Source organism: Ciconia boyciana, chromosome 1 (genome assembly GCF_034638445.1).
Source record: "Ciconia boyciana chromosome 1, ASM3463844v1, whole genome shotgun sequence".
Classification (NCBI taxonomy): Eukaryota; Metazoa; Chordata; class Aves; order Ciconiiformes; family Ciconiidae; genus Ciconia; species Ciconia boyciana.
The window spans coordinates 95,160,854-95,449,211 of record NC_132934.1 but is presented as its reverse complement, the minus strand read 5'-3'; the positions used below and the strand labels follow the sequence as shown (position 1 = coordinate 95,449,211).

General features: G+C 37.7%; 3 protein-coding genes across 4 annotated transcripts; 1 reads left to right on the top strand and 2 right to left on the bottom strand.

Moving 5' to 3' along the window:
• The first annotated feature begins 64,302 nt into the window (after window positions 1-64,302).
• On the top strand, window positions 64,303-230,453 carry ABI3BP (ABI family member 3 binding protein). The gene is given in 62 exon segments (XM_072851395.1): window positions 64,303-64,381; window positions 88,839-89,018; window positions 99,282-99,350; window positions 102,523-102,655; window positions 112,267-112,448; window positions 115,692-115,753; window positions 120,542-120,593; window positions 121,690-121,752; window positions 122,823-122,918; window positions 125,695-125,772; window positions 131,293-131,373; window positions 132,708-132,782; window positions 137,045-137,110; window positions 137,624-137,698; window positions 138,910-138,978; window positions 140,262-140,336; window positions 141,032-141,133; window positions 142,464-142,529; window positions 142,912-142,977; window positions 144,646-144,720; window positions 146,351-146,407; window positions 147,874-147,948; window positions 149,773-149,838; window positions 150,344-150,430; window positions 157,210-157,275; window positions 157,658-157,723; window positions 159,383-159,457; window positions 160,542-160,616; window positions 161,609-161,683; window positions 162,548-162,622; window positions 163,181-163,255; window positions 164,535-164,600; window positions 165,857-165,937; window positions 170,953-171,021; window positions 173,776-173,823; window positions 174,316-174,390; window positions 175,899-175,946; window positions 176,456-176,530; window positions 178,058-178,105; window positions 178,977-179,051; window positions 179,846-179,920; window positions 180,601-180,648; window positions 181,209-181,283; window positions 182,016-182,090; window positions 183,617-183,691; window positions 184,350-184,424; window positions 184,907-184,981; window positions 186,607-186,681; window positions 187,165-187,239; window positions 188,373-188,438; window positions 188,743-188,817; window positions 194,387-194,482; window positions 198,263-198,373; window positions 201,155-201,238; window positions 202,644-202,712; window positions 203,976-204,188; window positions 209,603-209,714; window positions 221,201-221,280; window positions 222,755-222,784; window positions 223,789-223,950; window positions 227,847-227,960; window positions 230,092-230,453. Coding segments are annotated over 62 exon segments (5,097 nt in total). The 3' UTR covers window positions 230,208-230,453.
• A 778-nt stretch (window positions 230,454-231,231) lies between these two features.
• Window positions 231,232-255,658, bottom strand: TFG (trafficking from ER to golgi regulator). 2 transcript variants are annotated; one of them, XM_072883903.1, is made up of 9 exons: window positions 255,499-255,658; window positions 252,492-252,589; window positions 250,177-250,385; window positions 244,100-244,183; window positions 243,037-243,183; window positions 241,356-241,523; window positions 240,127-240,267; window positions 235,640-235,729; window positions 231,232-233,135 (listed from the first exon to the last, which is right to left on the bottom strand). In XM_072883903.1, the coding sequence occupies exons 3-9, from the start codon at window positions 250,358-250,360 to the stop codon at window positions 232,777-232,779; spliced, it is 1,173 nt and encodes a 390-aa protein (XP_072740004.1). In that variant the 5' UTR covers window positions 250,361-250,385; window positions 252,492-252,589; window positions 255,499-255,658; the 3' UTR covers window positions 231,232-232,776. The 2 variants fall into 2 exon arrangements, with proteins under 2 accessions (XP_072740004.1, XP_072739993.1); XM_072883892.1 differs by having other exon boundaries at window positions 231,242-233,138.
• A 3,867-nt stretch (window positions 255,659-259,525) lies between these two features.
• ADGRG7 (adhesion G protein-coupled receptor G7) lies at window positions 259,526-287,942 on the bottom strand. The gene is made up of 16 exons (XM_072851998.1): window positions 287,834-287,942; window positions 283,327-283,434; window positions 278,524-278,655; window positions 277,611-277,720; window positions 275,034-275,189; window positions 274,430-274,521; window positions 273,993-274,111; window positions 273,795-273,908; window positions 270,525-270,685; window positions 268,919-269,068; window positions 267,142-267,254; window positions 265,000-265,364; window positions 263,299-263,380; window positions 262,139-262,300; window positions 260,942-261,098; window positions 259,526-259,750 (listed from the first exon to the last, which is right to left on the bottom strand). Exons 1-16 carry the CDS (start codon window positions 287,940-287,942, stop codon window positions 259,526-259,528), a joined length of 2,355 nt encoding a protein of 784 aa, XP_072708099.1.
• Between the last annotated feature and the right edge of the window lie 416 nt (window positions 287,943-288,358).

Here is a 288,358-nt window from a genome sequence, read left to right as displayed (position 1 = left end):
TAGTCATACTTGCTATGACCCTGTGAATATTACTTTGGAAACCACAGGAATCTCTCTATGCTACTAATTGCTTTGCAACTGAGACCCTTTCACTCTCACTGAGTGACAGTTTGCCCTTCTCAAGGAAATGCCCTCAGTTGCCTCTGGTGGTTAAAAGTTCATCAAACAAGGATTGTACTTCCTAATACTTTGGGGTAAACATTATTGTCTGACTTTCTGAAAGTGACTAATTTTTTTTTTTTTTAATTGCTTTTAGAATTACACAGCTTTCCATAAATCTCCTAAGTCACTATGGTAGTCTGTTGTCCATTTAGATCTTCATGTGAAGATGGACATAGCAAATGGACATAGCAAATAGAGCAACAGAGGAATCTTCCCACGTTGCCCTTTTTGACATGATGCTCATCTATCATTGTAGGGCCAGAAGAATGTTCAGATCAAACTATCATTTAATCATTCTCCTCATTATTCTCTGCCAAACATATCTGGGGGTAGCTTAGGTGTGGGATTCCTAACAACTAAGAAACAGATTGGAAAAAAAAATTAAAAGCCTAACTTCTAAGAAGTTAATGTGATTTCTTAGGTCATATTTTGGTCTATTTAAAAACAGAACATAACTTAGAATGATGAGTAATTGCAATGTTTGTTTCCAGGAAATAAATGTTGAGCACCATCTTCTAGATCAAGAGAAAGAATCTAATAGGACACTTCAGAACATAAATGAAGCTTATAAATACTTGTGGTTTTGCCCTTCTCAAAATACTTCAGGATTACAGTACGACCTTAATATGTTAGGAGGGCTGTAGATTTACTCTAAGACATATTTAAGGGAATTCTCGCTAGTGTCATGACACAGAAAGGTAATGGACTGTAACAATTACCTCATTGTCTTACCAAATCATTTTTAGTACAATACCATTCAGCAGTAAAATCACAGTGAAAAAACAGAACAGTGAAAACATAAGCATTCATGTCAATAAAAGAGGCCTCCTAAAACCTGCATTGAATTAGATGGGCTATGTTTTATCCCCTGACAGAACTGTAGTACAAACTAACCCATGTAACAAACTGATTGAAAACCAGGATGCAAATGAAAAGGCTCACCCACATATAAAAAAATAGAAGAAAAAAGCACCCAGCAGCAGGTTATATAGAGATGCCAGAGCACTTTTACAACGGTGACAGTTTCCTCATATTATAGGGGAAAGAACTGCAGAACAGCAGGTTAGCGACACGTTGAAAGTCACAGCAAGGTGAGACTGGACCCAAATCTCCCCTTACTCTGGAGTTTTACTGTCAAGTTTGACAAGTAATGAGCAAACTTTCACACTGAAGCATCTGAATAGCTCTCAGACATAGCTATGCAGGCCATTTGTCTAGTATTCATTTGTGTGAATATCTCTCTGAAACTGCTCAGCCCTAAAGTCTTCGCAGAATTTCAGGTAAGTGCATTTGCTCCGTTGCTGGAGTGGTTAAGCTACCTAGCCTATTTTTCCTCATGGGATATTTTAATTGCTTGCATCCATTTGGGAATTCTTTTTAGTTTGCACAGGAACAAGTAAAGAGAAATACAAAATTGGTTATCTGAGCCCATACACAATGAATCAGCATTTGTAGACATCTGCAAGCTCCCCATGCTGTTTGTTTTTTGTGTAGTTTTGATTCACAGCTGAAAAACTTTATAATAATAATTCAGACAAAACAACTATAGTGCACTCATAACAAAGCCAAAATGTGAATTTCATTAGCTGCTCTGCTCTAAAATGTATTTCGTTCACCATAATTAATCTGCAATTTGCAAATTTGTATGTTGCTTGCTCCTGCCAGTCTAAGTATTAATATTTGGGCAATCTAGAGACACTTTTGAAGCCTCCAATAAAGCTTTCTTTCTTTAATATTAATAAAATTAATATTAAACCTCATTTAAAAATTGAAGTGATATCATGGTATTGTAGTAAAATCTAACTTATTTGGAAAAATATAATGCACATACAAAATTCTAACACTTGGCAGGCAAAGCACATTTATGAAATAGTCTTTCTATTCTGGAGATTGCCAATGACATCCAGTCCTGTTCTTCCCAGTGGACAAAAATTATGTATATTAAGCACAGTGAGGCTAATTATAATTGTTATGCTATAGGCAGAAAGGTTATTAAGTTGCATCATAAGAGTTTAGGGCTTCAAAGAGCTGCATAATCAGAATTTAGCTCAATACATGCAAGAGTGAAGGCTTCTGCTCTTATACTGGATCAGACACCATGCATTCATTGGTTTGCCAGTTGGGAACATATATAGCAGAAACAGACATGTAAAAGAAAAGACACGTTCAAGAATATAAGTAAGTGATCTACAGCTCAGGTTAGACAGCAGTATTAAAAAGCAAAACCAAAAAGTGTTTCAATTTTTAAAAGCGCAAATGTGCTATTCAATTCTACTTTAACTTCTTGGAAAGTGTGGCTGGCTTTCAAGAATTCTGGCTGGACTTTTTCCTGACCATAGTGCTAATCTCAGCGTGGCAACTTTCATGCACATTCATTTTTTGTGGGTCAGAAGCATCTTGTTACAATATAATAGGGTAGCAACATAAAGCCAGGAAATTCATGACTTTTTACTGGGTAAGGTAATAATTCTGAGCAAAATACTGATACAGTAATCTGGGGGCATGGAAATACCAAACTGGTCCTAGAAAATAATTATTGATTTGTGCCTGGAGTTCTTTTGGCAGAGACCATACCACATGGGATGCTGAATAGAATTTCCTGTAGTTTACAGCCTCTCAGTGGTAATTGGATCAAACTATCTTTAGACACTGCCAGTGGAGCTTTTAAATGCACTAGGAAGAATTTCTATAGAACACCACAAGTCTTTCACCTTACCTCTACAGTACCCAAATAAAATCTTGATTACTTCCATATGATCTTAATTTTCATTACAGAAATCCACTTGAAATGGTTTTACATATTGTGAATTGTCATAAAATTTAGTTGAAGAGACCATTAATCCTCCACAGAAGCTGCTAGAATAAAACGGATTTTAATATAAAATTTAAATATGTATTATTTGAAAATATTTGCAGCAAATTTATCTTTTTTAGACATTTATCTTTTTTAGAATACATAATATATTGTAAATAATTTGAACAGGAATAAAAGACAGTATATTAATATTTAGATAAAGAACAACACGCTCTTTACTCACTAGATTTTGTAAAGAATATACTGCTGGTATAATAAACCATAAACCCATAATAAATCGTAAACCCCCAAAGAGTCTTAAAACCCTATGCGTCTAGAGTAAACAAAAACGTAAAAAATAGCTCATGTATGCTGGTGACCTCCATGACTTAAGTTAGACTCTCTAAACACTGTGTACAGCAATATATTCAACTTTTTAAAACACTACCTGTTTAGGCATTCAAGCAAAGAACTTGGCTTCCAATTAGGATTTGCAATCTGTATCATACAGTCACAGCTTATTTTCAAAGACTCTTCTAAAAGTTTCTATTGAACCTGCATTGTATAAAATGGATAAATATTTTACAGGCAGGCAATAGAAATCCTAGCATTCAGCTGGAAAAGAAAAATACAGTTTAAAAAAAATATATGGTTTTTTTTATATATGTACAATGGGAATATGCCTTTACATTTCAACCACAAAAGCACATATATGCATTCAAATTTAAAATATAGCCTGAAACACCTTAAAAAGAAAAGAGGCCTCTCAAGTAGGTGATGAGAAAGCAACTCCCCTATCAGGTGGCACATAGGGCACATCTTCCAGTTCCTTACTTAGTTCTCTCTTCCCAATACTTAGTCACCTCTCCTGGCCTCATTTTTCTTTCTCCTTCCTCAAACCATACTCTAACAGTATGATAAGCCTCCCTCTATCCCTACTTCTGTTTTTATTCTTCTTTTTGATTTTCCTTCTCCCTTCACCTCTCATACAATGTGGTTGGGTTTTCCAAATCCCCCAGACTCTGCTCCAGCCCAAGCAGCTATTAAGCAACAAGCTCAGATCTCAAACTCTGCCTGCTTTCCATTCACAAGGAACATAATGGAAATAAACTTTGTTCCTAAAAAAGAATGCAGAGAGCAGCATCTACTGGGATTAAGAACAGTTTGGCTTCAGTACCACTGAAAGCAGAAAGAAAAAAAGCATTTCAAAGTAAGAGAAATTCAGAAAGTTGAATATAAATAATACTTAGCTACATGGAACAAAACAAGTGGGTTCACAGTTTCCCAAACATACTATAAGCACCCACTGACACAATTCTTAAAAATATTTTTCTATTAGAATTATTACTTCAACAAAAAAATGGTACCTGTAACTATATTGTATTACATACAGCACACAGAAAAAAAATAACCCCTCAACCATTCCCCAAACTACACGCTAAGTCCACTCTCTCCTTCTACAAGAGAAACAGAGACTAGGAAACACTCTGATAGTACTGAAAACAGGAAAACATAGTATCACACAATCAGAAAAGTAAGATTACTCACCTAAGGACTGAAAACCAGCACTACCAGACCCCATGCAGCCACCAGCACGCCATGGCTGCCTCCTTCCGAGCATGCTCTGGCACAGCCATCTTGCAACAAACACTATGGCAGGACCTGCTTCCTTCCACCTGGTGAGTGAGTCCTTCTTATTTTCAGCCTCCTCTCCTCATGGTACCTAAATAATACCAATGATGATAGTTGCAACTTCACACAATCATACACATCTCAAAACAAATGCAGGCTGTCAGAGGAATTCCTGCTAGCAGCCAGCTACGAGCAGGCTGATGCAAGGTGAGCTTTTTAAGACCTAGTTACACAAGCTGTTAAAAAGCTCACCTTGGTCCTTGGACTTCTTAATGCCACCCTGAGCCTGCTCAAGCTGTAAAGAAGACGTTTGTCAAAGTGCCACGGAGAATCAAAAAAGCCCAGGCCTGTATAGTGGAAAGCTGGATCTGGAATGGGCATGGGTGTTGGCAAAGGGCAAGGAGAGAAGTGGTGCTCCCTGCAGATGTGCAACATGGCGGCAGGGGGTGGTCAGGCGGGTGATCCCTTAAGGGAGAAGAGCTCAGAGAAAATGATGGCAGAGTGAAGAAAACATGTTTTGAAGCTGCTGCTGATCCCGCCAGCTTTGTATTTTCGGAAGGCGAGCAGCCTAGCAGAACACACTCGGTCCCCTTGGCGGCGTCCGCAGAGGCCCTGCCACGGGTGTTGTTGCTGGCCTCTGAAATGGCCGCCCCGTCTGCCTCTGCCTCTCCCTTGCCCCTGCCCCAGAGGCGCACGCTGCCCAAGCTGTGTCCTCCTGCCGCAGACTGCCACTCGTGCGTCTGCCTGCCCAGGTTGTCGTCCATGGTTCATGTCAGACATACCAATATCTGAGGTGTGAGAAAGCTGTAAGTTTTATGTGAACTTCTTTTTAATCTTGCTAGAGAGTTGTTTTAACAAAAACAATGGCAAGCTGTTGCTGTCTTTTTTTTTTAAAACTACCAAACAAAAAAATAGTTAGCTGGAGTGACCATCAAACTGTGTTCAGCTACTCTAAGGGAAAACAAGGCACCTGAAGGCTACTGTATGGATGACTTTGCTTGTGTATTCTCTGTTAACTTCACTGAAAATAGCAGGGGGACTATACCTGAGCCTCTGGTATAGAGCTGAATAATGTTTCACAGGGGTTTGGCTCAGGTACTGTGAGAGCATCCAGTCTTCATGTGTATTGCCCTAATAAAACAAAGCACATTTACGTTACTCATTTTATGCTAGAAATACTATTTAAAATAAGGGTCACTGGCATACCAGCATTCCCAGTGTGCTTATGGACCAGGGAAAAGTGGGGAGAGAGTTGTAGGAGCCTACATTTGGTCTATATGAGGCTAGAAACCCACGCCCTCAAGATGTGTGAAAATTTTCAGTAAAAGATTTTAAAGTTAAAAATGCAAAAGACAGAAGTCTTTTATCCATCTCCTGGATAAATTGGTAGAAATTTCTAGGTGACATGAGACTAATGTCATGGTGGAATGGATCGCTGCTTATGGTAGAATCATCCAGTCTCGTAGTAGTTGTGCTGGAGTCTAGAAGTAAACTAGGAGGAAAAATAATCCTGCTTTGTGAGTACGTGAAGATAGTTTTCACAAATAATCCAAGAGCTAGAATATGAGTAGAGTTGTGGCATAAGTTAAAATACAGGTGTCTGAGTTGCATTGTGGTTGAAAAGAGCTTTTCCAGCTCAGAGGTGAAAATTAAGTTATTGATTACAACTCACTGTCCACTGACCAGAACCAGTCCTGAAAACGACCAGAAACAGTTCATGAGCCACTTGTTAATGTGGATAAAATATGTTTTTGCAAGTTATCTAAAGCCTGTCTACATTAGGGACTGTTGAGGGAGAAAAAGGTTGAGGATCTGTGTTCTATAATGTCATGGAATTTTGTAGCTTTTTTGTAATCTTGGGATTGCAAAAGTTCCTAACGCTTAGCGGGGAAGTTATGGATTTTGTGGAGAGATGATAAATAACAGAGCACAGTAAAACTTTATTTTTCTTTAATGTAAATATCAGAAATTGGCAGAAGGCTTAACTCAGAAGTGTAGGCTGACTTTCTATACTTAATTATATAGAGAAATTGTAGAGAGAAGAAATCTCTCTAGCTTTTCCTTTTAACAAGCTGCACAGGCATATATATCATGTTATGACCCAAATGCCCATAGGCTGGTGTTAGGCAACAGCTCTAAAAAGGTGCTAATAAAAGTGCAGTTATAGCACAGCCATGATGCCTTTTTAATGCTATCATTTAGTGTGGCTTTCTGTGTGAGGTAGAGAAGATTTTCAAAAGTAACATTGATATTGGTGAAATTAATTTGATCAGCTCGGAATGAGAAGTGTCAACTAACAGTAGTTTCAGGACCTGACTTAATCTGTGAAACTTTTTTGATAATATTAGGCCTTGAAGTTGGCTTTTGTCTTGTACTACCAGTCCCTGATTTTGACAAGAAGAATATTTATGTATGAATAAGGCTTCTTTTTATTCAGTGCATTCTTGAGAAAGTCTTAGTAGAACTATTTCAACTTTTTTCTCTTTTTTCAGAACATTTTGTCATGCCCCTGTGTCACACTTACCAGTAATGCCATAACTGAAACACAGTTATGTGATGTCTCATTATTAATTATTGGTACGGGTTATTTCCAAGTATATTTTATGAAGGTAGTTTCTTAGACGAATTCCAGCAAGAAAACTTGTCTGTTTTTTATTTTGCAGGCTGCATGTTCTAGGTACTACAGAGTGTATGTTCAGTTTAACGTCTGAAAAATTACTTTGTCACTTCAAGGATGCAGATTCAGTATTTTCTGCACTAGTCATGGACAGAGCAATTTCAAAATTGTGAAAAAGGCACATATGACTTGTCTGATGAGCTCCATTTTTGTGTCTGTGTGAGATTTTACTGGAAATTTCATTCAGAGAAACTGGAAGAGAAAAAAAAGGAACAGTGGAGGACTGGCACTCCAGCTGCAGTGACCTGGCTTGCTAGTAATATGATGGTTACTGGAATGTGCTGGACTTTGCTTCTTAAAGCTACAAAGACAATAAATTAGAGGGAGTGACCAGAAAAGCAGCAGTGCAGAACTGCATACTCTAAAGAGGCTGCTGCAACAGAGATTAATGTGGTTAGAAGGTTCATCAGCTGTCACTGTATAAGGAACAGTAGAAACAATCCTATTAAATGAGTTGAAAATTATTTAAATATTCAAGATTATTTTCTACATTTGTTTAACATTAACTGAGAGCCTCACTATTCAGTGAGTTTTCATGGTGTTTCTGACAGAAGCTTGCTTATAAAAGCTTGTATGATCTTGCTTTTTTCTTAGATCCAGTCTTCCTCATCCTAGTTCCTTATGACCTGGCTTACTTTTCTCTATTACAAGCTAATTGCTTCAAAGCCACTAATCACAGTATAAAATGCTGGGTCTTAAGTGGCTTTACTTATGCATGTCCCAATAAACTATTTTTTCATGAGCACAGTGAATATAGTACTATTAATATGCAGATATTAAGGGGCGGGGGAAGTCCAAAACAGTAGAGTTTTTCATAAACTTTATTTCCTGAATCCTTTTATAGCAGAAGAGTGATCTGTGTGTACATGTTGGTAGTCCTAGCATAGACTGTAGTGTATCTTTAGTTTCTGATTTAATCCGTTTGTACCTCAGGTTCCTGTTTTATCTAAGAAGCATGAAATTCATTAATGATTGCATGTGCGGATAGCAATATTTGTAAAGAGTCTATAAAATCTCTCTGATATTGTTATTTTAGTATATTATTTCAGGACAGAAGTCTGTATTTGTTTAGCCTCAAAAATTGGTTGTCTGGGAAAAACTGTAGAAATGAAGTGTAAATACAAAATTTGATGTTGTTATACTGTGAGGATCCAAGACAGGTGTTTCCTGGAGTATGAGATGAAAGGAATATCACAGAAAATAAGAGCAAAAGTATAAAATGAATGTATAACAGAGGTTAAAAGATTTCAAAGGCTTTGGCATGAAAAGTGAGAGAGAGATTCTGGTTCTAAGAGAGTGTTTTTGCTGTTCTGGTTGGTGAAGGAAATAAAAAAGCAGAATGTGCTGTTGTTTTGTGTTTGCATACAGTTCTTGTAAGGAAACTTGATAAAACTACTGAACCCAGTGGTGTGTGTTCTCTGTCTGGTAGAGTATGCCAACAGTTTGTTCAGCTTATCTTGATAATGGGCTGTCCGTAATACATAATATCCCTAAGCTGTTTTGTGTCTCCTTCTGTACTGGATATTTGAGTTATGGTTTCTAATGTTGAGCATCTCATCAGGTTTTTTTAATAGGGCTGTGTTTCACTTCTCATTTACTCTTACTGCAAATGCATCTCTGTTTTTCTTATGTTTATATGGGCTTTTGGTTCTATATCTAGGAATAGCATCTTGCAAACTAGTTGTGCGGTGTTTTGTTGTTGTTGTTGTTGAATCATTGAAAGACATAATCTAGGATTATGTGTTTTCCACTGCAGCATGAACAGCTGAAGGGATCACTGCCCTGCCCATTTTCTGGAAAATGCTCTTTATGCAGAAGGGATGACTAACTGGGGTAAGTGCCATGCCTGAACTGCTGCAAATCAGTATTAGGTATATGAAAGTTTTACTCCACTGTGAAACAGCTGCTGTTTATTGGTTTAGGCATTGCTATGTATTCCACTCATCTGTTCCTCCATTCACGTCTCTACATTTGAGTCAACATCCTAAGGGATATTGGGTTTTCCCAGTGTGCTATTGACTCTAACAATAGGATACCAAATGAATGTGATCCACATTATTTTCACTTAGAACTATGTAATTATTTATAAAGGTGCACATAGCACTTTTGTTAATAAAAAAGTTGGGTTTTTTCCTATTGATTTCTGTTTATCCTTTTTGTGACATTCTTGGGAAGTTATTTTATTGTGGAAAACATGGAGTTCTTGAGTCAGAGGTGAGCTCACTGTTTAACAGCCTTGTGTACCTAATAAAGTTGACAACTGTGATGGAAGTTGTGTAGTACATACTGTAATTCTATGAAACAACTCTGTTTAAATAAAATACTTACTGAAAAGTTAATTAATATGCAAGCCTGGACTCATGCAATTAAATCTAGGTTGCTCTTTAGTTTCACTATTGTTACATGTGTTGGTTTCTGGCCAGTGTTAGTTCAACCATAATGAATACAAAGTGTGCAATTGGATGTGAGGATACATACTTCCTAAAAAAAAAAAAGGCATTTTTATATTAAATTGCTTATAAGCACAAACTTAGACTATCAACTACTGAAGAAGTCATGCTGGATACAAATGTTAATTTGTTTACGGCATGGTAATCTTTGTAAATAGACTAAACCCTTAAGCCTCTGCCTTAAAATATTTCATAAGAATGTTTAAAACAAACACCATAAATGTATTTTTCTTTGGTAGTTTGGGCAGTTCAGCTATTAAACACATTGATCAAACAGATGGGTTTTAATGAATTGTCACTGATCAAACCTTTTAAATATTGTGCAGTTAATTCTGATTTCTATCTGTCATTTCTGCATTGGACTGGTAGAAGTGCTGGTTCAAATGTATATTTATAGTTCTTAGCTTTGGGTCATAGAGATCAAATATTATTAGCATCGCTAATTGTAGATAAAAATCTGAGGGGCCACCAAATCATTTGATACATTCCATTTAACTGCCAGTAAATAGTGATAAATTTCACTTTTGTCTCAAATTGCATTTAATCTGTTTATCAGAAAAAAAGATATAGTACCCTTAAGTACAGTTTCCTGTTCCAGAAAGGTGACAGTCCAAATACTTCATTATAGTTAGCACTTGTGAAAATGAGTTGAAAGATAATGAACAAACTTCCAAAGCTTTGTTTTCCTATTCATTGGCAAAATATGACCTAAAACAGCTATGTAATCTATGAGAAATACACTATTCTGCCAGAGACACGCAAGTGACAAAGAATAGTTTGGACATGGCTTTACTTGAAGAGCTGATTTGGTGTTAATACCACTTGTTACTTCTATTTGTACTTTGTGAAATTGTGCCACCACTGCCCCTTGACCCTTTTGCATATAACTGCTGAATCATATAATAATTTAGACTAGAAGTGGCCTTAGTAGAAGCCATCTGATTCCACCTCTCACTCAAAACACAGACAACTTTGAAGTTAGTTTGCTCAGGATCATATCTAGTGGCATGATGCGATAGGTTGTCTGGTAGTTTCCTCTACAGAAATACTATAAAATGTTGCTGGGGCAGTTAAGTAATGTTCCAGGAGTCATGTATATGGACCAGAGCTTGTGTAAGTAGCTCACCAATGCAAGTGAGCTAATTGGTGATGTCAAGATTTGGGGGCAGCCTGGGCTGCAGTGATCACGCACTGGTGGAGTTCGCAGTCCTGGGGGATATGGGTCAGGCAAAGATTAAAGTCAGGACCCTGAATTTTAGGAAAGCAAAATTCCAGCTCTTCAAAGAGTTAGTCAATAGGAGTCCTGGGAAACTGCCCTCAGGGACAAGGGAGCAGAACAGAGCTGGCAGATCTTTAAGGATGCTTTCCATAGAGCACAAGAGCTCTTGATACCCAGGTGTAAGAAATCAGGAAAGGAAAGCAAGAGACAGGCATGGATGAGTCAAGACCTGCTGGTCAAACTAAAAGGCAAGAAGGAAATGCACAGGCAGTGGAAGCAAGGACAGATATCTTGGGAAGAGTATAGGGATGCTGCCTGGTTCTGTAGGAATGGGGTCAGGAAGGCCGAGGCACAGCTGGAGCTGAACATGGAAAGGGATGCAAGGAATAATAAGAAGGGCTTCTACAGGTATGTCAGCCAGAAAAGGAAGGTCAAAGAAAGCGTACCCCCCTGATGAGCAAGACTGGCAAACCGGTAACAAAGGACAAGGAGAAGGCTGAGGTAGTCAACAATTTCTTTGCCTCAGTCTTCACTGGCAACCTCTCTGCCCACACCTCTCGAGTGGATGGACCACAAGGCAGGGATTGGGGGAGCAAAGTCCCTCCCACTGTAAGGGAAGATCAGGTTTGTCACCACCTGGGGAACCTGAACATATGTAAGTCTATGGGACCTGACGAGATGCATCCCAGAGTCCTGAGGGAATTGGCTGATGTAGCTGCCAACTCACTCTCCATGATATTTGAAAACTCATGGCAGTCAGGTGAAGTCGCCGGTGACTGGAAAAAGGGAAAGATTGCACCCATTTTGAAAAAGGGTAGAAAGGAGGACCCTGGAAACTGCCGACCTGTCAGCCTCACCTCTGTGCCTGGGAAGATCATGGAACAGATCCTCCTAGAAGCTATGCTAAGGCACATGGAGGACAGGGAGGTGATTTGAGAATAGCCAGCATGGCTTCACCAAGGGCAAGTCCTGCCTGACCCACCTAGTGGCCTCCTATGATGGAGTGACTACATCAGTGGACAAGGGAAGAGCTATGGATGTCATCTATCTGGACTTCTGTAAGGCGTTTGACACAGTCCCCCACAACATCCTTCTCTCTAAATTGGAGAGATACAGATTTGATGGGTGGACTGTTCGGTGGATGTGGAATTGGTTGGATGGTCGCATCCAGAGGGTAGCGGTCAACGGCTCAATGTCCAGATGGAGAACGGTGACAAGTGGTGTCCCTGAGGGTCCATACTGGGACCAGTGCTGTTCAATATCTTCATCAGTGACACGGACAGTGGGATCGAGTGCACCCTCAGCGGGTTTGCAGATGACACCAAGCTGAGTGGTGCAGTTGACACATCAGGACGGAATGTCATCCAGAGAGACCTGGACAAGCTGGAGAAGTGGGCCTGTGTGAACCTCATGAGATTCAACAAAGCCAAGTGCAGGTTCCTACACCTGGGTCGGGGCCATCCTCAGTTTCAATACAGGCTGGGGGATGAAGGGATTGAAAGCAGCTCTGCAGAGAAGGACTTGGGGGTACTGGTAGATGAAAAGCTGGACATGAGCCAACAATGTGCACTTGCAGCCCAGAAGGCCAACCGTATCCTGGGCTGCATCAAAAGCAGCGTGGCCAGCAGGTCGAGGGAGGTGATTCTGCCCCTCTGCTCTGCTCTGGTGAGACCCCACCTGGAGTACTGCGTCCAGCTCTGGAGCCCTCAGCACAAGAAGGACATAGACCTGTTGGAGTGGGTCCAGAGGAGCACCACAAAAATGATCAGAAGGATGGAACACCTCTCCTACAAGTACAGGCTGAGAGTTGGGGTTGTTCAGCCTGGAGAAGAGAAGGCTCTGGGGAGACCTTGTTGCAGCCTTTCAGTATTTAAAGGGGGCTTATAAGAAAGATGGGAACACACTGTTTAGCAGGGCCTGTTGTGGTAGGACAAGGGGTAATGGTTTTAAAGTAAAAAAAGGGTAGATTTAGACTAGATATAAGGAAGAAATTTTTTACCATGAGGGTGGTGAAACACTGGTGAACAGGTTGCCCAGAGAGGTGGTAGATGCCCCATCCCTGGAAACATTCAAGGCCAGGTTGGATGGGGCTCTGAGCAACCTGATCTAGTTAAAGATGTCCCTGCTCACTGCAGGGGGGTTGGACTAGATGACCTTTAAGGGTCCCTTCCAACCTAAACTATTCTATGATTCTAAGTACAGAAAACAGGCCTTCTAGAAGCCTGCTCTGAATAACTGTTCACATTCTGTATTTTAACATTGTTCTATCCCACAGAGTGAAATTTTCTTTCCAGAGACCAGAATTCAAGTTAGGGAAGAGTCTAGTGTCCCAGACCTCTGCCCAGTATCAGCCTTCTAATACTTCTGACATTATAATGGCACTCAGTAGCTATATAGTACCTAATGACACAAGACCACATAGTTGATGAGACTGAAAGGAGAGAAAGTGCAACAGACATATATAGCAAGTTTAGTATTTGTTAAGAGAAGCTTGAAAATTTGTTTTTCTTTCTGAATCTATGGACTCTAATTCTACACCACTCACAAGCTCAAACTAAGATTTCACTATTTTCACTGTCCCTGAAAGGAACTTTTGCTTGGGGGGGTGGGAGGAGAATGACTGACAGACTCTGGACAAGAAGGTGGGGCTTTCTGTTGTTTTACACATGAAGAAGTGGTATGTCCTGTCTTTCCCATGAAAATAATGAAAGCTGGGCTCTCTTCTGGGCTGTTTCTGTGTTAGAGCAAGGAAGAGAGCAATGGTGTCTTCTGGGAGAGAAATTGCCTTGTTTCCAGAGTATCCAGTTTGCTAAAGGAGTGAAGGGTCCAATTCTTATCTTTTAACTTGATCAAGGAACTTAGGGCTAGTGCCATTGCTCCCAAGCTCTAAGGGCAGTCTTGTACTTTAATCTCTTTTCCTTTCTTCCCCCCCCCCCCCCCAATCCGATGTGCATAATACCTTCCCTGTAAGGCAGGGGTAGAGCTGTGGAGTAGAAGGAGCTGCTAATGTTTGTGAGTAAGAAAGAAAGAAAAATTGTATAATTTGTCCTGTTGTACTTTATAAATCACATAGATATGCCAGCACCAATTCAAGACTGGTACAATTGGTGAGAAATAAATGTAAAAGTATACTGAGGAGCTATATGCTGCTGAATATAGAGTTCCATGTGTTCTTTACAATTTTCTTGGAACTGAAAGGTACCTTGCCACAGTTAGTTTTTAGGTGTTTAGTGGCAAGCACGAATAGAAAATTTTTGGATTAAAAGTAAGGATATAATTATGTGCTTGAAATATACATACTCAATATTAGTATGCACAGTGATAGTCAGACTATTCAGTATATACAGGATATTGCCTGGTTTTATGTTCTGAGAACATATTAATTACATGAAAACTCAGTTTTAATAAAAAGCCATTTTAAACCTTTATTTTCTTCCTCTCGTTTTGTTTTGGGCAACTGTGACATTCATTACATACTAATATCTTTATCCATGAGCAATCTATTTCTTGCTCAGCTTCACTAAGGGAAAAAAAACAGTCAGGAAAATCCCTACGGCACAGGTTATAATACAAGAGGGTGAAATATGGAAGCCAAAAATAGGAAATATGACTGGAATAGCTTTAATGTACATCCTAAATCATAAGTAGTAATGGTCCTGCAAGAGGGAAAATTTCTTGAATTTATATACTGTGGTTTGAAATGAGAGTATTGATGTTTCAAATGCCACTAGACAGAATTAAACCTAAACTCTGAAAAAACAGGTTTAGATCCAAGATCAATGACGTTTTTGCATTGTCGTAATTTCTTTAACAGCAATATTTCATGAGCTGTTGTTGCCAAGGAGTTGAATCTATTTTAAAAAGTTAAGCTGAAATGAATACTGTACTGTAATAGCAAGATTCCTTTGCAGGTGGAGGAAGTACAATACTGGGGCTTCATAAGTAAGGATTACCTTAAGGTAATCAGCTGTTGAAGGGCTGCTCCTAAGCATACAGGATAGACTGATTCTTGTAATTTCTGCAGCCGATTTTTCAGCAGATTTTTCTATATGAAGAATGATGAAGTCCCTAAGATATACTAAATATATATTTTCCCAGTGGGGAGTATGTGAGAGCTATTCCTACGGATCTTTGTTCTTAGTATTGAGTAACATTAAAGGCTCTAAGGTGATTAAAACTAAATTAAATCTCTGTTTATAGTACAGGTCTCCTGACCTAATGAGAATCTTGTTAAATTGTGTGCTTTGTGCGTGTGTGTGCTGGGTTTGAAGCCAAGCAAAACTCATCAAGCCTGATGTGTTCTTCTGACCTCCTCAGGTCATAGCAAATTACTATGAAGTGCTTGTCAGTGACAGTGTAATAAGCCTGAGGATGTATATGGTAGAAAGAAATCTTATTATTTGTAAAATGATACAGTTACACAGCATTTAGCATCTTTAACCTTTAGAGGGTTTCTCTGAGCATGTGCTTGCTGCTCCAGGAAACTTTGTGAAATGAAATAATTTTCATAAAGTGTCAGGCGAATTAATTTTTTAATTGGGCAACAACTGAAGTTGTGCTGCACCATTTCTTTTCATATTTTTTTTAATAGCTAGAACGTGGGATAGTTTTGATAGCCTTGTTTTCCAAGGCTACAAGGCTACAAGATAGCCTTGTTTTCCAGTTGGCAAGAGGCACTGGAGACTTATTGTTGTGTGTTAGTAGTCAGGTTTGATTGATATTCTATGAAAGGAGGTGGCTTCTTGGTTGACAGTTTTCATATTTAATTTTGTAGTTGTTGTTTACTAGTAATTTTTTTTCTATCCTATATCCACTCTAGTGGCAGTTTGCAGCCTTTTTTTGTGTGTGCGTCACAAAATTGGGAAATGCTTGACTATATGCCTTCAAAATAAGATTCATCTTTTATTTTAAAAGATTATTATTAATACTTTCCCCCCTGTGTTGTACATTAACCCCTGTTTCATAGAAAAAATAAAATGCAAGTTGCCTTAGATAAATGTATACTTGTATACTTTCAACTGTTCTTTCAAGTGCAATGGTTAGCAGTTCAGTGGATAGTGAAGCAGTATTTCCTATAAAAGTTAAACGTAATAGATGAAGGTGCCTACATGAAGTTGTACACACTGTTTAAATACACAGGGATTGAACATGTAGTGCAGGGGACCAAGAGGCAGGAGCAACATCATCTGGATTGTTAACTGGAGGACATGCTGGCTTTTCACAATGGATCACTGCTCAGTTGTTCTATCTGTGAGACTGAATTTGCAACCATTAGCCCATTTTTCCATCCTTAATTGCCTTAACTGACGTTGATTCATTTGGGCAGATGATGACAATGTAACATCAGAAGGAGGCAGCATGAATGCTCACAGCAAAAGATATACATTATAGTTATTACATTAACTGTAATAACTGTGGTGCTAAGACATTCAGTAACTATGTCCCAAAGAACAGAATTGATTGTTGTCAGTGATGTAGGCCTACATAGTTGAGTAATTACCTTCTGTAACTGGAATTGATTCACTTGGGCTAGAACTCACAGATTTTAGGCTTGTAAAGGTCCCTCCTTTTACAGATTGAAACCTGTAGTAGAAATTTTGATATTATCATAAAAATTTGTTCATAATGGAGGAGAACTGGGGGAAAAAAACAACAAACCAAACAGTGCAAGTCTGCTACGTGGAATGGGCAGAATAATGAGTAACGTGCCCTTTCCATTGCCTTTGGTATGGCTGATAATGGTAAAGCTTTCCTGTGTGGGTTTTCACCTTTCCCTCATTTGCAATACCTGACATCCTATGACCTATGTAATATTTTTCAGGTGAAGAGTAAGTACACACCTTGTCATGTGTTATTTTGGGAAGGATGATATAGTTAATCTTATATCATCAGCATGAATTCATATAAAATTTTTAATGTTTGTCTATAAACTGTTCTGTTGCCATGCTGTTCTGAATTTTAGCTGAAGCTGTAAGAACTAGCAGTACAGGGTTTTTGTTCCTGTATGAACTTTTGTGAACAGTTGGAACTGTTGGCATGTGTCTTTGAAGGTAACTCTAAGCCATGTAAATCAAAAAATGTTCACTGTTCGTGAATAATGGCTACATCCTGCCTATTTTGATGAGGCTTTCTTATCCCCAAGGCAATGTGTGCCTGACATGCGGTTGGAGAGTTTATTATGAATGCAGAGGTCTATGGTAAGAAGAGCTGTTATTCAGTCACAGCTACATGGATTCTTCTGTATACAACCTTTAAAAGAGAGTGTGACTTCATGTGTCTGTACCAGTACAGGTTGCTGGATATTGCCATAGCATATGTTATTACCATAATGCAAATACTAACGCAGAGGTAGTAAAGTTATGCATGCAAATGGAAATAGCCTTATCATAAAAATATTTTAAATGAATGGTACTTCAACTCTTAGTCTATTTCATATTCACAGTTTTTGTGAAGTTCTACAAATGCTTGGACAGAATCTTACCAGAAAAATAGCTCATGAGAAGTATTCTTACTGAAAAAATAGCTCATGTGAACTCAACTTTATATTTACCCATGCAAAGTATTTCCTTGCAAGAACAGTGTTCTTACAAACAAGTAAGTACAAACAAGTTCTAAGAAACTGATGCTTTGTGTTTTCAGTTACAAAGTTCACTTTGTGACAAAGGAGATGGTCAGCTGCAATATCCTGATTATCATCCATTTTAAGTTTCAAGGTGTATGAATGGAAATAATAGGATCTGTCTAGTATGATTGGTAATGCTTGAGCCTTGGATGATTTGATTTGTATTAGCATCTAAAAATTTAGTTAGGCTTAGGAAGTATTAAAATAACAGAAAACTGTAAAATCATTCTGAAATTTCAAGAAGAGGGCATCTTGCAAAGTTTTCACTTTTTGTGTATGTGAACCAGGTAGAAGATACAGCAGAACAAGATCTAGTTATACTGGTTTGGGTTCAGGATGCAGTTTTTAAAGAGTTGATCTTAGCAAAACACACCCAGGTTTATTTGCAGTTATGGTTTTCAGAGGCAAATAAAGCTTTGCTTTGGTAGGATTACCATCAGGATTCTGGAGTAACTGATTTACTCAGTTTCTTGTGGCACTGGAATATGATTTGCAGTGTTTCGACCAGCTTCCCACCTACCCTTTTTGCTTGTTGAAAACAAAAATTTTTAATGGGCTTGTCAGAGGCTTGTCAAGTAGTTTGTACTTGACTTTTTTTTCCACTGTCTCCCCCAAGGGTGGGAAAAGAGACTTCAGTGGGGAATGGAAGAACTCTGCCCTACCTAGCCTCTCCCTTTGGATGTTTTTACTTATCTCTTCACGTGTTTCAGCTGAGCTGTGATGATGGCGCTTGCATCTTCTTTACTGTGTTATTCTTCAGCCTGAAAATCAGGACACAAATTTTACAGTTCGTTACAGTTTTGGTAAGGTTAATGTTATTAATATTAAAACACTCTGGGCCCTTTTCTCTTAGTAAACTAAGTCATCCAAAGGTATATGAGGTAGATGGAGGGTCTCTGAGGATGGGGCAGAGATTGATTTATTTACCTGTTCGGTCCTTTCTTTTTCTGGGACCAGCAAGTTAAGAATTGCTTTCAAGTTGTACCATCTTGGGAGCAATCTCCAGAAGGCTGTTATGGTCACTGAGAATTACTGTAATACTGTAGTTGTTTTGGAGAGTCACTGCTCATGGTAGGATTTGCAAGCACATTGGTCCTAAACTAACTTTGACAGAGATAGCTGAGGATGCTGAAGGTATTAATACGTCAGTCTTCCTATTTATTCCTGCTGTAACATAAAGGACTGCAATTCGACACAAATTCTGGATAGTCATAAGCTATTCACTGAAGTATTCAGTGTTTTGGAAACCAAGTAATTGTTACTAGTTGAGGTTGGTGTTGTAAGAGCTAATTATTTACGTTTATGCCATTCTTATAGACACAGGCAAAAGATGAGATGAATTATTTGCATATGTCTATCCATTTTCATCCTCATTAAAAGGGAGCCGAGAAAACTAGCTAGAAACTAGCTGGCCAGGCTATCTTCTCATTTGTGAGATGTCTGATCTAAATTTCCTTATGGTTGTTATAAGGAAACATCTTTGTCCTGTATCTTTTTGTTATTTAAGTCTATTCCATTTGGGTATTGGAAAGAGAAACAAAGAAGATAATTTACTATAAATTGACTTTCCCATAAGCATGTTTGAGAAGACAGACAGAAGCCTGAATTAGAGTGTTGAATATCAGAACTGTTCGTTGAATCTCAACTGCTAGCTCTCGTTATATACATATATGTGCATGTGTATGTATAAACAAAGGAAATCTTGTCTTAGATGCTGTGTGCTCTCTGCTCAGAGTATTGCACCTTATTCATTTTGGAGATCTGAAACAGCTGACTGAATCTAATATTGTTATCAGTATGGTAGTTAATTAGTTTAAAAAGTTCTAAGAATGAAAGAGTTCCCAGAGAAAGCTGGAAGATATTTTGATTAAAGTAGGCTGTGGAATGCAGGGGTACAGCTCTGATTGATTGCTCTGATTGATTGCTTGCGAATTTTTGAATTTTTGCTTTAGCTATGTCTTAAAAAATAAACAGAGTAATGACAATGTTTGGAATAGCAACAGTTTGATTTTTCCCTTCTTAATGGGACACAGTTTGGAGTATTTGGTCTCAGGATTTTAAAAACGAAATCATTTTTGGCAGAGTTAAAAAGTTTTGTAGTCATTTGTGTACAAATTAGACTTAGGAGTGTCTGCTGTTCAATGATGGCAGATGGCCCCTCTGCTTTCCTATGCTATTAAGATCAACAAATGCATCAAGTTTTGCATTGTGTATATATATACTCCCCAAGTTGTTTGTTTCCCACTCAGTAATTGTTAAGAAGTACATGTCTCAGTGTACTGGGTGGTACGTGGAACTTCCAAAGGATAATAATTTACTCTCAGCTATAGTTCCTGGCAATTAAATGGAAGGGGGTTTTGTTTGTTTGTTTGTTTAGAAATGTGTTATTCTAAATCTGATGTGTAGTATAAACTAGTATGATATCAACCAGTGCAAGCTCTGCTCTTTGTCTGGTTTTAGGTTTTGGGGGTTTTTTTGCCATCCCTCTGTTTTTTTTCTTTTTTTTTTTTCCCCTTCCCCTCCTGGGTTACAATTTCAGCATAGTTATTTCTTGAAAAGTCTCACAACTGTGTCTAAGCTACAGAGAAAAAAATTCTAGTCAAATTTCATGGGAAAACTTTCTAAATGTATTAACTCATCTCTCATACTGTATCTTGAAAATTCATTTTGGAAAACTTCTCAAAAATTGTCCAGAAAGTGCCCAAATTGAAGGAAACAAAGTCTGGTTTTAGAGGCTTTTGGGGTACTTTTAAAAATATTAGAAGTTTTTTTCTCTTAACTGAGTTCAGAAATGCTACCATGCAGTTGTGAAACCAAGCATGTTTATGTTGTTTAGTGGGGGAACACTAAACAACAGGGGAACACAGGGGAAGCAAGTGTGGCCTCCAATGCAATACCCTTTTAAGCAGTTGCTGGTATTGTTCCGGCATAAAGTCACCATGCAGTGTGATAGATTATAGTGCTTTCTCCACAACTTTCAGAATTTTATAACATCTTTATTTTCTTGCCCCTTTGCAATGGGTATAAAGTTGTATATTTAACCACTTTTAGACCCATTCCTGCCTTTCTTTACTGTAGTTTCTCTAGCTGCCCTGATCATCAAGAAAGCCATTAAAAATGCTAGCAAGAAGCCAAGAGAAAGAGCTCACCCTCCAGCCCATATATTCGGGCAGAACACAGTGATATTTGAGACTGGCATGGCATAGGGTTATGTTACTGATGTAGTTGTCTATGCAGTTATTCATCAGGAAGAAATTGGAGCCTGGTAGATGTCATTGCAGAGTACACTTGCTGAAAACTAACCAGTGATGTTTCAGGATGATTTGTGGTATGCTTTCTTGGATGAAATTTGAAAGATTATCACTTATGTTTATTAGCAGCAACACGATAAGGTCAGTGAAGGCAATTACAAGGATCTAAAAATGATCACAGAACTGCCAGAATGCCTTCTTTAAATAAGACTCAAGACAGCATTATAATGGATTACTTTGAAGAGCTGAAGGTGGTTTATAGTAGTTCTAAAATGGCTCTAAAATTGAGGAATTGATCTAGCGTGGCTTGCAGGGAGGTTTTGTAAGGGCAGCATTACAGTATTTCCAGTGCTGTCTAAGACACCTTCTACATTTGGCACTCTGCTTTGAGGCAGAGCCAGCAGCAGTGATTCAACTAATGGAAATCTTTGAAAACTTGATCATGATTTTACTTTTTCTGTCATCTTGCTTCATTAACTGAAGTAACACAGAAACAACTGTGTAAATGCAGCTGTTGCTACACTTCTGATGTAACATGCTTTCTTCAAGAGTGTGGTGCAGTGGCAGACCACAGCAAGATCCCTCTGACCACCTTGAATAGATTTTCAATGCCTGCAACATGCTTCCAGAATCTTTAAATGATAAGTAGTGACTGCAAGAAGCACTTCAACAGAAATGCAGCATAGTGGCATACCTATGACATGATGAGTTTTTGATGTGGAGACGTGCTGTTGTGTGATGGGGGGGGTCAGTTTCTGTTGTTCTAGTGACCATTTAGAGTTTTGATTTACATTTTGCTTTGTAACTTCTGTAGAGATGGTAAAACTAACTGTGAGCTGCTGAGAAAACAAATCTTGCCTGGTTAATGTGGGTTTTTTTGCTTTTGTTTTTGTTTTTCTTTTTTAAATACAATGTGCTAAAAAAAAGCTGTAAGGTTTAATAACAGGAGAGGTGAGGAACACCTAAGGACCCTGCTTGCTTCTATGCTGTTCTAACAACTCTTTCAGCTTATCTGTTGACACATAATGTGGCCAATTCAGATGAGAAAGTTTGCGCCAAATAGAGAGAACATCTGTTCTCTGGGAAGTCATTTTTGTACAAATATAGTACAGATGATTAATCTAATATCTTTGGCATGTCCCAGTTGTTGATAGGGAAGATAGTAAAAGAGCCAAGTAATCTTAAGATTCTTCTTAATGCTTTTGCTGAGCTTTGTCTTGCTTCTGCAAATATTCTGCATATTGGTACCCTCACGGTTTTAATACAATCGAGGTGAATTTACCAGCTGCTGTCTCTTGTAAAAAGGCATTTGGACATCACAAACTTAACAGCATTGATACCTCTCACCTAAAGATGGTGTATAATGTTTGGGGCAAAATATAACCTGCGGTGAGAAAGGACTCGGTTTTCTGCATTCCTTCCTTATTTTAATAATCAGTAGTTAAATTTACTCCAAATGTAAGCTATGCCCACATTTGGACTCCCTTTTAAGCAGACAAAACAGCCTGTAAAGCAGTATATTACTGTCATCTGAGCAAGATGCTGACAAAGCTGCAAGTAAAGAAAGTTCATTTTGTTAATGATTTCTGTCCAGGGTTTAGAAGTACAAAAATAATGAAGGAAAAAAGATAGTAGAAGCAGAAATAGTTTTTGCCTCTTTCTGTTAAGAGTTGGTGCCTTTGGCTGGATTTAAATGGTAAAGTTGAACTTACAGAAAAGTTATTATTTTATAGAGTCTGCATGTTATTTTAGTTTGTGCTTTTGAGGGTGAATTTTGGAACACTTTACTCCACCTCAAGAAGCCCTAACCATTGAACCATGGCTGTCCTGTAATATTTTTGGCTGTAATATATGAATAATAGAATTGGGGCCATACTGTGGCAAAGAAAATGATGGATTTTGACACTAAAAAAACCCCACATGGGAATTATAACATTTGCCATGCTTTGTAGATTGGAGTTTTTAATGTGCTGCTCCAAATGGAGTAAGAGGTGACATCTTTTCTACTTTCCAACTTGCTTTCAAATAGCTTCAAAACCTTTATGCTCAGTTTTAGGTAATAACTCAGTTTTCAGTGAAATTATGGTATGGTGATGTACAGTGATTTGGAAATACTGTGGTGTTATGGGTAGGAGAAAGAATTGGTGGCAGAGGGATTTATGCATATAGGGTGTCTTTTTCTATTTTTGGACACTGCCCTTGTCACCATAGCCACTTCCTTTGAGAACTGATTGAACTAATGAAGAAGTTATTCCTTTTATGTTTGTTTTTGCTCTCTTAATTTTAAGGTATGTCTTTGAGTTTTGTTTTAAAGCCGCATAATCATTTGATTATAAAAGCAATCCTAAAATAACATAGAGGTCTTGTTTCTTTTGGGAAGGACTCAAGGTTCCAAGGCTTGATGGCCATTTCTTACTGCTCTAAACTTTTTTCTCTTGACATGCTGAACTGATAGAAAAAAGTCCTGAAGGAATAAGTTGCAGCCTTAAGAAAGACAAGAGATCAGTCCAAAGTGGAATGTCTGACTGCTGAGACTTGTTGGCTCAGCACCTAATGGCAAGCTTCCTTTCCCTCTGCTTCTCTCATGACTTGTTCCTTCCTAAGCTGGCTTTGTAGTAGCTAGTTTACTCCCAAGATAGGGCTGTCCTGGTTAACTCCTCTGATACAGTCTAATATGGCAATGGTCAAAACTTCTTGAGTCCTTAAGACCTTGATGACTTTAACCTTTGAGAGGCTGCAGTTTTCTATAGGCTAATCTGGGCACTAAACCTTTCTTCCGTTTTGGCATGTAAAAGTTGGATTATGTATTGTGTTTGTGCACAAGTGCTTGTGCATTGTTTTTGAGACAGTGTTAAAATAACTTAATCAACAGTTAATTCATACATTGTTGACTACATCTGTTTTAATGAGAGCAAATGAAATATGATTAATAGATATGGAGAGTGCATTAATTGGAGAATACAGAAATGTGCATACAATTAACAGCTGTAAATTAAAGATTGGACTAATCCAATCTCCTCAGTTACTGGCTTATATCTGGTGAACTTCCATAAACTATTAAAATTTGCTTTACTGCCGCTTGGAGTGTTGAAATCCCATTCAGCCTTGCAATAGCACTTAACATATGTTATGTTAATACCTATGCAAATACTGATTTGTATCTAAAACTGCCTACTGATGGTCATTTCATTGTCTGTGTAATGTCTGTTTGCATCAGGTCTGCTCCCAGTGGGCAGCTTTCCAAACTGTATAAATAACCACTGCTAATGGTGCCGATATCTTTGTTCGCAGCTTTTGTAATCAAGAGCTGAATTGTTTTGGGCATTAAACTTGGCTCGCATGTAAAACAGTGCTCTGATGAGACATTCTGGAAGAGCTTGTACTAACACTGTATTTGTTCTTTCTGAATCAGCTTCTCCACTGTATCTTCTCACATGTTGTGCACTTCCATGCATGTGTATCTTCTCGCAAATGTCATATTCAGCAAAACATATTAATGGAAAAAGAAGCAAATCCATGTACTCTGATGGATTCCACCAGTAATCTGACAGTCCTGTGTAATGTAAATTCAACAGACCTTTTAAATGCAGTGTGTGGCCAGGGATTGAAACATGGTTGTGCTTGATTAATCTGTAGTTTAGCTATTAAAGTATATTGTTTATTGTCTTATATCTGCCATCAAGAGGATCAAACCCCACATTTTTGGTATTCTGAGAATTATTTTAATCCTGAATTAGGACAACTGTAGAAATTGTGATTCTTTTTGTGGGAAATTGTGCAAAAGACGGCTTTGGAAAGTGCAGAAGCTCTGTTTTGGCACAGTGGCTTTTTTTGGTGGTTTGGGGTTTGTTTTTGTTTTTTTAGCTATGTCTGAACTGCTGTCCAAAAAATAATATTTAAATGCTTTACTTCTTATTTTCCTGCAGGGTGATATGAGTTAAGCGAGGTATTTCACCTCTCTGATTCAATAAGTGAAATCTTGAATATAAAAGTATAAAGTATATTGACTTTTTCTATAGACTTAGCTAATTACATGTAGAAAAAATTATCTAGTGTGTATGTTCCTGTATAGGAAGCGAAATAATCAGCTTGTGTAATAGGTAAGTTTAAATTTAGAAGTGAACTGAGTTATCAACTCAGATTGTAATGACAGGTGACAGGGACCATGTTTTTTTCTCCTCTTCAATAGTTATTTTTATTTTTGTACTGATGAGGATAGCTTATGTAGTTACAATGCTGCTGAACAGATGACTCTCAGTCATGAGTTGAGAAGACTATATATTGTTCTCCCCTTGCACTGCCCTACATTTTGAGGAGGGTGCCAGCAAGCTGTTACAGATTTTGGTATGCAGACCAATTGTTTTTAGTCTTTAGACTAAAACAGCAAGTCATTTTGGTATACACTTATAATGTCCATTAATAAACATGGCCTATAAAGATAAAAAAATTGTAAAATATTATGAAAAATAATTGATTTAGGTTGCTGTCTTAGTTTTGCATTGGCTGCAATCCCTCATTAAAAGACTATAGAACACTACATGTATCGATCCATACTTTTGAATTCCTAAAAGCATCTCTTCAGATAAAACCGAACTGAAAATTTTCTCTTTTTTTGACCTCCAAAGGCATGTGGAAAGAAAGAATGTAGTCTGTGTAAACACTTGGATCAGTGAATTAAAGAATATGTTTGGAGACAGCAGAACTTTGAAAGTTGAAAACCCTGTTTTTCTTGTGAATAGACAGGTTTTCTGAGCAGCCTTATTCCTTCTTACAGATCGCATCATGCAAAATCCACATAATAATGAGAACAATAATATTTTTGTAATTCCAGAGTAGGTTAAGCTGATTGTTGTTGGTATCTAGTTTTACCAGTCATTGTAACTGTTAATGCACGACAGACTCCGATGCAAAAGAAAGGTCTGATTAAATGTTTTCCAGGGAATTTCTGCTGAGTTGATTTGCTGTTTGACTAAGTAAAGTGTTTATCTTAATTTCAAAAGGAGAGGTAAATGGATGTGTTCTCCTTATTTGATTCAAACAGTAGATTATAATTATTTTGGTGTGATGTTGTTTCACATTTGTATTGCTTATCAGTCTGAAACTTTTGTGATCCTCATTTTTATCAGTATGTTTTTTTTGAGATTAATCTGTTTTTTCTTTGTACTTAGTTTTTCTTTGGGGCAAGGCTTCCTCTGTCTTCTGTTTTTCTGTTATTACATGTTTCAGTTCTAACTTTTCCTTTTTTGGACGGTGCTGTCCACTGTAGTAAGGCTGTATATTATGTTTATAAATATTATTTGTTAACAACAAATCTATTTTGGGGCTTAGGTGTTCTGAAGTAAAAGCTGGTATTGATTCATCTGTTTAGATTGAATGTCTATTGGTACATCTGGTGAGGAAAAAATGGAATGGTTATTTGTAGCACTAGTAGATATTCTTTGCAATTAGACTACTATATATATTTTTTTATTTCTTTTTATAGACTAGGTCTTCAATAATTCATGTCCTTTTAAAATGTTGTGGACGTAAACCACAGCTAGTTTCACTTTGTCTGACATAGCTTACTCTATTTTACAACTTTGGCATCCTCCGAGAACTTGTCTTTTGGGTCTTTGCTCCTGGTGTCAGATTGAAAAAGTCTCCAGACTCCTCAATAATGGATGTTTTATTAAAAAAGATCTGTCTCACAGTGTAAAATGCCTTGCACTGATTTCTTGTCTGCATTCATCTCTGAGCTTAGCATCTGTTTTCCAGTTGCTAAGAAACAATCAGGAGCCGCAGGTTATGTTTTGTTGTGGGTGTCAACTACCTTTTACATTAGAAGCAATATGGCCTTTAGGTTATTAGGATTATTTACTTGGAAGATTGAGTGTATAAAAATATCACTCTTAGGTGCAAAATTAATCCACAAAGTAGTGTATTCAGTTAATCTTTAAGGATACTCACAAGCATATATTATAAGAATCCTACCATGCAACTTGACTTTTGTGTCTGAGGCTCGGAATGTACTGTAAAAATCCTATCCATGTGGCAGTTTTTGCCAGGTGCAAAACTGGTTTAATGATTGGTTCCTAAAAATAATTTTGACAGTATTATTTTTGCTGGATATTGCAGATGGGGAGCAGTGAAGTACATTTTTCTTTTTTCCTTGTTTTTTAAAGAATCCTGTTTAAATAAAAGTGAGCAGAGATGATTTTCCACATGAAATCTGTTTACAATCATACACTGTTGTAATTTCCTGTTCTCTCTATTTTTATTGGATTGCTGTGAGGTCTGCCTCCAGTCTAGTTTGTGAATGGCCCCTAAGTCCTGTAATATGTTTGCATTTTTGGGGTTTATTGGGGATGTGTGTGGGGGAGATTTTTTCGTCCCTTGACTCTCCTGTCTGTATTTTTCTAAAAATGGCTTTCTAATCCATAGTTCTGTTCAGATGGTTTTGTAGAATGATCTGGATTGGTTACCAGGATCCAAGCTATCATGCATTTCATAGAGGTAAAAAAAAAAAAAAAAAGAGATCACTAGCATGAAATTTCCTTAGTTTGAGATTGCATATTGTTAAAATCTTCTCTTAAGGCTAACGTGTTCTGAATCAAGTCTGAATGGAAGAAGAGTTACTTCAATTTTGATTTACAAATCCTGTTTGTAATGCCTTAAGTATAATGCTATTTGTCACACCTGAATTCCAACCTGAAAGCATGCTCAGAAAATGGGTAAAGCATTAAACTTTTTAAATCTGGTTTTTGTATGAAAGATGGCAAAACTCTGTTTCTGGTTTTCCTTGTTTATATGTAACCTACAATATGTTTGTTATTATCAGTTACATTTTTAATTTCTTGTTATTTCAGAAACTTAATCTATGCAACCAGAAGAGTTTTATCATCTTCTGGAAAAAGAAAGTGACTAGGAGCTTCTCTGTGGTCTTGCTTACCCCTGTTGTCTATCCATGAGCCCTGTTTCTTCCTCACTTCTGATGCAATTGTAACTATTTAAGAAGAATCCATAAATCCCTGTATTCAGTTTAGCTGTTCCCCAGAACTGGAACCATTTTGATACATAACCATTTTCCTCAGCAGGCTGCAATTTGTAGGGTAGAGAAATTCATGATGTTAAGTTTTGAACTCAAATGTATTTGTACACATAAATGCTGGTCATTGATTAACCCATATCTTCTACTTAAATGTATAGATTACTGAGTTATTGAGGCAAAATAACTTTGATGCTTTAACTGAGAGTAGTTCATTATTATTCAGGAGTATCTGCTCCCTTTGTCATGGTGTAATATGTTGCTTAGAAATTTACAGCTAGAACTTCTTCAGCATCGGGTGGAGAAATTTGCTAGTAATGTGGAAATTATCACCTAGGGAAGCTCTAGTATAGCTGTGCTGCTGCTAAAACAGATATGTGAGTGGGAGTAATGCCCATTAGAATGAAGTGAAGGAAATGCTTGTTACTATTGAGCATTGCAAAATGAAATTGTTATGGGACATCTCCACTCTCATGGAGTGACCATCTCTGTTAAGTATGCTGTTGGAGAATGTCCTCTGGAATTGAATTTGTCTTTTAGTCTTTTAATGGGAAGCAGAAAGGAGAAAAGCATTTTTGAATGGTTAAAGTATGTTAATTAGCACTGATTGTATGCATGTATTTTGGGAAGATTTTGGAGGTTGACAGGTGGCAAAGGAAGACAAATGCGTAGTTGTTCTCAGGTCCTTCTTTCTGGTTCATTAGCATCTATGGTTTGAGGTTTACCTGCTTGCTTTATTGACTGGCTAGGATTTGCAGCTGACATTTTTGGAAGTGCAGTTGTCCATTCAACTGCAGTTTTTTCTGCTTTAGGATTTGCTGCTTTGGTAGTCTTGTTGCTCTTGTATGTGTACATGCAGGACTGCATGTGGAATCATCTTCTTGTCAATACATGTCAGGTGGAAAGGATGCTCTGTCCTTTCACACTCTCTAGTAAAAGGATGTTAATCCTGCTTTGGAATCATTGCTGTTTCCATAGTCAAAATTTCTCTGCTGTGGCCCATCTCTCTTCACCAGCACTCTTCTGTCTTGCTTTTAAGGTCCTGTTCTGTTACCTTTTTTGATTTCTTTTTCCTACCTGCTTGAGATTTTTTTTCCCCTTAATTTTCACTTTTGCCTCATTACAGATTAACTTGATTGGAGTTGTTTTCCAGATTAGGCTGAATGATTAGCATGGTCTTTCAGAGATGAAACGCACTCATAAGATCGACAGTGTTTCTTATTCTGTAGGTTCTTCCACATACTTAATAAAGCCAGGGTTCCACAGTAATTAATACCAAATACCACTGCCATAGTCCTCAGCTGTACTAATTTGGCCTAGAGTGTGTGTAAAAATACAAATGTTGCAACTGAACATATGTATCAGTTAGGAAATTAGAGATATTAGTAATCTTGCCATTTATGATGCTCAATAAGAGATGAAGTTCATAAGATTGAAGAGAATTCAAAATTTGAGGAAGACATTTACACAATTTGTGTATCTGTTTTTTTTCCCAACTGTATGTAGGGAACCTGTGTGTGGGGTGGAAGAAATGCAGTTAAGAACAGTTTTGGAGGAAACAGTGCAATTGTGAGTATTGCTTTCAAGAATGATTAACTATCATGAAATAGGTTGTCTATAAAAATGTAAGATAGAAATAGTAAACAATATTTAGCAGTACTTTACATGCAGAATTGACTTTTCCTCGGTGGTTTAATCAATCTAAGGTTATGCACGTGAAATCTGTTCATAACTCTGTAGTAGCTGACTATGTATTCTTCTCTAGAATCAAATTCCCTTTATGCAATGAAGAGGATTTTTTAGACAGGAGGTACTGTATAAGTGGTAGGCATCTCCGAGTTTTTATTCTACTCTTATTTAAATATCTGATTGCTCCATAGATGAGCAGCCTTCAAATGCTAACTTCATGATTCATGAATGAGTTAAAGTACAATTATAAAGTGAGATATTTTTTATGAGCTCATAATCTCAGCCTGATTCAAAATTACTTCCATTTGTGATCCACTTTTGGCAAGTGTTCTTGTCACTAGCCTCAAGCAAGTTTTTCCTATGCATGCAAATAAGAAATTGTGATGCTTTCTGAAAATTCTCTGCCATTTATAACAAGCATTTTGTATTCATAAGCAACAACTGGGTATAGCGTGCTTTTTTGTTATCAGTACAAGTTGTTATCCTTGTTATGTAACAGTTTGTGTTTCCATTTTGGGATCAAAGAATTTGCTCTGTTTGTGTTTCCCTTCTCTAAAGACCTCCATATGTAGGTAACAGTAGGCTCTGCATTCTATTTAAGCTTCCATCACTGCTTTTCTGTGACTCTCCCATAAAAAGTACTGCTTTTATTAAAGCTGCTTTCTACTATCCCTTCTTTGGTATGTAATACTCTAATCTTTTATCCAGACTTTCTCACGAATATTTGAAAATTTCCTTTTCTATTAAGAACGTGTATTTGTTAAAACTGAAATTGCTTTTAGAAAAGGATGACATAGATGAATTTATTAACTTCAGAAAAGTAAGGAATAATTCAAAACTCTGCGTGTGTATATTACACAGAATTATTAATGTTTTTAAGTTTTCAAATGAAAATTAGACTGAAATAATCAGTATTATTGTTGCTTGAAGTGGTCACTTTTGTTGTTTTCTAGTTTAGGTAAATGATACACCCTCAGACTTTCTTTCCAGCTTTATTTGGATTAGATCGCGCTTCCCATCCCCAAAAGACAAAACTAAAAACCCGCCTTGTATAGTTTTACAGGATATGAAAACAATCCCCCTCTTTTTGTTCATACCCCCTAACTCACAGCTTTGTGTCTCACAATCATATTTTCTTTCTGTATGTTGGCTGTATTTTCTTCTGAGTCTTTCTTACTGCAGGCATTTATTTAGGAGCCATTAAAAGTGTGAACATAGAACGGCTATGTGTAAAAATAGATTTACTCCTCTCTACTCTTGTATTCTTTTTTTTTCCCCTGTGGATTTTTTATTTAATACACGAATATATAATGAGAATTTGTTTAGTTCATTTAAGACTATCACTATCCACAGTACACTTGAATTCAAAACAGATGGAGCATGGAATAATGACAGATGGAGGAAAGCTGATTTGAAGCACTGAAGATAGGAGAATTGTCTGAGTACCAATGTACCATTTTTAGTCTGATTTTCTAAGGAAATTAAGCTGTTATGAGCACATATTTTGCTTACATGTTGTCCATCAATGTTTTTTTTTTTTTATGTTTCAGCTATACTAAGTTTCCGTAAGCTTCCTGAAAATAAAGATTTGAGTAGAAGAAAGAGATGTATGGAAGGACTGCAGTGTGAAGAAGTATTTTAGGAGAAAAAAGAAACGTGGTATGTTCCATTTCTGCCCTTATTAGTTGAGTTTAACACTGTCTGGCTTCATGTTTGGGGAAACAGGAAACAATTGCTTCCCATTCACCTTTTCTATTCCACTAGTGGTTTATATATGTTTCGTGTAGGAAGCTTCAGTGGCTGTTTCCCTTGCTGAAAAGTTTTGGGTGTTTTGTTTTGTTTTGTTTTTAATTTCTTTATTATTATTCATGTGGAGTCTGCTTCTTAATGTTGGCCACTGTTGCTTTTTTCTTTACCTTTTCAGTTCTGCCATCTCCTTTTTATTGAATTTGAGGTGTGGGGTAGGGATCTGAACTGTGCATAGTTGTGTCATTTATATTCTGGCTTTATACAGTGGCACAATGATATTCTTTGTTTTGTTTGCTGTTTCTTTCCTAATGATTTTTACTCATTCAACCCTCCTTTTTGCTGACTTGTGTAACTAAGTCAACAGCACACTTTGTTGCATTGCTGTTTGTTGCCTTTTTTTCCCCAAACTCATATATGTGTATTTTGAGCAGAACAAGCTGAAGGACAGGTAGATTCATATGGTAAATTAATTACTTACTTCCCCTATTAAAAAAAAGCAAACAACCCACATTGTTCCCATTTGTTGCCTTTTTTTAGCAGAAATGTGCTTCTAGTTTCCTTAGACTACTTTGAAGAGACATATATCTGGATGCTTAACTTGGAAAAAAGGTGGGCAGACTTTTACAGGTAATTCTCTAAATAGGTAAAAGTAGGTGTCGAGGCATTAAATATTTCCATTTTATATCAATGGTGTTCAGCTTTACCTTATGTTTTTAAATTTGTAATCCAGTTAGTGTAATTCCTGTTTGTCATGCTTGCATTCTGGTTTAATGCAGTATTTTTTCTGTCATTACAAATAAGCAAGACAAAAAACTTAGTAGTAAGTGTGCTCTTTTTAAAAAGGCAGTTTAAAAGTTCATATGGGTGTTGGCTCTTTTGGGATTAGTGTTTTGGCGTGCTCTGAGGGGAAGTGGTCTTTGAGGAAGTTGTGAGCCTTTGAACACAGTGTACTGTCAGTAAGGGTGTGGTCAGTGAGACACACATTGCACGTGCCTCTGGAATTTGTGATTTTTCCACTTGTAGTAATAGCTCTTTGTTAAATTGCACATTGTACTGTGAACCAAGGTGGTGCTGGCTGAAGAGTAATGACTGCAGAGTTAGCACAGAGCTTGGTTGGGAGAGATGATTGGGGTATTTTTCTCAGCTGGGTTTGTGTGATCTGATTTAAGGAAAAACCATGAACAGCATTTTTCAAAATATGTTCAAATTCATTTTAGAAGGGCTGGTGCACTGTGTTGTGGTTTGGAGACACAATGAAGCCCAGGAAGCTAGTACCAAGAGTTTGATTACTGTGTGTCCAACTCAGTGGTGTGTTAAGTGATATGCCCTCTCCTTGTCCTTCTAGGGGGATACCATATAGGCCACGCTTCTGACTTCTTTATGAAATAACCTTTTCAGTGCCTGTTTGCAGATTGATCAAAAACTTACTATTTCACGTTGTCAGTGGATGATAGTAAGGAAATGATGTTATGGCTTGAATAAAGAAATTGTTTGGTATTTGTAGTTTCTCCATCTCTACCACCCTGTTTTTCACAACAGAAAGACAGGAAGAGGATATTCAAAAGCACTCTTGATCAGGACAGTGTGTTTAAGAATATAAGTTCTGCGTTGTCATTAATAGGCATTCTGCTACACTTTCAGTCACTAGTAACTTCTGCCGTTGATTAGGTTAACACTTTGTCTCATTTGGTAACTTTGAAGTGGCTCATCTCAAGACAGTTTCAGCCACTTTGTGAACAGCAGAGCTTTTAATTCCCAAGCCTATTATGCTATCACCAGTACATTGCATTACAATTTCAGTTTATTCCTTTGGTTCCTAGAATTGTAGTTTGTTCCTGGAATAGCCTGCATGTACAAGATGCTGAAGGATGGCTGTTTCATATTTGGCCTGTACACTCCTAGTATCCTAATAAATAGATTAATTAATCCATATGAATATTCAGAATTGACATGTAATATTGTTTATGATTTTTCATTCTCTCAAGACTGTGCCAATTCTATTTCACTGCTCTGTGGCTAGAAGATTTCACTGTAGTTGATAGAACAGTTAAAGAGGCTTTTTCTACCAAAAATTAACCACTTGCACAGCTGTCAATTGCTTTTCCTTGTTGTAAACCACTTAGACATGTTACCAGCTTATAAACAAAAGTGTATAAATGTACTGAATACTCAAAAATTTTAAGTGGGAGGCTATAGTGGCTTAAAGAGTCCTCTCTACATCAGAGAGCGAAGAGCAACACAAGTCCTGATCATCCTCACGTTCTTTGCTCCCCTCTCCAGAAAGAGACACCCTTAAATGAAACTCCTTGGGATTTTTTTTGTTCCGTGTTTTTTCTTGTAATGTATCTCTCCAAGTCCTAGACAGTGCCAAGTCAGGCAAAAATGCAAGGTATTTGTATGCGTTCTGGATGCTTTTGGCAGTCACTGCCATTTTACCCAAAGGCAAAAACCTATCACAGCTTTGCACCTGTGTTTTTTCCTTGAAAAATATAATGGGAGAAGTTGGGGGGAGCACCTTGTTTCTTTTGGAATTTGGCAACACTCATCCACTTAAAATATTCAGGAGTGAAATTAAAAGGTTTCAGGAGTGAAAATTAAAATGTTTCTAATGTGGAAATACTTTGTGAGAGGAAATCATTACTGTATGCCCCCAACATAAAACAATTCTAACACAAAGCTTGAAAGCAGAAATGCAGATACAGGCATATTCTGTTAATTAAGGACTCTTTCTGTCCTGCCATCTCATTAAGGAAGTGACTTTAAATAGTGTAAATTTTACCCTGGATCTGGGCCTGACTTCAGACTTGTTTTCCGTTGCTGAGGGGCATATTTATTTAAAGGACAGTTGCGTTAGGAAAATTGTTGGACTGCTGAAACCTTGTAGCAATGGAAAAAGCACAAATAACTGAAAAACTGCTCAGCCTAATTCAGCAAAATGTGACATTAACTAGTATTCTTTTGCCAGTAAAAGCTATGTCCACATTAGGACATTTTGGAACTATAGCTATGCCAAATATTGTGCATTTGAGTCTCTGCCACAGCAGAAAAAGCAATTTTCATATTTTGTCCTCTAGTTACACTCCTGAAGGAAGACAGAGAAAAAGGTTCAGTAAGTACAAAACCCTCAAAGAATCAACTGAAGAAACAGGCAAGTGTGCTTCATGTAGAAAATAAACTATCACTGTGGTATCACAAGTGGATCTGGATGAGCTTTGAAGCACCCCCTGCTTGCCTCAGGCTGAGTAAACCACCAGGCAATTGTCCAAGCATGGCAGGCTTGGTAACTCTGCCTAGAGGTGAAAGGGGAGAAGCAAATGATGCAACTTTTACTCTGGAAAGTACTTGGTCTCTGCCAAAAGGTTCTTTCCTTCCCCATGTGGAAGTTTTATAGCAATGGAATTATGTTGTCAGTGTTTTAATCTCTGAATTGTGGGATTATTCTAGCAATTGACCCTTCTTAGTTCAGGACTGAAGCTGTGGGTACTTTCAGGAAATATTAATGGAGATTTGTAGTTTTCTGCTAGCAGCACTGGTGTGAAAAACTTTTGGGCACACTCCACTGATTTTTAGGCCATACCAGCAGCTACAGCGGTGATGAGGAAAAAGAACTGGGATCCAGCTACCTATAGTTAAAGAGAGAATAGCCGTGTGCAACTGGATACAATTAGCATTAATTCAGATTAAATAAAAAAAAGAATTCAAGCAATATCCTTATCATCAAATTGTTGTTATATGTATGTGGTTTATTACACATGGTTACTGCAGACAAAACTGTTGGAAGTTGAGACAAGCTAAAAGAAGGGAAGCCCTATTGATGCAAGCCTAGAGTTGGAGGGAAATCAGTTTTCCCTAGGAAAGTGGTTATTGGTGTACTTATATTTTTATGTATATATAAATGTATATTTATGCTTGGATAAATTGTTGTATTTATTTGGGATTTTTAAACACGCATCATCGTTCTTGCACATAGTATCTTTCCAGACTAATGTAATTTTCTGAATAAGCATGTAAAATACGCATGTTAAAGTGGTGGCCAATTTTTTTGGCAGGTATGATTCCCCCATGGTTTAATTTCTACCTGGACATTTTGACTTTGACAGCGTACTGGGACTGAAGAGCTTCCCACTTCATTTTAGTTGTTCAGGGTGTTCCTACAGATATTTTTATTTGTGAAAACTTTCTCTAGGTCAGTTTGGATATATAGCTTCCCCACAAAGCTAGCTGAATCCAGCACTCTCTAGGATAGAAGTGCTACAGCATGGAAATGGCACTGATTTACAGAACTGCTACTACGTCTGCAAAGGGCAGAACAAAAGTTGTAGTGTTTTGAAGTAATGATGCGTATAGTTCCACTGCTGTGGACTTTTAATGCAATTTTTCTAATATCATACCCTCTCTGTTTAGATGAGCCACACTAGCAAGTTTCCCAACGCAAAATACATTTTCCCCCATACAAAAAGTATATAAGTAGATGGTAATAATTGTGAATTTATTATAAGCTGTTTCGCTTCTGTCATACACATTACTTGAGAAATATGAAAGCTGTGGAATTGCTGGGTTTTGCAACTTAACAATCATCATAAAAGACAAACCAACAGATCCCTAAACTGGGATCTGACAAAAGGAAACAAAATGTCTTCTGTGAATCTGTTTTACTCAGAGATCAGATAAATTTACTCACTTTACTTCAAAATTATTCTATCAAAACACAGGTTTCCCAAATTTGTCATGCAAGGTTATTAAGCACAAAATAAATAAACGTCTTTTTCATATTATCTAAAGACTTTGGCTCCATATCTTACTGGTTTTGTAGGTACTTGTTTCTCAAATGTTAGTGGTTAGCAGCCCTGAAAGTATATTGTGAAAGAAGCAAAACTCTTTCATATCTGTGCTTACCTAAAAGGAGCCCAGGCTTCCAAGACAGAAACAGGAGCCTCAGTGATCACTTTTATTTAAGGTCATTATCTTCATCTTCCTTATTTTGCCAGTCTGTCATTCTCTGTGCAAATCTTTGCACGGCTTAAGGTCCTATAGCACATCAGAATTGCAGTCTACAAAACACAGTGAAAATGTGGGCCCTTGTCAATGACTAGTTCATTTTCAGCATTTTCTTTAAGGAGTGCAGCTTTTTGTAGGCTTGACCAAGAACAGCATTTCCTTTTGTATGTGTGAAGCTATTTGAATGTTATTCAGATGTGAGTTTTTGAGATGTTCATTTCTTCTCCACTTCAACATTCCTTTTCTCTCTGAGCTTTATGTCTGATAGTGGATACTATTTTTAGATTGCATCTGGGTCAACTGCTTGAGTACATTTTCTTATTCACTGGCAAGAAGATGAGTTTGATGCTAGACTAAACAAGATTTTGATGACAGACCACTCAGATAAGCAATCAGCGATGTCAGCAAAACAAGGTGAATTTTCTTTTCTCATCCTCTGCTTTCCCATCAAACTTCAGCAGAATTTTAGTCTGTGTAATGACGATCATTTGGTGTTCGAACTTTAAAAGTGTATCAGTGAAGTGCCTGCACCTTTCAAGCAAATCAGGGTGGCCAGGCTTTCCAACTACACAATTACTTTTGTTTCTTCTTTTAGGATTCATTAAGATGAACATTATCCAGTGTTCTTCCCCTGGTTTTCGTCTGGTTTAGTTTACTTGCAGAAGTGGAAGGAGTGTCAGAGGTATCTGCTTGGAAAAAATAAATAAATCTATCTCAACCCAATGTAGGTTTTTTTTTTTCAACTCTCAACTTTCAGGCTTTTTGGCAGTGGAGTTGTTAGTCATTCCTTTAAGTCAAGAAGATACATAGATGCTCTAAAATGAGTTTTCTTGCTTTTGACAACTCTCTTCTTGCCACTTGATGATAGTGATGATTCTAAATCTCTTGTATTATATGACACTGTGTGTAAGTAAGCCACACATTAAAGGACTGTGCAAGCAAATAAAAGCCTGTTTAGCCCTAAGTACATTAATAAAAAATAGAATTGCTAGAATAATTTCCAGTAAGCTAAAATTCCCTGACTTTTACTGTTGCAATGCCAAATGACTTTAACCAAAGATAAGAAGAAACAGCAAATGTAATTAAATGAACATCTGAAAAAAAATTATTGTGGCTTAATCATCTATGATCACAAGTAAGGCAATGGTATTTAGCAGGCTGACAAAATTCTCTTGTGGTAATAAAGCCTTCACTGGAAATTTAGGAAAAATTAACATGTATTTTAAATAGAATTTATATAGCATAATACTGAAATAAATGTTCATGAGCTTGGACAGGCATCCCTTTACTTTCTGGCTGCATAACAATAAGTTTTTGTTGGTGGTGCTGCTTTCTTTTATTGAGCCTATTTTTATCTGGAGAGGTCTGACTGCTATTCTTGTACTCTGTCAGAAGAGGAGAAAATCTTTCTGTAATTCCAGCTAGGAAGATACTGCTTCCTTTCTGTCTATATACATGGCATATTTAAAGCTGGTTAGAAAATGGGTATTTCATTGGAAATATATATATATTTAAGGTATTTGAGGGGAGAAGAGATGAAGCTGGAATGGGCAGTTAAATCCACAGTATTTCTGTGTAGTTTTCAGAAAAATTCTGTAAAGATTTGAAATGGAGTTTTTTGATTGTTTGGCAGCCTGTGGGGGAAAGCTTAAAATGGTAAGAGCCATCTAGTCTGTTTTCTTCTTTTTGGCATTCTGCCCACCAGAGAGGTGGGGAATGGGAGTGTTATAGGACTGGTGACATTTTCTAATGTAAAATGTATCAGAAAATCAATTAGAGAATTCTTAACTAACTGTTAATACCATGCCTCAGAGAAATGGCATCATGCTAGTGTGTCTAGCACAGCATTTTAACAGGGCAGGTTCTCCTATTGACAACTGGGAGAACCAACTTCTGATGGTTCTCCAGAGGTTGTGTTAAAATATAGTTGGGAAACTCTGCTACGTGTTCTATACTGTCTGAGGAGTTATAAGCAGGCAGTATCTTCCTCTTCAGCTTGTTTGTAAAACATATGGATTGTTTTCTTTGATTAGGGGAGCGTACTGCCCAGAAGTTTCTTTTGACAAATCTCTAGTTGTTTAGCCAAAGATACGGTAAGCATTATTCAGTCTCAAAATCATATCAACTGCATTTCGTATTAATAAAATAATCTTTTTAAGATTATGAATGCACTTGTTCTAACAGCCTCACCATGAGTATTTTTGTACACTAAGCAGGAAAAGGATATTGTAGCCAAGAGATGTCTTTCTCTCTATCCATGGATTGTTTCCATCTGCAAGTGAAGGCAACTTTTTCTGGGACCAGATTGTAAGGTTACAGCATATGAATGTATTGAAGCTTCCCTGCATTTTTCAAATCCACTGTATTATTCAAATATTGCTTCAAAATTAACATTAAAATCAGCTAGTGCTTATACCACCATATCAAAAAGAGTTCTTTACTGAGCTCTTTTCCAGAGTTCTTTTCCTAGTTCTCCTATTGCTTTTAGCTTCCCATGTCTTGGGTTTTTCAGGGTTCATTGGCATACGTTCTATTTTCCTGCCATTCAGTCTTTATTCAGCTGCTCTCTTCAGAGAGTGCAAACCATCCTGTACACCGAATGAGGCAGGACTCTTGCGAAAAAGGTAGTATCTGATCATGACTATCATACAGGTTAGATAGATTAAGGGTGCAGAGGACTCTTGCTGTTACTACTGCTTTCTTGACTTTGCAAGCTAATACTAATTAATTTAGCTTTTTGTGTAATAAAATCCCGGTCCGTTTGTCTGAGAAGTGTGTATTCTTTTATTATCTTTGTGTACACAGGAAATTATACTGTACATACATATATTCTTTTGTTACATGCAAAAATATTTTCATTTATATCCTGTATTGTCAATCAGTTTGCAAAATTAAATTTCATTTGCCCATGATGTAGTGCTGGGGTCTTACTATACTTTGAAATTTATTATGGAGAAGCATGCATTTCATCTAAGGCAATAGATTAGATGTGATTTCCTGTATTTTATAATTACCTTATTTTGTCTTGATTGTGTGGCCTCAGGGTGAATAACAGTGTCAGCCAAAATCTTATGCAGGCATGTATTTAATGAGGTATATTAAATAGATTATCTCTTCTGTGAAGGGGAAGTTTGTAGTTTTTGTAAACATTTGGTAACGTGCTATAAAACACAAAAATATGGCAGAAATATTTGCAAACGATAATTTGAAATTCAGTATTTGGAACTAGTTGGACTATCTTGTATGCTGTATAAATGATGCTACATGATGTAGCTAGTTTGGGAGTCTTGTAAAATATACTGTGTCAACATAGACATGAGTCAAATGCTCGTATTTTTTGGCTGATTTTGCTCAAGAGGCTTTTTTTTGTCCATCCCTCTCCTGATAATTAGTTCAAGAAATTATTGGGTGTGTGGGTTTATCACGCAAGCCTGCTGAATAAGGTTAGGAAAGCTTGAAAAGCTGAGGTGAGCCTATCCCTGGTGATGTATAAGCTTTTTGCCCCCCTCATTTTTGCTTCTGCTAGTCACAAGCATCACCTCTTCAAAAGAAAAGATTCATAGATGATGAACATTGGGATGTTTTGCCTGAAGAAGTAACCATAACACAGGATCTGATGTTTCACAATGTGGTAGAAAAGATTGACGGAGGAAGCATAGACTGCTTGGAGCTGCATGTGTCAAATTAATAGGTATTTATGAACTGAAAAATATTTGTCAAAAATTGTGGATTTTTCTGCTTAACTCTGTATCCAGTTTCAACATTTTTCTTGTCTTGTATCAGGTGTAATTAAGACACCGTGTCTGTTAGTGCTCTTTTTCTCCCCCATTCCCGTGGCATTCCTGGCTATTTTTCTGTATTAGGTTTTTTAAACCTCTGTTACCAAGCCTTTGAGAAGGATAAAATATTCCTCTTCCAAGTGTGATTTTATTTCTGGTTTAGAAGTGATTAATTTACTTAAAAGGCAAACTAGTGTTGAAGGGTGAAATTAGTTTAGTTGAAGTTCATTCAAGGAGGGAATTTGGCCATATACATTTCATATATATGATTTTCCACTTGTAGTTATTGTTTGCTAATAAAAGTATTTCTTAGTCTGTGAATAAGTGGCTTATGTAAAAGTAAGCAGCTACTGAGGCAAGAAAAGACTCTAGTTCAATGTCTTTGCAAAAAGTAGGCATCAGCATGAACTGAGCAATTACCTACACTATTTAGCCTGATGAGTGGATACCCAGCATGCCTAGAAGTGAGCCAGCCAGTGCACATGTAGTTTGGCAACAGCAGCAGAACTGTGCTGCCTTTCACACAGCTGGTTATAGGAGGACAAATGAGAGAGCTCCAACTTCATTTGAAAAGTTAAGAGGATACAGGGATGAATTTGATAATTTTTGGTAGAGGAAGATTTCAGGAAACGAGAGGGTTACAGCAAGTGGCAGTGATATGGAATGTAGGGTGCAGATTGTGCTGAGTTAGTTTTACTGTCACTAGAACAACTTGTTCTTCCCAACCTTGCATTTTATTTGGGGATTTTTCATCTGTTAAAATCAAAGATAGGTTGTTCTTGCTGGTGTTTTGAAACAAGTAATTATCATAGTACTTTACTTTCAAAGAACTTAGTTGTCTGTCTTCTCTTTAGTAAGTGCCCAGGTCTTATAAAAGTCTTCAATATTTGCCATTTGTTCTTTCTCCATAGTTACTTGGATGTAATGGTTCTCTGCAGAAGAAGCTAAGAGCCACACCTGCTATGTACCTGTAGCTTAGTTTTCTTACTAAGCAAATGCTCGCTATTGGTTTTAATACCAAGGAACATGAGTTATTTTTCTACTAATTATACATTTTTAACTGCTAGATAGATTTGTCCAAAGATTTTGTTGTTGCTTTACAACTGCATAATAGACTGATCTGAATGGCCATATTCTTGCTGTTCCCATAAGGTGTCTAACAGTAGTTTGTACTGAACCCATAGTACCCGAGTTCAAAGCATATTTGATTGATTCACATAGATTACTTGCATTTAACTGTCCCAAGACTTTTTGTAACCATTAGATTACAAACTACTTTTGTAATTACTTTTTTAAATACCTACATTAAATAGTGCTTTGCAAAGAGGCTGTGTGTTAATCCTCATTTGCTTCCTGGAAATCTTAATGAAGCTGTAATTTTTTAAGTCTTGAGCTCTGTTGGTGTTCTCTAGTTACTCCACATATTTTTTGGTTTCTTTTTTTTTTTGTGGGTCTCATTGTTTTACCTTGCAAAGTCTCACCACTAATGGTGATAGACATGTCACCATTTCTTTTACTCTCTGAAGCTTGTTTTTGGATTGTGGACACACAAATTTGCTATCTTTGTATGAATTTTATTTTGGAGGCTTCAAGAACTGAAAGAATAAAGCAGTTGCATCTAAATGTAAGTCTCACTTTTGAACATTTCCAGAGGACTCTTGCTCAGGATGGGGAACATCCTGCTCCTTGGTAAGTGATAGATTCATTTATGAGTTTTTGGTAGCTGTGATTTTCTTTTTCTTCATTTTGAGATTTGGTAATTCTTCTTTGAGTGCAATAGTCAAGTTTTTCTTGTTTATATGGGATTTTCCAAAATTTGCAAGAAGTCTAATGTAGGATTTGAGAAGACTGCTCTTTTAAACATTAGTGATAGTAAATTTGCATGGAAGTAATAGCAGTTCTGAGAATCCTATAGTATGAGTAATACACTTTCTTCAATTGTAAAAAGAAATTCAGTATCTGGGTGGGTCCTTTCCATGGGGTGCAGTCCTTCAGGAACGTACTGCTCCAGTGTGGGTCCCCCGCCGGGTCACAAGTCCTGCCAGCAAACCTGCTCCAGCGTGGGCTCCTCTCTCTCCACGGGTCCACAGGTTCTGCCAGGAGCCTGCTCCAGCATGGGCTCTCCACGGGGTCTCAGCCTCTTTCGGGTACATCCACCTGCTCCGCTGTGGGGTTCTCTATGGGCTGCAGGTAGATATCTGCTCCACTGTGGACCTTCACGGGCTGCGGGGGGACAACCTGCTTTACCATGGTCTTCACCATGCGCTGCAGGGGAATCTCTGCTCCGGTGCCTGGAGCACCTCCTCCCCCTCATTCTTCACTGACCTTGGTGTCTGCAGAGTTGTTTCTCTCACATATTCTCACTCCTCTCTTCTGGCTGCTGTTGCGCAGCATTTTTTTCCACTTCTTAAATATGTTATCACAGAGGTGCTACCACCATTGCTGATGAGCTCAGCTTTGGCCAGCAGCAGGTCCATCTTGGAGCTGGATGGCACTGGCTCTGTTGGACATGGGGGAAGCTACTGGCATCTTCTCACAAAGGCCACCCCTGTAGCCCACCCTGCTACCAAAACTTTGCCACGCAAACCAAATACAGCCATAAACTGTGTAAAAATAGATGTATAGATTGAAATGGTGATATCATGACATGGAAACAAGGTGGTTTTTAAGCATCTCATTGGGAAATCTCAGAAAGGTCTAAAACTGGAAAGTCATGTTATTGATGTTTAATGAGAATTTTAACTTTTCAATTAAACATCAGGTTGATGTACTTTTAATTCCAAGCCAAGTTCTGTGCTTCTATGAATGAATGAAGTTTGGTTTCTTATAGTGGTGTGTTTGACATCAGTAAAATGAATAAAGGAACTCTAATATGTCTTTTATTACTGGGAAGAGATCTTCATAAACTCATCAGGTTTGTATGTATGCCAAGTAGATTGATTTCCGTTTAGATGCGAAGAATGGGAACAACATAAGCTGTACTAGATTGGACTGGAGGTCCTGACCAGTTTCTTGTCCCCAGTTGTGACTAGGACAAGCATACATAGCATTTACTTCAAACTTGCATTGTTTTTTATTAAATGGACTTCCAGAACTAGATGTGGGTTTGTGAAGCTCTCTCTTCAGTAATTTTCTTTCTCTCTATGTCATCCACTCTTTGAGCCCATATTAACTGCTAGTATCTATGACATTCCCTGGTAGGCAGTTCCACAGACCAAACAGTCACTGCGTAAAAAGCTATGGTGTTATTTTGGAAAAAAGACAGTAAAAGTCAATCCCTGTTGTCATTCTTCAATATAACTGTTTGGAAAGAAGCAGTAAGAATGTTTACAAGTAAAAGATTTAAGTTAGTCATTCAGTCTCATGAATGAAGTACCTAAGATCTTTCAGAGCGGTGATCTGTTCTTAAAAGCCAGCATCTCTTTCAGTTGATGATTCTTATGTTGCTTCTCCTTCTCTAGCCTCCATGCTATATATAGTGTCCCCGTTTATTTAAAATGTGTACATTTCTCCTGTCCCATGTGTATCTATCGTCCATTACGTTAATTCTCATGGGAAAAATTGCCTCATTGTCTTGTGAACTCAACCACTGCCTCTGACATGATGACACCTTGACCATTGCCCGGTTTTTCTGTCCTTCAGCCTTGGTTGGTTTTGATACATATGGGAAAGGTATGGCTGTTCATAAAGAGACATTTCAAATGCTCCTCTTTGATTCTTGTCTCTTAAGTGTTCATTCAAGGACATCCTATCTTATCCCATGGTTTCAAGTTCCTTAACAGACTTAATTAAAGAATTAGTGAAAGATGTCTGGAAGTAAAAGCATGCATGAACCACATCACCATTACCCACAACTCAGCTTCTTCAAAGCCTTCTGGAGAGATCATAGTAATTAATAATCCATGCTTTGTTACAGTCCCTCGTGATTTTTCTATTACAGAAGCCAGGCTTACAGGCCTGTAGTTCCCTGGAGCTTTCCTGAGTTCTGATACTAATGCAGTTTTGGCTACATACCACAATTAATAGTTCAGCCTTTTCATCCTTCAGTCATTTTAGAACTCTTGGGTGAATATAATTTCATTCTGGTGACTCGTTACAGTTCATTTTGTCATATTTTTAATGAGCCCCTAAAAGAAGAGCTGCTGTTTGGGAGTCCCCAGTGAAAACCAATTCAAAGAAGTCATTTAGCTTTGCTGCAAATAGGTGTATCTTCTCTAAGTGTTCCTTTTCTCTTGATGATCAGTTGGTCCTACATACTCATCAGGAATACGAAGTCTGCCAGAAGTGCTTGAAGAAAGATTTATTACAAGTTCTGCCTCAATTTGTTAGCTGCTCTTCAAACTCTTTTTTGGCCTGTTCCACTGTGGGTTTTTTACAGCTAAATCTGTTAGATTTTTGTATTTTCAGAGGTTTTTTGGTTGTGTGTGGTTTTTGTTTGGTTGGGGTTTTTTTCCCATTTGGACATGATCCCAATGTTTTGTAGCATGTTGCCTTGTTTCTAATACTGGTATTTACTGTATAGTTTATGAATGCAGCTTTCTTTTGCTAGGCACTATATATGGACCCTCTGCTTTTCAGTATAGTGTAGTATGCTTAAGTAATTTGCACTTTGCATTACTTCTCTCATCCTGCATCAATGCTGTAGGAGTGTTGAATAAAGTATGTTATTGTTACTGTTACAAAGAAGCTGCTCACCTGTAAGTTTTAAAATCGGCCTATGCATGCAGCTGATGTCCAAGAGTCACATCATCTTCTGTTGTGGCTTCCCTAACTGTTTTTCCAAGAAACAGTCATTGATATTGGCTGAAAATGTAGTTGCTGTGTTAAATACATGTAGGACATTGGTCCAATGTAAACAGAAATAACTGAAATCTGATTGCTATTATATTTTTTCTTCAATCAAGACCATTTGTGTACAGGTATCTGTGCCAGTGTTTTGCCTTGATTCTGTGCTTAGGTGGCTTTCTGTTAGTCCGAGGATACAAATTTGTTTTTTATTTCCTGTTTTCCATTTTCTTGAAGACACGGAACTTCTGCATCTTCGTCTGTAATAGCATGACACTCTGAAACATGCTCTCTTCTGCACTTGATGGTTTTCTTGCATTCTTTGATTAAAAGTCTTGTTTGTCTTTTTGATTTTTATATGCCACTGGCACAGTTCTCCTAAGGTTCAGATGAAACCTGTCTCTTTTACAGTATCTTTGCATTCCAGAAGCATTCTTGGTTTCTGGAATGAATCTGAAACCTGGTTCATCAGGTTTCTGGAGTGAATCTGAAACCTTGTTCGTGACATCATCACTTCAGCCAGATGTTAAAACTGTTTTCTGTTCATTTTGCCAGGCTTGCATTGTATAAGCTATGTAAGATCTCTCAAATCCCATTGCTTTACATCTGTGTTGTCATACTGTGGTCGAGGCATTACAAGGGATTTTGTTGCACCAGGATAAGTGAACTACCATAACCGATCATCCACACATACAGCTTACTCCAGCTGCAGAGTAGAGTGTAATTAAAACCCTAAAACTTTTAAGTATTTCCATAAGAATGTTTTCTCCTACTTGTTTTTTGGCTTGGTACATACATTGCAAATTAAAATATTCAGTGTTAATGCTTATGATATGGTTAATTCTCACTGAGACTGAAAGGAATTCTGAAATGGCATTGGTAGTGGAATTAGAGTACATACATCAATACTTACTAAGTAGGTCCTTGAAACATATTTTTATCCAGCAATCTGATGTTGACAATTACCCGGCCCATAGTCTCCAAAAGAGACAAAGTGGAATCTCCACATCCTTAAAACTCGTTATTTTTCCTGATGATAAAAATTAAGTAATCTGAGATCTTGAAATTGATGTTTTGTGTTTCGGTTGTAAGCGTTCCTTGTTTTAGTAACATGTCACTAGTTGTGACATGAGATTGTGCTAGTCTTATTATTTCTGGAATAGTTTAACATGGACACAGAAGGCTTCTTTCTGGTTTCAGGACTTCCAGGATTCTTCAGAGTTCTTCAAGTCCCAATCTGAATTTGCTGAGATGTTTGCTGGTCATATATTTTTTCCCTTCTTAGAACAGCTGCTAATCTTTCTCTGCAGTACCAAGTTTCTGACTACAAAAGCAAGTGTTGGTATTTAAAATGTTGGCCTTATAAAATTATGGATTGTTGAATCGCTCTGTAAACTTCCTAAAGTTCCACATTAGTTTTATTACCCCTCATGACTTACTATTGATGGTTTTCTTATGCATGGATTTTAGTGCTACTGAGTACCAGTTTTAAAATTGGGAAGACCTTATAAAGTTTGGAATCATCTCAGTCAATGACAAAACCACTGTTCTCAAAACTCATTAATAGTGACTTGCAATGCAACAGCTGATATAATAATGGATGCTTATAAATAAATCGCTTGTTTCCTGGCAAATATTCTGATATTCCTGTCTTCTCTTCTTTGCTGTCAGATTTCATCAGGATGGTTACAGATTTTTATTTTTTGTTTTTAAAATTCTCCTTCCATTCTTATTTCTGTAAGGAGCCTGCAATAACAGTGGTGTCCATGTAATCTCATAGAAGTATTTCTGGCAATTGTCTAGCCTAGTCACAATATATACTGGATTTCAGGAGTGGTGTGCAGAAAATTTATAAACAATATCACAGTTGTTATGGGTAGTCATGTGGTCTCTAAGATAATGAGAGACTATTACATCATGTAGTCTTACCTCCTGTGTATTGCAAGCCATTTACAATTTTCAGTAAAAGCCAGAAAAAGGCAACAGTACAGCTTGTGTGTGACCTTTCTTGTATGGACACCAACACTGCAGTAATTATATCATAATTTAAACTTTTTAAAATTTCCTTTAATGAAAGCTTTTTGAGTGGCAGGGTCCTGTCCAGGTACTGTTTGAATCCCAAATGGTGGTCTTTTTTTCTTCTTTCTTTTTTTTTCCCCCTTTACACTAAAGAGCAGAGTATAGCTATAGGTTGATCTGAACACCAGGGAGAACTCTATTGCTTCCACTTTCCTCCATATTGTGCTTGTTCAAGGTATTTGATCCACAAGTACGCAGTCATTCTAGTGTTTCCCTGACATGCTGGATTTTGTACATGTGCTCAATAAGCCCTGCACCATTGAAAACAGGATCTGGAGATAAGCTGTGCCCAGCAGACCTGTTCACACAATCCTCTTCAGTTACTTGAACCTGTGTGTGGGGACAGTCTGTAGATTAGATTGGGACCAGTCCTGCTCTTGGCCACTACTTTCTCCTTAGTATCTCCCTTTGGTAAGAGAAGGGTTATCAGTCACCTGTAAAACTTGCCCATCTGTTGTGAGCTATGGTTACTGCTTGACTAGTTCATTAGCTTTGACCCTTGGAAGAGGCTATGCAGAAGGGAGTATGAGCTGATGAATTGTCCTGACAGGTAGCCAACAGCCTGTGATTGATCATGTCTCCCTGAAACGGAATGTGTGGTTAGACAGCACTTGAGGCAAACTGTTCCTGCCTCCTACTGGAATCCCAGATCATCCTGAGTTTTAGTTAGAGCGGCTGAAGCCTCCTTTGAATGCCAAAAAGGAGGTATGTAACTCAGAGAAATGTTAGAAGTAACATCTCAGTTAATACAGGCAGACTATGTTGATCTCTGGTGTGAATCTTATTCCCTCTTTCTTGATCCTGGTGACTATAGTCTGATGTGCCTCCTAAATAGATTTTTGTGAGACTGGCTAATTTTTAAATTGCAAACATATATTCTTTTTCTAGTAGAATTGTAAGGGCTAAGCAAAAATATACAAGTCAATTCATGTTCTGTTACTGTCTCAATATGATTCTATTGGGAACTTTTTTTTTTAAGCCTAAGATTAAGCTAATAAGGATTTGACCAAAACATTGTCATAATATTGTTTATTACAGTAGTGTCTTTCTCTGTATCTGGAGCTTTTATGTATAGCTAATTATAATAACATTTTAGTAACATGAATCTATCAAATGCTTCTCAAAATTAGGTTTAAATTATCTCTTAAGTAAGGTCTTTGATAAGAGAGCAGAAGAGGCTAGAAGAGGTTGCTGAATGCCCATGAGCTTTCATATATTTGTATATTTATATATAAAGAGGACAGTGGTAATGCTGATATAACATTTTTACCAGGAACACAATGGAACTAATGATAAAATCATGCCTAGATACAAAGAAGAGAGAAGGCGAGGAAGACTTGACCTCAATGGAAGAGAATTGAGTTAGGGAACACTTAAACTGAATGTGCGTAAATCCATTGGAGCCTGACAGAATGAACCCATCAATGCTGAGGAAGCTAGCTGATGAAATTGCAAGACCACTCCTGAATATCTTTGAAAGGTCATGATGATCAGGAGAGGTTCCTGATGATCAGAAGAAAGCAAGTGTCACTCCTGTCTTCCAGAAGGGCAAGAAGGAGGATCTGGGGAACAGGAGGCCAGTCAGCCTCCTCTCAGGCCATGAGAAAGTGGTGGAGGAAGTAATCTTGGAAACCATTTCCAAACACATGAAGGACAGGAAGGTTATTAGGAGTAGAAAATATGGATTTACAAAGGGGAAATCATGCTTAACCAGCCTGATAGCCTTCTACAATGAGGTGATCAGCTTGGTAGATGAGGGAAGAGCAGTGGATATTTACCTCAACTTTAGTAAGGCTTTTGACACTGTCTCCCGTGGAATCCTTGTAGACAGCCTGACAAATTATGGGTTAAATAAGTGGATAGTGAGGTGGATTGAAAACTGACTGAGCTGCCATGAATTTTTATCATCTGGCCTTGAGTGTCTTAAATAATGAATATTCTTGCTTTGCGTGTTTACTCTATATTTTATGAGAGACAGGAATGAAGTTGAGTGTGGTCAGAGGAGAAGAGTTCTTTTGCAAAAGCCTTAGTTGTTTCAAAGCCAGAACTGCATGGATTTTGATAGTTGTTCATTGGATGAAGGCAGAGGGAATTAAATGTTATGTTCTAAACCAGGGAAATCTTTATTGCAGTTTGTTTGGATCATTTTGACCTTTGGCAACCTGCAAGGTCAATACTCCAAAATGTTCAGTTTTATGATTTTTATTTTAGTATTATTTTACAGAAATCCAGCCACTATACTAAATTTCTTCATCACAGTGTTAAAAGGAAGGTAACAAAAGTTTCACAACTGGACAAACCTGCTGTTGCCATAATGTCAATAAAGCACAGCAAGCATAAAATGAATGCTGTAAATACAACATGTAGGGGACATGCTGGTGACTAAATGGAATTCTTCCTGTGTTTTTAGATAAAGAAAAGAGAAGATGAATAAAAAAGAAAGATGAACTTGGTGCTCACCTAACCAGGTGGATGAGAAAGTTCCTTTTGCATTTCTTGTTTATGACTGCTCATTATTGATGGTTTTCTTGTTGTTGTTGAAAACAAACATTTTTGTTTGTTTGTTTTCAATAGAAAAAGTAGCAGAAAAAGTTCCTCCCTCAAAAGAAATTTGAAAGGATATATTTCTTTAGAAAGCCACTAAAGAAATATATCCTTAGCTATGGAAGATTTTTACTTCCTTTTTACTGGTCCTCCAGCAAAATTGGAGGGGAGTACCTCTTGAGGCTGTCAGCCTGTAAACTGTTTGCAGGAGCGTCTGTCAATTACTGTGTTTGTGCAGCCTGCAGTATGTTGGGACTCAGACTAATTTAAAACCTTAAGACCTATGGGTCTTTACAAGGATATTTTTCAAAGGTAACAATCAGAATTGTGGCTTTTCTGATGTGTGATATACTCTGAATACTGAACTGCGTCAGCCAAGCTCACGTACAAAATCAGAGTCCGGATGGTGGCAAATAACAGTGGTGCTAAATGCCACTAAGTGATAGTGCTGTTCGTGCTTGGCTTTCTACAAACCGATCATGATAGAAAATAAAAAAAGAAAAAAACCCGTCTCATAACCACAAGATTTGCTGAGGAGCCTGTGAAGATTTATCTTGGCCTCCTCTCGACTTCGTAGAGTTTAAGTGGAATTTTTGATGTAGGATGTTATAATCAGCTAGGAGCTGCAAGAAACAGTATTGTTCATACGGGGTCTGCAGTACTTGCTCCCCGCTCTTGGTCTTCATCCTCAGGATTCTTTTGGTGTTGCATAGTACCAGACCTTTCTGTGGCAGGAGAGAAAGGACATCAGTTAACCTTTGAGAGAGTAATTTTTCTTTTTCTTTTTTTTTTTCTTTCTTTTTAAAAAAATGTTCTCCATTTTAAGTTAATGGGCTATCTGATCATTCATTCTTTTGCTGGGAATACATTTTGAAGAAATCTGCTTAAAGCCTCTAATTGTGTACTTCTGTTTTTATAAGTGTAAAGGTGTATTCCTGTATACAAAGATTTTAGAGAGTAAATGATATAAGTATTTATAGCGTTTAAGATTATCTGAGAGATATTTTTCAGTTAGATTTCTCTTCAGATTAATTTAGAAATTAATTTATAAAAAACAGTAATTTGACCAAAACCAGACATCCTACGTTTTAATAGCAAACCATCCATCTCCATTAAATGTATTTGTTGAGGAACTTCTTCCACCATTGGTTGTTTTTAAGGCAATATGTAAATGTGCTGGTATGAACGGTAGATGACATCATTCAGCCAGGTATTGTAATTATCTTGTCCAATTACAAGAAAGTTAAAAGACAAACACTCACTGGCTCTCCCCCCCATCTTTCAAAATCTTTACTTTGAAAGCTTGTGCTACCAAGATCTCAAGGCACTTGTTTCATGCACATTTTTGTGTGCTGATTTTAATATTCATCCAGCTATGCACTGCCTGCAGGAGAGAACCCTGGCCTATGTCTGAAGTCTCTACTTCTAGCTTCACCGTTTTGGTCAGTATTATAGACTATAAAAGCTCTCTCTTTCTCTGTCTCTCTCCTCCCCCACACCCCCCTTAGCTTGATGATGCATTGAGTAACAGTTGGCAGCTTTGTTAGTTGTTTTGAAAGCTAGAAAAACCCTTTCGGTACCTTAGAGACTAAATGCTGTTTGGGAAATAAGTGATGTTGTGCGCTTTGTCAGTTTATTGGCTGCTTTCTCACATGGTTTTTTGGAAAATCCCTATAGTCCTCATGCATTTCTTTCTACCATTCCCTTTCCCTACTTTCATACTACAGAAGATTCCTCCAGTTTTTCTATTGTCATGTTGCTTGAAGAGTTTTTATCTTTCCACATCCAAATGCTGTTCCCAGAGGGCCATCTAGAAATTGTTCACCCTGACTCATGTGAAACTGAGCTAAATCTCTTCTGATCAAAAGAGTTTAAAACTGTTTTTCTGAGAAAATAATGTCTGACACTGTAATTTCCATTTGAAAACAGCTAACATCTGTGGAAAGTGCATAACCAATGCCTGAGGAATTTCTGCGAACTAAAGTCCATGTCATGTTTGACTTTTTTCAGTTCTTCTATAGAAGAAAAGGAGGGGGGAAGAGAGAAGCCTCTGACCCAAGACTGAGCTAATTTTGGTTTCTGCGTACACTGATGGTATCAAGAGGTTGCCTTTCTCCCTTTCTGCTGTTTTTCCCTTTTTTTGGGACCACTCTACACTTGCAACACATGTTCCCTTGTCACTGGTTCACTGTGGGTGAGCCAGCATCTTGAATTGAGTGATTGAGTTAAGAATTAGTTGATTCAGTAGATTAACTCCATGTTTGTACTGCTCACACATCATTTAATGATACCACTGGTGCTGTGGGGTTTTCCCCTTAACTACTTTGACTCATTTTATAAATCGAAGGCAAATTTTTAGGAGAGGTGACAGATGACAGAACAGTTCACTGTTACACGAAAGGCTTGTTACAAGAGGTGTGCTTGTGTACATGTATGGTAGATCACAAGGCTTATTTCCATTTACTAAATGATCCCAGTAGTTAAGACCGGGTGGTAATTTGGTACAGTAGCAAAACTGATGTGCGTAATGTTAGTCTGTAACACATATAGACCATTCCTGGAGTGTTTGCTGACATCTGAGAGCTTTTGAGATGCCCTTTTATGTTCCAAGTTTTCCAAACAAAATCTAGTATTATCAGGGTTGTTATAACTATACAGGGGAATACAAGCTGTTTAGCTATTCTTCTTCTGATGCTATCCAAAGGCCAGACACATCCCACTAGGAATCTGAAGTTTTGAGTACTTTCCTGAGTTGGCTAGGGAAACTTGCATCCACAGGGAAGCACATACACTGCTTTATTGATAAGTGATTTCAGTATGTTATGAGAATGGGATCCATTCTGTTTGGACAACCATGATTTCTGTGAACACCAATTATTTTGCACATCTGCCTTTTCTCTTTTTCATCAAGTTAAGCTAAGAGAAACTATTGTAGTTCTTTTCTGTCTTTACAGTCTTAAGCATTTTATTACCAAGTGATACTCTTCTCTTGTTAAGTTTTGATGGTTGATCTTATGTCAGACTCAAAGTAGGAAATGTCCTCTGTTTATTTTTTTTTAAGGCTCCTCTTTGCAAAAGCCTGTTTAATGTCTGCCTGTAAAGATAAGAACAGGTTATGAGATATCAGAATATGTTTCCAATTTCATAGGTATATTACTAAGAGTGAAAGGAGGTTTAAATCTATTTGAGGACCATTACTGCTCCTGATCTGCAAGTGGAATGAGCAGCTTCATAGCTAAAATTCAGAGATTCATTTTCTCACAGTATGCCAGTAAGTAGCTTTTAACTAAAATAAAAAGGGATAATTTTTTTCCAGTCCACTGGAGAGGGTTGTCCTGGTTTCGGCTGCGATAGCGTTAATTTTCTTCCTAGTAGCTGGTATAGTGCTGTGTTTTGGATTTAGCATGTGAGTAATGTGATAACACACTGATGTTTTAGTTGTTGCTAAGCAGTGTTTATACTAAGTCAAGGACTTTTCAGCTTCCCATGCTTTGCCAGCGACGAGGTGCACAAGAAGCTGGGAGGGAGCATAGCCAGGACAGGTGACTCAAACTGGCCAAAGGGATATTCCATACCATATGACATCATGTTCAGTATATAAACTGGGGAGAGTTGGCTGGGGGGCAGCAATCGCTGCTTGGGGACGGGCTGGGCATTGGTCAGTGGGTGGTGAGCAGTTGCATCACTTCCCCCCCACCCACCCCTTTTGATTTGCTCTCTCTCGTTGTTTTCCTTTTCATTACAATTTATTATTGTTGTTAATGATATTATTATTATTATTATTATTATTATTATTATTATTATTATATTTTATTTAAATTATTAAACTGTTCTTATCTCAACCCACGGGTTTTCTTACTTTTGCTCTTCAGATTCTCTCCCTCATCCCACCAGGAGAGGAGGGTAAGCGAGCAGCTGTGTGGTGCTTAGTTGCCGACTGGGGTTAAACCATGACAAGGGTATAGCAAGCTCTTTGTAATGTGGAAAGGAAGGAAAAGATAGCACTTGAATGAATTAAACCCCCAAACTGGCTCTATATTCTCTCTTAATTATGAGGTAAAAGTTGAAAATCGATGCAATGGCAAGTAGGCATATGTTAATGTTTTGACCATATGTCTTCAACTAGTATTTCTCATTGTTGAATACTTTTTGTGCTCTTTCATTGGTGTAGCAGAGACAGAGCTTGTTTAAAAACAAACAAACAAACAAAACCCAGCTTGTATGTTTTTTTAATATTAATTGATGCAAATTTATTCATATTAAATTTTTTATTTGGAACAAAGGTAATTGGGCATCTATGAAGCATTCTGAATTTCTCATTTTCTTGTTAGGGGATAACCGTATATGCAGTTATTATGTGGCTTCTTGTACCTTGGCAATAAGGATTTTATGCTTTCATGTTGTAGTGATCTTATCCAGAAAACTTGCTTTTACAGTATTTTGTATCGTTTTTAATTTGAGAGTAGGTCAGGGTCCTCTGCAGACATCTCTGTGGTAAACCGGTAGCAACTGCAGACAGGTATCAACAGAGTAAAATGTACATGACACTCAGAGTTCTCGTTAACCTCATCTGCAGTGGTACCAAGGATTAATGGTTTGGAAGAGGAAGTCTTCTCTTGGAGAATATCCTTACATTTTATGACGGATGCAAACTGGCAGAATACTGTTATTGAACTAGTAATGTATTTGTCTTGTGACTATACAGGACTTTATAGTTGAGGGTCATCTGGCACTTTGTGCTTAATTCAGGAATGCTCCAAAACTGTTTTACTCTGTCCTGTCGACCTCTCTCACCTGAAAATACAGAAACAGTAATTTTGAGGGAAGAGGTTTTGAAATGAGCTCTGAGTTTGGGTGCATGTTTCTGTGTGTTTACTTGTATTTGGCATTACAGAAACACAGATGCTGATATTATTTGATAAATAGTAGTATCAACTCTTTAAAAAAAACCTGTACACAAGAACAGACTTTCAAAATGTACTATTACACCTGGCTGTACTCCAGATTGTGTCCATGTCTCTGTAGCAGTTCCCAGCTTTTACAGACTCTCTGAGCTCTTGAAAATTTGCACTTTGGATACCATATCTATGTTCCTTGATAGTTTTTCAAGATGCTGAGGCACAAGCAGTTTCAAGATGTTCTACATATCTTACTTCAAAAAACAGAATCCATTTTTATATGAAAAAAAGTATTATAAGCTTCTAAACAAGCAAACAGTTCAGAATTCAGTTTCCATGCACTCCACATTATGAAACAGTTCCCAAACTCTAGGTCTCCCGAACACTAAGGATTTTTTAAGGGAAATTGTGGTAAATTCAATGTGTTGGTATTCAAAGTCGACTAAAAAGTGTTACATTTTAACTTGGTGACTTCACTGATGCTATGAGATGAATTAGGTACCGTTCTTCCTAACGTATGGCTTTTCACATCACATCTGACAGTAATAGCCTTTTTTGGTGAAGGCCTTGCATAATAAAGGATTAAATAGTGTCACACAGTGAGCAAATCGTGTTTCTTCTTGAGCATGTGATATTATAACTATCTTGCATTGTGCAATCTAATGCAGTACCTTTTTATTTAGGGGAAGGGAGGCTTCTGAATTTCCTTACCTGTTAATGGTATTTTAAATTTAGGAATTATGGAAAAAAATTGTGTTCTCCAGAGCAATATTTACTTTTCACGTTAGGTGATGTACTGGTTTCTTTTTTACCTGTATACATTCATACCTTATTTGAGATCAGGAGAATGCCTTGAATGACAATCTCCTCATTGTCCCCGCTTATATTTTGTTGATGTCATGGGGATGTCTTGGGTAGCATAAACTGGACTATTTTCAGATGGAACTGAATTGGAAGATAAGGTCCACATGTGCATGTAACCCACTATAGCCACTGGTGGCCACTTAGTCCATGGACCAGGTTAAGACCAGGTTAAATAATTCCCCTTCTCTATTGAAATACGTACAGCAAGGATGTTGGGCCTGATGCACTGTTTGGCTGTACAAAGCTATTTCTTTGGGGCTGCACTGTTTGCTAAAGCTAAGCACAGTTCTTGACATTAAAGAAATCTTCCAACAGACATTTGAGAGCTACCTGCCGGAAATGTGCAGTTGCTGTTCATCTTTGAAGTGAAATGTAACCCCTTTCCTCTGCAGATAATGTGCCTTGTCATTATGTAGACTATAATGTTTTAGAGTTGATTTGATTAGACTTACAGTTGTAAAATACTTGCTCTAAGATTGGCATGCAAATGATTTTGTTTTAAAGACAGAACATCTGCACTTAAGAGTTTTTTATTCAATCCCGGGTTTAGTTTACTTCAAATAAATTGCACGTGCACTGTTGTTTCAATCTTCATGTAATATACCTTCCTTTTTTCTGTTCCTGGGTACAGAGGATAGTTATGACAACTAAAGGTATGAATATGTACATTACAAATTATTTTTAATAATTTTGCTGTGTACTTTAGAATAATGTAGTTCTGTTGATCATTAGCTGCCTTTTTCAGCATAAGATGAAGTGTACAGTTTGTAGGGTTTTTTACACGTTTAAATTCTGTGCACAGTATTGACAAGCAACCACACTTGAAAGTTATTCACGGTATTCTGAACTAGATAAGCCTGCTGATGTTGATTGTAAACTAATATAGCCAAATTCAGCCAAAAAGTTTCTGGAAGATATGTTTTAGGCCAAAATGACTCATAGGGAGAGGGGAACAAACATGAATTATTTCCCTCCTGTCTTTGCATACATTCATCAAATCTCTGCATCCTAGCCAAAGAAATAATTTTCTTGCGCCAAGAAAATAAGTATCCTTTAATAAAGCTAAGAATCTGGTTGTCTTCCTCCATCTAACTTTGAGACAACTTCACTGTTCTTCATAAAAGTTAACAATGTTTTGCTTTTATTATTTGCTCTAGTTATTTCCAGGGCTTCCCCTGGCTTTCTGTCAGAATGTTTGAATGATTGATGTAGGGAAAGGGAGGGGAGAGGGAAATAGGCACAGCTTAAGGCTGCACCTGCTGTTCCTGGAGTGGGCCAGATTCGGTACTGAGTTGCATTTAATTCAGTGCCCCAACTGTAGCGAGGCAAAACTTAAACTTTGAGTTACGCTCTGATGTTTTATTTTTTGCTGTGGTGAATTGAGCCAACAGCCATGGAGAGAATAAATTTTTCTATTTTAAGTCAAAGAACACAGGCAATAGCCTTGTACGCTTTTTTGCATTGCCTTGATATAAGGGGTAACATCTTTATCCAATGAGTAGTTTAGTCTCCATCTCTGTTCTTTCCTTGGAGCTTATGTTGTGAGGACGTAATAAAACAAAGAGTCAACCCCCCCACTCCCCCCCCCAAAACTGACAGAACTTGCAGGTTTTGGTAGTTGCTGCTTGCAGTCTGCGGGTATACTGGCTGTAGTGCACTGCACGGAGGAGCAATTTGATTAGTAGCACCATGTCCAAGCTAGTTAGCCCTTCTGAGGAGCATGGATTATTTTGTGTAGGGCAGCACAATAGAAGTACCCCTCTCAAAATCTTGTTCTCCTCCTGGTGCTTCAGTGTGCTTACCAGCCTCCTTGGGAGCTAACTCTTGCAGCTCTGCAGCGTGCTCTGTGGACATCTGCTGGCTGGAAACTTAGTGTAAAAAGCTGGCAGATAGTTATTAGTTATCCTTAAGTTTTGAAGCACAGTCATGTTTGTTGACATGGAAATAAAATGCTGTATCCCAGTCCCAGCTACTTCACTCATCTGCTCCCTTGCTCTCTCCGAAGACTTTCTGTGTAATTAATTACTCAGTGTTGATTAGAGAGGTGGTTTCGGGCTCAACAAAGGTTAGAAGGCACTGGGGTGGCTAAGAGCTGTCTGGAGGATGCGGCCTTGCATCAAGAAGTGGCATCGCTGATGTGGAATGTTGAAGCGCTTGGCGTGAGGGTTCAGGTGGGAATTGGAAAATTCTGTTAAGAGCAGCTGAGGAACGATCCCAAGTTACAGGCCCAGGACACAGAAAATTTGTGGATGGGTTGAGAAAGAAGGAAGCATGTTATATCAAGGTGATTTAGAGGAGGAAGTCAAAAGTACTTGATTAGGATGTGACTGAGCAGTGAGGAAGGAGTGCCATTCTTTATGGCATAGTAGTTTGTCCTGTGGCAATAATCTGAAATAAACTAAATCTGTATTGGAGATATGTGATATGACGTGGTATTCATTCCTGTACAAACCCACTATAGTATAACTTGGCAAACATCAGAGCAGTCAATCATTAGCACTTCATTACTGTCTTCAGAGGTGGGTGCTCCTGGTGATCTGCGCTAGAGACAGACATTTCTTCTTCACAATAAAATTGCTATTGGCATCAACACTGATGTTCTGAACGTAAAAACACACATTTTGTATCCTATCCTAGTGTGTAGTAATAGACTCCAGACTTCACATCTGAGTTCACTAATCCGGACTGTGATCTTATATTATCTTCAAGCATCAGAACGTACTGTGGACAGACACTGAAAGACACCAGGAGAGGCTGACTTCTGCAGTGGAAGATTGTAATGGAATATTGAAAGACTGAGGCTCAGTACAGCGTGGATTATGAAGCCCATCTTCCAAAGCAATCTAGCTAGGATAGAACTGGTGCTTAAAATCTTTGCTCATATTTTAAGCATGTTTAGAGTAATTAAATTATAATCCAGAATAATGTAGGCTATTCTAAATTCATTCTAATCCCAGGGAAATCAATATATACTAAGAAATTTTTGATTCTTGCAATTACTGTGTTGGAGATGCTCATTACTGTTACATGCCTTTCTGTGTTTTGCTCTTTGCTTCTGCCTGCATTTCAGCTTAATCAGGTTCTGTTTAAGCAGACAGTGATAAGTATTGAGAGATATGATGGCAGGAGAGGCATAGACAGAACATGTTTGGAAGGAATGTTGCAGAATAATCCAGTAATGGCTGTATTTGTATTAATTATCTCAGGTGGCACAAATGTGTTCATGGTAGAAAAGAGGAAGGTAGTTTTCTTCACAGATAGCAGTGTCTTCAGTACTAAGTAATTACACAGTGCTCCAAAGGACAGTCTAGGTTTTTGCCATAGGAGCTCTGTGAGGTTAGACAGATTTATTTCTGTTCAGATGTAACAATGAAGGGGAAGCCTTCAGATGAGGGACCCTTCAAAGAAATATTAAATGTATTGAGTACTTGCTCAAAGAAGCTGATTTCTTGATAGTGTTTTTAATTATATATTGTAGCACACATAGTGTATTTTATGGAGTATACATCTAAGTGGTTCATACAGAGTGTGATCAACTAGCTGGGTAAGTAAGTGCTTGGATGCTTGGGCTCAGAGGGCAGTAGTTAAGGGATCATACGTTACCTAAATGCTGGTAACAGGTGGAGTATCACAGATGCTTATCTTAGAACCTGTCCTTTTAACATCTTTGTCAGTAACCTGGAGGAGGTGACAGAGTGGACTCTTGTCAAGTTTTCAAGTGATACAAAATTGGGATCACCACTTGACATTGTTGAGGGCAGGGCTGCCATTCAGAGGAACTGGGCAGGCTGGAGGAATGGGCTGACAGGAACCTTATGAAATTCAACAAGGACAACTGCAAAGTCCTGTACCTAGGTGGGAATAACCCCTGCAATGATACAGGTTGAGGACTGACTGGTCAGGGAGCAGTTCTGCTGAAAAGGACTTGGAGATCTTGGTGGACAGCAGGCTGCACAGGAGTCAGCAGCAGGCCCTGGCAGCACGGCAGGTCAAAAGTGTCCTGGGCTGTATGAACAGGAGCATGGCTGGTAGATTGAGGGAAGCAATTGTCCTCCACTACTCACCACTTCTTGAACCATATATCTAGATAGTGTCCAATGCTGGTGTCTCACCCTGCTCCCAGGTACAGGACAGACATCAATAAATGGGAGCAAGTCCAGTGAAGGGCAACCAAGATGGTCAGGGTCTGGAGCACTTGCCCTGTGAAGACAGGCTGAGGCCTCGAATGGGACTTGTTCAGTCAGGAGAAGAGGTGGCTTCAGGGGACCTAACAGCAGCCCTCCTAGTGCTTCCAAGGAGGTTGCCAAGAAGACAGAGCTAGGCTCCTCACAGTGTTGCATAGTGGGAGCATGAGAGAAAACAGGCACAAGTTGAAACAAGGGAGGTTTAGACTGGTTATAAGGGAAAAATGTTTTCCCCCATGAGGATGGACAGGCAGTGGAGCAGATGCCTAGTGAGATTGTGCGGGCTCCTTCCTTGGAGTCTTTCAAGAGCTGACTGTTAAGAAATAATTTAAAAAGGCAAAATAAGCCCCAGATAAAAGAATACAAAATATTGAGATCAGGGAGGAGTGGCAGAGTTGAAAACCTGGAATCACACTGGTTCTCCGTATCGTAGGTTCTGATAATGTTGTCAAAACTGCAGAAGTGAGCATACTAGGTTATTTGAGTTACAAAGGGAACAATAAGATAAGTTGTTAAATTCATAAAGAAGCTAAATAAATGCTTTTGTTACCTCAGTCCATGTCACGCAGAACTTTGGTGAAATGCACAGCCTGTTAGTAAAGATGAGTCACTGTCTGAAATCACAAGTGTCAAGTCAGTGAGTGCTGGAACAGCTTGATGAACTATGTAACAAAATGTCACAAGAACCAGCTGTTCTGTCCATCCCTTTTGACTGATTTTCTTCCTTTCACTTTGTCTCTGATCCCATTCATTTGGAGATCTGGAACTCAGTTTGGGATCAGGATACTAGAATGCACTGACATTGTCTGTCATTTTTATGCTATCGAATGAGATAGTCTTACCTTTTGACTAATAGATTAGCATACAACCCTGTATTTTTGATAGCATGAGAGTTCAAATGTTTGCTCATCAAAGTAAGAGTGGGGGAGTGGGAAAGAAGAAGTAATTGCAGAATCTCAGAAAGTAGAGTTAAGATTTTCTCTTTTTCTTCTTTTTCTTTTTTAAGCAACACATCTGAAAGAATGTTCTTTGGCATCTCTCTTTTCCTGAAGGCCTTTAGAGGAGATCCCGTGACATTTACAAGAAAGAGAGTCCAATAATTGAGTCACACACAAGAGAATGATAATTATAATTAACATTTATATAGCATATTTTATGACAAAGGCACATCTCAAATAATTGACAGCACTGGTGAAAGGTACAGTACCAACCAGCAATGCTGTGAAAAAAGACAGACCAAGTGTACTGCAAGTAAGTCCTTACTCTTAGAGGGCTCAGTACGGCATTATTGTACTTTTCAGAGTGAAGATAGGATTTTGTTTTTTAAGGTTATGCTTTATGCACTCTTCCTGCTTTAAATTAGAACAGTAAGGAGTTGAGTCACCTTGGGTTTTGCTTGTCAAAATAATCAGGAATGATAGGTGAATTGGAACTGAGCCCATATCTCAACAAAAGCATATTCGTATTTGGAAACAAAATGTAAAATCCCGTCTCCTGCTCTCCCCCCCTTCCTTCCCCTGACCTTTTTCTTTTCCTTCCCATACTCTTGTTTTCACTGTACTTGCTGGTCTGGGAACTATTAAAATAGAAATAGAAAAGCTCTGTTCTGCTCCCAGACTAGCTGTGATACCATCTTGTTGGAATCTCTGTTTTTGAGATCTACTCCAAAGAGACTCAGTTGAAGTCAAGGTAAGCAAGTAAACTTTTGAGTACTTTGTTACTTCAGCATTAATCTGGTGCTGAAGAGGAGGAGCCATTAGGGGATCAATGTTTTTGACTTTTCCTGAACAAATTTGATCTGTTTGAGACTTTTCATAACTGCACTTATCTCTTTTTTCTTGCCTTTTATGCTAAAGGTATAATAACACAAAACTTATTAACGGAATCTTCTTTGTTTAATCTTTTCCTTCTGAGGAGTCTAACGATGGGTAATATAATTCCAGGTTTGTGTGGATGAGAGAAACCTGAGGAACTTCTGGGTTAGATAATTTCTGCTGTGAAGTTTTTGTTTCTGTGAACATAAATAAAGTTTTTATTTCTGTGAACTGAAACCAGATGCTGTCTCTGTTTAAATGGAGATTGTGGAGCAGCCTTCCAACAAGAGGAGAAATCTGATACCTGAACAGCATTACAGAAGCATCCAGTAGCGCAGCATAGTGCTTGAAGTCCCAGGAACTCCCTTCTGTTCCCATGTTTGGTTTTTCACTGCAGTAGTCAGCATCCAGTGAACAACAGAAGGATTTAGGAAAGAGGAAAGCAGAAGCTGGTGTGTGTTTTCATTTTTCATATAACAGAGGTTTCCTAGGAAAGGCCAGTCCTGTAAGAAAGTAAGTGGACAAAATCACTGATCACATAGATGATGCAGATGTGGGGAGCATATTGGAAAAGTGTGAGAGAATATTACTGATTTTTGGACTCTCAGCATATATTTGACAGAAATTTACCCTTGCATCCATGTATTGAACCATAATTGCCCCTGATAAAGCATATAGTTGATAAGACAGAAGGAAGTCTGTCATGACGTGGGTGTTTGAACTCTGGGCTGAGCAGAGCTGTTTTCTACAGGAATGATCAGAAGAAAAGGGACTTGGATAGTCTGCCAGGGTTTCAAGGGGAAGGTTAAATGTCTCTATGGCATACCAAACAAAGAAGTATTTGGATAATGCACAGGAGGAAGAGGAAAGGTGTAACTGGCAGCAGAGAAGCAAGTAGTTATGAAAGCAGGAATGGGAGTATATTTATCTCTGAGAGAGGGGATAAAACCCATTTTGTTAGGTAGCCAAATAGTTCATATGTTTCACTGAGATTTTTCTGAATAGAAGTTGGCCTTTGTATATTTTGTCGAAAGGTGTCGTGTGATCTTTAAAAGGAGAGTGAATTTGCCATAAGACAAACCAGTAGAGTCCACTTTACAGTAATACAAAGACAGCTGTGTGTGACCAAGAAGTAATTTTTCCCATTACTTCTACTGAGAGACTACTCCATCAAATGATTGATTTCTTATTTTTAATTTGGAAGAGGAAAAGATAGAATGTGCTGTCTGGAGCATTTTTGAAAATAGTATTTCAACCAAAAACAGAAGAATGGCACATTTGGTCTGTGTATCCAGCTTTCTGTCGTTTGAAACTCTTTTGCCATCAGGTGTGGTCAGTGTTTGGGGAGACTCCTGTCCAATTGTATGGCCTTTTAAACATCTTTTTATCTCATCCAAATTGTACCTGTTGCATTTATCTGTTTATAGTGCTCATATTCAGGATCTGAATCCTCCCAAAGATCCTTGAGGTAATAGTGTTTGGGGATGTTTTTTGGGTCTGTCTAGAATACTGACTTCCAACTCGCTATTCCCAGATTCAAGTTAGTGAATCAGAAAAAGGTTTCCTTATGTCAGAATTGAGAGGGTGTGATCTGGCTGGAAAACATTTCCACTGTCAAACTGTTTTTGTTATAGCTGTGTGCTATCCATACTGGTTAGAAGAGCTTGAATTTCCTTGGTTTTGTCTGTAGGACCATTACTGTTAGCTTCTGTTTTGAAGTCCTTCCTGAAGTATGGAGTATGTGCGGTCTTTTAAATATAGTACTAATCTGTTTTTTAAGAAATGCTCCTGTATGGTTTAATATATTACCATTTTATTTTTAAACTACTTTGTTTCTACTCAGCCCAGGCACTAATGCTGTGATTTTTCTCTGCTTATAGAACACTGTATGAAAGTAGGATAATGTCAGGTCCAGGCAAGTGGGAATAGACCAAGCATACTGAAGAGCTTTACATATTGCAAGCAATGGATATGTTTGGTTTTGGTGGTGGTTGTTGTGTTGTTGGTTTGTTTTTTTTTTTTTTCTTTTGGGGGACTAATTTGGGTTTTGTTTTGGGGTGGTTTTGGGGGAGGGGTTCTTGTTTGGTTTGGGGTTTTTTTAGGGAGAGAGAGAGAGACTTAGTTGAATAGATTTAAGCTCTTTTGGGATGTTTTCCAGATACTGAGACTAAATTCTTCCTTATTCAGTCGTAAACTTTTTCTTCTACTTCACCCTTTCCTTCCCACCTTCTCAGCTGTGAGTAGGGCCAAATTCTGTGCTTAGTCAGCTCACTGTAAACATCGAGTGAAACACCTTTTAATGGAATAATGGAATTTCTTTTTCATTTACAGTTCTGTAACTGGTGAGAGGATCTAGCCCCTGGAAGGAGATGCATTGCCTTTTTGCTTTCAGTGTGCATTGTGCCCATTGACTCACCAGACATATATGAAAGGGGAAAATAGAAAATATTTTTAAATTGCCAACATCAGATACAAGTGAAAAAATGACATTTAGTTTTCTCAAACACAGATCTTTTGCTGAATAAATATTTATCATACCTGTTTACAATGTCATGTCAAATGAAACTAGTATTTATTTTGCCTGGATGAAAGCCACATCTAGCCCAAATTAATCTTAAGCAAAATCTTGAGATTGCAAAAATACTGAGTTCAATATAGCAAACAGTTTTCCAAGTACTATGGTGTTATTTTTGCATTTTAAGTCCAGCTTTCTTGCATAAAACAGTGAAAATGTCTCTCAGATCAGTTTTTAGTTAATAAAAGTTTTGGTATTCCTGGTTTTGTTTACATTAAATTTAGTGATCAAACAGTAATCTCTTATCCTAAGAGGTGGAAAGACCTTGTAACAAACCCTAGAAGATTATTGTAGGGGGAGCCTGATATCTTTTTATTTTTTTTTTAATGCTAATTCTCCTTTTCCAGTGGGAGTGAATGATGTCATACTGTCTCCTCCCACTGTGTAAACTAAGCTTGTGTCAAAGTGTTGCTGCCTCTTGTCACAGGGAGAACAGTTCACTTAAATGCAGCTGCAGTACTTTTGTGTGATACCTGTCAGAATAATTCCCAGTGCGAGGTTGGGTTTGTGACCATGATGTCAAGATTGGTCTTTCTCCTTTTCTGTGGATATATTGCACTAAACCTGGGAAATGCTCAGAAATTGCCAAGAGGCAAGTAGCTATGACAACTTTCTGGGGTTTTGTTTGTTTTTCTGTTGTGGGGCTTTTTGTTTTTTAATGCTTGTGTTTTGCCATGGAAATTCGCTTTCATCATAGGAATGATTAAAGATAATGGAAAAGATGAAAGAAGATCAGTCAACAGGGCAAGGTCCAGGTACAAGAGAGTAACTTTAAAGCTCTTGAATTAAACAAGCTCAAATGTTTTCATGGGATCTTGTGACTCTAGCGAGAAGTACCATGAAACAAAGTAACTGTATTTAATGATTTTATAGTGATATAGACAGCATTGTGCAGGTTCATGGTTTAAGATCTTAAAGAAAATGTGACTTAGAAGCACCTTGTGTTGTTGGTGGAAGATTTCAGTTCTGTCTTGAAAGAACTTTTATGCTTTCCCTTTGTAGCCATCCTTAACAATTGAATAGAAATTGACTTTTGTAGGTCAGGTTGCATGCATTTTGAGGGAGAGAAATATGATTTATTAAAACTTCCACAAGAAGAAAAAAATCCCCCAAACCTGTGTGAATATTTGTTTAACTATTCCTTTCTCCTGGAGTCTGGAAGTACAGTAGATTTGCAAAGCTGGCAGGGATCTCTTCTCTTCCTTGCTAACATGACCCATGTAACATTGGCATTTTACTAGTATTTTATTACTGCAGGAAGAACAGTCATAGCACAAAATGAAAAGAATATTTCTATATGTAGATCGTAAACCACTTTGTAGTACCTTGGCATTAAAACAGCACTTTCACAACTGTTTCTGTACTGCACATACTGCTCTCACTTTGTAGAAGTGCTTGCCTGAGTCCACTGTGCTTTGTAATGCATTTCACATCTGCAGCCTCCTGCAAACAGTAACATTTAGAAAGGAAGCCGTGATTTAGTTCCTTATGAGAACGTTTATTAAGAAATCAGCACTTTTGAGGGCTTCCTAGGAGATTCTGTTTCATAGATGGGGAACCTAAAAGTATTTTGGGGAGAAGAGGTGGTTTTTCACCCCTCACTCCTCCCCAAGAGGCTTTTAAAAAGATTTCTTCCTGTCCCCCCTCCCCCCACCCCAGTGATGTTCTTTTCGAAGTGACTTTCTTTTAAGCTCATCTTCTGGAACCAATGTGGAGTTTTCTGCATACTGCTGATAGTGGGGCAATGTGTAGTCTGTGAGCAACAGATAGATAATGCAGTTGTTGTTCAAGTCAAGCAGACTGTAAGACCTTAGTTTTGTCAAAAAAACAATCTGAAAGTAAACTATTGTAGCAGTTTTCATAGGGGAGGATTATGTTGAACGGAGAGGAACCTTGTATGTACTTTGAGGGAAGGAACTTTTCTGGTGCTTCTCTTTTTAAGTGGTTTCACTGGACTTTCTGCTCACTACCATAGAATAGTGGCTGTAAATTTATGTTAACTGTGAAATTCAGACAAAGCTACTGATCCATTGCAGTCAGTGGGAGATTAACTCTGGATGCATTTTTTCCTGTCCTAAAATAACATTGCAGAAGTGAAGTTCTGTTTGCCAAATGCATAAAGCTTCAGGTGGAAACTTCATTTCTTTTTAGTGAAATAGCTTTTTAAAGATTCTCCCATTGCAGTGTTGAAACATCAGTCTAATTCTTTTGTTTGCAGCTGCCTTTCAGGTTATTATTTACATTGGACTGCATTGAAAAAACAAGTGTATTGGTACCTAGCTGTTACCTGGAAATGTTCAAAGGATTGTCTTTTTTTACAACACTTTTGTTTGATAGGGAGTACAGATTTTTTTCATAAGCAAAGAGTATATTTGTATCTTAAAGTATTTTAAAATGAGGATATGTAAGGGGGCTTACTCTGCCCTGGTAAGCGAACTTAAATTCCAGTGAATTTCTGTACTCTTCAAGTCATGAACTATGTAACTGAGGCTCTAGAGTCACTCCTGCTCTATGAGGAACAGTAGAATCAGTTTCATAACTTGAGGGAGAACAATCTAGCCAAACTCCCTTTCTGGTGGTGCAGGTACTCCTGTGAACAGGTTAGCAGTGTAAATCTTGCCATTCTTACTACCGCTTTGGAGTTCTAGTGCCCAGGTCTTCTCTCCAGGAGGTGAAACACACTGATCCCTGGTCTCGTGGACTGGGATTTCCTTTCAGTGATACAAGGTGGAAAGAACATCTTGACTCCTGCAGCTGCAAAGGAACAGAGCCAGTACACCCTTTGGATGTCAGTGACTTCCAGAGCTATTTGAGAGACAGTGTGCAAATATGCCATTCAGGAGGCTGGAACACACGTGACTCCCTTTTCCCATATATTTTTATACTTTCACCTCCACAAGTGTGTATGTGACTAGAATTACAAAGAAAATGTTATTGCTGTTCTCAAAAGAGTGTACTTTATTAACAAATTCTTTAATTATTTTGACTTCAAAAATTAAGGCACTGTTGGAGGAATAATTTGGAAACACTACCAACATGACTCAAGGAGTCAAAATCGGGGAAATATCAGTTAAAATTTCCAGCGGAAACTTTATGCTGCTTCTGTGTATCCTGCATTATAATAGTTTTGCGTGTACAGAAAACAGGCCTCTACTTATATCTGGTCCTAGTGTAGCGCCCTAAGCACAGGTGAACACCCTTTCTCTTGCAGTTCTTTGCCACATTTACTGTAGGAAATGAAAAGTGATGAGGCAGTTATAAGCTGTGTCATAATTCAGACTCTTTCTACATTAATGTAATTGGAAAGGGAATGTTGGTGGGTATTTTGTTTTACTGTGGAGGCAATGCCTTTTTTACAATTATATTTGTGTTTCATGAGTTTCTGTTTGAGGGATCAGCTGCTAAGAAAATTCTGTAGTCAGTGCCTATGGAGACTATGTGAGGGGTCACAGAACAGCAGGGCAGGAGATGATGGTATGATTAGCGATGGTCTTTTATCAAGTGTTTTTGAGCCACTGTCCCTTCAACTATGTCCAGCTTCTAAAGCTTTCTTTTTCATCAGAAAGAAGAGAGACTTGGACATTTTCCACTTATTTCTGTCTCTTCCCTTATGCCACTATGCCAGTGCCATCCAACATATAATTCTTCAGCTCACTACTGTTGTACTTGAAATATTTTAATGATGGGTGGAAACAGTTGCAATGCATAGGTGTCAGTAATAACTTGTCATGCTTTCTCTAATTTTTATGGTTCTGCGTAACAGAAACGTTCCATCCTTGAAGAACGCAGCATCGTCTCTCTAGACAGGAATTGAGTACTGACAAAAAGTCTTGTCTTTAGAGAAGGAGTTGGTAAGCAGAGCATCCTGAATCAGAGAGGGAGATGAAAAAGCAGAGCCACAGAACCAAGAATAAACAAGTTAGAGGATATAATCCACAAGATTGTACTGCCTTGTAAACCATCTTTCGCTGGCATCCTTCCAGCTGGACCTGATACAAATTTTGTTGAAGGCAACAGTTGTGGAACAAGTTCTTAGTGTTTGGTAAAACAGCGTTTCATGGTTTTGATTTTGCCAGTTGACTTTCCAATTACAACACAGATGTGCGTAGAAATGCACTTTTTCACTATAATCTCTGTTTCTGATAGCTTTTGTGTATCTTTATGTTCTGTTTTTCTTTGTTAGAGCTGAAGAGAATTTGGGGTTGATCCCTTCTTATAAACTTGAAGTTTTATGAAGTTTTTAAAAAGAAGAGTCTGAATGTTCTTCTGGTTTTGTTTTTGTTTTTTTTCCCCATGTTTCTGACCTCTGTGGTTTTCCTATTATTTGAATTAGCCATCAGGTAGATTGGAATTCAAGCCTATCCTTGTTCTGCTTTCCAGGATTCAGGCCTGTCCTGTTCTGCTTTCCAGGAAGGGCTCAGGAAACCTTAATTCACCTTCCTCCTGGTTGCTGCCTTCTTAGGGAAAAAGAGTACAGACTTGACATTCCTTATGGGACCATGTGAAAGAGATTGATTTACAGACTCATGTAGGGAAAACCAGATCCAAAACTTTCTTGTTTCTACAGTTGTCAACTGTGGGGATAAGTGGGAAAAATAATAGTTTTACTCTTAATTTTTTTGTTTGTTTGTTTGGTAAGTATACTGGAATGTTAGAAAATATTGTAGATAACTACTAGCTACAATTTGTATTTATGGTAATTATAACTGACATCCCTTTGAGAGTGAATGCTGTATTTACAGTATACTTCCAAACTTACCATTGACATTTGTGAAAGGAATGGGCTAATTTTATTCATAGCTCAATTTGCTGGCTCTGCTATGTTATGTAATACTTCTTCCTAACCAGAGGTTAAACTCGGCATGTGTTTTCACTTACTTGTGTCAAGCAGTTGTTAAAACAATGTTTAGCTATTTCAATGTATCACAGTCACTATACTGCAACAGCCAAACCTTAATCTTTAAACTTTTGTGCCACCCCCCAGCACCCCTTTGGTAGCTGTAGGATAGCAGGGCAGAAATTGTAAGACAGGGAGAAGTCTCCTGAAAGTTGGGTTTTTTGAACATGCAATGAAGCTGGCATATCAAAATATTACAAAAGAAGTGAAATGACGTGGTTTATATGTTACTTTCTCCATGGTTTACAAAACATCTTTCTGGGAACTGTTTTTCAAAATACACAATGCATTAACCTTTAAAAAACATATTCTAATGAAGGAGTGCCAGTTTGGACTAAACAATTGAACTTCTTTTTTTTTTTAGTGTCTGGAAAGTGCAAAATGAATTTGTGTGAAATATTTATCTTTTGTTTAATGGCACATAAATGACAATAAAGTCCTATGAGAAATTTCAAAGGAATCCTTTATCTGGTATAATTGCATGGCTAGGGTTTTCAGTCAGTAGATAGGTCATGGCAAATTTGGCTCGTTCTTTGCTGAAAATGAAAACAACCCATAAGAATGTTGCCATTATAGCAGTTCATTTAATCAAAGTTATCTTATCATGCAGACAGTTGTGTCCTCGGGTTGCACAAAAATGTATCAAAAGCCGGTATTGAGCGTCAGGCTTCTGAGTTCAAAGATAATCTGTAATACCAGAATTCCATTTTTATATTGGCACAGGCAGTGGTGCAACAGTGTGATGATACATGTGGGTGGATTCTGCCAAGATTAAATTCCATAGCATATGAACGCCTATAATCTGTGTAACCTTCCACCTCTTCATTTTAATTTTAATGTTCCCAAGTATCTTTTTCTGAATATTATTTTTCAGTCCTCTTCCATATAATCTTTTGTATCTAGCCATTCCAGCAGGACAAGCTACATAACTCACTTGAGGGGAGAACTATAGGCTAAATCCCACTGCTGCTCTTTGGCCAGGCCTACTGTATATGGATAGTATAGTCTGTATATCTATTGACTGGTGGTACTGTGAATGGTCAATGGGTCTGAGGCTTCTCTGGAGTGTTTGAACTTACCAGGTGTGTACTACACATTGCATGTGCAAACAGAAAGCTCTATCTGCTCCAGGGGGAAAAAATGACTAGCAGTGACCTGCCGTAGTCAGAACTGTTCATACGGCTCCTAGTGGATTTCTTTTCGTTGGGGAAATTCAAGTGCAGAGTTGAAATTGTGGGTAAGCAGGATAAATCTGTTGCGGTGGAGTGTTCTTGACTACTGCCTTTTGCAGAAGATGGTCGGAGACTTACTCACTGGCATGGATTGTGCAGCAATGTCACATTAGATCTTGGGGTGAAGGGAGGCAGGTATTAGTGCTCTGGAAAGGCAGTGGCCTAAAATAGGTGCCATTAGCAAAACAGCCCAGTCTGTAGTTTGCTCCCAAGTGGAAGAGGGCAGCTGGAAGCAGGCCAGATGCCAGCCAAGCTTGCCTGACAGGCCTTAATTCAAATGCCCTTAGAAACTAGGTTTTCTGCAACACAGGCCAACATGTATGTAATACAAGTTTGCTTTATGAAATATATATTTGTCTTATTTTGCTGTGAGGATAGTGTTTGTGGAAATGACTACTGGCAGCATCATGAATCAAACCTTTGTGTGGGCAAGGCCTGGGCCAACTTTCCCAGCACAGCTGTCCCTCAAAACATACCAATCATATGCCATTATACTCTGGCTAAATCAACCCTAAGCCTCCACACTTGAGCAAACCAGCATGTGTCATGTCAAGGTGAAGAAAAAACAGGTCGAGTTTTGAACTACCAAGTGAATTTCTACTGTTGATGAAGTTGTGATTGCAATTATGGTCACCAGAATTAAATGTTTTTGCAGTCATTGCTTAACCAAAGTGATGTCATCGGCACATGCAGATATCCAGGCACATCCTTATGTATCCATTACATCCTTATGTAAGGATGGTCACATTAAGAATCTCAACCCTTCAGAGTTGCTGAATAAAATGCTGGGAAAGAGCTGAGGCACTAGCTACTGGAGATGCTAGATCTAAAGGCAGTGAATGCTTTTTTATTAGAAGAAAGCTAGCCTTCTCCCAGTCTGGAGGGGAGCATTTGCTACACTTGTTCAGAGGTTGGTAGACAAAATCTAACCTCTGTTTTGTAAAATACTTTAGAGTTGTTGCTGAGATCCATCGCTCTGTAATGATTTAATATTATTTAGAGCGTTTTCTGGAAGAAAAATAAATGAGGCAAGTGAATTCACAGTTTTTTCTTAGGCTAATTGTAGCCATGGTTTTTACGAAAATCCTGTTTACCTTGAACAAATGTGTTAAGGCAGCAGGGCTCCATGTGAATAAATCCACTTCAGTGAAACCCAACATAATGAAGTATTTGAACCTCTGTGTGTGATTTGATTTTTATTTATTTTTGTGTGTGTGTGTGGTGTGCTAACTCTAGAGTGTTAGTGTCCGTACTTAATAAGGGATTGTAATTCAGTGCTGTCATTCAAGCTGGAGAGTCAATGGCAAAATGAATTCTCAAAGTGTGAGGGAATTTCTTTTGTAGGGTTATTTCTGCAATTTTGTATAGTTCCAAGTTTTTGCATTATTCTTGAAATCTGCTCGGGAAAAGCATGATTCATTGAAGCAGTAAGAGATTGTAATATTCTTTCCTATCACCAGCAGTTGTGGCATTAGTTTATGAATCTATAAATGTCCACAGGGTGCTTGATATGAGTTTACATAATTAATACTTTGGGAACCTGGCCAATTTTAGAGGACTGGCAGTGTATGTGGGATAACATTATTTTTGAACTTGCAGAGGGAAAAATCTTTTCTCCTTTTGTCAGCTGCTTGCCTCTGCTTTATATTAATTATTCACTTTAATTTTTCTTTCTATGATGTAAAAGCCTGGAATCATTTTAGAACACATAAAATTGTGGTTGGTTCAAAAATACAAATATGTAAACTTGAAATGTCCCAGAAGGTTGTTTTCTGACTTTGAAATGAAAACATTTTCTGGCAGTTTTGATTCTTTCATTACCACAGTTCAAGCCTATACATGAACAAGGAAAATGAACCACGAGAAAAATGCAAGACTTCAGACCTTATCACTTATCACTTTTCTTTTTTAAATCTCAGTGTGTCTGTACAACATGCACAAGCATATGCTGAAAATAAAGGAATGGACACGACAGTCTGAAAGTTGGTAAGAAATTGAGCTTTGGGATACAAATAATAGGAATAAAACTGTATTGTCTGACCTGGAAATTTTGGCAGAGTTCCGTTATCTCTGGCTCACACAAACACTGAAGTGGTTGGATTAAATGGCAGGGCACAGTTTTTATTTATAGCACAGTGTACGCTGAAGCATAGCTTGTCAAACAGTTAGGGAAATAGTTGCGGTCAAGTTCGACAACTGTGAATTCTCTTTAGTTTAATGAAGAACTGTCTCAGGTAAAAGTGAGGTGGTTGCACGTTCAGCTTGAATCAATAGGTCTCCTTTCTTTGTCATAAAGCTTATTAACAGTTATTTACTGTTGTGAACACTACTATGAAATTGCTCCACTTTGGTAGCCTGTTATTTGCTCCCTTACTGATGAGAACCAGCTTTTAGCTATGCTATGACAAGTATAAATACCGCATCTCTTCAGCATTTCTTCCTGATTTTTGTTTTAATTATGAGGAAGACAAAATCTGGCAATTCTAATAAAAATGTCTCCCTGCTCATGTTGATTATTCAGTGCTCCTTAGTAGGTGATAAATCTGCTGTGACTCAATTGGTGATGGTGCAGTAGTTAATTTATGTTGTCTGTTTATCAAGTCTTTGTATAAGCATCGCAAATGAGATTTTTTTAAAAGGATTGTAACACTAATTATGCAAACTTTTTGAGCTAAAGAACTTGTTTTGAATTTTGGACAGATTCTGTGATTTTTTTGCTCCAATGGAAGATTTATACTTAGACTAAACTTGCACGCAAGTAAGCAAGTCATGGAGGTGATTTCACACAGACTCTCTAGCACACAGAGGCGTGCGCATTCACACACAAACAAAATCTTTGGGGGATCTAGTTCATTTTTGGTAAATGCTTTGCATCAAAAATTATTTGTTTTAATCTTCCAGGCTTTTATCAATCCCCCTGTACTCTCCCAGTTTTAGTAACGTGGTCAAATAGCAGTTGATAAAAGCATTAATATGTTGTTTAATGTGCAGTAATGAATTCTTAGAAAGCAGAGTTTCTCAATGATGTAACAGATGTTTCTGAGTGGAAAGGCGACACAATAAATAGTTACAGAAATTAGCAATGGACATCATATGCTATTAGTATATTTATTTGAAGGGAATGTAAGGTTGTTGATAATATTAAGGCTGAAGAAAAATTACAGATGCTCCACCACACAAAGGAAATGGATACTCCTATTTATGCCCTATTTCAGTGTAGAAATCTCAGGCATTGTGAATATTTTTTTTCCATTACCTGGCTTTTCTAGATTTTTTTTTCCATTAATTTGCTTTTGTATTGTTAAAATATTTTTCAGTTGTCAAACAAAACTGGCACAGGAAAGACCATCTCATTTCAAAACTCTGTGAGTCATGAAGCAATATTTATGTACTTAATATACTCTTAAGTCAGAGAACAGTTCTTGGGAATTAATGTAATCTACTGCACACTGGGTTACAAGATCAGTGATGAGAGAGACATAACTTTTTACATACCATAAATTCTCCATGAACAATTGGATACATGCCTGAGTGAAGTACAAGTAAAAATGCAAAGTCAGTCATACACAGATTGCCTAGCTGATGGGTCTGTGCATGGGTGTACATGTCCCTGTCCTGCCCTCAAATTAGCATATGCCTTCCTTTTGTGTAGCTGATAGGGTTTTCTTTATTGGCATTTTTATTTTAATAAAACAGTGGATGGAGAATTAAGAACAAAAAAGTAAATATGGACTGTCATGCTTTAAGCCCAGTGAGCAGCTAAACACCACCCAGCTGCTCACTTACTCCCCCCTGGTGGAATGAGGGAGACAATCAGAAGAGTAAAAGTGAGAAAACTCGTGGGATGAGATAAAGACAGTTTAATAGGGAAAGCAAAAGCCATGCGTGCGAGCAAAGCAAAGCAAGGAGTTCATTCCCTACTTCCCATGGGCAGGCAGGTGTTCAGCCATCTCCAGGAAAGCAGGGCTCCATCATGTGTAACGGTGACTGGGGAAGACAAACGCCATCACTCCGAACGTCCCCCCCCTTTCTTTGTCTTCCCCAGCTTTGCTGAGCATGATACCATATGGTATGGAATATCCCTTTGGTCATCTGGGGTCAGCTGTCCCAGCTGTGTCCCCTCCCAACTTCTTGTGCACCCCCAGCCCACTCGCTGGTGGGGTGGGGTGAGAAGCAGAGAAGGCCTTGACTCTGTGTAAGCACTGCTCAGCAATAACTAAAACATCCCTGTGTAATCAACACTGTTTTCAGCACAAATCCAAAATGTAGCCCCATACTAGCTACTGTGAAGAAAATTAACTCTACCCCAGATGAAACCAGCACATGGACATAGAAAGATGGGTTAGAAATAGAGATTATTTCCCACTGCTTTCTTTCATCGCTGTAGATAAAAGGCAATGTGGTAAAAATGGAGCAGGTGATGTAATGGATATAGAATTTGGAAATATAGTCAGAGAACATAAACTCTACATTGTCTGCCATATCCTGGGTAGGAAAAGAAATAGGTGGGAGAATAGATGAAACACTTTGTTAGTAGCAAAAATAAGTGTTTGTGACTTATCTTAGTACTCGCTTAATCATACACATAGCTTTTATTTTACATGTCGTATACTTACTATAAATTTGTTTATTTAGAGTGTTAAATACATTTAACACTTACTATACATTTGTTTTCCATTTTTTTCTCTAATCCATTGATTTAGAACAATTTACTTCATATTTCAGTTTTCTTAAGATGAGTTAACAATGCCTCTGCTTCAGAAGGTGTTCATAGTGCTGAAAAAAAGAATTTTGCCAAATTTTTGAATTTGATATTACTTTCTAAAATCATCAAGTATTTCTCTTAGTAGTAGGTTTTATTTTCACACTCTTTAATTAAAGACTGACTGGAAGTCTGTCGCTTCTTTCTTCACACACTTGCTTGAACTGTAGAAGCTTTCCTTTGATCTCTGCAAACTCAGAATATGGAATATAGGACAAGATAAAAAGGGTCACTTGTGACTTTTCTTAATCTGTTACTTTTTTTTTTTTTTTCCTAAGAAGCCAGGTCATCAGTCTTGAGATCCATCTCATCTAATGGTGCAAGATGAGAAAAATTTTCCAGATGGAAAAACTATATGCAGTTGGAATCAACCCTTATAGGACTCAGCTGTATCGAGCTACTGTCATAGACATGTGTGAGAATGTTCAGTTTGGAGACCAAGAACATAAGTGAAACCACTTTATTTTGACTGCTCTGTTGGAAACACTGAGCAATTTTTCTTTTTTTTTTTTGGTTTTTGTCTATAGCTTTCTAAACGGAAAGGGAATAACTGGTTAAAAGCTTTGCTGATACACTTGAATGCATTGACTAGACCAAATCGCAGTTCTCAAAGGATAACAGCATTTCGTATTTGATTAGTGGTTTTGTCAACTGATGAAGTTTGCTTATTCATTCTGAGTTTAGCATGTGATACATAGCAACACCTAGGAATTCTTATGTATGCTTCAGATATTTAATTGCTTTATCAGCTGTCTGCCTCTGAAAAGCGGGGAACTTATTCCAAAGTTAAAACACAGAACATTGCAAGCACCATTGCCAAGTGCACATCCAAAGCTATTAATCCTTGCACTATTTGAAGTCCTGTATGTCTTGGATGTTAGCGGATTTTGAGCAGAGAACTCAGATACTTTGTGTGATCATATGATGGTTGCAATGTTGGAAGTGAAAAGCCATCATGACTTCAGAGAAGGGTGATCCCATTCAATTTTCATCTTTTGATGCATGTTATTTTAAAGAGGCCTCTTTCAACTATACACAGCATAATGGGGGATTTATAAATAGAAATTAAATCCCATTAGACAATAGTAAGGTACTAAGTACATTCTTACAAGCTTGCATACATTTAAGAATTGTTAAATGTCCTGTGCTGTCATGGGCATGGTCCCTACATATGCAATCTCAATGCGATGGGCAGATTGTACTTTTCTGTTTCTAGATGTTTCTGCTAGAAATAGATTATTAAATTACCTTCTGATGCAATACTTGTTTCTGTTCAAGGATATCTAAAATTAGATACCTTTTATTTGATCTTTTGAGAACCTGTAAACTAAACCACAGACTGGACTGTCGTTCTCACGAGATGGGCATGGGTGTGTTTATTAAATCTTGACAGAGGAACAAACCATTCAAACTCACTGATGCATCAGGAGTGCAGCAGTGGCTGTCTCACTAATTGCACTGCCGTTCTGTAAAGATGATTTAGGAAGGTAGCTTGATGGGTACCTATTTCTGAATGAGTGTCTCAATCTAGTTTGTCTCCCATCGATTTGAAAGCAGATCATTATGTACAACTCCTTTTATTTGCCCAGCCCAAGTTCTTTCCCAAGTGTACACAAATCACAAAACATTATCCCTTACTGAAATGAGTTTAGGAATTACTGTGGATATTGCTTGAGAATCAGAAAGACTATCAAGATTGTTGCATTCTCTATTGTAAATCTGAAGAGTTGGGGACTTTGGACTTTTAACCACTGACTGGTATTCTTTAAGCCCAGTTTTCCATCTACCTTGTAATCTACCCATCCAGTCTGCATTTCTCCAGTTTAGCTGGAAGGATACCTGTGGAGATTGTGTCAAAGTTGAAGTAAATGACATTCCCCACTTTCCCCTTGTACGCAAAGCCAGTAATAACATTACAGATGCGTCTGTTGGTCAGACACAGTCTGGCCTTGGTAAATTTGTGCTGGCTGTTCTGAATCACCTTCTTGTTCATCATGTACATAGGTGTAACCAGCTGTTCCTGGTGACCGAGGTTAGGCTGAACAGCTTGCAGTTTCCTGGATACTCTTTCGTGCCCTTACTCAAGCAATTGCACTGAGATATTTTTCTGTTCTCACATGACAAATTAATCTTGCCTCTCCCTCGCAGTTCTCTTCAGCTTATCTATATACTGAAGAGATCATGATTTATTGAATTTTCAATATCTACATGTTAGAGATAGGAAGTAGGATATTGGAATTCATGCATAGCATTGAGGAGGGCAGCCCTTCTCGAGGCTTTATGGTGCATACTTAGAGGTGCAGGAGAAAAACCGGTAGCCTTCAAGTGGAAAAATATTCATTTCTACAAAGAAACACAGGGCTGAAATGGACTTCCTGAAATAATTTTGACCCCCTTGTGCTTATTCCTGAGGCAGTTTGTGCCAGAGCTTCACTGCCTTTATCAAGTTTCCGGCTATCTTCCTTGCTACAGTTTATGTCACTTCTGCTCTTCACAGATATGGAGCAGAACTTGTTCATATTGCTTTCCCTCAGGGATTTGTTTGTTTGTTTGTTTTATATATTTGTATACTGTCTTCATATCTGTCTGTGTTCTTTTCCTCTAAGCTGGATGATGCCTATTTATTCAGGCTTTTTTCCTGGGTAACATACTCTGTACCTCTAGTCATTGTCTTTGCTGTTTTTCCTGGATTTTATCAAGTTGGTCTACTTTATAGTGCTCTATGCACTGGCTTATTAGTGATAAGAGGTCTTTTTAGAAGTGAGGACTAGTGCTTAAAAGGACTGGGTGCCAACTCTTCAGATTTACAATAGAGAATGCAACAATCTTGAAACATATCCAGATATGTTGGTGATTCTGAGACTCATAGATTAGTTTACAACTTAAGAGTTAGAAGTACATGCTGGTTTCAAATTTACTCTGTTAGTGTATCTTGCAAACCCTGCTAGCTGTCTAAATACTACTATCTTTAAGCAGTTTTTCTTAAAAAATAACCGTGTGCTGAATCAGAGAAGGAGGTAAAACAAAAGTGGCTATGCAAACATCTAAGCCAATGTTACAGAATACTGAGCTAAAGACTTGCTGTTTCAACTGCTTGGAGTATGGCAAGTAAGATAATACTTATCACAGAAGGAAGATTTTAGTATATGACTACCTATTTTGTTCTACCAATATAGAAAAACATGCAAATATCAATTTAATACTGCTTGGTGTTTTTTTAACATTAATTCAAAGCTGCCTTATTCTAACACAGTAGAAATGATACTTTCTTACCATCACTTATTTCATATTTTTCTTTCAAATCTGATTCCTATTCTCCGAAAGTATTTCAAAAGGTCCCCAGATGAATAGTCACACAGCAAATCAATCCAAAAGGTATGTACTGAAAAAAATGATATTACATATTCTGATGTAATACATAGTGATCACATGTAAGGAACAGACTTCAAAATGACTGCTGCAATGTGAGAATCTCACTGCAATCTGGGTACACATCAATCCATGTAGCAGATTGTCTGTGCATTCAGTAATGAATGATAACATCATGGATTGTAAAGTATAGTATCTTCACTCTTCTTTCAGAAGCAGATGCAATTTCAGTTCCAGATACTGTTTTTCATTATGCCTTTGATTTTTGATTCTTCAAAAATGCATTGATATTTGTAGATGAGAATTGGATTAAGGGAGTGGTGATGCCAAATACTGACTGCTTTTGAATAGGTAATGGCAGTGGTAATGCTAAGCATTGCATGCCAATGAACATGTTCTTAAAAAACTTGTTGCATTAAGGTCTTTAATACTGATCACTTCAATCAATTTATAATTTGCGGGCAGAGCCAGACCAACAGCGTCTGAATTCCTCACCTGCTTAAGTTCCTAGTATCGTTTTGAGCTTTCCTTATTGAGGAGCTGTTGTTAAAGAACATTGTCGTGGTTTAGCCCCAGCCGGGAACTAAGCACCACGCAGCCGCTCGCTCACTCCCCCCCGTTGGGATGGGGGAGAGAATCGGAAGAGCAAAAGTAAGAAAACTCGAGGGTTGAGATAAAGACAGTTTAATAGGGAAAGCAAAAGCTGCGCACGCAAGCAAAGCAAAGCAAGGAATTCATTCACTCCTTCCCATGGGCAGGCAGGTGTTCAGCCATCTCCAGGAAAGCAGGGCTCCATCACGCGTAATGGTTACTTGGGAAGACAAACGCCATCACTCCAAATGTCCCCCCTTCCTTCTTCTTCCCCAGCTTTACATACTGAGCATGACCCCATATGGTATGGAATAGCCCTTTGGTCAGTTTGGATCAACTATCCTGGCTGTGTCCCCTCCCAGCTTCTTCTGCACCTGTCAGAGCACGGGAAGCTGAAAAGTCCTTGAGTAGTGTAGTAACAACTAACACATCTCTGTATTATCAACACTGTTTTCAGCACAAATCCAAAACATAGCCCCACACCAGCCACTATAAAGAAAATTAACTCTATCTCAGATGAAACCAGGAAAAACATCCATGTTTTTATTCAGCTGATCAGCTCTAAAATATGACTACCTTATATGCGGCCATGTCCAAAGACCACATTTCTCTTTTGGTGTTTGCATTAGCTGATGCTCTTTGAAGACTTAAAAGGGAGTTAGACCTAGAACACTTGGGAGACTTTTCTTGCTCCTCACAGTCTTCTACGTGCCTTTATGAATATCTTTATGCAGAATCTGTCAGGTTCTTTGGACAAGATACAGTTTTCTTCGTAGCCCAGCCTGGGTGGAGTTGCCTTGGACCTGTTTCCTTGGACAGAAGAAGAAGCCAGGACTGGAAAGACCAGCTCTTCTGGGCAAGATGCAGTCGCTGTCTCATCAGCTCTGTCCAGGTGGAGTTGCATCAGCCCAGAAAAAGACATGCCAGGCCAGTCTGGAAAAAACAACAACAAACAACTAGCTCTGAGAGTAAAGCCAGGGGAACAATGCCCTGGAGATTGTAATTACATCAGATAAGGGTTTGAGGCTGTTTTATTAACAAGGAGTTTTTTCATGGACAAATAATGTCCTTTTAAGTTTTGTGGTTTGTGTACTGTTTATTTGAAAAGTAATAGCTATCAAAAATGTTTCAACTTGAAGGAGTTTCAGGGGGCATTATGCATTGAAAATATCAGATAGGCTTTGTTCTGTCCCTATCCTTCAAAAATGTTGAATTGTTCAATGTTGAATTTTATTTAAATTAAATTTTTGGCACATGTATTTGACCTATAAACACAACTAAGTTTACTGGCTGGGCAAAAAAAGGAGTGGAATATTCTAAGATATAAAAAAAGAATTAAACAATGTCTTATGACAGGAGCCAGGGACAGGTTGTTCAAACTCTGTCCAAAGAAGTTTTCAGAAGTTTAACTCCTGTTCCCTCTTACATCAGAACTGCAGACTTGTTTATTCTCAAAGAACAGTTTTCTTGCTTGTTTTCAATTTTGTTTGCCATTTTAACAAATAGTGGGAAATGAGCTGCAGAATGAAAGCTGGAAATGGGGGTTGGACCACTGAAATCGGATCCTGAGTTTAAATCCAGGCTCTTTTCAGCTTTGTACTCTAAAAATAAGGAGAGTTACTGTACTTAGTCCAATAAAAAATAATTTTAAACCAACATGTTTAAGGTGCCTTGTGAGGGAGATAGTGAAAAGGATGGTAGTGGAACTACAAAGAAGTGCTTGAATGACCTGAAAACAGGTAAGAGAAATGGCAGCATACAAGTAATAAATTTCTTTTTGTACATTGCTTTATGCTGGAATTGCTGATAACTACATCTTTACCTCTGCATTGTCCTTACTAGTCCTAAAGAAATAGTGAGCTGCAGCTTAACAACTCAGTTCTGAACTGTAGTGATCAGTAGAGAGGAATTGGCAAAGGAAGTTTTAAAAACTGTATAGTTTTATAATATAAATGCTCTAACAAGTTTATCTGAGAAGTATCTATTTAGTTTATATCCATTAAAAAAAAGAGAGCATATTTCAGATTAGCATTAGTAAAACTAAATATGCATTGCAACTGAAGGAAGAGGTCACATTAATCCTGAAACACTGCTGTGAGAAAAGGTACTGGAAGGGATGGGGCTGACCCTGGGCCCTCACAGTACATCTCTTCCTACGGAGGTCTTAGTGAGTTACTGCCTTCAGCTGAACATCAGGATCAAGGGGGTTTCCTACTGGATATTTTGGATATTTGTACTCCTTTTGTGGTGAATTTCTATTATAAATGAAATTTTCAAGATTGCCCCATGATATGAAAGAAGTACAGAGGGGAATTATAATTTATGCTATTTTATTTGCTGTGTGCAGTCTGTTAAGAATGTTATGCCTAAAAAAAGTTGCCGTCTTTCAAATAGAAGTATTTTAAAGGCATAGACAAGAAGGAATTTATTGAAAACTCTCTTGAGAGCATCTTTATTCTGAGTTGGGCAAGTAGTGAAGTTGGAATTCCAACAGATTATTCTTGTAGCACAAGACAACTGGTGGCAGAATGTCCACCTGACAACTCCAGGTCATTAAATGCAATTTCTGAAAACAAGTAAATGGACCAAGTGTTTGTGTTGTGGTTGTACTGGCTGAAAAAATTTCTTTCGGCATCAAGAGAAGCTAGAAAATACAGTATGGAGGGTTACATGAAAATAAGATTATTTTTTTTTCTGACTTTGCAGTTGGCTTGTTACAGCTTGTCCACCCTATTTCCCAGAGAGACTGAATTGAAATTCTGTATTTCCTGTTGGCTGACATAAGATGGCTTCCTGTTTAACGCATAGATCCTCCTCAGAGGCATCCAACTCTCTACTAGACAGCAGAAGTTAGATGGAATTTAGGTTGTCTGGATCTTTCTTTGGTGATGTCTTTTCTTCTCTTTTAAATTATTGCAAGTCATAGGACAGGTTATGCTAACCATGCTATCACATCTACTCTCTCAGTTACAGTGGGAGTTGAAAAGAGGTGCTAACTTCAAAACTTAATAAGGTGGAATCAATTACTAGTTTCTGATTATCGATCAAGTAATAAGCCTTGATAATAAGACTTAAAATAACAAGCTTTATTCATCCTATCTATCAAGCGCCATAGTCAAAATAAGAAGAATCTACCATTTCTGTATTAAACAGTGTCATTTTAAGTGAAAAAAGTAGCATTTCAAAATGACATTATTGCTTCTTCTCCTCAGTCGCTTCCTTGAACCACCAGAATGGCTTTGAAATGAACAGAATTGATAGCCTGGGGGCAGAGAAACTCAGGTTAAGGAGAGTGTTAGGACTGGAACAGGAATTGTACTGCTGAAACTTTTCTGATTGCTCATCCCTAAAAATGTGCCAGTGGATCTCAGTGTAATAAATGTTGGTCCGTAGGTAAGAATAACATTGCTTTTGTTCATCTTTTTTGGAAGCTGCCTGAGCAAAGAGATCCTGTGAGTGTAAATTGAAAGCTTATGAGTTAAGCTACTTTTGTAGACAGACATACACGTATGTGTTTTGCAAAGTTAACTGCTGCATGTTGACAGCCTATTTTTCTGAAGTAATGTTAGACTTGTGTACAGAGTGTAGGCATACTAATATTTTGAAAAAAATATTTAATTGGGAACTTCAGTTGCAAATGACAAAACTACGTGCAATGCTTTTAGCTTACCCTCTCTTAATAAGGTATTCTTTGTTGCCCTTTTTAAGCGTATGGTCTAAATGGCACCTATTTTCATCATTCAGAGTATTTATTAATGTGAATTTTGTAGCTAGGAGCGTTGGTGTTTTATGTAATCTGTGATGAGAAAGATGATCTAACATTGTCCACAGCTACCTGACCAGAGGATACAACGAAGGAAGACAGATTTTCTGCCGACGTGCACAGCAATATGACAAGAGGCACTGGGCACAAGTTGGAACATGGGAAATTCCAGTTAGATATTAGGACTTTTTTTTTAAACCACAAGGATGATAAATACTGGAACAGGTTACCCAGAGATGTTATGGAATCTATGTCCTTAGAGGTGTTCAAGACTCAGCTGGACGTGGCCCTGAACAACCTGATCTGATTAGGTCTGCTTTGAGCAGGGGGTTGGACTAGATGACTTAACAGAAGTCCCTTCCACTCTAAATTATTCTGTGATTCTATGGTTGTGGCTGTCTTAGAAGTGTGTCTTGTTTATTCTACTGCATAGAAACAGAACTATTTTTAAATGTTTCCCATTTTAAGCTATATTTGGGGTTGCGCCAACCAACCAATATTTCTCCATGTTTGGGAGCCAAAGTAAATATGAAAATATAAAATAGCAAAAATAAAAGTTGCACAGTGTTATATTATCATTGAAATCTTGGCTGGTGGTACTATGGCACCAGATTTGGAAAATAAAAGCACTGCTGTGAACGATTTGAATGTTACAAGTGAGGTGGTGCTCACAAATACATGGTGCTAATATATTTTCTTAAGGCATGCTTCATTTGTCTAGCACTCTGGGAGGCAGTGCTAGGTCTTGCCTTCATGCCCTCTAAAATATTTGAAATGGTGAAAAAGAAACAGTTTCAATGTAAGACAAAAGGAATTCTGATGACGAAGCCAAATTTGCTGTAATACAGTACAGCTGTATTCACCCTTTAGTTTTGTAGGGCAGAGTTCAAGGCTTTTCACTCTATGGATAAAAACAAAAAATAGGACTGTATTTGATCATGAGAGACTGTACATACTTAAAGCACACTAGTAGAATAATAGAATAAGTGAAAGTAACGTCCTGTCCCAGTATTGCTTTTGCTGAGCCTTCAGTGAAGCAGGCAAACAGATAGCTCAAAAAATGTAAGTTGCCAAGGTGAATTTATTTGAAAGCAAAAAATGGTTACTTTATTTAATTTGTGCTTCATTCTTGAAGTTTGTTGCGATATCAGCACCTTAGGGTTACTTCTGAATGTGTTAATTATTAGTTAATAAATTATCAGCCAGCTGTTGACATATCTTCTTAAGTTGGAGAGAGAAATAGAGTGCTCTTCAGCTGAAGATACTTTTTTTGACAGGGCCAAGATATATTTTGGGGTTTGGGTAGTAACAGAAAAGAGCCAGTTAATTCAAATTCCAGTCACCTCATCACCCAAGTTCTCTCACGTCCCATGAAACAGAGGAAAATCAAACCAGCTGGCAATTTTAACTAACTCCACATCTATTGTTACCAACAATATTGTAATGATATAGTGGGGCATGGGACACAGAATTTCAAAGGCTTTAATCTTCTGTTACTGAAACAAAATTTTTTTGTTTGTTCTTTCGAGAAGCAAACTCTCAGGTGGTTTTATTTGCTTTTATAGGTTGGAAATACTGCTGTCCCTAACACTGAATTGTTGAACAAATACTGCTTTAATGTAACTATCCCAGTGAACCATTTCTATTTATCTCCTTACTTTTCTCCAGTTATTAAATAGCAAAGGAACTATATAAATCTATTCTTAGTAGTTACTGTTTTGCTTTTTCCAGACTGCGTTGCAATGATGATTTCTTAGGGGGATGTTAGACCTAAACCAAAGGGTTTTGACTGAAATTTTGCTGTGAAAGTAGAAGTTGAAAATTGGACTTCTCTGTCTTGTAGCTAAATAATGAACCATCAGTTAGAACTAGGTGGTATGAATAAGAGATGGTAGCAGTGCTTATGAATTCTCCCCTGTCTTCCTCTGGTACTCCATTATTAATTAAAGCGATAAGAAAAAGAAGATACTTCACATAATCCCTGGTGGATGCAAAGCTTGAGCAACAAGTGTCCAGCTGAATATTTTGTGTATTATTTTCCATACCTGCTTTCACATTTTAAAGATGTGAATTTCAGTTAGGTAATTTAGAGTTAAATTTTTCTAAAGTTTCAATGTTTATTTGCTCTTGGCTCCTGTTGCCTATACATGACCACTTATTTTTTCCAACTAGTCAAACTATGGTGCTCCCAGATGAGTTCTTCAGACCATTTGTAGCTATTTTCTTCTTTCTGAAGAGTTATAGGTGGCTGGTTCCCTTATGATGCAGCTGATTCATTAAGCTGTCTTTAAAGGTCTTTCCCCTTATAGGCAACGAGTCCTTTCCCTAGAGTGATTCTAACACTGCAAGGGATCTGATGCACTTAACATAGTGCTTTTAGTTCAGATATGCAGTGCACAGTTTGTCCTGCTGGTTTTGGCCATCAGTTGACTTTTGTTGAAGAGAATACTTGCAGATCAGTGTGGAATTTCTGTTGGCAAGCCAGGGGGGAAAGATTTTTTTTCAGAGGTAGCTAAGGGTCCCAGAATCTTTCATCTGGAGATGGCCTCAATATAAAAGAATTACTCTACAAATGCAAATACTTAAGACCAGAGTTTCAATAACACATGCCAAAAGCTGATACAAGTGAATATGAGTTAGGAAAATTCAACCTTGCCTTGCTCTGTGCCTGCAAGTATTCTTTTCTGTTTGTAAGGTGTTTTTGAATCGCTTTGCGTTGGAATTAGAGGGCGTCTAGTTTATCATTCGACTCTTTCATCAAGGACACGGGGGGAAAAAAGGTATTCTAAAATCATGATATGACTTTTTTTGAATTCTTCAAGAACTATTTCTTTATAATGTACTCAGCTGTAACAAAAGAGGGTTGCTTCACAGCCTTTTGTGTTTGTATTTATGATGCTAAGAAGTATACTGTGTGTAGGTAGGCACAAAAGTGAGGCGTTGGAAGAGTGCAAGGGCTCCTGGAAAGATGTTGGAGTGCTAATCTGTTGGCAGGCAGAAGAGCTAGACTGATGACCAAGTAGCACACTGACCTGGTTTGGGGAGAGATGTCATTCCCTATAAAGAGTCCATACCAAGAGGGATCTACCATGCATTGATAGTTCCACCATGACAGAGAGCACTTTCTGTGCTTACTGGCTTCCTTCTGTCCTCATCATTCTTTGGTTTTGTCTCCTGTGTAGCCTTTCACTCTCTGGAACCCAAGTGCTCTCACTCAACAGCTACGGTTCCCAGCAAACTCAGGTTCTAACTTCAGTCAGGAACCTTTGTTGCCTCGGATAGAAAAACTTGTCAGTGTTGGCCTTGGCTGCTCCACTTCTGTCCCTACACTTCCAGAAAGTGGTCAGCCTCTGATAGTTATTGTTTTACCAGTTAAAATTCATCCCTCGATTTCAGTGATTCTGGAACACACACAGCCCATGGAAGAGAATGTGGTTTAGTCATATGAAGTGTAGCATCTGTGTTGTTGCTTTAGCACGGTTATTTTCCTTTAAAAACATGCAGCTAAATAATAGTGAAGAAGGCTATTTGTCTGCCTTGCCCTGTACTGCTCTTTGGGCCAGGCTGCACCTTCAAGAGGAAGGGGAGAAGAGCACCCTTGCTGAGATCGACTGAGCCCTCTCAGCTAGGGGAATTTCTGCTGTGTGGAGAGAAGGAAATAGTAAGCAAGGAGCTTACAGAAGGGGTAGAAGATAGTTATGTTAAGAAGAACATGGAGCAGACCCTGTAGCTAGATCCCCAAGGAAAGGAAAAGAAAGATTTTTCCTAAATCCTGCAGGGACTCTGCAGTATTTGTTGCCATCCAGGCCAATACAGAAAGGATGCTGTACTTAAAAGTGAACTAGAGGGAAAGGACCTGCCCTGTCAGGACAGTGTGGGGAGGACAAGCATTTATTTTTCTAAATTTTAAGTTAATCTCCTTTTCTTCTGTTCTGCCTTATCCTCTGTTTTTAAAAATACATTATTCCTGTCCATGTTCTGCTAGAACTGGCTTTGAGTTTAAAAGCTCTCTTGCTGGTTTTGATGTGCTAGCTATAAAGAAAAGGTCTAAAGGGTCCTACCTCAAAACTGTTGCTGTCTTAGGATCCCATTTAGACTTTCTGTTTTTAGAAACTTCACTGACAGTTTTTAGGCTTAAATAAAGTCAAGACCCCTTGTCACTATAGTTGACTACTTATAAATAAAATACAGTATCTGTTTAATTGGAATCAAACCCAGCTGAGTTAAATCTTGAATTAGAATTAAGTCAAATTAATGTAAAGTATTACTGAGAGATATATAGAAATAATCATGTAAAAAAAAGTGAAATTATTGTAAATTTAAAACTAAAATAGATCTTCACTAAATTTTTTTAAAATCCAGTTTTGGGTCTGACTAAGAATTTTAATACAGAAATCAAATTATTATCTCATATTTCAATCAAGTTCTGTAAGTCCTGCTTTCTTCTTAGACATGAATATTCAATGGAGACCAGGAAAACATCCTTTCATTTATGCTGAGCTCTCCGAAGTTAGGTTAGAGTTTTGCAGACTACATAATTTTAACAAATCTAGTTCACTGTCAATCAGAGGTAATAATCCTGAACTTTGTTGCCGTGGAACGCTTTTTACTAAGCATCTTTATGGAGCATATTAGAGGGGTTTGAAGTCTGTTGGGTTTTCTTCCTGGTTTATGCTATTTGGAGCCTTGTCGATATTCAGAGTGGTACACCCGGAGCGGTTTCATATACTGAAAATAAAAGAAGTTAGGATGTCTTCCAGATAAGGAAGCAACTGCCACCCCTTCCCCTGTGATGGTACTGTACTGCTGAAAATGTCAGAGAGTTGAGTTTTCTACAAGCCTTGCAGTCTTCTGCAACCTGGCAGAGTTGCCTTTGGAAAATTGTGACGGTTTCCTGGCTGAGGGCTTTTACTTGATCAATCTTTAGATAAAGGAAGAGTCTCATCGGAGGCACATGTTTTCCATCAGTTTTACTTGTATGCTTCTTTCTATAAAGGGAAGAGGCATAAAGCATTTGGCTTAGCTCTTTACATTCAGTGTGCAGACAACTGCCAAGTGCTCGACAGCACTACTAAATCATCTTCACAGATTGGGGATTGTGGCCTCTCAGCAACTCTAGTCATTAGAATGTCTCCAAAAAAAAAAGGAGGGTAGGCTGGGGTGATACCAGAGAATCAATATGTACTTGTCTAAAGAAACTTGGAATATCAGTCTGCAATTATTGAGAGAGAGAAAGGAAGAAAGGAAGGGAGTTAGAGTGAGGGAGAGAAGGACAGAAAGAAAAGGAAGTTCAGTATCTCTCTACCCTGTCATTTAATGACAGCTGATACATCTCTCATTGTTTTTCTTCAGGGTTTAGCTCCTGCAGTTAAATGATTTTGTGCAAATTTCTGTTTTTCCTGAAAAGTTAATTTCAGCCCTCATAATTGGAAAGATGCCTGAAAACCTATTGGGAATAAAAATTTATATTTTGACAATGAGAAGAGAAATAATAACCCAAAATGTACTATTCTAGTGCCAGTGTCATAAGTTTGGGGAAAAGTCATTACTTTTTTTTTAAGCATTGACATTCAACAGTTCTAAAAATATGATAAGGCTAACAGTGGCAAGGGAATATTAAAATTGTAAGTACCAAGGAAGGAAAAGCCAATCCTCCCTCACCCCACCAAGAGATGACGAAACACCTTTTTGTAGCCTAAAAAATTGATTATTCTGTTATGAAGTCATTCTGTGTTGTTATAAGTTAAATTTTTGTAGATGGATATACAAGATGTTTCTTGCTTTATGTGCTGCTCCCCTGGAAAGCATAAAAATGAATGTTTAAAAAAAGTTTCTTAGTAATTTTGAGTAAAGTATATACGTTGGTTAGGTGTCCTGGTGTAATTCCAACTAGAAAATTACATTTCCAGCCCAACATAGCAAAAAAAAAAAAAAAATAGTTGTAGCATTTGTATTTGGATCTAGTTACTATTTATCCTCTACCCTAATTTTGCAGTGTGATTAACTTAATGTTAAATCTTCATATTTTTTACTAACAAAAAAAAAATTTCTAACTTGCAAGTTTTTCACCTATGGGTCCTATAGAAGGCTAATACTACTGTAACTCCTGCATTTAAAGGAAAATATACTTGCATTTTTTCCAGTTACTTCATGCACTTTTCTACTACTGCAGTTGTAGAAGATGTTACAACTAATGATAGTACTAAACTAATGATGGAAAAACAGATGTGTTGGAAACCACAATTTTACATGACACTTAGTTTACTTTTTAAAATACACTTAGTTTCCAGGAGACTCCACCTTTAAGCAATTGTTCAGTTGCTTGCAACTAGCAAATTAAACAGCCCTATATTGTTACATTGTCATGGTCCATTACTGAATATATGATTACAAGATAATACATTCTGATCTTCTCTTTTTTTACTCTTTCCCAAGTGAAAAGGCAGAGTCTGAAAGTTCAGATCAATGCAACAGATGACACCGTTTGCATGAGGTATCTTCGACCAAGTCAAAACACCAAACTAGAAGGTTTTGTCCTGGGTTATGGAAGCAACTTGTTCTCTAATCAGTACATTCCTTTACCTTCGGAAGGAAAAACCTACATAACAGAACTTGGTAAGACATATTTGCTTTGCATGCTACTGTTGTCATGAATTGTGGGAAGAGAGTGAGGAGAATATGAACCTTTGTGTTTCTTAATTTTGTTTTTATTAGATTGTTGCTCAGGGTTTCTTTGTGTTTGTTTAAAGTTGCCTTGAAGAATTTCAGATGAAAGTGGAATTAGGAGATCCTTCAAGGAAAACAAATAGTTCTTGTTTGGAAAAGTTTGCTACTGGTATTTGTTTTGAGGATTTTCATTGTACTAAGAGATTGTACTATATTGACCACATCACAGATCAAATGTGTATGTGACAATGACAGTGTGACATAGTGACAATGATTTGCCTAAAGTTGCAGTTATAAAGTAGAATACAAGGGGGTTGTGCATGTTTTTAACAAATAGTACAAGAAGCAATGAAAGAGTTTGGAGAACTGTGCGGTTGCTTCCTTTTGCTAGAAATGTTCGTATCAAAATAATGCCTTTTCTGGCAGGGGCTTATTCCAGTTCTACATGTTATAGAATAACCTATAACTTCTATGTCAGAAGTTATGGATGGAATTCCATGAGCTGTTGTATGGAAGAGATTAAACCACATCAAAAATGTTATATCCTGTTGCCTGGGATAGGGAGGAAGAAGGGAATTGGGTTGTCCCTTTGAGTTGGGGTTATGTCAGTATGGGCAGGATAGCAAAATAGTAGAACTGGATTAGTTAGAATTGTCTGATAAATGATTAAAACGCTGACTTATCAGGATTTGACCTTTTAAGAAATCTGTTCAGTCACTGAGGATTTCCGTGTTGCTCTCTTTATTCTTTTCTAGCCTGAAAAGAATCTGGGTTACCCTCATCATTGTAATGCCTTGGTAATCTTGGTGTGAAACAAGGGGGAAGAAAGGATGCATAAGCGTAGAAGTAACAATTGCTGTCTTTTTGATGTGGTCCGTTAAGGCAATTCTGGGGGTCTGCTCCAGGCTGAAAACTGCAGAATAAAAAAGAATAAATAAGATGTTAGACACAGAATAATTAAGATATTAGAGACTTTCATTAGATCATTGTAGCAAAGGTTGACTTTTTCCTTTTCATGATTTGGTATTCCTGGGATCTCTCTGTAATTCTATCACCAATCCAGTGTTTGAGTTCGTAACTATCACTTAAGCTGTGTTTATCTGATTTATCCCATGTGTAACTTTTGAATCAGTTCACTAAGAATGGCATACAAGATTTTCTGTAGAATACTGTGAATACAGCTACCTGCGTAGCTGTATTGCAGTAGTGAGGATTAGTATTTTTCTTTAGATCCTTGGAAAGAAGAAAAAGCACTGAATGCAATGTCATGTGTAGATCATATGCACTCCCTATTTAATAGCAGCTTTAATACCTAATGCTTTGTGAAACTGTATGAAAACAGAAAGCTGAACATCACCTGGAACATATGGGATTTGGGTATTTTGTAACTTTAGCATTAACAGCTAATGGCTGGAAACTGTAGACATCTTCCTTTAGTTCTGCAGTGCATCAGAGTGCTAGCCACATGCATATTCATTCAAGCTTACCGTTAAGCAATCAAAATCTTGTAGCAATGAACGCAGAAGATGAGAAAACCCATGATACATACAGCCCGTAATGAAATGAACACATTTTCTCTAGTGTATCTGGAGAGGGAAAAGCATAAGTGTTGGGGAATACTCTCCTTTTCCTTTTTAATTATTTTTAAAGAGAATAACTTCAACATTTTAAATCACTCATGCTAATACAAGTTGTCAATCAGTTTCCTAGTGACAATGAATCTTCTGAGTGTCTGGTAACTAAAAATGCAATGTACAACATAATATAGAGACTAACATTTCCTACTTTAAGAAGATGGTCATCTTTGAAAGGACAGGAATAAAAGAAGCTAACAGCAATATGTACTTCAAGTCGCAAGCATTTATTTAAGGCAATCAACAGTACATTTATTGGAGCTATTGCTTTTAGTTAAGAGATTTAGGGTTAGATTATATGCTTTGTGGACTTGTTTATTGGAGTTTGGAAGAAGAGAGCACATCATCTTTCCCCATTTCATTAATATTAAACACCATATTAAACTGAAGCTTTGACTTTCCAAGTGTGTACAGAGCATGAGCTAAACCAAGAAACATCAGTTGTGCTTTTGGCTCTATTTTAGAGTGACTCGTGTGGCGGAGATGAAAAGAAGACAGTGGTGATTCCTAGCACCCCCCACAGTTTCGGGGGCCAGCTGCTGGCATAAACTGGAGGAACTGCAGGATAGGTCTTAGTCTTAGGAACAATGGTTAGGTTTTATTCTGGCAGCCAGAGAACTCAGCTCAGTATACACTTTATGTGGATGTTAGAAAAAATAAGGTATTGTAAAGGGACAATAAAAATACTTTCAAGATACTTTCCAAAGATGTAAAACCCCTAGACCCTATTGCTGAAAAATTTTACGTTATCTTTGTACTCCTAGTACATCTCACATGTGATGAAGTTGGCCTAGTATGCTGTGATCATATTAAAACAATGTATTTTTAAAATTTCACACTAAAAGTTGTCTATTCTATGTTCTAGGTATTTTAGTGACCCAAGTGCCACTGTACACTTTGCAAAAGGTCTTCAGTGGGTTCCACACATTTTTCCACAATCAGAACAACTAGGTTTATACAAAAATATTCACATTGACCCTGAGAACTCCTTCTCGGTCCTCTCAGGCTTTGGCTTATCCAACTTTTACAGAAAGCAGATGAACTTTACAGGTTGCCCTGAACAGTGGTTGGTTGTGGCTTTTACTGAACAGGATGTGGAGGGAGTGATTCCCAAATGTGAAAAGACATTGTGGCCTATTTAGACCAAGACTAATACAATTTAATGCTTCCTTCTCTCCTGGCAGTTTTAGTGGTTCATAGAAAGAGAATACCTTTCCCAATCAATTTAGGGACTTTGATGACAACCTTAAATTGGTTTGGTAGCTGAAATGTAAAGATTAGAAATGGAGATTTAAGGGCTAACTTTTAGTTAGTTACTAAAAGGTACGTTTTCCCAATGGACTAAGGAACATTGCTTTAGAATATAATCTCCCGAGAGAGTGACTAGATCCAGGAGAACGGAATCTCTGTATCTAGACAAAAGTGGATCTTGTCCTAGTAGTATTAAAATTGCCTATTCAGTGAAGATTTGTAAGTGAAGATTGTACAGATATGCAATCAACTGTAGACCCTAGTCAAAGAAAAACAATTATTTTGTTGATTTAGTAGTTAGGCCAATGTAAGAAAACATACAAACTTTGCGTATAAGTCAACCATGATTCCCTTCCTAAAATGCATCAATCCTTTAAAATGTCCTTTGTTCTTTCTAACGAACAGTATAGGTCTACACAGCAGAATGAAGTGCCTTGCAGCCATTTCCTTGATTTAGCTCTGCATGCCTGGTTTTGTTAAGTAGCAACATAATAAGTATTCTGTCTGGAATAATTGTCCCTGATTGGAACTGGAGTACGGGGAATGAAGCAATAACTAACTTATTTTTTTAATAGATGACACAATATACACAATAATATATGTATCTAAGGCCCATGACTTCCATATTTCCAACCTGGTCACTGTTGATTAAGATGAAATTTATTGTCAGATTTTCTGCAGGGTCACACACCTCTTATGACCCTGTTAACAATAAACTTGAAGTCAGCAGATTTATCAATTCATGAAATTACATGTGTATATATGCATATATTTTAAAAGAAATTAATGAAGACGTGATCTTTCCTAGGATTTCCAGCAGAGATATATGGCTTTATAGAAAGTGTGACATCCGCCTACATTTCATCCATTAAAATATTCAGGACCTCACTGCAGTGATTCTTATCTTAAAATATTTGTTTTTCCTTTCTTTTGCAACTAAAATAATAACTGAGCCAGCAGTTGCGTAACATTATCCATGAATTGCGAACTGCCTACAGAGGGCATGTACAAAGAGAAAAGGGTTCTGTTGGATTTCCTGAACTTGTAATGAGCTCATGCTGGCAACAAACTCTTGAGCAGCTTCATGCATTGCTAGATAGATGAATTTGAATCACAGTGAAGGATAAATGACAATGATGAGGCAGCATCGAAGTTTGGTTCAAAGAAGTATGCCTCTTTATCAGAATACAAGATGTGTTTTCTTTTGTGCTGAGTGTACTTTATGAGCTTATGTGAGAGTAAGCAACATTATTATTGGTCATGGAAGCTATTCAGACTGTGTCAAAAGATATCAAAATGTAAATTCAGCTAGACTAAAGGTGAATAAATAAGGTGAATAGACCCACCCAAAAGTTCTGAGCTTGACTTAAACCTTTATCTCAATCTGTTCAGTCTGCGTGACTCGTAAAGAAAGAGTATTTCCTTGAGAAATTTGTGCTAGTTTTTTCTAACTTGGTTAGGAAGATTGCAAGTCAGCCTCCTTGAATTTGTTGATACTGTTGGAGGAACCCAAAAAATTGGGTGGAGACAGGAAAATTTTGTAAGAATGAACAGCAATTAGCTACCAAAGTGAACAAAATTAATTTCAGTTTCTAAAACCAGCTCAGAGTTGGGCCATGCTTTGGCCTTTCCTTTACCTGAACGGGATTGTACAGTGTAAGAAGAGAATGTATTTGCAATCCTGCTTTATACCAACTATAATAAGTGATGGGTGAATTTTGCATATATATGGGAAGAATTCTAGTACCACCTTGAACACATTTTAGAAAGTGTAATTCAGGGATGTGTGCTAGAGCAGTGCTTTGCTAAAAGATCTTGCTGTGCAATTTCTTATATCTGATCAATTCCCAGAAATGTGCAAATGTATTAACCACATGGTTTTCAAGATGCCAAATAATGTGAAAATTAATTCAGAAGTATGTCGCTTCCTAATAACTTAGCAAAAAAACAGATTCTTATTGCTAATATTAGCTGAGCCTAGTGGACTGGAGGACCTGGAGGAGGTCAGCAGCTCACCTTCAGCTAGACAAGCGTACTGCCCAGCAGCAGGTTCATTTACACCAGCCCCTTTGTCTTCCTTCTCTATCTTTTTCTATGCTTGTTACACCACAATACACTTTTACCCTTCCCTTTCTCCAGCTTTGGCCTTTGCCCTTAACAACATTCCATAGTAAGTCTTCAGCAATCCCTAAATTCAGATTAGAGAATTGTGGCCTGAAGCTAAAAAATACTGTTTTGATTTCTGAATCTGCTGGTCTATGAGTTCTAATGATGCATTGTAACACTTTATTTTAAAATTTATTCTAAGTTCATTAGTCAGTTCATTCTTACATTTTTTTGCTTTCAACTGCATTTCTGTATTGGCTGAGCCCTGAACTGAATTAAAATAGTATGCCCGAACGTAAGCAGGATTTGCTAGCATTTTGCAGTGTATGTTAGTTGCCTGCTGCCACTGATTTCGTAGCCTAGCTCATGGCGTACGGAGGTAAGTGTTCTCGTATATTAGTTTGATGTGTCAGTGACATGTATTTTTGTTATATCCTGGTTGTCTCCTGAAGCTGTTAAGGTGGATAATAAAAGCTTTTTTCTTTTAATAATTTTATATCATTAATATTACAGAATCTTAGTCAAACAGTTGGTTTTTTTCTTTTATAATGACACCAAAGCGCTGGTTTACTTGTGTGCAACTTTGGAGTCTTTGTAATGTTTCTTCTGTGGTAAATTGTAGACATACCTGTGTGAACATGTAGTGTGTGTATCTTTCAGACTGTCCAGATGAAAAATACTGAGTAATTGAAGGAGTTCAGAAAAATATTTCATCTAATTGGTGACGGTTCATTGAGCTGTAGTAGCCTTCATGTTTAAAAGCTAAAACAAGATGACTGAATGCTTCTGTCTAATATTTTTGAGAAGTGGGAGGAAAGGGTGTAAGAATATGTGCTGAACATATATGCATGTGTCTACCATATGTATCAAATGCTATAGATACAAATACTATTGCTTTACAAATACTAGTGCCTCAGGTGTGTGACTAGTCTTCCCTCCTGCTTCAAAAATAATTTGGTTAGGTGTGCGTGCCTGCCAGAGTGTTGTGCTTTGGTCCAAAGTGGCATTGCTTTATTCAGCTGTGGGTATTTAAACTTGAAAGAGCAATTCTGATGTCGTATTGGCACCTCTCAACTGAATTGTCAAAAAAACCCATGTTTGGGGAATTACAACACTAAGAATTAGGCATGAATTTGTTGACTAGCACTTTTCTGGCACATCTGGGCATTTTCCTGTAGTACTTTGTGGCTGAAGAATTGAAGGTGGTCACTATTTGGACTTTATTTCTGATCTGCAACTTCAAGGTGTTTATAAAGAAAAAGTTGTGTGCCAGCTGAAAGGAGCTCTTAGCCATGACATTTGTCATTCCAGCCTTAATAAGGGGTGCTAGGCAGTAACAGGTTCAAACAAGTGGATTTATTATGTTAGTCTTATAGTAGCAGTCCTTCAAGAACGTGTTAAGCAGCAAGGAACTGCTAAGATTTTCATAGCAAATTTGCAAATATATTTCAAACTGAGCTTGTTAAAGTTTGCGTTGTTCTGTAGGGATCCGTTATTTATGAGATTCTGGATCCTTACAAGATGAGAGACAGACAGATCTGTATCTTGCATCTGTATCATATGCATCTCTGTTATATACTGATGTATGTTGAAATAATTTCTGGGGGCAGATGCTGGATTCGTGGATCTGTGTACACATATTTGAACCTTAATTATGTAACTATAATTTTCTTACTGAACACAGTTCATACAAATAAGAAATACTCAGCTCTACACAGGATTGTCTATACTCTGTGATTTGCATTTACTTGAGGTCATAATTTTATTTTAGAAATGCACTTCTCTTTTTAAATATATTTCAGTGTAAATAGTTGATATAGTAGTTGATTCCGTATCTCTGTCCAAAATAGAAGCATTACAAGGCCTGTGTTCTTCAGTCTGTGCATAAGGCTTTGATACTGTGCATCAAACAGATGAATTTAAGTTATACTACAGTTGCTGTACTCTTAACATCTATAGAGTACTGTGGGTGATTCTACTCAGGAATGGCAAATCATATTTCTAAATTAAGATATATTTTTAGTTAAGTTCAGAAAATAATTTTAGTGTTGTATATACTAGGTGTTGTATATACTACATGTATTGAATGTAATCCTCTGATAATTTCAAATTCTGATTTTAGCTATAATGATCATAATATTGTCTTAAATTCAGTGGTTCTAAACCAGACAAGTGCTACATTTTAAACGTGCTTTTTCTATAGCAGAGCTCTCTCAACATCTAGTCTTAGCCTGTTTTCCTAAATATTTCCTTTTATGTATTGTATTACAATCAGAAGAGTTGTGAGTTCTCCGGGAAATGGGGATGTGTTGTATTCTTTATTAAGGCAACATTTGCTAAATCCACAAAAAAGCTTAATGAACAGCACCCAACACAAAATATTCCTGCTGAGAGCACTTTGTGACAGAACAAAAACACCTGTTAGAACTAATGATTCCTGATAAATACCAGGTTTTGTAGCTTTGAGATGTGCAGGGAGAAATTTACAGTCTTTGTTTATTACATTTTGTTTAACAGATAATCTATTTCTGTACTGCTACACATGCCGTTTCAGACTTCAGCCAGAACGAATTTTTCCAGTGACGGAGCAGGGCAAAACTAGCTGTTTCAAGCCATTTGGATAATTTTCTTTCACAATCTTTGGATATTTTGTTGATGAAAACATAAATTTTTGCAATTTTGAAGACTGACTTTGTAGTTCATGAGCTTTTGAGGTGATGCTTTAAACTAATTTTGTTGAAGTTAAGGTTGCTCAATACTTTCTGAGAGTTATAACAGTCTCACAAGCGGGCATGCATGCACAGCAGAAAACTGGAATTAAAGAACACAGAAAACAAATTATTTTAAAGTGTCACTTATTTCTGATTTTAGGTCTCAATACAAAAAATGTCCAGATGGTTGCACAGATCCCAGAAGAACTGTGTGCCACCCTAAATATTAAAAAAGATTTTTTGTAAATGAAGAGATATTTGCACTTTGGGGTTGCTCTTTCTTTTTAACTAATTCTTTTTTCCACACTGCTTTGAGCAGCTGTTTTCAATGCTCATCTTAGTTATATTATATTAGGGTGCAGTTCAAACCCATTTAAAAACAATAATTAAACAATTAAAGTACACCCATAGTATGGGTTTCCAGTGACTTAGATGCATAGAATCAGTTAGGTTAGAGTGGTTTTCCCCAAACTGACACAGCCTTTTAAGTAGCGCAGCAAGCTTTTGATTTATTCAGTACTGGTTTTCCTTCCTCTCTCCTTACAGAAATCTGGATGTAAAAGAAAATTTAATCATTTCTCAGTGGTTCTGTTTAATTGGTAGACTTAAAAGTATGTGTTACACTGAGATATGTAGGAAATGCAATCTCTCATCTGTAGACACAGATTTAGATAATTGTATCTAAACTAGAATAAGAGTTTTACATAGAGTAATCCTTTTTAAAAAAAACTGGAACTAAAGTAGTTTCGATCAGTATATGGTGAGTCAAATTCTGCCCATGGATATCTCTTTGGAAGCTCCTGTGACTTCTTTTCTAGTGTTGAAGTTCAGTGAGAATAGAGCTTGGTTTTAGATAATTAAGAAGGGCAGAAATCTCTGACATTGATGTCAAGAGTAAGGGAAAAATCTTCTTTCTGAAGATGAATTTCCCAAACTAAAATCACCATTTCAACATTGTTTTAATCAAAGCATTTATTATTTTAAGCTGCAGGGTGAAGTTATCTGCCTTTCACTGCCAGAAACATGAGTATATCTGAACTTGTGGCCTCTTACCATGTGTGCTTGTGTCATCCAAACTGCATCAGATGTCTCTCAAATGTGTTGGAGTTTGTGTAAAACTTGGTTTGCTTCAATTCATTATTTCCTATGAAGTCTAGTATTTCCAGAAGTTTTCCAAGCTGGTTCACAAGTGACACCCAGCTAGCGATGACTCTGCATCTTTTAGAATGGCTGCAGTTCTTGTGTACTTTAAAAGAAACTCAGGCCATTCAAGAAAGATTGAATTAAAATACAAAAATTCTTGTCTTTGGAAGGGCTTTTCATTTTTTTTTGCTATGTAATATGATCTGTTCTGTTAGCTTTTTGAAATGAAGCAGTTGAACCTTTTATGGGAAGTGGCGCAAAAAAGTTTGAACTGGAGTTAAGATGGAGAGAGATTCTTTCCTGTAAAGATTTAAAAAATATTTTGCAAAGGTTCATTTTTCCTGGGAGAAAATGCATAGGGGTTAAAACTAAAATAAATGTAAATGTCAGAAAGTCTGGAAAATACAATTTGTCTCTAAGATTAATTTATTGAATAAAAAAACCACTTAAACTGTTGCTCTCCTGATGCATACAACATTATTTCTAATGTAACAGTACCCAGAGATTCCAAAGTCACAGCCCTTTGTGGATTTTACATAAATATTAGTCCCTTGCTCTTAAATGTTAGTAATGACTTTACTTTCATAAAGAGTATTCAAAACTGTCAAGCACTTAATAGTTAAATCTCATAAGTCGTCTCTGGAAAAAGTATGTAAACCTAATTCTAAAACAAGCCAGTAACTGATGTGGAGACTGTCTTAACCATGTCTGACATTGTATTGTTTCCTGCAACCAGACAATCATGCCAATCTTGAATGATTTAGTAGTAGTCTGTTGGGGTATGCGCTCCTAAATGATCAATGCATTTTGTTTATTCTTTTTACAATAGGTCAGCTCTTTACTGAGAAACTGCTTAAAACAGGAAAACTAAGGTGTATACCCTGACACAGAATACAGAAAATACTGTAGGAAAATTTCCTCTGGCTCCTGTCAGGAGAGTAGATATCCCTGGTTGTACTCTTCAGGCTTTGCCCTCTTATTGCTTTACCTGATTTACTTTTTTGTTTTGCCATTATGTCTTCCTCTTCATCTGGGTTTTCATTCCCCTTCACTTTCCAAGTAATGTTTTCATTGAAATGTTACATGTATGTCCTACTATGTTCACCTATTTGTTGTGTTCAGCCAAAAAGAATTGCCAAGTCTTTTGTGCATGGGTGTATTATTTTTCCTAATGGCTAGAATATTTCTGAATGATTGGTGGATAAAACTTGAAGCAAACATGCCGAAAGATCACAAAGATTAGATAATATGTCAAGCATTCACTGAATAATGGACTTTCTCTTAGGAATTATAGGTTAATCCCTTTCTCAAATAAAGGACACGTACAAGTACACATCTGTACTAATTGCTGATTTCTTCATTTACAGATGCAGAGCCACGGTATTTGGTTTCAGTAAGACCAGCACGTGTTTCAAATAACAAGAAATCTTGTTCAGGTATTTTACCATTACTGCATCTCTTTCTTAAAGTAGTTAAAGGAAGACAGAATCTTTTACTGGGTTTCTCTGAAAAGTTATTTGTAACTGTAGGTGTCTGACTGTGATGCACAAATTCCATACGTGGGAAGGTAAAATGTAGGACAGTATTTCCTAGTCAGTAATTGGTCACACCTGTGGTGTTCAAAACATGAAGAAGTACCTAAAGATTTTTCTTGTAAAAACTTCTTACAAATGAGAATTGAAATTTAGAATACTAATTTCTGATGTTTAAAGAGGTCACAAGTGCATGCAAAAAAAGTAAAAGTTTTGAAATACAGTGATCTGGTGTATTGAAGTTATTCTTCCCAAACTACCAGTATGGATTCCTTCACCCATGGACATGTTAATGCTCTCTGTTTCTCATTGGAAATGGTAACTTGTCGGGGGGTGTGTATGTGTGTGTGTGTGTGTGTGTGTGTGTGTGTGTGTATAAATGTAAATATCTGTAAATCAGTACCACTAAGTTTGCTGATGCAAGGAGTTAAGGGAAGAGGGATGTTTCTAGCTTAAACTATGCATAGCAGAGCAGGAATCTGAATTTGATTCTTGTCTGTTCCAAAGACATTCTATATGACTTTAATAATGTCATTAATATTGTTAGTTTTTAATTCCTTACTTTAATATGGAGATGACTCTCAGGATCACTGGACTGTTGCAAAGAATAAACTGATAATATATATGTATATGTTTATAATTTGAGATCTTGATATGAATTTATTTCTAATTCCTGGTAACTGCTTGGGATTAATTTCTTCTTGCTCTTGGCCAGATGTAAAACAGTATGTCTGGAAAGATTTTGAAAAGTGATTTACCTTTTAGATGCAACATATATATATATAAAAAAACACAAAACAAAAAAAAAGGCCCAATGCATTATTTGGACATTATTAATTTTTGTATCTACAGCCTACGGCAACTAATTTGTGGAACAAGATTCAGATAATTGACTTTCAGTCCAGCAGGCAAAGGTGTAAGAACAGCTGTTGGTTTAGTGCTAGCTAGATATATGCAAGTCTTTTTAGTAGTGAGAATAGTTAAACTGGACACATTACCAAGAATTGTGGTAGAGTCTGAGTCACTGCAATTATAAATTTACAAATGAAGACTGGTTATGTTTCTAGAAGATACAGTGTAGTTCAAACTGTGATTAATACAGAGGAGTTGTATGGTTTGTATTCATATAGATCAACATAGATGATCCCCAAGGTAATTCCTGGTTTTACAGTGTATAAATCATTGCAGTCTCTAACTGGGAACTAATGGCATAATAACAGTCATAATCAAAATCATATGTAGGTCCTCCCAAAACCCAGTATGATTTCAAGTTATATGAGAACTTGTTTTTTCTTCTCCTTAAAACTCACATATTTTCAATGTTTCCTCAAAAAGTGATCAAGAAAGGGATTTTGCTATAGATAGCGGATTTGCCAGATAGTTTGGTGAATGATCAAGCTGTATGTTTTAAGTTTTTCTTTAAAAATGGAGCAAGAATATAGGAACTGGTACAGAAAACAATGAAATTATTCAGACATTTGCCCTTATGGAAGTATCATATGTTCCACAGTATTTCAAAGCATGTCATACTTCCTCTTAAGGGTAGAGAGTGTTTTTGTTTGTTTGTGGGGTTTTTGTGGCAACATATTAATCATCAATATAAAGTAAAAACCCACATGGTTAACATTTCTAAATGAACACACATGCATTGGTTGAAAGTAAAAATCAGACTTTCATTGGGGCTTGTTAAGTGAGGAGATATTAGGGTTCAAAAGGCATGAAAAGAAAGATCTGTTTCACAACAGTAAAAAATATAACCCTTAGATCGGTGGCTTATAAACTTTTGGGGAATTTGTGGTCACCTGTACATTTTGTGGAGGTACAGATCCTTTAGGTTGTTGAAGTTATTAAAGTGATGTAAAGAATATATGAATTTCCTTTAATTAAATCATCTTTCAAACACCAAAGTTTCTCCTTGGGCTTGTAGCAATCCACAAACTACAGGTTCAAACTAGTTGCTCTAGATAATTTCTTCATTTCCAACTATTAGCTTTTAAACTTTATTTAAAGAAAGCTCTTTCTCCACATGAGAGTTCTGGTACTTCATTCAGACCAAAGTTAAAGTTAAGTATCATGCAAAAGCTGAACATTTTGAATGTAGTAGGTGCTTAAAAGAGAAAAATGCCCCCAGAAAGAGACACCGAATCAGATCTGCCTACGGTTAAAAGCAACAGAATTTTTGTAGGTTTTATTTTACTCTTGATGAAGAATGCTGTAGAAAGTATGAATTATCTATGGACATAATTGCAGTGCTACTAAGAATCCTGCCAAGAAGTTACTATTTCCATCACACACACGGAAACTTCCTAATGTCCTGAACTCTGTGTAACACCTTCTGTGATGCAGTTCAAGACAGCCAGAGCTTTGAAGTTAATCCATGTATACCTTATTCTCATTCTAAGCACACCAGAACCACCCATTGTTCATTTTCAAAAACTAGGTTTAACTGGAACGTAGGCTGAAAAAAGAGAAATAGAGAAAACTTACAATAAGACAAAATTGAAACAGTTTAGTAAACACATCTCCCTCCTACCCAGCAAATAATAGCAAGATTCCTTTAGGTTTACGCTGGATCTGCAACTCTGGAAATTAAGTCTTCCAGTTTCTTCCTAGGTTGAAATACATGCTGTGCAAGTCCAGAGGGGACCTAAAAAACAGTCTTTCTGAGCCTTGTGTGTCTGATACCTGCCTTCTAAAGTGGTTGCCTACTCTGTGCTCCTGCTGCCTGCTAGCTGCATCCTCCCTTTCTTCATGCCAGCTTTGTTCTGCACTTCTTTCCTCTGTTTATGCTCAGTTGGCTTCACAGAAGGAGCAGTCTCCCTTCCCTGCAGATGTTTCACTTGCCTCAGCGAGAAGCCAACAAACAGATCACAGACATTCTCTCTGCCCCCTTTTTTAAATCATACATTACAAATGGTGACTGTAAAAAAGAGAGAGAACTGTTGTATCTTTCCCTTCAAATTTAGAAGAGAAGTAGGTCTTCATTTACTTTATTATCCAACTGCAAGAACTTTCCCCTACATAATGCAGGAGAGAGAAACTAACTTGTAATTGGAATTATATGTTTCTTATGTAGGTCGGACCAAGACTCAAAAGCCTCTGCAGCTGGTAGTTGGCACTCTCACCCCAACCTCTGTGTTCCTCTCTTGGGGCATCCTTGTCAACCCTCAACATGACTGGACAGCAACAAGTAACTGTGCTAGCGACAGGTAACATAACAGAAAACTGGTTTTTATGATGATCATGATTTAACTCAGTGTAGTTATCTGATGTGGCTGAAATAAGTTTGACAGTGGAAATTAACAAATTGGAAGCAATAGTTCTGAATGTGAAATAAGTTTTCTCATTTACTTAAATTAGTACGTCGCAAGCCTTTACTTTTCTTGAGTGCAAATTTAGCCAGACATGCTAAAGTACAAATCTTGCTATTTCACACTAGATCCTTTGTTCTTCTTAAACCAATGGCCTTGGCTCTACCTTCATTTGTATCTAAATGAATTGAAAGAAACTTTGTTAAATCATAGGAAATATATTGGTTTACAGTTGGAAAACAAAAGTAAAATAAGTCTTTTGCTGTGCTGTAGTAGGGGAATGATATTTTAATGCTACTTAATTTTTGTTTCCTGTATTTGGTCTTATCACTACACTACTTTCCTGATATTGATACAGTACAGCTTTCATTAATTTTCTGTTGTAAGTAAAAAAAGATCTCTTCTACTATAACATTTTTGTTTTGCTGTAATTATTTAATGAGTGGTATAGTAGGTGGAGAGCTCAGGAAGACTCACCAAGTAGCAGTTTCAAGAGAAGTAATAGTGCTGAGTAGCTTCTCAGTTAAGTGCACCATTACATTTTGGGCAACTCTTGGCAGATGAGTAAAATTAATCTGCTGCGATTATTGAAATTGTTAATACAGATGTTTTCCCTGCTCTGTTATTTGGTGTTTTCTTTCTATTCTTCCTTTTATGATAGAAGATTTTTTTTGCCTTCATTTACATCGTGTGAAGCTCCATTCAACTCAGCAGTGTTTTGTAAAACCAAGAAGAAACTTTGTGCACCCATGTTTGGGATGCATCTACATCTGGTTTGCGACTATCATCTTTTGTTTTTTTAATGCATCTTTGCATTATTGAGAACACTTCCCTATCTGTCTAATTTTTGTCTAATTTATAGCTGTCTAATTTAGACTTGAATCTGCTTACTTTGGTGTTGATAATAAAACTCCCATTGATACCATTAAACTGGATGTCAAACATAGATTATGTTAAAAAACCCATCCCATATAGCCAATATGACCTTCTTCTTACCTCCCAGAAGTTTTGGACTAACCCTTTTCAAGCTTCAAAAATTTCTCATGAACAAATTTGGATCTTCATCACCAAACAGAATTTCAACACTATTGAAAAAACAATGTTAATGTTTATTAGGAAATTGTTATGGAATATTAGGAAATGTCCAAGCATGTAATTTAATTGGATGTTTTTCAGTAAAAATAAAAGTTGATTTAGGCTTACATTTTGCTGTCTCAATCAAGAAAGAAGCAAATCGTTTCCTACAGTCAGAAATCGAAGAAACAAGCTGATCATGTAGGAGCCTATAAAGTGTTCTGCCCACATAATGATTCTAGCACCATTTTTGCCACGGAACTTGTATTCTCCATGTGCTGTGTAGGCACCAAAGTTACAGCACCCATTGTGCAGTGGGAAGAAAGAACACTTTAGAAGAAGTGTATATCCTGTATTAATCCACCTGGAGATTCAAGGCATATGGTGCGCACCACAATGCCTTAATCAACTTTGGGTTTTCTCCTCAGTAACTGAGTATTCTTGTTGGACATTCACTGACTCAAAGTTTGAACAAACTCTTTAACATAGTATGTAATGTTTTCCACTTAATGCAGTGCTACTGGTTTCTTTCTATGTTTAGAATATATTCTATATGTTTGTTACTCTAGTGTGAGAGACTTGCTTTTACCATGTCTTTGTGTCAAATAATGGTATGCATCTCCCAAAATTCTGGTTCTTTAGTTAAGTGTTGTTTAGTCCAGTTAGCTGATTCCTCCCAGGTGTTTACTTTTAACGTGCCCTCCATTTTAGTGAAATGTTGTCAGGCTGTACTAAAGTACCGCCTATGTAGTTCCCTTTTGTCCCCATAAGAGGACTTACCTGTAAGAGTTGCATTGTTCATTTTGTTTGAATATCTCCCTGTACTTCAACTCTAAAGATAAACTGACACTCATGAGTAGCTAGTTTAAAAACACTTAAATCAAATTACAATTGGTCATATCAAAGTATGGGTATATACCTATAAGCAGATTTCTATTTTGCAATCAAGCATAGCAATGAAGTTAATGAAGAAAAAAAAAATCACTTAAGTGGTGCCTCTTATTTTGTTTACTTTTACTGGACCAAAGTGCTTGTGATTTGTATAAATGATGAGAACAGTTCTCCGCATGACCATGGTGTGTGTTTCTATAATTCCAAGCAGAGACTGAATTCAAATATATTTCTAGTCAGTGTATAGAAGAAAGATTATTAATTTATTATAATAATTGGAATGATAATTGATAATGTATGATAAGAAAAAATTAGGAAGTAGCCCATCCTTAGCAAGTTACATCATGTTAAAAGTACAAGGCTTAAAATCAAATAACAGATTCATTGACATTTGTATCTGTTGCAGGGGCAGTCCACTTACTTGATGCTTTTTCATCTGGCATATTCTCCTTACTGTGACATGTTGAAATGTACTGTTAATCATCCTCAAGATTGTTGTATAGTGACTAACCAGCCTTTGACATTGGCAGTATGTGGCAATTATGACCTCTTAACTCAGTTCTGTCGGTTAATATCCCACTGAGTTTTAGATTTGTAACTCTGTATGACCTGAAGTGGAGTCACTGTTCTCGGCCTCAGATTTTACCATCTCTGGGTGGACATTAGGCTTTTGTACAAATGTTGCATAATATAAGTCAGTTGAATATGTTACTGACTCAGAAGATGAAAACCATATGGAACAGCATGGATGTGTTGGCCAAGATTTTCTCTAGGATGAGTCTGACCTCAGTGGGATATTCCTTAGAAGATCTGGTTTTGTGAGCAAATGAGTTTTGAATAAGAGGTGCCACATTCTCAAAGAGCATTGGTATCTTTTATTGCTTCAGTGAAATTATTGCTTGCTTATTGAGGGCACATAGTGGTCTGTACCTACAAAGTGCTTTTTAAGAAACTCCAATGAAGAAAAAGATCTTGTGCCATTTTTTGACAAACCATTCTTTGGTTGCTTAACTCTCTACAGATTAAGGGCATAAGCCAATAGAGTGCTACATATTTCCTGCAAGATAACTCCAAACCCTAATTCCTTGTGGAAGCAAAGATAATCACTGCCATTTGTGTGGACCAAAGTTCTTTGCAAGGTCAAATTTTAAAGCTTTCTTGAAGTGGCTATCACCTCTGGTCAGAGCCTTAGCACTAGAATGCAAAACAAAACAAACAAACAGACCCAAATAAAAAACCTCAAGCGATTAGTTTTATGTAACTGATGAAAACTACACAACACCAGAAAGGTTCCACCAACAAAGTGGAGTTAGCTTTCTCAGCATCTTCTGTTTTCTGACATTGGTATGAGGTAGTTGATGAGGGAGGATGGCAAAGTCGTGATAACCTACTGCACAGTCATGTTCACTTCCTCTTTTTATATTTCCAAGAGAGTAGAGAGACTTGTTTCCTCTCTGCCTTTCAGCGTTCAACCAACCATTAGTGGACAGAGCTGTCATAATAAACATACTGGGGCTATGTTTACTGTCAATTTAGGTCTGAAAAAGAGAGTATAGACTATTGTATAGATTTTTCTTGGCCTTTCCTTTGGTTAGAACAACTCCACAGATCTCAAAATGGAGCAAGGGGTTGAAAAAGGTGGAGTTTGGCCTTCAGGTCTTTGGGCAGGGGGAGTTGGGGGAAAGAACAGAAAATGTTTTTTCCATGCAAGACAAAAGCAAGGTTTGTAGGTAGAATACTATATTTTACTGTATTGAGTGGATTGTATAGAAAAACAAACACGCTTTCAGATACATGTGAAACAGAAATTAAAACCTGAAGGAATGGGGGTTTTCGTGAAATATATCTAACTTAAGAACTTTGACAAATTCACATTTCTATTGTTTAAATTTGTTTGCCTGTGATTTAAATGTCCTGATGTCATATTTGCAAGTAGTACAGATTTTGTGTTTTACTTAATTTGTGTCTGATGCTTTAAAAAAACAAAGGTGAGAAAAATGAAGAGAGAGGAAAAAACAGAGAAGAATCCATACTTACTCTTTATGTTGTACAGCAAATAGAAGTAGGGGTTTTAAAACTCTAAATTCAGAAAGATATGCACATGCATCTCCTTTTGTGCCTATCTACAAATCTGTGTTACTATGCAGCTGCCAACTTAATCATATTTTGTGTTGCAAATGTCATAGAAAATGTATTTTAAATTTAGCAGAATTCCTTAAGGAAAAAATACTGCAGCAAATAAACTTTTTGAGTTTCAGATGCTTTTGAGTTACTGCTGTGGGAGTATATGCTGAAAGCTTGTTTAAACATGGAAAGATTTGTTGGTGGTCAGCCTCTCATTCTTCAGAACCCCTAACTTCAATTCATTTCAGTCGTTCTACTAAAAAAATTAAGTTAAAAAAGTGAATGTTAGTGATCATGTAAAAGTGAAAACTAAATTAGAAAGTGTTTTGCAAGCTTAACTGGTAGCCATCAGTGATGTAATTCTTTCCATCGTTTTATATATGTCAGTGTCTGTTGCTTTAAAGTAAATTTGGCAACAAAAAGGAAACAATATAATCAACTTCATGTGCCAATTTGTGAAACACTCGGTATCTGAAAAATCATAGTTCAAACCATTTGTTTTATTACTTTCTAACACTAAATGGATGCTGTGCTTCTAATGAAGTCTAACTATACACAAATAAATAAATATATGTGTATGCTACTAGTCTTTTTTTAAAAGTCTGATTACATTCCTATGCACAAAAGTGCAATAAGTTCTATAATCTTTTATCTATGGCAACACAAAATCACAGAGCAGGAATTTTCTTATATCTCCAAGGCTTAATTGTTTGTTTAGTGTTATGTGTGACTAAAATAGTCATGATTAAATTGTTTGGAGTTTTGGTTTGCATCTGGTTCCAAATAAACCCATTATATTTATACAAACTGACCTAGTCTGGAAATCTCATAAAACCATCTGCCTTATAAGATTTCCAGTGTCTAATTGTTTGTGTCCAAATATTCGACTGTGCAAGCATTTTCTGGGAATCTGGCTGAAAAGAGATTTGGTTAGCAATTGGAAAAATAGCACTAGAATTCTTGTCACATCAGTGTCACTCATACTGATATATGAAAACTTAATGTTTTTCCTATGCATCCTAGAATTTTGCTTCTCTTAGCAGAGAGTGCAATTTCCTTCATTTCAAAAGCAAAAAACCTGTGGGCTGCGTCTTTAAAATGGTCATCATATTTTGATTTCTTTTGTAATAAAAAAGCTAGCTCTAAGCTGAGAAAGAAAAGGTTTCATTGCCTTGCATTGTGGAGTGTAAAAAAAAAAGTCTATGTAAACTGAACACAGAAAGGCTAGAAACATCCTTTTGTATCAGGCTGATAATCTTTTACATAGATGTTGCAGATATAGTGATCACTACAGTGGTTGGCCTATGGAGTAATATCATACTCTTGTGGCTTCCTTTAAATGATGAGATTGGTTTTGCTGCTTTTATTTCTGCCATTATTTCACATTTTGTGTGCATCATAGGTGGAGGCAAGTGAAGTCAGAATATTGTAAAAGAATACTTAAAGCTCTTTAATGTAGAGAGCGTTTCAAGAATGCAGACATTAAAGATATCATGGTGTTGCACAATGCGTATGGAGAGAGGCTGTCTTGGCAAATGTAGGCTCTTTATTTCTTTTCCGTGGTTATTTTTTTTTTTATGGCTTTATTACAGCAATTAACTCTGAGTGGAACAGTATCCCTCACCTGCTCATGACACCTTCTGTTTAAATTGTTGGAGTTTATTATCCTTTCAGCTGACTATTAAAAAGGGAGGAGGTAAAATTTCTCTGTAGTCCCCATGGTGGTTTGCTTGGAGGTATCTTCTAATGAGTGAAACATTGCCTGTTAAGGAGAGAGGGAGAGAGATTAATTTTTATGGAGCTTAACAAAAGAGGTCTAATGTTTTATGAAGTGCTAGCTGGCAAAGAAGTGAAGTGAACCCTGAAATCTTTTGATTAGTATTTGTTGTAAATAGGAATAGAAGTGCTATTCAATAAACATTGTTCTGATAAAATGTACCCTTTTCATTTCCCCCACCCAAACAAATAAAGAATGAAAATTAAAAGCAGTTAAATATTGCCAGGTCTTTGTACATGCTGAGAATCTAGATTAAAATAAATTCTCACCCAACGTAACTGGGTGTGCCACCTCCTTGCTGAAACATCAAACTAGCATTCGCAGCTGTGAATAGCATTCCCGGGACTGTTCCAATTACACTTTTCTTGAATAGTGTATTACTTCCTATATTAGCTATTAGGGCCCTGCAGTATGCAATCAGTTTTTCATATCGTTACTTCACAGAGATAACAGGAAGTGTTTTATCTGAGAAACAGTATAGTGTACCTTTCCCCTCTACGTGACTGTGGCTGCACTCCGTTTCAGCCTGCCTTCTGTCATTTTTGGGGGGAATCTATGGAGAGGTTTCTCTAAACGTTTGCAATCCAGGAGTAGTTTTGCAGTTTCTGGTACACATAGCAAGCCAGCTGCGCAAATTTTGTGTGTGTATGTCACTGCCACAAGGGGACTGATACACGCGAGTAGTGGCTGGTTTTTACTGCTTTCTCGTGTCTTCAATTATATGTGTTGATTGTTTGATATTGTATTTTTTCTGAAAGGAAGGTTTAAAAAGGGAGAAATTAAAATGACAACAAAATTTAATCAGTAGAATGTTCTCAAGCAGGCACTGAAATGGCACTGTATTTGGCAGCTTGTTGGTCTGGTTTAACAATTAATTGTTGTTCTTTAATGACAAAACTTGGCATTTCTGAATTCATACTCTATAAACAAATGTTTGCATTTCCCCAAAAGTGCACGTTGTTTACAAGTTGGGTATTTTTAATACTCAAATGATTGTGACTTGCAAATTGTTAAATGGAACTTCATTTTCGTTGCTTTTTATTGAAATGGTTGAGGAAATTCTGTCATCACAGTCAGTGTATTTAGTACTCGTTGTGGCAAGTTTCCACTGAAATAATTACACCCTTGGTGAAGTTTTTACAGGCTTGGAAATCTTGGAGTTGAGAGCACATTTCTTCTATGCTATATGTTTCTATTTCTAATCGCACAGTTTGGCACAAGTATGAAAATCTTCTTGTCAGATTTTTTAATAGTCTTGAATTTTAGTGAAAGATGTTTTTTGACGTGCAAGTGTTCTTGGTATTTTAATTCATGTTAGGGAGAAAGAATTTGCAGGTGTGGAGACAGTATTCAAAAATAGAACATTTTCTACAGTAGAAGCAAGTGGGAGCAGCCACTTAAAAGCCTATTTATGAACAAGTTTTGATGGGTTTTTTTCCTCCTCATTTCTGATGCAGCTGTTCGTTTAGACTGTTAAATAACTGAAATGAATCAGTATACTGTTTTCTTTCCATCACATACAATCACTTTATTTCTACCCCATTCAACTAAAACAGGTAGGAAAAGGTAAGGATGAAGATGAAAACAAATGAAATTTCCTCTTTCAGGCAACCTGGGAAGAAGGTGACTACTTCTACTTGTGATTCACATTTTGATCATAGATCTATCTATACCTATTCTAAATCCCTTAGCAAGAGACTGTATGGGGTCCAGCAAGATGCATTTATGTTGCAGATGGGATTTGTTTATTACTGTTACGTCCTTTGCAAGATAGTGACAGAGATTTCAAGTAAGCTTTTCTTGCCTGTTACTGTCTGTGTGACTATGTATGAAAGGATTAAGACGATAAAGGAGAAATTTTCCTCATTTTAATGTTGCCAGTAATTTCTTGTTAAAAACATTCTTTGTCAGTCCAACTGATAGTTAGATCTTACATTGCTTGACATGAAATTTGAGTAGATCACAGACGTAAGGATACAGATTATTACTTGGTACTCCAGTTGAAAGAAGAGAGAGGGTATTCACTACTTATCATATTTCTTTCCTTTCCAAGGTTTGGGTTAGACTAGGGCTTGTTTTGAGTGCAAAGTAGTACAGCTAATGAAGAGAGTTATGTGAGCCAACATAAATACTAATTTTGTAACCTGGCAGAATACCTGAATAAGCTGAATTGTAGCAACTAAAACAGGAGAAGCTATGTTTTTGGTGCCAAGAAAACAAATTTGGCAGTTATGAGATAAAATATGTAAACAAAGTGAATCTTTGTGTATGAAAATATTTTCCATGATTGGCACTTGCCTTGTCTTAGGTTGTGTTTTAATAATGAAGTAGGAATTTCCCTGTACTCAACAGTCATCTTTCACATAGATTCTACTCTGGAAGTGCTCTTCTGTAACTTGGGCAAAAGCAGCTTTATGCATTGACAGTATTATATTTGGTCCATTAAGTCATTTTAATCCGGACCTTTGATACCTTTGCAGTTGATTAAAGAACTTTTCTTGGTTGTTTTCTTAAGGTCCCTTCCTTTCTCTCCATGTATTTTCCTGTATAATACCTGGATTAAATCTCACAACCCAAATTTCTTTTGCTTCTGAATGATTCTTGGGCACATACCTGGGGTTTTAGAGCTGCGTTTGTTTTATGGCCTTACTTTGCCTTATTGAAGTGTGGAAAAATACAATTGGATGGAATTCATCCTTTTTCAGCTGTTGTAAATGTAAGATGGATATGGACAATGGATATGCTTTATTTACCTTGTGTGTAATGATTTTCAGTAATACTTCAACTAAAAAGTTGCCAAATCTCTCTGCGATTTGTTTTTACAAGAACAGAAAACCCCACCCCATTCTGGCAGTGATACAGTATGTATATTGAAAATGAGACAGTAGCAGGCAGTGGAGTTCTTGTGCCGTAGCTCTCACCATTTACAGTGCGTTGTTTTATCCTGGTCAGCATCGCAGTCATACTTTTTCAGGGTGGTGCTGCTTGATTGAATTGGGCAATTTCTGTAGAAATGTTTTTTAATTTCATGATCTGTTAGCATTCATCACGTTACTGATTTAAACTGCTGAAAGTAATGTCTTGGTTTAATTTCTTGTTTGAAGTGCGGGCAATACATAATGGGATCACTGAATGAGGAATGTGTTATATAAATGGCAGATATTACTGGTTTTCCCTTGAGAATATTTTTGGACTAATTTTGAGGGGAACACCTTCTCCTGGATGGATATAGAAGATTTTGAGAAATTGGTTGAGGCTTCCTGACTAATAGACTCATGATTCAATTGACTAGTTCTGGCATATGTCAGAATCACAGAAACTGCCTGCAAAATGAGCTTGCAGTTTGTGGTCAGAACCACACATACATGGTTCGTTGTGAATAAGGAGACTGTTCTTTTGCTCTTTATGTAATACTCCTAATGTCAGGGTCTGTATGATGGGGAGCATGTATGTATCTAGGAGATGACAGGGGTAGCACTACGTTTGCAAGGAAGATATGCTGGCTTTTCTGATATTTGATAACCATAAGGGGCCAGAAAGAACAAGAACAATGGTGGGTAGAAGTAATTTTAGTAATTCCAAACGGAAATGGTAGTAGTGAGTTTCTTTGTGAATAATTTTTTTTTCTTTTTTTGTTGAGCAGGTTCTATACAGTTCGCTACAGAGAAAAGGATAAAGACAAGAAATGGGTTTTTCAGCTTTGCCCAGTTACAGAGATGGTGGTGGACAATCTGAAGCCAAACACACTTTATGAATTTGGAGTTAAAGACAATGTAGAGGATAGTGTTTGGAGCAAGACTTTCAATCATAAGACAGTTCTGTCTAGTAAGTATTTGGCAATAATTAATCAAATAGCTACTCAGTTTGACAGTATTTTTTCCTCTATTGTGGTATTACTTAAAGTAAGCTACTGATCAGGTTTCCATTGTTTAAATGCTATCCCTTATGCCCCTAACAAATTATTTTAGGAATTGGTGAAACTAGAAATAGTTTGTGTTTGAATAACTGCTACCTACTCTTCTGAAAGGTGCTCTCTTCTCATTGAAAATAGTAGAGGATCTGCTGCAGGTTGGTAGAAATCTAACAGTGCTTAGTTTAGATACACATAAAGTGTTGAGTATCTATGTTTATACTTCTGACTGAATTCGAAGCTTTTTCCTTGGGCCTTCAATAATAAGATCATTACTAATTTGAGTTGATGGAAAGTATTATCCTTGTTTGAATCTTTTTTTATATCTGCTTTTATGTTCAAGCTGGTTAAAAGCTAGACAGGGCCTATCCTATCCAGCATGCATCACAACAGGCCCTTTATGACTCTGCTGGAAAGTTGAATTTGAAGCTAATTTTCAGTCAAGGAATTATCTAAATTGTGTTTGAAGCATATATTCTCATGTATGCTTTTGTTTGGGTTTTCATGGAGGCGGTGTATGGCATCTCTGGCTGTTCTCTCAGTCATATTGTAAGCTTTTTCTCCGAAGTCCCAAGACAATGCAGGCAAAGTGACATCAAATTAACTCTTGAAAAAAGAGGCAGTGCTCAAACAATCACTGCTATCAATGGAGGCAATAGGCAGCAGCAGAGTCTTCCTCCTTTTAAAGAGAGGAAGAGAGGACTTAACAGACATTGTCCAATTTCATTTATTTTCCTTAAGCATTTACATAAAGGTATTTCTGAGCATGATGATGGTCAGAAGATGCTGCAAACTCCTATGCTCAGTATTTCTAGCTTGACTCAAAGTGTGAAGAATGGGAATTCTCATAATAGAGCCTTATTCATGTGAGATTTCCAGCTTAAATTTGATTTGGACCTTTGCTTCAAGTTGTAGGTGAGTTACACAGCTCGATATACTTGAGGATAAGGGAGGGGAGCAGTAGGGTGGCTTGTAACACTGCAAAAACCCTCATACTTCCTAATAAAGAACTTTGCTGGTCTTCATCATAAATTAGAAAGCTGTAACTTTGAAGTACCTGCCCAGTGCCCGTAGAGTCATTTTAGCAGTCCAGAATAATTCCATCGTTATACCATGAGCTTAAAGTGGAGAAGGGTGGTAGTCTTTTCCCATACCTGCCTCACAAAAAGAAACTCTGCTTCACAGTTCTAAAGAAGGCTTACTAAATGTCTGGTTTTCCTACATTTTAAACATTTTAAAGTCATATGTAGAGCGAGTGCTGGAATATATTTGAGCACTTAAAATAGGAGGGAATGAAGAGTGCGTAGTGTTTATAGTTTAATACTGTGTTCAAGACTAATTGAAATGTCCACTGGCATCACCAAATTTGCTCTTTGTATATAATGTATTTCTGAATGCTGTTTCGTACAGACACTATACATTTTTAATAGGCCAGAAGAATCATTCTTGTAAGTTACAGAGACAGATTGAGTTGGATTGAACAATGCTTTCTTGTAAGAGTTCATATTCTATTTAGATGAGATTTATTTTTCCTAGAATGTAGACTTGTGTATTCAGTGGGTGCTTCTGCAGGAACTAAATCCAGGGAACTTGTTATTACCCTGTATGTCTACATTCTGGTCTACTGATAAAGTATCTTGTAATCAGAAAGTTGACAGCACCTTTCAGATTCAAGCTTTTCATATTGTCACTGCATAGTATGTAGACACAGAAACTGTGGGCAATAAACAGAGAATGAACATTTATTATAAATGTGGAATCATCTGTCTGCATAGCAGTTTCCCAATCAGCACAAATGGCCACTTTTTTTCTGTTTTAACTTACTGTCTTGTAGCAACTCAAGGTCTTTTCATATATTAAGAAGCATCTCAACCTAAACCAAACATCCTTCACTATAAATTTTCTTTCCTTACTGAAGAATATATAAATGACTATAAACTGAAATTCCTGTTGCATGTTCTTGTATTTGTTGAATCCACAGGCCAAATTTTTGTTATATACTAAACAGGTTGGGAGGGGTTGGGAGGAGAATCTGTTTTTAATTCTTGATTTGAGAAAGACATAAAAGCCATGGCAGATGTTCAACTTTAATTTAACCAAAATTTATCAAAAGAGATGAAAGTAGATTATTTCTGACCATCTTAACATGATTTTCTCATGAAGTCAGTGTGAAACTTATGTCAGTTTTCCCTTGTCTTTAGGCCAATAGTAGGTCCTGTTCCTGAGAAGTATCAAGCACTTTGAAAGATTTTTTTCAGGATAGCATGGCAACTTAAATGTCCCTCAATTGATATTTCTTTATAGTTGAATTTTTTTTTCTATTGCTTATCTGTTTTGGATGGAATTGTGAAGAAATATTATAACATTTAGCTTGATTCTTGTTTACACGCCTGTCGACATAAAGGGAGCAGAAAAATGTAAAAGTGAAAGATGTAGACAAAGTTTGAAGCATCATGCTAGAATATAAGAGGTGCTGGCATGGACTGTTTCTCCTCTCTGCTTAACAGCTGCATCACAAGAAGCTTCTAATACTAAGAAGCTAAAAGGAAAAACCTAAGAGAAAAATTTCAGAGATTAAAGCTGTGGGCTACTTTGTTCATATGTTGAGATAAAGAAAACCATGTCAGACCCAAAGAGAAATGATATGCCTGCTCTGTATTGCCAGTGCTAAAAGTGTATTTCTTTTAGAATAGTGCACTTAAAAGCAAGACTAACTATTGGAGACCTTAAAACATGCTGCTTTTAGCCAGTCTTAGTACCAGCCTGACAGAAGGGATGCAAAAATTCCTCTTTCAAGTTTCTTCATTGCATATTAGTGTTGTGGTTATATTAATTTTATTAAAGAATCCTCTTAGGCACCTCTGACTTCTCCTTAGTAAGTCCCAAAGACCACTTCAGCTCTCTTACCCCCTGTTGTAGAACAAGGAGAATACATTTCATTTCCTCTCTGTCAAAATGTGAGAGGAGGCTTTGCAGATGAATTAATTCATCTGGAGAAACAGGACCAAACAAAACTGTTACATGGTGTGTTTTTATACTTTGTAATTAAGTTTCTGAACTTTCTTAGCTATTGAAAAAGGTGAATAAACTTGGTTTGCTTTGCTTTGGACAAAACAAAAAGTAATTCTGTGTATTTATTTCTCTTTCTGTCAAATCAGATAAAAAAGTAAATGGGCAGCTCCAGAATATGTACAAGTTGGTACCTAATTCCCAAACACAGGTATGCAAAACTGTCTTATTTTTTATACCAGATTTGTATTTTGCATGGTCACATTTTTGCTTCTCTGTTAGAGTAATGTGAGAAAGAGATTATGGCCACAAATTGCCAATATAAAAAATCTGTTAAATCTAAGACTAGATAACTGTATGGAGAAGTGTTTATATGTGTGGATTGATAAAATGATTGAGACTTGTAGCTGAGATGATTGTATCTACTGATTCCGGTTTAACAAAGATGAAGCTGATGGTTTCCGTGTGTGGATTTTAAACATTAAAATTTGCTTATCCCTTTGTAGTAGTCAGGTTTGTTAACCTGTGATATTTGTGGTGGACAGTTAATTTTGTGAAAAGGTAGTGCTGTTATAGAGTAGTCTTGTGTATGCTCAGGTCTTCTAAAATCATTAGTCATCCCATTGAATTCATTAATAGTTCTCATATGTGAGGCAAGTGTTTGCAGAACCAGAGGAAGCTGGAAAGGGCAATTTAATTTGCTTATCAAGATTGCTAGGCAGTTCATTAAATCCTTCAGGTGGCAAGGTAGAATTTTTAACTGTTTCATCAAAGCATTTGAAGATTTTTTAAAAATAAATAAATATCAATATTTATTAATTTCTTTTTTTTTTCCTCATTTGGCATTTGCCATAACAGTTATCAAGCAAGCATGGGTGAGTTTCATACATTTGTGGATTCACATACCTGGACACTTTTTGCTTCCAAGAGCTGAAACAGAAATGAAGGATCTGTAGATTTAACCTGTTAGTAGACTAGTTTTAATATAGTGAAGAATAGACATTTTATTCATAACTTTTGAGCATTACCTCCCCTTCTATGAGATTAAATGGGTTTCTTCATATTTCCTTTTCTTAATTTTTCATCAAAGTGCAAGTTTCAGCAGCTAATCTTCTGGGGTTTTTTTTTGTTCTGCGTTGTTTGCAAGGTACTATCCATGAGGTAGACTATGGGATAACTTCCCAAGGAAAGTTGTAGAAATCCTTGTTACTTCAGACATTTTAAAGGGTTGACTCATGAGTGATTATTATAAGGGAACAATCCATTCTTCACAACTCTCTTCTGTTTCTGATTTTGCAAGTGTTTTCATGGTAGGCAATGGTAGTGTATGGTTTCTCATTGTTCAGTATTCATATTGTCCAATATTGTAAACAGACTGTAATTATCAGACCTGGAATTCCTTCAGGAATCAAACCACAGTCCATTACATACATTTTCATGTAGGAATAATTAGGTATTCATTTAGGACAGTAATACTTTAATTATGGCATTACAGAGTTAGAGCAGTATAATGCTTAGGTTATTGGAATTATTATTATGGAAACATAGTAATGTCCCACACTGAAGAGAAAATGTTTTATCTGTGAGTAATATGAAGCCAGTTGATTAGAAGGTGCTCATCTCATTATGTTGTTGATGAAATCAACTTTACTGTTCTTCCCATAAGCATCTTTAAAGTTACAGGTGACAGCCAAAGACCAGGTAATTCATTCTGGCATCTGGAATGCAAGCTGAGTTCCTTTCTTCCTCTTAGCAAACCCTGTGTGCCAGGACCCTGACTCTGTTATGCCACTTCTGTGGAAGTACGGATTCTATTTATGCAAGAGCAGTCCCGAGAAAGTGAGCTAAAACAGTTTTCCAAATATTTGAACAGCTTAAGCATGAAAGGAGGACTGGAGCCAACATCTAGTCTTTTTAGTCAGCTTCACAGGGCTTAGCTCCAGAGCAGTACTGCTGTATCACCCTCCACAGAAATACCATGAAAACATTCCATAGATTATTCTAAAAATTCTCTTATCATTCTCACTTTAGTGGTGCAAAAAGCCATAAAACTAAGGCTGGGAAGCAGATAGTGGACAGCTCTTAAGTTTACGTTATTACTTCAGTTTCCACAGTGTTAGGTGGGGTGTGTTTCAGTGGTGCAATCGCATCATCAGTGCAAAGACAGAATGAGCGTTATTTAGGCCAAGATTTGTTTATGCTTTAGTTTGCTCCAAAGACACAACTGGCTCATATCAGCATGGTTCTAACTCTTCTCTGTAAGGAGACATTTTTAAAGGCTGTTTATTAAAGCAACATTACCAATCCCTCTAGTCGTTCTGCCCTTTCAACATCGGTCACGTATCAGCTTGTGTTTCTTTTGGCACGTTCATCCTTTAAGTTTGACTAAGCTCCTGGGGCTGTGAGAGCTACAACTAATGAGAGGGAAAGAAAAGGAGAGCTCTAGGGATAGTCATTCTTTTTCCCTTCATAAACAGTGGGTGGTGGTAGGGTGGAGATGATGCAGTAGAAATTTATTTCCTCTTCTGTCTGATTACGTTCCTGTAATTTCATAATGTCAGTCTGAAAGGTGGGGTCCTCCTCGATTTTTCCAGCCAAAAAGCATGACGCTCAGCTTCTATCATTTGTTAAACTCTGGAAGAAAACATATGTGCTCTTCCAAAATTTATCCAATCCAGGTTGACTGTAATGCTTCCTTGAGGAGTCTCTTACATGTATGCCAGTTATTTGTGGCTTTTTGGAGTACTGGAATATAAGAGAGGCAGAAAGAACAAGTGCCTCTTAAAGTAATGCTGCCATATCCTGTTTAACAGAATGCCTGAAAACTGCTGTCCTTTATGCAATATGCCATAGGTATATGGTCAGAAGTTAAGATGCCTGACTTATGGTATAACTTACATCTCTAATTTTCCTCTGAAATTAAGAAATTTGCCATCTTCCCTCATTCATGGAGATGCCACAGTCATTTTAATAACTAATATTCCTAATACCTATATGCTTTATATTGTCTGTCTGGAAAATACAGTTAATAGTGCCATTCCTACAGATGATATGCTGATGTTTCTGAAATAGTTTGTCCAAGTAGTAAATTTTACTAGACATAGAAATACCTAAAATAGTCACTTTTTGGAGACTGAGAAGAGAGGATTGACAACACAGTGGTAGATTTCAAGAGTAGCACTTTCAGATTCATGCAGGTGAGCAGTGTAATTACAGCAGCTGCGGGACACGTATTTCATGTCAATGATTTGTTCTTGAGTGAGAAACTAGATTTTGAATGTATTTTAATGTATTTAGTATTTTCATATTGCTCTCATTACAGTCATCCATTATGATTCAACAAAGAAAGGATGCTCTTGTCACTATAAGAACCTTTTACTAGTAAAAAGACTGATAATAATTATGATTAGAAGTTCCACACTGGAGTTACATGAGGGCTCACTACAACTTGAGAGCTGTTTATTTGATAGTAGGGCTCCTGATGAGAAATACAATAAAATGAACACCTTCTTCTGATAAATGCATTTCATCCCACTTTAGTTACATGAATAGCAGGGTTACTTCAAAAGCTGATCACCTGCAACACAATTTTTTCACTAGAAGGCAAAATAGAAATGTAAACCTTGTTAATAATAAAGGAAAAATAGTAAGCAATTTAAAAAAGGAAGATTATTTTGTATCCTTCATTAATGACAATCATTGAAACCTCCACTTAATTTCAAACCATGTTCGTGCCGATGCAAAACTGTTATTAGGAAACAGAAAGTAATGGCTTTCATAGAATAAGCAGCCTCCAACCATTTCCCTGAGGAAAGAGCCATCTTGTTGAGATTTGCTTTCTTCCATCTTCTTAGACTTTGGTATGTGTTTGATGTGTACCCAACCATTGCTTTAAAAGCTTTTTTTTAATATTTAGAATAGAGCAAAAATAGTTATCCTTAGCTAAATAATTAAAGCTTTGTCATCAAATGCTGAATTTTCATGCAAGTGGTCTTTCACATGAAGTAGACCAGATGTCAAGAAGTGCAAAATGAACATTAACTGATTCTGACTTTAGTGGTGTACATTTAACACAGAAAGGTAATTGAGTTATTTTCTTTCTTGTAACTCAGATATAACAGGAAAAAAAAATCCACTTTTAATGTATTTAGTGTTTTTGTATTGCTGGCATTACAATCTACCTCCTCTCATCACCTGAGTGTATTATTAAGCTTTCAGAAGTTGTTCCTAGTACCCATGTGTGGTAGTGAATACTGCTTTATAATCTTTGGGATCAGCTGTTTTCTTCCTTTTAATAAATGTGGGGTCCATTCATGTGTTCCTTATTTTCATGGTATCAAAATGCTGGAAAAGATTCACACTTAGGCAAAAAGTAACTGGGTCAAAGACAAGTGAACAGCAGAACAGTCCAAGTATTTAGCATAAAAATGTGAGAAGAATGTGGGTGGCTGGCCAATTATACTTTGGAAAGAATTTCACCAATTAAAATGACTGTGAGTTAATCTATTTTAAGCAGACTATGCACCCAAGAGTGCTGATAATTTACAAATGTACACCTGGTTCTGGAATAGTTTGTGTTCTAAATATAGTATACCTGAGAATATAATTATATCCTGTGACCAAATTTGTAATTGTATATGTTTTGTTGCAGTTACGTTTCAGCTTTTCTTAGCTTTCTGGACTACTCCCCAGTGAGTGCTCAAGAGATTCTTAAAAGAAAAAAGGATTGGGGATTCCCAGGCTGTCAAATACTGTGTTTTTATGAAGCAAAACATCTCAAGCTGAAAAACGGAGATCAGAATGCAATATTACTATACTAGCCCATGGGAATGAAAGCAATAGCGTAACCTTCAGTGACTAGGGCCAGAGCCATATCCAGTGTTAACTTGGGGCAGGCGCGGTATTGGATTAGAGCCCTCTGTTCTTGTTACTAAGAAAGTTCAATTACTATTATGTCAGTTATCCCAAGGCTTTTTTTTTTTTTCCCCTCCTCTCTCAGCTTACACTGCGTGACAATAAGAAGTTGGTCCCTGTCACAATAATCAAACAAGGTAAATTTGTATTTTTTTTTTAAGTGATTCTTACACTCTGCAAGAGTAACTTAAAATGAAAAAAAATTCTGACTGATGTGAATGTCATTAAAGTTTCCTTTTAGAATAGGTGGAACCTTACAAACTACCATATCCTTTAATTACAATACTGTTAAGCTGTTACCTATCTGTGTTAATAAAATGAGCTATTACATTTCATTATAAACAATGACTTAGTTGAGTCATTGAATGGATACCAATCAGTTCTGATTGCTGCTAGTATCCATTCTTTTTTCTCTTTCAACTGGATTGTCCAGGTTTGTGGATGTCCAGCTGTGCATAACTTGATAGTCAGGCATGAAGTGTAGCGGTATGGATAAGATTCATGCTACCAAACTTTTTTGTGGGTAACTTCAGCTAAGTCATTGACTTAGACTCCCTTCTTCTCCTTTCCCTGGTCAGTGGAGAGAGATATCTATGGTAGACTTAAACATATTGGCCTTTAGAAATGCCTGTTTCTCACTAGTAGTGAGAGGTAGTATAGTAGTGTAATCTTTGAAAATTAACTACTTAAAGATAGCTGATAGGAAATGAGCTGCAGATTAAAACTTGCTAACAGAAATTGTATTGTGAATAATTTTAGGTAAGCAAAGCAAGCAAATTGTCTTTGGAGGTAGTTCACAGTTCCGGGACAGGAAAGCACTGGTGGGTGGTGTGAAAGCAAATTACGGTAATTACCGTGAAAATATGACTGTACTGGCATTTACTTCACAAACATCTTTTTTTAAGACTTCTGAATGACAGGGTAAAGCGATGGCCTGGAGCTTGCCCTACATTAACATAAGCATAGAATGTCATTTTTCACCAGGGATATAAAACTGATGTGTTAGGGGAAAGCAGAGATGCACAGGTAAGAGATGATGTAGAGGAAACACAGTTTTCAGTCTCTTAAACTGAACGCAAATACAGAAAAGATTAGGATGGTGTCCTCGTCTCCAAGTATTAAGTTGAAGGAAGGTTTTTAGAATGCTGAGGTGTGGTTGTCTCAGGTGTGGTTTTGTTTCTTGTTTTGGGTTTTTTTAAATGATTTTCTAATACCACTGGTTTGTCTCCACAGTTATTCAAAATCGGACACAGTCAAAAACTTCAGATAGTACTTCTCTGCCAGGAGCAATATTAGGTGACTAGAAGATATTTTTATTATTTTTCCTCACCTTTGGCTGAAAATTAGAACTGTGTAAATACTTTTAATTTTCTTGATCTTGATAGTTCTTTCCTTGCATATCAAAGGGTATTTTGCAGCTGGTTCAGACAGTATCTGTTACATTTTATGGTGGTACAGATGGTTCAGGGATGATGTAGCCTAAGGGAAATAGAATCATTTTATTGTTATAGTATTTAAAAGAAGATATTGTCACTGTTTAAGCCAAGAGGTTCTTTCACACTTCAAGTGAAGTTCTGTGGCAAAGATCTTATAGAGATCAGGGGTTGTTCTTTTTGGTTTTTTAAGGTAGTATAACATAACATCTACAGACACAAACCTGTACTGACATACTAGGCTATAGAGATGTATATTATAACCTTATTTGTAGTTAGAGCTTGATGTTAGATCTCGGGGCATAACTATTTCCCTCAAGCCATTCAGTTTCATTCTTTCTGTTCTTGTTTGACCTATAAGAATACACAATACTGGCTTAGAACATAAAAATAGGGAAAAGTCTATCATATAGTGCTTAGTGTGGTGAATACTGGTCTGCCTGAAATAGATAGGAAAGGCTCACTGCATCGTGCACCTTGTGACCAATATATTCCTGGATTCAGGAAGTCCTTTATATATATGGAAATACTCTATATAACTATATAACTTTGGCTTAAGTTTGCTTTGTGTGAGTTGTAATGTATTGATGTGAATCAAACAGATACTTACTAACCACGTTTGGTGTTGAGTCTTCTTGGCCCACCAGACTGCATGTCCCAGCATCTGTGATACTACAGTACTCCAGGGTTGTATGTTCCACTACTGAATTGCTTTCAATTCTGATTAATTGTGAAATGGTAGTTAGACAGTGAGTGGTGTAAAGGGGAAATAGCACCAAATGGGAATAATAATTACTGAATAGAACTAACTCATTTCCCAGATACTCAGACTAAACTTCCAAGGGTTCAGTAGTAGTTGCTCAGATATCTCAGAGGGCAGACTGTGTATTTTTCATCTCTTCTGGAATTAATAGCACACGTCTTTCTGTGTAGTGCACCTTATTGTTCCAGGTCTCAATGAAACTCAGCAGAAACTTCCTCCTCTCCTGACAATAGATGACATACCTCAAGCATCCAGGAAAAAACTGGGTAAGCAGAAATGACCTAAGCTTGTATTGTTCATGAGCAGTATCAGAAGCATAGCGATGTGAGATCATGTATGCAAGCAGAAAAGTCCTTTTTTTTCCCCTCTCTTACCTTGTTTTTTTCTATTTGTTTAATTAATGATTAGCTTGGACTTATAAGGATTCACAGAAGTTCACTTCTTTTAAGACATCTGAATAGGTTTTTGAAGTATTTCACAGCCATTTAAAAAAATATGCAGTAGCTTTGATCTATAGAGGAAAGAAGGGAAACCAGTCATGTTTATGGTCTTTAGGGGTTTTGTTTTGTTTTACAATGTAACTTATTTTTTTCATAGGTTATATCTTTCAATATATGTCTTTAAAAATATAAATTTGTGTGTCCATTTGAAAGACCAGATTTTCAGTGGATTTTGATTATATGAGTTCTGGCTTGACTATATATGAGAAATTGTGTCACAGAGATTCTTATTTATTATCTGTAACTAAATCAATGAAAAAATGGTAGCCAGAAATTAGAACATTTCTGTACAGCTTTTGTGTGTATCTTGTGACTATGCCTGAAACCTGCAGGAAAAAGATTAATTGAGGCTTTTGTTTAAGATCTGTAAACTATCATATCATCTGTGAATAGCATAACTGTGGGAAATACAGCTATCTTTAAAAGCCTTAATAATGCTTTTAAAGCATCTTTCACAGATCCCCTGAGAAGAGTTCTGGAGCTGATGACTTTTGGCATGGCTAGTCGTAATACTTGATTTGAACTCTGAACAATGGGGTCAGATTTTTTTCCTTTCTTATTTCTGCTTTGTTTAATTTACTCTGTCATTCCATTGCTGGCCATGACAGATTCTCAGACTGCCTTGTTTTGCAGTGAGAAAACAGCAGTTCTTGTTCCTGTTAAGATATTTTGTACGTATAAGGGTAGAGCTACACAGTAGAATAGTATTTGAATGTGTTCGAGTAAGAGTATGTTTGAACTGAGTTCCTTAAAAATTAGTATCAGGAAGTATTTACCAGCATTTGACAGGAAAATATTGTTAGCATCATCTACAGCTACTGAAAATTTAAGCTAAGTGGAAAAACTTAATTGCAGTATTTACGTTACAGAGCATAATTGGTTTTCAGTCATGATGATAAAATTAATCACATCGTTAACTTGATTACTAATATTGTCTTTGAACAGCAAGCCTATAAAACAAGATGTTTATCATTACTAGCTTGGTTTTAACACGTATATGATGTGCAAGTAACAAAGGTACCATTAAAAGTCAGTAGACCATATTTTGGCAAATCCATTTTTCATACCCCTTACTTTTAGTAAACCGTATTTTAAGACCTCCAACATTAGTTTTTGACTACAGTATCTAGAACTTTTATATTTGTTTTCATTTTCTACCAGTAAAATTATATCTTTCTGCAGGAAAACAATGTTGTGTTTTCAGATAGGTCGTAAGGTTCAGTAGTGTGCACAGTAAAAATGGCAGAATGTGACTATGAGCAAAAGATGGGGAAAAAGACAAAGGTAGCTTCAGTTGTCCTAGAGATGTCCAACTTCCTCAGTTGGCTGAGCATAGAACTTGGACTTCTAAATTTAAATGCTCTGATGCGTCTAAAATAGATAGTTGGTGTGAAGCCAGTTTGGAGCCACTCTTTATGGTAGATCACACAAACACCTTTGTGAAAATAACCAGCGCAGACAAGTGATGTGTTGTTCTGTTCTGTTTACTATGTGTTCCTTACCAGCGAACATGAAGTACATGGATGTACACACAAGGGACTACTGGATTTCACAGGAGTGTAAAACAGGGAAGAGTCATTGCTTGGAAAGCAAAAATACTCTTGAGAAATAATTTAAATGTGTAAAATAATTGACAGGCATATTGTCCAAATCTATACAGATTGATTGATCTATACAGCCTTCATTGATGCCTGAGAATGACGTATGTCTACAATAAAATGCAATAAGGCTTATGCTGTGTGTGAAGTTATGACTCATTATGATTTGCTGACATACTGCAACTATTCTAATTCTGTATTATTTAGAAAAATCAAAATAATGCATCACAGACTATCATATTTATTGAATTCTCAAAATATTTTTTTTCTGTTTACTTAGTCAAAAACTTTTTTTTTTTTTAAAAGAGTAGTAGTCCAGAAAAAAAACACAAAATATATTGCCTTAGTCCTCAGTGGAAAAAAAACAACAGGTGTATTATTCAAGTCAAATTTAATTAATTTTCCCTATATCCACTGCTAGAATATCTTTATATCTGTTGGAATAGAAGGCTATTGTCATACCACTGTAATTGTTAGAAGTAATGTAAAGGAAAATAAGGACATGACTAGTGTGACAATTAGATTGTATTTGAAAATTTATTAGACTGCTATTGTATAATGCTTAGAACTATATTACATCTTTGAATTTTGAAAAGCATTTTTGCTGTTAATGCTCAAATGATAGACAAATGAAAAACACTGAAAACTCTTTTGCACTGTGAAAGTAATGATTCGTAAGGCATTAAATTCCTTGCTGTAAATTTTATTTTTAAAGAATCTTTTAATGCACAAAACTATACCAAAAATGCATGCATTTAACATAGCTAGATAGGTGCTTGTACTGATTGTGCAGTGGAAGTTCATTGATTCCTAAAGGTATTCAGCTTTTCACATATATCCATGTTGGTTAACTTTGGTAAACTGAAGTGGGACAGAAATAAGTCTGTAGTAGAACAGAGCAGATACAGCTTTGCAATTACTGTCTGATGTCTTTGTCCCTTTAGCTAAGAATGAAACTCAAGTATGGCCTGCTGAATCCAAAACACCAGAAGTTCAAGAAATCTCTCCACAGTCCCTCCCAGGTAATGAAAATTCTATTTTTAGAAACTCTGTGGAATATCTTTGCAAATATATAAACTAAAATTAAATCCATCTTTGTGTTTCTAATCTGCAGTTAAAGGCGGTAGTTGGAAAACAGAATAATGTAGCTGAATTAGTAGTCATGAGTGGTAGACATGGATAAAAATCTGAACCTAATTTTGGAGGAAAGTTTCAAATGCTACAATTGTTAGGTTTATAAAAACACTTAGAATTAGAACCATATCTTTGTGGGATGCTGGATACCTTGAAATTTTGAAAAGTAGCAAAACGAGTTTTCTTATGACGCACCTTGAACTTCTGACTTTCATGAAATATATGAAGAAGAAAATTAGGGATAAGAGCATGATTGTGCAAAATGCATGCATGAGATTAAGATGGAACAGTCACAGTAACAAGCTCTATTTCAGAGGTGCAGAGGATGACAGCATGATGTTCCATTTAAGTTCAGTTTTGAACATATTAATCTTGACCACGGTCTCTCTGTGGATTTACTGGTCCTATTAAAATAAATAAGAGCTGTTCATATATATGGGAAAGGAATATAAAATTTGATCCTAGACTCATATTCAAGGTTATGTGTCTGTGAAATGTATGTGAACTTGTATATTTGGAAGACTGAAGTTTTTTATCATCTACTTGTGGCTGAAAAAATATCGTTTATTTAAAAGGGCATACTCAGATGCTAATTTCTTAAACTGTTCAAAAACATGAATAGAAATTTTAAAACTTGCAAGATTTACTGCCTTCATTTGCTTAGGAAACAAGTTAGTGTGACATAAATAGACTACTTTATCAAGTTGTATGACAAGTATAGCCCTATATTTTAACATTTGCAATCTGAAGGCAAAAAGATTGGAGAGAACTAAATTGTTCAGAGTGAAATGATGAAGAGTGACTTTCCACCCACTTTATCGACCCACATTTCAGAATTGTTTAAGTAGACATACGCCTCTCTTAATTTTCTGTAGTCTGGCTTTTATCGTATAACGGGGAATGAAGTCTTGATTCTGCTGTCACTAGAGACAGTAGTGGGCTTCTGCCAATTCTTTGCTGAAAGGGGAGAAAGGAGGCTTGAACGGTGGCAAGACTTTAAAATGAAAAAATAAATTGAGGAAACAATACAGCAAAGGTTTGCTTTGGTTTAGTTTAGTCATATTATGTGATCTTGCTGGCATTACTCTATTCCTTCTATAAAGTATTTCCTGGCTGGCTGAAATAGTGTAGCACGTCATTCCTTTGACATCACACGATTCACACAGATACTGCCCTTAAATATGACTGTGTTTATTTTATTCCTTAAGTATATCAAACATACCATACTTTACATGATCAGACCAACTCAGTCTTTAATTAAAACAAACAAACAAACAAACAACGCCCTCCCAAAGAATATGTAGGGAATAAAAGAGATGTAGGATGAAGTAATGCAGCAAAATCATGTAATGATTGACAACCATCTTTTAGATTAAATAATCCATCATTTTTTTTCTCTGAAAATGTTTGCTGAATTTTATTTTCCACTCAATAGCTAAGTGTATTTGCCAAATTCTAGTTTTAACCATCAATTCTTTTCTGCAAAACCTTCATATGGATAGCTCTTTCCTGTTCATCCTAAATATTGAGAGGAAAACAAAGATGCTCCTCCACAGGAATTTATTATCCAAAGGGGCTCTGAACTCTACAAGTTTAGCATATGTGTAATCAACAGCTTGCTTTTAATTGGAAATGTGTGGATACTTTTTTAAAAACTGTAAAGAATTTTTTTCAATTTTTTTTGTTTTACAGTTTGAGGACTGAAATTCTGCAGTTATTTTACTAAAGTATTGACCTTGTCTAAGTAACTGTAGAACAAGTAATCTACAAATATATTTTATAGAACTTTGCCATTTTGTGAAAGTGAGAACTGAATGCATAAATTTACGTAATCATCTCTCCTGCAAAATCCTAGTCCTCAGGCTTGCATTCGTCTAATCAAAATACATCATTCCTTGTGCTGAAATTTACTGGTTAATCAGGTAAACAGTGTGAATTCTGATACCAGGATTGATATATCACCTTGGGAGGAGAGAATCAGTCCATTCTGTTTCCTTTTCTTTGTGTTCTGTAATTATGTTTATGTACCTGGCATACAGTAATTCTAACCATAAACATCGTCATCTCTAGACATAGCACAGAATTATATGTTTATGAAGTTGGATAGTGTGTTTTGTTATACATGATAATTGGCGAGTACTGTCTTTTTAGTGACAAATTATATATAACCATTTGTTACAACTAAACATGTTCTCATTGCTATCATACCGTTAGTTATTTACTGAAATATTTAGAGTCATTTTCATCTTCCACTTTGTGCTTCCTCCGTGGTTTTGCTTCCGTGTCTCTTTTTCTGTGGTGACCATTCCTTTCAGTCATTCTTTGTTGATCACAGCACCAGTATCTCATGTTAAAGTATGAGTACATCACCCTATTTACATTAAAGAATGTATTCATTGTGGTTAAAGAGAAAAAAAAATAGAGAGTGGCAGGAAACAGGGAAATGAGAGCGAGAGATCTAAGCACCAGCCTTTTGCAAGGGTTGCATCTGAGAGACAGGGTAATATATAGGCATAATTAGTTGAGTTTAGCAATAGGATCTACTTCATTATATTTCATTCAGACTTTCCTATTTGAAGATCATACTGGATTCTTTGAGTAAGGCATAGTAATTATTTGCTGTGAAAGGTTTAAGGAGTGGTGCCAGAAGTGGCAACAGAACACTGATTTAAAAGGAGCTGTGTGCTGTAGCAGCCGTTCTGTCATCAGTCATGCAAGAAGGGCAGAAAGGAGCTTGAAGTATTTCAACAAGTGGACTGTCTGAAAGGCTCCATGAGCTGGCCTGCTCCTGTATTCCACTGGGTCTTTGTCAAAGGGTGTGTTTTGTGATGTGACGTGGTTCAGTAACTTTTTTTGGTGTATTTCTCAGCCAGGCATCCCATCATTTTCTTAATTTCAGGCCTCCCCTCCCTTGGCATGCACTTCCGTGGAAAGACTAGTTAGTAAGCTCTTTCTTGCTTTGTTTTTGCCAGGCTTATTACAATATTTTCCACTTAGGACTAATTTATTCTTAACACAACAGCACAAATTCATAATGCCTTTTTTTCCCTTCAATCTTTAAAATGCTGTCTAATATACCTCAAACTACCACTACATTTTATCTCTCAGTTGAATCAAATGTGAGCCTTTTTATTACCTTCATGGGGAAATTGGAGCTAACTAACAGTTAGAAATATCAACACATTTGTCTAGGACATGGAAGACCTAGTTTAAAAAAAAAAAGAGCAAGGTATTTCTTTATGTAAGGGACTGTACCAGAAATTTGTCAAAGTAGAGTTGTGAAATAGAGAATAGGCTTGAAATGAAAAGTACCACCTGTGAATCCAAACTAGGGTTGATGTTTAGTAGGAGTAACTCCTTTGTGGCCATGTTTCCCAAGTTCTGTTCCTCCTGTCCTCCTTCTGGCCCCTGAAGGCTTCCCTTTGTGCTCACATGGGATATGAGGAGCGAGATTATTGCTTTCATCAGAATATCTTAATTCCAGTTGTGGAGGAAGAGAGGAACATGAATGAGAGGGTCAAGAGAAGTTAGAGGAGAAATAGTTTAAGAAGTTTGCCTAAGTGCATTCTTGCTGTATTCCATGCTGTGATAGTGAAGTAATTTGCCTTGCTTGGTCGTCTTAACCATTTACTTTGCAGTTACCATTGAACCAGCACATTAAGCCTAGTTTGCCTGGAGCCCTGGAAAAGTCAGAGGCATTTTTCTCTTTTTCTCTAATATAGCTTTTAAAGCCTAAACTTTCTGCTTCCTACATCTTTTTTTACAAAGATGTCTGCTGTTGTTTCATGTCATCCCTACAATGTTCTGTGGAAAACAGAGGAGAGCCTGGTTTCCTTTGTCCCAATTCTAGGCGTGCTTTTTTCTTGTTCAGCTTGCTCAGCTAATTTAGCTAACAAGAGACATGCTTCATATGAGTGTAAACCATCTGACCTCTAAAAAACCACAAAGCATAATGAGTTCTAAATTTCTGTATTTGCTTTTGGTGGGTTTTGGGGTTTTTTTCATGATTACATTTCACCAATGGTAGCTTTTGAAGTACTTCTGAGCTATGGATTTGTTAGTTGTTGTTTCTGGGTCTCTTATGGGTTAATTTTCTCCCACAAGCTTCATAGAGATAAATTGCTTTAACTTCTCTGTAGAACGAAATCCTCCTTCCACTGATGACAGTAACAGCACTGTAACTGACTTAGTGAAAGCTGAACTGGGTCCTAATACGGCAGCATCTGTGGAGATTCCAGCTTTTGTGGCACTGAAAAGCACCATACTCCAAAACAGAAAATAGTATAATGGTTGTAATTGTAGTATCATCTATGTAACTATTTAGAATCTGGAAAACAGCATGTTTTCTTCAGGAAATGAAATAAGAAGCTTATAAACCTACATCATCAGTTCTTGCTTGAACCATGCTCAGCAGATTGTGGAAAAAGCATACTGGAAAAACAAAAGTAACTCTCTTCTATTGTATCTCAAAAAGAAAGTGATCTTTTATTAACCTGAATGAATACTAAAACTTAGTGCTATATTGAAGCTGATCACCAATATTAAAGATCTCCTCTAAATACCAATATGTGCTAAATACCGTGCAATTTGCTCTGTGGAAGGAATTAATGCTCTTATCACATTCAAGGCTGAGACCTTACCATCCTGTGTTCCATATCAATAACCTTTGTCATTTTATAATCTGAGATTACCAGTTGTGTGTACTGTATGACTGATTAAACGCTATGGGACCTCCAGCAAGATGGAGAGGAAAGAAGTGGTCTTGACTTACATACCATAGGAATTAAATGTTATGTGAAGCAGCTGGAAGAGTATAATTATGCACCAGTTTATTAAAATATAGTCAGCAATTCAGTTTAGGTACATTTAATAGCTGTTTAATAAACTGGCCATGCTTTACTCTGAAGATGTAGAATTAGAAGAACGAATGAAAGTCAAAAGCTTATTATATTATTACTAGAGAAATGAAAGAGCTAAGGTATTATAGGTGAATCTTTATTCTTTTCCTGATAATTTTTATATTAGAAGGGTTAAAAAAAATCCAGACTAGCAGGGAAAATATTTGTAAATACACTTTGTGATGTAATAGATCTTGTTTATAATGTATATCATAATGAATTTGGGAGGCTGTAACAGAAGTACAGTGTGAGCTTCTGATCTTAGTTTTGCTCTTTGTGACTTATATTTGCCTTTGCTTATGTAAAACTGCAACAAAATAAATCCAAAACATCATATAGACTTCACATCTGGAAACAAAAATAAATATTAATCATGATAGAGTCAAGCTGCTGCAGAAATTATTCTAATCAGGTGACGTAAAATGGTGGTAAGAAAAGCAGCGGGCTTTGGGCAGTAGGTAAAGAAAAGCTCAGAGGGATTCTAAATTAAATCAAGCTTCTTTCTTCTAGCTCAAGCTGAGAAAAAACATGGACCTGAGGAATTTAAATCAACGCCTAAACCTGAATTGGTGCAAACTCAAAACACACTGGGTAACTAATTTTGCTGCTTTTTACCTTCTTTGTACATTAATGTTTTTTTCACCTCCAGCAGCATTTTTCTACTACTTGCTGTATCCCCTTTGTATTGACTCCAGAGGAAGTCCTAATTAAAAATTTCTGGTCCCCTTTGTGTTTCCAGCAACTCACACATGAAATGTAAAGCAGGATGCATCTAGCTCTGGCAGAACTGTGGCTGTTATACATATGATTATTGCTAGCAGATTTGACTGGGTGATTCAGTTTTATTTTTCAAAGTAATGCTTTCTGTCTATGCAATCATGATCTGCATGATTGACATCACATAAAATTTCCATCAGTAAAATTAACCTCAGTGATAGGATTAAAATAATTACCTCCTTGATTTTCTTCTGATGACAGGTTCATCTAGGTAGCATCAACAGTGATGCAAAAGAAAAATTTTATATTGTGTGTGACATGGTATAATTGTATTTGTCCTGGAGGGAAAAAGAGCTCTACTGATTTTTTCATAAAGAAGTCTTTGAATGAGAGATTTCTGATCTAAGTAGTAGTATTGTTAGTTTTGTGATTTGGAGCAGCATCTACTTAGTTCTTGCATTCAGAATTCTGAATTCTCCAATATTGATTTTGTTGCCTGTATTTTAATCCCTAAACCATGCAAAATTATGAACACAATTTAAACTTGAGGTTGTTTGGGTTTTTTATTTTTTAAACTTGGATTAGATTTTTCTAAAGCACAGATGGCATACATACAGGGTGGTGTATGATAAAGGAAAAGATCATCAGCATTTGCAGGACTGAAATACAGATCTTCCCATGAAGAGGACTGCCAATGCTTTTCAATAAACATATTTTTACATAATCCTATTGATTCATGTTAATGTCATACTCTCTCTTTTATCTTTTTTTCATTTACAGTTGCAAGCAGATTTCCAGAATTTACTGAAGCTAAACCATCAGTCAATCTAATTTTCATTCTAACTTTTAATCAGGTTTTTTTAAGCATAATCAACCTTGCTTGTTTTTTGCCATGCTTTTAAAGATTAAAATATGAAATTTAATCAAGATGGGTCACTGCTTAATTTCAAATACATGTTCATTATCAAATTCCTGTGATTGATGGATCTTTATATTATGATTAGAACAGGTGATTTCATTCATATTCCACACACCTTTTTAAGTGACAAAGTTAAGTGTTTTTTTTCTAGGTTGGAACTACTTTTTTTCTTTTTTGTTAAATATCATTTGTTTCAGGAGTGAGTGGTTTGTAAGCCAAAATATAGTTCCATACTGTGTCTTTTAATATTCTTAATCAAGTAAAGCCTCGATTATTTCTTTTATCATAGCTTCTAATGAAATACAGCCACTTCCTTCTGGATCCAGAATCTCTGATGCTCCAAAAAGTCCATTGACAGAACTTGGTAATTACTTTCTTTGTAAATTTGAGTAAACTTCAGTGGAAAATTACGTAATTCTTTTGTTGTTTCTGTGGCTGGTAGGTTTTAATGCTTCAGCTACAATAATATCACTCTGTATGTAAAATATGGTAGCCATTAGCTTTTTCTTCACAAAGTTTGCAAATTTCTTTCATTCTGTCGTGGTTTAACCCTGCCAGCAGCTAAGCACCACACAGCCACTCGCTCACTTCCCCCCAGTGGGATGGGGGGACAGAATCGGAAGAGTAAAAGTGAGAAAACTCGTGGATTGAGATAAAGACAGTTTAATAGGTAAAGCAAAAGCCACACGTGCAAGCAAAGCAAAACAAGGAATTCATTCACTACTTCCCATGGGCAGGCTGGTGTTCAGCCATCTCCAGGAGAGCAGGGCTCCATCACACATAACGGTGACTTGGGAAGACAGATTCCATCACTCCAAATGTCCCCCCCTTCCTTCTTCCCCTAGCTTTATGTGCTGAGCATGACGTCATATGGTATGGAATAGCCCTTTGGTCAGTTGGGGTCAGCTGTCCCAGCTGTGTCCCCTCCCAGCTTCTTGTGCACCCCCAGCCCACTCGCTGGTGGGGTGGGGTGAGAAGCAGGAAAGGCCTTGACTCTGTGTAAGCACTGCTCAGCAATAATTAAAACATCCCTGTATTATCAACACTGTTTTCAGCACAAATCCAAAACATAGCCCCATACTAGCTACTGTGAAGAAACTTAACTCTACCCCAGCCAAAACCAGCACACACTCTAAGTCTGGTTTTGCTTTATTGTCGTGACAGGATGCTCCAGATTAGTGCTTCATTTATAAAACAAACAAACAAAAATTCATGAGGATATATGGGCTTTTATCTATAGAATGATGATGGCAATTTATACTTAGCTAAAATCTGTACTCTTAGTTTTGTAATTTTCTTGGAAGTACCCCATAAGCTTCTGAGACTGACTGTATCTCAGAGTTGGAGTGCTGTTTCAGCCAACATAAGTTCTGTGGGTTTTCATGTAGTTTGCCAAATACTTGTATATTTGGTTAAAATAATGCCATAATTTGTAGATGTTGTGGTTTAAATATTCGTAACTTCTGGATTCATTAGCTGTTTGGTGATGAACTTCAGGACACTTTGGAAAGGCCTGATATTTGAGAAAGTATGGCACTGCTTACATTTTCAAAATAGTTTTACCTGTGTTAGGGTCAAAAAGTTAGGGTCAAAATCTTCTTATGGGCAAAGAGGAAACACACCTTTTCTTTCTTTTTTTAAAAGTTATATTTTATATATATATACACACAGACATTTACATGTATGTATATATGTATAGACATGTATAGACATATGTATTTACATATATATATATGCATATGCATATATGTGTATATGTTTATAAAGCCAATAATTTATTGTTAGTGTAATGGAAATCTTAACAGTGTATCTAATTCAAGAATCATCATTAGTCTAGATTTACAGTAAAACAAAGAATATTAATGCAGGTAGAGTACTTACATACAGAAAAAGCCTCAATAATAGCAGTAACATAATTAAAATAGTAATGCACAAACTTCTTAGTTTCTACCCTTTTTCCTGGTGTTTTGCTCACCCTTCCACTACACCTCTGGGTCCTAAGCTTGGTGATTTCATGCTTGTGTTGATCATGAGTGGGGATGTTTCAGCAAGTTACGACCATCTGGAGTCCTGTGCTGGGAGGAATATGATGTTCATGTTGATGATTTCTTCCTTCTCTCTTCTTTCTTTCTCTCTTCCGCTGATAGACACCTTACATCTGAATTTACCATATATGGTGCCATTTGTCTATGTTAGATACTGTGTTCTTGTTGTTACCCCTAAAGTAAATTTCGTACAGCTCCAGGTGTGCAGTTTTTATAACAGACCATCACTGAGCTGTTTATGGCATGGGGTCTCTAGTGCCAAGCCTGGTCCCCATCTCTTATCATCCCATGCCTGCACTCCTCTACTTCATATCCTGTGTATCCCCTTCTCAAGACCTCTGCTTTCTTAACAGGTCTGTATTCCTCTACACTGTGTCATTGTGTTAGTCATAAATATCTCATTCTACCAAAACACCTGCTTGTTGCTGCTATCTATGTAAAGAGCTATTACACTAGTTAACTGGGGTGACCTTGAATCAGTATGGATTTCTATTTCACTAGGCATTAGTCAAGAAGTTATCATATAATAGTGCTGGTCTATTTAGACGGCATACTTTTACTTAATGCAGTCTGACAAATTTTAAAATTATTTCCAGGAACAGCTCTTACTTCTTGAAATGCATATTTGAACCAAATTCTCAAGAACATGAAAATGGTCTTCACAATTTGTTCTTAATTTGCTACAACTTTTGACAGCTCTTTTCCAGATATGTTTGAGGGGATGGGGATACATACTTGTTTTCACTGTAGTGAAAGAAATTTGGTTAAATCCAGTTAGAGGCAGCATTGGAGAGAGAGAGAGAGATTTGGTGATTTAAGAACCTATTTGCTATAAATGTAGCTGAAAACCTGAAGATTATTAGGGATGGGAAGTATTTTTGCTTTCTGCTGGGAAATAATAATGTAATCCTATGTTTGTCTCAGTGGTAAAGGTAAAATAGTAACAACAGTTGAAGCAAAATAAGTGTTTCATTCAAGTCTTTATTCTGGTTTTGTTCTCATGTCTTCCATTCCTGCCAAATAGTTCCACTTAGCAAAAGTGGGATTTAGTTATGTGAGGCTGGGCCCAGTCGTTGGGTCAGCTGGAGCATCTGTGCTCCCCATGAACTCAATGTTGACGTCAAAGATATTCTGTGAGAGCGAAGGGCGGGGGTGGGGAGGGGTCGTACAGAGGAGATTTCTCCACACTGTGCCTCTGCATGCCTTGATCACCTGCTGTCATAAAATCGGCAAAGAAAGCAAAATTTACTTTCTGAAGTTTAAGAGTTTGTGACCTGTATTCTGCCCTAGTTCCCCTGAAAGCTTTTTTTTTCTGTATTTTTCTATCTCGATTGTACCAGAGGGAGACATCTCCTTTGTTTTATAAACTTCCTGTGTGGTCCGTATATTTTGAATTCAAACCTTTCTGAAAAGATAGCTTTGTTAACATGCCTTCAAGGTTCTGATCCCTTTGGGAGATCTCTCATAGTTCTTACTGTATGTAAATGGAACAATGGAAGCTTTTGCTAGAAGCTATGAATCATACTGCTTTTGTTGTATTATTTTTCTTCTCTCTAAATATAGAATAGCATAGAATAGTTCCAGTTGGAAGGGACCTACAGCGATCATCTGGTCCAACTGCTGAGTCCAACTATATCAGGATAGTAACCTGGGATTGTATTTGTTAATGTGATAAGCTGGATTGAAAGTAAAAGGGAAAGCAGATCCCATATATGAAATAAAAGTCTGTTCACTTTTTGGCTTATATTCATATTGCCTACATTAAAAATGAACCCTACACCTAATTGTTTGAATGTCTTTCTCAATCTCAAGCATTCAGAGAAGTTTAATTTTAAAATTCTGATATAACTGCTTTTCAAAAAACCTCATCTGGATAAAGACCAATTAAAAATACAGATGGAAATTTTCTCTTTCAAATATATTATAACGTAAACGTCCGTAAGTGACTGGTGCAGATAAGTTTACTGGAAAGAATGGTACTTACTGGGCTGTACACACAGTTGAACAGGATCTGTTTCTTAGAAGCAGGGCAGTAGTGCAAAACCTACGCATGGTGGAAACTCATTCATGATGGCCTTTAGGTAAGAATGCCCAATTCCACCTTGATTCCCTGTTTTCATTAAAGCAGACTTCAGGTTATCCATACTTCCAAGTGAAATAATCATAAGATCTTTGTAATAGTCTTCATTACAGCATAACAGATAGAAGATGCCGCTTACTAACTTTAATCATTATTTCACTGACTTCATTGTACCACTCTTTTTATCTTTTCCCATTACACCTCCTTTTGAAATAATTATACATAACATTATAGTAACCAGTTTATACAGACCTGCAAGTGCTGTGAAGATCAATTGTATTGTGTTTGAGTTGTAGCTGCTTTGCTGTGAAGAAAAAACTCTTAAGTAATATGGATTCAGCCTGATTAGATAATGTATGCCAAAGTTTGAAGGGGTAAAAATTAATAAAAAGGAGAGACCTTCAAACCAAACAAAAACTTGCAAGTTACAGTTAAAATTAGATTTTGTACCACTTGCAAGGAGAGTGTCTGTCTCATGTTTTTTTTCATGTTTGCTCTTAGCTACTCAGAGTCCAGCCTTGAAATCTGTATCTCTACCTTCCGCAGAAACCAGAGAGATGGAAACGGGTAATCAGCAGATTATTTCCATGATTTTTTTCCACTATCTTATCATCATGTAGAGCTGCAAATGGTAATCTTAAGATCTTCTTTAGAATCTTCTGTCGACACTGACAGAAAGCTGCTTATTCACCATTCTCGTGTCTGTGCAACCAGCTGAAAAACGTATTTGTTACTCGCTTAAAAACTGCTTAAAGACAGTGTTGTCCTATCTCATCATTAGCTTCTTTTTGTATAGCTGCAGCTCTTATCCCAGAAAATTTAATAAGATAAAATTCCGTGCTGATAAGAATTCTTTCAGGCATGTGGAACTCAAATTTCAAGGCCAGAAGACTGTATTGCAAGCCATCATCTCCTGTTGTCATGACACAATTGTCTCACATCTCATTTTCAGGCCATCTGCCATCTTGCTTAGCTTTGCATTAGCATCAACTGGAATTGCACAGCCTTCACTAAGCTATCTGATGCTAATCCATTAAGTCACAGGTCTCTCAGCATTTTAAGCTCAGATTCTTTTTTCAGCTTTTGAGGAAACACAGCCTGTTTCTTCAGGATCCAAAACATCTGGTACCACAGAAGTGCAACCAACCAGATCTGGTAATGATTTCTCCTAAGATTAATCCTCTTGACAGTTAGGAATTTTCAGAGGAGACATAGTGCCTCTCATTAAATAGTTTGTTCAGTTTGACATAAATGAAGTATAACTGCAGGTATGAAAGTGCTGTATCAAATAGCAGGTTTCTTTATGACATTTTATATGAAATACTGAACTAGTATTTTGGAGGTTTTTCCATATTTGGCTAGAGCATGTAATTCTTATCTTTAAAATTAAATCAGACTTACAGTAAATACTAAATTTAAATAGGCCTGTCCACGCCTGAGTTTCGTAAGTGGAATATCCTGATTTGCTGAAGTACTCAGAGTCCTAAGAAATGAATGAAAACTACAGAAATTCCAACACCTTTTGAAAATGTAGCTCTTCTTTTAGCCTTCCTGTATAAACATGGACATACTTCTAAGTGCCCAGATTTCAAAACCGGCACTATAAAAACATGTCATTGAAGATTCAGAAACTGGTTAGTTGGTCCTTAGAAAATTTCTATGATGTGTTTCTCTTATGTTATAGATGAGTTTGTAAGAGCTAGTTATCTACCTGGGGCCACTGACAGTTATCCAAAAGAAGAAAAAAGTAAGATGAGAGCCAGTTGGAAAGATTTCACTTCATTAGCACGCCAATAGTGTAATGCCTGATGCATATGTTTTTGGAAGAAATTAATTTTTGAAGGAAATCCATTACTAAAGGGAAGATTGATTGCAACTGTCAGCCATTCACATGTCTGACAAAAGACAGTTTATATGTTTCATTTGGTGCAGTTCCTGCTTGGTCATCCTTTTTCCTTCTTCAATTTCAGCACCAGGATATCCTCCTTCTTGATCCTTGGAATTCTAGACAAAAATTCCATGCAGTCCCAGTTTGCTAATTTTTATTCATAATTTGTTCTCCTTTTTTGGGCTGCCTCTTATTTCTCCTTTTTAACTCTATAGTTCAACTTCTTTTTGTGCAATTCTGCTAACAATTTGGTCATTAGTTGCATTACGTGTCTCTGCATTAATGCATGTTTTTGGAAATTATTTTCAAGTCATACTTAATTGGTTATTGTGCATTTCAGAGTCTACCTTTCTGCAGAACATAATTTGTTAAATACTACCTAGAAGTTTCTTCAGCTCATAAAAGAATATGATGCTGTTGCGTGATGGTTCTTGTCACTTCAAAACAATACAGCATGATTTTTGTTTTTATTTTCCAGCTTCACATGACTTCCCTCATGTTACTTCTACTCCCCAAACTTTTACAGCTTCAGAAATACCAGACACTGGTAAATTATAGTAATATTATTTCAGAAGCATACCTTTTTGTTTGGTTGATTGGTGCTGAAAAGTTTACTACAACTTCCATATTGATGATTTCAGACAGTTGTTCCATAGTGCTTGGATTGGGTGTTGCCCTATGTGTTAGTTTTTCAAATCTTATAGGAGCGTCCTAATTCCTGGGATCAGGCACAGCACAGGTTTAAAGCAAGACTGTAGCTACCTTACAGAGCCTGAATAATGCAGTATCGATCGAATGGTTGTGTCAAGAAAAGATTTAAATTTTTCAAGGCTTAAGGTTGTTACAGTCAAGTAAGATATGATACTTTTTAGTGATAAGATTGTTTTCTTTCTCTCTTTCTTTCTGTCTGTTTTTCAGTGTCCATATACATTTTGCTGTGATTTTTCCTCTGTATTGTCTTAAAGTAAGAAAGTAAACACATCTCAGGCCAGACCTTTCTAACTAAGCTATACTTTGGGTTACAGCTTTGGAGATAGGTTATTGTTTTTCCTGTAGCCTTTGATATGTGAGGACGCTTAAGTTTTTTAAGCATTGCTTGAACATGAGCAAGTATGTGCATAAGAGGTGAGGATAATGGGGAAGGGGGAGGAGGAGGTGGAGGGGAAAGGAAAGCAGTTCATTGCCCAAAACTTTACTCTGAGCAATGCAGCTGTAGTTTATTAAGTTCTCTGCTTTATAACCTACTGGTTCTTGGCATCCCAATACAGTTTTCAGTTTTGCTGCACTGTTCTATAAATCATCCTACTCCCAAGCAATGATTTTAAATCAAGTTAGTTCATTCTGTTATATGGGATACCTGGGCCCAAATCTGACTGAAAGAAATTGGTGGAAATTGAAAAAATGCATAGAGCTAAGTGACTTAATGAAGTGATACCAAGAGACTTTAATCCCTGAAATCACAATTTTTTCCTAAATTTTCTGAAGAATTCTTAACTTCATGGAAAGATGTGGTATAAGTTGCAGAGCTGTTTTTTCAGGTGCTATTTAAGGCAAGTGCATGTAAAACTATATGTAGATTGTTTTTCAAACTCTTTGTGAATATTTGCATACATGGGAAAACTAGGATAACATCTTCAGCTAAGTAGTTAGTGAGTGTATTTAAAATACTTAGAAAAAAGAAGGTTCAGTTTGTAAATAAATAAATAATAATAAAAAATAATATTCTGGCAGAACAGTGGAAGGTAAAATTTCTCTTCCCTCAAATCTTCCTTCTTAATTTATTTACATGAAGTTATTTCTCAGGTGTATTTACTTTTTTTTTCCCTGCAGCTAGAGATACTACTGAGTTGGAAATATCCATGCCCGTAATTACTACAGAACCTCAGTTGTTAGAAACAGCACTGGGTAAAATCAATAAGATGACTTTATTTAGTTGTAAAGATTTTCTTTTCATTTTTATCCTTGCTGCTATTTTTGGAAGCTTTGCGTTGCGTTGCTTTAGTTGCCACCATCCCAGTAATTCATACCACTTATTGCTGCCATTAACTAGATTCTCATCTGCACGCATCATTCATCTTTGTGGATGGAGGATAGGGGGCACAGAGGTGGGTTCCCTTTAGTTGGTTGGGTTTGGTTTTCTCATTATTGAGGTTCCCAGCTGTGGACCTGCCTTTCTCAGTTTTGGTTTTTTGTTCCTGTGCTGAGAGAACTTAACTGTGAGAGGGAATTAAGTGCTTAACATATATTTTTGTGTAATGTTTCTGTGAAAAGGTTGTTTTGGCTAGCTTTATATTGGCTGGCCCACTGGCTGTTTTCTGGATCAAAAGGTGTTTTCTTCCTACCTGCAATTCTTAATGTGCTAGGATTATTAAGTAGTAATAAGAATTCTAATTAGTATGAATAATTATGTCACATGGTTTTCACACTGACTTCCACACCAGCCTAACAGTTCATGAGACACAGTAATGCCTAGCTGATTTGCGAGCAAATTTCCCTGTGCTTCCGTTTTAACAATGCAACATTTCCATTAACAGCATTTCCATTAAAAATGCAACACTGCTGAGTCCTGTGCTATCCATTGTAGCTCTGAGGCAATTAAGCCTTTTAACATAAGATTATCTTTTCGGATTTAGGTGAAAGGAAGCCTCTTTCTTCAAGATCCACAACATCTGGCATGCCAGAAATGCCACCAATCTCAGCTGGTAATGATGTCTCTTCATTGTAGTTCTCCTGACATCTAGACAGTTTCTCAAAAGACACAGCAATGCTTTGCTAAATGGAGGGTTTATTCCGACCTGCTCTGTGTAAAAGTGTAACTGGAGAGAGAGAGACCAGTTGTATCTGCTGCCACATTTGAGAAATTTGGAATGAAATGTTGGAATTATAAGATTAATTTTTCTTACATTGGTAAACAGTTAGCTAGGTTGTCCTATGGGGTCATCATCCATTTTTTTGTGAAGGATTGTACATATGGACCCCTGATATTTGGAATGGTTAAGTAAGTGCTAACATGGCAAGTTTGGTCCTTTTGTACATTGGATGCAAAAGCTTCTCCATAGGTGGAAAAAGCTTTAGCTGCTGTTCTTAAGAATACCCTGTGAGTTTTTAACCATGGGAAAATGCCAGTTACTGATTTGGTTAGTGAGTCATTGAATGCTAGAAAAGTTTCATGTAGAAGGGACCTGAACAGAAGGGTTTAACTTCCCAAAGGTTGGGAACATCAAAAAATCCCAGAGAAATCACTAGGCACCATTTCCTTATTACCACCAACTTCTTCATCTTTGTGCATGTTTGAAAACTGTCACCAACAGTCTTGCCTCCCTTACATCTGGAGTCAAGCCCACAGTGTAGCAAAGATGCGCAGCATAAATGAGTACGCATAGACTAGATTTTACACTGGTTTATGTATTAGGTTGTGCATTTTCTCAGGGCAAAATTAGGATAAAAGAGTATGAGGAAGTCACTTCAGTGAAGTTACTTGTTCTTCAGTGTACAATGGGATGATGGACTGTACAAGTGTAAGTGGTTGAAAGATGTGCTAGAACGCTGCAGAAAAATTGCCTTCAGTCACTTGTTTGCAGGCATTTCTCTACAGAGTCACTGCGCTTTATTAGTACCAGGGACTGAGATTTCTGACCCATAGAATGAAGGATTTGGTTGATTCTAGGGAAAAGTGAGATCAGATCTTGAATTCTGAATCCAAAGGTGGGTCTCTTGTCTCCTATGTTCCCTCTCCAACAACTGTTGGCATCTTTCAACAAAACGTAAGAAGTGGTTTGGTGAAGTAGTCACATAGCCATTTTCTGCCAATGGAGAGCCATTTAGCTACTGAGTTTCTAAGAGTATTGTGTTAGTTGCAACCACAGCAAGATGATTGCCTGCTGATTTGATCACTGAGTCACGAGATATTGCCAGGAGAAGGGATATATTGCCCTAAACACAGACCTTTGGGGTGTTGTGAACTGGTGCTGCTTGTACTGCTGTGGCAAGACTGTGTGGATATCTCAAGATCATTTCCATGTCTGACCGTAGCAAGCCAGAGACCGGACCTGGAATCCACCTCGTCTGCTTCATGGGAAACCACAAGGACTGTGATGGGTAAATAGCCAGCGATTCCCTTCCTACGTTGATTACTTTGGCAATGCTTTTCTCTGCAGCGATGAGCCTGTTCAGATGTTTTGATGTCCTGAAAAGTGGGTCCATGATGTGGTTGGTCCCTCATGGCTCCTTATTAGAAATTGCTCCATCTGTAAGCTTTCTGCTGCCTTTTTTGGGGTTCCACTTCCAGGTTTACTCTGTTCCCTTGGGCTGCCTATGCCCATTGAAAGATAGCATCATGCTGCTACGGGGAGTGATGCTGTGACACGGAAGCCTTCCCCAAGCAGGGCCACGTCTCCTTGTTTATAGCTCTGTCTTGACACCACCCATGCGACAACAGCCTGTCTGAGGACCTGAAAGTGGTTTTTGTGTTTGGTCTTAGCTACTCGAAGACCAAGGCTGAAGTCCACCACTCCTTCCTCCCTGGCAACCCAGCAAACTGTGATGGGTAACTAGCAAACCCCCGTCTTTTTCCATTTTCCCCTTTCTCTTTCGCTCCCCATCACGCCTCCCACCCCAAACCACCTGGCATCCTTGTCCTCTTCCATGGAGAGTATGAAGACTTGTTGGTGTAGCTTGGCTTGCCGAAGCACTCACCACACTTGTTCTGCGATTCTGTTGTTTGATCCCATGCTTTTTCCATTGCTGACAAGCATCTTCTGCAGGGACGGAGCGACAGCTTGCGTAGAGAACGTATTATTGCACCTTGCCTTCAGCTGCCATTCCCCTGCTTCTTTGTGTTTTGGTAGTGGGTCTTCCTTTCTGTGACACATTCAAATACGACAGCGTTCTTAGGAGGCAAATCCCGGCTGGGCTGAGCTGGGCTGGCACAAGAGGGACAGCACTGCAGTTCAGCTGCCCACCAGGTTTTCCTGGTCCAAGGGTGCAGCTATTGGTTGCTTCACCGCTGACTTTCAAGGTGGCTGGTTCTCATCTGCCCACACCGTTACATTGCCATCGCCTGGAATTGGGAATGCTCTGCTCTGCTGCTGCTTTTGAGGTCACGTTAGTGTTTGAAGAACGACGCCTCTTTTCAGCTTTCGGTGAATTACGGCATGTTTCTTCAAGGTCCAAAACACGGGCAACCTTTGGCGCCTGGCTGCGCTGCCACCCTAATTTGGTAACGATATTTCTTGCAGATCTGGTAACAATGCAAGACGGGAATTGTCCCAGGAGATATTGTTGTGCTTTTAGCTGAACTGTTGTTTCTCTTGGGCCTACGCTGGGGTGAAGCATAAGTGTAGAGATGAAACGGCTGTACACAAAAAGCCATATTTACTTAAGGCATTGGATATGGCACTTGGGGATGACAGGTGGAGATGCTCTTAGAGATAGCTTCTTTCACTTTGGGAGGTGTAGAAGACCAGTCCTGTGACCTGGCAGTATTTTTTGGCCCATGAGGTAACAACATTACATGAGCAGGCTGATAAGCGCACAGACCTGAAGTCGAGTGCAAGTTAAAAGTGTAATGAACCATATTAAGTGTCTTGCAGTGTTATTGTGGCACTTTTGTCTGTAGCAGTCTTGCTTTCATATCAGCTGAGATATGTCATGCACTTCAGGGACTTTTCCAGGAAAGTTACACTTCTTGCCTTGCATTAATTAAAGGACTTTTCTTAGCTTTTTTGTTTTTACAGTGGAGAAATGAGATACTTGTAATTATAACAAAACATATGAATTTGGCTGGGCTAAGGATATTTCTTTCTCTTTCCCTCTCTGGTGATGTTGTCTGGATCACATTACGTTCTTTTATTTTTGCCATTTTTTTAAATTGGATTTGTTCCGGTATCATTATCTTGTATATTTGCTTTCTCTTTGCCTCCCTTTGCCCAGTGTTCTTCAGCTTTTTCAGTCTTACATTCCTACTAACCTTATGGGAATTTTTTTCCATTCTACTTGTGCTATTCCATTTCATTTCTTGCATTATATTTATGTGTTTTACACATCTTTGCATGTTAACCTCTTTCTTTTTTAAATTTTGCTTATTTTGTAGAGTATATTTTTATGTTTCTTCAGTTCCTAAAGAAACTAAACCATCGAGTACATGGTTGCAGATGATGCCGTGGTATGATGGTTCATGTATCTTTTAAATAATAAGCCACAATTTTTTTTCCAGCCTCACATGACTTTCTTCATGTTACTTCCACTCCCCAAACATCTACATCTGCAAAAATGTCAGAGCGAGAGACTGGTAAATGGCATTTGTTTTATTTCCAATCCTTGATCTTTCTTGATATTTAAGTAGTACTATTCCAATGTTTGTTATTTGTCCTGGCTTTTAATGTTGCCTGCAGTGGTCTTTCATTTGTTCATTAAGGCTTCATGTTATTTGTAATAATTGCCAGTGTCCAGCAGTTCTAGCCTCAATTAAGTGATCCTGATATGATCTGGCTACTTCAGGGTAGTATCATATTGTTGAAGGGTTGTGGAGGGAAGAGTGGGGCAGAATTTAGCAGATGAGAGGAAATCGTTGAGCTTTGGTGAATTTTGTGTTGTCAGTATAACATTTATCCTTTGGGAAGGGAATGTTTTGTCTTTAGCTAGTAGGCACTTTTTAAGGAGATCTGTTGGTTGAACATTTGTTTCCTGTTACAACTTTTTAAAGTAGTCTCTAATATTCAAAAGACTGCTACAGTACAGCATTTTAGTATTAAAAATTATTTTTACAGTTATTTCTGCTAATAATTTGTTATTCTCCCCATGTATTTATGGAGAACATAGTTTTTCAGGCAGAATATCTGCATTTGTATTTGAGCATGAGATTTTTCCCAGAATGTGGTCATAAAAAAAAGTAGAGGGTTGCTGTAAGGTTCTCATCCGTGTTTCTGTTCATGCTAGGATGATTTAAGTAAGTGATATTTTATTACATCATTATATCAAACATCATTCTCTTTCTGGAGACCAACTTTAAAATCAGTTGTCTTGATTCTGCAGTATACTATGCTGAGACAACAAAGCAAGCATATGCAAAGCTGGCTTCTGAGTGAAAAATTAGTTGAAGCTAGTTCATCATCTCGTCTTGATACGTTTACAAGTGTTGTTCAGTATTGTAAGGGCAATGAGCATTAATCTTTTTGAATGCACTTACATAAGTGCTATACAATGCTTGTGTGTCAAAGATTCATGTTTTATGACCTGATTGAAATACCTTTATTTATAGAATTGTTGAACACACACAGATTACATGGAAACATAGGTCTATAGATGCCCCACTTTTACTAAACGTACAGACACAATATTAGGAGTCTCAGGAAGGATTTGGTCTTTAATTTTAAGTGCACAGGTTCAAAAGTGCTGGGTAGTATAAACTGTAAAATACTTTGAGGATAGGAAGGCTGTGTTTCTCTGATCAGGATGTTTGAAGTAGAATATAAATCTCAAATAATGTAAAATTAATTCAGGCCTGGGTTTTCTACTAATTTGCTTTTTTGTACTCTTATTTTGTTGGTGTAGAATTAGTAGAACAGCTGGCTGAGTTGCTCTGAAATCAGTTTAGTGGGTTATCCACTGTGTGCAAGGATGAGTAGCTGCCCAAGGTATAAAGCAGTGGTGTATCAGACCTTGAAGTCTTCAGTGTAAAACAGCTGTATATTTGTTTTGGTTCTTTCAAGTTATAGATTCCAGCTCAGTGCTGATGATTTTTCATTTTAATAATTCTAAAATTTACTAAATGGACAGCTTCTTGGATTTGTTGCTGTATTGGTTAACTGCAACTTAGTAAACATAGCTACAGAAGAAGTGAATTTCTTAGCAATGTATTTGTGAGAGGCAATGTAATCTAAAATCCTAACACATGAAAATTACCTATTTCTCTATTACAGTAACTATTCAAGCACCTTTCAAACCTATTACATCTGACAACGGTAAAGTCGAATTGGGTAAATGATCATTAACATTTTTTGTCATCTGGAGATTAGCTTATTACAACATACATACACTATTCATGTTTTCCCTAGTGTTATTTGTTAAACTTTGGTCAGTGTTGTTTTAGTTTCTCATCACAGATAAATTTAGAAAAGTCTTAGCTTTTATCTATCACAGAATTCACACTGAACACAAACATGATGCAGCTGTGTTAATACTCCATGGGTGGTACTGACAGTTATCCTGCCTCTGCATGAATGCAATATTTTTGTTTCCTTTTAAAGTTGAGAACTCGATTTTATCCAAGGTCATTTCAGTCAAATCAAACGATCTTCATTAGGTGGAAAACTTTTAGCAGCTAGGCAAGTGTGACTTTACTGCTCTCTGCAGCATGTTCTCTCAGAACTACCACAGCATTCTTTCTTAATGTAAAGAATCAGGCTACTTAGATTTCTTATTACATGTCCTTCAACTTTAATCAGTCATGAGTGTTCTTAACATCAAGAGCACCTACTCTTCAGTTTTTCATATAACACTGCCCATAGAAATAGACCATGTTTCTTTCATGCTGGCTGCATAATTTTTGTCATGGAAATGGTGGTCTTAGTGATCTGATAGAATCTGATTTTTTTGCATTTTGTGTTTTCATTAGAATATTGTCATAAGAACATAAAGATGTTTTTAAGCTATTTTCCACCGAGCAATGGTCTTTCTCAATAATCCTGTTTATATCAAAGTAACTTTGTGGCAGTTGCGGGAAAAATCCGATCCCTGGGCAAAATATGAATTTGTTGACTATGTTCAGAAAAGTGTTTTGATACCACCTGTGTGAAGACTGTCTGCCTCAGTATCTCAAGACTTTTTCTGTTTTGTTAGCTGTTTTGTTAGCTTCCCAGAGACCAGCTTTGATCAACATCTCTTTCTTACCTGGTAACCAGATATATAGCAATAGGTAAATAGCACGTATTTGATTATAGTTTCCACTTTCTCATCACTGCCCTGGACTGTAGTAAGACCAGAAGTCATTATCTTTAAACAAAATGTGTCTCTAAGGTTTCTTGCGCAATGCTTTCATGTCACCTATTTCTTTTTATTGGCAAGTAGAAAGCATTCTGCTCAGACTGAATAACTGAGGAACATACTTGTATATTACTGTAAGCAGTTTTATGTAGGTTTAGTTCTTATTCAAAATTTTCTCTACCTAGGCTCTTTGAAAGGATACAAATTCTGTGTCTTGGAAATGTAATAGGTATGAGAATACTACTCTCATTGAACTCATGTTGTATCCATACAATAGGAGACATCAGCTTGGTTGTTCTTCTGTCAGTCATCCTACAGCTGACTCTCAGGGCATTTACTGTCTGGATTTTTATTTGTATCATTGTTTCATTCTACAGAACAGCTTCTGCCAGCTTGGTACAGTGGTATTTTAGTGGCTTTGATGCCACTGCAACTTTTAAAACTCAGATTCTCTTTTCAGCTTCTGATGAAACGCAGCCTATTTCTTCAAGATCCACAACGTTTGCTATTCCAGAAATGCCATCAACAAAATCTGGTAATGACATTTCTTGAAAATGTAATTTTATTAGTGTTAGGAATTCTCACAAGAAATGTCCTTATACTTTTGGTTGTATTTTTAATTTACATTTCTTTACCTTGGGGTTAATATTATTACAGGAAGAAGGTGGTATATTGCTGCATTTGGGATAACGATGTTGAAATAGTAGGCTTTTAGGATTATCATGACACAGAATAGTGGAGTATTACAGTTATTAGATTATTTTTTTGGTAATTTCATATTACACACAAATTATAATTTTTCTGGGAGTTTTAAGGACAGAGGTGACTCAGATTATCATTGCTTATTTTACTTTGGTTGAATATGAATTTACTCATACTATAAAATTTACTGCTTTACATCGATATTGAGCCCTGCCCCGATTCAGCTGTCCTGATTTTGCAAAAGTGCCATATCAACAGATTTACTGAAATCAGTATAACTACCAGTAGCCACCAGTGGATAGTTATTCTAAATAAATAAATAAATAACAGTACTTTTGTCACTCATAATACTCTATTCGTGCAGTGTAATTTCCCTAAAATCTTTTGCTTCAAAATTATGATTACATAAATATTTATTGTGATAAAGAGTGATTTGACATGTTCAGGATCAACATGGTATTTGTTTGGTTTGGTGATTTTACAGTAAATGTTCAAATACCTTTGCAAACTGTTATATTTGACTCAAGTAAAGTGGAACTGGGTAAATTATTATGATGTTTTCTTAATGTATAATATGATCATTTCTCAGACAAGCACCAATATATTTTCTTTTACTGGCTTCTGGTTGTGAAAACTTACTCTTCAGCCTCTTTTATTTCAGGTTTTAGGATAAATTCTAAAGCCTCTCAACAGTTCATGTTTTACAGAACACATATATAGTGTGGTTAGGTTAATATTCATGATTCTGACAATTTTCTTGTCTCTCTGTGAATGATTTCTTTCTTTCTAAAGCTGAAAATTTTATACAACTTCATGCTGTTTCAAGTTGTTTGCACTGTGAATGTTCATTTGATGGAATTTTTTTCAGCATCTAGCATACTGGATGCCCCTTCCAACCTCAGTTATGCTGTGTTTCACTGATTCTGTGATACTGCTTTGGGTTGATACCACGTGCTTTTGTTATTCAGTGAACCATTCCTACATGACTTTTAAAAATGCAGCCTAGCTGGATTTAATGTGTATCCCACATTGCATCAGATGTGTTTATAAACTAAACTATAAAGTTCCTAACTTTGATGTTTAGTAGTGAGCTTTTGTGTGCAGACAAAACAATGCTTCGTGTAACTTGAGCTATTAATTTACTCTATGTCTTTGCCTAAAGAGGTCATCTACAGGCTTTTTTCCATGCCAGATGTATACGTTTTCCAACTTGTGTGCATAAAGTGATGTTTTTTGGTTGAATTAAGCCCTGATTCATAACTTTATGCCTAATTTCCAATGCTGTATCAAAATAACATTAGGTATTTGCAGCTCCTTATTTAAAAGACTTATCTGGAACAACCAAACTAAAGTGTTGGGGAGAGGAGATTTGCTGTCAGCTGTTGCTATTGGATAGAATTTTAAAATCAGATGCAGACAGCTGGCCTTGTAGTAAATGCCTCAAAATTAGATGTTATGTATCAAAAAAAAAAAAAACAAACAAAAAAACCCAACAGAAAATGGAGTAGGCTACCACAAATATCAATTAGAAATGTGTATACAAGAAATCTAAAATAAATTTAGACCATTTGGACCTGCTAATAAAGGGCCAAAGATCACCTTATCTAAAGACTTATCTCACTCATTGTTTCAAGATTGTTTTCATATTTGATCTTAGCTACCCAGGGACCAGGCCTGAAATTCACATCTCATCCCTCCATGGAAACCAGAGGGAGCACAATGGGTAAATAGCATATAATTCCATTAGCTTTTCCATCCCTTGCCTTCACTTCCATTGGCTGTGGACAGTGCTAAGATTCATTCAGACACATTGCTTTGAAGACTACTTGATGTTAGGCTTTTTTTTTCCTTTTTGTCTGCCCTCTCAACTCGGCCATTTCTGTATAATCAAAGCTGAAAAATAATTTACCATACTGACTAAACAACAGTCTACAAAAAGAACTCTGCTAGCATATGTTGCCTTTAATTTTCTTCTGGTGGTTGCAATTTTCTTTCAAAGAATAGGTACTTAAAAAAAAGGCCAGTGAGAAGAATTCTACCTAGCATGAGATACCAGAATTGACCCTACTTTATTTCACACCAGCTTCAGTGTTTATGTAACTCCTCATTTCACAGCTGATCTTTAAAGCTGCTGCCATCTTGCTTGATCTCACATCAGTGTTGTCTTGAACTGCCCTGCTGCTGTCCAAATACTGTGGCTCTGAAGTCACTTCTCATTTTAATTCCAGATTTTCTTTCAGCTTTTGATGAAAAGCAGCACATTTCTTCAAGATCTGAAACATCTGGCATCCAAGAAATGCCATCAGCTCTACCTGGTAATACTTGAAAATGTGATTTTAAATAGAAATTCTCACAGAGATTTCATTATACTTTTGGTATCTTGTTAAGTTTAACACGAATCAGAATAACTACAGAACTGCCATAATTAAATTGCTCTCTCAAATACCAGACTAAGTTAGGAAATTTTGTGTGGTGCTCTAAAATAGTAAATACTTGCTTCTAATTTTGGTCTACATTCCTAATATATTTACAAGTCTGTATTGCTGTGCTTGATGATAATAGACTTTGGCATGTCTTATTACATATTGTAGCATTCTCTTTTTAAGTTGCAATACTGTAGATGGGTAAGACTGAAAGCTAATACAAGTTTTGTTTAAATCCCTGAATCAAACAGTTCTAATGGTTGAAAGTGTTGAGTAAGTCCCATAGAAATAACAGGATCAATAGCAATGAATATGTAGGCTTCAAAATAGTGGAGAATGGACCCTTAAGTCCTTTCATTTGAATGTATTTAAAGCAGTTATAGAAGTTAGACATTTTGCTGGCAGTAAGTGAGACAGCATAGGTCCAAGGCTATATAAAAGCCAAGACTATATTCTAAAATAAAAGAAATAAAAGCATGCTTATCACATATATTGCTGTATTGCTTGAGTACAACTTTTTAAACTAAACTGCACAACATTGTAAAGAAAATACTTGCAACAAATTTATCTTGAGCTGGAGCTTCTATGGTAGATGTGATGCTTTCAAACACCCTTGAAACCTGTTATACTGGACTCCAGTAAAATTAAACTGGTTGAATTATGGTCTTTTCTTGACATTTAAATTACTTACACTTATTAATATACAATAATCTAAAGTAGATGGTTTTCCTGTTCTTCCTTGCCAACATGTATTCTTTAGGATTCTTCTACTTCCTGTGTTCAGAAAATAAACTAAAACTTACCAATGTCTTACAAAATGACACTGAACAAATTCAATTCTATCAATGCTGAAGGTTCTGCTTGTTTTACTGTCCCTGTGTGAAGAAATATTTAATTTCCTTTCAATAATGACAATTCCATCCAAAGTCTGTTTCAACTTGTTGCCAGAACTCCCTTGCAATAAAAAGTGGACTAAATGAGTATTTGACAGGAAAGGTTTACTACTTTCCAACTGCCTGTAATTGCAGGTTAATGGCAAAGCTTGCAGATTCCAACTAAACATTCTTAAAATCAAGAAATGGAGATGAGTTAAGTTTTATGCATTTATTCTTCAGAGGTATTAATCAGTCTTTATCATTAATGCATCTTCCATACTGAGCAATAACTTATGATCAAGTGCCTTAACAGAAAGTTTCAGTAATGGCTTTCTATATATGGATATATTAGCACATCCAAGTTCAATTTTTTATTCAACATGCTTTGCCTATAAAGAAAGGAATACTGCATTCTTTTCAAACCAGAGGGATCAATTTCACAGCACTTAACAATGTTTGGGAGAATGAAGAAAATAATGTCTGATCTAGTCCGGAATTCAACATAAACATCTCCATGCAAAGATAAGTCCCAGATTTGAAGGAGAGTTAAAAATGTGATTAAATATGATAATAATGTTTAATTAACATATTCTAGGCATAGGCTTGGTATGAGATGAGAACCATTAGCGTGTATAGTTGTTTGTATTTAAAGGACTTCCTTGGAATAACCTAAGGAATTCTATTTTTAGTTTTGTGTGTGTGTTGAGGAGGGGAGCAAGGGAGAGAGAAGAGAGTGAATAGAAGGATCTTTGAACTAAAGGAAGGTGTGGAAGTCCAACCACACAATGAGGACTGCAGTGAAATACTTGCTTACATGTTATTTCCCCTAGAGTGGATCTCTTCATGATCTTAATGATCTCTTTTAAAAACGTATTGCTTAGTTGGTCACTTGTTTATTAGTTGTTTTTAGCAAATGTTTACTTGCCAAGGTTCTTCAAGCCTGTTTGAACTCTTCCTCATTTCTTGAAGACAGGTTAATTACTTCACACTTATTGTGCTCTACAGAGCTACACAACCCAAAAAACTAATGTGGTGATTCAGGTAATGAACAATACTTTCAATCTAGACTTCCTTTTTTCCTTTAAAACCACAGTGTTATCACTTGTGCAGAGACTGCCTATTTCAAGATGACTTTCGTATTTGATTTAGCTACATAGGGACCAGTCCTCAAGTCTACATCTCATCCTTTTTGGAAACAGACAAACAGTGATGGGTAAGCAATGTGGGATTCCATTTTAGTTTTCATCACATTGCCACTTGATTCCTTTTTTCTGCTGTGAGCACCTTCAGGCATGTTTGCTTTTAAGTCTAAATGGCAAGCCTGTTAAAGAACTGTTTTGTGTCAGTCACTTCTTGATCAGCAGCTAGAAGGCATTTTTGGTACAAAGTGCTAAAGGACTAGCCTTTTATACCAACTTGTAACAATTTCATTTTTCTGTTGGTGTAATTTAAACTCCAGAAAGTGTAAAAGGAGAAGTTTCTTAGGAGTTCTGTCTAGCATCAGGTATTGGATCCTGTTGCCACCATATGGGGTTGCATATCTTTCTCTTTATTCACATAATACAGAGAGGACTTTTAAGCATTCAGTATCTTGCTTGTGTTTGCAGTTACATCATCTTGAACAGCACAACTTGTGCTGGGTAGTGTGTTGTGTTATCCCAGCAACAGTGAGATTCCTCAGCATTTCAAATCCAGATTTTCTTTTCAGCTCTTAATGAAACACAGATAGTTTCACAATTCATGTCTAAAGCATCTGGAATCTCAGAAATACCATTAATCCAATCTGGTAATGACATTTCTTGCAAACTGAGTGTTCTTGACAGTGAGGAATTATCAGAAGAGTTCCCAGTGTGCTTTTGGTGAAATATGGGTTTAATTTTCCTTACTTTGGGGATAAGAACAACTGCAAGATAAAAATTCTGCATCAGGTACTACTTTTGTTTAAGGCAATGTATATGATGTTTACAATGCAGGATTATGATTTTTAAAAAAAATTCTTAGTTCACTTTTGCAATATTAATTGGTACTATTACCCATAATTGCCATTGAACAATTATGTATTACTTAAGGTAAGAGAATTTTACAGTATAATGTCCTGGGCACTTCTGTGCCTGTGAAATACTGTGAGACTGGTAATCTAACTTTAAACTTCTCCATTATATGCAGAATATCCTGATACAGATAACTACTGTGTTGCTTGAAGTTATACTGCTTTTTATTTTATCTTTACTTTGTTATTACTATAGTGAGGTTTTGTGGTTATTGGTATTTAAGACATTTTCCTGCTCAGTTACAATGTTGGTGTGTGTGTGATGTGTGTAGGGAATTCTCATTGTAGATTTATTTTCTGTTGCCTGTTCGTGTTCACTTGTGGTTTTAAAACAGTTAAAATTTGTTCACATTGTAAATACTGCAGTTGTGTAGAATATTCAAGCATATTTCTCATGAAGCAGGACTCTTAAGCTGTGCTGTAGTGACAAAATTCTTATGAGGGAGATGAAAGATAGCACAGTGGGCATTGCAAACCCAAGTTCAGTTTTTTTTAAATAGCTCAAGACTTAGTAGTCCAGATATGTTGAGGAGATAAAAGGTTTGTTGGCCTTCTACATGTATCCTAAAGAATCAAGCCAGTTTCTTGCTCTACAGGACAAATTTAATGCCGAACACAGGAACACTCCTTTTCTTCTTTTGTTATACTCTGCACCTTGTCTTCTACTGCAGACCTCTATAGATATTTGCAAATGTTCTATAGTATTCCCTCGTACACGAACAAGTAGGTACTCTGTTTTATATTTGCCATCTTAACTGCTGTGTTTAATAGTTCTTCAACTCAATGCTACTAAACATGCAAACATTGGCTAGGTAATTTAGAAAACATTTGTGGAGCTCTTGTTATTCCCATTTTTCAGCAAACAAAATGAAGACGGAGAGGACAGTAGACAGCCCAGAGCCACAGAAAAGCGTGTAGTCAAATGGATCATTGAAAGGGAGAAATTTCTGAAACTATTTCAATCCATCCCCCTGTCAATCAAGTCTACAAACTTTCACTGCATTTTTGAAGGATTTTGTTTGCTTAGACTGGAGGAGTCTAATGGAGTTCTTTCAGAGCAAGAATTCCATGTTTGAAATTTTCTCTTTGTTGGTCCATCAAATTTGTGCTTTTCCACTTTTCCTATAATGTGTTCTTGCAAGTGTGATGGCAGTTTCAAAATTCTGATTCCATTTTCTGAGGTGTCTACTGTTTGACCTGTCTTCTACTTGTGTTAAGAATTTGCTCTATGCTTTTATCAGAAACTCTCTTTTTTTAAATAATACATTCTTATACAAGTACAGGGATTTTTATCATTATCTTTCCATTTCACTGTTGTCATTTGCATATCTGTTCACTAATTTCTGGAAAATAAATGTGACTCTTCTTTTAGCTCATGCTTGTCTCATAGTGTGCTTATGATATTCTGTCTTTTTGAAGTACTTCATACCTCTTCAGGATGAAGACCTGCTCCTGTAAATTAAGGAGATGCTGTTCCATTAGAGATTCCTACAGATTTTGGTTAAGAAAGCACAAGTTGTTTTTCTTCTAGTAGTTGGCTCAACTCTTGATAGAAATCCTTATTAAGTTCACCTGTATGCATTTTTCTGCAGAGAAGCTATTGTTTTTGCCAGGCATATATGTTTTTAGCCCCAAAGTTCAGATTTTTAAGGGTGGTGAAAAACATAGTAATCAGACCTAGTTAATGGTTTTTCAGATTAAATATTAGGTGGTCATTTCCAAAACTTGACAGTATCTTTGATGCAGGCTGAGGTTCTGGCTACATATTAATTGACTGGTTCTCAATTTATAGTTTGAAAATATTTGTTTGATGCTAGAAAATGGATTTTGGGATCTGTCATTTATTGCAGTTAAAAGGCAGTTCTGGAACGTCATGACTGCCATTATTATCTACTTGGAGCAGTGTTTAGCCAGTGGTTGGGCTTTTTTGGTAATACAGAGTGACAAAAAATTGATGTATTATTTATTTGGTAGGAAAAGTATACCTGAGAAACCACAATTTAAATACTGATTTATTTGGATGTGATTAAAGTGATGCCTTCATACGCATAGAGAAACTGCCATAACATCTCAAGATAGTTTCCATCTCTAATCTTAGTTCTCCCAAGACCAGTCCTGGAGCCCACATCTTTTCCTTCACTGGAAACCACGAGGAGAGTGATGGGTAAACAGTGATTCCATCATAATTTCTATAATTTTGGCAATACTTAAATATGAAAAGCATTATTTTAAAATTTACTCAAAAACTTTTGATTTTTTTTTTTCCCGTTAGTGGCAATGACAAACATGTCAGTGAGGTGGTCAGTCATTTATATAAAAGATAATAAAGAGATACTTAATTGTTAAGCTTCTCAATCCCTCTTTATAATTTTCTGCTCTATGGGCCTAGTTCACTAAAAGGTTAACTGTTTGTATTCTACATTAACTCAGCGAGGCCACCCTGATTTAAAAATGGAATAATACTGTAATGAATGCAAATATTTATGTAAAAAAGCTGAGCATAATATGGGCTTCATTCATTTAAAACTCTGTACTGATACTGCTTTGGAAAAAACTGTTCATTTGTAATATCTGAAGGCAGTTTTCTGGTTTAATCTTAGTTACTCAGAGACCAAAGCTGAAATCTACTTCTCCTTACCTTGCAAGCCAAGGAACAGTGGAGGGTAAATATGATATTTTCATTTTTTCTTTTCCCCTGCCATCACTTGACATAATTTTCATCTGCTTTGAGCAATATGTAGGTTTGTTAATGCACTTTGGCTTGCAAAAACACCTGCCATACTAATGACATTATTCTGATGTTTGAACGTATGCTTTTTTCCATCACTTGAAAAATCATATTTTGCAGGGACAGCTGGCAAAAAGAATTTGTCATGCAATGGCTGTGTATCTCTAGATGCAGTTTTTATTTTGAAAATTATTTCTAGAATGAAATATTCCAATATGGCAGAAACATATTTTTACTTCCTCTTAGTCTTGCTATTGATGTAGTATAGCTGTCTCATAGATTCCTTAGGGGACATTAATTATTTTTTCCTCTTTCGTTTCACTAATTTGAGCACTGAAGTTCAAGCTTGATGGATAGGCATGTTACTCATTGGCTTAGAGACTAACCTAAAGGGAGAATGGGAATTTTCAGATGTCATGGGGAATGGGGAGGCCTTTCATGGGAATGGTGAGGCCTTATATAGTCTGTTCTTTGTAAAAATAATAATAATAGTGATGACAACAGTAAGAAAATACCTTTTTGCAGAAATTATTGAAGTTCTAAGGAGAGTTGGATTTCTGACTGAATATTGATAGGATAATGTGCAGTTTATTCCTTCATGCTGGAATAAGGAAGTATTTAGTATTTGTAGTTGCTTCCATTTGAGAGGCGCCCACCACTTGTGATCTTGAATTCTGAATACAGAGATGAGTCTCTTGGCTCCCATGTTCAGTCTACAACAACTTTTTTATAGGCATCTTTCAAGGAAATGTAAGAAGTGGTTTGGTGAAGTAGTCACATAGCCATTTTCTGCCAATGGAGAGCCATTTAGCTACTGAGTTTCTAAGAGTATTGTGTTAGTTGCAACCACAGCAAGATGATTGCCTGCTGATTTGATCACTGAGTCACGAGATATTGCCAGGAGAAGGGATATATTGCCCTAAATACAGACCTTTGGGGTGTTGTGAACTGGTGCTGCTTGTACTGCTGTGGCAAGACTGTGTGGATATCTCAAGATCGTTTCCATGTCTGACCGTAGCAAGCCAGAGACCGGACCTGGAATCCACCTCGTCTGCTTCATGGGAAACCACAAGGACTGTGATGGGTAAATAGCCAGCGATTCCCTTCCTACGTTGATTACTTTGGCAATGCTTTTCTCTGCAGCGATGAGCCTGTTCAGATGTTTTGATGTCCTGAAAAGTGGGTCCATGATGTGGTTGGTCCCTCATGGCTCCTTATTAGAAATTGCTCCATCTGTAAGCTTTCTGCTGCCTTTTTTGGGGTTCCACTTCCAGGTTTACTCTGTTCCCTTGGGCTGCCTATGCCCATTGAAAGATAGCATCATGCTGCTACGGGGAGTGATGCTGTGACACGGAAGCCTTCCCCAAGCAGGGCCACGTCTCCTTGTTTATAGCTCTGTCTTGACACCACCCATGCGACAACAGCCTGTCTGAGGACCTGAAAGTGGTTTTTGTGTTTGGTCTTAGCTACTCGAAGACCAAGGCTGAAGTCCACCACTCCTTCCTCCCTGGCAACCCAGCAAACTGTGATGGGTAACTAGCAAACCCCGTCTTTTTCCATTTTCCCCTTTCTCTTTCGCTCCCCATCACGCCTCCCACCCCAAACCACCTGGCATCCTTGTCCTCTTCCATGGAGAGTATGAAGACTTGTTGGTGTAGCTTGGCTTGCCGAAGCACTCACCACACTTGTTCTGCGATTCTGTTGTTTGATCCCATGCTTTTTCCATTGCTGACAAGCATTTTCTGCAGGGACGGAGCGACAGCTTGCGTAGAGAACGTATTATTGCACCTTGCCTTCAGCTGCCATTCCCCTGCTTCTTTGTGTTTTGGTAGTGGGTCTTCCTTTCTGTGACACATTCAAATACGACAGCGTTCTTAGGAGGCAAATCCCGGCTGGGCTGAGCTGGGCTGGCACAAGAGGGACAGCACTGCAGTTCAGCTGCCCACCAGGTTTTCCTGGTCCAAGGGTGCAGCTATTGGTTGCTTCACCGCTGACTTTCAAGGTGGCTGGTTCTCATCTGCCCACACCGTTACATTGCCATCGCCTGGAATTGGGAATGCTCTGCTCTGCTGCTGCTTTTGAGGTCACGTTAGTGTTTGAAGAACGACGCCTCTTTTCAGCTTTCGGTGAATTACGGCATGTTTCTTCAAGGTCCAAAACACGGGCAACCTTTGGCGCCTGGCTGCGCTGCCACCCTAATTTGGTAACGATATTTCTTGCAGATCTGGTAACAATGCAAGACGGGAATTGTCCCAGGAGATATTGTTGTGCTTTTAGCTGAACTGTTGTTTCTCTTGGGCCTACGCTGGGGTGAAGCATAAGTGTAGAGATGAAACGGCTGTACACAAAAAGCCATATTTACTTAAGGCATTGGATATGGCACTTGGGGATGACAGGTGGAGATGCTCTTAGAGATAGCTTCTTTCACTTTGGGAGGTGTACAAGACCAGTCCTGTGACCTGGCAGTATTTTTTGGCCCATGAGGTAGCAAACTAATACATGACCTGAAGCCAAGTGCAAGTTATAAGTGTAATGAACTGTATTAACGTATCCTTCCCATTGAGATGCAGTTGAATCGTAGGTTCCCAGATGTGCTGGCCATGTTTCCTGGTGTCTCAGTCTAAGTGGTGAGAACTGATTGTGAAGTGTGTTTTTGTGGCACTGGAGAAATCTTGTATTTTTGTCAGCTGAGTGTCATGCACTTTAGGGTCTTTTCCAATGATGCTGCAATTCTTGCCTATATTAATCCTTTTAGGATCCTTCTACCTTCTCTTTTGCAAGAAAATGCTTTCTATGTATCAGAAATTGTACATCTCTTCTCTGTTACCTCTCTTTTTAAATAGCATTTTCAAACTGAGTTTTTGTACGTCACATCTTGTCCTGCAAGGCATAAGCAAGTCTTTCTTTGCCTTTCATCTCTTTTTTTAGTTAATATTTATGTTCTTTTTTCTTATTTTTCCATCATATTGTCTGATGTCTTTGAATATTTCTTCATGTTTCTTGCAACAGCTTCTTCATCATTTGCATCCCCAGTGCATCTTCACACATTCACATGAGAAAATCCATTCCATGTGCATTTGAGATTTTTTGCTGTCTGAAGTCCCTAGTTCCTTAGTAATGGGTTGAAACCTGTTCAGTCTATAGGTTCAGATGATGCCAAAAAGAATTTTTTGTTTTCTTTTGTTTTCCAGCTTCACTGGACTCTCATCATATTACTTTCCCGTCCCAAACATCTGCATCTGCAGAAATATCAGAAATAGAGACTGGTAAATTGTATTTATGATACTTCCATAGCTTAGGATTTGGTTTTGCGTCAAGGATGTAACAGTTACAAGCTGTTTTCTCTGATTGCTTGGTGTTGTCTGGAACAGAATTTTGTTTGCAGTGTTTGGTAGTTAGGCTCTATAACTACATGATGATATTCTGTGGCATAGGATCAAATAAAAAAAACACAGGAATCAACATTGTTTTGGGTGGTTTTAATCTGTCACATATAAGGACGACTAGCTAGATGGAGTCATTATCACTTATGAAGATATATTCTTGATTGGGACATTTTACCCCGGGTGATTTTTTGTTAGTCATACCACACGCATTTTTCTTCAGTTTTCTCATTACTAAGCATTTTTTTCAAGTTATGTTATGTTATGTTATGTTGGAACTTTTCTTACTGGGGTCATAGCTATCCAAGATTAAATTTGTATTCATAGCAAAGGGATGATTGTGGGAGAGATGAGAAGCTAAATTATCCTAAACCTGACAGTCAATGTTTCAACAGTATAGTTTTGAATTTTCTGCCTCACCTTCTGGCTCTTCAGTATGTCACAAAAGTTGTGCTAATTTATGTTATGTCAATTACATAAAATATCACAATTTAATTTAAATGACAAATTTCATAATGTGTACTATATTAAAACCTATAACTCAAAATACTGGCATCTGTTAAACTGAAACAAGCAAAGCATTAGCAATAGAAATACCTGGTTGTAGAAATTCATATTAGCATATGTTTTAAGTATGTAGATCTCTTTCTACAGATGCAAGAGAAGTCAAAAGCACAGGTTTTTTGATGTTACATGTGCACAGATCAATTACCTGCTGTTGATATGTCTGCTTTTAGGGGGACTGCAGTTTCTGTCAGGGTGTGTCTGTTAGGTGCATGTGACTTTTTCAAAACTTTGAGGTTTTGTTCATTTCTTTTCAAGCTGGAAATCTTGTGAAACTGTGTTATAGTGGTGTTGGCATCTTGCAAAGCAATGTAAAGCAATCTTACTTTTTCTGATTCCCCCCACTCCCTATTTCTGCACCAATATGAAACTGTCTCTCAGGGTTATTTACGTTTTTCTGCAGTTACAAGTTCAGCTGACCTGGAAAAATCTATGCCTCCACTTTCCAGAACACCTCATGTGCTAACAACAACTATGGGTAATAGTAATGCATTAGCTTTTCAGTTAAACCACTTTTGGTGTTTTGGTAGCAATTTTGGAAATCCTATTCATCCCAGATATTTTGGTCATCTGCCATACTTGTTCCACTTGAGTCATGATTACCAGTGTAGACAAAGTACCCTTTTTCACATGAGCCAAGACAACTTGTGCTTGCTGCGTAGAAACTCACCTGGTAGTGTTTCTGATCTTACATTTGTCTCTCAAAAAGCTACTAGGGCTATTTTGAGATATACTTAAATGAAGTAAGCTTGGTTTAATAATAATAATAATAATAATAATAATAATAATAATAATAATGCCTAAAGCTTAATAAGAATCTTAAAATTACTTGGTTTTTTCTTTCAAACTTAATTGTTATACTCTCAGACAGATCAATACACACATTTATATACTCTATATTATTTGTGCCAGCATAGTAAGCTTTCTTACTGTTTCTTACTGTTCGGTTATTTTTTTACTTTATTTTACCCTTATTTTATATGTGTATATATGTACACAGATTATATGATATTAAAATTCACTAACAAAATCTTGACAGAAAATAAAGCACTGAAGATAATTAAGACAGTCTTTTTTACAGAAATATATTTGCAATGTTTTTTAGTTTTGCAGATTATATTTTTTCTGCCTTTTTTGGAGTGCTTTATGCTTATAACCAGGGTGTTAGAAGTTCTTTTATCTTTATTTTCTGGGTTGCTTTAAACTACATGGACCATACTATCTAAAGAAATATTAGCTTTGTTTGGTGAACACTTTAGTTTCAGTTGTCATTTTAACCACTAGCTTCAGCTCCCACTCTAAACCAGCACTACTCCATTGTCAAGGTAAGGCATGCTTATTGTGGGTGGACCTCTGCATTGCAAATTAGGTATGTTATAACCCATAATATTTTTTGTTTGTTCTTATAAAACAAAAAAAGCTATGTGTAGAATTAATAATCACAGATACAATGACCTGTTTTTTTTATAGCTTTCAGTGGTATTCAGCCTGTTGTTTCAAGCCCTGTGACACCTAGTAAGCCTGAAATAGCAGATGCTGGACCAGGTACAATAATCTCTACCTAGTTCTTAATTCATTGGCTCAAACCATGCTGTAAAACTCATTGAAATGAGTACACTGGTAATCTCCACTTTCAGTGCACATTTGGATTAGACCCTAACACCTGAATTTTGAATTTAGATTGTTGTTAATGGTTGAAACTGGTGCTTTCTCACACTTAAAATGCATATGGTAACTCATAGTCATGTGATTGACCTTCAGTATTTTGAAAAATATACCACATAGATAAGTGAGAAAACAGTATTTATTGTTTATTGTCCAGTAGTGCTGATGAAAATACTGTGATATATGCTGTAGACTGCATTCTACTGCTATAGCCTTGTTAAAAATACTAAGGAGAGTGTATCCTTAGTGGTGTGAAATTGGTTAATAGTCACAGGCACTCGATGCTTTTGGACTGAAACCGTAGTTGGATCAGTTGACAGCTTACTACTCCAAATTTTGTATGGTTTTAATGTCTGACTAATTGATTGTTCAACACGTCTTCTTCATTAAATTCCTACATTTTACACCATACCATCTTCCTTAAGTAATGGGCCAAAACTCAAAATGTTCAAATGCTCAACTTAAAATCTTACTTGGCGGTGGTTGAGATCCAGACCAGTTGCAATGAAGGCAGGAGGAAATGAACATCCAGAATTTCTGCATATCACAGATGCGATGATTTATAGTCACTGGAGCTCTGTGCAGTTCAAAATTTCTCTCTAATGCATACTAAACTGATAAGTGCCCAAGCATTAGTGAAATGTTTGTTGTTCTTGTATAAACAAATTTGGTTTTGCTTATGAAGGAAGAGTTTCTTCCATTAGCTCTTTGCTGTCTTATGACTGTCACCATTTCTTCCAACAGCAACAAGTGAATCCATTCTGGAATCTTTCACACCTAAAACTTCTCGTCCTTTTCAATGGCCAAGGGTAACATTAGGTAATGTTGTTGTTTTCACCCAGTGAAAAACTCGGTGTTTGTTTTGAGCACTTCATCCCATATGAATGCATTTCTTCCAGCATATCATTTCACATGCATAATCATTATTCTTTTCCTGGTTATAGAGTCTTGTTCTTCCATTGTCTTTAGACTGATTCTTCTTGATATATCTCTGTATGAGAACATGGTTCAGGATGGTTTTACTGTCCTCAGAGAAGTAAAACTTGCCTCTTGCATGAAAAACTCCGTCATCCTTTTGTTGCAGTGTTCTTTCTATCTCTTTCACTCTCATGCACACACATGTGTTGTCTTTGTCTCTGATGTGTAGAGCTTTCATAGTGCAGATTTTAATTGTTTTGGAGACGTAGAATCTATTTCTGTTCAAGGCACAGCATTCAATATCATCTCCATTCCACACTTTAAACTGATTTCATCAGATGGCTTTGACATTCCATGCTAAGTTGTCTTTTCTTCAATATAAACTTGTGGTATGTGCTGTTTGTTGTGGGAAACCCTTGTTAAACATTTTTTGATTGCAAACTGAGCTCTTTCTTTCAGCTCCAAAAGAATTACCACTTATTCCTTCTAAACTGAAACCATCTGCTACCCCAGAAGTACGGCATGTGAAACCTGGTAATTGTGCACACCATTTTTATAAGTTGGTATGCAGAGACATATGTTCACTAAAAATATCTAAGTAAAACTTCCTAAAAAGGACAGGAGCTATGCAATACACTGAGCATCTTGACTAACTCATCATTTTAAAATCGGTCATTTGATGTTGCCTAACAAAAGGAATGAGAGTTAAGCTCATCAGTTTTACGCATTTGGGTCCAGTGATAAAAATATAAACAGGTTCTCTAGTTTTGTAACCTTTTTAAAGGACTGGAAGGGAAAAAAACTTCTAGGTGGCACAGGGTTTTTTAATATCACTTGTATAAGCAATATATATTATTATTATTTCTATAATCTCTTTTGCCAGTCCCCATCTCCCACTTTCACACAGACAATGGCAAAGATGGCATCTTTGCTAGTCACAACAGTTTGTTGATTGAAAGTAAAGTACTGCTATTGTGATCAATAAGTCCTCCTGCAGGGAACTCAATGGAAAGTATTGCCATTTTGGTGGAAATAGGAGAGCTTCTCAAAGCAGAAGGGGAAACTTTCATATACACGTGAGATTCATTCTTTGACCATGGGAATGTTATCATAGTGTCTTTTTTCCTTTTCTGCTTTTTGATCAAAAAATAGATCTCTATACTCATTTTCTTCTGATTTGGGATTAAGGGAGATGAATTTGCCTCCTTTAGTGATTCAGGTACTGGACCAATAAATATTATGGTGCGAATTACTAGAGCCCTAAGATGTTTCTGTACTCATATGTGTTCTCATATCATAACAGGCAGGTCAGTAAAAAGCAGGAGTTGTCTTTGATGTCTTATATGTGTCTTGCAATCAACTGCAGGCTCTGATTTAAGGTTTTTCAGTAAGATTTTGGCATTTAGAAGTTTCCTCTTTCGTATAGATTCTCTGGTATTTGTTATGGACTGCAGTCTTTTCTTCAGTCAAAGCCCTCACCTGTCCTTTCTCACTGTTCTCCCATGACATGAAAGAAATTTATTTGTTGATTGAATCAAACAATTGATTAAAAACGTCCCGAGAACATAAATACGGGGAAGGAGCCTCAGAAGCAGTCTCACACACAGCCATGAGCATCCAGTGTATAGATTCATAGGAAACAAAACTAAAAGGAGTGTAGAGTGTTATGCATAAGAGTAGGACTTAGTTGCATGCTTATATGGTCTATTTAAAAACAAACCAACCCCCTTAACTATTGGAATGATAACGCTTTTGCCTTACTGCTGATACAGCTACTGATCTGTTAGATTACACTTGAGTTTTTCTTTTCTAGCCCCTAAACCACCACTTTTGGAGCCTAAAACTTCTCAGACTGTTGAACAACCAAAAGCAACATTAGGTAATACATGTTTCTGTAGCTGTTGGTCACTCTTCTTTGCAGTCCATGCCACAGTTTGTACTCTTACTTTATCTCATAGCTTTTGCTATATTTAATCCATTTCTGAGAGAGGAAAAAAGTTAGGAAATAAGCATGCAGAAAGACGTTTTTCTAAACTAGGAGAAAAAGAAACGAGGTTTTTTCATACTGTTTTACTAGTTCTCAGAGTACAGTAAAATTTTCGGGATCAGAATTGTCTTCCATTTTGTTGGGAGTTTTTCTACACCAACACACTTTACCCTCAGAAAATCATCAGAAACCCATTGGAAAGACTATCGAAAGGCCAAGTACAAGGTTAGTATTGTGAACATTAATCCTAGAACTCTCGATGAAGGATTCCTGTGGTACTAGGCGGATGTGTTAATTCTACTGTTCTTTTATGAATCCTTCTGAATATCTTTTTGGCTTGAAAAGCACTTCTCAGTCACTTCATATGTCTTATTCTACTCTGTTCTTTCTATCAATGTCATATGCTTTTCCACTGCATCTCTTGCTATGAAACTTTTTCTTGGAAAGCAGTCTCATAGCACTTCTTTATGAAAATGAACAAAATTACTGACTATACTACCTGAAACTCACATTAAGCTTTATCTGATGTCAGATTAACAGTCATATTTAGCTAATTACAGTTTCAGCCCATGCATGTTCAGGGAAAAAAGGTTTCTAGGATTGGTTGCTCTTAATTTTTACCATTTAGATGACACTACTTCTATTTTATTAACAGAACTCAGTGACTACAGTTATGAAGCAATTCCCTTTTTTATTATTGATTCAATGTTTTTCCAGCTCCCTACCAGTAATTTCTTTACAGTGTTGAAAATTGAGGACATTTTTGCATATTTTGTCTACGTATGTCTTTTGATGGCTTAAAATTGACCTAGAGTTCAAAAGGATAAACAGCATTATTATTTTACCTCTTAGGTATTTTGCAAAAATGAATTTGCTGACTTAATGAGAGGAACATTTTGATGTGATTGTAAGCTACAATTACGTATTGTAAATTTACTTACTGACTTTTACAGTGAAGAACAAGCAGGGATTTTGCTGGGGTTGTGAAGTCTTAGGAATATTTTTGAGAAGCCTTCTTAGCAAATCTGATTTTGCCATTTGCTTTTGCTCCCAGTAGCCGTTCGTTGCTTCATTTCAGGCTTGAAGAATGTGATTTTTATGTGATACAGTGGAAAGGATAATCTTATAATCCAGTATATTTCTTTCAGCTCCTAAAGAAGCAAAACTCACACCTTCTGCATCTAAACCTAGACCATCTGCCAGACCCAAAAAGCCACGAACTAAACCTGGTAACTAACTTCCATAGCAAACATTTGTTACAATGTATCACTTAAGTAGTATACTTTAGTGTAAATTTATTCTGTGTTAAGCTCAGCACTTAATCATCAGAAAGATGGGCACTGAGAGGAGCTGTGCTCTTTGAGGAATATTTTTGTATTGAACGAAAAAAATTTGAAGCAAAGCTAGAAAACTTTTAACTTTTATATCCCAAATCACCAAGTCACATGGCCTGGCATCGAAAAAAATTGTTTTCCTGCTTTTCATTTCAAAATAAGAAGTTTTCCGACTCAGTTCAGCACAGGGTCCAGAAAATACAAATTCTCCTGCTTTGCTGATGGATATAGTATCTTACCTAGAACCATAGGTTTTGTATTGATTCAGTGATCATTAATGCATATGTAAACTTAACCTGAAACTGTGGAAGTAAGAGTGAAATTCTGCTCTGGAATTTAGTAAAGGTACATTTTATGATGGCAAATGAAATTGCACCTTCACACCAGGGTTGAATTTGGTCTATGATGTATGTCGGAGAATAAAAGACACCTGGCATTTTCTGGAGCTGGAGAATAAGTGAATACAGTTACGAAAATATTACTAGTGTTACATGGTTTATAATGAAGTTAAAAAGCTTAAAATTGCATAATTGTATATTGCAAGAACATATTACTTAATCCTGGAAGAGGTCAGACAATATTATTAAATTATTTCCAGATTCTCTGTGAATTATTTTTTTGCTCATAAAACAAATTACTCTCTTCAGACCAAATAATTCCTTGTGAAGCTTGTTAACTAAATGGTATTTATGACTTGGAACTGTCTCAAAATAGTGTGCATAATTAGTTTTTCATGGTGATTACAGCTCCTACAACATTTTTAGCGTAGGAAATCCAGTATTGTATTACTAGAATAATTACGTTTGTCTCTGCTGTAGATGCCTATGTCTGAATATAGATCTGAATCCTGCATGGTTTTTTTGAAACAACAGAGAAAAAAACCAACTCATTTGGAAACTGTTGCATAAAATTGTTTTACACCCTTGGACGGCCAAGATCAACACTGTATATTGATGTTTCCACAATGAATATAACTAGTTATTCTAGCTATTCTATAACTAGGCTATATAACAAGTTTCTATATAACTACAAATAAAGTGGCATGATTCTGTATTTGTATGCATGCCTCTTGTTTGTCCTTTTCTTGTTAGTGGCTTCACTGATCGATCAGACAGAATCCTAAGAAACAATTTTTAATCATAATTAAGCTTGTAATGATCTTCCTGTAAGTAGGTATTTGAGAATTTGTCATTTGTTCTGATGGGACAAATTATTATATTCTTGTTCAGAAATTATTATTTGAGGCATAAAATATGCAGTGCATGGGGATAACCTGGCTTTTGGATAGGTGGGAAAATGGTCAAAGAGCGGGACCTCCTCTGTATTCCAGCATCACTTGGGAGTTCAGCTTAAATTAAAATTTGTGCCATGACAGTGGTTGTCACCTTTCCTTAACAGTGAATCAAAATAATGAAGAATATGTGCCAAATTCATACTTGATCACTGACTTACTAATGACCCACTTTGAGTCAAACATTAATTTTGGCTCTTATTGTTAATAAGACTTTTGTACTGCTTCTGGTAAAGTATTTGTCTTTTTGCAGTGGAGCAAAAACAGTTCATTTAAAAAAAATACCGACCATATAAACAATTTTCAGTTTTTCCAACCAACCAACTGTAGATTCTAGGGAAAGTTTGCAGCTTCATTCTTTTTCTTCATCTGTGAGTAATCAAATCTTTTGCCTGCATGAAAAAAGTTCCTGTTGCCAATGTGATCATGCCCAACTATTGTGCTCACTTGTATTATTGCTAGCATTAATCTCTCTCTCTAAAATACTAAGTTATCCATGTTTCAGGAAAGGAAATGATAATTAATTTTCTACCATGCATCCAACCGCACTGCAACATTTTCTTTCCAGAAAAGTGCAAGAATAGCTCTTTATAATGAACCTGTTGAGTCCCTGTAGATGCATTATAAATTTGCACTCTCTTGTGCCTCTAGTACAAAATGCTAGTTCTTCATATGCATCCACGCATTTCCACTTGTGTGACATGGGAGTTTTGCAAGAGAACTGCAGAACTGTCTTAACAACAAATAGGCAGAACTTGTCTGTTGTAGAGGAAGATCTCAACTGCCTACTATTTTTAAATTTCCATAGTCTCAATATAGTACCGAAGTTAAGATAGAGTAATGTTACATAGATTGGTGCATACAAGCAGTTGTTCCTTTTACAGTCTTCTCTCCCTTACCAGAACTGTGAGGGTCCTGGAAGGACTTCTAAACATGCATCTTCTGAAGTATAGTCATACCAGAGAACCATGCCTTCTCAGCCTATGAAAACTCTCCTTGATAATTTGGTGCATGTCTTTCTTACTATTTTCTGTCCTTCCAAGTCTCAGGTTACCTGGCTGCTCAGTGCTTACAACCTAATAATCTAATAAATTGTTCAACAATATCAAGAGTAACTTCTGTGTCAAAGTCCTCTTATATTGTCTGGGAGTTTTATTTAGATGCTCTGCTTTCAGAAAGGTCAGAAGAAATGAAAGGGATTTTATTTCCTCCCAATCTTATTCTCTTCTCATAATCATTCTGAGAAATCAATCTCCCAGCTCAACCTCTTCTTTTTATCTAAAAAAGTCTACATGAAATGTGAATTATATATCTATTAATGAACTTTTTTTGAAATGGGCTGAGACCAAGTAATTACCAGAGACTTTCAGAATCTCTTTAGTATTGGGAGGAGGATGACATTGCTGAATTTATGTTTGAAAAAACAAAGAAATTAAAAAGAAAAAACAGATCGGAGTGATTTAAGATTCATCAGAAAAACATGGCACGATGAATATATGACCCTAAGTTAGTTCTGGAAGAATGTGCAAAGTACCTAACTTATAGGTTAGTATGCTGCTTATTGGACTTCCCTGCTTGGATTTAGAGCAAAACATAGTGTTGAGGCACAGATATGTTATGCAGTACTAAGTGCTGCCAGGTGTAGGAAAGTAGTCTCCAGTTCTGAAATAGGTAAGAATTCCCTGCTGATCTTTGTCATGACAGAGCAGTACTTCCACATGTGGCAGCTCAGAGAAGAACTTGGCAAAGAACAAAGAGATCCTACCAGTGAATTATTTTTCCATAGTTGCTTCTGCGTATTCTCATTCTTCACCTTTTGACCCCAGCTAGTACCAGAGCCCTGTGGTTGGGAGCAAGAACCGATTACACTGACTGGGTTGGACTTTTTTTTTCTTTTTAAAAAGAATGGTGCTGTCACTTCATGTGAGCCACTTCATGCATTATCATTTTCAATGACATGGCTTTAAAGAGGACGGTCTTGAGGAGAGATTTACCTACCCAGTGCATGTTACTTTAGAGATCTGATTCCCAGAGAACATAGGAAAACTTCATAATTGCTGTCTGTCCAAATTTTTTTTCAACTTGTCAGTTCCCAGTAAAGCTGCTTCTTCCAAACCTAAAGTCTTTTTGCATCCAGAATAGCCTATGACAATGCTGGGTAATTGCTATGTCCTTTCACAGAATCACAGAAGGGTTGAGGTTGGAAGGGACCTCTGGAGTTCATCTTGTCCAACCCCCTGCTCATGCAGGGCCACCTAGAGCTGGTTGCCCAGGACCATGTCCAGACAGTTGTTTAATATCTCCAGGGACTGAGAATCCACAACCTCTTTGGGCAGCCAGTTTACTTAATTGCCCAAATTATTTGTCCTGAAGACATTTGGGAGTATTTCACTTTCTTAGAGTAGTTGCAATAGTATCAAATACATCAATCATTAACTATAAAAAATGCCAGTAAAGAAATGAGGGAAGATTTAAAATTCTGAATGAAATATGTCAGTTCCTTTATTCAGTCTGTTAAACTAAAACTCAGTCCCCCCAAATCTAATCCCCTCATCATAAACCTTCATGCAAGGAAACAGAGACTTTTAAATTAATAATGTAATTTTATATCTAAACTGACATAATTTTGGAAGTTTTAGGTCTCAGATTTTACTGTATTTCAAAGTTTTAAGATAAATTCCTCAAAATAAGTGTACTTGTGAGTCTTAAAATGTTTGTGGACTTCAACAGGACAATTTGTCAGTATGTCCAAAGATAAACTTGGAGGCACATTGTACAATATTAATCAATCATTTTTTCATTCCTAATTAAAATCTGTATCATGAGAAAGAGAGAGAGAGCACCAGGATGTATAGGTAATAAAACATAGACTGAGAAGAGTCAAAGCAGAGTAAACAAGTGAAGTAAAGTTTGAAGGTTTGGATAAGCACGTTGATTACTTAATGACTGTAGATGTATTTAGGAATGAAAATGGACTCCAACTGTAAAGTCATGCTAATACTAAACAATTCTACCAACTTTGTCTTCAAAGTTCCTTATATTTTTCAGAGTCTTTGGAGTTCTTTCCTTTCAAACCTAATTAATTACTCTGGATAGAGATGGGAATCTTTTTAACTTGATTATCTAATATGCTGTAGCACTAGATAACCTGCTGGGATCTTCAGCCTTACTTTCTGTGACTTTGCAGTTATTTACACCTGAAATCTTTCACGTCTAACCTTTTATCACTGTGGAAGAAACTCAGGAAAATTAATAGAAAGATTTACCAAAGAAAAAAGATTTCTCTGGAACCGTTTCTTTTCAGTGGTCTACAGCCATAAAGAGAAAAAAAAAGCTGTCAGGAAAACAGGAAGATGAAGACTCAGAGAGCTCCTCTGCCAGTGGTGTTCCTGTAGCATAAATGCACCTTTTATTTTCAAAGAGCAGCAAAAGCTGCACAGGGTAGTTACTGTTCCTTAAGAACATTCAGTAAATTTATTATTTACTCAGTGTTTCCATTTGAATAGTGGGGAGGAGGTGGGTTTTAGTTGGGAAGCAAGAGCAGCTAAGCCATACCAGAAGTTGAGAAATAGATACAGGTGCACCTGTATTTCTCTCAAGAAAATTCTCTTTATTCCAGCAGCAACCATTCCGGTGTCAGTCACTGCTAGGAGTCCCTACACATATGAACGTCCAAAGACTGCAGAGGGTAATGATCACGAGTCATCTTTAGTCATTCTTGTTTTCATTGGTCTGATAATATGTGCAGTTGAAAACACCGTTTCTTGTAGGCTTCTTGCTTATTTGTATGTGGTCCAAACCCAACAAAAGGAAGTATAGTTTTGGTGCGTTATTATTTCTCCATGTTTCTAGCATGGAGATATTGTCTTCTAAAACACAGGATATCACTTCAAAGGTATCTGATTAGAAACTTCAATTACATTAGAAAAAGAAAGAATAAGAATTATTGCAATAATAAAGATTTTATGAAATATAAAAATAATGTACTTAATCTAAACATCACATTTAAAACTACAAACTGCTGAATAATTTCTGCAGAAGGGGGAGTTCTTTGTTGCACATAACCAACCATTGCTTGATAATTTCTCAAATTTATGGAAAATATTGCATCTTTTCAAGTAATCCATGGAAACTTGTGTTCGATTTAAGAAAATAAAGTAATTCTAGTTTTAGTGAGGAGGAAAGTTTATATAAAGTAATACATGATAATTACCTTTTTTGGTATGGGAATATATATTTAGTGATGTGTTTAATAAATATGTTTTTAATGTAGACTAAGAACAAAGGTGTCCTTTGCAGTGAGCCTTGAAATGTTGTATCTAATTCAAATGAAGATTTGAGTCACTGTTTGCATTTGTTATGCAGATTGTATTCTGAGAAGCACTTTAAGATGTTTTCAGAGGTATAACTTTGCTCTTTAAAACCTGGATGAAGCCAACTACATTTATAATACTTTACTCGATGAGGATGGCTTTAAGTCTTTGCTTAAATGATTTGATTAAATAGAATTAATTGGTTTTGGTTAATTAGCAACAAATCACTTAGATTCACTGTTTCCAACTGCAATAAGTTTTACTTCATAAAGTACTCTCAAAACTCTTCTAATGACCTTGATTTGCCAAGGTCAATATTGGATAACAATGTTTTCTTAGGATCGGTTCTTAGCTCTCTTTTCTTTGGCTTTTGGCTAAACTCTTAGAAGCTAATTTTGCTGCAGAAGAACATCCAGCTCTTTAATTATCCCTTTCTTCAAAGGCTCTGTCTGCTTGGTTTGCCCATATCTAATACTATTTCATGCATTAAACCCATAGCACCATTTTTTTCTGTGTTTATTCATTGATATGAACTGAAGGTCATTTCCTAGACTTCATTTCTTCACTGCTGAATGTGAATGTGATTCTTCTATGGGACACCATTTACTTTCAGCTTAAATACAGGGTTTTACAAACCAAGTTTTTTCCGGTATCAGGACTCACAATCCACACATTTGAAGCCCAAATCATCTGCTAAGACCAAAACACCTCAAGCTAAATCTGATAGGGCGCTTCTTTCGAAATTCTGTACTTTGAGGCTTGCTATTAGTGCAGAAAGTAAAAAAGTGAAAAACTTCAACTTTTTTTCCCTGGAGGAGGGGAGAAGGAAGTTGTTCATTATTTTGGAATAATATTTATACAAAGAGAAACCAAATTGCTTCGGAAAGCAATTGCAGACTTACCAAAGAATTTAATTTTATTTTGAATATCTGAAGGTTTTTTTCTTTTTAAGAACTCATTTTAAGAACTGATTTTTTTAAGGCAACCTGAAAATAGAAATGAGTGTTTGATAGAAAAATATTTTTAATTTGAATTCTGAAGGTAATTGATGAGCTTGAATAATAGCAAAGTCATTGCAAACCAGGGTTATGTAGTGAGCACATTAGAAAGATTAGTAACTAGTTTAAGTTTTCTATACGGTATCTGGCCATTGTCAACGGAAAGAAGTTAATGCTGGTTGTTTTGGCTTTTTTTCTCATTTGCAGCAATATTAATACTAGGCTATATTATACTGTGAATGTTAGTAGAAGTGTAAGAAATACTGTAGTATCAAAAGCATTAATTGCAAACAAAGTTTTATAGTTTTATTTACTGTAAATCCTATTTTTAAAATAGGTAGATGTATAAGTTTGGGAGATAAGTGAGTATAGGTTATAGAAAAGTTTCTATCTTTACATGCGTATGTCTATGTTATGTGTTACTTTAGTTGTTACTGCCTTGAGAGGGAAGAATTTATCAATTAATATTATTTTAATATATTTTCTGTACTGCCAGGAAATTTTTATAGATTCTGCCATTTCATAATTTAGGATTATTTTTTTTTCCATTTTTTTCCCCAATTTGGCATAGTTTGCGAGGAGGAAAAGGACATGAAGTATTGGTTTTGTGATCCAAATCATAAGAGGCTATAATGAGAAAAAACTAAGAGGCTTTATCAAAAATAAGTTTTTTCAGATAATTATATAGCTGTACCAATAGCAACCTTTTAGTCCTGTGCTTGACTTCTCACCTTAGAGGAAAAATTCAACTGTTTTGTCATGGTCAGCATGCCACTTTCAAGTAGTAGCAGACTCAGTTTGGGGATACCTGATGTTTTGTATATCAAGAGTCCCTTGCTGTCTCCGAGTTAAGCGGTGTGATCTCTTCCCTTGCTTGTTCGAGGATTTACTGGTTTCTGTAACATATTTTTGCGTCCATTGCCATCAAGTTTGTGCAATTATATTTTTTCTTATTGAACCTGTATTATTAGGAAGTTTAATTGTCCATGGTTTTAAAAAGTAAAAGTTAATGTGAAGATCCTCATTACTGTGGTGTAGTATTAGCACCTGCTTTTATACTTACCAGTGGAGTAATTTTAAGTTTTTTGGAGTACGTTCCATACTTACCGTGTCACACTGTTTCTGTTGCAGTTTTGGAACCTATTACACTTAGAATTGAACCACCAAGGTCAACAATAGGTAATGGTATTTCCTTGTCAAGCTGTTGTGTTTCCTTTTTTCATCACAGAAAGCATCACTGAAGTTAATCACCTTATGCCTTAGGATTGTTTCATTAAACTTCATTTTTCTTCTAGGTAATTCTCTTGCTTGGCATTCATGACAAGTTGAGCATCTTGCTCTCTTCACAGTTGGAGCGTCTCCTTTTTTTAAAGAAAACAATGCTGGCATCTCTGAGTCACTTTTCTCATAATTATGCTTGCCTGTGCTTGTCCCAGCTTTTTATTTAAACAAATAAAACCTGAGTTTCAAAAATGACTAAAATTCCACTCTTTTGCTTAGATTGTTGTAAACACACGGAGAGTATTACCTGACTTTCTTTCCTACTTCCTACAAAGAGACTTTTTTTCTCTGTTGCAGGTGTGAGGTTTCTGTGTTTGTGTGTTCAACTTGATATCAGACACTAATTACTGTGCAATTTAACCAACTTATTACCCACATTTTCTCTTCCAGCTCCAAAGGAGACTCAACATATTCCTTCTAAACCTAAAACTTCACCCAAACCTCATATCCCACAGGCCAAAGATGGTAAACTGCTTTGTGTGATTATTTCTAATACAGTTTATATTGGATTGAAATGTATTTCTGAGCAGCTGATTAGTTATCTGAGACAGTTAAAACGTAATGGGGTTCTGTTCTGCTGTATGTTCAGTGTATATTTGCAGTTTTCAGGAGTAGTAACATTTGCTAGGTGTTTTTCATCATGCAGAAGAATAAATCTCTGCTGCTTCATGGCAGCAGGATGAGAATATTGTTGTTAAACTCAGATTACAGTGGTAACTAAAGCAAATATCTAGCAATTAAAGTATGTATTATGGCTACTTAGGTGGTACAATTCTTTCCCACATTGGTTTGCATTGTTAGAATAAATACGTTTCCCTTTTAAGTCCCAGTTACTGAATTTCATTACATTATTATTTTCTGCATGAACGAGTAAATTACCAAGTGCATAGTTACTATTTGTTTATAAATATTATTATTTATTAGCATTAATGATCATTTATGCCGTATTCCAAAATACTGGATTTTTATACTATGTCATTAAATGTGAGTGCAGTTGAATTCAGTGGTAGGCAGGAAAAATTACTCTTTGTCCTCTGCTATCCAGTTGGTAATAGCAACAGAAAATTACAAGGGTATCAAATATCAACATGTGTTATCTTTTGGTAAATGTGAAAAATTTCATGATGATCACTTTACTGAAGATCTTCAGATTGTAGACAGGGAGCTACAATCTAATCTAAAGCATTAGATTGTAGCATGGTAACTCAGTTACCTCTGTGGCCATTTTTCATTATTATAGTAGTCTGGCCTTCTCAAAAAATGGTTTTGTCACACAAATGTTACAGGTTTGTACTGTTCTGTGTTTAAAAAAAAAAAAAAGTTACTGTTTCTTCAAGAATCTATAATATACAGGACTTTTTTTGCAGCATCATCCACTTATCTTGTGATTGTCTTAAAAGATCCAAATAAATTTTTTTTCACTGTCACCCATACAGAAGAATTGACACAGAGAGGGATACCATTTCTATTGTGCCTCTGTTTCTAATGTGGGAAATGCTAGAAAATAGCATCAATTTCACATCCTTATGCCCCTTAAACACCCAGTTTTATTTTAGATCCGTACCAGTTTAGAGTTGAAGTATGTGATCATGCAATGCAATACACCATAATGCTCTTTAATAATATAGCATCCAGAAAACATGCAAGTGGTCTCTGATTCCGATTGTATATATAAACTGCATTTGAAATACATCACAAAGGGAAGAGATTTGTGTCCCTCAAAAGCCATTTTCTGAATAAAGGAGTGATACATATTTGGATATCTCATTGAAGCGCATGGGAGAACTAAGCTCACGTTATGTTTCAGCTTACACTGCTTTCTCAGAGACTTCATTTAATATAACAGTTTTTGTATGAGGCAGTATACATAGTATATAATTCAAAATGCAGTTACTAGACAAGTAGTACTAATTGTAAGTGGAATTATTCCCTTCAATTTTCATAATAGCTTTTATGTTTTTTTTCTGATACAGTCCTGGAATCTATAACACTTAGAACTGGTTAACTAAAACCAACAATAGGTAACAGTTTCACCTACAGGGACCATCATATTTAGCTTTTTTCTCAGTATACACCGAGCATCACAAGTACATCTTCATTGTACTCCACTGTCATAATTTTTTACTATTAAATTTAGTCCTTCTGTAAGTTGTTTTTTTGTGTGTGTGATTTTACACTACCAATTCATAATCATCTTGTTTGGTTTTTCTCACAGAAATGTGTTCTGTAAAGTGGATGGAAGCACCACAATCTACCTTTGACTACGTGTCTCTATACTCAGTTTCTGTCATGTGCTGCTTCATCTTTATACTAATCCATCCATACTGGCCTTGCTTTATGTTATCCTGTTACAGAGGTTCTCCATCAGCACTGGTTTTTTGTGTACCAGACATTCATACTTCTCCATTACTCATACAAGCTTTTTGTGTTTCCAGAGGGTCCCAAAGGCATGTGTTCTTTATTAACATTATGCCTTCTGTCAGTCTCAGTTCTTGAAAGATTTTAATAGTTGCATTTTTTTAAATTTCAGTTCCAAAAGAAACACAGCATGTTCCCTCCAAACCTAAAACATCACCAAGCTCAGAGGTGCCACAAACCAAACCTGGTAAGTACATTATTTCTTTATCTTATCATACTAATATGTGTGTCTTATGAATTCTACTGTGATCAGTGGAGCTTCAGATTTATATGTATCCCTTGGGTGTATATGTTGGAGCATTCCTTGAGGGATAAAATCCAGTATCGCATGTCATGACGTGGAATTTATAAGCAACCAGGTAAGTTTAAAATCTCTGTCTTCAGTTCTTTTTTACATTTTAAGTCACTGCAACAGTGGGCATTTTCTGTGCAGTTGTCAGTGAAAATAGGTCTGTTCTGTGTGAATTTGCTTGGGTTTTGGGAACGTGAAGGTGAAAAGGAGGGGTGTCATTGCAAAGAGGAAGGGGTTTTTTCTGTATTTCTCAAACTGTGTACTTGTTTTTTCTTTCCCAGGAACAATCATTCTTTTGTACTTTTCAGTTCACTTTTGCACAACCCTTATGTTGTTCAGAGATTTAAGGATGTGTAATACTTTCTATAATGTTGTTTACACAACTTGGTATAGAGCGATATACAACCCTGGGTTAATGAAGGATGGAGGAAGAAAGTTATACAACTCACACTAGCAATTGCATGAGGTACTGTGGTGGGTTGACCCCAGCCAGCAACTAAGCACCCACTAGCCACTTGCTCATTCCACCCCGCAGTGGGCTGGGGGAGAGAATCAGAAGAGCAAAAGAGAGAAGAAAAATCATAGTTCAAGATAAAGACAGTTTAACAAGTGAAGGATAAAAAGAGGGGAAAAAAACAAGTGATACAAAGGCAGTCACTCACCCCATCCCACTAGCAGACCAATTCCAGTCTAGAAGCAATGGGTCCTTTGGAAAGACTACCCCCCAGTTTTGTTGCTAAGCATGACATTATATGAGGTGGAATGTCCCTTTGGTCAATTTGGTTCAGCTGTCCCAGCTGTGTCCCCTCCTAGCATCTTGCCCACCCCCAGCCTACTTGCTTGGGGCAGAGTGAGAAACAAAGAAGTCCTTGATGCTGTAACAAGCACTATTCAGCAATAGCTAAAACATTGGTGTGTTATCAACACTGTCTTGGTCACAAATCTAAAACAGAGTACCACAGGGGCTGCTATGAAGAAAATAAACTCCATCCCAGACAGACTCAGTATGGGTATCCAAGATATATGCAGTATCAGATGGTGCTCCTGGAAAAGTGGGCAGAAAGATGACAACTAAGGTTCCTTTTTCCCCCAGTAAGTCTGCATCTATTGTTTGAATCAAAACCTTGAAATAAGTCAGGAAAGTGTACAAAGCTGAAGGTGAAAAACCACCCACAATTTCTTTGTGGTTTATTACAAAAGCTTCAGATTTGTATTTGGGCTCTGTTCTGTATTAGAGCTATTGCGTTGAACTGGAGGCAATTCTGAGCGGCATAATACTCTGACATGTATTGAGTTTCAGGGAGGAGTGACCATCTGTCTTTGGCTGTAGTAGGGATGGTATCACCGTTGTGGAGGTAGTGATTGTAATGTTTTGATTGTTCTTGGTAATACTTGTTTTTGTTTTTTATCATGCTAATGCAGTTCTGGAACCAATTACATTTAGAACTGAGAAACCAAAGTCAACTGTAGGTAATGATACTTTCTTACTTGAATAGTCACATTGTCTTTCCTCTTCAACACAAATCATTAAGAGCAGACCTGCAAAAATTTGTCAGCTTTCTTTGTATGTGCCTTAATAATTTAACAGTCAAGATTCTCTGTCTCTTTTCTTATTTTCTACAAAACAATTGAGGAGGATCCTTGTGCCTTTCAAATTGTTATGCACATAACATAGGGCAATTTCCTTCAATATTTAATGATAAGAGGCAGAGGGCAGATCAGAACACGATCCTAACTTACATGTTCTCAGTCATACTGTAGAGGTGTCACTGTTCTAGTTAGTCATATAGTTTGGGTGAGCAGAGCTGCATGCTGCAAGTTTTCTTTTTGTGATTCCCTTCCCCTCCAGTTTTACTAAATGAAATTCAGTCCTTCATAGAGGTCTGAAAAATAATTCTATTTCACTCAAACCTCAATTCCACTGTCAGAACAGAATCACTTCAGATCTTTGGATCATATGATTCCTTGAGGCAGATCCATTTGACTAAGGAATTTTTATGATTTGAATCTGATACTACGAATCATTCCAGTACACCTCCATTACAGGTGTCTTTGTATTTGAAGATACTTTTTTTGTTTTCTTCTTCTTTTATTTTTTTAAGTCCTCTTCTTAAATAGAACCAGTAATTCTGTCACATGCTTAGTTGATGATATGTCACAGAAGATTATTTCTTTTCTTTATAGCCTGATTTTGTTCCAACAAAACCTTCTCTTTTGCATCACTTCCATAGAATATCTTTGTTTCAAATCTTTGCTCTGTTTTTGTTGACTGTTGTGGTGGTACTGGACATCGATACCTTGGAAAATTGTAGTACAGTGTAACCCAGTTTCTTTCTTCCAGCTCCTAAAGATACACGTCATGGGCCTTCCAAACCTAAAACGTCACCCAGTCCACGTGTTCCTCCAACTAGAGCAAGTAAGCTTATCAATATTTTGCCCTTTAGTGCATGAAAGTTTTATCAGTTTGAAAATTGTCAAAATTGGTGAGTTCTCTGAAGGTACACGGATACTCATTGAATAGGCTCTGTTTCACTGTCATAATCAAATTTTGCTATATAGCTGTCATGGAATAAGATAATCAACTAGATATTTATACGTGTCGATAACTTGTATAATGGTAGGGATGTGGGGGTTAACACTCATCTTAAGCCCTTGCACATAGGAAAATTTGCATCTTAATTTCCATACAATGTGACAGAGGTATTTGTATTTTCTAGTTACTCATTTACAAGTGTAAAATTACAGTACTTTCCTGTTCCTAAAACTTTGGAAATAGTTCTGTCCATTTGAAAATTAGTGGTAAATTTCCACGTTTCTTCTGCTTTTACTGCTTTGCTGGAGATTTTTTTTAATGCAAAGTTGATTTAAATGAGCAGCAGATTTTTGGAATATGAAACACTTGAGAAGCACAACTAGGGGAACTGTTAGAACTAGAGCAGTTTACTCTGTAGAAAGCTCTGTTTGATAGGGCTGAGAGGAGTGGAGAGTTAATCCAACACTGCACTGTAACAGTCACTTTGTCTTTAGTCTCTGCACTAACATAATATTGATTGCATTGACAGGAGATCTCTTTGTGATTATTTTCAAATGCAAGAAATACTTCCTAAAAATTTTCTTTGCAGAAAATTAATCTCCTGTCAGGAAAATCAAAAGACTTATGTTGAATCATCATCCTCAATAACATGCTCAAAACTTTGCTCATCTTCACAGGTCCAAAAGAAAGTCGGCGAGTCTCTTCCAAGCCCAGAGCATCACCAAGTCCAGATGTACCACACACAAAACCTGGTAAATACATTGTTGTTTCCTTGTGCTTGAATATTCGGGATTTCTTTTGGGTTGTCTTTCCTCAATGAATCAAGTGTTGATTAACATCTCTTCATATTACAAACAAATAGATTTTTTAATGATTATTAAGTATGTGTTTAAAGGAAGATAGAGATGATTTGTATTTTTAATGGCTGAGTTTTGGTGAGTTGTATATCCTTTTCAGCCACATGACAGCTGTCACTGATGAATAATCTGCATAGCAGGGTAGACAACATACAAACATTATAAGAATGTTCTTGGAAGAAATTGCATCTCTTCTGTGCCTAGCAAAAGATGCTTAGAGAAAAACATATTTGCGGGCCTTCATGTATGACTAAATATCTGTAACTCAAACCACTCATATGTTTGTGTGCCCTGGTAATGGAATTTGACCCTTAAAAATATACCTAATAAAGATTTACATACTAGTGAACTGCCAAACCCCTGTAACTCCTGATGGTTCTGAAAGCATCAGTTGAACTTGCCTTTTGAGTGAGTGTATATTCACTAATTCCACCAATAAATAATTTTTTAAAAGAAAAGAACAAATTTAAGTATGTGTTGCAACTTGAAAAGAAATCAGTCATGTAAAAGGGAGTATTTTTACCCTTTTGCTTGTACTTATCGCTAATTCTGTGTACGTTCTTGTTTTTATGAAGTTTTGGCACCTACTGCATTTACAGTTGAACAACCAAAGACAGCAACAGGTAAAGATGTTACCTTGGGCTAGTCATTATTATTTTTTTCCCTGCTGTTCCTTGGACCAAAGATTATATATCATTAGCCTGTTTTTCACATCATCTGTTTGTGATTTTGATTTGTTTTCTTTTCTACTTGTTGAACTTAATTCTACTCTGTTCCAGGTATTGAAAGGTTCCTAGCTGTTTTATTGTCTTCACAGAAAATTTCTTTCATTCTCACACACATTGTAATTCCTTTGACACTTGTAGGAGACAAGCAGGCCATGGGTACTGCAGTTATGAGCTCTGAAATGCAGATGGAAACATGTCCACTATAGTTGTCTGTGTTCTTTCAGTTTTTGTTGCTTGACTCCAGATTTTGCTTACTTGATCAATTTTTCCACCCATGTTTTCACTCAGGACTTTCTTTTCTCTTTACATTCCTGTACGTGTCTGACACTCAATTTTTCAGTCTCTCACGTAAGGATCTTGTTTTTCTTTGCAAGCACGAGGCATGCAGTGGCTGTGCAATAAACCTGTCTAATTTCTGAAGAGTATAAACCCTTAAAACAAGTCTTTTCTTTCAGCTCCTAAAGAACCACAACATACTCCCTTTAAACCTAAAGCAGCTCCCATCCCAGATGCTCCACACAGCAAGCCTGGTAAATTATCTGGTCTTTTGTCAAGCTGCGGTTGATAATTGAGCAACTGCTTTAAGGGTGGGCAGTGGGGGGAGTTGTCAACAGTACATTTGCTGTTACCTGGGTATCATTCTAGCTTAAGAAACCTCTGTGATGCTACAGTTAAGTCATACCACTGATGGAAACTATGACAGTTCAAGATTTTTTTTTATATTACGTGGCTATTACCAGAAGAAGAAATAGTAGTGACCTGGATGTTTAAATCGATGATAAAAAGTTATTCACAGCTTGTATCTGAGCAACACACTTCAGTTGTTTGCACCATGTTTTTGAAGCTCTTATGAGAGAAGCCTCTTAAAGCTGTTGCAGTGCTTTTCCTTTATATACATATTTTCATTCAGATTCCCCTTTCATTCAGATTCCCTTTTCATTGAGGATTCCCTTCAGTTGTATTTCAATTAGGAGATTCCCCATCTCCTAATTGACTGACATAAATCTGACTGACCTGTATAAGACAATCAGTGATTTCACTGAAGGGTTTATTGTTGTTTTTTAAATATTTAGATGTTAAAAACAAACAAAAAATTGAACTCTCTGTAACCATAAATCTCTGAGGGTAAATGCCCATTGCTGTTTTAAAACATCGCTTTCCTGTTGTATATAGTATAGTGCTGAAGGTTTTTTTAAGGGGGCAGGAGGGAAAGGGAGAGTCTCTTCATTATTCTGAGCATTTATTGACATTTTTTCAAACAGAAATCATTCCAACCTTCCATGAACCAGATGCTACTATGATTCCTCATATTCCTGAAAGAACAAAGGCAATATTGGGTAATTGTGTATTTCATAAATAATTACTCTATTTTCCATTCTTGTTAGAGAAGATACTCTTAGAGAGAGATCATTACATGATATTAAAAACTAATAATGAAGTTTTGCTCTTCTTCTAGATACTTGCTTGCCCTTTGGTCTTGATAAGGGTAATAATGCATGAGCTCATTTACTTTTGAAGGTTCTTTTCCTTGTCTTCTAGCCTTTCCAGTCAGAATGATGCAATTCCTTCACGTTATACATTTTCCAGTAAAAGGGGACTTTATTTAAAGAGCAGGTAGTTATTCCTGTAATTTCTGCATCTGAGGTATGGATACTGTCATCCTAAAATACTCTTCTGCTTCACTCCTCATGGTATAATTTTACAGAAGAAAATTGCAAGAAAATGATAAGGTATCAACTATAGCATAACATATACCAAAACAGGCCAGCTATATGACCCTCTAAATTAAATACTAGTTCTTAAAGCCATCTTCTCTGCTAACTTCTAGTCATCCATGTTGGGAAAACTTGCTTAAATATATGAAACATTAGCTGAGAATTCTTTCTTCTTAACTTAAATGTCAGATGTGTGGACCAAATAAGGGCCAATGAATCCAAGCAGTATTGGGCAGCAGGAGTATTGCTTGAACAATCTTTGTTAATAATCAGTTCTCTGCCCCCAGGTTCAGAGACAGACATTGACCATTATTTTCTGAGAATGAAATGGTATCATTAATGAAGTATTAATAGCCATTTAATAATCTTCGAACCATGTTTTTTCTTTTTGAGGAATAGGAAATGAAAAATGCTTTTCATCATGTTTCTATTTTAATATATATCCCTGTATGCATTGATACTTAGGTTAATATTAATTTGATATCTCTTTATATAGCTTTATGAAGTTTATATGCCCTGTCATACACATCTGGGGCTACCTGATGCAATATCCATATGCAGAAAATGGTTCTTCAGAGCAAGGTGGATGAGGAATGCACAAGCTAAGGCAGATATTTTGAGGACCTCTCACATTGGTGTGGATCATGGACTAGCAAGTGCTAAGATAACCTTTTCCAGTAAATGATTCCTACATGGCAAGGATTTTTAACTAAATAATATGAAGATAACAAGATTGAATAGTTCCCACATAAGAACAAAGAAGTTAATTTATAAATCAAGTCTGATACGAAGGGTTCACTGAAAAATAGATCCTGTCCTCAAATATTCATGTATGGCAGATTTGGAAGATGGAGGCTACTACTGTCTATTTTTGTCCTATTACTTTACTGTGTGGTGTTTGTGACTAAATTCTTCACTGCTTCATCCAAAGCTACAAATTTGTATATAATTTTGGGGAAATCTGTTTGTGTCAGCGGCCATTTAATTTATTTTCCTTTCTTTGCAGGAATTCAAACTGATTCATTTTCAGCTTTACCCTTACATAATTTGCCTTATTACAGATCAGATCGTACTTATGTTCCTTGTGTACTATGAAAGCAGTGTGTTTTTTCAATTATTGTTCCGGGTGCTGTTTGTTTTTATTTCAGCTCCAACTGAAAAACAGTTCATTCATACCAAACAAAAAACATCTGAAAAACCAAGAGTGCCACACACCAAACCTGGTAATGGAGTTATTCTTTTTATTTTGTGTGTTTGTGTTTAATCATTCTTTCCCTTAGCCTTGGGTTTTGTGCTTTTTAACAGAATTATTCATAGCTGATTTTGTGCTGAAACAAATGCGTTACACTTAAGTCAGTCAATCCAAAATATGCCAAAACTACACTGAAAATAATAGTAGGATTTGTAGTATAGCATCAAAAATGTTTTTCGACCTTTCTATTACATATAGCAAATGATGATTAAAATGTAGTAATGTGGGTGTTGACAAATTTCAGTGGCTAGATAGACTGAGTTCTCTGTGATTACTTCCTGGTAATCAGAGATGCTTCTCTGTGAGCACTTTTTTTTAATCTATAAAATGCAACAGAACTCCTTTGCAATGTGCTTGTGCAGTTAGCAACTGACATTGTGGGCTATACTGAAACAAAAGTAGTCTTAAAAATAGTTGCGGCGGGCTGTGTCTCTTCCCATTTTTGTTATAGAAGGAATGTATAGGAGAAGTTAATAGAAAGATAATTATATCTGTCAGCAGTTGATTTTTTAGATAGTCTGCTACTCTTTAGTTTGGGGCATTTTGAAAGTTTTAGAAATAGTGCAAATGCTACTTTGTTTCTATTACAGTTTAATATTCTAAGTTTCTTCACATTTTCTCCTTAACAGCAATACATCAGACAACTCCACAACCAATTATTACAAAATCTTCTGCTACCACTGGGCATTCAAGGGCAACAATGGGTAAATAAGTTTCCTTAAAGTTAAGATGCAAGTATTTTTAATTTTTCAATGGAGAAATTTCTAGAGAACATGCTGTGGTGTGGTATTTTGTGTAACACCATTCCGCTAGCCTGCATTCTGCTTACACACATGCATATTTCTTAATTCAGATGAGTCTCAGTTCTATCCTAGAAGTAAAGCAGAAATAGCCTACATGTCATGTCTGGCCAGAAGCCTGTATTTGTCAGATCTCCAACCAAATTCAGTGGTCTAATTTTTCTTTTAGAGCAAGAATTTTAGCCACTAACTCAAGTTATCCTACAGCACAGTGCTAGAACTTTTCTATTTTTTAGATAGTCACTTTGTTTCAGGTTCCAGAAAGCCATGGAATTGTTACTGTCTTTTTTCCAGGCATTTGAGGCATGCATTTTCTGTGGGCCAAATATGGCATTGGATCATGACTCCTGAAGAATACAATAATAATCTTTTTCCTTTTCTTTCAGCTCCAAAAGAAACACTTCTCATTCCTTCCAAACCCAAAACATCTGTCAGGCCAGAAGTACCACAGACTAAACCTGGTAATTTAAAGTTTGTAACTTTAAAAGTGTTATTGTGGCACTGCCTTAGTTACACTTTCTGCTGTCATTCAGTACTGCAGTCATGTGACATGCATGATATGTGGACAGAAATTAGTATCATTGTTCAGCTCAGAGTATGTTAATAAATTATATCAAAGAGAGTGCCCAAGCATTGCATCAATTTCCAAGGAGAACAGAAGTTAAGGTGGTTGTTTTTTTAACATTTGTTTGTTGAATTGGTGGGTAGTAGCCATTAAAAATGTGAGGAATTCTATTAATTTTAATAAAAATATACTGCTGTAGCCAGCTTCACTAAGTTCTTTTCTTTTGTGGGATTTTATTACCCTAAATACATTTGCTTCAATTTCTCAAGTGCTTTTGAAACTCGGGTTAGAGAATCTCAGTCCAAGATGGTTAGATGCTAAGAGTACAGGTACCTTCTTCCTATCAGTGATTTTTGCAGTAACTACAATAGATTTAGGGATGCATAATTATAATGAAGGATTATGATACCGCAGCTTTACACTGGGTGTGAAGTATTTCCATAAAAATTACTAGGTAGGAAGGTTACAAGAGAAAAAAAAATTGATAGGGGAGGAGTGACAACATGATTATAAGAAAGAGCAGCTGCTAATCTTTCTTACTCTCTGATCTCATGTCCAAACTGCTAATATTCTAGTTTCAGGTAAGTAGGTTAATGAATAGTTTTATCATTCCCCTCTTTTTTTCGCTTAGACTTCTAGCCCTTTTTATATAGCCAAAAAGAATTTAAGCAGAGACCCTATTCATTCAAGAACTGTACATATATATTACTATGAAAATCAAACTGAACAGTCTAGGAAAAAGATTCATTTTCTAAAGGCCTTAATATGAAAGTCTTTGTGTTAAGTAACCAAGTTAGATTCTAACTCTCAGTTGAAGAAGAGCTATTTGCAATCATGTCATAGTTAACAAGTGTCATGTTTTGGTACCACTCCAAAGTTAGTTTTAGGCAAAGAATTTTAGAAAACAGAATTTATAGGTTTATTCTTTTCCTTTTAATTTTTAAATCATTATAATGATGTATATGCAAAATAAACTACTGTTACAAAAGTTGTTAAAAACAAATGGCACTATTTAGCCACTGCCCTTTATGCTACTAAGTAGGTTACTTTCCAGCTTCCATATTTTAACCTTATTTCTGAAAGACAGAGACATGTAGTGTGTGCCTCTGCCTGTCAGTCTCTCCTTTTCATCCAGTAACTTAGACATCTTTCACTAAATTCAATCAAAATTGAGTGAGAGAAGAATGTCTGAAAGATAAATATGTTACTACAAGCTTTTAGAAATTTTTTAGGGAAATGCAAATTAGTAGACCCAGTGTGAGAAAGACCAAAGACTGTCAGAACTCTACCTTTAGGGCATTTGTTCTGAAGTTGGTGGGTGCCCGGCAGAATAGTTGCACTGTCTGGCTGTCAGCATGAAAATACATTCAGATTAATCAGAACATGTGTCTGTCTCAGGTCTGTTCAAATTGTCTTAGCAGATGTGTAGCTAGATTTTTAGGAAACAAAGGACACAGATCCTTAATGAAATCCAACTTCTTTAATTTCACTTCTCACAGAACAATGTTTTATTTTTTGTAGCTCCAAGGGCAACACACCTGGGATCAATTAACCTTATAACAGTTCATGTTGTTGACGGGTCCAAAATGACTTTGGGTAATGAGAATATTATGTCAGTTTATTTTTCATAAAACTTTACTTTCTCTGCTTTTGCTATATGGCTAAACTTACACTTTCATCAACAGAAATACCTTAATATATCTTTATGTCGTGTTCATTTGTTAGTCATATTCCAGTGCATGTACAAAATGTTGCTGGTTTTAATTTTCCAGCCATTTTTTCTTTCATGCAATTCTTTCTAGAAATAAGTACTTCATGTACAAGGCTGAGGAGTCATATAAAGAGGCATTACCTGATCATCTTTCCTTCTTTTGTCTGACTTACTAATGATATATATCTTCCCAGTCTTGAAAAGTCTTTTATCTGTATAAAAGCATGATTTTCAGCCAGGTTTCCAGCACTGACTCTTATTGTTTATGGTCTGCACAAAGACAGTTTGAATTTCCCTTCCACCTGTGATGTAGTATGTTTAAAAGGAAATTATTTGCATTTGATAAGCAGTAATATCTCCACTTTCAGTTCCCAATGAAACGTACCAGATTTCACCCAAGCCCAAAACTGCTCTAGCAACTGAAATTCCACGGTTCAATACAGGTAATTTTTAGGATTTTCTTAAGTTGTTGTATTGAGAGTCTGTAGATCTTAAGTAAAATCAGTACGGTTTAAGGTTTTAATGGTCTGTTCATTATTACCTTTAAAACTATTTCAAATATATAACATGAAAATTTATTTTTCCCCTTATCAAATGTTTTTTGTTCATTGCTCTGAAAATCAAGGTTTGATCAGGATTGCCTCAAAGATGATATGAAACTTTTAAACAGTATTATTGCTGTGTATTGGATCCTCAGATGTATAGTGTTGCAAACATACATGTAACTGACTTTCACCTTTTTCCTTACTAAATATAAATCTGTTTAAACTTTTCCCAAATGTAAATGTCAAAAATGAGTAATATGTTCTTTGCTGCATAAGTATTTTCTCTGACACTTCAGAGAGGCTGGATTAAGTGTTATGGATAGAATGGTTATTAGATTGGAATATCAAATAGCTAGCTCTCTCTATTTAAAAATTTGAGTTACAGAAGTTGATAATTTGGCATGAGATGACAGTCACTACTGCTTATGCTTTCAGTTTTCAGTGTGATTCACCCAGATTCTGTAACAACTAAAATATAAAAATTATTTGGCAAGTGAAAGGCAAAAATAAGAAAAGGTTGAAGGCTTCTGATTTTAACCTTGATGATAACACTATGCTTCAGCAGCCCTACACAGTGTCTGCATTGAATGCTTCTAGTTGTTTTCTCGGCAATATTTTAATGTTTCATGGTTTTGTCTGAATACTTGATTTGGGGGGCTTCAGTTTGGTGTTTTATTTTGAGGTTTTTTGTTTGTTTGTTTTTTACAGAACCTAATTAAATGTCTTAAGGCCATGGATACCTTGCAGAGCTAACTCTGTATCCATATACAGTTGGGTAACTGGCTGTAAATATTTTATATCTTTTCCTAAACCTAAACATGAATGTAACTGGTCAGACTGCATGATGGAGTCATCTGACCACTAAAGAAACTAGCATTTTCAGCGTGCATTTTGGATTGGAACTCATAGAATTCTCCTATGTCCGTTTTGCTGTATCGCATTGGTGCATGGACCTTTTTTCTGGCAAATTACACTGCACTATTGGTGTTCCTTTTACATATAACATTTAAACTGAACCTTATTTCTTTTAGCACCTCATAAAACACGTCTCACTTCTGCAAGACCAAAGCCATCCGATAAATCACAGACCAGACCTGGTAATAATTGTTTATTCAATTTGGGACAGGGAGGATATTAATTAATTAATTAATTTCACCTAGTCTCAGTGGAATTTTAAGTGTTGCTGGGAAAAAAGGGTATTTTTCTGTCAATTAATCAGTCTAGAGGTAAAGCCTTTCCAAATCAGAAAAGAAGAAACCAAAACTGTGTGTATAATCACAGCAAGTGTTAATTCTTCTTCTCTAATGTGGCATTATTGGCATCACATAAAAGTCTGCTGGGTTTTCTTCTCATGGAACTTTTTTTCTTTTTTCTTCTTTTTCTTTTTAAACTCTCCCACAGCTCTTAGTAAAACCACACTAGCACCAGCTAGAACAAAAGCACCTGGACTGCCAAAGTGGATTGTGCCAACAACAGGTAGAGCTGCAGTTTTGGGGCTTTTTTAACTTACCAGTAAAATACAGGACTGTGACTTCCTCAAATCATCTTGAGCCCTGCAAAATATTTCATTGTGTTTGATTATAGAAGTTAATTCCTCAGAGTACACTATGTAGTTGCTGCTACTGGTCATGCTATATAATTCCTGAGTGTCATTATGAAATGATATTGACATTCAGTCAGTGTAAACTTACAGATAGATTATTATGTGGCTACTGTTTACTGATGTTTTCTAGATGATAGGTCCAGAATAATTACTGGAAAACACTTTGTTGAAAAGGGTTACCCAGTTGTTTAAGTCCAAGTCAGAAGGCTTGGTAAGAAAGCCTTAAAGCCAGGTATCTTGCTAGCTACTAGCTATGCACATTGGGTGTTCATGTCAGACCTACTCATATTCAGACTATGCAATATTCAGACTATGCGGTATTCTGGCTTGAATACTTAAGCACCAAGAAATTTCCAAGTTGATGGATGATAGACAAGGGTGAGAACTGTCGCTTCAATTTACACATCCTTACACACACAGATAACATATATCCCTAACCACAAAGATTTATTCAAAATACAGGTTTGGTTGGGGAAAAAATAATTTATACTTTTTCAGTTGTACTTGATTTTTCCATCCAATCAAAATAATGTTGTCAGTGCTAATTCATAACGAATCCATTTTTTTTATTTAATAAAGTATTAATTTATTATGTCAATATAAATACTGTCGGGGTTTTTTGATACAGCCATTGGTTAATTAAATACAGAATTTTGGGATTCTTCATCAATGATGCAAGTTTAGAGTAATAAATAATATAAATAAGCAACTAATACACATATTCAAAGCAAACTTTTGGCTGTTCACCCACTACTAACAGTGCTACTGTCCCATACTATTGCTCTGTGCTAGCTAGGTTAGGATAACCCGAGTAATATACCATCTACTCTACAAATTCCTTTTTTTCTCTGTGTAATGTTTCTCTGTACTAGGATTTCCAAAGTATCTTTGGCAATTTAATACCTGTTGTTGACCTTAGTATGATTTGAGCTACTCATTCCTGTACATAATTTCGAGAAGCCCACCATGTTTTTAGAAATGGCAAAACCTCAGAAGAGATGGTTGTATATTTAAATTGCATTAAAAATAGCCTGTTTAGAACATGACATGCTCTTCTGTATTACATACAGAGTGGATGCTTTCATTGGAGGTGTGTGGTCTTTGGCCTTTCACAATCCTTCTGGTAAATGAAATGAGCCCATCGAATTCCAGGACATCAGAGGCAGTTACAGTATTAAATGACCAATGGCAGTAGTTGTGGGTCAGAAAGTTTTGTTCTTCGCTTGTGTTGGCAGTCTGCTTATAAGTGAGCTTTCTAATGTCTGATTACCAAAATAGGTAGAATGCACACAGGTCTCCAGGAGTAGGTGGCTTTTGAAATCACATTATGAAATTAGGCATGAATACACAATTATGTTAGACAGTATATTAAGCTTTTCCCTTCTCCCATATAGTAGTAACCTTGGCAGAGGTATTTGTAGATTAAAAAGAAGAAAAAAAAAGAATGCATGCTAAGTAAATCAGCAGTATAAACATAATAGTAGCCATGTAAATTGTTAAATGTAGTTTATTGTGCTTAATGCTGTTTTAGGTGACTGCTAAAGTATTGTTTTAAGCAATCTTATTTTAAACGCTCCTGTTGGAGTGCCCACTAGTCGCCATTATTTCCATGTCTTTCTGGTAGTGCCAGTTGCCAGGAAGAACTAGAGCTTCATTGTGGTAGATGAACTTGAAAATCGTCACAAGACTATTACCTTGCTGTGCATACTGTGTGTACTCACAGGTGAATAAGTACCTTCTTTTAGAATTCTTCTGGAAAATGCTACTTCTAGTAATATTTTCCATTGCTCATTACGTAAGTCTTTTTTCTCTAAGTTAAAGAAACATCCTGAAGATGTCTGTTACCTAGATTTTGTGTCCTGCCAAGTGAGCCCTTTAAGTTAAACCTGATGTCCAAAGTACTAAGGAAGAGCTGGCATTTATTATCTACTGCCCATTTCTTTGTGCCTCCAACCCTGCTGACATAGCAACTCATTGATACCTTTCTGTGAGTCTGCACCTTTCTTCTCAGAAGTGTAGAGAAATCACCAATGAATTTTGTACGGTCATGACATGTTGAGAGAGGACTGCAGCTTTTCGCAATTTTTCAGTCTGTACTTTCCTTGATGATCAATAAGTGAAGTCCCAAGTCTTCTGTAAAGCAGGTATGTCACAGTATTGTGGCAAATGCAGTGTCTGAGCCTACAAGGCTGTCTGTGCTCACAAAAATCATTTCGCCCAACAAGAGAGTTCAGGTAATCAATTAAAGAAATCTTCTATATCTCTCTCAAGCAACGTGCAATTACATATTGCAAACAGAATTCCTAAGTCTGCAGAAGAGACTTAGAAAAGAGAACTCTACTTACCTGGAACCCTAAATCTTACCAGCTGAGCAAAGACAAAAATGTTTCTTTTTCAGTAGGTGATATCTTCAAGAAATTATAACATTTTAAGATACCCATCTTGGACCCTAAATCTTACCAGCTGAGCAAAGAAAAAAAAGTTTCTTTTTCAGTAGGTGATATCTTAGAGAAATTATAACATTTTAAGATTTTTGGGGGTGAGGAAGTTTATTTCTTCCAGTATGAAAATGAAATGTTATTTTCTGTGGTTATCAGAATCCTTAACTTCTGATCTAAGCTGATCAGAATCCTTAATGGGACTGTAAGGAACAATAAGTTTTCAGGCTTAGCTTTAGACATTGCGTCATTTTTTCTTTCTCTGAAGAAGAGCACATTTACTGAAGAGCCATGGATACTCTGTTGTTTGAAGACCAGTTTGGATCTTTTAATTCCTTGCTGGGCTGGTACTGCTGTTGAATGTACTCCAGTTCTTCTTCCTGATCGTGCTCATTAGCATCAGTGCAAAGATGTTTCATGCAGAGTGTGCTGGGCAGCCGCAGGGCCCGGTTGATAAGCAGTGGAATTTGTTTTTTCCAGCGGCAGCACATGGGATTGTGGCTGGTTTCCTGGCAGGCTTTTCAGTCTCCTGGCTAGCTGTAGTGCCAGGTGGCAAACTTGACTGTGGGAAAGAGGCAGGGATTGCCTTCCCATTCCTTTTAGTGTTCTACCATGTTTTAGCAATTTTCTCTAGAATTTCATTTTATTGAGATGGCTTTTCATATTTGTCTTAGTATATGTAACTTATCTTACTCAGTTATTTTTTTATTTAATCCTAACCATTTTAAAAGTGCTCCTGATCTATTAAGCTTCCAGACAGCCTTCAGCAAACAAACTTTGAGCAACATTTCCATTTCCCTTGTGAAAAAGAGAGTTAGTTGGTTTTCATTATAATGGCCATTAACTTTTTGTTCTATTTTATTTTTATTTTTGAAACTGTGGGTGTATAGCCAAGTTCTAGAGGAACTCAAGTATTAAGGTATTTTAGTTTGTTTTATCAAGGGCACTTCTTCCAGTTCTTCTCTTAAGATGATCCATCCTTCTAACGGTATTCCTGCTATTAAAGATGCAGTGGTTAGTTCTAAGGTGTTCCAGACCCCATGAATATTTCCAGGAAAAAACACAGAAGTAAAAGAAGACACAAACACACATGCAAGTAATACATCTATTCTCAGTTCTGTTAAAAGTTTGGAGGAATGCAGTAAGTCGAAATGCTTATAATAAGCAAGTTACCTTAGCTAGCATAAGGCAAATGCTATGATAAATACAGCAAGCTGTTTATTAGTGCAGGTACCTTGTAGGAAAACACAAACTTTTATGTAACTTTAAAGCATATTGAAACATTCAAAGAGGAGATTTTGTCAACAGGGAAGTCTTGTGGTTTGATCAGCTTTTTCCCTGAAACTTTGACTTATTTTTCATTACTACTTTACTAATGGCAGAAAAGCAGTGCAAGTTTCTGAAAAAAAAAAAAAAAAAAAAATTACTTCTTCCATCTAGAATGTATGCAATATTTTGTTCATTCCTAGCTGATATAACTCAGAAAAGATTGTGATTCTAAATTAGATTGTAAGGAGCAGGACAGAGGTAGGCTTTCCTGTAGACACTGTAAGATGCAAAACTAAATTAGACTTGTAATGGATACTTGGGTGATTTAGTATGATTTAGTCAATGTGCTATTACATTTTGTTGATGTGTTTATTGTGAGATGAAGCTAAGAAACTAAATATACTCTGACTATGACCCACGGTGTACAAGATTATTTTTCTTTTAAAGCTGGTGCTGGTCTTCTCGTGCCTCTTCTTCCTTGAACACCATTCATGTGAAACATTGATTAGCACTCTGGCAGTTTGTATATCTGAAGATCTAATTAACCACTTTAGTTACCTGAAGACAAATTGCAGTTATATAAAACCACATGATGTGTTTAGAAATTTTAGTCACAGGGACCAGGTGACCTGTGTCCTGTTCCCAGCTTACTACAAGTCTCATTACTTTAATCTTAAGTAAATAATTTAACGCGTCCATGCTATGGACTGTGGATTCCTACGGTATGCCTAGCAAGAATGGCCAAATAGTAAAATAATTGAAAAATTATCTGCTTCATGCTGTTAAAATACTAGTTTAATCTCAAAACAAACTGAGCACCAGATTATAAAGCTATTAGATCTTTGGTTGAAATGTTTAGATCACATTGGAATAGGGATGGAATTTGATAATTAATTTAATTTTGAGATTATTTTTAAATACATTAACTTTCAGGGGTTTTTTCTTATGTTATGAGAAAGAGTGATTTTTTTATTATTATTTTTTTTTCACAAACATGGTGAAATTGCAATGCATCTTCTCACTCTACCATATATAGAGTTTTTATAAAGTAAATATACTTATTTTGTATAGGGAAAGCATATTAATTTAACAGTCTGGCTGTCCTATAAATATCAGCATGTGAAACAGTTGTTCTGTACCAGGAGTAGTTGTGTTGATCTTTTTAATGCCATTTACTTCAGTTTTTTTAAAATGTGTTTATATAACATTTAAGTAGGACTTTCTTTTTTATATACAAACTGAATTTTATGTACACTTTGCCTCCAGTACTCCAAATACGGTATAAGTTTGTTTCAGAATTGCTCTAGCCATTCAATATGGAGGATAACTGAAGATCTTCTTTTGGGAAGGAGGAGAACTTTGCCCTTTGCAAAAATCAATGGACATTTTATTCTATATACTGAAAAACTAAAATGTTCTCTGTACTCATCTTTCCATATATAATCTTGGTTTAACTCATCTGTTATCTCTTAATCTTATTAATTCTCTCTTTCCAAATATATTTTTTCAATTAATGTTTAAAATTAAATTGCAGACTCTCTAGATGTAGATCACTTTCTACTTACTTGAATAGGAAGATAACAAATATCACTAAGTTATTGGTAAAAACATATGTGGGCCATATATGCTAGTTTCACACTTAATATTAGTTAGAGTTTAAACATATGCAACATACAAGTATTCCATGACTTGGTACTGCACTGTAGATAGTTATTTCATTTCCTTTGTTTCACAGATTATGTATATACACCTGAGGATATTGCCAGACAAATTGGCATGGAGGTGGAAAAACCTTTGGAATATAGCGATACCTGGGAAAAGCCAATTTCTGGTAAGGTTAATAAAATAAGACAATATAGTAAATTTTAACAGTTACAAAAAATAAAAACACCGCCTTTCCTACACAAAAAACACCTCCACTAAGAAGAGAAAATAATTCTTAGTCATCCTCATCAATACACCTTATCTTGGCTTCAGGATGCTACTAAAAGAGATAAAAATAAGAATATTTCATGGTCACTACTTAGTCACTAACATATGCCATATATTAAAAATTACCACCACCAGTGTTGTATCCGTATGATCAAACAGCTGCAATACTGTAAGCACTGATTTTTTTCATACTAATAGTTTCTACATAGCAAGGGAGAATAAGGTGAATGCATAACCAAATTGTCCTCCCATTTATGAGAAAGTTTTGTTGAATGTTAGGACTGTTGGAAAAATTAGAACATTAGGCTTGAAGCAAAATAACAATGTGGAGTAAATAAGGTTACAGGTTTTTTTTACATGTGCTATACGGGGCTTGTCAGTTCTACTTTTCTTGCAAGTCTTGCAGTCATGTTTTCAAAACAATCAAAATGTTTTTACTGAAAAAATGCTTCCCCAACTAGGCCTTTAAAAATAGACTTTTTGTATTTCACTTTTTTCTAGTCAGCTGCTTAGGAATTTTCTGTTTCAACTGAAAAGTTGTAGTATAGGGTGTGTTTGTATGCCACATGTATACACGCAAGCATACATACAAACATGTAAACACCCTTACATGTAGATAATGTAGATAATTTCTTTGTTTCATAAGCATAACCAGGAATAGAGCTTGTTTTAGCTGTGCTTTTTTACTGGCATAAAAACTGACTGAAAATAAAATCTTTTTTGTTTTACCCTTGGATTTAATATTCATCTGCAGCTGCTCTTTTTAGTTAGGTTTTCCTTTGAAAACATGTTATTAGATTTTAAAACACAGATACAAAGATATGCCTCTAACTAATTTATAAACTGCTGTTTGCTCCTAATCCCTGCTGAATTTCCTTTGCACCTAATTTACCTGCACAAAGACAAGAGCCTATCTTGACAGATGAGTTCTGATGTTTTGTCTTTTTAAAGTTTATTCAATCTGAAGATTGTATTTTGCAAAGATTAAGTCCAGTGTGATATACTATTAGCAGTAGCTGGATGCAGACTGTAAACTGAAAACAAGGATGGTGCGCTGCCTTTTTTGTTACTGAATGTCAGGCAGTGGTGTGTACTTAAGTAAATCCAGCTTGTGATTTGCAGACTGGAATTTTTTTTAGGCACATGGATTTGAAGGAACATCTACATCTGCTTTTACTCATCTTATGACATTAGGTTTTTAAAGTTGAGCTTTTAGAGCTTTGAAGTAAGCCAATACCTTGAACTGTAGTCATAAAAGACAGTTGGGTATGGTTGTGAAAATAGCTACTACTGTTTCATAATTTTCTTGTATACTTCTGTGATCTCAGCTCTAGAGACATAGACAATGACATAGAGCCATTGACGGCAGTTTTTATATCGGGCTGTCTAGCCAATTCCTTTTCCATCGAATAGTCCATCCATCAAACCCATATCTCTCCAGTATAGCGACAAGGATGTTGGACTGTGTCAGAGGCCTTGCAGAAGTCAAGATGGATGACTTCCCTTATCCACCAACACAGTTGTAGAAGGCTACCAGATTAGGCAGGCATGATTTGCCCTTGTGAAGCCATGTTGGCTGTCTCTAATCACCTCCCTGTCATCCATATGCCTTGACATAGCTTCCAGGAGTATCTGTTCCATGATCTGGGCAAAGAGGTGAGACTGATTAATCAGATACTGCTATAAGTTAGCCAGTATTTGACTTCACTTTTAAATACATTTACTTTTTCTGAAAACCTACTGTGTGTTAACTGAAAAATTTACATTTGCACTACGTACGAGAAATGAAGAAGATAGGTTACAGCACACAAGAATTAAGCTTGATGTGTTAAGAGTCTGTCCTAAGAGGCTGCACACCCTCCTTTTTCATGAAGAGCGACAGTCAAGGAAGTACATTGCTGCAGATTAAATAAATCTCAAGGAACCCCTGAGATTAAATAAATCCTAATAGTTCACCATGCTGCTGCCCTCGCAAGAATCTACGCTATCACAAAAGCCTTAAATTCTAACCTGTGTCCTAGTTTACAAGCTGAGTCTTCACACATTGTTAATTAGATGTGGTAGCATCGTAGACCATCACCCAAATCATTGTGGAAGTAGTAGAAGGGAAGAGTAGGGATTCTTGTTTTTCTAGGGTGCAGTATAGTAGATTCAATTGTGATACAGTCCACTGAATGTGATGTTTTGGCTTGCATGTAACTGTTGCGGTTGTGTTGTTCAGAAGATATGATAGAAACCACTGACAAGTCAATACTTGCACATTTTTATCCCATAAATATCTCAGACAATCCCATTCCCTAAATATGGGCAGGGGGAAAATTAATCACGGATACTACCATGTAGTAGTATCTAGGGTATGATGACTTATATATACAAAAATTTATTATCCTTTTTCAGGTCTTTAGGCATATTTTTTTCATCTCCATCTGGGGAATAAGAATGAATATGAAACATACAAATGCTATTTTCAAAACCATTACATCTTCCTGAATTAGATAGAGCATTATTTCCTGTCTTGATCTAAGGGATTTTAAAAAAATGTGTTTTATAAGTGACTGCAAAAGTCCAAAAGGAAAAGGGAACAGAGAAAGATGGAGATGTTCATGTTTGTGTATTTTAAGTATTTCTAAAAAGGCTCCCCCAAATGAGTCTTTGGATCTGCTCCCTTCTTGCCCACAGTCACTCTATTTATAGGGTAAACTAAGGTCTGATATGTAGGGCCTGAGGTACTCTGTGTAGTCAGTAACTCAGTATCAGGCAACTTACATATTTGTTGACATTGTCAGCTTTATAAGAATTATATTACTCTTGAGGATTTTCCCCTGTTAGGTACAAAAAGTCTTTTGTTACATAAATGTGTTGCACATATCTCCTGTTTTTTTCTTAAGGAAAGAAATGCAAAGGTGAATAGTGGAAGAAAAATCCTTTCCTTTGCATAATAAAATTCTTTATAATTGCCTGGAAAATACAGTAAAATATTTTGTAAGTATGAATTAAGAGGCTTAGGTTCTCCTTTCAGACCTCACTGTCAAAGGACCTTACCAGATAAATTTAACAGATATTGGCTGGAACTGCACATTGAAACAACCTAGTTGGGTGCTTCAGGAGTTTCTAACACAATAACTGTCTCTAGCCATGTCAGTGCATGAAGTGACGGTGACTTTTTTCATTTTTCACTTTTGAACGGCATAAGATGATGTCCCTAATGATAAATTCCCTTTTGCTACATCTTTTGCTTCAAGCTGAGAGTGACCAGTTTGATCAGTGAGAAAGTACAAAAGATCAGAAATTTTGTGAGTAAGATACTGAAGATATTTCCAAGTACACCAAGGTGGTGTTTATTGTGGGAAGACGTATCCTGTTGGCTGCCAAAAAATCACCATTGACAGAAATGAGTAACTACACAGAAAATGAATCACTGAAACACTTGTACAAAATCCCAAAGGAGCTACTTTTTTTCAGTGTAAGCTTGGTTTAGAACTCCATGGCACACACTTCCCAAAGAATTTAAGGCTGAAAATACAACTCATTTCAGCTCCTAACCTCACCTCTCCGCTTTTGATACTAAATCAGACATGAAACATTGTTTGAGAAGTCAGAATATAACTTGTAATGGGTTTCTGATTTTATGGAATTTGAGGTTAGATAATTAATAACACTGTCTTGTAATGTCATTCAGTAACTACATCACCTGGCCCTCAGCATCCTCCTATACCTCCTGTCAAGCCTACACAAATGCGAAGAAAACCTCTGCCTCCAAACACCGTGACTGGTAAACCAGGGAGACCAGGTATCTCAGCCTTTTCAGCATAAATATTTTATTATGTGTGAGATAATACTCAACTGACTAGCAGGGAATAGGAGAATTTTATAGTAGAGATCCTTTTTCTTTAATCTATGGTATCTATAGAAACTATTCTTCTGGAACATACAGGCCTTGTGTCTTTTGTCTTCATACATAAACTCTTGTTTTCCTTTTGTTTTCCTAACCTAGTTATGTCAAAATCATCCCTAGTAAGGGACCTGAAACCAAAATAGCATAATGCAAGTCATCCTTTAGGAAGATCAACCTTAAGAACATTTCATGTCTACTAATAGCATTTACAGTTGCTTAATGTGTGTGTCAGATGGGAGATATTGAATATTATGCTTCAATGCATACTCCCAACTGGTTATTTGTAAAGAAATTCTGTCCCGTATATATGGCATATCCATTAACCACTGCAAATAACAAGCTAATAGGCACTCAGAAAACTAACCGCACTGGGACATAGAGTGAGCTGAGTTATTGCATGTGCAAAGAGTTTAGCTTCATTCGTGTGTTACAGTATTCCTGCTTCTCAGTATCAGTGTAAGAGCACACAGAAACTTTCACATTTCCTATTTTATTTTAATTTTATCCTGAAGCTGATATTCAGTGTCCTTATGTATGTTTTGTCTGTGGATTCTATATAAGAATCCCTAGGCTAACGTCCAGATAGTCAGAAACTATCATCTCATTATGCTTAGCATCATGAGAAATGCTTCCCTCTTCATATTACTCTCTGTAGTTCATTGGAAATATAAAGGTGTCGGCTCTGCTGTATTTCCTGTTGGCTTTTTTTGGTTTGTTTCATTTGGGGTTTTGTGTGCTTTTGTGTGCTTTGTGTGCCTTAATGGCACTAAAGACCTAAATAATTCTTTACTATTTTGTGCAGCAGATTAGAAACAAGAATCTCCAAGCTGGATGAAACAAGCTGTATATTTACTCAACAGCAGAGCCCAGATCAAAATGTTGTGTCTGTACTTGCTGTTGATCGGTGGCGTTTCCTTAGTAATAGCTACAACAGAACATAAGACGTTGTCAGTCTTTAGCTGTAGCATAAAAAAATGATGACCTGATACCTTTTTATTTTGCTTGTAATGGGGTCTATGCTAATTTTCTCCATTAAGTGTCTAATTAATTTACCAGTGTTTTGAAATTTTACCCTTTTTCCATACACTAGAGGCCAGGTTATGTGGTAGTCAGCAGTTACCATACCTTCCTAGGCATTCAAGATGGAATAAATTGGTTAGATGATCTGGTTCTTCCTTGTGGGGCCAGTAGCAGATTTTCCTTTTTCTGTGTTTCCTAGTGTTGTATCCAGCTTAGTTTTAAACATCATAATTGAGTTTCTTCTGGTTTCCTGGAGAGACTGTTCCACAGTACTAACAGGAAAAATTTGCCTCAATGTTCTTCTTGGATTTTCCCTTTCATAATTCTGTCCTGTTTCTCTTTCTCATTAACACTGTGATTAATTCCTTACTTGCATCTTTCTTACTCATCCACTGGATGAGTATTAGAGGAAGGTTTCTATGCAGACATTAAAAATCTCCTGAATGGAAAAAAAGGAAACGAGAAAGTTCCAGAACCTTTGTGAAACTGGACTCTAATGAGATTCTTAATAAATTTCCACTTTATTAAGGAAATTAAGGGAAGATAGGGATTTTTGTTGTTTTAAACTTGGTTCACCAGAGTTCTGCCTTCAGTCACCAGGTTCTCCTGTGTCATATGTGCAGGGAAGGTAATTACATTATGTAGTTCCTGACTTTTAGGGGGTTGAGATTTCACAGTCATGCAGTGGTTATCTGGGAGTATCTGCATGTTTTGTGAATGTAGGTCTTGCCTTTTACAGCTATTTTGAAAACAATCAAGGCATCCTTTACCATGATTGTTTGCCTCTTAGAAACCTGTTTCATTTATTAGGTGATAACAGCTGAGGAGCAAAAGCAATGTCACATAATCTAAAATAATTTTTTTAATAGCTATTTAATTATGGGAGATAATATTGCCTATATCAGTCAGTTTCTGTCCAAACTTATGGTGGCTACTACAGAATAGATCAGTTCAGAAATAAAGCTTTTTCCCTTGGGTCATGTAGTGTTATAAATGTTGAAAATGTTGGACTTTGTTGCATTTTTCTTCCCTTCATTGAAGTGCATCTTAATTTCATTTAGTGGAAACTCCAGTACTGTTCTGTGGTTAAACTCTTAATGTAGACCATAGTTAAGGACTCAGTGTTTATCGTTACACACGTTCCAGCTCCAGCCTTGCTAATATATATGCTGTATTGAGAGTAGAAATGAAAGGACCTTACCTATATTTGAGGGAAGAATCCAAGTTTCAGTTGCTGACTTCAGCTACTCTGTCTTACAACTCATGAAGAAATGTGCTCTTTTATTTGAGAAACAGAAATGTCAGTGCTGGTCATTTTGCATCCTTTTACCAGTCTGCATAGGATGGTTCTGTGCATTAAACCGGGTCATATTCTAGCTGACTGAAGTCCTCCAAGACAATCACCAAGTAGCAAAGAATTTTCTTACTGGGTTTCAGGAGTAGGTTATATTGGCAATAAGGACAACTCGGAACTTTCCTAAATCCAACTGGAAGCTGTTGTATAAGTTTTGAGGGAATATCATAGTTTAAATGAAAGTACTTGTTTCAAGAAGCAGTTGTCACAAAACTGAGTTCTGTTAGAAAATCAGAAAGCAATTTCACTCTTTTAAATAGTGACTGCCTTGTTGCCACAAGTTCCTCCTTCTGTCACTATAGCTAAACCCGCTGGACCAACAACACCTGTGAGGACAGGAACGTCATATAAGACACCAACAGCTTTTGCAACTCCAGAATATTATGGTAAGCATATTACAGACAGTTCTGGTTTCCTTTTTTTTTTTTCTTTTTTTTTTCTTTTTTTTTTTCATGAACATAAAGGTTTCCTTTTTTTCTTTTGCTTCCCTTCCCTGAACTATATTGATGCATTGTATATTTAATATAAGAAGTATTCTGTCTGGGGTGATTATCATTTCCTTTATGCCACTTTGAGACTCTTCTAACTTGCCTGAGTTCATCTGGCTGTCTTCTGATACACATCTTGGTAAATGTGAACATGACGGCCCTTCCATCTTCCTAGAAATCAATATATGCTTAGTAGGCTTTCAATACTATTCAGTGGCTACTTTAAATCAGTGAAGGGAGTAGATAAGGCGCTTCTTTTCCTGAACATTTCTTTTTGCGCAGGACATAAATTCAAATTGTTATTTGACAGTGACTGATAGTGCTCAACATGGTTGTGATATCCTCCTAGCTATCTGATCAAACTGCCACCATTTAAACAGAAAAAAATGTAATAGGGTAAACATAGCAGTTAGTTGGTAATTTGCCCTTTATAAAATTGGGAGTTAACTACAAGTTCAGACCTAAATCTCCTCAAAGTGGCATACAGGAATGGGTTTGGGGGAGGGTGTGTTTAGAATTTTTGAGACAAAATATGCAGCTCTAGGTATATTGTCATAAATGATGCTGTTTCTCATTTTCCTGGATTTATAGTAATACTGAAATTCTTGTCTCCTTATAATGATCATGAACTCGCTGTGACCCTTAGTGCTCAGTAAAGCCAGCTGGATGCTAGATTTATTAAAAAATGCTTGTTGTCAATATGTGTGTTTTGTCCATTGAGGTCCCTTGCAGTATTTGCATCTAAGAAAAGATTCTGTTCTGTATAGGGGTATTTAACACAACATTGGTGTCATGAATCCTGACTGCTTTAGCACATTTCTGTTCACCAGTGTATTTGCCTTCAATTTCCTTCAAATTTTGTGGAAGTTGTAGACTCTGGAGACAGAATTTGTGATTTCCTTGTCGCTATTTTTAGAGAAGTTCATGTGCCAACGTAATAGTGCTATATGTTCTATGAACATGAAACAAGCTCCAAGCTAAACAGCCAGTACAGTGCAAAAAGATCCTTTTTAAAAGGTCTAAAGAGCATTTTGCATATATTGCATGAACTGAATCTAGCAGCAGTCATGAAGTCTGTAATTTTGATTATGGCTATCTTTATAGTAGCAGGTAAGTATGGGGTTTACTTGGCATCACAGCCAAAATGGAGTCCTTAAAAAGAAAAGACAGACCTGGCAGCAAAGGTCTACCACAGAATAGCTTTACCACGATTTAAAATGCCAAATGAACTGTGAAATGCTGCAGTTCTAACACTGAAACTTCATATTTATTGCAAATTAAATTATAACTGTGTTTCCCACAGTTGATGCAACTGTCTTCAGCTCAAGTCCTACATCAGAAACAGATTCTTCAGGCAAACCAAGGTACCAAGGTAGGATTTTTATAGCTATGGTATTTTTATTTGTGGGAATGTAGGAAGACTGACCTATCTTGCATCAAAATTATCTTGTTTGGTTATCCAAAGGCCAAAACTTCATTTGATTCTTTTCCACTTCAGTATCAGATGAAAAGGCTGTAGTGCAGACCATCAGCATATTCTTGACTAAATTTTACTTCTGCTTTCTTCCCTGCTACCACCTCCTAGTTTACAGTCTTGCCCACAAACATGTTGTGGTTCTTCCTGTATGCCAGCAGTAGTACAACTGCACACTGTTCACATTCTGCCAAACCAAATTAAAATCTTCCTGTGGGCTTGCAAGCATAGCTGGAGAGGTATTGCCCCAATACCAGTGCATCTTACCATAAGGGATATCTACCCATCATATATGCCTCACCTCTCATTCCAGGCTGTGCACATTCAGATAGTCTAGTAATATGGTAACATATACTAGACCAGATGATAAAGTAGTCAAGTTATTGCTGTTGCAGTAATCTAGAGAGTTTAGCAAGGTGATATGACAGGAATAAGTGCTTTTGTACCAAAAGATTTTTCAGGTTTTTTTCCTGGTCTGGTAAGAGACTACATTTCTGAAGACTTTCTTGCAAGAGCTTATTGGTTACATCCAATAGAAGTTTTAATTTTAGAACTAATGTGTTTGTCTTCAGTAGTCTTCCTAATTTTGATGCAGAGTACAAGACATTTGCTTCAGAAGGTTTGTTTCAAGGTTTGGTCCTGTACCACCAAAAATGGTTAAGATTTTGACAGTCACTTCAGAAACTGCAAGTTTAATGATGGAATGACTCTGGACTAAACTTGTTATTCTTTCTGGTGAAACAAAGATGTGATGGGCATTACATCTTTGTATTAGCATAGCGCTCAAAAGCTGCAAATCGAATTGTAGTGTCATTTTACTATAGAAGGACTAAAGTTAATTATCCTATTTTATGACAGATGTTAATTCTTTCAAACAGTGTGTATCACCCACTAATACCTTCAGAGTGATATTCCATCAGTGATGCCAATGGGAAGGGGGTGAAGGCACTACAGATTCCAGTCTAACAACAAAAAAACCCCAACAAGCAGCTTAATATTGAATATATGGGGTTTATTCTTAAACATTTATGTTTCACTTTGACTTGTTGTGCAGATTTTTAGTTGGTGCCCTGAGATGGAAGTTGTGCACTAGGTGAAATGGCATTGACATTTTGTAAAAACACTCTGTATTGAATAACAGCTCTTTCCTATTGCTCTTAGCCCCCCATGTCAAGTACATGAAGAAAGATGATGATGTGCCTTGCTCTATCACAAGCTCTCTTGAACATTTTCCTCAAGAAGAAGCTGGCAGCAAGGAAGAACCTACTCATCCTCCACAAAATCCTCCAACCAACCTCACAGTGGTGACTGTTGAGGGCTGTCCAACTTTTGTCATATTGGACTGGGAAAAACCAGACAATGATACTGTTACTGGTTGGTTTGATTTCTTTCCTTCATTGTATCAGAATACAGTATTTCCATCTTATTTTTACTTTCAGAGTAGTTTTATGCCATTTAAAAAACACTTTAATCCCAAGGGAGTCTTACACCCCAGTGCTTTTATTTTGTGCTACTGTCAACTCCAGTGCGGATAAGAAAATGCTACTAGATTAGAAGGAGATTTTCACAACTATATCATTGGTGTCAGTGATGAAACAAAAAGATACTTAAGAAGTATAACTCTGTATCTTCTTTAATTTCTGGCTTGTCTGTGTACAGGATCTGCCAGGATCTCGTCAAGAAGTTCCTGCAATGTGACAGTAGTCTTTATTATATAGATGCATACACATAATGCAGATATCTTTCTTGACTTGAGGATGTGGTTAATCAGTGGGCCAGACACAATGAAACCTTACATCCATCTAGTAAGTCAGTAGAACTCTGCCAGCATAATACTTGCTGTACCCACCACAGGGTCACCAAGTTCTCTATGTTAAAAGAATCTGTTTGCTTTTTTCATTTCCAAAGGAAGGCTTTTGTATTGAGAATAAATCCTTGTGAGTCATGCAGGAATCAGTACATAGACAGGTAAGCATGCAAGACGACCATTCATAACTTTTTTGTCGTCTTCTGTATATCAATACAAGCTTACTGAAATTGAACATTTAAATTAATTAACAACTCCAAATTATGGTTCTTCTGTACTGTCAGGAAAATGGCTTTTGTTTTTACCATAGACATAAAAATTTCATTTGCAAAATCGCTGGCTTATCACAGCCATGACCAAACGGATTTGGCTGTGTTGCATTACAGGTGAGTAGAACAGATAAGACTAGGAACTGTGAGGACTAAGACTTGATGATTAGCCGTTCACTTTACTGTGTAAGTGGGATGTTTTCAGATGTTGTTGTATATGTATGTCATGAGAGATTTCAGTGCAGGGGTGTAATTAGGTGAACTGTCACAAGCAAGGCCACTCTCTTCCCCAGATTAGTCCTTCCTTGATTTTCTAGAAATAATTACTAGGTTTAACCTCTATTCTTTCTTGCTCTCCCTGCCATTTTGAAAAATAATGAATGCAAAACCAGAGGGACACTCAAAACAAAAATTAGCCTGCACTTTTCTTCTGGGAAAGAGTAAGAAAGTTAGCCCTTCTGCTGGATTAAAAGGGAAATAAAAAGAGACTGTAGGCTAATAAAAAGTACCAACAAGAGAGAAGAATGGTTACCTGGCTTGCCTTCCACGATATGCTTCATCCTGGAAGAAAAGGAAGTGTGAGCTTATTGTTAACCTTAGAATTAGGCTGAGGATAGGCTCTCTGTGAACTCCCCCCCTTCCAGGCAGTTCTGCAATGGTTCTTTTTGTTCAGGGGAAGGCCTTTTTGTTGCTGTTGTCATTTGGAGGCTTCCTCCACAGACCAGTCCTTAGCTTGATTAGATCAGGTAACATCATTTAGTTTGCATGTTTTCTTGGAAGTAGACCTGCTGTTTTTCTTGAGTACATGAATGAACCCACTGCAGCACAACCATTTATATTGCAAAAATAGAAAATCATTTCCACTATAGCTGGCAAAACTGTCAGCGCACATCATCTAATGATGAGAGCAAGGCCTAATTGCCTTCTGATACTATTTCCTTTCTTTTTCAATGCATGTTGTGAAATACAGAGCAAGCAATACTCACTGTTTCTTCTGAGACTTCAGGTGGAAACCCTTTCTCTGTTCAGTTGTAATCAGCATTTGTAAAAGTTAACTTTCCATGAAGTTTCTTCTCTTCTGTAAGACTATTCTGTGATAACTAAGACACCTGGCATATCCTTTCCTGTTCCAGAAAAGAAGATTAAAACCTTCTGCAGAATATGTGACTAATACTTATTTTGCTTCACTGAGAGAAACTTTAGTTTTCAATCTAGCTATCTTGCTATCTAGATGTAACAGCTTTCCCATAAATACCATCTCCATTCTTTTTAACTTCATTGTGTAAAACAAAATGTTTGAACTCTGTGGCTTACAAATATTCTCATTGAGCTTGTCTCCTTCGTCTTAACTTCAAAAAATTACTCAGTTAATGACTCATCCAAGGACACTTTCTGAATTCAAGAGAAGGCATTGAATCCCATTTTCTGAAAACAGTGATTACTTCATATTGGCACCAGTATGACATTACTTGTTTAGACAGACTTAAATCAAGTTTTCTGTCATCTCTTTTTATTTTTGCAGTTTATACATGTTTTTTCAATCATCTGATTTAGGCATCTGTCGTGGTTTAACCCCAGCTGGCAACTAAGCACCACACAGATGCTTGCTCACTTCCCCCTGGTGGGATGGGGGAGAGAATCAGGAGAGTAAAAGTGAGAAAACTTGTGGGTTGAGATAAAGACAGTTTAATAGGGAAAGTAAAAGCCGTGCACGCAAGCAAAGCAAAACAAAGAATTCATTCACTACTTCCCATGGGCAGGCCGGTGTTCAGCCATCTCCAGGAAAGCAGGGCTCCATCACATGTAATGGTTACTTGGGAAGACAAACGCCATCACTGCAAACATCCCCCCCTTCCTTCTTCTTCCTCCAGCTTTATATGCTGAGCATGACGTCATATGGTATGGAATAGCCCTTAGGTCAGTTGGGGTCAGCTGTCCCAGCTGTGTCCCCTCCCAACTTCTTGTGCACCCCCAGCCCACTCGCTGGTGGGGTGGGGTGAGAAGCAGAGAAGGCCTTGACTCTGTGTAAGCACTGCTCAGCAGTAACTAAAACATCCCTGTGTTATCAACACTGTTTCCAGCACAAATCCAAAACATAGCCCCATACTAGCTACTGTGAAGAAACTTAACTCCATCCCAGCCAAAACCAGCACAGCATCACATCTTTTTTTAAATGCACTGTTTCAGATAGAACTGTGGAAACACAAAATGTAATTTGTTGAGCCATTTTTTTGAAATGGTTACCTTGCTTGACTTTTAGCTATGCACAAGGCATTTCATCATATTGGGTATTCCTAAAAGCAAAATTATGCTTCAGTAGTGGAAAGTTCTGACAAATAATAACCAAAACAGTGATCAAGCTTACCTCCTTGTTTTCATAAAGGCTGCAAATATCAGGAACCAAGACCATTTAGCTGGTGCTCTGCTACTCCTGTTGGGTTGCCACAGAAATGTAGGGCAGTTTGTTGTCTTGTGCACTGAGACTCATGCACTGAGTAACAAGCAGGTGCTGGATGCGCTCAGTAGTTCTTTGTGTGTGTGTGCATGTGTGTGTGCATGTGCACATGTTTGCATGCCCATTCACATGTGCTGTGTTTTCTTTTCCAACTTGAATGAATTAAAAAGTTCAAAGGCAGAAGGATTGAATTCCTGTAAAGTTACCTACTCATTCTCTATCTGGATGTACCTAAGGCAGTGGATATCCACCCTCTCTCCCATGCTTTCTAATAAACACAATTTCTCTCAATTAGCCAAATAAGGGCTTTTGCATGTTTTTTTTCCTCCATGGTTCACTCAGCCCTTGGTGGCTATATAGGAAAAGGTCTTTGTTTCCAAGAAGGAAATGCATAGAGAGAAAACACAGATATGTTTTACACAAATACATACTAACTATCAATGCTAATGTCTTTGGTCATTGCATTGGGGTCTGACTTGAACAAATGATCTAAAGCAAAAGCCAGATACTTACTTACCCCCCCCACCCCCCCCTTCTGAGACACCCATTCCTGCAGGTCCATGAGTTTGTTTTTAAAAGGCAGTGGTTGGTCTTTTGCTGTTCATGGTGACTGTTGTGAGGGAGGACTTCTGAACATGGAAATTTTTAAATCTTCAGTATCGGCACTAATTCCATCCTTCATGCTGACTTTCTGACATACTTTTAAACCTATTTTAAAGTTTTATGTTACTCTGTATATCCTCTAAATAACTGAGTCTATTACAAGGTAAAGATAAAAAGATGCTGTGTAGAGGTCCCTTTTGAAACTATTGCAGTAAATCTGAAATTCACATGTGCATACCTGTATATAATTGCTCAGATTGAATTGCTGTGGTTTAGAAGCTTGGAATTTTAGAACATAATTTTTAGGGCTGCTCTGCACTTCGACTTAATTACATTGTCTTACATAATTTACCCCAGCAGGTTTGATGGCTGCTTTTTGCATAGAAGAGTGCAAAGGAAGCCATAGTTGCACAATTGAGGTCAAAATTGGGTCAATTTGTGTGTGTCTGCTCATTTACATACCCATCTCCTACATGTACTAGGAGTGAGAATCTGGGAGTCCAGCAACAATTAAGAGAGGTTTTTTTCCTTTTTAACACTGAATCCCAGTGCAGGTGTTTTATCTTTCTGTGTTGACAACAAATGGGTCTCCTTGTATTGAGTACTAAAAAATTTAGCAAAAAAAAAGCCCTACAGCTTGCTAGCATTTAGTTAAGAACTCAAAAATTAATGGTATCATTAGAAAAAAACAGGAAAGAAAGTAGTTTTCTAGAGGTTTTGTAGCTGTTGATAGGTGGTCGCTGTCTTTGTTCTCACAGTATAATACCTGCTTTATTCTTTGTGCTGTAGATCTAAATGCGCATTGCAAATGGTCTTTCAAAACATTCTCCTTTGCTAGCTTACAATTAGCAAAACTGCACTTGGTATTATAGACAGGTTTTAGGAAGGGAAAAGGAAGGGGCTGAGGAGGTTGTGAATTTCTTTGCAAAGAGGGGCAAATTAGCACTATACTCAGTATGTGTATTAGAAGAGGTTGTTAGGAATCGGGACAGAGGTTGCCTGCTAGGGAAAGCCTATATCTGGGAAAGGGCTATGACTGAAAGGCTATCTTCTTCCCAAACATCTGTTGTTAATTCCCTGTTCAGAGCATGGCTTGCACTTGATGATACATCCCAGTGACATGAAAAATGACTAGTGAGACTCTATAAATCATATAAATACAAAAATAAATTTATGCAAAATTATTTCATTCTAAACTGGCAGATTCCCTAAGTGTACAATCTGAGTTAGCTGGGCAGTTTCCTTTGTAGATCTTAAAAATATAGGTCTTATTTTAAGTTAATTAAGGTTTAAGCATTTAGAAGCTGTACTTTCATCTGTGATACTTTTTCATTCAAACTGCAGAGTGCTTATACTTATTTGTGTTTGTAATTTTGTCACTAGTGTACCTTTGGGCAGAGGTGAGATGTTGACTATCCTCTATCCCATAATTTAATTATGAGGAAGGATGAGGGGCTAGGCACTCAGCAATCTGGAATTGGATCTCTCATTCCTAACCGTTTTAGCATACTAATGTCCAGACTGGTTCACACAAGATGTCCTTACAGCCTATTAGACAGTGGGAATGGAAATCAGGTGAGAAAAGAGAGAGCAATGAAGAAGCTCAAGTAAGAGCTGTTATTTAAGCAAATTTCTCTTTACTGTAATTTTCCAGAGTATGAGGTTGTGTCAACTGAAAATGGAGCAAGTGATGGTGAAAAGGAGAAATCGATTATCACTACAAACCAAACACATTCTACTGTGGAAAACCTAAAACCTGACACAAGGTAATTAAATAATTTTCTAAGTTAATCCAACTAATTTAGACTGTCAGCTCTCTGCCACTTCAAATGGGAATACTTATGTATATAAGACCAAACTGGTTTTACTCTTGTTCTGACAGGAAAAAGGTATGCTTTGGTTTTGCTTTCTTTTAAGTTAACAGATAAGACACATCTGAGGAATCTTTAGGAAATTTCCAAGAGTATTTATGGTCTGGAGAAACCGCAGAAGTGACCTGTTCTATCAGAAAGATTAACAGTCAAATGTAAGAAAATGTACTGCTTTTTATCAAAAAATCTCTTGAATTTAGCAGATAAAGAAACAAGGTGAACACAAGAAATATTTACCTGATATGTGAGATCAAGGTTTATACCTGCAGTTGTCTCTCTCTGGGGTTTAAGGATGCTTGGCACAACTGACATAGGCTGCTTGCTTATTTAGATGGGTGTTCATTCAAATACTGGAACGCAAGTTGGGCCACTATGTAGCTTGACTATTGCATTACACCATGGAGAGGAAAGATACATTTGTCCTGCATATGTAATTTTCTTTCAGTCTCTTGAAACAGCTGAAAAGTTAAAAATGGGTCAGTGAATTCCAGTTCATGGCGTACATCTCATGCAACTAGTCCAAATAAGCATTATCATTCTTTTTAAAAAAAAAACCTCACCAAAAATTATTCTTCTTTTTTGTGGTAAAATTCAGAGCAGGGAAGAAAACCATTTGTCCTTTGTTTGTGTTGCTTATTGATTGCATCAGAAAGTTAATGAATGACATGTCATTTTTTTCCTGTAAGACGATCCATTTGGCTTTGGAAACTGGATTTTTCTGTTTCAGATAAACTGTCCTTTTCTATTATTATCCTTAAATTGGTAACACAGCACAAAATTCTGCATAGAATCCATCTTGAACCTTTATTTTTAGGCAATGTGTGGTTTAATCTGGGGTGTTGGTTCTTAGCTTATGTACTTGTGACCAGTGGCTCCTAGGAGGAGGAATGAGGAACTGTTGCAGAAAGTGGAGGGGAAGGGAATTGGAAAAGAAAGGCTAGGGGAAATTGCGATACCCAAAAAGAGCTTTTTTGAGAGACTCCAAAACTCATAAGATGGGCTAGAATTGCTGTGTGTTGCATCAAGAATATCTCTGTTATTTCTTAAAGGCATGTTGCTTGTGAAAGTGTGAACTGCAGCTATGTTGTTCTGTCTTGTTAAGAGGTAATTAGGGTATGTTAGCAATACAATTGGAGACCAAGCATCAGTTTCCTCCAGTTGAGAAGGCTTGGAAGAGACAGCAAAACAATATATTTCTGGAGTAGTGACTAAGGCAGTAGGAGCTGCTAAACTTGTTAGGCTATGCTGTTTGTGTTTTCATTTCAGTTCTGCTTTGAAATAATACAGTTGCATCCTTGAAAAGAACTCTGTGTTATTAATGAGATTGTCTTCAATTACACACTTGAACTCTTCGTGTCACATATGGTGACAGAAGTGGGATGGATTTGGTTAAGTGTAGAAAAGACATGGAAGCAAAGAAAAGTCCTTGATGCTGAGAGGAATGTCCAGATGGCCAAAAAAGAAAAGCATTTTTAGACTGCACTTTGTTAAGAAAGGAAGCAAGATGGAGGCAGGGAGACCCAGCTAGAACCATTGGAAAGGTCATAAGGAAGACAGGAGCTATGCAGAAGCAGATGAGATGGTTTTTAACTTTCATTAGTAACAATTCTGTCAGTCCTATGAGAGGATTTTCAGGTTTTGGTAAGCAAGAGCAGATCAAAGACCATGGAGAAAAGCTGTCTTTTGGAGCGTGGATTTTGTTACTGGAGTGTGGATTTTGTTACAAGAAGCTAGATTTGAGATCAGTACTGACTGGTGGAGACTGACTTACGACATAAAGGGATAACTTTTCCCTGATGGGGTGGTGGCTATTATCCTCCCCCCAGCCTCAAAAGAGAAAGACAGTGATAATCTTTCTGGATTCAGGAGGCCATCGCCTGAAATTGAAAACCTTTGATATAAATTGCAGAGGTGCATGTCCCTCGAGTCTCACAGGATTTAAGGATGTGAAGGCCTTCTCAGAGTGGTTCTGTTCCATTAAATTCTCATTTCAAAATGTGTGTTTCCTAATTTTGAGGATGCCCTGAGAGCTTTGGCAGAAGCACAAGAAATTGTTACTGTTACCATTTGAATCCAGGCTTGTTGGCACGCTAAATTCAGGGAAAATAAGAAAGTGATTAAGACAGCTGGCATCATGTAGACAGTATCAGTGTTGCAAGGAATGGCATATGTCCATAATAAAAGTCTCCTGTCTGTCAGGAGCTGATTGCTCACTAGATGAAGAAAATGGACCTGTGAACAAAACTGACTGAAAATAGGAGGAAGAGAGACAATGAAACACAGCTCAATAAATGAATTAACAGGGTCTCTGAAATGTCTGCAAATTCATCAAGTAATACATTAAGACTGGGAAGCAGACTTTTCTGTAACTAGCCTTAAAGGACAAGAGCTGTAGAAGAGGTGGAGCTGGAAAAGAAACTTGGAAGAGAAAACGAAATCCCTCTCGCAAACGATCAACATTTACAAAACTACCAGCAAGTATATGGAGACATGCTCAGTAGCAGAAGGTGGATTAACTGGGGAAGAACCTCTTGGCCTTGAAATGCTTTGGAGAAGCTGACAAGCTGAATTTGAGAGTCTATTTTTTCCGGCTTTCCTAAAGCTGTCAGTGAGGCTGTGTGAATCCCCTATGCTTGGTCTGAAGGTTCAGTGCATCCAGAGCTGAAGACAGTTCAGGACAGATCTAAACCAGACAGACCTAAACAAACACTTTCCAAAAGGGATAAAAATGTTTTTGAATGCGGTATCTCAGTCTCCATGGGTAAATTTAAACCAGAAAGATCCTATAGCAGCAAGACAGTTCAAGCCTGTAATTCTCCAGATATATGCTCTTGAGGAGCAGTACATGACAAAGATGGTCTGCAGTCACGTTGCCCAAGGTCTGTCATGCTGTTGAGGTAAATCAGGTGGGATATGTTAGTGCCTGGCCCAGAAGCTAAAGAGTTAATCACCCACATCCAGCAGGAGGGAAGCAAGACAAACAGCTCTTCAGCGTGAAGGGAGCAGAACAAGCAGCAGGGAAAAACTGGGTGCATCCAAGCCTGCCAGATCATGCTGTTTGTTTGCTTTTCTCTTTTACATTCTTCTTTCAAATAGGTCATACTGCTACACCTCTGGGAAGCTCTGCAGTAAGCCAGACACCCATCTTCCTTTGAGCTGGCCTTTTGACAAGGCAGCTTTTAAAGACTAAGAGTAATGGCCAGACTTTGAGTATTTAAGAAATTTGGACAGTTTTAGGGAGGCAGCAATGAGAGACTCTTACAGTCTCTCATGAAAAATTGCATGTGTGACTGCAACTGTCAGTAAGTACAAACATAGAAGCTAAATGGGATACAAATTTCTCTGAATCAGGATTATCATGTAGTATTCTGTGCGTCCATTTAGCTGTCTGAAAAGTGACTAGATCCAGAAAAAAATGCACTGGCTGAAAAAGAAAAGGAGTTCTGATTTTCAGTACAAGTTATGAAGTATTTAGTTTTAACAGACTCATACCATGCTAATATGGAAACGAAAATGGACTTTCATAGGCATACAACAACTTATGAGAGTTAAACAAATAAAGTTGTATACATTATGGCAGTTTGTCCTATCTCTTTTGTCTTATATACGCCAGCCTTATGTGTTCTTGGTGACTTGATTGCAAGACATCGAGACTCTGATATGAAAGTGAAATAGTGATTTGAAAATCTGTCTAACTGTGAGGACATACACCCTTTAAATAAATGTGGGGTACAGTCAGCTGCTTTCCAACACAACTGGTTGATTTTTAAAAAAAAGGTTCTAAAGGCTCCTGTACAATGTGATTTTGTTGGAGCGCTGAGATCCCTATGGTTTTTGCCCAAGAAAAGGCACATTGTGTCCATGCCGTTCTCTCACAGCAAGGCATGCCTGACGGTTGACAACATCACATTCATTTAAAGGATTTTTCCTTATAGGACAAGTACATTGGCCTCTTTTTCACCTGGAGAATTGCCAAATGTGGTGCTTGCAGTATTCCACTATCACATCTTAGAAAATTTCTGATAGTTTAAGTAACCTGGAAAGTTCAAATCTTGATATCCATTATTTGGTTGGTCTGAGTTCTTGAAACTGATAGTGTTCCTGGCACTAAGCTGCTGTCTGGGTCCAATCTAGAATTCTGTTTAATTTCATCAGATATTTTGCTTTTGATTGCAACTTTAACCTGAAATCTCTCAAAGCATGTAGTGTGGTTATGCTATGTGAGCTAGATAACTATATATATCCTTCTTATACAGATAGTTAATTGGCTATAACTGGTGCCTGAAGAGAAAAACTTTATCTTGTTTTATGAATGTCTTCTGCTTAAACGTTTTTTTTATAGATGTGCTTCTGTGATCTAATAATCACATATACACAGCTGTTGATTACAACTTTGTACTGTAGTTAGCTTTTGTTACCCTTTACATTATTTCCAAGAATTTTAGAGTAGATCCAGGTCACATTTCACTCAGCCCTCTTTTCAGTGTCACACTTAAACACACACCGGATTTTCTGCAGTTTTTGCCATCTTTATCCTTCAATTAGTCCTTCACTTGTTAAATGAGTGAAATAGCCAAATTCCATTCATCCTTCTTTCTTCTAGTTAGTCTGAACCAAGTACTGAGCTACTCAGTTTTTACTCTGTTGTTCAAGCAGCGAGTGTCTGTAACTGCTCTGCTCGTTGATCAACCCTGAGCAACCTAATGTAGCTTTTAAGTCAGCCCTGTCGTGAAAAGGGGCCTGGACAAATGACCTTCGTAGGTCCCTTCCAACCTAAATTACTGTATTATTGTATCTTAGGGGTAGTTTCTGATCTCGTAAATCTCAATTTCACCCATTTTCTTTAATGCAGGCTGAGGTGGTTTTGTATGTTAATTCAAATGTCATTCATTTCTGAGCAAAGAAAAATGAGAGAAAGGGATGCACTAGTATGAACTAATCTGTCAATTTAATTTTTCATCCTCCACATGGAAATTCTGCAATCTTTATACCAAGAAAACTGTCACCATTTTTTTGAGAAATGTACCATTTATTCAACTTGGAAAACAGTCAAAGCCAAACTACAAGACTGATTGTTTTGGTCAAAGCAATTACAGTCTAGCTTCCAAGCAGTCATTTGAGGAGTGAGCCCTGTAATATTCCATCTAACGTGTCATACAGTTGCCCTTGGTTTTGAGTTTACTTACAACACTGCTCACACTGGAACTCCTAGTTTCATTGGCATACCCAGGACTCTGTGCTCTTCATCTGTTGTTAGTTTTACATTTAAAACTGCCCTTAAAAAGAAAGTATTGCAGTTACTTCTCCTATGATAATAGTCAAGCAAGGTCTCCCATGTCTGAGTCAAGGTAAGGTCATTATCCACAATTTTCAGTATTTCCCTCCTTGAGGTGCTTGTTTGTAATAAACCTGGAGAGGCCTGAGGTAGAAACGGGCTTACTGTGTTTTGGTTTTTTTTCATTCTGTCTCTGTGTAGTAATGATGGTGCTCATCTGCATCTTCTCCTTTGTTAAAATCGGTTTCACTGACCTGCAGTTTTTTCATGGACCTTTCCTAGCCTAGAATATTAAATGCAGATGTTGTTATTTTTTTGCTTCCCATTCTATTTTCCCATTTCCAAAGGAATTTTAGGGTTTTGGGTTTTTTTACTAGTTCTGGAGTTTTCTAACTCCTTAAAATTGTTTTATTTTTTTCAGTCTTCCAGTTGTCTGATATAGTATCATTTTGACTTTTTCTGCTATTTCTGCTGGCTTCTCTGCCAAAATATGTAGTTCTTATTTCTGTATCCCTGGCCTATCTTGAAATTTTTTTTTTATTAGGTGTACATTTCCTCTTTCATTCTGGTGGTTTGTTTAAGGGCAGTTAAGTTCATAGCACATACCACTAGTATCCAGGAAACTCTGCAGCACTAATTCCTATACAAGCCTTCAAAAAAGAGTCTGAATATTGTTGAAAACAGTTCTCATGCATGTTTGTGTTGGCAGTAATTGGAAGGTAGTAAAGAAAAATATTAGGACTGCAGTCAGTGTTGTGCCAAATAGCTCTGGGGAAGTTCAGGTAGCCATTAGAGGATGTGTCCCACCAGCCTGCTGGTGTAGATTTTTAACAGAAAAAAAGTATTAATAAGAAACAAAAAGCCTGTGATGCTTGCATTCCACAGCTTTGTAAAACTTCCCTTTAGGTACTGATCCTTTGCCTGGTTAAGTAGTTTGGTGATTTCAAATAGACTTTTCTCCTTTTTAAAAACATTTTGAGTGGTCTCTTTTGGACTTTTGGGTTAGATTGTGTCCCAAGGCAAAGTATATTTCCAGCCATGAGGTCTCTTGAGGAATATAAATAACAGGAAATGTTAAAAAAAAAAAAAAAAAAAATTTCCAAGGCCTCCCAAAAAACAAAACCAAAAAACCCAACCAACCAGCCAACCAACCAAAACTGTGAAGTAAACATGAAATGTGTAGGATATATGCATGTACCAAACTGTTTTTATAATGTGTGTAGATGGTTTCCTTCAAAAGTTTTTTCATAAGTCTTACAAAAGGTATGAAACAAAAAAAGAGAATGTTACTATAATTTACTCAAAGGCCATACCAAGTAAGTCTTAAACCCTCTACTGAATAAGCTTTTTGTGCACTTATACACAATAATTCATACCTACCTGCTCATGCTGTTATTACCCTTTTCTAGTATTGTTTTGTATTGCAGTTAGCACCCAAAATGTGCTAATCACATACAAGAAAAAAAAATCTACCAATGCAGAGCTTAGCTTTTGTTAGCAGCAAGGGTCAAGAGATGAGAACTACAGTGAAAGTTGCAATGCAGAAAAATGCAGAAAGTGGCAGAAAAATGATGAAGTTTTTTGTACTCTTTATTACAAAAGTAACAGATTTTTATACTAAATTGCTGTTGATGTCTGGGTTCACGGGTAAGCATTTCCCATTTCTCTCAGCCCTTCTTCCAATTTGATTAGCAGAAAGACTCCTCAAACAAGCCCAGCACTTCTTTTTCTTTCTTTCTTTTTTTGTTCCCTTCTCTTAAACCTAGTTTTATTTGCTATGTCTGAACATACTGCTATCCAAGCACACTCTGCAGAGACAGAGTAGCTCTATACATTGAGACAGTCCTGCATGATTGTCATCTAACCACCAGCACCTCCCCAGCAATTGACCTGAAGTCCCAGGACTGTACTCAGCTGCTCCAGTCCTCCTATTATGGTGAAAATCTCTCTTCGCCTATTTTCAGTTCTGCAATCTTCAATCTTCTCCTTTTGCATGATCTGAAAAATGCAGGAGCAGCGTCTGCCAAAGTTCCATGTGGAATAGCGATTTCCTATGGTGGAAAAATATGCTCTGCACAGGAATTACTGTAAGTCAAGTCCATTTAATCTGCACAAGGACTTCTATTGTCTTATGCAGTTTGGGAGGATTTGGGAGGCCTAGTCTCCAAAGTTTGTAGGATAGCAATCTTATAGATGTTAGAGGTGTGACACATGTTAGATTGCTGCATATATTGGGTAGCAGAGTTTTTGGCATCATAGGCACACAGATATAAGGACAGAATATAGATTCCAGTTTCTCATTAATAAGTCTAGCTAACAGGTAGACATGGGATAATCATTATATAGCTTTCCTATTTCCCTTTATTAACTTTGCCCTACATATTTTCTTGAACCTCTAAGCATTTTTCCCCTCCCTTGTGGTTTGTATGGAAGTGCATAAGATTGCAGCAGGTACCCTTTTTTCACCATTTCATTTTTATTTTTCAGATCTTTCACCTGACACACAAAAAGGGAGACTTTAAATTGTTTTCTATGGAGAGAGCCACACCATGGCTTTAAAATTACAGTTAGATCTGTAAACTCTGTCAAATTGTGAGCTCAGTATAACTTTTCCTTTCTCTCCCTTTCAGTTTTCAGTCAACTAGTTACTTCTCTGCATCTCCAAAAGTGGTTGTTTGTTGTTCTTGTACTGTTGCAGCCACTGCTATTGTTACAGGATTGAATTTGGCAGAGGAAAGGAGCCTGTGATACTTGGGCAGCTGTAAAAACACCTACAAAAACTTGCATATATTTTAGTTTAAGAATTGTATATATTTAAGTCAAGGTAAGGTCAAGGTAAGGTCAAGGCCTTATATTAAGAATTGTATATATTTTAGTTTAAAGAATTTGCCCTTTAACATTATTAATAGGAGGCTCCCCTAATTGACTAAGCTAAACTTTGGATGTTTCTTTATTACTTTCCTTTTCTCCAATTTTTTAATATGTTTACATGAGCTGAAATCTGTATGTGTAAATTTTAGTTCTTTATTTCAGTCTTGCCATAATTTTCCCAACTGTGGTTTGATCTTTTGCAGAGATCCTAGTGGTCCCTAGACCACAATTTGAAAAACACTGCTTGGAAAATATTTAGTCTTAAGTTCTTGTTTTGGTCTTTTTATGGAGTTAGAGAATTGATGGGTCCAAGTTCATCGACTTAAGTTTTTTGGGAACAGGACTGTTTGCTATGAAGAATGTTGCCTGATGCAACTCAAAGTAGGGCGTATCAGCTCTTGACGACAATATATTTGTACAAAAATCAGCAAAATACTTAAATTTGTTTCAAAATCCTCCACCATCTCATCCAGCTTGTGATTTTCTGCCTGACAGAGGCGTGTAAATCCAGCTTGCAAAATCTGTGAAACCCTTACATATTCAGGTGAGATCCAGATAGGCTGACTGTGGATCTTTATCTTTAGTTCACACTTGCCTGTGTCATTACCTTCTGAGTCCCTGTGGCTGCCCAGTCCAGTTCCGTAAGAGCATTTCACCTGCATTTTTGCCCTTTCCTTGTAGCCAGTCCTATGCAATCAAAAAACTCTAGGTTAGGAATCCTAGGCAGTGCTTTTCATATCTCGCTTTTGATTTCATACAAAGGGACATAAACAGATTATTATCATCCATAAGGTCAAACCATAAACTCCCAGTAAAGCAACAGAACATGCCATGTTGAGCTATCAATGATCAAAATTACAATAATAGCTCTAGATAAGGTGTTCCTGCTGTGAAGGAAGCAGGAAAACTTCTTTGGAGTCTTTTATCTCTAGGCATGCATTAATTTGTACATTGTCCAAAATGTATCTTCTAGCTATTACTTTAAAACACCCAATGCATTAGAAAATCTTCATTTATGCTTCAGCGATTCTGCAGAAGGGATCTCCAACTGCTCTGCCACAGTTCTCTGGATAACGACCTGTCCTACCAGATGAGAATACTTCTTGACCAAAAAAGTTACTGTAACACATGCCCAATGTGAATATTAACTGCTCCGATCCAATTTTTAAAAGCGTGTATTTTTTTAAACAATTTGAAGTTGATCATGAAGAAGATTTTGTGTCTAGAATTTATTTAATTTATTATTTATTTAATGTCTTCCTCCTACAGTAGGGTAATATGAGTTGCTCAAAACGGTCTTGCAGCATGTTTGAATAAATGTTAAGATTCCTCCAAACAGACTTTTTAAAGCTCAAAACAAGCCCATGTTTCACTTAGAAATATCCACAAATTATCCACAATGCATCTGTTCAGCATACCAATCTTTGTAAGTATTTCCCTTAAAAAAGAAAAGAAAACCCTAGAAATAAAGGCAATTGCTTATGTAAGCAATTTCAAAGTTAAATATTGTCTTAGAAGTACTGTGGATGGAAAACAGTTGCTTGGTACTGCATGATTAGTCCACTGAGGTTAATTAAGCGAGCTGTTCAGGTTTTGCAGGAGCCAAGAAGCAATGAGAGGTAATCCAAAGTTTGGACTGAATTATTCTGTCTCTTGTAGGGGCTTGCAAATGGAGTTCACAAATTTCCAACCATGCAGAGAGTGGTATGGTTTTTTTCTTTAGAAAATTGCTGTTTGGAAGCAATTTCAGCAATACATTACAATGCTATGTTATAGTCCTGAGCTACCAAGTTATCATTGGTAAGCGATCCTTCGAGTCAAGAGCTGGATGTTTAATTGCCCACTTCTGGGATTCTCATTTTGCTCTGTGTTTAGTCTCTAAGTTAGGGCCCATTTTCCACGCCTACAGTCCTTTTGACTTGTGTCCTATGGATCTCTCTCGCTGATGAAAAAACGCTCTGTGTTAAGAGAGATTCACCATGTATGCACTGAAAGCATATGAAAAGTCTCTCTGCAGGTGGCATGCGTGAGACAGATTATTGCTTATAGCTCACGGGGAAGGCATGAAGAGGGTGCTGTTGACTGGAGGTATACATGCTACTCATCAGGGTGCTTTGGCATGGAGGGCATGCAGGTCCTACAGGGAGGCACTGAGCCATTGCTGAGCAGTGAGAAATTCCCAGGTGCTGCCAGCCCAGAGCCAGGAGAGCCGAGAAGCAGCTTGCTGGGATAATGTGTGCTGGGAGGAAGGAAATACAGAGTCTGTTCCTAGCTCTGCCCTCGATGGAAGATCTTAGCTGTGTCGCACGTCCACCCTTGTAACTCTCTTTCCTGCCTCACCCGTCTGGTGTCTTCTGCATAACGTTTTTAGGTTTGCAGCTGTCTTTCAATAGCTGTTTACCTAGAGCTTCTAATTGAAAGTATAAGTTCCACCTGAGCTGCAGAGTTAGAAACCACCTTGTCTTGCCTGTCCATCGCTGTTAATCAAGTATTGAAGGGTGGGAGAGGCTTAAGCAGAGGAGCCTGGCTTGGATTTTTTTCTTCAATCTTGTTCCATTTTCATAGCACTGTGTTTGGTTCCCAGCACAGCTGTGATGAAGAGAGATCATGAGATAACTACAGTACAGACTGATGTTGTGCGACATTACTATGAAAAGATAAGAAAGAGATGCTGCACAGTGTCTCTTCACTACTTCATATATTTACTATTAACATATATTCAAGCAACAGGATCTTTGCCTTGGCTGAGCTCTTGTCCTGGAAGACATGCCCCGTGTTTCACCACTGGCCCTGTCTGTCACTGTTGGTGGGCCTGAGAGGCATTGAATTGGAGGTTTGTGATCTTATGAATGAAAAATGTGCAAATAAATAGCAATGTCCTTTACTCAGTCTCTGCTTATCAGATTGCTTCTGACCTCACCTGAACTGCACCCTTTGCCAGAACTGAAACTGCATGTGTGAGAGGAGACAGACTTAAGCCAGTGGTGCATTAAATCAAACATTAATAGCATGTGTGCAAAGAATTACCAACAGGACTCATAAATTATGTGTTCAGAGACGCCTTATACAGTTAGGACAAAGAATGTCTCAGTGTTTTCAGAGCAAGAAATGAGGCCTTTTTGTTCTTCTCCAGGAGGCGAGTAGCACCAACGTGTCTGTTGGCAGTTTGCTTGCTCCAGACTCTGAAAGAATGCTTGGTTTGCAAAATTTTCATCTCTTCTATTTTATTCCCCAGTTATGAATTCCACGTGAAACCTAGAAACCCTCTTGGTGAAGGTCCAAGTAGCAATGTTGTGGCATTCAGTACTGAATCAGGTGAGAACTTCCAAAGGTCCGACCATCATTTACAGTGGCTGTAGTATCCATGTTTGTGGGATATATGAAAGGCTCTCTTGCTTCATTTTCCATGTTTGGTCTTGCTCTTTACTATCTCCAGATTGGCTTTTTACTGCTGAGCACATTATGGTAGTGCCTGGAAGGTCAGTCTGAGATCAGGGCTATATTGTGTGGGGATGTAAGCTGGCCAGACTGCAGGAGAGGAAAACAGGAGCACAGAGAGTTTGTCTGGTGTTTATTATGAAGAAACTAACTTTGTCCTTAGAGAAGGCTCAGTCATTGAAGATTAATATTCCTGACCTTTTCGTATCTATCAAACTCATTAATGACTTCTGGATGGAGAACATAAGGTTTTTCTTTGGGCTGGTGTGTTTATAGGCACTTTTGCTACCTGTTCAATAAGGCTGCTGTATAATAGTGATGTCTTTTGGCTGAAATAAGGATTGAGAAATAGTAGTTGGGAAAAGCCGATGTCCCAGTATGTCCTCTTCCATCCTGTTTACTCTCCTGTGAAACTGTTAAAGAGGTGTATACAAGCCTGTTTGGACCATTGGTTGATTCCCAAGTTAAGTGCTATCTGACTCAGGGGTGAGAATCAGAGAGTGCCTTTGCTTTCCCTATTCCAGTTCCCCACGAGGAAGACAGTTGACTTGTTGACTTTATACAAGCAAGATACCATCTTTTGTGTAGAAGTGTTTATTGCTTGATAGTACTTAAGGACCATATAAAACACAAAATGGATTTAGCCTTTTTAAAAGGACTTTCTCAATCTGTGTTTTGAGCCAGGTGTAATAATACTATGGTCTTCATCTAGTGCTGTCACTGATGGATGAGTTTTGGCTGAGCGAGGGATTAGTCAGGGAGGAGTTCAGACTATGCCACACGTATTTAAAAACTGAATACACTCCTTGTAATCCTAGATTGTTAAAACTAAAAAAATGTTTATGCCAAGTGCAGTTTTCATGAATGACAAGGCTTATGCTCTGTCTCCTATTTAGCTTGGACAAATTAAGTGGTCAGTTTTATTTTTTCTTAATTGCACACATCCATTTCTCACTTTTGGGCTTTTGTAGCCAAGTTTTGTGTGGCAAGTATTACAGAGGGGTCCTTTTTATTATTTAAGTTTTGAAATCGAAATTTTTAAAAAGATGCAGTAGAATTGGTTTTTGCTGGTTACAGGTTTAAACTCTTGTTTTTACTAGAACTGTGGTTGACTGGTATTTTCCCATAAGTAAAATTTTTAAAAGCTGATTGATACTGTAGTTTCACATAAAAAATATATTTCTTTTAATTTAATTTAATACAAAAGTGAACGTTGCTTCCAAAACTCTCTGTTTCACAAATTACAGCTTATGTCAACTGTAGAAAAATCACTTAGCAATGCTTTTCCATTGAAATACTGGGAAAGTTCATTTTACGGTGTCTGATTTGAATGTTTGTTTTCTTCCCCCAGCGGACCCAAGAGTGAGCGAGCCAATTTCAAGTAAGCCTTTTAAGTATAGTATAGTGTCTTCTGATCAGGGATTTTTTCAGAAATGAGATAGCATAATTTTACAAGGAGGGTGGCTGTACTGCACCAATTAAATGAGTTATGGAATCAAACAGCATTCACACATGATTTCACTCCTTCCACCCATACCCCTGGAAAGGAATTCATGCCAGGCTGCTTGTTTACCTGAGCGGAACGCAATCAACGTGATGTGGGGCTCCCATGGCAGCTGGGATGGCTTCAAACCAACGTACACAAATGAGCCAAGGACAGCCTCATATTTTCTCAGCCTTGTCATTAAACCAAAAGAAAGCTCTGTAAAATGAATAAACTACTCCACACTTTTTAAGCGAGTTAACAGAGCACAACTCAGAGGACACTATTTATCTGCCATTGTGTTTTAGAAAAACTTTCTGCTTCTGAAGGCTTGATGCAGCTGTGCTTTAGGCCACTTACAAGGCTTTTGCTGTCTTTGGTGGGAGGTGGACTGAGCTTTTGAAGAACAGCTGAGATCTCTCAAGCAAGATTGGGCTGCTTTTTGCGTTTGTAATGGACATCACTTTGACAAACACTGAGACACCATTTCTTTCCACATAATTCATGACACTTAATTTTTATGTGTATTTCTGTTAAATCACATACAGTTTGCTGCAAGTTGACTGTCCTGGCTTGAACCCACTGAAAAACAGTGACTGTATCACACACTTTGTAAATGAGAGTTTTGCCAACACACAGACATTGTCCCCCTAACAAGGTCCTAGAATGAGCTTATTCCAAACTGGCACCACACACAGAGAGCAGGAGCAGTTCACTGCACCAATCATGTCTGCACCCTTTGGTGCTTCCCTGAAATATCTTTCATGTTCAAAATGCAGATGACTGGTGCCATAGTGCATTCTGCTCCATCAAGGTTTCTAATTCTATTTATTTGAATAATGTTGTTGTACATAATTTTGTATGCAGCATCATATTTCAGCCTCTTTCTTCCTCTCCTGCAGTGGGAAAGGATGCTATCTGGACTGAAATCCCATTCAATTCGGACACCTATTCAGAATGCAAAGGGAAACAATACGTAAAGAGGACTTGGTATAAGAAGTTCGTAGGTGTGCAGCTGTGTAATTCTTTGAGATACAAGATATACCTCAGTGATTCACTCACAGGTAAGAGACATTCATATCAGTGTTGTCCACATTGTACACTCCTTAAAGATATCATGGTTCCAGGACTAAGAGGTTTAACAAGACAAGCTCTGCTGAAGTGTGATCAGGTATGTTTAATCTAGTCCATAGACAGATTAATCATAAATGGTAATCTGCCTGTGCTCAGTAATCATTGATGTGTTTGATACTGAATTTTCAGACTCAAGAGTTACTTCTCTGGGGTGATCATCTGATTTTAAGTACCTGTTAGTATCCTGGGGGTCATACAGAAAATTGATAAAGATCAGGTCTCTGCCAGTGAATAGCATATATTGTAAAGGTGCCAAGTTTGTATTTAAAGGGTAGCCTGGAATAGTTCTTAATTAGAGGATTAGGACCTAATTTTACACCAGGATTAGACTCAGTCATTCCCATCCCATTTGGTAAACATCTGGTTACTTCATTACTGTGAGGCTTATAAATACATGACTTCAACTCTAGTCAACAGGTTTTACCTGCTTTGACATTTTTGTTTTGTTTTTTTTTCACATTCCCCATTTTTGCTTATAATATCTTTCCCCCCCGCTTCTTTTTCTTATGTTTTATTACTAACAGCTGCCTCCTGGCCTTATCTTCTCAAGTTTTGTTCAGTGTCTTAAGGTCGCTAGAGTGTGATGTATTTAATACCTGAATCAAGTGACACATGCTGTGTGTAAGCTGGGGAAACAGCTCGTAAAAAGTGTTTTTCAGTTAGTTGATAGTTAAGCAGAACTTTGTGTCTCATGTAGATTGTACAAGCTATATTTAGAAATATGTTCACTTATAATCCATCCGAAGCTCCTGGCTTTCTTCTGTATGAGGTCTTCCATCAGAGCTGCATGGGCAACTATCACAATGGTGTTAGTATGGCATCCAGAGCACAAAGAGCATAATACAACAGTGTATGGGAAATGTCTTTTGAGTGGAAGCTAGGCAGTATGTTCATCACATTGCATTGAATTAACTAGGAGAAACTGTGGCCAAAAGAATCGACTTTCATTACCCAAAGCTGCCCCATCTCAGAGCTCAGCGCCTCACAGGAGCAGGGCTCTGGTCTCTGTATGTAGGAGCATGGAAAGAAAAGAGCAAGGGGAACGCAGGGCAGCCTACGCTGATACAATTTTAAACTGCCCAGCCTTGCACGGGGCACCATTCTCCCATAAGCAGACAAGGAAGGAAAGCCCTGTCGTTAATAGTAAGTACAATACCTCACACGTAAATAATATCTTGGCAATTATGTGAATAAAAAAGACTGTTTTGAACAGAGGTATCATTCATTCAGCTGTTGCTGTGCTAACCAGCTGTGATCAAATGACAAACACTGGCAATGAGGCATAGTGTATCACAAAACCAGCCAGCAGAGGAAATAGCAGTGCTAATCTAGCAGGACTAGACTTCAGCCCTAAATCAAGTGAATTAACACTGCAGTGAAAGCTACTTCAATCTTAGAAGAAAAGTTTAATATATCAGGAGCCCATTTTCCTATTTTCGTGAGATTGTTTTTGTTCTTGCTGGAAGGGTGGTGATTTAACTTGGCTGGAGAAAAATGATGGTAGCCACATTGTATTCATTATGCTTGCTAAGCCTGGTTCTTGCACTTGAATTGTTCCAACCAGTGCTGACCGGTTGTCACAATATTTAAAAGAATTGAAGTATTTATGTAGAAGGAAAGCTGCTTTTCCCCCATTTCCTAAGTCAGACTGTCATGGCACGGGCCTCTAGATGCGAGTGAGAAAGTTTCCAATGTGAAGCCAGACTCTGTTCTGATGTGTTTCACAGTCACACCTTGTCTCATCGTGCCCCCGAGGCCAGCGGGAGTGTATCTGCTAGCACCAGCCAGCTGGGCAACGTGTGCTGGTAGTGAGGGGCTGTGCTGAGGTCCGAGTCCCACCTTCTGCTGAAGATACCTTCCGAAGCTTTGCTGTTTAAGCAGCACAATGATCTTGAAATTTGGGTGCATTGTACAAATGCTGTTGTATAAGGCAGCCAACAACCATATCTTTGCATGCTAGTTTTTAGCATGAGTTTATACTTCTAATGTTGCAGAATGAATAAAACAAAGATGGTATCTAATTTTCTTAGGACCACCCATAAGGGAAGACTGGACAAAAAATTAATTTACTTTCCGCCAGAATTGCTTTCCCGAAAAGAGAAAGATGAATCTAGTCATTTATTAGCTAAATTTTTTTAAGTGTGTTCCTTTATTATGAAAAGAATTGGGCAGTAAGAATTTAATAGTCACTGAGAATGCTGCTAATTTATGTATGGCAATTGTTTGAATTATGCATAGGTTACACTGTGGGCCAAACGAATATGTGTGTATCTGAAAGTTACTGTTCTTGTGTTAGCCATAAAAATATCTGGTTTATTCTGTCTCTCATGAAGAAAAACTGATCTACGTTACACATGCCAGGACTGTTCTATAAACCAGCATCTACTGCTGACCTCATTTAACAGTCCTCCAGAGCAGTCACTGTAGGCATTCCAGAAAAGCAGGCCACCTAAAAAAAAGTATTTATTGAGGGGAAGAAAAAAGTAAATTCTAAGTGTGACCTTCAACAGCCATGGAAAAAAAAAAAGCCATTTTGGGCAGCCTGAATGTTCTTAAGTTCAGACCAAAAAATTGCTGAGAGGAACTCCCTCTGACCAGTTCTCCTATGGAAAAAACATGCCTGCAGCCAAAACTAGATAGCAATAAATAATTTTCTAAAGCTAGAGCAGAACTGCATGCACAGAGACTGTCAACTGGAGGTGAGAATTTTTGGCAAAGTATTGATCGGGTCACAAAAATATGAGAAAGGGAGAGTTTATTGGTAGGTTGCTCTTTTATTAATTGCACTTTAGGGAGCAGTATTATAAGCCACCTCACCATCTCTCAAACGGCCAGACTGGCATAGATTCAAGGCTGCGGGACACCCAACATCTAATGAGTAACTGGACTTTCTGCTTAGCTTATACCTGAGTATTGAGCCTATTTCTAAATGCTCTCACCTTTCCTTTCAACCTCACAACCAAAGGCTGAACATACTAAGAACAAGTGCTGTGAAAGGAGTTTAGAAAAAACGGTAAGTTTATCTGAAACGGTTTCCTGCCAAGGCCTGGGAAGAGAAAGTAGCATGCTTTCCTCCATCTTCTGAACTGAATTTTACTCATGTCTTGCACATCAAATCAGTAAGTAAAAACATCTCTCTGTCAAAACTCCTTCACTGTAAGTCCTCTTGTTAACAGGAGGAGCACAGCCCGTAACGTCAGCACATGCTGCATGGGGCGCTTGAGACCTTGTTTTCTACTCAGTTGCAGCCAAGTGTCCTGTTAAGCGATCCTGCAAATAAATACACGGGCACACTTCATGCTCTGGATAAGCAGTTTCTATACCAAGGTCATCTGTCTGTTAAAGGATATCACTTGCACATACATGTTGTATAAATATGATGATTTCTAAAACAGGCCTTGGCTGTGTTATGAGGTGGTCTATCAAAACATGTTTGAAGGTACTGAGGGCTTCCTGACAGGGAAGCAAACCTGTCTTCCATTCAGATCACTAGCAAAACTTACCTCATTTTTGATACAGCCAGGATGAGGCTCTAGGTAATACCAGAATTTCACGTACTGTATGAAATGTAAGGAAGGGAAGAAATACATTCAGGCATAGATTTTGGCCAGGAATGGGGCACTTTTGTCTACAGCCATGAGCGCTGTACTTGGAGTATGCACATTATGTTCAAATTACAGCTACAGATCCTGAGAGAAGAATCGTAGCATTCACTTTGGCTTCTCCATAGATTGAAGAGCACAGCCCATTGCCTGTGGTGGTTTTTGGAAATAGCCCTCACTAAACTGGATATGGATTTTCAACTTTGCTGCTCCTTTGCTTTCAGGAAAATTTTATAACATAGGAGACCAGAGAGGCCATGGAGAAGATCACTGCCAATTTGTAGACTCATTCTTAGATGGAAGGACAGGACAGCAAGAAGATCTACCAGTCAAAGATGGTAATTCCTTACGCCTGTCTCTGCAGCAAACCTTGGCAATTCCTTTGTTTGTGTGTTTCTTTTTCCTGCCAGTGGATTCAGCAGCCACTGCTGGGGTGGGCGATGGAAAGGGACTACCGGCTTTGCAGGCAGAAGAGAGTCGAGAAGTTTCTGAAGATGAGCAATGACTATTAAAAGAAGGTTATGACTCGGGTTCTGTTAGGTAGTAAACAGCCTCTCTCCCGTTTAAAAGATTCCAACAGATTATTCACAGTTGGTATTACGTATTTAAACCCTACCACAAATTTGAGTTTGCAGAGAGGCATGAAGTGTTATGTTCAAACAGGCAAGGTTGATTTAAAGTGCAGTAAATCATCAGTTGGGCATAAACAGCTTTGTTTAGTGCTAATGAGAAACTAAAAAGTTATTACTGGAAAATACAATTCATGGTGCAGTAACTCTGTGCGCACTAATTTGAACCGGGTGCCTAGAATTCCAGTCTGGTCTAAGGGGGCATGGGACTGGATGTCCTAAACACAGCTGTGACCTGCCTGGCTATATTTCACATGTTGCTGAGGCTCGAGTGTAAGAAAATTGTACTTCTGTCAGCTGAACTCCTGCCTTGCTTGTTTGCAGCAGTGCCCGTGTGAGGTAGTCCATTCCCTTGTGGGGTAAGAACGCAGGCTGTATTGCTACATGCGTGCATGCCAAGTGTATCGTGGAATATTTTACTGAGAAGAGTAGCAAAACGGTTTTCAGTACAGTATCAGTGTGTTGACCAAACCTTCCTGTCTGTAGCGCTTCATTTATAAAACACCTTACAGAAGTACAGAAGTGCATTGAGGTAGGTGTGGGAGATAAGTGCCTGAATCTTTCACAAGTTTTTCTGAAAACAAAGTAGGTGAATGATCTGAAAGGTGTTTGCTTATGTGATTATTTTTTTTTTAAGAGGGCTTTGCTTTTCCTTCCCCAGTCAGTGTTGCCCATGTGTAAAGGTATTTTGCTTGTGTAAGGGATTGTCTGAATCCAGTTTGACATTGCCAGGACCTGCCAGGACAGCAGACCTCTCAGTTGTACCAGTTTTGGGTTTTTTTTAAATTTTATAAATAAAAAAAATCCCTTTTACATAAAAAGTTTGCTACCCCAGCTTAAGACATTTAAAACAGATTTGTTTTCAGCAACTGTATTTAATTGAGTGGATTCATGACCTACATTCATTTTTAGGAAAAAAAAAAACCCAAAACAACAAAAACCCCGCAACAAAACAAACAAACAAACAAACAAACAAACAAAAAGCCCCCACCTCTTCTGTAGCTTATATTCCTGGTAAATGAACTGAACAGAGCAGATTGTCCATTGCTGCTCAGTTCCTCCCTGGCTGCAGCAAGTTGAGTTCTGTTCAAGCCAGAATTAACTGCACATATTTGACCTGACGTGCACAGAGGGCAGCACGACTGCTGTGGTGTCTTAGTTGCAGAACAATACTTTGTGTGCGTGTGCGAGCACGTACATCTGTGTGCGCACACATGCATGCTTCAGCCACACATATGCTCCTGATGATCAGGTTGGATTCAGCGCTAATTGCTCACTTCAATTTTTAACCTGAAGTTAACTGTTTGAATGGGCAGCAGGTGTATTGTCATACAGAACAGATTTAAAGCAGGAGGTATGATCTTTTGCTTGGGGATGGGGAGATAGTGTGAAATATCCCCAACTGTCGAGTTTTATTTGGGTTCACTGGAGTGTTAAGGCTGCTGCAGTGGGGAGTAGTTAACCATTGCAACTTTGCAAGGAGGAACAGCCTCCTGTTTAGAGAAGACCCTAGCAGCAGCCAGAGTCACTGGCCTCGCCCTGCCAGCACCATCCATGGTTGGGTGCTGGGAACACAAATCTCAAGGGGAGGCAGGCTTCACCTCTCCTGCTCCGGGCTGCAGCAATCCCAAGCGCTTCTGCTTTTGTTTGAGTTGGGAGGACAAATGCCGGCTGTTTCAACCGATGTAGGGGCAGCAAAGAGACCCGTTTGTGGCAGATGGGTTAACAGCTTAGTGACTAGTCTAGCCGTTAATTGAATTGTGTACAGACTTCACAGGGAAATCAAAGGAAGGTGCTGTCCGAGGGCTTCATGCAAACAATACTCTGTTCTCTGTTCCAGGATTTTTCAGGGCAGTTCGTCAGGAACCCGTCAAATTTGGAAAAATAGGCGGGGAGACGTGCATTAACTATGTTCGCTGGTACGAGTGTGGAACATCAATACCTGGGAAATGGTAGATGCGACATGAACGTGGTGAAAAGGCCCAGCACTTACTACCCCCGTCCGACTGCCCAACGCAGGCTCAAAGATGGAAATGTTTATGGTATGCCTGGCACTTAAATAAGTTTGCTGATGTGCAAGGGTTTATACAAGTCTAATGCCAATACTGCATTAATTGTGTAATAGCGTAGGCTGCTTACTGTAGTTATCCAGTTTTACAAATTTGTTTTTAGATTTTAAAAAAAATCCCAAACAGGCTAGGGACATGTTGTAGGATAATGTATAGGGAAGCTGGCTCCCTATTCTTGAGGTATGGTTTCTATGGTATTTTAAAAGATACGGTGTGTATATTATTTATCACAATGTTGTAATAAATGTTTAAGGCACAGTTACGGCAGAGTTGGTCATGGAATGCAATGCGCATTAGTTTTTAAATATTCACTGGTCTTCTTATAACGCAAGTGCCATAAGCTACCTGTCCAGATAGATCTGTAGTGTCTCCCCAGTCATAAATTATAGAAAAGACCCTACAATTTTTAATATCCTGCAACCAGTAAACTTGAAGCGCCTTCTCCTTACATGTACAAACAGTTCATGCTCCTGCCAAAATGCTGAAGCAGGTTGCTACACGCGCAGCTTTAAACAATCAGGTTAGTGGGGTTTTTCTTCCATGTTTGTTTTCAAACGCTTCAGCTCCAGCAAAAGAACATGTTCCGCCTATTGCTACGGAGTTAGCGCCACTGCCCCTGAGCTTGGCCACGCTTGGTTGGTGGGTTTGGTTTCCTCCAATTAAAGCAGACAGGTACATATCTACGTGGAATAAAAAAAAATGAAACTGGCCTCCACTGCTGTGGCTTTTCATGAAAATGTTGTTTTCAGAGACTGAGACTGAGTGGTTCAAATGCCAAGTGTATGTACCGTGCAGGGGGACGTGGAAAGATAAATGAAACAGGGAAAAAATAAGCTACTTAGAACAGCATAATTAGGTTTGTTTTATTTAAAAAAAGAAAAAAGTGCTTTAAAACATTGTTCATTGGGGACAAAGGGGAAATAGTGATAACTGAACTTTAAAACTGCTTTACAGTAATTTTGATTAAAACCTCTCCCAAAGCTACTTGTTGTACTGCTTGAACATTTATGAACTAAATAAAGAGATGTAGTTTTTTTTAAAAGGTGTTATTCATTACATTACTAATGTATTGAAAAAATATGAACAGGAACACCCAGATATATATATATAGTAGAAAGTCATTTATAGAAAATGCCTTATAAAGTACACTGCAGGTACACTGTACTCCTAATAAAATATTTTTTAATCAAGTGTTTTTCTTAGCGTTTTACATGAAAACACCTATTAGTTTCTGTGGCAAATGCTAGTATTTCAGGAAGCAGTTTGTTCTGAAACAGGCACATGCTGAACAGTGTGAGGAACACCTGATGTGTTAGGTCTGACAAGAGCACATACAGCCCGAGTTACAGCTGCGGCTGATGGGGGAGCAGCCATATTTAAGGATGCTGAAGGTAGGAATATTTTCACTCCCTTTATTTCCTAATTTGTCTTTATGAGAGTTCAAGCAGCTTGCTCCAGTTCATTTTTTTTATTCCCTACTTAGTTTTATGTATTCCTAGAATCCGTAAGATGGAAAATATTAACTGGGAGAATGTTTTGCCCTCTGCTGTTATATGGTCTATTGAATTTGTTACAGCTCTCCATCTGCTTTTTCTTGGCTTAGAATCGCATCACTAGAACTGCGCTCCCAAGTTTTTCTGGGTGGCAAAGGGCCTGTGGAAAGTTGTTCTGTAAGAGTTCTTTTTTAAAAATAGGGATTTGGCTTAGATTTGAGTCAAACTGATTCTCCCCCTGCCCTTGTTAAAGTGAAATTGGTAAGGGGCTCTAAGATTTTATGTATTGGTTCTTACTCATTTGGTAAAAGGGTTACTTGGCAATTAATAACAGCAGGCAGCGCAAGACCATCTACTGCTGCATAACTCTGCAAAAGCAATCTGCATGCGCAACGTTTCTCCATGTACACACCCAGAAACCTGTCTCCTCTCCTACAATACCGAGCACCGCCGATCTTTACCTCAGTAGCTGTACCCCCAGCACACACACTCGTCTTAACACAGTTTTCTTGTTCAGTATTGCCTAAATTCGAAAAGCAAAATCAGGCATTTAGTAGATTCAGGGTTTTTATTAGTTTTCCATGTGAGCATTACAATTTATAATACATCATATCTAGTGTTGCCTCCAGAATGAGCCTAATTTAGTACATCATGGTATTAGTAAAAACAAGCCTGGTAAGTGGGCTAAACTTCCAACTAGCATCTTCACAGCCTTCAAATGAGGCAGGCTAGAATGTCAATCACTTTACAGACACGCAGGTAGTGTTTCCCAAAAACAACCCTGCCCCAAATTAAACTAGGAAGCAGATACAGTTTAAAGCAGGAAAGGTTCCTTTGGTCGTTCCCCTCCCCCCAGCAGAATTTAATCAACAGCTATAGTTTCGCCTCATTACAGTTTTGGAATCTCAGTGAACGATCCGGGAGTCTGTTGGGATGGAATGGCCCGTCTGCGGTGGCACCTCCTTACCGGTAGCCAGGTCCCGGCTGGGTGTAGCCCTGGGGGCCGAAGGGAGGCCGGCTGCGGGCGTAGGGGTTGGTGGCGCTGGGCGGGGGGGTCATGGTGCTGCCGGGCGGGGGGGTGAAGCCGGGCCGCGGCTGGTAGGTGCCGGGCGCCGCCTGGGAGCCGCTGTAAGGGGCGGGCTGGGAGGCCTGCGTGGTGTAGGGCTGCGGGGGGTAGCTGCCCCCCGGGTACTGCGGGGGCTGCTGCGCCGGCAGCTGCTGCGGCTGCCCGGGGAAGGCGGCGGCCGGGGCCGGGGCCGCCGGCTGGCTGTAGGCCGGGAACTGCTGGGCTTGCTGCGAGGGGGTTTGCTGCTGACTGTAGCCTGCTGGAAAGGCAAAGAGCAAGGTGGGTGAGAGAGAGCAGAGAACCGTGGGCACCTGCAGAAACACCTGGGGTTTTTGTGCAGTGGCAAACGCAAAACAATGCGGGAAGCACAGAAAAGGCCAGCCGAGCACGAACTGCAAGTTCTCCTGCCTTTCGTGCAGGCACGCTGCCTGGTTTTGGTGCACTACCCTGGCAGCACAGCAACACTGAAAACAGTTAGTATAAAATAGTTTTCCCACGACTGACAAGAAATAAAAAAGAAAAAAAAGACAAACAGTATTTTACCATCATGTCACATGAAAAACAAAAAGTCTTCATTGGCAAATCAGGCAAAATGCAACCTTTTTCCCAAACAACTCAAAAGTGAACTGTCATGAAAATACTGTCAGGGTTTAATACAAGCCATACCTTTGGTTAAATCATAGGTGTTTTCACTCCTTTAGAGTTAAATATGAAAAAGTAGTGCAGAACAGAATACTTTAGCACAAAACTTCCATTTAAACATGTCCCAAGCTTGATTTTTCTGTATAAAACCAGCTTCCAAAAGGAGTGTCTCTTATTGAAAACTTTAAAATCACACCAAGTGCTTTTATGAAGAAATGGCTACTTTTATCCATCATGAAACACACCTGCAGCTACTTGCAATGAAACCTCTCCAGTGACTGGAATCCTGTCAGCATTAAACACCAGACACACAAATTATTAAAAGTGCACAGCCCTAAACGGAAAGAGTAAGGATTGAAGAATGCTCTGGAGTAAACTCACCTTGAAACTGGGATCAAAATTTACTCATGAGACAAACCTCTGAAGGGTCCATTTTTAGTACCATGAGTAAATAGCCACATTGTTGCCTAGTAGATCTACAAGAGCAGGAATGGATCCTGCTCTTGGGGGACATGGCTTTGAAAGGAGACAATACTCATGGGAACAACAGCGAAACAAACAAAAAACCCCTATGAGTCAAGATCTTCAAAGGCTGCTGTCACTAGGTCCTCAAAAAAAAGACTGTTCCTGAAAGATTAGGTTAATCGTGAAATAAGTTATGAGAAACAGAGGAGCCCCAGACCAGTTGTGGTGGTGGTTCATTCTTACTTGAAGATGATGTTGATTAGAATGCAGAGCTCGCATTGCACTACAGCTTTCACAGGAACTTCTCCAGTAAAATAATGGATTAGATGATTGTAGGATATGACTAGAAAGCAGATGGAAACTCCTTTTTTTTCCCCACTCAGTTTTTAAGCCTAAAGAAAGTCAGATAGACCCTTCTACTTCCAACAGGCTTGTTACTTCTTCTGAAATTAGACTTCAGAAAGTCTGTCACTGTCTTCTAATTACAAATGTGGGGGTGAGAAATCTGCAGGGAACAAGATACCATTTAGAGACCCAAATCAACCAGCTCTCACACATTGCACAGGAACAAGGGCTGAGGCACAAACCTTCAGTTCCAAGTTTTCTAGGGTTCTTATCCAAGATAAACATGGAATTTCTTTGTAAGCTCTTGCAAGTGTTCTCATCTACATCAAAACTGATGCACTCCCACTTTATATATTGCACACCAAAAAAAAAGGCCATACAGGCTCTATTCTGAGTCACTTAATGGTATGGGAGTCTTTTGTTTAGTTCAAGGAAGACTGTTTAAAGCAAGGAATGATAAATGTTTTGTATCGTTTTCTAAAAGTATTAATCAACTTGCAATTTGTTATGGAATCTGCTGTTACAGGTTCATCCCTGTACTTTAGCTGGATTATGATTCCTAGCATATACTATGCATTATTAGATGCCAGCTGCTTCTAAAGTAAATAACTGAAAGTTCTGAAGTCAAGTTTATTTTGGGTATACACAAAAGCCAGCTTTTCATATTTGACTGCACATAAACTACTAGTGCACTAAAATATTCTTCTGCTAAAAGTCTACTGGCACCTTTACTCGAGGTATCAGCAAAATCAACAACTAAAAAAAACCTGTCACTTGAAAGTTTCTCCGAAATTACAGTGTTTATAATAGCTAAGGGTTTACTAAATGACAACTATGATCACTGTTCACATACTAAATTTTGTACATGGAGATCATTCTAGATGCAAGAAATAGGGGCCATCTTTATATACCTCTGATATTTAAGGAAGCTAAATTGGGATGTTTTAGTCACTTACTTGCTAGAATCCCTAGACTGCGGAAGTTACTCCTGAAGACTGCTCATACTTCAGGTGATTCATTTTGCCTACCTTTCTAACAAGGCATTCTGCTGATCATCACTAATGAAGTCTGCTTTTGGTCACAATCAAGTAGGATCGAGATACCAGAACTCCAACTATGTATTAAAAATAGACAGCTACAGTGTTCTCTTACTGGTAATTTTTGAATTGTGCCAGTTCCCATCAGAACCACAGGCACTCAGGCTGCTCAGCACCCTGACCTGCCCCACGGGTTCAGGAAGTGAAGCTCACAGGGTCGGGCACTGAAGGAGAGGTTCTACAGCTAAACCGCCATTTGAGAGCTGCTTACCTGGGTACTGCATACCATACTGTTGCTGAGGCTGAGCCTGCGGCTGCTGAGCAGGATAACCAGGCTGTTGGTACTGTTGATACATCTGACCTATGGATTAAAAATGTATTTAGTTGAAGCCCAGTACCCTAGCTATATTATAAACACACAGTGAACAACATCCTAACAGTTCAAAATCACAGAAACAAACCCTCTCACAACATGTAAAAATTTTTAAAAAAATCTGAACACAGTGAAGTTTGAATATGTGTTCCACCTAATTACCAAATGAAATCAATCTACAGATTTTAGTTTCTGAACCATGCTATTCTGAAGACTAAATGCTGTTTATCTACCTCCAACAGAATAAATAGTTCTCATTTGGTACCTGAGGCTATTTCACATTTTCAGAGGATGCCAGAAGCCATGCACCTTAATTAGTGCTACTCTGGTGGGTAACAGAGCAGGAATCTTTAAACATCTTAATAACTGCTCCAGAACTTATGCTGTAAATTAAAAGTACTTCAAAAGTTAAACATGTCCTCAGATTGTCTGTTTATATTAGGTTTTTAAGACCATTTCTGCATCAAAGTACTGTAAGCGGACTGGTACGTTATTTATTCTGACCACATTTTCCAGATAAGTCATACATCTCTTAGTATCTGACTTGGTGTAAGCCAAGTTTTCTTAAGAAACCTAGAGGTATACACCCTAAAGCAAAAATAAAGCCATACACTCTTAATCTTGGGTATTCCAATACAATGCTAATTTTTCCTAAATTCACTGTTTCCAATTTCTTGGCAAAAAGAGGCAGAATATTTGTTTAGAATTAACCTATGGGCCCTGTTTAGGCTTTATGCTTCTGCTGTTTTTCAATTTAGTAACAGGCACAGTCAAAGAACAAAACCAATTATCTGCCAAAACTAAAGCTTAGCTGAACTAGAGCAGACGTGGAAACTTTACTATTATAAAGTGTTACTGTACTATTATTAATTCTGCAAAGATCAGCAGACTGTGTAAATATACTGTAAGCTGTATCTTCTGAACTGCACCAAGACAAAAGCAACTTGGTTCTGCTCCAAGTCCTCCCAGAGCCCTGTGCACACTGCTTTAAACGAACTCCTTATTTCTTCTTTTCTCTGCGTTACCTGCAGCTGAAAACAACGGTATTTTACATTTACACTAAGGTGTTCAAAATATTTTATATTGGTGCAGTCGTTCAAAATATTATTTGGTATGCAATTATTGTGGGATGAACAGAGTGCTAAACACAAGGCTTTAAGAGAATTTAAGCCTGTTAGCTTGATAATTAAGAATTAGAAACTCAGAATACACATCTTCTGTTTCTTAAACTCAGTTGTTATAAGGAAGTTCTGGGAGAACAACCAGGAAGCTGCCTGTCTCAGCATAATTACCTACAGGCTAACAGAGAGGCCACACTGGCACCTGCTGGACACCCCAGGTAAAGGGACATGAAAGAAACGGCATGGAGTTTTTCCAAAGCTTTCTGAGAAGGCTTGCTGTCTTCACCAGGGTTGAAGCATTAGTGAGGAGCAGAGAGGTGTTCCAGTGCCGTTCAAGAAAACATTCTTAATTTACAGCCATTAATGCAGTCAGGGATCCTACAGGTCGTTAAACACACAGAGTTTTCCCTCCCAATGGATTTTTACTCTGAAAACAAGATGAGCTACAGCATCAATGTCTGGGTTTGTACTTAGCAGTGCTTATTGCTGTCAAGGATCTGCCAGCATTTACCATTGTTCCTGTGCACTGAAACAGCCATTTTAGCTTGATTCAGAAAAAAGACCAAATAGGTATATTCACATGACGTTCTTTTCCCTAGCAGATCATGAAGGACTTACATGAATGAACTTTTACATCTATTTCAGCAAAGACTAGCAAAGTGTCCACATCTGTACATAACTGGTCCTCATGTGTGTTCAGCGACTGTGTTTAGTGGTACAAAAGCACAGGCATGCCACAAGAGACAGCACTATGCTGAAACGTCTGTGTTGTATTGATTTAAGTCAAATTAGTGAATGCTTAAAACTTTATCAAGGGAGGTAAGCCATTCATTAGTATCGGCACATAGAGGTGAGGTGACTTGGTATTCACAAATAACAACAACTAATAACCATCTACAATCATCATAACATCATTTATTGGCAAAGAATGCCATTAAAAAATAATCCCTGATATACCAGAACGATTGACATGTGATTGGCATCACCATTTTACTTATATCCTCAAAATACTGGGAAGCTGGGAGGGTGGGGGGGAAGCCCAGCTTGGGGTGGTTTGTTTTTTTAAGAAATGAACTAATATTTTAAAATTAGTTTTAAAACTAGTTTGTAACAAGAACATGCTCTGCACCAGCAGTGCCTTTGTGTGAGCCAATCCTGTTGAAAACCTAACTGTCAAAATGTATCCAAAGTTCTGGCTGGGCCATGGCTCTGCAGTGGTTCTCATCTGGGCTGCACAAGAGGAGGGTGGGACAGCACATTACCACTGGACTGAGGTGCTATCAAGCAGTGAAGTACAGAAAGCTACTCCATGTTTCAAAGGAAAGTCTTTGAACACTTTGGATAAAAGCAACTTTGTATATGAAAAAAACTCAGAGGTTAATAATCTCACATATATTAACCAGCTTTGGTAAAAGACTGCCATTTACCATATATATACAATGCACAGCATAAGCGCTCCCACTAGTATTTCTGATGAACAAAGTGCAATAATGACTTCTGATCTCTTCCCAAGAACTGAACCATCCTAGTTTATCCATAGAGTGCAGAAAATATAATTAATACTTAACATATTTCAGTGGCAATAATAAAAACTGCATAAGCTACAGACCTTCATAATTAGTGCTGTTGTACTTTTACATGCAAAAGGAGGACTCGGGCAAAGGTATAGCACAGTTCAGTGTTTAAAAAAACAAACCCACCCAAAAACACCTCAATACTATGCTTTCCTTGACCCCAGTTTAGAAAAATCATTACATCTACTCTGATACATGAGCCTAGACAACTTCTTTCCTAAGTAAGATAAGTTTTGCTGAAAGAAGTAGTTTTCCCCTTCCCTGGTGTTAGCAACCATTCAGGATTCCAACCTGCTGCTGCTAGTGCTTTTAAGTGTTTCACTTGGTTTTAGTGCTAGTGCTTTTAAGTGTTTCAGTTCTAGTTTAACATCAACACTTAAAACCACATACCTTATTGTATTAAAGTAAAGTAAAAAGGCTAAATTCATCAAATACAAGTTCAGTAGCTGAGAGTATATTTTTTTAATATTAAGTTTTCTAGCTGCTGACAGACGAATCTGAAGCGCTTTTTCCCCAAAAGTAACTTCCACACACAAACGCCAAACAGTTGTTATATCTTTAAGCTACAAAGATGTCTCTTGCTGTCTCATTTATATCACTTGACTAATTCTTAGGGAAGTAAGCAAAAAAAAATCTGAAAGCAGCAAAGTAAGTGTTTTATAAGCTCCATTGCAACCAACAGCATTCGTGCCCGCTTAAATATTATGCCTAACTATGAGTTGCTCAAATACTCTGATCAATCAACATGTTACTGATGCCCTTCAAGCAAGATACTCCAAGTGACTGTGGATACTGTCATCACCCTCAATGCCTCTCACATTTACCTCAGCATTATGTTAGTACAGAAAGCAGTAGAGGGCTGTAACTTGTTTCTACACTAACACAGAAACAACTTTATATTGTACTTTGTACAGAGGTAGAAATACCAAAGCAAGTCATTCCACAGACAGTTTCATCCAGAACTATGCAGGTCCAAAGGCTCAGTGCTCTTAGAAAGTATCAACAGAAAAATGATGCCCAAATGCAGCAAACCTCTTAACAGGTTTATTTTTAGAAGTCAAATAACACATAAAAGGGTATAGTACAAAGGAATACCAGAGTTAAGACCTTAAGCTTTAAAGGAGAGCCAGCTGAGGCTCTCAAGGGTTACAAAGGAAAACTACAATCCATGTGAGATAGTTATAAGGCTTAACCTGACTAGCACAGAGCTGTACATAGTAAAGCAGCAATGCAATAATGGCTCTGTTTTGTTAGACAGAAATGATGAGTAAACAACATTTTTAATTCATAGTAGACAAGACAACAAACTGTTAGCTGAGTGAAAGCAACTACTAATACTGCTTGACACAACACACAGGGTATGATATGAACTAAGATCTTCAGATAGCTTTAAAGTGCAGTGCATATAAATCTGCCTTACAGTAAAGTGAGCACAGACCCAAGTGGAAGGCAGTACAATTGAAGTCCTCCTCACGTTACATCGCCTACCCTTTTAAATAAAGCTACTGCTCCACCTGCTGTTTCTGTATTGAACAGCATGTGAGGAAAAAAGTTTTTCTGTCTAGTGGCACAGATGAATCTGTCTTTTGGTATCAGCTTTGAGTCTGCTAAATGGAAGTCACAGCTACTGATCACTCAGATTCAGACACCATCATTCATGTCTTAAACAGAAGAAAAACCTGCTGCTTACCTTCCACCTGACCAGTCTGTGGCTGTGTTCCAGGGTACGGTGGCTGCTGTGCCTGAACACCAGGGGGATGGGCTGCAGAAGAGGAGGAAGCAATGCTGTCCGGTGTTCCTGATCGTTCTTCTGCAGGGGCACTGGGTGGTCCTAGTGGAGCAAGAACAAAATACAGTACATGAAATTAACAGAGTTTGAATTGGGGAAAAAAAAAAAAAAAAGGATTACAAGACCATTTCCTTGCAAAGTTTTTAACATGTTTTCCATAGATATACATCTGAGACTGTCATGCCCAAGCTAAAACTAAATGTATTTGCACGTCTAAACTCTCCTTTGAAAATATTTTTTGGGGGAATTTTCCACCTGTCTCTAGGTCACTCAAGTTTCATCCTTCCGAGGAACATGACATGTTTGTGGGATAAAACCCTGCGTGACAACATGGTTTTCCCACAGCTTCAAGTGTTAACCTTGCACACATACACTGAAGACTTGCTACATGTGGACAGAATATGCACCTACCTACCTATTCTTTCTCATCTGGAGCAAAGGTGCAAGGCTGCATGAAACCTTTCAAATGCACTAGTGTTTTACTGTGACCCACATGGGCCCAGGCAACAAAGTATTTTACCAACAGTCATTGACTGCATTCAGTTTAGTATAATCAGTTTCTACATGTTTAGCATTCTACTACTAGGTGGGGCCAGTCATGCAGCTCTTCAAGAATAAACATAATTCAGACAAGTAGGTTATTCCTTTCTGTTAACAGTAAAAAAGTTGACTCTATTTATTTTTGAAATGAAACAGAGAAAAGGTGAGGTCATACAAAACATTCTGACTGACCCAAACAGCAGAAGCACAAGCCAAGAACATAAGCTGAACTGCAAGACCAAACCCTAAGGCAGAGCAGTGGATACTGTTTTTCTATCACTGGCAGACACCAATTAAGTTACTCTACACAACAGCTTTAAGTAAATCAAATTAAAAAATTTAAGCCATTTTCTACTGCAAGCTAAAACACCATGCTAAAACCAACAGCAACATTTCAACATTTTGTATACAAAAGTTAGCAAACACAGTTACAACACCTTGATATATCAAGTTTTAGAATTCTGAAAAGAAATAGTGAATACAGAACACAGCTTAATACATCCAAAATACAAATGCTTTGTTACAAATCAAGATTTGAGTCATCAATTATTAACAGGTTTTGCTTTTCTTTTCATAAGACTTATTCTTACCCGACACCTGATCATCTGTCAAGCCAAATGCTGACATGACATTCTTGCTGATTTCATCCTGGTTCTTTAGCGGATCAAATGCAGACATGCTTGCTGCTATAACTTGAGTAGATGGCTTAACATTAGAGTCAGCAGCAGCAGGCTTTTCTTCTCTACCATCTACAGCATCTACAAAACAAAATGCCCAGTTATTACTTCTTGAGAACTGAAACACCATCATACATATATATCGTACTACAGAGACTTTAAAATTGCATAGTTGTGGGGGTTTTTTAAATGTTTTAACTGTTGAAATGCTTATGTTAGGGTAACAGTGAATCAGTGATGTATCTGAAACTGCTATGAATCACAAAGCTTAGGTTTCATTGCAGTTACTTAAAGATACACTGACACTGTGGAGTATCAGTATCACTGTCTTAAATTCAAAGGTACAAGGCTCCTGCTTCAACAAATCATTCTGGTATGACTTGCCTACAGAGAATTCAAAATTAAGAAAACTTACAGGATAGATTCCAGTTTATTACAGTGTTTCATCAACTGTAGTTATTTTTTTGTTCTATCCCCTTCTCCCTGAATTCTTCCTAAGCTGACAAGTGAAGTTCATCTCTTTGCAATTATACAAGTAACACTGCATCACTCCGAAACCTCTTACCTAGTAGAGTGCTACACTTTCACTTAAAAACAAACAAGCACAGATAGGGTTTAGACTGGCTAGTTTTGTTTACACTTTTATTACACTCTACATCACCCTAACCTCCTTCCAAAAGATTTATAACCAGAATGCACGGTATTCCACCGAAGTTAGTAATTGCTTATATTGTAGGAACAGGGGCTGAGATTTTTTAAACAACAAAATTAATAAAACTTTGAAGTGTAAAATACAAAAGCAGCGTTTCCTAAAAAAAAAAAAAAAAAAAGGCTGGAGTTCTTGGTTCGCCTCTTTACTCAGAACACTGTACTCCATGACTTTGTGTCATTATTTTCTGTGTCCAGCTTACCCAAAATCTGTAGTTAAGCACACAGAGGTATAGTTTTTACAGTACAACAGCCCTAAGCTAGGAGATCAATGCCTCAAAACTGGGAGAATAAGACTTCCTTCCCTGTTTTGCCCTCCCCTGACCCCGATAATCCTTTCCCACCCCTTGTGCTGCTTACCCTGAGTCAGCTCTGATGCTGGTCTGAGCTCAAAATGTGTGGATTCAATTTCCTAACCTGGCAAAAAAAGTGGATATAATTTTTGCTGAATTTGCTTTTTACTGTTTTAGTGAATCAAACTTGCTTAGCAACATGACAAGATAAGCACCAGAGCTAGCCCAAAGTAAGCAGTGGGAGTGCTCAGCTGGGAGGAAGAAGTCTTCAGCAACAACAAACTATTAATTCAGCTCAAAGCCCTCTCAAGATGTTGTCATGACTCACAAGTGTTAGTTACAGCATTTTCATACATTGCAACAAAAACTCAGACTTTGAAGTTTTATGCCTAAGTTAACTTAGTGCTTTACTCCAGATAATTTGAATAAAAATTCTGCCTCTGAAATAAATGATGTATTAAAAATTAAGTTCTGAACCATCAAGCAACAATTAAGAATTATCACAACCAGTATTCAAGCCTCCGTTTTTCATTTTGTTAAACAGTACACAACTCTGCAAATCAAACCAAACAATTCTTTGCCAGGCTGCCTACCACTTTCAGGCAGACTAGTGGAAAGCCCTGGTTCAGCTGGTGGTTCTAAACAGTCCAGTAAACGATTCACTTTATTGCGAAGTTCTATCAGCTCTCGACGCAGGTATTTCACCTGATTAGATTCTAGGGGTCTTGGTTGTCCGTTCACTGCAAAAGAACAATTAGATAAATTTAAGACTGTAGTAACATTTCGACATCCAGTTTAAAAATCACAAAAAAAAAATCCCAACTTTTACTTGCTTGTAGCATCATCCTCCTCTGTGGAGTTTAAAGTGACAAAGTTTAGTCAACACAGACTGAACTCATTCTAGAGCTTACTGTTCCTTTAATATAATCTCAGTTCAGCATAATCCACAGTACTGGAACTGCAGAGTAAAGTCAGCAGTAAATTTCTGCATTGTTTACTCATTTCCATGAATATATCCTGAACAATACAAATACCATACTTGGCTGTGGAAAGCTGTCCCTTTAGAAAGTGCCTTTAGAACTAATGCAGCATGCACAACACTGCTGTAATTCATTAATAAGGTCAGTGTCCAAGTTAAAGGCCGCTTGCTATTCCTTGGAACTGTGCTAATTTACGAATAGTAGCTTGAAAATAAAGAACTATTTTATACAAAGGCCAAAGGATAAATGTTAAAATCTACTCAACTTTAAGTAATTAATGTTATTTTTTAGCAGTGTACTAGTAACACTGCAAGATAATCATCACCATAAATTTCTCACACACCTATGAAGAAAACCCCACAAATGCTAGAGTGGAAGATAACATGGAAAATAACATTAAGAAAAAAAACACTGACCACATATATATGTATACCACGTACTTTAAGCAATCTTATAAAAAGAAATAGTTTCCGTTTCCATAAGTTCAGTTGTCATATGAAACACCAAGAGAGAAAATAGATCTCATGTATTAATCCAGTATGTTTTAACTTACTGATTTCATTCTTCTGAGGTGACAAACTGAAAGTTTTTAGTACCTTCTAGTGAAGCCCACTGCCTGAATTTTAATAAACGTTATTAAAAAAAGAGAAAAAGACAAACAATCTTCTATACTTACCAAACAATGTCAGCTTAAGTATCCTACTGCACTGAATTGCAAAGGAAAGATCTGAGCTATCAAAAATTGTTATAAGATCTCCATCTGAAAAGAACATGAAAAAGTTACATTAAAAGCAAAGCCTATGAACTACTGAACTTCATGCTAGGGCAGAAGTGTTACTTCATTAGTCAAAAATAACTTTCCCTATTTGATTCTGAAGTTACTAGGAAAAAAGTTTACTATTTGAGTGCGAGAGTCAGTGTGCAGGGAAATTATGCACAGAAGGTAAGACAGAAGCATGACTGTCTCCAAAAGGGAGCCTTCTGACATTAGCCCTTTGAAAGTTCCATGTAGCTCATCATTCTTTTATGTTTACATACAAGATGAAACAGAGCTAAGAGTTCACAAAGTCCAACACCAGAAAGAATGATGCTGCCAGTTAAAGTTATATGCCTATTCCAAGTGGCTCCAAAACTGTGCTGTTCATGAAGAGACAGGAGAGTCAAGATAGATGGCACAAGCCAATCCCAATTCAATTTTTAGAAAACAAAACATGCACACTAACAAGGGAAAATGTTAAGTGACTAGAACACTGTCTCAAGTTATACTCAGAATACTGAGGTGCAAGACTGATTTTCAACAAGGGAATTATAATAAAGTTCCTGTGTAAAAGTGAATAGTAAAAATATCTATCAGCCTTAACACACAGATAGGAATGAAGACATGAAGATGTCAAAGTAGTCACAAAAAAACTTTTCTCTCAAACCAGGAATCTGACATGAAGTCTCAACTCTTAGCCTTTTATTTTTGTGCATCCCATTTCACAGGAACTCTCATCCCGATGCATCCTAATGAATTTGCACAGTGCCATCAGTCACAGAAACTATATTAGAACTGTATGAGATCCTTTATTCTTCAAATACAAAGGGCTATGCATAAACCACTGAACACCTTTAATCCTATTAATACCCAAAAGAGATACCAAGTTCCCATTAAGTCTGATCTCTCACAATTTTTAACCTGAGTCAAGACAATCCACATTAACATCTTTGCTTACTCAACAAGATCACAGATAAAACAAGCCTATTGTCTTTGGCGGGACAGATCTTCTGCTGTTTTACCATATTCAACAGAGTATTAATAGATTAAATGAACACAAATTCGGCAGTGCAAAGGAAAGAGTGGGAACACATTATCAGGAAAACGTGCGTATTGACAGATGGAAAGAGAAGGGATAGCAGGACCACTTCCTTCCACAACAGCTTGATGACTGGGAACTGAGATGAGACACTGTCTAGTGAAGCTTCACCTTCAGAAGCAATAGTGTTAGACAAATGACACAGAGCTTGGAACAAAGCTGACTCCAGGCTACCAATGTTCCTCCCCAAAACACTGTTACAAGGAGGCTCTGTGGACAGACACAGAAACATGTTTTTAATTACAGATTACTGCCTAAAAATTCTGAGCTATTCCTTACGCATTGGTGAAAATTTCCAACTGTATAAAAGTTATGGTTAAAATTTTCAAATAAATGAATGCTTCAGTACGAATAGTCATAAAACGCGTGATGGCAAGCTAAAAAAAGCTCAAACTTTGAAGAACTACTTATTCTAATTTTGTCATACCTGACTACAAGTAACACCTCTGCAATGGAAGGTTTTCTTAGTATAGTACCATTAATAACACCTAACAATGCCTGTCAGTCTTCAAATAAGTTGCTTTCTAACAAAATAAACAAGAAATCTTACAAATACTAACAAAGTGATAACATAAAAAATAATTTTCAAGTTTTCCTGAAAGAAATATTGTTGTCTCCAAAGATTTTTTCCATCCTATGTCCTGTTTGCACTTTCACAATCTCAAAAAACACTGGTTGATAGCAATATCAGTCATGGATTCACTGAGTAGAGACTAGGAAGTCTCCAAGAATGGAGGCTCCAAAACCCCACTAGGCAACCTTTTCCAGTGACCCTTCTGGCCAAAACTCATGCTCAACCTCCCAAACTGCAGTTTATGACTACTGCCATCTGGTGCTACCACTCAGTTAGCTGGAGGCTGCTATTAGCTCTGCCCTCAGCCTCCTCTGCACCACAGTGAACAAGCCCAGCTCCCTCAAATGCTCCCTGTAGACCACCTGCCCTCGGCCCCTCACCATCCTCACAGCATCCTGCTGGACCCTCTCCAGTTTCTCCAAGTCTTTTTACCCTGGGGTGCAGGGGGCAAGACTAAGCACATATTTCCCAGTGGGGCCTCACCAGTGCCAGGAAGGGGAGGGTAATAATGTCCCTGTTTGCCATTATGATCCATAACAAGACTTATACAACCAGACCTCAAACAAGTAACTTTATGAAAGTTAGAGTCCTTTCTCTTTGGCAGTAAAGTGAGGGGAGGAGGAGGGGGGCGGGTGTCCCTCCAACTCAAACACTTCCTCCATCTTTTCAGTATCCTTTCCTAAATGCTGATACCAAATCCACTGGTGTCTTAACACAAAGCCCTTCTATTCCATATTCTCTTGGTAACAAAATAAATAATAATTACTTCTCTTGCCAATGCACAACATTGGCAGACCATCTTATGATGCTTTTCTGTCATACCCGTCAATACTCAGATTTTACTGCCTGAACAAAGGTGCATGTTCTAAACAGTTTATCCTGCATAGCCAAATGAAAATATATATTAATACACACAGGTTACATGGATTAATATCACCCAAAAGAATCCAGATCAATCCATCTTATTCTCCCTCACCTATTTTAACATTTATGTTGAAGGCGTTAAGAATAATGATTAAAGTTTCTATTTTAAATTGCTTTCAGAAAAAAAAGGCTAAAAAGCACCAAGTACAGAATCTTGTTAGATGCATAAAGTCAGTTATATGATTCCTATTGACAGACATCAAGTTACCCAAGGAGAGCATATACTAGGATTCATAAGGTATATGTGTATGTCAAACCATACAAAAGTCTTACAATTTAAGTATATAAGATTTATCAAAGATTCTTTTCATTTTAAGGAATGTAAATGAAGCTTAATTCCTGTTATCATGATACAGATAGAATACAGTGTTAATTATTTTCTACTGAAAAGTAAAACAGACTTTCCTTTATTTTCTCTATTAATCTTATTATTTCAAGAAAATATTACCTTTCTCATTTTTACAAGGGACATAGCTTTCACTCTCTACTATTTCCCATGTACCCTAAATATTCCCTGCTATGCCAATTATAATTTTTTTTATCTTTAGTGTAAGTTAGTAACTCCCTTAACTTACCAATGGACTGGAAAGTATTTTAGCATTAATTCTGCATCATCATGATGCATTCCAATTTTTTGTGACATTAGAAATTTGAAGAAATTAGAAATGTTTAAGACATTAGAAATCTGCCTCATTATCCTTGGCCCTGCCAGCTATGTTTCCTCATCTGCTAACTTTACCTACCCTTATATTTATCTTGTCTTTTTTTCTATTCAATTTTGGGAAAAAAATCCAAAAGCACCACCACCAAAAATGTAGTCTTCCTTCACTTTGGTAAATTTATGAAAGGTAGAGACATTACTGACTAGCACACCACCTTGATTACATGCAGTATGAGTTAATAACTCATTATTGGCTCTGACACAGACATCAACTTATACTGCAAGGTAATGAAGAACAAGAACAAAAAGGCCAATCTCACATTAGGCACTCTAGTTTTAAATTCAAGCCTAACTTAAAAAAAAAGTAAAGTTTCTATTATTGGCTTCATAGGGGCTTTAGCATATGTAATTCAATAACATGGTGTGCTTAAGATGCAATTCTACTCTTTGATTCATATAAGTTCACTGCTGGCAGCCCTCATTGGTTGGTTTGGGGTTTTTTTTTTGCAAACATTGGGTTTTACTACATATTCAAGAACAACCTTAAGCAGGACATGAAAATGATTTCACACCTAGTAGAGCAATTTCCTTAGTTCAGAAGTGTGAAAGATGCCCAGCTTGAATATAAAAACTAACTCCACAAGGCAGTAATCAAACTGAAACTTCTTTTCCCTGGTAATTAATAAAAGCATCACATAACCTAAATATAATTTAGGAATATGCTTCTGACTATCTTAGTCCACAAATCCAGAGACAGAAGGATTGAGATTTAAAGTTTCCTAGCCTCTCCAAGCTACACGCTTGGATACATACATGTAAGCATACAAGTTCAAAAAAACCAAAATGTGTTAGATTCAAGGATCATGACAGTTTGATGAAGATACAAAGCTACAGTATTTTGCAGAAATTTTAAGCAGAAAATCCCATATCCAGCCCTGAAGATCACTAGCTTCACGTGTTACAGCAACAAGAAACAAAGCCAGGAGGGGTACATGAAGCATTATTCTGAACGCTCAAAGAGTGTGCACATGAATTCTGAGAAGACCCAGATCAAGGTTGTAGAAGTAGTGGAAATCCTTAGACAAACTTAAGATATCTCCTCATAACAGATGAAGACAAGAATTCCTCCAAGTCTGGAGGGGTAAATAACAAAATGGAAATAGCTATAATGTATATATTCCAATGCTTCTAATGACTGAAACAGATTTAAAGAAGACTCTTAGCCTAGTTGAAGCAAAGTCAAGAATACCACGGTCCTCATACAACAATCCAACTGAAGCCTAGTTCTGTTAACTTTTTCCTTAATCACTTGCAGCTTCCTCTGATATTAACAACATTTAAACGTTCTTAGTAGTGATGATCAGCTAGGATAACGTATATGGAAATTTCACATCACAGTGGAGAAGTACATTCTGAGACAAAGAAAGCTAAAATTAAAAGTAGGAGGTCTCTAGGCTGTGAAAGACAACCAAAGAATGAAACCATAATTAGTCTCCATACACCATTATCTTCTTCAAAAAAAGACAGAGATTGAAGCGTACACAAAAACAGAGAACTATACTTAAAGAACAGGTAAGAATGCAAAAAAAGGGACTAGAAGCTTTAACCTAACGAAAAAGCATCAATTTCCTTTCACCTTTCTCATTCCAGAAAGAAAAAAGAAATCGATTATATGATGGGGGGGGTGGGGGGGGAACCACCACAAATCCACTGAGCTCTCTCCCACTAGAGACCAAGACCCAAAACATTAGCCCTTCACTGCATATCAATTTGATGGGCAGTGTCTCTCAAAAGCTTCATGAACCTGAAAAAACTGTCTCAGGGTCATTCAAAGTGAAATTTTATTACCTAGATGTATGAACAAATGTTATTTGACATTTTAGGTACCACAGACAGTGATAAAGTTTCCTAGTGCTATTAAGAGGAATGAACCTGAATGCTTCAGTAACATAGCTCTTTTACCGTACACCAGCATAATTATCACACAGTCTTTGATCTAAGAGACTCTGGATTTTATCACTTCATTCTGAGTTTCATTTTATGAATGCCACCCCTCTGTCCTAAATTAAGTAACTTATTCCATGCCCCACACTGACATTCAAAGAGGAAAAACCCCCCAAACCACAACTCTCTTTCTACACATCTCAAACAAGGCCCTTTTCATTCTGTGGAAGCCCTTCTTTAAGGCTGTGTTTGTTTAGCACTAACAATTGAGATTTTCTTTCAAACAACCAATGTCCAACAGATTCAAACTACCACACAGGGGAAAGATTACTTTTAATAAATATTTCAGGTTAAATTAAAAGTTTCTTCTAATCTTGACTGATGGAGGAAAACATAACCAAGAATTACTACTACATAAATCAAGTTTTCAAAGTCTTGTAAGAGCTTGCGTTGTCATACATGTTTATTCACTCCCCACCTTCAAATCCACTTTATCGCTGAAAACACAAAGAAATGGTTAAATGAGTGGACAGAAGAGAAACCTGCAATAGCATCAGCTTCCTGCAACAGCAAAATTGAACTTTCAGGTAGCTGATATTTCAGAAAAACTGGAGGAAATACTATCTTAAGACAGCATAACCACAAGACATACAGCTTCTACTGTCCAATTCAAAGGATTTCACAAGAAATCACTTGCATTTGCCAATGAATTTGGACAATTCTGGAGAAGTGAATTTCAGAGTTTCTGTCCATAGATAAATCATATCAGAGCAACAGTACTAATTAAACCTTACCTTCATCTTTATATTTTATTGTGACTTCATCATTGCTCAGAAGTTTTCCTCTAAAAACTCTTTGCATCATTAGCACCAATTCATCATAGGTGATATCTTCATTATGAATAGGAATTCTCCTAATATCTTCCCCAAGCTGAGCTTTGATGATCAGCTTCCCACTTAAGTCCAGCTGCCCATTCATGGTGGATTCCTTATCGCCTGCGGACCTGTTAACAACGAAACATTAAAAACATTTTAGAAAACTAAATTGTTAGTTATTTAAATGTATGTGACTGTTCTGAAGGTTTCCACCTTTGGAAAGCATTACTGTTAGGAAGCTCTCCAGAGAACCCCTCTTGAACACATTCTATGATGCGCTAATTAAACAATATAAGTGCACAGATACATTAACCGAGCTCATGGGCAAAGAAGAACTCTGTAAGATCTGACACTTCAAATTAACAGTTACCACAGTTCCCAGTGCTCAGAATTTAAAAGTAAAGATTTTTTTTTACAAGTCAGACCACTTTTAAATATGTGTGACATTGAGAAATTTCAAACTTGGATGGGTTTTTTTGTAAGACATCAGCTGTAAACTGTCATGAAAAAAAGCTATAAAGGAACTAATATTCCCTAGGATTTGCTTTTCAGATACATGTATACAACTCTCAGGGAAAGTGAAATTGCAGCAAAAGCTGTCAGCCTTACAACATTATTTTGATTACATTATCACCTTATTAGATTATTTTTACATCCCCCATGATTATGATAACCAGCAAAGGGCTTTTTTTTTATTATTTAAGAAGAGACTGCCACAACAAAATATCTTATTTCAAAGATTATAGGTAGTAAGGTGGCTTTACTAAAGGGATCAAGTTGAATCATGCATTATTTCACAAACAAATAAATGAAGAGCTAAACATTGGTTTTATTACACATGTGAGCAGAACACATTGAGGGTTCCTCTCCAGAAAGGAAGATACAAAATTTTTCCTTTTTTGAAATTTTGACTGAGAAGTTTTAACCAAGATTTTAGATTTTTAAAAGCTGCTCAATAGACCGCACATTAGCTACTCATTAGGCTCAGAGCCACAAATTTGTTATGCAGTGTACATGGTCAGAACAGTCGGTTACTCTCAGTGCTTTAAGAGGTGGACAACCACTCCAACTTAAAAGGAAGTACAACAAAGCCACCTTGTGTCCAAGCAGCACACAGTATATACTTCAGAGTTGTATCTTTAACACTTTTATGTAAGACAGTTTAAAAATTATCACTTTGTATGAGGCATCTCTCTTGTTAAAAAACACAAAGGCCTTATGTTTAAAAGAAAAACAGAAACTACTGAGAAGTTACTGAGCAGAGGAATGAAAAAAATAAAGACATCTAGATAGCTAGTCAAATGTCCCCTTCTTTCTTCACTATTTTGGACAGGGCCAAAACAATATATCTGGAATGAGGAACAATTAAAGAAGCAGTTATCTTAACATCTGAAGTACAAATACTGGAGATCTTAAAAGTAGGCAGCCCTACACATCAAAATTGACATTCCCAAAGCCACATACAGGCAAGCATGCTGTTCGTTGTGTTGTGCAAAAAGAATTCTTGGTAAAGATATGCAGGTATCTCCCTTACTGTTAAGGATGTTATAACACAGTGCTTTATGAGAAAACTAAATTTTGCTTTGGTCAGTCTATTTTTTAAATACTGCATTGAAAATTACTTCTCTCCTTCGTGAGAAAGACGCCACCCAGCTAAGCCTTTAATACATCATATTTTGATGCACCTATATATATTTAACTCTACTGTTTCAATGGCAATGTTTTGCATTAAAAAGATGTAGTATGATGCTATCTCTAGATTGCAATTTAATTTCTGGGGGTTTTTGGTAATTAATATAAAGCAAACATTTTGTGCAAATCCCTTTGTTCAGCCCGATGACATCCAAAAAAAAAAAAAAGAAGAGACAAGCAACTATTGAACAAAACTCATTCTCCTAATCAGACATAACAGGAGGTATGTGGACACAGTCTAGTGACAGAGAAAAGGGACCTGCAATTAACACAGCCAGATTGCTGCTGAGACACTATGATGAAACAGTGATGTTTATAGTATTGTTAATGCTTGCTAACACATTATTCATGTTTTGCAACGTAAGAGTCTTGACTGCAGGCACATCAACTCAGTCTAACACTTTAAGTTGGCTGTAAAAGCATAGGGTTTTGCGGAAGTTGTATGGTTTTTTGTTTTTCATTTAAAGCATTAAAAAAATAAAACGGTGTCCATCCACAGGTTTTCTTTCACTTCCTTTCCAAAAACATACATTTATCATTACCTTGTGTGGATGCTGGATTATTGAACAGATTTCCCACCTCACTTCAGGACAGAGTTAGGATAAGCCGCCATGCACTATCAGTGCCAGAAAACAGGAAGCTGCATCAGAAAAAACCCCAAGAAATATTTATTTACAGTCATACTTCCTTAGCATTATACACTTCACATAAATCTTTCACTTTAGAACATCTTAACGAATATACCCAACTAAAAAAAGTCACTGTTTTATCCATACTACGTAACAATCAGATTTACATTTTTGAGTATTGTAGAGTTTGAATTTCAACTACAACAGGTCTTGAACAAGAGTTTTAATTTCATAATAGAAGAAGTTTATTTTTTCAGAATTTTGTAACTGCATGTAGGAATTCCTAACAGTAATGTGTTCCTTTCCAGGACAGTGATCTTCCCCAACAGTCTCAAAATATTAATTTGTACGGCCTCCATCTTAAAACTCGAGGTTAAGTTAAAGAAAATAAACTTTGATTGATGTAGCAGTACAAAAACCTAGAAGTTCATTTCTTAGCTTAAGGCTGAAGCCTCTGTGGCATTAAGTAGCATGTCTTCAAGGACAGACTGCACAGCATTAGGACAGACTACTAAGAGGAAAGGAGTTGTAATGCCACTTTCCCACAGGAAGAGCCACCAAACTGGGCAAGAAGGAAATGCAGTCAGAAATACACAACCACTTAAAAATATGATCTGCCCTCAATTCAGTTTAAGATTGTGCTTATGTGATGAGCATAATTGTGATGAGCTTATGTGATGAGATTGTGCCTATGTGATGAGCTGCGTGAAGTTTACGCAGTCCACCTGTTTATTACACAAGTGCTTAATGCCCAGAGCTACAAGACAATGACTTAGTATACAGACCAGTCCAATGGAGAACATAACTGTGTGCTCCTCCCTCCCACCTGAGAAGCATAAACTTGTCTCAGCACTCTTCTCCTTGTCTCTCTCTCACCCACATGGTTAATTTCAAACATCCAGGATCTGATTTTTAGATGATTCGCTGCTAACCAGAGAGAAAAAGTAGGTTCCTCTCATCCACATGAAACTGGGCTTCCCAGCTCTCCTCTTTCAACTCAACTGGAAGTAAACTGGAACAGGCAGGCATGAGACATACAGGACAGAAGCAGACAGCAAGCAAACCCCAGAGAATGGACAAAGCTCCTCTCTGGTTCTCATAGGCTGGCAGCTGCTCCCCTCATCCCAGTTATGAAATGTTCACCTTTAAAAAGGGCTGTACTAGCTCCTGACAGGGAGAGGGCAAGACTGTTGTGACATACTAAGCAGGCAAACAGGAAGAGATGACTTTCTGATTCCTCACTCACATTTTACGAAATGAGTAATGCATGAAGATGGTGCCCCTTTCACCCCAATCTTGCTACAGCTCCAGGTAAAATTTACTGCAATGAACAAATATGGGATACAGACAATGCATCTAAGAGTGGTTTAACTTAGTTCATTTAGCTACCATCTCATGTGGTTTAAACATTAGAGCTGGGTACTGGTTTTGCTGCTTTAGCATTACAATGTAAGCTACTTAGAAACTGACAACAATAAGAATTGAACCTCATCTGTAATTCCTAAAGATACACATTTTGGTGGACACACCTGAGCTCCTGTGGCCTTTGAACAGATTGAATGCATCATTTGTATCTTTGTGCAAGGAAACCAGCTACTGTAACATACTTACAGAACTATAATGTCTTATTTACCAAGATTACTCACAGAAATCTGCTCTGTGTCTATCAACCATTACAAAAAGGTAACAGGAAAGCATTTGAATGCACTTTTTTTGTCCAACTGTTCTCCATTCTGCCTGAAGGCATTCAGGTTTTAAGAGACAGATTCTAAACACTGCAACTGCTTGCAACTGTTACAGAAAACTATCTGAAATGTTCTAATTATTGAATTACAGAGCATTCAAGCTTTTCTCCCCTCACTGTGACATAGTGGAATGGATGACTCCCTTTAGAGCGTTTTTCAGAGAAGACACCCTGAGTGCACACTTACGAGATTTTTAACAGAACCAATCACAGTGTCTGCTTTCTTGAGGGGAAGAAACCAACCAAACGAAAAACCATTAACATCTTCCTGTTTAAGAAAGACTATTTTTCATAAGAATCACACTGACATCTTTCTAACCTTCCTGGCGTACCACATGCATTTTGGAGGTACAGATTTTTTTTCTCCCCTCTTGGCTCACTTTCTATTCACATCACACACCAATCTAAATGGTGCATGTGGACAGTGACTCTCCAATCTAAGTCAGACACTTCAGGATCCCTTCTAAAGCCATGATGTCACAACCATGTTGGATTTCACTACACTTTTTGCATTGCAGCAGAGAGAAACAGCCTTGCCTAAGAAAGGGAAGTACAGGCATTCCTGCTTCACTTTTTCCTCTATCAAAACACGGACAAGGAACGGCAGAGTGAAGCATACAGAAACAGGGCCAAGCAGTGCTGCCTCCCAAACCCCACTCGACGGAGCCATGAGACTTCTCCCAAGATAGCTGGGGAGTGCGGGGGGGGGGAGGGGGGGGGGCAGAAAGGAGAATAGGTCTTTTCGTTTTTCTCCAGTTCCGATAAGGGCAGGCCCGACCCAACGGGGAGCAGAAATCATAGCCATTCCCTACTGGGAAATGAGGAGTCTGCAGTTCCTCTGGCTCCCAAAGGGAAAGAGGCTCGGTGAGCAAGGGAACACCCCCCTTGCGGAGGGAGGGAGGGGAGGCCTCTGCTAGCCCTCACTCCCGATTCCGCAGGCCGAAGAGGCCGGGGGGCGGTTTCAGCCTCCCTCAGGCGCGGCCGGGGGGACGCAAGGGGTCTCCCAGCCTCTCTGCCAGGGGCCGCGTAGCCCCTGGAACCGGGGGAGGGGCAGGGGGGCTCACCCCCAGCCCGCAACCACCCCTCCCGCCGCAACGGGCAACCACCACACACGCGGCAACCGCTCCCCCCGGGAACAGCGCGGGGAGGGGGAGGCGAGCAGCCCCGCTTTCTTACTCTGGCTTCGCCGCGGTCCCGCCGGTGGAGGCCCCCCGCCCCGTCCGAGCCCGGGCACGGCCGCCGCCACCACCCGTACGTGGCAGAGGAGAGAAGGGGCTGGAGCGACGGCTGCAACTGCCGGGCCTGCGCGAGCCACCCGCATGCGCACTCCAGTGGCCAGGGCCGCAGCGCGCATGCTCCGCCGAGGGCCCCACCTGCCTCCTAGCGTCGACGCGTCAGCGGGCGGGGGCGTGGCCGCGCGAGGCGCGACCGTTGGTGGGTGTCAGGGCGGGCGTGGCGCCGCGTTGGCGCTGTGGCGGCCCGGCCCGGCCCCACCCCCGGCTCGAGCAGCCGCTGCCCCCGCCCCGTGCCTGTCACCTCTCTCTTTTCTGCCACCCCGGTCGGGGAGAGTTTTAGCCGGTAGTTACCAAACAGCCAGACTTTGGGTCAAAACCTTTCAGACTCTTGGCCCAGGACACAAAAGCCAGATGACATCTGGCTAATGCGTATCCCTGAGGTAAGAGTAATACCCCTTCTCCCGGCCCTCAGGGGGAGTCGGGGGTGGCACGTCCAGCTGCAGCGAAACCTGGGAGACGTGGCCGAAACAACAGTAAACGATGGTTCAGATAGGGCACTGTAACAGAGGATTTGTTTCGAAATGCAAGCTTTGACCCTCGTAGCTGGCGGTGCTGGGATGAAAAATCAGCCATAAAATTCCACACGACTTGGCAGACGACGGCGCCCTCACGCAGAGAGCCTGTTCATCCTCGAACAGTCATTTCCGTGACAAGACTATCCTTCCAGGCTAGTCGCCACTAACCTTGTCCACCTGAGAGAGAAAAACATGAATCTGAAGCTGATTTCCTGAGTTTTCTCTGTTAACGATGCAAGAATGGACTGCTAAGGGTGCCTGTCACAGAGCTGCTGGAACTGGACCTTCTGTTATCTAGGATATTTGAGATTTCTGCTGCCTTTCTTCATTTATAAGTGAAGCTACACAAGCTGGTACACAGGACAGAAGTACCTGTGCAGAGCTAGCTAAAGCACAACTGTAGGTAGTTATTTCCTGGAATTAGAGTTGCCTCTGAAAAGACACCTTTTCCTTTACTGTCTTGAAAAGCAAGGCTTCCAAATGGCAATTTCTGCTGGGACAAGAAAAAACTCATAGGAGTCTGATTTTTTTTGTCTTTGCTTAGAGCTTTGTCTCTGCTTACAGGAGTGTAATAACAAGTCCAGCTGGCAATAAGCAGGCATTCAGTTCCACTGAAATGGAAAGGGAGGCAAAAAAGGTTTTATATGATACATGTTTTTAATTCTAAATATTTTGAGGAGGAGTGGTTCAGGAGGCTTATTTGATAATGATTTGAAAATATTTAGAAATAATTTGGGCATTTTCAATGCAAAAAAAAAAAAATCTCTTTGCTTTTAAAATATAGGAGAGAGATCTGGAAAATGGGACTTTTCCATCCATTACACACACAAACTCTGCCTTACGTATTTCGTACCTTTGTACGGATGATTCAATCCTTCTCCAATTCATTTCTTTATCAAAGCAGTGTTTCCAAAGTGTTAACCAGAAGAAAATTCATGATCCTTAAAGCCCACATATCACAAAGAATACCAAAGTTCACTACATTATTAAGATCAATATATTCCACGTGTAGATAAGAGCTGAACTATTGTTCCTGTAACAATTAAGCATATAACCTGAAAAAGACCATTTCGCTTTGCTTCATTTATGAAGTTAGGATTCGCTAGATGAAAAAAAAAGCCATAAAATGTGTAATTTCCTGGGGGTTTTTATGCTGAAAAGGTTTTATGTTAGGTGAGACATGCTCAGTGTTGGCTATAAGCATTTTATTAACATCTGAAATACCTAGATATGGGATGTTTAATTTCATTAGTAAAAAGTCAACACGTTTCAAATTCAATACTTCAAATTCTTTTTGGGTTTTTTGCTTGTTTTTTGGTATAATTTGGAGACAATATATTTATTAGTTTTTTAAAAGAGATATGTTCAATGGAATTAAACATTTAATTATTCCATTAATTAAATGGAATGTGCTTTAGAGAATATTTTTGTTTGCAGGGAAAAAATATCAAAGACTAGAAAATATTATCACTCATTTAAGGAGCCATCCTCACAGTGTCTAGCTGCGTTTTACAACACGATCAAATATCATCCTTCCTACACCGCACTATAATTTCTAAAATACTCTTTCTTCAATGAAATTGAAGGAATTGACGTAGGCAGGTACTATACATTTGATTTACAAATAAAAAATGGATGCCCATAGAAACATAAACTTCCTGTCCAAAAAAAATAGTATGAATTACCTTTCCTAGATAACTTTTAATGACCTTCTCTGCCTTTTCTGGAGCAGTGGTGATGAACTTCAGCCTTGTACCTGATACGACTGCTCTGTTTGGAGGCTTATCAGTGCTAGAGAACATTTATTTTCTACTTCATAGAGACAGCACAGGTTTCTAAGATACGGAGAACTCTGGACCACTGAAACACTTCTATGAAAACATTTCAGAAAGTCTCATGTACGATGCCCAGTGTACTCAGAGGTGCTATCCCAGCCATCACATTTGATCATGCCCATGACCTTATTTGGAGCAGCTTGGAAGTTTTCAAAACACAGCACATTCATTTTCAGAAAAAAACGAGAGAGGTGGTAAATCTGACCACTCTTCTTAAACCAGATTATTTAAAATTCAAATGGTGTTCCTGTTTTATTAAAAGCAGAGATGACAAAACATACAAATATATTTGTTCAGAGAACAGAATAAAGAAGATTTTTTAAAATTACCTGTCTTAATTTCTCAGGCTTTTTTCTCACACAGGAGAGAATGGGATGAGTCAGTATAACTACTCTGATTCCTTAGACAAGAACCCACTACAGTGGGCCTTACCGCTTTGCTCAGAGTCATGAAGTGGGAAGAGCTGCTTGCACTTCACACACCGGTTGTTCTCAAGCCACCATATGCTTCCTTCTGTCAAGGTACTCTCCTCTTCCCTTACTCCTCACTTCAACAGCCAGAAACTCTTCTCCCCTCTCCCTTTGACACTGATTTCAACTTTTTTGTACTGGATAATATTAATAAAAGGTGGATGGAGAGGGGGGAGGGTTTATATTTTCTTATAGCCTAAGTTTAGAAACCAAACTCTTAACGCCTAGGTCAAGGGGCCCCTCTTCCAAGCTCACCGTAAGGCCAATGGACAGAGAGACAGAGAGAAAGCTGCAGCCCAAAGTCAGTTCAGAGCAGAGTGCTGACTGAAGCACTCCAGCTGCTATTCTGGTAACACCCATCCGCCTCCGAAAGCGAACATGCTTCCTATCACAGGCTAATGCTGGGGGTGATGTGTGTAGGACCTGTGTTACATATTTATAACGAATTTCTTTCCTAGCCTGTTTCTTCAAGCATCTAACTTTTTTTTTGTTTTCTCATATGGAAAGAGAATATTTTGTCTAATTACAATTTATAATAAAGAAGTTTTAGCTGTGAAATTTAAAAGACCATTGCAAGATACAGATTTTCTTCTGTAAAGACCAAGCCAACATATTACAGAAGTAGTAAGTAGAATTTGGACCCAGAGCCAAGAACTGTGCTGTTTGCTGATTTACCTTTTGGTTTCTAATTAAATTGAAATTGTTCTTACAAAAGGGAGAGGAGAGCTACAGTGCATAGGCTAAGTAAACATGTTCAACAGGCCTGAAAAATGAGCAGGGCATAAAATAGAGCAACTTCTAGATGTCTGTACTATAATGTAAAACTACAATAATCTCAACTCCTTTCAAAGACCTTCCTCAGTGACATGCAGTACAAGTAGTATCAAGAGGATCTAGCACTGCATTGCTGCTTAACAGTTGCACAGTCTTGCTAGCATGTGGTCCTGCTTTTGACTCCTGGTGGTCTTGGCTTATGATCTGTTTTGAGCTACCTGCAGTTGGAGTTACATGTCTGTCATTCAAGATACCTGTGAGATCTACATAAACCATGAAAAATGCAAGATTATATTTCACATATTAACAGGTTTCTAACTCCAGTTAGGGAAGGTAGACAAGGAAATATTCTCCAAAAAAGTCTGGGTTGATCTGAAAGTTTCCTGTGAATGTTTTGCAGGCTGTGATTTTGAAACATAGTAAGTTTTTGAATGCAGGTGCAGTGGTACCTCTGACACCCAAAAAACAGGAAACATTTCGGAAACTTTTTTCTTGAAGACTGATGATCTGAAAGTGTACAGAATACAAATCTGAAGTCCCTGTAGAGTAAATGAAAGTGCGGAGTTAATATTTTGCTGATAAAACCAGAAAAGATTAGTCGATATTATTTGACTTGAAAAATAACCACAAAACAATTTTCAGTAACCACGAACAATGACATTAATACCTTGAAATACAAGAAGTACTTTCAATAGGAAAATTATTCCATGTGACTATGGATTTGCAACTATAGTTGCCTCATTTGCACATTGTAATGGATTAGCTAGCATGTCTTACAATCGTATTATTACCTTCTGCTGGATAGTATGAAGGTAAGACCTGCTTGAGCATGCCATAAGCATTAAATGTGGCTGGTGTGCCCTATCGGCAATTCAAGCAGATGCACACAGAGGGAAGCAGGACTTTGAAATTTCTATTCTGGTCCTTCTAAATTCTCATTTCAAGCATTAATCAGGAGTGTCCTGGGTTCAAAAAAGAAAAAGGGCTCATGCTTTTAAACAGGTGGATCTGTGTTCTATCTCTGTTCATTATTTCAGTTTTAAATCACGGGTATAATCCATCCATCAGTATAGTAATAATCATTTCAGGACTTTTTGTGCGGAGAGTTTGCAGATCTGATCCCCACTGGTGTACAGGCCCTCAGTTTTCAGTACACCAAACTGATAGTAAACAACTTAATATTTAGGGATAAGGGGATTTTCACATAGGTCCAGTTAGCTGTTTTGTAGAAAAATTCAATGGTGTAATAATGAAGGATCCATTACTCCAAGTACTTCATATGCCTTATATGAATATAAAGCCAAGAATCCAGCAAGGTCACAGGAGAAAAAGAGGCAGGTGCTTTCCTATAGGCTTTTATCCAGAATCATTGTGAAGCCATGAAGCTCTAGTTACTTTCCTGGTACTCTCCCACAGCTGATGCGGAAGTTTTTTGCTGATATTGACTCTGAATATAATTTTATATATGATTTGGTTAAGAGAAGCCGCTCAGACAGGAACGTCTTTTCAGTGATGACCTTGAAATAAGATCCCACATTGATTTGCACAATGGAAAAAGTGTTATGAGTGACAGACAAGAAGGATAGCATCCCTTTCTGAACAAAAATTCTGGATCCCTATAACTGCTTTCCAACAAGTTCCCAGACTATACCAAGCTATAGAACAAATAAATTCGACATCTTTTTTTCCATTATCTCAACTATTAGTCTCAAAATTGCTAAATACTTTACCTGGGTAGCATTCAAAAGGCAGAACAGATAGCTGAAAACCAGACTTGTTTCTTCATGACTTATTAACATGAAGTAGCCTATTGTCCAGGTGATTCCGAGCAATACAACTATAGAGATAGTGCCAATCATCTTTTTCATAAAGGAATCCTTTTTATTCCTAGAAACACACCCCAAAAAGTTATTAAATCTTTCTCTATACCATTTAATATCTTTTGAGTTTTAAACTTTCTATGTTATTTATTCAGGGCTGTAGTGCAAAGAGGTGTTCTTCAGGTGCATTGAGAACACACACCTCTGTACATATGTTTGAGGTATCATCCAGAGAAGAAATCCAGAAAAATAAACCTATCCAAGCTTATCAGCATAATCTGTGTTTGGAATATGTAGCTTAGCTGTATCTTTCTTTAACAAAAAAAGTGAGGTTTACCAAGGCAACACGAAGCATTGAAAAATAATATGTTAGCTATTATAAGCTTTTTAGAATGCTTGTAACTTCAATCTAAACGTGCTCAATTTTCAATATAAGAATAAGCTGCCAATGAAGTTTGGATATCCAATTTCTGTCAAGCCCAAGAAAAGTCAGAGATAAAGTATTTAGGTTTGTGCCAACCATGAAAATTGTACATAAAAGGAATGAAGAAATGGTGCAAAGTTTTGTTTGACAGATCAGTTCTGTGGGATTAATAAAAATTAAAGCAATTCCCTTTTAAATAATACAATGTACACTGCAGAGTTTGTGACACGCAGCCTGTGACAATATATGGAGTGTTGATGTAAAATTGAGCAAGTAAATCTGCTTCAAAGCTGCTAGAGAACTGGCCTGACATTCAGTTGTGCTGAGAAATTAATAATTCTCATTTGGCTGGACCCAGCTCTGCTTTCACTTATATTGATTTAAATCGGGGATAACCTTCATTGAAGTCAAGTTGAGTGACACTGCAACCAAAAAAAAAGGGGAGCAAAAGCCTGAAAAGTGTTCATTGATATGCACTTGCACAAACTCTGACCCATTGCAACAATGGAATTCATTTTCTGACTGCTTTAAGTATACTTTTGCTTTTCTTGTATATATTTGCTTTTCTTGGAAGCAAAAGATTTTGTCAAAAATCTGGGTTTGTGACAAGAAAGTCTGAGCTGGTGCCAAGAGATCAAGGAATACATTTGCTGAAAGATCTGAGGAGTCCTATGCCGTCTCACCTTGTCAAATTCTCATTCTTCTTCCATATCACAGAGACTGTGATCTTGATGAAGATGATGATGTTAAACAGGAGTATGAGTGCTACTGGCAAAAGGAATGACCACAACATGGGCTTTTGCATGCTGAAATTCTGATTTTGATCCAGTGCTGCAAGCCAGCAACTTTTAATATAAAGAGAGGCCATTTCAAAAGATTTATTAGACATATTATTCAGAATACCAAACCAAAATAATATTCCACTTTTCATCCTGAAAGATCTCATAGAACTTTCTAGGTCACGTTAACCTCTCCCTGAAAGGCAACTATCCCTTGAAAACTGAGGGCTTTCAATCATGCTTCTCTTTCTCTGGGGAATACAAAATGATTTATCAAACAAACTGCAGAGGGAAATATAATAAGGTGCAATATAACTAACCAAATAGATATCTGGCCATCACATGCGAGTTTATCTTTGGAGTATATATTATAATAGAGCTAAAGAGTAATAGGGGAGACCTAAGGGACGAAGGTTGAAACAAAAACAGGGGCAACTTCACAAGGACAGGGTTATCCTGCAATAATCTTTACCTCTTTTTTTCATTGCCAAATAATCTCAAGTTGGAAGTCAGCACTCCTTAAATGAGTATCATGAGATGGCCACCATGTGGAAGGGGATTTGTGTTTACATTTCTGAAAGAAGTCTACCTTTGTTCTGTATCACCCACTGTCACCAAGGTACATTGTAAGCCTGATAGCCTGCTTTGGTATGTGGGCACTCGAATGCAGATACCAAAAACATGGGGTAAATAGGGATATAGTTATGTTGGCCAGAAAGATTTTAAATAAATGGGGGGATTGAGTTTAGGTACTGAAATGCAGTTATGCACTTAAATGAAGGCCTTGAATTTCAGTTAGGCTAAGAGCATCTACAGCTTCCATTTAAAGTCACAGGGGATCTTGCAGGACAATTCAAGGCAGATGTGGATCCAGTACCCTAAATCCTTAGTGAGGAGAAACTGCAATTCCTTATAGTGAATGCTTAGCTTGAGTAAAGAGATTTGTTTTCTTTTAAGTATAGATACACAAAATAGTATACCAACGATAAATCTAGAATTGTATTAATAATAAGCCATCACAAAAGGTGTGAGAGAGCAAGTATTGTAATAATACATGAACTTACAATTCTTCCTGCCGGTAATGTAAAGCTTTTCCTTCTCTGTAAGTAGCTCCAAGTGTTATTGCAACTACTACAGCAGGGATTCCTAATTAATAGGAGAGACATTAGCAATTTATTGTTCAGTTGCATACGCGTACCTTATCTCCCTTCCACACAAATAGCCTCTTGCCTCCTAAAATCCATAGATTTTAAGAGCTCCGTTTCATCTGCCTTGCAGTAAGGTAAGTGGATTTTTGATAGCCTAGAGAAAAGGCAGGACTGAGGCTTGTGAGCACTATTTTTCTGAGGACAGCTCATGTCCATGACTTGCTGACTTTTGCCATGCCAGAGCTTCAACACAGTTTCCAAAGACAACGCCAATGGTGATAGAACGAACTCTTTCCCATGCTGTACTGACTCCCTCATCACAGCTGTGCAATCCTACCCTCTTGTCAGCAGTGGGAATGTAATTTGAGAAAAATTCTGCACCAAGCACTATTACATTTCATACCAGCTTGATGCAGAGGGTAACATTTGCCCTCCGAGAAGCATGGCAATGTGGGGTTGCCTCCTCAATGCCTTTGCTTCGCTTCCTGTCTTCCATGTCTCCTGCCTACCTGTTGGAAAAGTCTAAGTGGCATGTCTCATGGGAAGGAGCCCCCCCCACGAGTTTTTGTCTGGGAAATAAGCATGCTTCTTAAAGTCTTTTCCTGTTCTCTCCCTCCTTCAGACCTACTAGTGATCTTCCAGACTGCCAAGTATTTGCTGTGCTCTCAAAGTAGGTCTGAAAAGCAGTGAGTCAGAATCATGCTATTTCAGATGTGTAACTAGTGACAGGACACAGTGAAGAACCTAATGCTGTGCTATCATGCAAATATACATGGAGCACAGTGACGCGTAGCCAGGTAGCTTTCACTGAACATTTTCTGGCTTGCACGTGCAGTCCAAATTCTAAAAGTTTTAGAGGAATTGCCTCTACCTCCACCCAAATGCAAAACATAATAATAAAACAATCAGGATCTAAAACTGCTTGGTAGATGCCATTGGAAACAACACATCACACAAGCTGAATACACAACGTGGAAAAGGCAGGTATCACTGTACGCTGTATTTGAAGAGTTTCTTGAAGGAGGTTGAAATTTTTACTTTACCTAGTGGGCATATGTCTGCATTCTTCAGTCCTCCAAGTAGTTCCCTTTCAGCTTGTAGTGTTGCTGCTAACTGCAGTACTGTCTTAAGAATGTGCTCTTTGCTTATTAATAAATAATAAGTAACAAATAATGTCAGTCAGTCCTTGCCTTTGGATGCATGCAAGGCTCTGGCTGAGGTCATGAGGAATCTCAGAGATATCTAAATGAAGAATTTTGAGTCCATATATGTAATCACCATATCTGAAAGTCTTTTTACTTAGTGGACAGAAACAGATTGTTGAATGCCTTGATTACTGTGAAAATTTCTCCTGCATGCAACAGACCTATGTTGCTGTGCTAGTGAACAAGCTATAAGTTTCAGTGCCACATCAGGACAATGAAAACGAGCTCAGCTTATACCAGTAGCGTGAGTAGTAACAGGAGATTATTTATTAAATCATGTGGGGCTAAACCAGAGAGATACTGATTGATTATAATTGCTCTCTACCAATCTACTATCTTTACAACCCTCCCGGAACGTACTATGTACTGATACTTTGGTAAGAGTTGCCATATATATTACTTTAAATCTTACCCCATCCAATTACTGACATGGTTACCAGGAAGTGTCCAGGCAGGGGCTTCATGGCTCTAAGCAGCAGTAAATACAACTGTGCAGAATTGAGTGCTGTCCACATAAATGTAGCCAGCAAAAAATAGTGCAGTAGGACAGCCACAACTGTGCACCAGGAGTCTGCAGGAGGATCCACCACGTCAGATGTGAGTAAGGTGTTACTGGCGGTATCATAAGGAAGGTATTGCTGGTAGTAGCTGGTGGTATTGCTGCTGTGATTCCTGGCATTTTGGTTTTCAATTCCAGAGATGAAGATGATGTTAAAAATGAGCATAGAGAAACAGAGACTCACTAACATCCACGTTACAGATGACCTTCGAGTTTTCCTATTGGTAGGAATACATTTAGGAGGAAAAAGTAGAGCAAAATAAGAAAAATTGTAAAATATTTCTTCATTTCTGTTGATATTAAAAGCAAGCTAGAGTGTGCAGTCTTTAATACAGACAGAAGACAAAGCAATAACTTGTTTGCAGAATTCTACATCATCATTACTCTCAGACAACTTATCAAATCCAACAGTTTTGTCTGATTTCAACTAGAACAGAGAATACCCAGCACCTTTTAGGACTGGGCCCTTTCCAACAGCAGTTGGGACGCATTTTCTTTTTTCCACTCTGCTCTTTTTAGAATCGTTTTCTTCAGTGTTAAGAGGTGGAATAGCTTATGACAAGTATTTCTAAGCACTCTTCAAGGTACAAGAGAATAATAGACCTCCACTTGCAAATGCTGTCTTATAAATGCATTTAAAAGGCAGAGTCTGGAAGCTCCTACAGTCTTAAATACATTGACCTTGATGGAATTGCTCCAAATCTACATTAGTGCAAGCAGGATGAGAAACATGTATTCATCTACAATAACTCCAACTCTGTTGGCATGACTTTGCTCCTTGTTCAAGGGGAAATCACATGACACCATTAATCACAGGCACGTCCATCAAGCAAGTTTGCTGCAATTGTATTTGAATTAAGTCACTCACAATAAAACTGTAGCACAAGCAGTGTACATGACCTACATTGCAGTATAATAATGGTGCTTCGAAATCATCTGTTCTCTACAGACATTTTATAAACAGAAGGCAACAGAGTATAGAAACTATCAAATAGGCAACAGAAAGCAGAGTAACATTTAAATAAGATAGCAAGAAGAGGACCTGAGGAGTGATATATATGCTTCTATATGAATGCTAAAAGTCTAAGTGGTAAGACAGTGGGCTGAAATGACTAGCCTTAAATGAAGACACCAACGTAACAGGCATATTGGTAACTGGTAATACCAGGGTATAGGGCATACAGGAAAATAAAATACGGGTCATACTGGTGGTGGAATACTGTTATGCATTTTAAAAGCCTAATATTAAGTGAGAGTAATGAACTAAACACCTCAATGTGTAGCATGGATCAACACAGCAATATACATCGCTGGGTCTGTGTGGTCAACTGCCTGGCCAGGGTAGTAACAGAGGTGTCAGCAGGGCAGCGGGGGACATGAAATGCAACAGAAATGGCAGGCTGCCTTTACCCCGTGTAGATGGGACAAATGTCACTCTGGAACATAACCTGGAGATCAAATTTTTAGACATGATGATGGGACCACATGGTAAAATCCTCGGTAGCACGTGCTGCCTGCTTTATGATCTTACAGCTGGTGAGCTGCCCTGTCAAAGCGATGGGAAGATTTTTCTTGTCAGCAGCCATGCCCAGTGTTTCCTACAAAAGGCTTGGCCTTTTACCAGACTGGGCTTTTCCATACCCTGTTATATCACTTCTTTTCAAATCTCACATTTTTGAAGGTGGATTTATTGAATAATAATCATATATATAGATATCCTCACATTAAAAGATTAACATTAACAGAAAGGTTAAAGTTTCATCTAGGTGAGTGGCATGGCTGAGACATGTTGTATCTTCACTGTAACCAGTAAGCCACACTTACTTCCCAAGCTATGCTACATGATTAGCTCTTTTTTTTTAATATTATTTGCTGATCAATAATATTGCAATATGTTCTAAATTGGGTACTGTCTTTGTTTTCCTCAAACAATATACAGAGCAAAATATTGTAACTTAGTGTGAAATACTTGCAGTTTTACATCTTCACTCTTACCTAGTGAATATTTGAAACAAAATGGTAATGACCAGACCAGCAATGGACAATCCAACACCAATGTAAGAAATGTACTCCAAAGGCTTTGCATATTTATATTTTATCTGAAAGGCCTAGAAAACAAATTGTATCAGGTATAAGATGAGAAGAGATAATTTTCATTCTAAAATGTGTGTTTCTAGTTGCACATAGAAATGAAAACATTTCAGTAAAGTTATGACTGTTGGTAGCCACTGACAAAATTTTCAGCTCACACAAATTATTCTGGACCTCAAAACTAGAGAAGCTTGTGAAGAACTCCAAAAAGAGACTTAATATTGTTAATCAAATATTTAGCAAAATAGCAGATTAAATTATAGAAAAAGGCAAGGTGACACAGACTGGAGAGAGTAACTTTAACTTTTCGTATGGATGTGCATTCTGAATTTTGACTTCTGAGGACTTTTGGTCGACAGTCGACCAAAAGTCAGTCTCTTCTCTCAGGGGTCGGTCTCTTCTCTCAGGTAACAAGTGATAGGACGAGAGGAAATGGCATCAAGTTGCGCCAGGGGAGGTTCAGATTGGATATTAGGAAAAATTTATTCACCGAAAGGGTTATCAGGCATTGAAACAGGCTGCCCAGGGAAGTGGTTGAGTCACCATCCATGTGGGTATTTAAAAGGCATGTAGATACGGTGCTTAGGGACATGGTTTAGTGGTGGACTTGGTAGTGTTAGGTTAATGGTTGGACTCAATTATCTTAAAGGTCTTTTCCAACCTAAATGATTCTGTGATTGTATTCTATGATTTTATAAGGTCTACGGTTAAGATGTTGTAAAGAACTACAAATCAAAACCAGTCCTCCTTTGTATAGTGACAAAAAAGCAGCAAGTAAATGTAAACGTATTCAGTGAAACAGAACATACTATTGTCTTTGCATAAATGGATGGGAATCTTCTCTTAGAATATAGTCATTTTATGCAATAAGGCCATGCATAAGATAAAGGGAAACACAGAAACAAATAAATATTACAAATATGGAAACATTGTTCTAGGAAGACAGAATAAAAAGAAACTCTGAAATCCTGGCACTCCTGAAGTCAATGACCACAGGTATGTGATTTTACCCAGGGAGTGTTTTGTTTAGAGAAGCTGAAACAAATACTGAAAGAATAACGAATGTCAGAGAGAGACAGTCATTCCTAAATAGTCTTGCTAGTACAAGAGGACAATATATAAAACTAAATGGCAGCAGGCTTAATATTTACAGAGTGATTGCTTTTTACAAACATATAAGCAAAGGAAGTAGTTAATGCTAAGTTCTTTGAGTTATTTACCCAACAGAAGACATTGCCACAGCTAAGACAGGTCCCAAGCTACTCTGCTGTTTGTCTTGGGGCACTTCAGGGTTTAGACATACACTCATTTAGCTACCAGCTGCAGCACTGGAGGTGCAGACCTGGAGGCTACCACAGCTGAGCAAGGGGAATGAATTGCGCCAGCACTTCCCTGCTGCTGGGGTGCAAAGGCAGGTGGGTGCAGCCACAATTTGTGTCAGAGGAAGCCAGGACTCGCCAATACGTTTGGCTTTCCAGCAGCCTGGGGACAACTCACAGGTCCCAATTTGCCAGCTCTGACGTAGGTCAGAAACAAATACGTGGGGACATCTTAAACTCCTGTGCCTTCTAGCTCAGCGCACCTACGCCCTTACATTGGCATGCTGGTCTTACAGTTGAAAACAACCAAACTAAAGAAAAAACCCCAAACTCTTCCCATTCAAGAAAGGACAACTCCATACCATCAGGACAGCAAAATTAGTAGTGTGATTACACCTGCATCTCAAGAACTGGTCTCTTCCTTTTGCACAGCCGGCGGTGCTCCAGTCGTTAACGGTATAGTCCCAAAAGACACAGGCATGATCATGCAGCTGCAGTTCAGATGTGTTGTACTATGGATTGGGATTGCAAGGAGAAAAAATGGCTACAGAAACATAAACAGATATGCACCAGCAAATGGCATGTACTGACAATTAACCTCTGAAAGGGGAGCTGACAGCTACTAAGGGATTTACAGGGTTTCAGGTAAACCTTATGAAAGATATCAATAGCAGCATAATTTGGCATTTTGAACTTACTTTGTGTGCCTTTCTCAGTCCAGATTGCCAATGAAATTACCCATTTATGTGAATTATTCAGGTAGTTACGGTTCAGGTACATATTGACTAGGCATTAAACAACTGCCAAATGAATTCTGCGTAAGCCAAACAACAGCTTTCAGATATTAGTAGCATTAAATTCCTGCCAACCGGAGCTGAATCCACACTGTAACAGGAAGCAAACAATGGTAAATGTTGTGAACCATCCGCTCCCCTCCTGCAGCATGGCAGTGCTCGTGCAGTCATATGTCAAACTGCATGCAGTCATTTTTGGACAACATACTTCTGCAGGGTACTGCAATTAGAACTGCTTTTTAATAAGCAACGAGCAGCTTGAAGTGCAAATGAGTAGTGAAAGCAAATATTCACAATACTAGGTAGTTCAATTAAAAATGAGGAATAAAAGTAGGAGTAAAAAAATAAAGTATAAGTTTGTTTTACTGATTTCCTTAGAAATGACATGTGTTTCCCAGATCACTTAACTGTATGGATCCATGATGATGATTACTGATCTATCATATGCAGGTATTTGACCTTAAAACCTTTGTTAAATATTGTAAGAAGAAGCCAACTACTGTTTTCTGGAGAAACCATGCTAAACATGAGTACATATTATCTAAAAATTCGGTTATTTGGGCAAATGGGCACTCACATAGAGCATTTCCTGCAAGAAAGCAGTAACATCTGGAATCACTTCCTGGGGGAGGAAGTCAAACCAAAGCACACAATGATTTTAACTGGAAGCAGGAGTTAAAAGATAGTATGAAAAATGAACACTCTCCACATTGGTAGGTGTATTGGGCTATGCCAGTCATGATGACTTTTTCTTATTTTCAAAAAATTTTGATAGTCTTTGGAAAGAAAATTTGTCCTCCAGGGACCTGGCTTTTTCATTCTTGATTTAGGACTAATCTACCCTAGGACAAATCCACTCTGGTATATCTATAACTTTTTATGGAATACAGTTTTGCTTGCAAACATCCTGGTTTAGCAGTACTGAGTCAGTAACATCAGGTATTAAATACAAAAGTTGAAAACTGTTTTCTATGCCATGTTATCTAAATACCCTTCACTTATATCACCTATACATCCCACAAACTCTCTCAACTGCTTATTGCCAGAAATCAAGGCAGTATGCAAAAAAAAAACACCCTCTGCTTGAGTCTTTTTCCCTAAGTCCTGAAGACAGGTAGTAGGGCAAGGGCAGCCCTGGTTCAAACTGAACATGGCATTTCTTACAGAGGCTTACCTTGGGACTGAAGGCTATTTCAACACCTCTGGTTCTTCCACCATCAATGTTGCCAGAGACAACTTGTTTAGAGAAACTACTGTGACTCTGATAAATCCTTGACTGGAAGAGTTTGTCATTTTGGTACAGGACAAAGCCAACTCTTCCATTGTCTGATGAACCTTCATGAGGCAAACAGAAAAGTAGGTATGGATAGCAGATATCAGAGAAACTGCTGCCTTTGAAGAAGGCTGTTATGCTATGCTGTTTCACACATCCAGTATAGAATTACAGAATCATAGAATGCTTTGGATTGGAAGGGACCTTTCCAGGTCATCTAGTCCAACCCCCCTGCAAGAGCAGGGACATCTTCAACTAGATCAGGTTGCTCAGAGCCCCGTCCAACCTGACCTTGAATGTTTCCAGGGATGGGGCTTCCACTACCTCTCTGGGCAACCTGTTCCAGTGCCTCACCACCCTCATTGTAAAACATTCCTTTCTTAAATCCAGTCTAAATCTGCCCTCCCTTAGTTTAAAACCATTGCTCCTTGTCCTGTCACAACAGGCCTTGCTAAACAGTCTGTCTCCATCTTTCCTATAGGCCCCCTTTAAGTACTGGAATGCTGCTATAAGGTCTCCCCGCAGCCTTCTCTTCTCCAGGCTGAACAACCCCAACTCTCTCAGCCTGTCCTCGTAGGAGAGGTGCTCCAGCCCTCAGATCATTTTTGTGGCCCTCCTCTGGGCCCGCTCCAACAGGTCCATGTCCTTCCTGTGCTGAAGACTCCAGAGCTGGACGCAGTACTCCAGGTGGGGTCTCACCAGAGCAGAGCAGAGGGGCAGAATCACCTCCCTCGACCTGCTGGCCACGCTGCTTTTGATGCAGCCCAGGATACGGTTGGCCTTCTGGGCTGCGAGCGCACATTGTTGGCTCATGTCCAGCTTTTTGTCCATCTGCATCCCCAAGTCCTTTTCCGCAGGGCTGCTCTCGATCACATCATCCCCCAGCCTGTATTGAAACTGAGGATTGCCCCGACCCAGGTGTAGGAGCCTGCACTTGGCCTTGTTGAACCTCATGAGGTTCACACAGGCCCACTTCTCCAGCTTGTCCAGGTCCCTCTGGATGACATCCCGTCCTTCTGGTGTGTCAACTGCACCACTCAGCTTGGTGTCATCTGCAAACTTGCTGAGGGTGCACTTGATCTCGCTGTCAATGTCATTGATGAAAATATTGAACAGCACTGGTCCCAGTACAGACCCCTGAGGGACACCACTCATCACTGATCTCCATCTGGACATTGAGCCGTTGACCACTACCCTCTGGATGCGACCATCCAACCAATTCATTATCCAGTGAACAGTCCACCCATCAAATCCGTATCTCTCCAATTTAGAGAGAAGGATGTTGTGGGGGACCTTGTCAAAGGCTTTACAGAAGTCCAGATAGATGACATCCATTGCTTTTCCCTTGTCCACTGATGTGGTAACTCCATCGTAGAAAGCCACTAGGTTGGTCAGACAGGATTTGCCCTTGATAAAGCCATGTTGGCTGTCTCGAATCACCTCCCTGTCCTCCATGTGCTCTAGCATAGCTTCTAGGAGGATCTGTTCCATGATCTTCCCAGGCACAGAAGAATATGTAAGTATTTACAGCAGATTTTTGTTTAGATATTTATTTATAATCCATTTAAGAAGTAGAGAAGAGCTTCTCTTCCCATGAATCTCAAAAGAGTCATCTTCAATTTTTGCTGAGGTGGAGTGTGAAAATAATTATTACCTTTCTCTTAATGTCATTTCTGGGAAAAAATACTGGTAATGCGGAAAATAATATCCTAAATCCCAGTATATACACAGACTCCAAATGGCCAGGCTTTTAATAATAGTAAATAAGAAGTAGTAACACCAGGGACATTTACAGTTAGTAGGAAGTCAGAGGATAAAAGAGGTTGGCTGGACTTTTGCCTTCAGATCCAACTTTTGGACTCTCCTTCTTTTGCACTCTTCTACCAAATTAGAGAGATTTTATCTAAGTGATTTAAATCACTAGTCTTAATTTTTGCTTAAGTGAGGAAGCAAAAATCCTGGTTTATATAATGGATTTTGTTCTTGATTTTATATTTTTTATTTAAGACCAAGAGTGGCTGATTTGATCTCTCTCCGATTTGATCATCAAGAGAGACTAAATATCTTTATATCTACAAAATGTCACAATTGTGCATTTAATATTGAAGAATTTTTTCTTTTTAAGACAAGCTGTGCATCCAATCTAGCTCTCTTGAGGAAAGCGTTATGGTATACAGGCATTATGATAAAGGCTTTAATTACATGATCATACTGTTTTTCCACAGAATTGTTGTCTGAAACGGTGAACAGAAAGGACAGTGACCAGTTAATGAGCTATTCAGTGGGGTTTTTGTTGTCATTGCTGGGTGTGTGGAGCTACCTGATTTATCTCTTCTAGTCTTTTCTAACCCTGGTGAGAGGACTGAATTATTCATTTCCCTGTGGGCCTGTATAAGAATGATGTTCAGCATTATGATATCTAAGCGCTCCACAAACTTCACCTTCATTATACTCTTGTGCTGTGATGTCTTAGTGTTACTGTCACTATACAGAGAGACTGAGGACAAGTCTGTTGGTTTCAGATGCCCAGTCTGAAACTCTTGTGATTTTTAGCATGTCATAGAAATGCACATGTTCAAAGCTCAGCTCCCCCACACCCACAGCTTCTGCAGCAAATGAAGCAGAGGATCTATAAGCTTGGTTTTTTTTTTCTCCTGGGCAACACCAATTTATCCTCTGAGCACTGCAGAGTGTAAATAATGGACATCTGGAAAAATCCCATGTGACCGTGCCATTGAAGACTATCCCAATATGTAGGTGTGAAGATGTGCATGTCCTGGATGACACCTGACAGTAGTGGTAATTTTAGTTGAAACAGTTGATGTCTTTGGATTTCAGGCAAGGTATGTATGTACTAGCTCTTGAGCTTGATGTCTGTAGAGGTATGGTCAAAGATTCATTACATTCTCAATTTCAGAAAACAAAACAAATGAAAAAGTCCCAAACACTGAAAGCATTCTGGCCATACATGTACATGTGCATTAATCTATAAATAAGATTATCCAGCTCATTTGACATGTGCATTTCTTGTACTACCGTATGACATCAGCATGCATAAAAAACAACATGTAATTGTTTATGTTGGCTAAGGGTTTTTTCCAAAGGAGATTTTTAGTGAATAGTCGTTCAAAATTTTCCCAGGCGCAGTTTTCAGTAGGAGAAAGAACTTACTGTTATTTATAATGTTGAACAGTATCTGAACTTCAGTACTGAGGTCACCAGTAAGCCCAGGGACATTTTCCTGTATTTCTAGTTTTGTCGACTGATAGTATCCCAGTGCTGTATCTGCAAAAATTAGCAGTGGATGCATTAGGATTTATGGTATGTACCACATTGTCCAGGTAAATCCAAGAACACACACAGACTTACTTCTCTGTGCTGAAAACAGAATCGTAGAGGAGCTTAATGTCAGTGGAGCAGACTGGATTGCAATGTTGGGCTGCAAGATGTTGCCAGTCAAAGAAAATTCCTCCATTGTTTTTGTGAGGCTGCATTGAAATAATGAGTGGGGTAAAAATTACCATTATTCGTTAATATACGGCTACAGGTTCAGTTTCTGAGCTTCCTCTCTGATTTGGTTCTCCAGCTCGAACTGCTCCTCATTCCCTATCCTCATCCTTTCTCCAAAGCAGAAAAATCCAGCCAAAATTGCTTATGTTGGTATAAATCTACTGAATCAATGAAATTGCATATTGGAGTTGAACACTAAAAATGTTTTGACCTGTCCATGAACTGCTTTCATCCTGACACAGAAGAGAAAATGCAGTTTACTACATCTAAAAAAAAAGGGCAAAACCTAAAGTTACCTTGTTGTAACATTGACAAGATTATTGTGGTTGAATTCTGTTTCATTGGCATCCAAGAGTTGACTCACTGTAGCCATTACTGCCACAGATACCTGAGAAAAAAAGGCAATATTCAAATGCAATTGAAATAAATCACCCCATGTGCTACATAGTGGATGGGCAAAGTAAGAACACTTAAGAAGCATTGCTTGAAAGTACGCACAACAGAGTAAACAAAGTACAGGATACGATTCCAGAGAACACAAGCTTTGCACCAATGGGTTCATAAATACCACACTTTTATTAATTTAGACAGTAAGGATTAATGATTAACTTAAATATCAAATGATGCCTGTATTAGAATTTCAGATATATGCAAGTCTAAGCAGCTGATAAGAAACAAATTCACACTCAGCTCTAAGAACTGACCCAGCAGTGATTCCACAAGTATGCACTGAAGGCCACTTAAATAACTCTGCTAAATGGCAAAATGAATGCATTTGGTTGTGGTGTTATGTACAGTTAAGAGGAAGGAGAGTGTTCCTTCTGCTGGTAGAGGGGGGACAGAATTAATATCCCAAATATTAAGCCACAAAAGTCTGATTTTAGTCTTAATAAGTCTCACCTGAGAGTCCTCTGAAACATTTGGCTTTTTCAGAATCTGCACTGCAATGTTCACAGCAGCAGAGATGTTCTGTGTGCTCAGCTGGTCTGGCATGGAGGTGAGGATTTGAGTGTTGCTTGCAATAGCTGAAACATTGCTGGAGTCTGCAGTTTCAACCTGTTAGGAAAATGCCATTCAACAGAAAGAAAATGAGGAAAGGAAAAAGAGTCACTACTTTTATAACATTCTCACATCGAATCAAAATATACAAGTAATTGGTGGTCTAAATTGTTTCTGTTCATGTCAAGTATGCGGCATTTGCAAATTCTCCCTAGGGGATGATTTCATGGACGCACGGAGTAGTTTGGGTTGGAAGGGAGGCCTGGAGGTCCCCTAGCCCAGCAGGGCCAGCTGAGACCAGGCTGCTCAGGGGCTCACTTTGAATATCCACAACCTCCCTCAGAAACCTGCTTGTGTTTGACCAGCGTCAAGGGGAAAAATTTTCTCTTATATAATTGGAATTCCCCATCTTGCCACTTGTCTCCATTGCTGCTCATCCTAAAACTGTGCACCTCGAAGAAGAGACTGGCCCCATCGTTCTCCACACTTTGCCATGAGGTAGCTGTAGACAGCAGCAGGACTTCCCCTTTGTCTTGAGGTCATTGAGCTTCTGAGTCTATAAACCTCTGTATACCTTTCACTATTCCTGAAGTAACCAGAACGAGATTTTTTGAAAAGCCATCAGAGGAACTTGAGAAATGTCATCCGGAATAATTGTCCTTCTCAACACAGTGCTCATAACCTGCACTGTGAACATTATCACTTCAGTACATTGTATATAGTGTCAGCTTGGAATAAATGTAGAAAAAACAAAGAAAATATTCTGGTGCTGGAGATACTAATAAGAATTGCTAGAAGCACTGGTTGGGTCCAATTTGAGTCAGTTAGCACTTAATGGGTGGAGCATAAATGTCTATAGTATCTTAAGACTCTAAACACAAAAAAAGACGAGGCATTAGCTGCATGTTATATGAAGGTATAGCTAGGGAACAATAAGACTTAAAGAGATGGAAGATCTGCTAATCATCAGGAGAATTTCCTTTGTAGGCTATGGAGACCAACTAAACAGTGTATGAAGTCATCCCTTTTCTAATCCAGTCAATGAATAGCTTAAATGAATAGCTTCAATACCTGAGTTGTTCTCAAAGTGTTTACGTTGGGAAGCTATCAAAATCAAGATTAATTCAATCGTGCAGCTTTGAAGTGTTTATAAAGCCTGGAATGGTAGGACAGAAAGGTGAATGTGTTGCATAGGGAGGAAGGAAATTTGCATTTACAGTTACTGGAGGTGATATTATTTGACTTGAAAACGTCTGCATATGCACCGTGAACAAACAGTACATCGTGAATGCCTGTTTTCACTATTCTTACTTCGGACTTCTGGCATGACCTTGTAGTCAAAGTAAATATTTCTGTTTAAAAGAACAAAATCCTTTTAAAGGTGGGCTCTGGATCACGAGCATGAACAGCTCCTCCTCCCATTTCCTAGCAGGCACCCTTGCACCCCGAGCTGCCCTGGGCTCACTAGATGGCAGCGCGACATCACAACTCGTAGCAAAACCCTAAATCGCTAATGGCAGCAGAATAACCCCATGTTGCAACTTTACGTTGTATCTTATTAGCATGAGAAATAACTACTACTAATATTATGTATTACTTTAGAGAAGATTTGACATTTGAACCATTTAGTGAAGGCTATGTACTGGGAAAATACAATACTGAGCTCAAGGGTTTCCCATCAAAGGATCCAGGCAGGTGAAGCATTGGGTTGAAGACACAATAGTCAAGCAAAAATGCATGATGAAAGGGACTTCTCTTATTTAACGGGACTGTAGCTGCTTTCTTTTTGTTTCTTTTTTTTTTCCAATTGGGAGTAGTGATAAGGAAACGAAGCGCAGAAGCAGACGAGAAGCAGTCGCTGTCTGTAATGTGCTTAGTCATGTTGAGCTCTCCATGTTTTGTAGATATGGTAGAGCTAAGCCTTAAAGCAAGGCTTAGGGGTTTATGGATTTTATCAGGAAGAGTTTGTCGTTCATACAAGAGAGTTTGGATTTGAATTCTTGAGGGACAGAAGTGTTTCGTCTGTGCTCAGCTGATCACAGGACTGAACAGAAAGGCTAGGCTCTTAATCCCTCCTAACGTGTGGGTGTCAGCATCACTTTGTTCCCTCATGCCAGTCTTCTCCAAATCCCTTCCACTTTCTCGCTGGTTTGGTATCCTGGAGGCATTGCCTCCATTCAGAGGTGTTTGCTGTGAACTGGGAACCTGGCTGAGGAAATTGCAGGCCAGTTAAAAGATATGAAATGTGATGCTGTGTGCAGGCAAAATAAAATAATCACCATTGGAAATTCAGGCCATTTGCAAAGCAGGCACATGCCAAGAATGCCACTGAAAAAGGCTTTGGTCATTCATTTTGCTTTCTGCAAAGTTTTAAGAAATGTAACACATATGTATTTCCTGCCTTGATTTCCTATCACTTTTTTTTTCTTGAGATGATGCAGAATCTTGGACACTGTTTAAATAGTAATTTAAGATTACCTGTGATGCTAGGGAGTCCAGATTTTCATTACAATTCAGAATTTTGGGGGGCTCTAAAGCGGGAGTTCTCCCTTCTCTGGAGCACATCCGGATTGCTATTGAAGTGTTACCTGTAATTTTGTAAAAGCAGAAAGATATGCATTTAGTACAGAAGTGCTCACTCAAATGCACATGATCTCATTGCGAACTAAAACTGTACTGTGGGTGGGACACCCTATCCAGTGTTATTTTCTGTTTGCATGTAAAATATTTGTCTTTCAGCGTTACAAGTGACCATCAATTATTTAACTAGTTATTGTTCTTTTTAGAACATGTGTTTTATACTCATATACACAATCTTGTCAGAGTGGCTGACATTATTCATGCCAAATTCAGATAGGTTTAGTTACGCTAGAGCTGCAGAAACACATCTCTTAAACGGGAGGCACAGGCATCAGTACTGAGCCATCAGAAAGACTTTTTATCATGTCCTGAAAAACATAGTTTATATGTCGTGAAAGAAATGCAAATGCAAATGCACATGGAGAAGCACATAAGCAACACTTACTCCTCTACAAGGTCTCTGAAAGCTGAGACAGTTCATGGAACCACAGTTGATGGAAAGCATCCTGAATCCTAATGCTAAATAGTTGGATATAAATAGATTATTTTTCTATCAATAGGCTGTTCAGGAGCAGCTATTAACTGACTCCCAGCCCAGTCCCAGACAGGCACGGATACGACTCAGTGTGCGTACCTTAAATTCTCTGCATTTGGGGTAGAAAGCTGTGTGGAAAGGTTTGCGCTCCTGCTGCGTGAGCTATGCTCTTCTGGCTTCAAACACCGACCTCTTATCTGGTCTAATAATCCGACATCTGTCACAAACCTTACATTTACTTTTGGGAAGTAGAAGTGAAAGGAAAGAAACACATACCGTTCACAGTATCAGGTTCGCATTTTTCTTTGGAGTTGCCATATTTACCCACTATAATCCGTTCAAAAGTAAGGTTTTCTATAATGCCCTCAGAAATGTTCACTGTGCAAGTACTGGCTTCACAGAAATTAACTGCACAGAAGGAAAAAAAACCATATGTCCAGATCAAATATTTTTAGTACAAGGACCAATTTTCAAAAATAAAATAGTATTGAGACAATAGAAGCTCATTGAATGTTTTGCCCTAAAGGAAATAAAAGCAGTTGGGTAAATCTTGTCTAAACCCAAGCTGCTGAGCTGCTACAAGTGATATTTATGAAATCACTGAAACCCTAAAAGCCCATACTTTTTGCCATGTCTCCTATTTTCACTGCTTTGGTCCTAGAAAATTTGTAAAAGATTATAAAGCTTCACTTCCAGAGTCTTGTTACCCAGGCAGAAATCAGATTTGGTAACCTAATGCCACAGAATACAGCAGGGGGCAAAAATACACATTTGCTCCAAATGGCGTTTGGACAATTAATGGGGGATGATCCTTTGGTGACTCTGAACCATGATGGGACAGATGCGGCTTCTGGTGCACGAAGTCGCTGCCCCACTGCCTGCTGGAACAGGACAGGGTGGCCACCCCAAACCCTACACCTTGTCTAAGCACCTGGTACTGGCTACATCTAAAGGCAGGATGATGAGCGCAGTGGACCCATGGCCTGACCCAGTATGGCAGCCTATTGCATTCTCATGTCATACCATAACTTAACACAAATTTACCTTGCAATGCTGCAAACACTTGAAAGAAATACTGCAGCACACAGGAAGAAAATTTCTGCTTGGTCTTAGGACTTGCAACATCCTGGTTTTGCTAACTTTTGCTAATTCGGACCACATTTCAGCTGACTGTGTCCCACTAACAGGATTGAGTCAAAGAAGCATACTTATGGTCGGGGTCCTGAGGGGGGCTCAGGAGACCTGGAGTATTCTTCATGTTCTAGCACAGGCTTCCTTGCCAAGTCATGTAACTTTCTGTGGGTCTTGTTTTCTGTAGGGTCTCAATTTCCCATGACACAATGATACTTTCCTTCTATAGAAATGGTTATGAACAAATAAGGACACATGACTCTGCAAAGATTAGGTCTGCCTTACAGCACCATACCTGAACCTCGCTTGCCAGGACTTGATTAGCAGGGCAAGGTGTCTCAAAAATGTGAGGTGGCAGGAACCTCTGGAGGGCATCTAGGCCAAACAGAGGCTTCACATCCTCACTGGGAAGCATGTTCCAGTGACACACTACCTTTCTAACCAAAACATTTCTCTTCATTCTCAATCTCAGCCTCTCAAACTGCAATTTATGACTGCTGCTCCTTGCTTTACCTTCTGGTGCTACCAGGAAGAGTTTGGATTCAATGGTCTCTGCAACTCCCACTCAGTTAGCTGGAGGCTGCTATTAGCTCTGCCCTCAGCCTCCTCTGCACCACAGTGAACAAGCCCAGCTCCCTCAAACGCTCCCTGTAGACCACCTGCCCTCGGCCCCTCACCGTCCTCACAGCATCCTGCTGGACCCTCTCCAGTTTCTCCAAGTCTTTTTACCCTGGGGTGCAGGGGGCAAGACTAAGCACATATTTCCCAGTGGGGCCTCACCAGTGCCAGGAAGGGGAGGGTAATAATGTCCGTCAACCTGTGTCCCTCCATGTAGCACAGCTGCTCTGCCTTGTTTAGTTACCTTGCTGCCTTGTTACCTTAGTTTAGTTACCTTGTTTAGTAACCAAGCTGCCTTGCCTGGTTACCAACGAGCACATGCTGTTGGCTCATATTGAACTTGGCATCCACTGTCACTCCCAGGTACTTTCCAGCAGGGCTGCTCCTCAGCCAGCAAGTTCTTAGTCTGTACCAATGTCCCTGGCACGGAGATCGGCACTTGTCCTTGTTGGACACTGAGGTTTCTGTTGGCACGATCCTCAGGTTTCTCAAGGTTCTTCTGCATTGAAGCTCTGCCATTAACTGTGTCAACAATACCTCTGCCCCACCCCAAGTTTAGTATTGCCTGCAGATTTGCTGAGAGGGCATGAGTGTCATCATTCAGGTCTTTGATGAAGGCATTAAACGATACTGGCCCTAGTATTGACCAGCAGGTTACTCGAGTCACTGATCGCTACCCTTTAAGCTTGGCTGTTGAGTGTATTTTCAACCCAGCTAACGGTTCATTCACCCAACCCATACATCTTCATCTACCAAACAAGAATGCTGAAGGAGATGGTGTCAAAGGCATCTCTAAAATCAAGGTATATTACATTTGTTGCTCTTCTGTTGTCTACATAGCCAGTTATTTTATACAGAAAGCAGTCAGGTTGGTCAGACATGATTTGCCCTTTGTAAATCCATGCTGTTCCTGATTATCTCCTTGTCTTTCACATGCATGGAAATAGACTCCAAGAGGATGTGCTCCATAATACTTCTAGGGCCTGAGATAAGCCTGACTGGCTTATGGTTCCCCCATGGTTCCTTCTTGCCTTTCTTAAAGGTGGGCATAATGTTGGCCTTTTTTCAGTTCTCTGTGGCCTCCCTTGATCACCATAGGTGACAGATAGCAGCCCCACAGTGACATCGGCCAGGTCTTTCAGCAGTCTTGAATGAATTCTGTCTAGACCCATAGATTTGAATACTTTTGTGGTGACCCTGCCTTCCTTCTGAGAGATGAAAGCCAGGAATGAGTTGCTACATTCATGCATGAATGTATATGCATTCATACATGAGTACCTATTCAAGCTTTATTTTTTGTCTTTCTAGTAATTCAAGCCTTGATCTGAAAGTGTTTTGGGCTGGTTTATATATGTATCTATACTACTTGGTTGTGGACTTACAAAAGAGAGTCCATCTGAGATAAAATTGTTTGGTGCTTTTTTCCGCACCGATGCAAATCTCAAATTATTGCAAATATTCTGACTTCAGTAGAATGCTCCAGATTTAAAAAAAAACCCAAAGAAACCACAAGTAGGAAGAAAACCAGGCCCTTTGTCATGGTCTGTGAAGGAAAGTAACCATGACATAATGTACAGAAGGAATGAAGTACGAGCCAAGTGGAAATTTTCCATCACTATTGGAACAAAAGTAACTGGTTTACAAAAGCTGTCTACCCTATATGCCCTGCTCTCTCCTGCTGGCAATAAACCAGATCACCTCCTCTATACCCCCAACAGCCGACTGCACTTCCTTCCAGCTTCCCCAACTCCTTTAGCACTATGTTCCCACACTCTTTATGCCCCATCATGCCTCAGCTCCCCCCACCTCTGTGTCCTACATCCATCTTTAGATTCCCAATACATAAAATATACATCTTTATTTTGTTAGCTGGTGGAGAGGAGACAAATGTCATGGGTAGTTTAGACCTATGCATCTTAGTGCCTAGACTGGGATTGACTGGCCATGTGGCCCCCACCTCCTCACTGCTGGCGTAAGTCTCCTTGCTTTTTTCTCAGTGAGATATTTACAGGGTTGGTCTTCTGTACCCAAATAGTGATATGTGCAAAACTCAGAAGCTCAAGACCTTTAACACCTGTAATCATCTAGTGAATTTAGTTGAATCTGGTCAGCAAGTTAAAGTTGCCAAGAAGGTGGAACAACAGACAGCTGGGCAGTATAAACATTCCTCGGGAAAACAGAGTAAAATTCATATTTTGTAAATGCAATAATGTTTGTTATTATTTCAAGTTAATGATGCCTGTCCAAACATTCTTACCTCATGTATTTTAATAACTAGAGTTATTAAAATCTATTCTTTAAGGCAATTCACAGCAAATCAAATACAGAATACCAGAGGAGTGAACATAGGGAATTACAGAGTCATCATAATGGTTTGTTTCCAGTGCTGAAATCTCAGCCATGATTATTTTATTTAAGCCAACTTCTCTGAAACATTTTGCCCAAATGTTCCAATCCATCATGAAGCCATGCAATCTGTCATTGTCTGTTGGATGTGCTACCCATCCCATCATATGGGAAATTACGTGGGAGACCTGAAGTTTCCATCTACCTAGCAGTCTTCACCAAGAATATTTTCCTGGATAAGCTGCAGATCTTTCGACGTCCTTCTGACCAAACGTGGTAATTTGACAAACATGTCATTTGACAAAGGCGCAGCTGACACATGACGGCATATCTGTGTGTCACACTGGCCACAGTGTGGGTCATTGGCTTGGAAAGCGTGAGCTGGGGATCTTACCAACTCTGGAGATACTGTGGCTAGGTGGGCTGGCACCCTCCCAGCATCGGCTGGGAGTACCCACTCCAGTTACAGCAGTGCAGAGATGCCGTGCTGTGGCAGAGGGGACTGAAATGGGAGTCAACCAGGCCAGTGCTATGCCAGGCATAGGAAATTTGACTCATCCAAAACCAGTGCCAGTGGCAGCAGGAGCTGAGGACAGGCATTGTCCTGCAGGGTGCCAAGCTGGATGGTGTCCCTTAAACACTGGCAGATCCAGACACGGCAATAGTGGCCACTGAGGTCTGCATCAGATTTTCAAGTCACTGTGATCTTCAAACAGAGGAATTCAAACAGAGGCCAAATTGGCTAGAAACAGGCCACAGACTTGTGAAACCTGTAATTTCTTCCCCAGATATATTACTCATTTGAAAGAGCAACAGAAGTGGGTGAACGTTATGGCCTCACCTAGCAAGAAGAGCCACTTCACTGCTTGTGGATCCGACCCTGCTGAGCAGGTCTCGGAGGCGGGGAGAAGACCAGGGGCCTCCCAAAGCAGAGGGATTCCCAGAAATGATGCCAGCTGCCCATGCTGCCTGGCTTGTACTGACCTATCTCACAAAGAGATCCCACCCACTCCTCTGGGCACACGCAGGCTCCATCCCGACAGACACCACCGTTGAGGCAGAAGCACGGATGTACCACCGATTCTGTAGTGTCTGTGTAAATAAAGAATCAATATATATATATATATTCATTAATACGTATGTAAAGACACGTATCTATCTAATTTGATTAAGGAAATAAACAAACATGATTTATTTGAAGCTTCAGCTAAAAATACTCAACTAACAAACATATGTGACCCACAGTCTCGCCCATGTACTCAGTCACTGGTCCCTCCTTGCCCTTAAAACCAATGGCATGAATGTGGGGTCAAAGCTCTCAAACATGAATTTGCATTCCCACAACGATGCAAGTGGAAACAGTTTTGTGCAGCTGCTGGATGAGCAGGAGTGATGGTGTGAGACTCCAGGCTGCCAAATGCTCAAGGTGTTGAACGCGTGTGTCGCGGTTTAGCCCCAGCCGGCAGCTAAGCACCATGCAGCTGCTCGCTCACTCCACCCCAGTGGGATGGGGGAGAGAATCAGAAGAGCAAAAGTAAGAAAATTCATGGGTTGAGATAAGAACAGTTTAATAATTGGAACAAAATAATAGTAATAATAATAATGAATTGTAATGAGAAGGAAAACAACAAGAGAGAGAGAGGAACAAAACCCAAGGGAGGGAAAAAGAAAAAAAATAAAAATAATTTTAAAAAAAATTATACAACCACTCACCACCTGCCGACCGACGCCCAGCCAGTCCCCGAGCAGTGATTGCTACCCCCTGGCCAACTCCCCCAGTTTATATACTGGGCATGACATCGTATGGTATGGAATAGCCCTTTGGCCAGTTGGGGTCAGCTGTCCTGGCTGTGCCCCCTCCCATTTCTTGTGCACCTGGCAGAGCATGGGAAGCTGAAAAAGTCCTTGACTGGTGTAAACCCCGCTTAGCAACAGCCAAAACATCAGCGTGTTATCAATATTATTCTCATACTAAAATCCAAAACACAGCACTATACCAGCTACTAGGAAGAAAATTAACTCTATCCCAGCCGAAACCAGGACACCGTGAAAAGCCCCAATTGCTTCTGCAGGATTTCACAGGAGCAAGAAGGCAAAACAGGGCCACAGATTCCCAGTGCTGAGGGACCCGGAACGGTAACAAGGACATGGATAGTCACACATCCAAGAATCAGACAGAGATACTCTGATTTAAGACAGGCATTATAGGATAAAGCAGATAAAAAGCCATGCCCCAATCTCAGCCATGGCCTCTATCCACGCTCTAGGACGGGTGCCGATTCTTATTCTGTCTTTTGGCAGAAATAGTGGGTTTTGTTCAAAGTAGTCATTGCACAGGCTGCCGCAGCTTCAGGAAACAAAAAAGCATGGTATAAGCAATAGCAGAGAAATTGCAGATCTTAAAAATTTCTGAATCAAGCTCTGAAAATCTTCAGGTTTCTTAAAAAAGAGACCGGCAAATCTTGAAAGGCTAAGGGGTATTCAGCAGAAATTGCAACAGGGAAGGGGTGATGGACCTCAGGCTCTGAAAGATGGGTCCAAGACCTGGGGGGCTTCCTCACAGTCAATCTCACCCAGTCCCTAAGTGCAGGATGGAGTTGGAATCCCTTCCCATAAGGTTCATGGTGGAAATTGTGCACCTGTGCATTGGGTGCAGTGTATGCCTTGCAATAATGCAGAAAACTGGAGCTGAGGACTGCCATTGAGGACTGCAATCTGACATTTTAGTGCCTGTGTTTTGAGACGCTGACAAATAGAGTAAAGCCAGAAAATTCAAAAGTAAACAGTGCTGTCAGGAACACATATGCAATTGTATATTTCTAATGTTCTCACTGAACGAAAAAGATTGCCTAACTTCTTACTCTTTAATGGGATTCGTATAACTGGAAGATTATTGCAAACTATAGGGGATGTGCCACGTGGCGGGGGTAATTCTGTTCTTGGCATGCGTTGCTCAGCTTTTGCTCATGTTGTTGCTATTTAGCATTTGTGTTTCAGGCTGTCTCAGCTGCATTACAGCCAGATGTCTATGATGATAGTGGAATAACATCTATGTGTCGCTAGGTAATGTCTCTGCTAGCCATCAGCTTTTCAAAACACATTGTCTCTCCTTTGGAAATCTTACAGAAAGGAAAGGAAAACTCCTCCAGCAATTGAGATCTGGATGGCCCAAGCTAAGCAGCTGCAGAGAACGGCTATATCTGGGGGAGCTGAGTGCCTGGTTGGGCAGCTGTTGCCCCATTGCCCAGCAGCGCTGGCTCACCTGCCAGGCACATGCATGTGGCACATGGGGCCATGTGGCACATGGGGCCATGTGGCGGAGGAGTGACACCGGGGCTCAGCCACTTGCTTTGGATTGGGAGCCTGGGAACCCACAAAATACTGGGGAACCTGCAGCACAGCTCCAAGCCTCTGTGTTGCTTGGTGAACGTGTGCCCGAAGCAGCCAGGCAGAAGGTGACACAGCAGGGTAATCTGGCACAGAGGGTCAGGAAACCAGGGAGGGAGCGGTGCTGCCCTGCAAATGCACAGGCACTGGGCTGCCTGCTAAGGAGCAGGGCAGGGGGGCGGCTGGGGCAGCCTCAGGTGGGAGCAGTGGTGGCCATGCTTCCCCAGCCGGGCTAGGGTGTCGGGGTCTGGCTTTGGCACTGTTAGTCACAGGCTGCGAAAGGAGTGTAAGGAAAGGGAAAGGTGGAAAGGAAGATGGGGCTGACACGCCTTTGAAAGCAGTAAAACAGAAAAGCACGAAGCTGCGGGGTAAAAGGTCCAGCGTTTACCCCTGGAAGTGCAGACACAGATGCTACACAGCCCGTGGAGCAAAGAGCAGGTGCCAGCAAACAGCATCGGCCTTGCCTTTGCCTTCCCCAAGAGTCCCTCTGTAACAGCAGCATGATGGTCGTGGCATCTGTTAATGCTAGTTGAAACTGTGGCTCTATTTAGTGCTTCCTGCTAACCTTTCTTAGCCTACTGTTCAAGGTGTCATGTACCATTGTAAAGCGGGGGGGTTTTTTTGCAGAGGGAAATCTGTCTTTCACAAATATGAATTCCCGAGCTGACTAATGCAGTCATAGCTACCCCACATGCAGTAAAACTCATCAGGCTCCAGTAATTGTGGCACTGGCTTAAAATTATGGGGTTCTTCTGGTTTTATTTTAAGATTCAGAAAACATCTTCTTTTTATTTGTCTTTGGCTTTTAAGTTTTGCAGACATTAATCATCTCAAGAATCACATTGATTTTGACCGTATATATTTTTAAACTAAAACTAAAAGATTCTTGCATAATACTGTGTCGTCGTGAACTGTTGGGGTTTTTTTAATCAAACATTGTGGGGACTGTTAATGCTGACACTTGTGGTTAAAGTTTGAATAAAGAAGAAACACTACCACTATGCACAACAAGCAATGCATCAGATGGGCATGGAGGTATTCTCCGTCCCTGAAGTAGCTGCAGTTTATATCCAGTTCCTAGCAGCTCATTTGCCTGCAGTTGTGTAAATCCCAGGCATAAGCAGAGGTATCCCCAGGTTGCACTGAGAGTTAACTCCCATCTCATCTGGGTTTAGCTCCATCAAGTCAAACAAAGTGCTGGGCATATACTTATGTTAGCAAAGGCAGATTATTACTGACATATGTTAAATAATTGCTGTTTACTTATGTGCCATTTCTTGGGCTGGAGTATGTTCCCTCCCTACAAACATCTGATAAACCTGTTGAAGTAAATATATCCTAATGTATCCTCATAGAAACTTTTCCCTAGGCTTCTTGGTCTCCAATCATATCTGACTCCCTGCTGGACAAGCACCCAGGAGTATCTGATTCTTTCTATGAATTCTGAATATAGGTCCATGCATAATTTTGTATCATGTCAATATAGTGAGTATTTTGCTGACAGGAAACACTGACTAGTTTTCTGCTCCAAGTTTGTGCACAGAAGTGTCTTACGAGGGTGCAGTGACCTGATTTTCAGGTATAGAATATGCAAACCAATATCTCCGATATTCTTTCAACAAACTTTTCTATAATGCAAGTTGTATTGAAAACATGAACAGGTGCTATACAGCATGTTTTGCTGATATGCATGCAAACATATAAACATATGTAAAGCTAAATATTTCCTCTTTAAAGCATAATTTACTAGACTAGCTAGAGGTTTATTTTTGTCTTTTGAAAAATAAATCAGATTTCTACTGGAACAGTGAGAAAATTTCAAGACATTTCTCAAAGCTCTATCGGAGGAATCACATACAGTGTAAACATGTTATAAGGAAAATACTCCAGAGATTGTTTGCCATCCTATTCTGTTTTACAGCAGAATGCAAAGTTTGGGGTACTTCTTTAAACATCAGTGTAAGAAGAAAAACATTTCCACCTAAGAAGCATACAGCGTGGATGTAATAATGTTTATCAGCAATCATGTTTAAATACTTAAGGAAAGGAAAAAAGCCCAAATAGCTCACATAGAGCTCAAATGGGCTAGAATTATATTTCTTACCTGTTTTAAACCTGAGGACAAGCTGCCAAATACACAGTGCCCAAAGGGTCACAGTCACTACACAACAGGTAATTCCAACCAATATTCTGTCCCAGTGGAGTGAAGGCATGTTGTGGTGCAGACTGTCTGCTCTGCTATAAAATGGTATTGTACATTCATAACCTTGTGATGGATAAACCATTAACTACTTGTCTACTGCTAAAACTTTAACCTTTTCTGTTCCACTTAGGAAAAAAAAAGTTTTGGTGGAGAAGTAGCACACCATTATTTCTATCATTTTCTACCCAACAAAACATTTCACTTATCAAGGCATTAAATGTCATGTCTTCTGTTTGCTATAGGAAAATGTCCCAGCTCAGACACTCAGCTACATTTATCCTGATAAGGACTAGAGCCTGTTATTTGAGTGCACGGCATGGCTCAGAGCCATGCCAGCGAACCTGTCTTCCCTCCAAGCAAGGCATTCCCGTATATATATATATATCTATCTCTATATATATCCTCCTGGGAACTGACTCTGGTCCT

Excerpts from the sequence above, each read along its gene's own strand:
- TFG (XM_072883892.1), bottom strand. The coding sequence starts at position 250,360 with ATGAATGGGCAGCTGGACTTAAGTGGGAAGCTGATCATCAAAGCTCAG. Across the intron at positions 243,184-244,099 it reads ACTTAAGCTGACATTGTTTG|TGAACGGACAACCAAGACCC; the intron begins GTAAGTATAGAA and ends GTTCTTTTGCAG. Across the intron at positions 240,268-241,355 it reads GACAGATGATCAGGTGTCGG|GACCACCCAGTGCCCCTGCA; the intron begins GTAAGAATAAGT and ends TTGCTCCACTAG.
- ADGRG7 (XM_072851998.1), bottom strand. The coding sequence starts at position 287,942 with ATGCCTTCACTCCACTGGGACAGAATATTGGTTGGAATTACCTGTTGT. Across the intron at positions 274,522-275,033 it reads ATGTTTCAGAGGACTCTCAG|GTATCTGTGGCAGTAATGGC; the intron begins GTGAGACTTATT and ends TTTTTTTCTCAG. Across the intron at positions 263,381-264,999 it reads CATGTCAGTAATTGGATGGG|GAATCCCTGCTGTAGTAGTT; the intron begins GTAAGATTTAAA and ends CCTATTAATTAG.